Below are 285,059 nucleotides of genomic sequence, written 5' to 3'. Positions count from 1 at the left end.
GGAAAGGGCTTGGACCACACCCAGCCATGCTCAGGGCTTAGTCCTGGGCTCTGTACTTAGGGGTCACTCCTGGTGGAATTCGGGATCAAATGGGCTGCTGGGGATCAAACCCGCGTTACCTGGTGATGTCGACGGGGGCGGGGGGATACTTCTCTGGCTGTGTTCAGGGCTCATTCCTGGTTCTGCACTCAGGGGTCACTCCTGGATGTGCTCAAGAGACCATATCATTATACCACTGGGTAGAAATTCCACTTCCCTCCCCTTGGCGGACGCTCTGACTGCGTGTCTGGGCTGCAGCGCTTAGCAGGGCTGGACCAGCTTAGTGGGAGTGCTCACACACTTGCTCCCAGGGGTGGGACTCCTGGCTACAGTGCTCACATCCTTTAGGTGTGGGGCTCCTGCATTCCCGTGACAGGCTCCTGAAAGAGAGAGAGCTCAGACACGGTGCTGAAGCACCCAGACAGAGTTGCCAGGGTGGTACTCGGTGCTCGCAGGTGGCCCTGGGGTTAGAACTTGTGGCCTTCTGCTTGCAAGGTAGATGCTCTTCCTCAGAGCCACCCCTGCAGCAGCTATTCATGAGTTTTAGATGGATTCTCCCCATTTATAACGCCTGGTTTAAAATTTTTTGTAGAGGAAGCTTTGCATCACTTCCTGAAACAGAAAGTGACTGTGAAAGCCCACGAAATTCTAGCAGGGTGTTGTAAGGAGAAACCGACTGACTGAGGCCCCACTCTCACTTTATAAAGGAAGTGCAGCAGGTGTCGATGGGGTGTTGGGCTAGTGAGCCCCCGAAGGCCTTCTCCCGGACTCGTTAGAAGGGGGACAGGAGGACTGGGGAGGAGACAGCTCCCCCACTCTGTGACTCAGCCTTATAAAAGCAAACTAAAACTGCCTCAAGCACACCCAAGACATCTCACAGGCCGTTCACACGCTGAAGACCACGAAAAACAGCCCCACGACATGGTCAGGGCAAGTGGGACAAACCCCCTGCCAGTCAACCCTCCGGGGCAACGGAGAAAGGTGCTGGTCACCTCAACTTCTCTGAGAAATCCCAGAAGGGAATGGTGAGCTTCGATACAACCCTTGACACATGCAGATTTATTTTCTTTCTTTCTAAAAAAATTTTTTTTTTCTTTTTGGGCCACACCTGGCGATGCACAGGGGTTACTCCTGGCTCATGCACTCAGGAATTACTCCTGGTGGTGCTCCGGGGACCATATGGAATGCTGGGAATTGAACCCGGATAGGCTGCATGCAAGGCAAACGCCCTACCCTCCCTCCCCACTGTGCTATCGCTCCAGCCCCTCTTTCTTTTTCTTTTTTTAAATTTTTTTAATTTTTAATTTTTTATTAGTGAATCACCATGAGGTACAGTTACAGACTTACAGACTTTCGTGCTTGTGTTTCAGTCATACAATGGTCAAGTACCTATCCCTCTACCAGTGCCCATTCTCCACCACCAATGGTCCCAGAATCCCTCCCACCATCCCCACCCCGTCCCCTCCACTCACCCCGCCTCTGTGGCAGGGCATTCCCTTTTGCTCTCTCTCTCCTTTTGGGTGTTGTGGTTTCCAGCCCCTCTTTCTTAAAAAATTTTGTTTAAAATATTTTTTAAATTTTATTTAAACACCATGGTTTACAAAAGCTGTTCATAATATAGCTGTTTTGGACACTCAGTGCTCCAACACCAATTCCACCACCAGTGTGATCTTTCCTCCACCCCTGCCCCCAGTTTCCCAGCCATGGCCTAAGCCTGCCTCCTTGGCAGGCACAAGATAATTAATTTTATATTGCTGGTTACAACAAAATGGTTAATGGAGTTATAAAAAAAAAGTTGGTGGAGGGATGTAAACGAAATGCAAACATCAAAGTTCATAAGTTTGTAACTGTACCTCACGGTGATTCACTAATAAAAATAAAAAAAAAAAGTCCCGTGAAAGAAAATTTGTGGAAATTGTTGTATCTCACAATGGGGTTATTAAGGCACTGTCGGAGGACTCACTGAGCTTTCTGCCGCTGGTTGAGCCTCCTGTGCAATTGTTTTCACTTCCTGAGCTTAGTGGGCGAATACGCTTCTTCCCCATCGAATTTGCTGTGCTCCCAGGGGCTGTCAGCACTGTGGAACTGGGAGGTGTTGCGTGACCACATATGCAGCACCTGCTCCACAAGCTCCAGGCTCTGTGGAACCGAGACAGCTCTCAGCCCACCATCCTCAGGAGAGGGCCCAGAGCTTTCAGCGCAAAGACTAGTGTGCTTGTGAATTTTCCTGGCCTTGGCATCTCTTCAAGAGATTAGTTGTGAGGATCTAAACTGGGCAGGTCACATGGCATTTGCATGGCAGGGGCTGTGGGATGTGGGTCTCCCTTCCTTCCTCCCTCCCTCCCTCCCTTCCCTTTTAAAAGGGTCTAAACTAATTCCTTCCTTCCTTCCTTCCTTCCTTCCTTCCTTCCTTCCTTCCTTCCTTCCTTCCTTCCTTCCTTCCTTCCTTCCTTCCTTCCTTCCTTCCTTCCTTCCTTCCTTCCTCCCTCCCTCCCTCCCTCCTTCTCTCCCTCCCTCCTCTCTCTCCCTCCCCTTCCTTCCTTCCTGTTTTGAGGCCACACCTGGTGGTGCTCACAGCCTACTCCCAGCTGTGCGCCTGGGGAGGGGGAGGCAGTGTTTCATTCCCTAGCAATGCTCGAGGGACCATGTGGTACAGGGGATGCAATCCAGGGATTCCCCCATGCAAACCTTGCACTCAGCTCTTAAATCTCCCACCCAGGATGTATTTTGAAGTTTGTAAACAGCAGCTTTGTACCCAACCATGAACAACCTTGTAACTGTGTATCTCAATGTGATTCCATTAAAATAAATAAGTTAATAAATAGTGGTTTTTTTTTTAAAGTAAATAAACACAGCCTTGTGAGGCCCACCAGCTTCCCAGGAAGCTTCTCCTTCCAGCAGAGAGAGCTCAGGTGAGAAGGCCACGGTGCCTACCCAAGGTCCCCCAGCAGGTTACCCCATAAGCACCGAGCAGATGCTTCCTGCCCTCCTGAGATCACGCCCTCTCCTGTGCAAGAATGCAGCACCCCCTTTGCCAGGAGACTTGCCCTACACCAGAGCAAAGCAGACCCATGGAGGATGGTTCTGGAAGAAGGGCTTGAAGAACAGCCTCAGAGCCTGTTTCCGGTTTTTGCTTTTGGGGTTACACCCAGTGGAACTCAGTAGCCACCCGTGTCTGCACCAAGGGACGCCCCATACGCAAGCGCTGGGGTTCTAGCCAGGGTCAGCCCACTTGCAAGGTGAGTGCCCGACCCCTCTACTTCCTCCCCAGCTCCCTGCCTAGGAGTCTGATCATCTTCCCCAGGGGAGGGTCTCTCTGGCTGGTTCCTGTGGGTCCCTAGGGGTACCAGGAGGAGGGAAAGCAAAGGGACACAAACAACACAGAGGCTGGGGTGGTGATGAGGTACCACCCGGGGCTAAGATGTCTGTCCTCCAGCTTTAAGAACCCAGGGCCAGGGCCGGAGGCGATAGCACAGCAGGTAGGGCATTTGCCTTGCACGCAGCCAACCTGGGTTCAATTCCCAGCATCCATATGGTCCCCTGAGCACCGCCAAGAGTAATTCCCGAGTGCAGAGCCAGGAGTAACCCCTGTGCATTGCTGGGTATGACCCAAAAAGCAAAAAAAAAAAGGAAAAAGAACCCAGGGTCCTTGGTGCCCGGCCTGTCCCTGGCATCCCAGCACATCCACTCGCCCCAGCTGGGCTCCTGCTCTGCCTTCGTGGCCCAGTGCTACCGCGCCCGCCGCCTGGCTGTGGAAGGCCTGCTTCCACCTCCTGTGGCTGTGACAGGCACGAGACTGACCCCTGCGGCGCCGCCCCTTCAGAGGGTCTGTCTCACCTGTGGGGTGTGACTCCGCCTGCACAGTCCTGTTTTGTTTTGTATTTTTGTTTGTTGGTTTTGGTGTTGGTTTGTGGCCACACCCAGTTGTCTGCTGACCGTACCTGCCAGGGATCAAACCCAGGCCTCTGGCAGGCAACAGCATTTGCTCTGCCCTCTGATCTCCCTCTTCAGCTCATCACTTCATTTTAGTGAAACAATCAATACCCGTTGGAGACCAACGCAAATGAGCATTAAGGGAAGAAAAATCAATGTTCCACAGAAAACCGGCTCTTAACGTTTTGCGGTCTTTCTTTTCTATTCTTTTCTGCACTTGTGTCATTTTCCCTTTAGCCACGCATCCGAATACTTTAGAGGCCAGCTTGTGTTCATTGTCTCCTCCTGCGATAGGCTTTTCCTCACCAGCCGTGGAATTCCTCTAGCCTTGCTGCAGAAAGTGTGGTCAGGACCACAGTCTGCCGCCCTCACCCCACCCCACCCCACCTTACGCCCCCGGAACTTGTTAGAAAGGCAGAATTTTCTGTCTCCGATCTATTGAGATAAAGTCTTCACCTATATAAGAGCCCCAGAGAATTCTAATATCTGAGAGGTCACCTTGCGCTGTCATTTGTAGTGCTCTTCCCTAGTCCTTTCTGTTTGTTTGTTTGTTTGTTTTCTTTTTGGGTCACACCTGGCAATACTCAGGGTTTACTCCTGGCTCTGCACTCAGAAATTATTTCCTGGCGGTGCTTGGGGGACCATATGGGATGCTGGGATTTGAACCTGGGTCAGCTGCGTGCAAGGCAAACACTCTACCCTCTGTATTATGGCTCCAGCCCCTGTTTGTTTGTTTGGGGGCCATACCAGCACCCATTGGTTCTTGGGACTTGTTCTTGCTCAGGGATCACTCCTGGCATGGCTTGGGGACTATATGAGGTCTCAGGGATCAAATCTGAATTAGCCATGTTCAAGGCAAGAGCTTGACCCCCCGCACGTCCTTCTCATCCCTGACCCAGGCCTCCAGCCCCGGGAGGGCTTTCAACCATGTGGCTATTCCTCTAATTACCGTGATGATAGTGGTGGTGGTTTGGGGGGCTCCAGGCGGTTGGTACTCAGGGCATTCTTCTAGCATGTTGCTCAGGGGACCCTCTGGCGTGTGTGAGGGTCTGTGGTACCTGGGATTGAATCCAGGCCTCCAGTAGGCAGTGTTTGTGCCTCAGCCTTCTGACTCATCTTCCCAGGCCCTAGATTTCTCTTCTCTTTTAAATCCACCTCTCACTGGGGACTGAGGGTGTGTCTGGGTGTTGTCTGCTACGACAGTGCAACCTGTGCATGTGTAGAGTCGGAGCTGGTGCCCCTCAGATAGTCCAGAGGTCAAGGCACTGCTGTCACTGCTGGTTTGCTCCCTGGTGCCACCTGGTCCCCTGAGCATCAAGGGGTGTATCCCTGGCAGCACCACATCCTCAGGACAGGCCCCTTTTGGTCCAGGATGAACTGCTTGGAAGATTCATCCCCACCCCCATCCCCACTCCCCAACAAATGAATCAAAACTCCCGGTAGGTTACACCGCGCAGAGCCGTCCAAAGCCCATGTGACCTGGAAGAGGAGCCACCCGTGAGACTCTGCTTCTTTGTGTCTCTGCCTTGACCTACGAGAGCTGTGTCCTGGGCTGGCTCTTGTACACGTCCTTTGTGTCCAGCCTGTGGACTTGCGATGTTCCCCGTAGGTCTACTTGCCATGTGGATTTCTCCTGGCTGTGTGTTTGCTGAGCTCTTTGGTCTGTTTTGTTCCGGGGTCACACTTGGTCATGCTCAGGAATTCCTCCTGGCTCTGTGTTCAGGGATGGGGTGCTGGGGCTCGAACCCAGGTCAGTGGCATGCAAGTCAAACATATTCCTCCCCTGCTGTACCATCTCTGTGGTTCCTGCAGGGTGGTTTGTACCCCAGCCCACCCAGAGAGCGAGAGCCGTAAGCAGGGGAGGGGGCTGGAGGGGCTGGAGCCCGGCCTCGTGAACATTGCACAGGGGCTCGGAGCCTGGTCCCGACTCAGAGCCAGCCTTGCTCGCTGGTGGGCCCAGCCACCACTTGCCCGGACCCCAGGAGCGGTGAGTGACCAGCCAGGCCCTGCTTCCTGGCCCTTGAAACCAGGGTGCTGCTGGCTGCCACCCAGGACGGTGCACCCTGGAGTTCCCCAGGCAGGCAGGCAGGCGAGCCAACCAGGTGTTCTGGGGGAACAGAGGGGAGGTGTGGGGACAATTCAGGGAAGTGACCCTGCCCTGTGACAGTGCTCCTGGCCCAGCAAGCATTGTGAGCCGCCCACTGGCTGCCGAGGCTGATGCAGCTGACGTGGCGGCAGGAAGTAGCCCTTACTCAGTGCCACAACACGTGGCGGCCGCCTCCCTCCGCCCAGCCGGCAGCTGGGGGAAGCAGCGTCAGCGAGGAAATAGCGGGGAGCCCCCCCAACATCCCCTGCTAGACTGCACCTGTGCTATGCCGGTCCTGCACCTGTTGCCTGCTGGGACATGACACTTGCCTGGGGTGGGGCCAGTGGTGGGGCCTGACCCCAGGGTAGGCAGCTTAGAGGGAGACCCCACACTGACACCTCCCGAGAAAGCCCTCTTCCTTCCCCATAACTGTTGGAGGGGGGTGTCCTTAGCCCCCTCACTCCCCACTAACAAGCAAGAAACCCAAAATCTTGGGGCTGGAGCTATAGTATAGCAGGTAGGGCGTTTGCCTTGCACGCAGCCGACCCGGGTTCGATTCCCAGCATCCCACATTGGTCCCTCGAGCACCGCCAGGAATGATTCTTGTGTGCGGAGCCAGGAGTCAGCCCTGAGCGTTGCCGGGTGTGACCCAAAAAGCCAAAAAGAAAAAAGAAACCCCAAATCTCTAAGACAGGTTGCGTGAGAGCTGCCCAACGGTGCAAATGCCAGCGTGTTTGCGCCTCGTAAGGATGGCGGGGCCGAGGGCCAGAGCCATCGTACACAGGCTAGGGTGCTTGTCTTGTATGTGGCTGACCTGGGTTCAATTCCTGGCATCTCTTATGGTCCCCGAGTGACAGAGCACAGAGCCAGTCCCGAGCATCACTGGGTGCGGCTCCAAAACCAAAAGAATGGGGGGCCGGGGGCGGGGTTACAGCTCAAAGTGGTGGGGTTCATAACTGCCATTACAGGCCTCCCGCGCACCTTCCCTGAAGCTCAGTGGCCCCCAGCACTGCAGGAAGTGGCCCCTATAAAACCAAACTAAATAAAAACTAAACTAAGGGGTGCAACAGTAGATTGAGTTCCCCCGGAAAGTCGGGTTGCCCTTGGGCCCCCAGAGCCCCGTGACCATCCAGGCCCCCCACTCCCACCTCTCACAGTCACTCCACCCTCACCCGGACTCCACAGTAGGTGGTCTCCTAACTGACCCCGCCCGCCTCTCCCTCCCTGGGCCAGATGTCCTGGGGTCCTTAGGGTGAGACCACGCTCTCTGCGGGATCCTCTAGCTCCCAGCTTCTTCCTCTGTGGGTCACAACCTCAGGGGGTCATGTAACTGAATGGGGGGAGGGTGGGGGTGAGACACAAAAAAATTCGCAACAACAAAAGGTTTCTGAACACACAACGAACCAAACGTGAATGCTGCACCAGCCACGGGACAAAGCCGAGGCCTTTCCTGCAGTGCTTTGCCTGGCAAAAAGGGGTAGCGAGTGGGAAATGCAGAAGCAATGCCCTTGTGTGTATGTTGGGGTGGAGGGGGGTGCCCTCGGTCTGTCCTTGTCGCCATGACTCTCAGCAGCACTGCACAGAGGCCCAGAGAGGAACTCTGCCTGGGATGTGGCCAACGGATCGTGGCATCCAGCTGCCAGGAACCTCGAGAAGTGATGCAGAACCTCGAGAGGAGAAAGCAGAGGCCGAGGGAGAGGAGCATGTTGAGTGGGGGGGACCAGCAGAGCTGGTGTGGGAAAGACACCCCCAGAACGACAGAGGGTGGAGCAGACCTGGCCGCCCCAACCCCATGTTGCTGCTAGCCTGCCTTAGCTCCCACCCTGGTGTGGCCCCAGGCGGCCCCGGGGCTGTTGATGCTGCTGATACTGTTGATGCAAGCTGTTGGCTGCGGGCAGGCGGGAGGCAGGAGGGAGCTGTTCTCCGAGTGAGGGTCTCTGACTCACTTTCAAGCCTCCAGGATGGGATTCTGAGTCCTCCACCAGATTCTCATCTCTCCCGAGCGAGGATCGAGGCCAGACCTCCTGGCCTCTGGTGAACAGGGTGGAGTCCATCCACCAGCTGTCCGAGTGACCTGTGTCTGCTCAGGGGCTGCACAGACAGGGCTGGAGCCTGCAGCCCGGGGTCCGGGGCTCAGCGTAGGTGGCCGTGGGCAAAGCTCGGCTTGTGCCAGGAGGAACCCAGCGGGGCTGGGCTCGGAAGGAGGCCCAGCTTTGGCTCCGCTTGCTTCAGCCTTTGCTGCTTCCCGGCAGAGTCCCGCGGGTCTGTGCTAACTAAGTTGGGCCTGGGCCAAGCTGGCCGGCCTCCAGGTGGATTTGGGACAGACAGCTGGGATGTGGAGTTTCCCGCTCTGGAGTGATGGAGCAGGGTGATGGGGCCGCGATGGGGCTGGGACCGGGAGTGCCTGCGCCCCTCGGTCTCACAACGTGGCCAGGTTGCGTCACAGGAGCGGGGAAGGCTGTGTGGGCTACATGGGGCTTCCCGGCGAGGGCTGTTTCCAGGGATCGGGGCCGGGTAGTGACCATCTGGTGCCCCCGACACCGGAGTGGGTTCCTCTGCAGAGCCAGGGCAGTAGCCTTTCACCCCTGTGTCTTCACCCCTGTGGTCACTGTGCCGGAGAGTTCCAGTCCAGCCTGGAGCCGGGCCAGCCTGCCCCAGGGGAGCCTGAGGCCTGGCCTCTCACCGCTCTTTGCACCTCCTAGTGCTCGTCGTGGTCACAGCTGCCCGGGTCCTGATTCTGACACTGCGTGACAACCCGTGTGACCCTGGGGCTCATGAGTGACCACAGCCAGGCTCAGTGTCTGTCCTTCCTGTCCCTCCTTATCTGGACACCTCCCCGTCTTCCTCGGGGTCGCACGTCAGGTGGTGAGGCTGTTCCCCTTCCTCTGTCTGCTCAGGCAACATGGCTCACGCCACCCCTCAGCCCCCAGCGGCTTCCCACGGAGTGACTCTGATCTCTGTGCCCTCAAACTTTCCCCGCGCCTCCCCATTGCAAAAGAGCCCTTGTCCTGTGGGGCTGCAGCTCCCCTGGCTGCACCAGACTCCTCCTTCCCGAAGGGGCGTTCATGAAGCTTCCCCGAAACAGCCGGACCTTCCCCACGGCTCAACACCGAAACCCTCTCCAGCTCCTCTGCAAGCCTGGCCTCTCCTCGGCTCCCCGTGAGCACTGTGAAACCTCCGGGGGCCCAGGGTTCCTCTCCCAGCCCCCAGCCTGTGCCCCCACCGTGCCGGCTGCAGCTTCCAGATGGCTCCCGCTCCGCAGGGGTGCACAGGTTGCAATGCTGCTCTATGGGGCCGGAGCCATGGAACAGCGGGGAGGGCGTTTCCTCACACACAATGGACCCAGGTTCAAGCCCCCGGCACCTCGTATGGTCCCTGTGTTTGCCAAGAGTGATCACCGAGCACAGAACCAGGAGTAAGTTCTGAGCACTGCTGGGTGTGGATCTCATGTTTTGTATGTGAGAGGACTGCATTCTATCCCTGGCACCACATAGGGTCCCTCATACCAAAAGTGACCCCTGAGCACAGAGTCAAGAGTAAGTAAGTAGCCCCAACCCACATGCCTACAACATAGAAAACAGATGTTCAGGAGGAGGCATCAGTCATGCATGCACAAGGCCGTGAGTGTGTGTGTGTGTGTGTGTGTGAGCATATGTGAGTGTGTGAGTGTATATGAATATATATGAGTCTGCAGGTGTCTGTGTATGTGTGAGTGTGTCTGTGTGTCTGTGAGTATGTGTGTATTTGTATGTGTATATGCAGTGTGAGCGTGTGTGTGTGAACGTGTGTGTATGTGAGTATGTCTGTGAGCGTATATGTGTGTGTATAAACAAGATATGGGGGCTGGAGAGATAGCACAGCGGGTAGGGCGTTTTGCCTTGCACGCGACTGACCCAGGTTTAATTCCCAGCATCCCATATGGTCCCCTGAGCACTGCCAGGAGTAATTCCTGAGTGCATGAACCAGGAGTAACCCCTGTGCATCACCGGGTGTGACCCAAAAAGCAAATATATATGAATGGGCCTGTCCATGCATAGGTGAGTGAACCTATGTGTGCATGTGATCCTGAGATCACGTGCACCTGTGTGCACTTGTGTGAATGTTTGTGTGTTAAAGGCGTGTGCTGGTACATCCAGCAGAGAATCTGTGTTGGGGGAAGTATGGTGTCCTGGTGTCCTTCCTCTGTGTGGCTCTGGGCACTGGGGAGAGCCAAGCCCACCATGCCCTCTGGATGGGAGGGCAGGAGGGACTGGTGTTTGGTGAGGCCAGAGACGGAGGCCTCACCACACAGGCCGTGCCCTGGGCTGCCTCCTGCCGCAGAGCAGGGGTGAATAAAGCACTCTGGAGGGGCCCCGTGCTGACCTCCAGGGCCCAGTGCCTCCTGCCCACCTCTGACCCGGCCACCAGGCCCGGGAGAGCAGAGGGCACCTGGCAGGAATCAGGGCTCCCTCCTCACCCACCTTCCCTGACTGGGGAGAGGCTGAGGGGCTCGCCCTGGTGGTCGGAGCAGGGACAGGGCAGTGTCCCCGGGGCGGGCAGGACCGTGGTCTTTCCTCCGTGGGGTCAGAGCAGCCGCTGACACGGACAGAAGCTTCGGTTAAGGGCCCTTAGAAGCAGGACGTGCATCAAGCAGGGCAGGAAGCACAGCAGGCCTCAGGAGGGGCTTCTCGGCAGGGTGGGAGAGAGTGGGGCGCAGGAGCCGGGGGAGGGGGGCACTGCTGTGTCTCCACCCCTCCTCCTGGCTCTGACCCAGGGCCACTGTGGCTCTGGGGGGCCTGCTGCATGGCCTTTGCCAGGGATGGGGGGGCTCTGGGGAGAGCATCAACCAGGCTCCCTTCCAAGTGCTGCTCCCAAGCTCTGCCCCTCCACTCCCTTTCTAGAACCTTCTGAGCCCACATATCCGGTAGCCTTCCTCTCACCTCCAAGTGGCTGCCCCATACTTGCCCCTGGAGATGCTTTCTTGCCCTCCCTGTGGCTTCCCGTTTGGGAAAGGAGCCACGAACTCTCCGTAGACCACCCTCAGAGCCTGGCCCGGGCCTCGGAGGGCCCAGGAGGGCAGCCCCAGCCTCCCCACCCAGGGGAGGCGCCACAGGCCCAGAGTCAGAGAGGGGCCTGGGCGGAGCCTGGAGACACAGGCCTGCTGGGGGCACAACCTCCTCCCAGGCGTTCCCCTGGCAGCTGAGTCCCCAGGGAGGAGTGAGGGAGCCCTGGCGGGAGATCAGAGGCGCCCTGGAGCCACACCTGCCACGGGCGCCCCTCTTTTCTGAGAGATTTCGGGGTGCTGCCTCACCTGTCCTCTTGCTCCCCTGGTGGGAGGGGGCATGCGGAGGCTCAGGGCAGCCGCGCCCTCCCCAGACCCTGCGCTCCCCTCTTCCTCGCCCTAGAATTCCCTGGGAGGTCCGGCCCAGGCCGGCCGGCCCGGGGAAGGAGGACAGGGCCATCCATCACAGTTATTTATGATTCCGTAGGTAACACGCGTGAGGAAGCGTGGGCCGCGGTACCAGGCGCCACGAGGAAGCCGGTCCCGCTGGTGAGTGCTCCCGGGGGAGTGGCATCCCCCCCACTCTGCCCCGTGGTCAGGCCAGGCCCTTCCTGGGACCCCCATGGGCACTTGGGGGTCTCCTGCTGTGGGAGCCCCAAGGGAGAGAGGAAGCTGGGGGCAGGGGGGGGCTGCACCAGGACAGGCCCCCAGGCTGCCCGCCCGGGCTCCAGGGTGGCCCCGAGCACAGCTGGAGCTGTCTCAATATTGACCCAGGAGGAGATAACATCCACCAGGCTGTGAAGAGGAGGGGGATGTCGCAGGGAAAGATCCCGGCCCTCAGGGGGATCCCGCGAAATGGGCCTTTAATAGGGCTCTTCCAGCTCCGATTTCACGGGTAATTGGAAGCAGGTCCCGCGCAGAGCAGAGGAGCCGGTTCTAGTGGCCGGCTGGGGACAAGGGGCCAGGGGGGTCTGCTTCCCCACCACCACCTCCCAGTCCCACTGTGACTTCACAGCCGCTTCTGGACTTCCTGAGTTTTAACCCCTTCCGTGAAAGAAGGCGGGCCAGTGAGAGAGGCTGGACTCTGTGGTTCCGCAGAAGCAAGCAGGGCCTCCTGAGACGCGCACACGGCCCTCGGTCCCTCGTTCGTCCCCCCACCTAGTCACAGGGATTTATTTGCATGTTGTTTGTGGGGAGTCACACCCGGCTGTTCCTGGTGCGTGTGCCGCCTTGGCACTACCGGCCCTTTGAGTCATCTCCCTGCTCCTCACAGCAACATTCAAAGCAGGCGGCGGCCTTGGAGATAAAGCTTGAATGAGGCCAGAGAGAGCACAGCAGGTAGGGCACTGGCCTGGCCTGGCCTGTCCTGAAGCTGACGTGGGTTCAGTGCTTGCATTCTCTATGGTTCCCCAAGTACTGCCAGGACTAAGTCCTGAGGGCAGAGCCAGGAGTAACCTCTGAGCATTGAAGGGTGGGTGCTCTCCGCCCACAAAAAAAAAAAAAAAGGACAAAACTTTAAAACAGAACTCGGACCAGATAGAGGACAGTGGGTAAGCCAACAAGGCTCCATCTCCAGCACCACCTCTGGTCCCCTGAGCACTGCCAAGAATTATTCCTGAGCACAGAGCCCAGGAGTAGCTCCTGAGCATTGCAGAGTGTGACTCAAACTTCTCCTCTCTCCAAAGAGATGGGATCTTTGTCGTTTATGTTTTTAGTTCCAAAAGATGCACATCGTTGTTGACATCAAATTCAAGTGCTATCAAGGCCTGGGCTGGAGCAATAGTACAGCGGGTAGGGTGTTTGCCTTGTATGCAGCAGACCCGGGTTCGATTCCTCCACCCCTCTCAGAGAGACTGGCAAGCTACTGAGAGTATCCTGCCCCTGGCAGAGCCTGGCAAGCTCCCTGTGGTGCATTCGATATGCCAAAAACAGTAACAACAAGTCTCAAGATGGAGACGTTCCTGGTACCCGCTTGAGCAAATCGATGAGCAATGAGATGACAGTGACAGTGACAGTGATCAAGGCCTATGAAGTAAAAAGTGAGATTTCCTTTCCCCGCCCCTTCCTCCGTTTCCTGTCTCCCTTGCCTGTCCTGTCCACACTCCCGGGGTGTCGGCAGGACATCTTCTGTTTTTCTCTCCCAAAAGGCATCCTCGGCGCCTTCCCCAGGCAGGAGAGGTGGGACTCTTCTCTCTCATTTTAATCTGCTTGTGTTGTTGTTTATTTTTTTTTCCCCTGTGGTGCCATAAACGGAACCCAGGGCCTCCCACATCCACGACCAGTGCTTCACCCTGAAGTGTGAACGGGACAGGGAAGGGGGAGGTAGAATCAGGGGCCAGGAGGAGATGGGAAGCCTGTGGTGGGGAGAATCCGAGCAAAGGCGCGTCACCAGGGTCTAGGCTGAGACTCTGTGTCCAAGCACTCCCTCTGCCCATGTGACTCCACCCCACACCCCTGCGCCTCAGCCTGGGGGCCCCTTAGCACAGCTGGCCCCCAGCACCACCAGACATAGCCTCCACAATTAAAAAAAAAAAAAGCAAAAACACACCAATTAAAAAGATATATCAGGGCTGGAGCCATAGCACAGCGGGTAGGGTGTTTGCCTTGCACGCAAAAGCTAACCTGGGTTTGATTCCCAGCATCCCATATGGTTCCCCAAGCACCGCCAGGAGTAATTCCTGAGTGCAGAGCCAGGAGTAACCCCTGTGCATTGCCAGGTGTGACCCAAAAAGAAAAAAAAATACCCCCCCCCAAAAAAAATATCTAGCTCTAGAGAGATAGTACAGCTGGTAGCGATGCAAGGCTAGCGCCCTACCTGGGCATGGAATCTGGGTCTCCATGGGAACCTGCCCTCTGCACAGAGAGCTACCCCTCCACTGAGCTGCAGAGGGTCCGGCTCTCTCTCTCACCACCAGCCTGTCCTCACCTGGCACAGCTTTCAGCGGGGGGGTGGGGGGGGTGGGGAGGGAGGGTAGGACGGCAGAGGCTGGGGAGGCTGCCGGGGCGGCCGGGGGTGCGGTGGCAGCCCTCCTCCCCGTCCCCCAGGACCCCTGCTGTGTGCCCGTGGGGGCCTGGGGGCCCTGGAGGCCTGGGCTGGGCAGGCCTGATGAGTGGCAGTGAAGGGTTTTGGGAACCAAACCTGGCAAGAGAGAGAAGGAGGGATCGTGTTTCAGCCTCCGCCTCGTGCTGGGGGACACACACAATCCACCCCAGGCCCCAGGAGAGCTTTGCCCCACGCCACGGATGGCCGCTGCCTCCTCAAGCCAAGCATCCCATATGGTTCCCCAACCTGTGTCCTCCCTCTGGGCCTCCAGACCCACTCCCCGCAGGCTCAGCAGCAGAAGTGAGGGCCCCCCCCCTTCTCCCCTTGCAGGCCTGCCTTCATGGCCAGGACTCAAACACAGTGGGGACACCCCTTAAGGGAGGGGGCCCCCAGGGACGGGCCAGAAGGGAGGCTGGGCCAACCTGGGCTGCAGCCTGAAGGCTGAACAAAAGAGTCTCAGGAAAGGTCAGATCCAGAGCCTCTCTGGGCACCCCAGCCTCTTTGCTCCCTGTCCGGGACCTCCAAGGGACACCCTGAGAAGTGGAATGGGGCCATGTACTCTTTTTTTTTTTTTTAATTTTTTTGCCTTTTGAGTCACACCCAGCGCTGCTCAGAGGTTACTCCTGGTTCTGCACTCAGGAACTACTCCTGGCGGTGCTTGGGGGACCATATGGGATGCCAGGGATCAAACCCGGGTCGGCCATGTGCAAGGCAAATGATGCACAGGGGTTACTCCTGGCTCATGCACTCAGGAATTACTCCTGGCAGTGCTCGGGGGACCATATATATGGGATGCTGGGAATCGAACCTGGGTTAGCCGAGTGCAAGGCAAACGCCCTACCCTACCCGCTGTGCTCTCGCTCCAGCCCCAGGGCTGTGTACTGTTGAAGGACAGGAGAGCCCGGCCAGCGTGGCCAGTGCCCGTCTGAGAGGAAGCCAGTGAAGGATCAACGGAAGCTGTCCTAGCGGCTAGGAAGGCCGCCCAAAGCCCTGGGAGAGTTTCCTGCTCTGGAGACTGTCAGAAAAAATGCTCCTTTGGGGACTATCTCGGTCTTAGAAGGGACCCGGGGGAGTTCCCACGAGGCACTCAGGACCCTGGGGACGAGATACTGAGCCACTTGCATCGCCGATATCCTTAGTCAACCCTGTGCCCAGCACTGCAGGACTCACTGTGAGCATGTGGGTTAAAGGGTGCCCGTCCCTGAGAGACACGGACCCCGCCCCGTGGGGCTGTGACTCCTCACTGCCATGCCTGGGGTGGAGACCCTCTTCCTGCCCCCCCACCCCCGCTGATTGCCCAGCTTTGCAAGGAGCCTCTCCACACAGCCCCCTCCAGTTCTGGCCCTGGCTGGGGCCCCAGAGAGGAAACGGCTCAGGAGGATTGAGTGTCAATCCACAGACTAATCCGATCAGCACAAACAGTGCCGGACCACTCTGCTCCCCGCTCCGGGGGCCGCCGCTGCCTGGGCCCGCAGCCCCTGGTGGCTCCCGGCTGGCCGGCCCGGGCTTGGCCTGGCTGTGAGACTCATCCCAACGGCCTTAATCACGGTGGCAGCGGCGGCGGCAGCCCGGCGTGAACAACTGTCTGCATGTCCGGCTCCGTCCTGGGGCGTCCAGGAGGGGATGACCCCTTGTAGCTCTCCTCGAAGGCGGTGCAGGGGCGTGAAACTGGATCCCAACAACAGCCCAGTGGCCGCCGTCCAGGGCGACGCCTGGCTCCGCTCGCTGCCTGCTTGCTGCTCTCGGGCCCGCTCGCCCCTTTCCTCCCGCGGTGCTGCCGCCTCTGGGCACGGCTGCCAGGCTGCCAACAGCTGAGCTCCAGAAAGCGGGAGCTGCCGGCCAGCGAGAGCAAACGAGGTGCCCGGACACTGAGGTCTCTTTGGCATTTCCTGTGTTGGCTTTGGCTGGTGAGGCCCAGGCCAGTGGGCTGCCCTGTTGACCCAAGTGGAGTCCAGCAGGCACGGCCTGGACTCTCGAGCCCAGTGACTCCACTGTCAGCCCCTTAGGGAATCCTGTTCCGGAAAAAAAATAATAATAATAAAAGCTCAGCCCTCCCCGCCCGCCCGCATTCCCACCGAGCTGCGCGCCCTGGCCTTGTAGGGTGTTCCGACGGCGGTGGCCTGGCCAGCCCCTGCCCTGGCTCCACTCCACACCTGGCTCGCCTAGGGCCCGTGTACTTGGCGACTCTCTGCTGGGGGCAGGGGGTGTGACGCCCTCTGGTTAGCGGGGGCTCCGGCTGCCATTTGTCCGTGGCTGCCGTCCCGAGCCCCAGGCCTGTTCTTTGCCCAGACCCCCCCGCCAAGACTGCAGGCTCAGAGGCTTCAGAGGGCCCCTCAGGCCCGGTGGTGTCAGCGCCACCTGCCCAGCCCGCACTGCTGGCTCCTTGTCTCAGCCCGTGTTTCCTTTGGCAGTGGGTCTCTGGGACTCCGGATTGTCCCGAACAAGACGACATGGTGATACTTGTGTTCCCAGAGAGCCGAGTGTGGAAGACAATCAGGCTCTTTGTGCTAGGTGTGGCCCCAGCCCTGCCACCCGCTGCCCCCACTCCCACTGGTCAGGTCCCCTCGGGGCCCGGCACTCCCCTCCCTCAGCTGGGGGGCAGGGGAGGGTGGGTCTCTGCCCTAGGATCCAGTGGGAGAGTGAGGGCACAACCCCACCCCACCCCCAGAAACCCTCTCTCTCTCTCCTTACCCCTTTCCTCCCCTGACTCAAGGAGCCGTAGAGAAGAAGCCGGAAGCATGGACAGTTGGCACCAGCATTTCTCAAACTGTTTTCTTACTGTGGCCCCCTGCAGACCTTGATTTTTCCCCCCTGGGGGCCCTCCCTGTCCTACTAGTTAGACCTCTAGTCGAGTCCCTCGTCTCCATTTACAATTTTCACATGTGGCCCCTTGAAATACTCTGGGGACTCACAGAAGCACCAGCTCCCGCAGAGAACCCCGAGGAGGAGCCCTGCTGCTCTCTGGCCAGCTGTGTGCGGGTGGGGGGGGGAGATGGGGGGAGGGGGAGGCGCAGGTGACCTCGAGGCTCCCCCCAGCTGCCAGGAATGGGAGTTTGGGGAGGAGCGGATGTGCCTTGGAAGCCCCCACTGGTGGCTGCTGTGCCCACAGCACCCAAGACCTATACCTCTCTGTGGGCTTGGCGAAGAAATCCCGAGGGAACCGCGGGGAACAGCAGGGAACAGCAGGGGAGCCCGGCCCAGGCCCTACCTAGGGCTGGGGTCCAGACAGCTGGGCAGGGGAGCCCATGCATCAAGTCTCAAATCAGTTTGCTTCCAAATCCTAGTGTGTCCTCACCCTCAGGCTGGCTCTGTCCTGTGGCTTCCAGGAACTTGCCACCTAATCCTGGCAGGCCAGCCCCCCCCTGGGCTCCTGGGCACCCTGGACCCCCGACCCACCTTCCTCCAGGGAGAGGACAGGAGAGCCCCGCTTCCCACTGGCTCTGAGTGTGGTGAAGGGAGAAAAAGCCCCCTAGACTGCTTATGGCAGCAAGCACGGGATTCATGTTCTGGAAAGTTCTCGGGGTGACGTTTACTAACGAGTGCCCATTGCCTTGAGGAGCATGTCGGGTAACTGGAGGTGCCTGACGTGAGGCAGAAATGTCTGTGGCCTGTGGCATGTTCATAACACGAGACTTGGCCTCTGTGTCCCGGGGCAGGTGGCTGGGGAAGCTGATTCTGCAGTGCCCACTCACCCCTATGTCCAGGCACAGGAACAAGCACCAAAAGTTGTTTTCAGGGGAAAAAAAAAAATGTGTGACCTGAGAAACCTGAGGGGAAATATTCGTTGTCTAATAGTTGGTAACGTAAATATAATGTAATTATGTTAAATTATGTTTTAAAAAAAGGCGGGGGAGGCTGGAGTGATAATACAGCAGGTAGGGCACTTGCCTGGCACAATCTGAGTTTGATTCCCAGCATCCCAGATGGTCCCCCAAGCAGCCAGGAGTAATTCCTACAGAGCCAGGCGTAATCCCTGAGTATCACCATGTTTGGCTCAAGATCAAAAAAAGAAGAAAGAAAGGGGGGAAAGGAGGTAAAGAACTGATGAACAAAATGGTGCTATTAGCCATAATGCCCAAAAGAAGAGATAGAGAAAGGGGGGGAGAAGAAGGGGAGAGAGAGAGAAAGAGAGAGAGAGTGAGAGAGAGGGAGGGAGGGAGGGAGGAAGAGAGAGAAAAAGGGAGAGAGAGAGGGAGAGAAGAAAAGTGTCTGAGAGGCAGGCGGGAGGGAAACTGGGGACATTGGTGGTGGGACGTGACACTGGTGGAGGGATGGGTGTTGGAGCACTGTGTGACTGAAACTCAATCATGGACAGCTTCGTAAGGATCTATCTCACAGTGATTCAATTAAGAAAAGAAATGGTGCTGGGGCTGGAGTGATAGTACAGCGGGTAGGGCATTTACCTTGCACTCGGCAGACCCAGGTTCAATTCCCAGCATCCCATATGGTCCCCTGAGCACCGCCAGGAGTAATTCCTGAGTGAAGAGCCAGGAGTAACCCCTGTGCATCGCCGGGAGTGACCCAAAAAGAAAAAAAAAAATGGTGCTGTTGACTGAGCGGAATATCCCTCTGCCCAGGGAAGGAGTAGACTCTGGTGTGGGTCACAACACGGGCAAACCAGGAGCACATTGCATGGACTGAGAGGCCGGAAGCGCTGGGCAAAGCCTGTGGTCCCTCTGCTCTGAGGTAACGGAGTGGTCAGAGGCAAACACCAGAGGCTGGGGGAGGGTGTGATTCTGGGGGTGGGTTTCGGCGGGAAGCAAGGCAGCCCCGGAGGTGGTGTGGCTTTGCAAGATTGCGATGGACTTAACACCACTCAACCAGACCCTCAGACATGGCTCAATGGTCACTTTCATCTTATGTGCGTTTCACCACAACGCAAAGAAGAGGTCACAGGGAAATATGACATCAGAATGTTCGTAATGACTGCTTTTAAGAGAAGAGATTGTGGGTGTTCTTTATCCTATTGCGTTTCCGACCTTTTCTCTCAAGTAAACGGGGGTTAGGGGGGTGTGGGTTTATTGACCATTTTAAGGAAGCCTGCTCCAGCGTCCCCAAGATGTGTGTGTGTGTGTGTGTGTGTGTGTGTCTGTGTGTCTGTGTCTGTGCGTGCAGAGGGGAGGGGGAAGGGGTGCAGGGCAGAGGCGTGGTCCAGCTGCAGTTGAAAATGAGGTGTGTATGGGGCAGGGAGTCCAGCCTTCTGGGAGAGGGGTGCCCCAGAGAAAACTGGCACCTCCTGGCCCCCAGGGGGTGGGTGATGGGCCACTGTTCCTTGGCCCTGCCCCTGGGGCTTGTCCCCATCAGCCCAGGGGCTGCCCTGGTCCTGGTAGGAACGTGGACCCGGGCCTTTCTCAGTACCCAAGTCGCTTTCCTGCCGCTGCTCCGCCCCGGCCCAGCTGCGAAAACAACAGCCGGGACCCAGAACCCTGTTGTTGCAGCCTGAAGGGGCTCAGCAGTGTCTCAGTAGGGGACAGTGAGGGGCAGGGGTGCACGTGGAGGGATGGGCGCTCCCTCTGCCTGGATCCCCCTGGGAGAGGCGCGGAGGTGGAGGGTGGGGCCGAGGGCCAACGCTGCCCTTGCCAGTGGCCTCCCCAGCTCCCTGGGGCCTAAAGGAGTGGGGGTGGAGGAAGTCAAACCACTTGGGACCCCGCCGAGCCAAGCCGTGGGCAGGAGGCGGCACCACTGTGGCTCCCGGCCGTCAAAGGCAGGCTTTCCCACGGCTACAAAGGGACCCTGGGCTCCCCAGAACCCCACCCAGTGGGGTGGGCAGACTCTGGCTCGTTGCTGTGTGCCCCCACCTCCTCAGGTAGAACCGAGCATCCTAGCGGGGCCCACTTTGCCGGGGCCAGCCGGGCAGCCCTCAGCACCAGCCCACCCCCGTGTCAGGGCAGGGCCTCCTGTGACGGGGTAGGGACCCCGAGATCCTGAGGCCTCAGAGACTCTAGAAGCTGGCCTGGGTCTGACCCCTAAAGGCCATTCCTCCTCCCACTCTCTCCTGAAGGGTGTGGACAGTATGGAATTGGGAGGCACTGCGGAAGTTCTGGGTTAGAAGCTCAGCTCTTCCTGCTAGCTGTGTGCTGGCCTGTCGGCCTCTCCTTACTCGGTGATAAGCTGAAGGCAGGATTATCTACCTGCAAGAATCTTAGAAAGAAGCGTGGTAGCACATGCCGGTGACGAATACTGGAGGATTCTCTGGTTCTTAGGACGTAAGCCCCCAGGAGTGAAATGAGCTGAGATGGAAAAGAACCCTGGGATCTTAATTCTTGGATCAGTCACACAATTCTCCTTGCCCTCTATATTCAAACACACACACACTCCTACACACACACACGTCAGGAACCACTTAGTCAAACAACTCTCTGAAGGGAGATAGCAATGGTCTGTTATTAAGGTTGCTACTGGTCCTAGACATCAAACTGGGGTAGAAACTACTCCCAGGGAGCCAGAGCTGTAGCACAGCGGGTAGGGCGCTGCCTTGCACACAGCTGATCTGGGTTCAATCCCCAGCATCCTGTATGGTCCCCCGAGCACCGTAATTCCTGAGTGCAGAGCCAGGAGTAACTCCTGAGTACTACTGGGTGTGACCCTCACCATTCCCCCCCACCAAAAAAAAAAAAAAAAAAAGAATAAAAAGAAACTATTCCCAGGAAAGAGCTGGACGAAAGGCTGAGCCATGCCCCTCCGGAGCCCCCAGTGGCCTCCCCTGGCAGCTTAGTCCTTGTGTGCCCTTTATGTGGAGAGTGCGAAACAGGCCTGGCAAAGGCTGGGGCCACCCCGAGATAATTTCAAGTAGTTACAATCCCTGGTTCCTCCTTTGTTGTTGTCATTGTTTTTCGCCACACCCAGCAGCGCTAGGGATCATTCGTGAGGGTACAGAGAGGACCATGTGCGGTGCTGGGAATTGACCTGGGCCGACTGTGTGCGAGGCAAATGCCTTACTAATTCTCCAGCCCCACACTGTTTTGTCTTCAAAAGGAGGGGCCCTAGAGGGCTGGAGCGATAGCACAGCGGGTAGGGCGTTTGCCTTGCATGTGGCCAACCTCAGGTTCGATTCCCAGCATCCCATATGGTCCCCTGAGCACCTCCAGGGGTAATTCCTGAGTGCAGAGCCAGGAGTCACCCCTGTGCATCACTGGGTATGACCCAAAAAGGAAAAAAAAAAAAAGGAGGGGTCCTAGAAATAAAAGCTAGCGTGAGGGCCAGAGAGGTACTGTAATGGGTAAGGCCGTTGTCTTGCCCATGGCTGACTCAGGTTTGATCCCAGTGTAGCATATGGTTCTGGAGTCCTAATAGGAATTCCTGAGTAGCACCAGGCATAGCCCAACCCTCACCCCCCAACCCCCGCAAAAAAAAAAAAAAAACAGGCTAGTGTTATTTTTCTTTGCATTTTCTGGTCTCTGAAATGTCAACCAGACTCTTATCAAAATTTCACAGCTATCCAGACTAACTACTTTTATTTTTACTTTTTTTTCCCCCTGAAGTAAAGACATTTTATCAAAAGGGAGAGAAAAGAAAATGTGCTCGAGAGAGAGCAGGCTTCTCCCGAGAGAGAAGAGAACCTGATGCGGCCCAAGAAAGGAATTCACACCCCAAGTTGGGATGCGGACAATTCCAGAGTGGCAGACCCAGACCTACACTTTGAAGAGCCGTAGTTTCACAATGCCTCTACATCTTCGAGATCGCCATTTATCAAATGTCACTGGTGTTATCATTTCTGCTAACAGACAAGACCACCCAGCTTGCAAGGGGCAGAGATAAGATCTGAACTGAGATCCATCTGACTGCTAAACCGAAGGTTTTAAATAGCTTAGTGCACGATTGTCTTAACTAAGAGGACAGATGGCTAGAAGGCCTTGGTTTCCCCTTTTTTCCCTGTGGAATCTCGGATTATTTGTTTTGAGTTTTTTTGGCTGGTTTTGGTTTTGGGCTATACCTCCTAGCAATGCTCAGGGGATACTATTAGCTCCATGCTCAAGGGTCACTGCCTAAGAAACTCAAGGGACCATTTGATGCTGGGGATTAAACCTGGGCCTTCCGCATGTGAAGGATGGATTAGCCCTCGGTGCTCCCTCTGTGCATGGCTCGCTTAGGGCATATCTGTCAATTGTGGAATAACTGATTTGTTGACCAGAACCAGCTCACTTCAAAGGGCTGTTTCAAGACCAAAAGAGGTAACATGAGCCTTTGAGATCCTCTTAGGCTCAAGAGATGATGTGTTTACTGAGTGTCCCGGTAATAGAGGGATCGTTCTCCAAAATCAGTCTGGTACTTGGTACCAAGGAATTCACATGTTTGTTACATCTGGAGGATGTTGATCTATGGAAAACAACTGTTAACACACCATCTTCATAATCAAATTGATGGATTTTTTTTTCTAATTCTATGCCCTAAGGCCACCAGCTGCCTCTGTCATTTGAATTTCCTTCCAAATTAGCCATGTTCAAGGGCCAGGGGATCTGAAGAGCCAGATTGGATTAAAAAAAAAAATCCATATTCAGATCAAGATTACCTTCTAATCTGGCAGAATCAATGAAGTAATAATGACCTCCCTCCGTGGTGGTTGTGAGTAAGGTTGGGCCCTTTGGTTGACAAAAGAACAGCTCAGTCGAGGGCTCTAGCAGTTGAGAGGTCCGAGTGTGGGTGATGGGTAGATGGGAGGGCCTCTCGGAGCTCACGGCAAGTCATCAGCTCCCCCACTCTTCCTCTCTCTCGGGCTCTCTCCTCCTGCTTTTACTTCTCCTGCGGTGGTTGCTGGTTTTCTCCTTCGGGTACACTTTCTCCACAAAGAGAAACCCTGGCCACTGACTGTCCCCAAGTTGACCTCCTTAGAACAGATGATCTAAAGGAGTGACACCTGTTTCCTTGTGGGACCCATGGAGCAACCCCCAGGGAAGGATTGAGTGGCTTTGCACAACCAATCCGTGTGCAAGTGGGGTACTGACCAGACCTGAACGGTGTGCCCTTCTCGCGCCAGGCAGCCACTTGGGGCAACGAGAAGTCCTGGGGATTGACAGTTCCACCTGGATGACACGGGGTGAGGAGGGGTAGTTCCCAAAGGAAAGGGGGTACAGGGCAGACAAAAACAACAGGTGTCCACTACAATAGCACTTGTTCTCAGGTTGCGTAGAGACATGACTTAGCCACCAAAACAATCAGGGGAGAATAAAAACAGTCGTGAATTCACATGCTCCAGTGTTGAGTCAAAGCCCTTCAGGAAAAGGAAGTGATCCGCTGACCTAAAGGAGATTCTTTAGAACCAGAGGAAAAAGACACAAATATTTTGTCACCACCACCCCCCCAGTTGATAATTATCATTATAATGACCTTATTCTCCAAATTTCCAAATTTAGCTCAGAAACTATGACTTGATACCCATGCAGAAAAACAGCCAAACTGTTTGAAACTGGGACACTCTGGGAAATCCGGAAAGATCTGGTCAACAACAGTAGACTCCTGGTTAAGGAGAAAAGTTTGGGGTTGGGGCGGTAGTCGGAAGAGCTAGTGCGCATATTTCACATGCTGGGTTTGCTCCACTGGCAACACATGGTCCCCCGAGCACTGCCAGGAGGAATCCCAGAGAACCAAGCACTGAACCAGGAATAGCCCCTGAGCAGTGTCTTTGGACCATGACTTCTGAACTTGTCTTGTTTATATATCGGACCAGGCACAGGATGGGTGGGGTCCAAAACCAAACAAACACAACTGCTAAAGGGAGAAAAAGGGGCTGAGTGATGGTACAGTACATCAGGTAGGGCACTTGGCATGTGCTCAGCCAACCCAGGTTAGATTCTGTCACCCTATATGGTCCCCTGAGCCTACCATAAGTGATCCCTGAGCACAGAGTAAGAGTAAGCCCTAAACACCACCAGGTATGGCCCAAACCCCCTAAGAAAAGGCAAAAAGAGAACAAATTTAATAAAGCCTTTTTTTTCTCTTTGGGTCACACCTGGCGATGCACAGGGGTTACTCCTGGCTCTGTGCTCCTGGGTCAGCCGAGTGCAAGGCAAATGCCCTACCCGCTGTACTATTGCTCTAGCCCCTAATAAAGGCATTCTCTCTCTCTCTCTCTCTCTCTCTCTCTCTTTCTTTCTTTCTTTCTTTCTTTCTTTCTTTCTTTCTTTCCTTCCTTCCTTCCTTCCTTCTTTCTCTCTCTTTCTTTCTTTCTTTCTTTCTTTCTTTCTTTCTTTCTTTCTTTCTTTCTTTCTTTCTTTCTTTCTTTCTTTCTTTCTTTCTTTTTCTTCCTTCCTTTCGCCTTCTTTCTTTCTCTCTTTCTTTCTCTTTCTTCCTTCCTTTCACCTGTTTTCTTTCTTTCTGTCTTTCTTTCTTTCTCTCTCTCTTTCTTTCTTTCTCTTTCTTCCTTCCTTTCGCCTTCTTTCTTTCTTTCTCTCTTTCTTTCTTTCTCTTTCTTCCTTCCTTTCGCCTGCTTTCTTTCTTTCTTTCTCTCTCTCTCTCTCTTTCTTTCTTTCTTTCTATTTCTTCCTTTCTTTTGCCTTCTTTCTCTCTCTCTTTCTTCCTTCCCTTCTTTCTTTCTTTCTTTCTTTCTCTTTCTTCCTTTCGCCTGCCTGCTTTCTTTTTTTTTTGTTTTTGTTTTTTTTGCTTTTTGGGTCACACCTGGCGATGCACAGGGGTTACTCCTGGCTCTGCACTCAGGAATTACCCCTGGCCGTGCTCAGGGGACCATATGGGATGCTGGGATTTGAACCCGGGTCGGACGCGTGCAAGGCAAACGCCCTACCCGCTGTGCTATCACTCCAGCCCCTCGCCTGCCTGCTTGCTTTCTTTCTTTCTTTCTTTCTTTCTTTCTTTCTTTCTTTCTTTCTTTCTTTCTTTCTTTCTTTCTTTCTTTCTTTCTTTCTTTCTTTCTCTCTCTCTCTCTTTCTTTCTTTCTTTCTTTCTTTCTTTCTTTCTTTCTTTCTTTCTTTCTTTCTTTCTTTCTTTCTTTCTTTCTTTCTTTTTCTTTCTTGTTTTTGGGCCACACCCGGCAATGCTCTGGGGTTACTCATGGCTCTGCACTCAGGAATTACCCCTGGGCTGCTCAGGGGACCATATGGGATGCCGGGTATGGAATGGGAGGTCACATGCATGGCAAGTGTCCTGTACTATTGCTCCAGTCCAGGAACAAAACCTTTTTTCTTTTCTTTTGGGTCATACCCAGCGATTATCAGGGGTTACTCCTGGATCTGCACTCAGGTATTACCCCTGGGGTGCTCAGGGAACCAAATGGGATGCCAGGAATCAAACCTGGGTAGGCCATGTGCAAGGCAAGTGCCTTACCCGCTGTGCTGTTTCTCCAGTTCCAGGATTTATTTTTCTTATAAGCAACTTTTTTGGGGTAGTTAAATGTGATGTATTTATTGTAGAAACTGTGGAAAATACAGAGCAGTGCACCAAAGGAAAGAAAAATCCCTTGTGTATTTGTTAGGATTGGGTGTGGTTGCGAGTGATAGAAACTCCAAGATAACCATTGTGGCTTAAACAAGGCTTGACGTTTGTTTTGCTGGCAGCCACATGAAATCCAGAAGTCCAGCTGGAGTGGGCGCTCTGTTCCACGGGGAACTCCAAAGACTGCAGCTCACGGCTCTCCGCAGCCTCGTCACCTACGCTGGCAGCATGGATGGGCAGCAAGAAAGAGGACAAATGGGATTCTTGGTGGTGGAATATGTGCACTGGTGAAGGGATGGGTATTTGAGCATTGTATAACTGAGACTTAAACCTGAAAATTTTGTAACTTTCCACATGGTGACTCAATAAAAAAATTAAAAAAAAAAAGAGGACAAATATGTGTGGACTCTGAGAAGCTGCAAGACCACACTACCTCCTGCACCCCCAGGCCAGAACGCAGCCCTGGGCAGCGTCTACCAGCTAGGGAGGCGAGGGGGTTCCACTGTGTGCCTGGTTCGCACCGCACTGCTGGGGCTGGAGAGACTGGAGGAAGGAGGGCACTCACCTTGCATGGCCGAGCCCAGGCCCCAGCACCACACGCAGTCCCCTGGCACTGCCCCAAATCACCCCTGAGCATAGAGCCAGAAATAACCCCTGGACAGTTTGGCCCTGTGGGGGGGTTGCCCAGGCCAATAAATAAAATAAAAACTCTATCACTATGGAAGAAAGGCTTTGGAAGAAATCAGGGGTTTCTGACATACTCAGCAGTCACAGTTAAACAATACACAACTTGACACCAATCTCTGCACATGTGCGTATGTACATGCCTGTATGTGTATGTATAGGTGTGGTTGGTGTGAATGTGTATACATGAGCACTTAATTATATGTATGTTATATGTATCATTAAATATGTGCATACACATACATATATGTGTGTACACAGATGTATTAGAATATTGTATATGTGTACATATTTTATATACCATACATCTTAGGACTTACTGTTATATTTATATATATTATTTGGTTTGGGGTTACTACCCCACAGTGCTCAGGGGCTGTTCCTGGCTCTGTGTTCAGAAGTAATCTCTCATTTGCGCTCAGGGGACTATATGTGATTCAGGGGGGCTTGAACCAGGAGCCTGATTGCCACGAGTGCACGCAAAGCAGGTGCCCGTAAACATATATTGGGTTTTCAATGAAACTGAGATCTCCAGGGATCTTGGGTCCTCTATGCTGTAGAGGTGAAGTATCTGTATGTTTCTAACATACAGATAGATCTAACCACTAGATCTATCATCTCCATAAGCGTGGGACCCAAACTACAACAATTAAACTTAAAAAGGTAATAGTCAAGTAATCAGGATGGGGGTGGGAGGGACCCTGGGGTAAGTGGTGTCGGATGGGGACACGAGAGGGGGTGGGGGGTGAGATTGGAGTTGGGAACATGGCATGCCTGAAAACCTGTTATAAACAACTGAAAGTCATGGTGTCTAAGTAAAAGATAAAAAAGAAAGATTCCAATAACTAAACATTTTTGGTGTCCTACTTTTTGAAGAACTGCAAAATTTTTTACAAGGTTCCCTTTGTTGCCTATTTTAGCACTAGTCATTCAACAATTGTGGCTAGATTAATATTATAATGCAATGCTTTACAATTTTTCTTTCAATCTACGTTTTCAGTTTTATAAATCCTGATTTACAAAATTTTTATTTCTGTGTTTTGAGAAAATTAAATTCACAGAAGGGTGACAAGCACCCTTGTCATGACTGGGGTCATCATCCTCCTTCCCCCAGCCTCTTGCACCCACTGCTGGCATGTGAAGCCAAAACCCAGGGTTGACCTCAGGAGATCCAACAGAGCTTCCTCAGCACTCAGCAGATATACATCCTCTTGTGAGATATATGTCCACTCATGAGGTAACCATCCTCTCGTGTGTGTGTGTGTGTGTGTGTGTGTGTGTGTGTGTGCTCAGTATGGGCGATTTTGTCACATACAGCCTTGCATAAGACTCTTTTTTTTTTCTTTTTTTTTGGGTCACACCTGGCGATGCACAGGGGTTACTCCTGGCTCATGCACTCAGGAATCACTCCTGGTGATGCTCTGGGGACCATATGGGATGCTGGGATTCAAACCCGGGTCGGCCGCATGCAAGGTAAACGCCCTACCCGCTGTGCTATCTCTCCAGCCCCATGCATAAGACTCTTAACTGTTCTCACCTCCCTGCCGTTCCCATCCCATCCTTCCATTCATCCCTAACCCTTGATAAACATCCCTAAACAGTGTTATTTCATGCAAGTTAAAGGAATTACTCAGTACGTATGCTTTTGAGATTATCTTTTTTCAGTTAGCATAATTTCCTTGAAGTTCTTTTAAGTGATACAGAGAGAGAGGGGGGGGTTATTTCTTTAGTTTGTTTTTGGGCCACATCCAGCAGTGTTGCAGGCGGGGGAGGGGGGCTACTCCTGAATTGGTGCTTGCGGGTCGCTCCTGGTGGTGCTTGTTGGGACCATGTGGTGCTAGGGGTAGAAGCGGGCCTTTGGCATGCAAAGCATGCACTCCAACTATGAGTTATTTCCCCAGCATACCTCTTTCTTTCAATTACTAGCAGTATTCCAGTATTTCAATTACTAGCAGTATTCCTAGCAGCGTAACAGCTTGTTTAAACATTAACCAATGGGAAGACAAGGTGAGTTTACTGTTTTAGGTTATTAAGAATAAAACGCAAGCCAGATAGTACAGGGTTTCTTGCACACAGAGCCTTCCTTGTACACGACCTATCTGGTCCTCACAACCACATATGGTCCCCCAAGTACCACCACAAGTGATTCCTGAGCACAGAGCCAGGGGTAGACCCTGAGTGCCACCAGGTATGACCCCGACCCCCTCAATAAAATAAATTAAAAATGCTATGAACATTGACATACAATTCCTATAATTTTTTTTAGGCTATACCCAGGGGAGCTCAGGAGCAATGCCCAGCTCAGTGCTTAGGGACCATGTGGTGTCAGGGATTGAACCCAAGTTTCCTGTGTACAAAGCATGTGCTCAGCTCGTGAAGCTATCTCTCCAGCCTTTTATAAATTTCTATTTTGATACATAGCACTGTAGCACTGTCATCCTGTTGCTCATCAATTTGCTCAAGCGGGCACCAGTAATGTCTCCATTGTGAGACTTGTTGTTACTGTTTTTGGCATATCGAATATGCCACGGGTAGCTTGCCAGGCTCTGCTGTGCGGGTGGGATACTCTCGGTAGCTTGCTGGGCTCTCTGAAAGGGACAGAGAAATATTTTGATACGTGTTAGTTTTAATTTTGTTTAGTTTTTATTTTAGTTTTTGGAGTCACACCAAGTGGTGGTTAATCCTTACCCTGCTCAGGAATCACACCTGGTGTGACTCGAGGGATCATATGGGGTGCTGGGGATTGATTCTGGGTCAGCTGCCTGAAAGGCAAGTACTCTACCCAATCTAGTATCTCTCAGGCTCAGATATGTGTTCCTTTGTCTGGAATAAATAAGCAAACAACTGCGGGGCTATATCATCAATCCATTTTTAGTTTTGGAAGGAAATGCCAAATTAGTTTCCCCAGTGATTATATATAACCTGCTTTTCAAACTTGGTAAATTGTGGATAATTCTACTTTTCATTACGCATTTCTTATGTTGTTAAATATCCTTTTTGTTTTGTTTTGAGTTTGTTTTTTGTTTTCTTTTTTCATTTTTTTTGTATTGTTTTTTGCCACACCTTGAGGTGCTCAGGGGTTACTCCCGACTGTGCTGAGGAATCCCTCCTGGAGGAGCTCAGGGGATCATATAGGATGCCAGGGATTGAACCCGTGCAGCTGTGTGCAAGGCATGATGATAATTTATATAATAAAATGGTAAGATGAAAAGTATTTTGCCTAAATCTTCCTTCCTTATTAGTCCTTAGGATAAATTCCTAAAAGTGAATTTAATGATTCAAAATTACAAATGAAACATTTTCAAGAATTTTTTGCTACATTTTCTAAAAAGCTAAAAAAGTACGTCAACTTACAAGTATTCTAATTTATAATAACAGCAAAATTGAGAATGGGACAAAGTTCCTAAAATTACTAATATTGCACAAAGAGTTGATATCTTTAGAATGTAAATGGATCTTACAAATTAACTAGAAAAATATCTAATATCAAGATACTTGGGCTGCAAGTGACAAAAAAACTCCTGTTCAAAATGATATAAGCAGGGCCTGGAGGAAAAGGGAAGGAGTTTATTATTAGTTTTTGTTTGTTTATTTGTTTGTTTTTTAGTCACCATGAGATCACAAAGTTATTCATGGCTGGGCTTCAGGCATACGTTGTTTCAACACTCAACACCAATGCCTACACAAGTGTCTACTTTCCTCCACCAACTTCCCCTCCATCCCAATTTGCCTCTCACCCACCAGTCTTCCTTTACGAGGGGCACTTTTTAAAATATATGTTTTTGGGGGGGGGCTGGAGCAATAATAGCACAACGGGTAGGGTGTTTGCCTTGCATGCGGCCGACCCGGGTTCGATTCCCAGCATCCCATATGGTCCCCTGACCACCGCCAGGGGTGTTTCCTGAGTGCAGAGCCAGGAGTAATCCCTGTGCATCGCCAGGTGTGACCCAAAAAGCAAAAAAAAAAAAAAAAAAAAAAAAATTAAAATATATGTTTTTGCACTGCGGTTTACACTGTGTAGCTGATAGAGTCTCATACATGACACTTGACAGCCTTTCAACACCAATTCTTCCTCCCTGCTGAGCACTTTCCCCATCATAGCCGTTGCCCCCTCCCTGTCCTATCTCCTGGCTCCCTCAGGTGGCACGTTTCCTACTGAGCATCAGTTCTCATGGTCTTTGAAGTAGGGAAGGGAAGAAACTCAGAGCGATGCCCCACAAGCATGTGGCCAAGAGTTCAAAGCCCCGGTGTTCCCTATGAGTGAGCATAGTGATGACCGCTCTACTGTTATAGCTGGCTGCTCAGCTATCTTCAAGCCCAGGACTGCAAGCAATTCCCAACCACAGCACAGCCAGGTGTGTGTGACCATCACAATAAAGGGTGCCATGTCTGGTGAGGACCGCAACTGGAAAAAAGTGTGAGTACCATGCCCGAGAAGTACGACATCTGGCCAACACTTATGTGAGCACTGCAGTGACCCCTGCAGAGCATCGCAGCCACAATCTGTGTGGCTCCATGAAGAGCAGGAGATCCGGCAAGCACTGAGAAGGAGCACAGACCCCCAGTGAGCACTGTGGATGAGCATGAGAGCACCCCTACCTGACATGCAACTCTCAATGAGCACCACCGCTGGGCCCGTGTGCAACCACTGGTCACTGCTACATCATCACCTCCATGAACAAAGGAAAGTGAGAGGCAATGAGAAGAAATGATAGGGCTGGAAAGATAGTATGAAAATGAAGGTGCTTGCTTAGCTCAAGGTTGCAGCAACACTGGTTCAAATCCTGGCACTGCCTATGGTCCCCAGAGCATGGTTAGATGTGGTTCCCAAACAAACAAAGTTATGTAAACCGTAGATAAATTTGTCATTTCATAAGAAATCTAAAGGGAGACTTGTGTTTGTGTAATTCACAGTGACTTTAGTAAAAGGCATCATAATGAACGCACACACAAACAGTACAAGCTAAAGGGAGATTGTTCATCCAGCTCTTCCACCACATACTGGGTGCATGACACTAAAATACTCCTCCTATTTCTGCTTTGGAAAATGGTTTTAACAGTACCAGTCTCATGGGCTGTTGTAAGGATGAAAAGAGTTTCTATGTAAAATACCGAGGAAGTGTGGTATTATCAAGGGCCTAGGTTCGTGGCTCCCTTACCCTTGTAACCACTAATCCATTAGTAGTTCTTTCTGATTTCCTGTCCTGCCACCTTCAGCAAGTTTACTTCACCTCCATTCATGAGGCCACACAGTACACATTCTCAAGAGACATACTGTAGGCATTACATCCATGAGGAGCAGAAAGAGAAGAGAAACTAAGCAATCTTCTCTCTCTCTCTCTCTCTCTCTCTCTCTCTGTCTCTCTCTCTCTCTTTCTCTCTTTCTCTCTCTCTCTCTCTGTCTTTCTTTCTTATTTTATTTATTTATTTATTTTTGCTTTTTGGGTCATACCTGGCGATGCACAGGGGTTATTCCTGGTTCATGCAGTCAGGAATTACTCCTGGCGGTGCTCAGGGGACCATATGGGATGCTGGAAATCGAACCCGGGTTGGCTGCATGCAAGGCAAACGCCCTACCGGCTGTACTATTGCTCCAGCCCCAAATAAAGGCATTCTTCCTTTCTTCCTTCCTTCCTTCCTTCCTTCCTTTCTCTCTCTCTCTCTCTCTTTCTTTCTTTCTTTCTTTCTTTCTTTCTTTCTTTCTTTCTTTCTTTCTTTCTTTCTTTCTTTCTTTCTTTCTTTCTTTCTTTCTCTTCCTTCCTCTTTCTTTCTTTCTTTCTTTCTTTCTTTCTTTCTTTCTTTCTTTCTTTCTTTCTTTCTTTCTTTCTTTCTTTCCTTCCTTCCTTCCTTCCTTCTTTCTTTCTTTCTTTCTTTCTTTCTTTCTTTCTTTCTTTCTTTCTTTCTTTCTTTCTTTCTTTCTTTCTTTCTTTCTTCTTAACAACAACAAAACCTTTGTCTGGAGAGATAGTATAGGAGTTACAGCATTTTCCTGGCATGGAGTCAGCCCTGGTTTGACCCTCAGCATCACATATGGTCACCTAAGCAACATCAGGGATGGCCCCTGAGCACAGAACCAGGAGGAAAGTCTGAATATCATAAGGTGTGACCCCAAATTAAATAAAAGAGGGGGCTGGATAAGTGTTACAGGGGTCAGGGCACTTGTCTTGAATCCACCAATTTCAGTTTGAATCCCTTACACCACATATAGTCCCACTAAAACTGATGGGATCACTCCTGAGTATCACTGTATCACTATCATCTCGTTGCTCATCGATTTGCTCGAGTGGGCACCAGTAATGTCTCATTGTGAGATGTGTTGTTACTGTTTTTGGCATATCAAATATGCCACAGGTAGCTTGCCAGGTTCTGCCGTGCATGCGGGATAACCTTGCCAGGCTCTCCGAAAGTGTCAGAGGAAATGAACCCGGGTCGGCCATGTGCAAGGCAAACGCCCTACCCACTGTGCTATTGCTCCAGTCCTCAACTCCCGAGTACAGAACCAGAAACAGAACCAGAAATAGACCAATCCAAACATAGGAAGTGAGAATTCATAGATACTCATTTTGTTGTAATGCTTTATAACTTGTCTATATATGTGTGTATAACATATATTACATATGTAATATACATATTATACATACGTGTATCCATTCTTTGGAATATATAAAAAGTAGGTGCCTCATTTACTAGTAAATTGCTATCTGAAAAATAACAATACCCAAAATTGGCCAGAACATATTAGCAAGCAAATAAAATGTATTAGCAAGCATAGAATCTCCTGCCCCCACGCCAGGCTGTCTTCACCTGGGCCCCCTCAGAAGGGGGCGGGTTGAGTTTACCTCATTGCCCCAAGCAGAGCCCCAGCAGCCAAAACCCTCCAGAATCCAGCCGCAGCCATGCTAAAGGCCACTCTCCACATGCTGGGAAGAGCCTCACGCATGAAGGAACCGACAGAGAAACCCAGGTATGTGGGACCCGGGGCTGAGAGTTCCAAGCCTGCTCGGATCGGGACTGGGCCTCCTCCACCCAGATCCTTCATTTTCCAGTAGCTTGGCAGTCACACTCACAAACTGCCCCCAGTGCCATGTAATCACATCACCGGCCAAGATCCAGAGACTATAAAACAAAGCTCCTGGAAGAGAGTGATGCAGAATCTCACACGGCAGAGCCTGGCAAGCTACCTGTGGCGTATTTGATATGCCAGAAACAGTAGCAATAATGGGCCTCATTCCCCTGACCCTGAACGCAACAGGGACGAATGGAGACGTTACTGGCATCCACTTGAGCAAATCAATGAGCGACGGGACAATGGTGATACAGTGATAGTGATAAATTGATACCCTTTTTTTGAGGGAAGGGCCCACACCTGGCAGTGCTCACAGTGCTTCAGGGTACTCTTGACAGTGCTTGGGAGACCATGTGATGTCAAGGACTGAATCCAGGACTCTTTCTTGCCTGCAAAGTCTGTGCAGCATCAGGAATGATCCCTTAGCAGAGAGCTGGGAGAAAAAATAATGTGTATGGTCTAGGATTATATGTCTAAGAAATTACCTTAAGGAAATTAACAAAGATTCTGATTGCACATTCTTTGAGTTGGGATAAGCCTGGATTTGAATACAAACACATCTCCCTACTCACAGTGTCAAACATTGTGGGCCTGTTTCCTAATCTGTGAAATGAGGATAAGCGGACACAACATCACAGAGTTGCGCTGGATGAGAAAATTCACACACATTGCCCAATATCTGGTAAACGAAAAGCAGATGGTAACTCTTGGTGTTATGTTAAACTCCCTCGCTTCTGTAGTCTGTTCAAACAGACGGACACTGCACACATAACTGGCTTCCACTTTTCATGTCTTTATTGGTGGGTATTTGCTCGCTTTATCCCTGCATCCTAGATTACTGTACATTAAGTGTTGGGAATGGAAAGGCAGGGAGGAAAAAATATATATACCATCCCTGGCATCAGGGAGCTGAATCTGAATGACACAGGCGGAAAGGAACCAGAACAGAGTTATCAACAGCAGGACGAGGCTCTGATGAACGCAGCGGGCAGCGAGGTGCCGGACACGCACTCTGCAGCCGCGGCCGCCAGCTAGGGAGGTCACGGGAGCCAGGGAACCAGAAAGGGGAGCGGCAACGTCTCCAGTTTACAGTTTAGCCTCGGGTCGTGGCGTTGACTGGCTGTTCCCATGGCAACAGGTCTAGCCACCCTCGTGCGGCCTCTGTACAGGGTTTGAGACGCCAGGAAAGGCCACTTCCGCCCCCGCGGCCCGGGAGGCGCGCGGCCGCGGGGCTAGACGCCAATTAACCGAACTCGACGTCTCTGATTGGCTCAGGGTAATGACGGGGGGCGGGCGCTGGCAGCGAGGGGCGTGTCCTCCCGGCTTCCCAGCCCTGCGCGCAGTGGGTCTCCCTCGCCGCCGCCGCCGCCGCCGTCTCCCGAGGCGGAAGTGAACCTCGTCCGCCCCGGAAGTGTAAACTCCGCCGTGGTGCAGGTGCGGGTTTCGGCCCGGCGCGCTGCTGCTTGAAGATGCCGGGTGCTGCGGAGCAGGGCTCGGAGCTGTCCGAGAGGATCGAGAGCTTCGTGGAGGCCCTGAAGCGGGGCGGCGGGCGGCGCAGCTCCGAGGACATGGCTCGGGAGACCCTGGGGCTGCTGTGCCGCATCATCAGGGACCACCGCTGGAGCAACGCGGGTGAGGCGCGCCCACCGCCCCCTCCCCGGGGGGCTCCTCGCGCCTTGGCCCCGCTCACTCTCTCTCTCTCTTCCCCCCCGCCCCCACAACGCAGAGGAGCTGATGGATCTGATCCGCCGGGAGGGCCGGAGGATGACGGCCGCGCAGCCCTCGGAGACCACGGTGGGCAACATGGTGCGCAGAGTCCTCCGCATCATCCGGGAGGAGTACGGCAGGTGAGCCCCACGCCGGGGGGGGGGGGGGGCTGCAGGCAGGACCCCCGAGCCCTTCCCCCACCCCGTCCCCGCCCCCCTCTCGTCGCCTTGATTAGCTCTGGGCAGGCCCACCAGGACCTCCCTCTCTGGTTCTTGTTGCCCTCCGTAGACTCCGTGGACGCAGCGACGAGAGCGATCAGCAGGAGTCTCTGCACAAACTCTTGACATCTGGAGGCCTGAGTGAGGATTTCAGCCTCCATTATGCCCAACTCCAGGCCAACATCATCGAGGCCGTTAACGAGCTGCTCGTGGAACTGGGTAAGAGTCGAGAGACCTGGGGTGGACAAGACAAGGGTCAGGCAGGTGAGGGGAGAGGAGAGCCCGGAGATGGGTCATCCTGGAAGAGAAGAGCAGCCCCCCCCCCTCCTGGTTCTGGAGTTTTTGTCTGCCATCTGGCAGGACTCAACTATCCCTCTCTAGGTCTCCTGACAGACCAGACTGTGCAGAGTGCAGATCTGTTGGAACAGAGCCTCTTTGCAGAGAGGACCTGTCATCTCTTTCCTTTGGTCTTTGAGCCCTTGGTGATGCTCAGGGGTTGCTCCCTGCAGTGCTCAGGGCACTGTGCAATGCCGGGGATCTGAGCCCGGATCTCATTTTTTTTTTTTTTGGGTCACACCAGTGATGCTCAGGGGTTACTCCTGGCTCTGCACTCAGGAATCACTCCTGGCAGTGCTGGGGGACCATATGGGGTGCTGGGAATCGAACCCGGGTCGGCCATGTGCAAGGCAAATGCCCTACCCGCTGTGCTATCACTCCAGCCCCGAGCCCGGATCTCTTGTGAGCAAAGTTTTTTTTTTTTTTCTGAAAATCCATTGCAAGGAGATGCTGTGGTGGTGGTTTAGGGGTGAATTGGTCAGTAGGGGAGCTGCCTGGAGGGAGGGCTGGTAAGAAGCTAGGACATTAGAGATTCTGGAAGAGCAGGGTTTTAATAAAGTAGGCTAGTTCCCATTAAACCCATAAGCTCTGTGTTAGGTACCTAAGAGGCGGTCTGGGTGAAGGGCACACATACCTGTCCATGCTCAGTCCCCGCTGTCTGAGGGAAGCAGGGCAGTTGCATCATTTCTTTATACAACTGTCCTTCGTTGCAGAAGGGACCATGGAGAACATTGCAGCCCAGGCTCTGGAGCACATCCACTCCAACGAGGTGATCATGACCATCGGCTTCTCCCGAACGGTGGAGGCCTTTCTCAAAGAGGCTGCTCGAAAGAGGAAGTTCCATGTCATTGTGGCAGAGTGTGCCCCTTTCTGCCAGGTGGGGTGAGACGAGTGAAAAATGAGGGTCTCTGTGTGTATGTGGAATTAATAAACCAACACTATGAAGATAAAAACAGTGGGGGGAATTTTCAAGTTGTTAATGCTAGAGACATTCTTAAATGTTGGTTTAAGAAAATTGGGTGAACTGCGGGATCCAAGAGAAGATAATTATTCTTTTGGGAATCAAAGGAAGGAAAACTACCTTAGGTGTGACTGATGCTTGGGCTCATCTCACTAATCCCTGGGTAAATAATAGGTCTCTGAGAAAGGAAGTAGGTAAAGATGCAGGATGTTGTAAAATAAGGAGCCAGCTGCTGTCTTGTCATCCGCATCCAACTCTTTGAGCAAGTCGTAGTTCCAGTTCTGTGGCTGCTCCGGCGCTGTGTGGAGTGTTAAACATTTATTAGGTTACCTGCAGCTTGTCCAAGGAGACTTCAGTGTGGAGGGAGAGAAATGAGTTGTCTGTTGGAAATTATGTGATGGATTTGTGCCTGGTATCACTGGATACTGGATGGCATTGAGAATTCTTTTTTTTTTGGGGGGGGGTCACACCTGGCAATGCACAGGGGTTACAGGGGTTACTCCTGGCTTTGCACTCAGGAATTACTCCTGGCGGTATGGGACCATATGGGATGCTGGGAATCGAACCTAAGTTGGCAGTGTGTGAGGCAAACGCCCTACCCACTGTGCTATTGTTCTAGCCCCATGGCATTGAGAATTCTTTTTTTTTTTAAATTTATTTTTTTTTTTTGCTTTTTGGGTCACACCCAGCAATGCTCAGGGGTTACTCCTGGCTTTGCACTCAGGAATTGCTCCTGGCAGTGCTTGGGGGACCATATGGGATGCTGGGGATCGAACCCAGGTCGGCCGCATGCAAGGCAAACGCCCTCCCCGCTGTGCTATCGCTCCCGCCCCGGCATTGAGAATTCTTATCCTGCCTCTTTCTCCCTGCATCAGCCTCTGTCTCACATTGCAGGGTCATGAAATGGCAGTTAACCTGTCCAAAGCAGGCATCGAGACAACTGTCATGACAGATGCTGCCATTTTTGCGGTTATGTCACGAGTCAACAAGGTAAGTGTTTCTGGAGGTAGAAAAAGTCGAATCTGTGAAGGTTAAATTTCAACATACTGATCCACACTGCCCCCTATAATATCCACAAGGGGAAAAAAAATTCCTAACACTTCAGTTTTTATTGAATGTCTTTTCCCTTGATCCATATCATCATTCCTCAGTTGGAGTATACTCTTTATGGTGAAAGAATGGGAAAGAATGGAGTAGTTCTTTTTTTTTTTTTTTTTTTTTGCTTTTTGAATCATACCCGGTGATGCACAGGGGTCACTCCTGGCTCATGTGCTCAGGAATCACCCCTGGCAATGCTCAGGGGACCATATGGGATGCTGGGATTCAAACCCGGGTCGGCTGCATGCAAGGCAAATGCCTTATCCACTGTGCTATCACTCCAGCCCCCAAGAATGGGGTAGGTCTAAGCTAAGTGTGTCAGCTGCCTGGTGACAGGGTAGATGGCGAATGAGGAAGGCTCCCAGCCTCTCAAGAAGTCTGGAGTGAAAGAGTACAGAAAAGACAGAGCTAAGGGGGCTGGAGCAATAGTTCAGGGGATAAGGCTTCTGCACACAGCTGACCGGGTTTGATACATGACATCCCATCTGGTCCCCCAAGCACTGCATGGAGTAACTCCTGAGTATATAACCAGGAGTATATACTGAGCCACACCCACCCCTGGCCATTGCCAGGTGTGGCTCCAAACAAAAAGGAGCTAAGGGTAGTGGCTGTTAAGGCTTCCTACCCCATGGGATGTTCGGTTGCTCCCTGGGAAGCCCCTCTTAGGCTGGAACCTGAGCCAAGGATCCCCTTTCCCTCTACGGGTGAGTGGTCCCTCCGAACTAAGCCTTCGGCCTGAGCATTCATGTGGCCTGTTTCCCATGTTTCTTCCTGTCCCAAAGGTGATCATTGGCACGAAGACCATCCTGGCCAACGGTGCTTTGAGAGCTGTGACGGGAACTCACACACTCGCGCTGGCTGCAAAACACCACTCCACGCCCCTCATCGTCTGTGCGCCCATGTTCAAGCTTTCCCCACAGGTATGTGGTCTCCAGCTCCTGGCCACGAGAGAAGGCAACCCAGGGGTGGGCTTGAACTCCGGGCCAGCAGGCGGCTCACTCTGGCGCTTGGTGTGTATCTTTACCCGGAGTCGACGGGTGGATTAAACCCAGCAGAGGTATATTAAGCCACCGAAGTCTAAATCCAGGAAAAAACATTTGATAGCTATAAACTCTCACTTTCAGGAACTCAGAATTGTAAGGTCAGGACAGTACTTAGTGGGAAAAGTTCCCATTTCCCTCGCCACGGGTCAGCCTCCCCTGCCCTGACCTTTTCTAAAAATGCCACGCCAGTTGGAACTGGGACTATAGTATTGGTTTTGTCATAGATCCAGGGAGGGTATTCTGTAGCCTGAATAAAAGCTGTTAGCCAGAGAGAAGAGCAATTTCATCAGCAATAGAAACTATTTGCTTTGAAAATACCAACCTATTTATAGGTCCCTGTTGTAAAAATTTTTTTTTGTTTTGTTTGTTTTTTGTTTTTATGGAATGGGGGGAGTCTTGGGGCCATGTCCAGCACAGTCCAGCAGTAATCGGGCTGTTTCTGGCTCTGAGCTCAGGGATCCCCAAAATATACATTTTTAAGTAACTCATTATGCTTGGAGTTTCACCTCAAAAATACAGGGTTGAAGAGATGGGACAGGGGTTGAGGCATTTGCCTTGTATGTGGCCAACTCCAGTTATATCCCTGGCACCACCACAAAATATATATATATATATTTTTAAGTGGCTTGTTGTGCCTTGAGTTTTCACCTCAGTTAAAAAATACACGGTTCTGAGGCTGGAGCAATAGCACAGCGGGTAGGGCGTTTGCTTTGCACGCGGCCGACCCGGGTTCAATCCTCGGCATCCCATATGGTCCCCCAAGCACTGCCAGGAGTAATTCCTGAGTGCAAAGCCAAGAGTGACCCCTGAGCATTGCTGAGTGTGACCCAAAAAAAAGCAAAAAAAAAAATACACGGTTCTGAGGCTGGAGCAATAGCACAGCGAGCGGGTAGGGCGTTTGCCTTGCACACAGCCGACCCAGGTTCAATTCCCAGTATCCCATATGTTCCCCTGAGTACTGCCAGAAGTAATTCCTGAGTGTATGAGCCAGGAGTAACCTCTGTGCATCACCAGGTGTGACCCAAAAAGAAAAAAAATGCATGGTTGAAGAGTTAGTACAGGGGTTAAGGTACTTGCCTTGCACGCAGTTGCCTGGAATTCAGTCCCCAGCATCCCATATGGCCCCACCCGCGTTTAGTGGCACTCTGTCCCGTAGCCGAGAAGCACGCCTGCTGCGCTCACAGGGCTCGGGTGGTGCTTACCTTCTGTAGTTGAGCGATAACCCAGCGTACCGATAGACCACAGTGTATCGGTTGCGGGTGTTTGGGTTGTTTCCACCTTTTGACTTTTATGAGTAATAGCTGCTGCCTCTTGTGCCTCCCAGCTTCTCTGTGGCCATATTTCTTTCTAGTGCTCTTGGGCATGTAACTGGAAGTGGAAATATGTGGTCTAATGCCTGTCTTCTCTTCCAGTTTCCCAACGAGGAAGATTCGTTCCACAAGTTCGTGGCTCCCGAGGAAGTCCTGCCCTTCACAGAAGGTACTGATGTCAGCATGAGCATGCCTGCACCTTGGTCTTTTGGTTTGGGGGCGACACCCGGCAGTCCTCGGGGGTCACTCCTGGCGATGCTCTGGAGGCCATCTGGGATGCCGGCCATCTAACCTGGGTTAGCTCTGGGCAAGGCAGGCACCCTGTCTGCTGTGCTCTCGCTCCAGTCCCTGGTCAAAAGACTTTGGCATTGGTGGGATTCAGTGCCGTCAGGTGAGGCTTGACATCCTTCTGTGGGACTGTTCCCTTCAGCACTGTGGAGGGGCGGGGGCTTGATTCACTCATAATCGTTTTGATCCGAGTCTCCCATTTAAGTGGGTCAGGTCTCCCGGTGTAGATGGGATTTGGCTTTGCTTGTTGGAGATTCAGGCTGGAGCCCCATGGGGGAAACGTGCTTGGTTCAGGTGACATGACTCCCACCAGCGGGAGTAGGCCCGGAAGTGTTCCTCCATAGAAACGTTCCTTCCACCTGTGACCCGAATAACCTTGGCTTCTTGGGGTCCTGTTCTCTGGCTTCAAGGCCGCTGCCAACAGTGAGCCTGCTTCCTTGACCTTGAACACCCACCCTCGGGGAGTCCAGCATGGACCCAAGGGTGCCCATTCTTTCTGGTCATTTATTCAGTCATTGATTCAAGAAGTATTTACACTACTGCACCCCGGGTATCCAGGCTGCAGGCTCAAGAGATAGTGCTCTAGGGATGATGGTCATCTCGGGTGCATTGGGGGGCACTTTCTCTATGGGGTTTTGTTGGAGGCAGTTTTTGTTGTTGTGTTTGTTTGTTTGCGGGACAGGGGACAGGGGTTGTTTTCTGAAAAGGGAGTGACAGGAGCCAGTGAGACAGACAGCAGGTGAGGCACTTGCCTTATGGCTGGCCCAGATTCAATCCCTGGTCCTTGAGCCCCACCAGGAGTAAGTCCTGAGTACTGCCAGGTATGACCCCAAACCCCAGAAAATTAAACAGAGAAGTGGGTGGTAGACCAGGTAAGTCTGGGCATTTATTATTGTTTCATTTTTGGGTTTGAGGACCATACCTGATGATGCATGAGACTGCTCCCGGCTCGTTTTTCTGGCGTCTCTCCAGGTGGCGTCTGAGGGGCGCTTATGGCACCAGGGATCAAACCCAGGCCTCCCACATACAAAGCTCGTGCCCCAGCCCTTTGAGCCATCTCCCTGGCCTGCAGGAACCCCTGGTGTGAAGGAGGCATTGCAGCTGTGTCCCGAGCTGCTGGGCGGGAATGAGGGAGTGTTTCCCAGCTGTCTGGGCCAGGGGCGGAACAGGGGCTCAGCTTCCCCTTCTGGCCAGAGAGTGAGGAGCAAGTAGGGGAGGGCCCAGGCTCGGGCTAGCACAGCGGCTGTAGTAGGCAGGGGCCCGGCCTGGAAGGCCGCATTTCTTGGTGCGAATTGCATTGTAAGGCTGAGACGAGGCCTCACGGTGAGGCAGCGGGTGGTGTCCGCAGGGAGGACTCTTGCACGTGCTGCTTCTGGCCTGCACTTGGCTGCACTTGCCTTGGGCCGGGCTGGGGGTGGTGGGGAGGGGGGCGGCAGCGTGCCTGGACCAGCATCCTCAGCTCTCTGTGTGGCTGCCTTTCAGGGGACATCCTGGAGAAAGTCAGCGTCCACTGCCCCGTGTTTGACTACGTCCCCCCGGAACTCATCACCCTGTTCATCTCCAACATCGGGGGGAACGCCCCCTCCTACATCTACCGCCTGATGAGCGAGCTCTACCATCCCGACGACCATGTCCTCTGACCGCTGTGTGGCCCTACCACGGCCTAGGGGCTCCTGCGCTGCCGCTGCCCACACGCAGCTCCCCGGGACCAGGGGGGCACGAACTGCAGTTGACCTAACAAAAGCCGATGCTGTTTCCTGCCGTCTGGAGTCAGCCCATAAAAAAGGGACACACATTCAGGACTGTTTGTGGCCTTTCAGGTTGGATGGAGCAGCAGGGCTTGACCTATTGATTTTGGAGCCTTTTGGTGACCCCAGGGCCGCGGTGCAGGAACTTAAACTTTATGGCTCAGTGGTGTGTAAAACATAACCCCGAGTACCTTGCCAGAGCACAGGGGGTTTTGCTCAGAAATGGCTGCCACACTTTTTTTTTTCTAGGTCGTGCCAATAAAAGCTGCTCAAAAGTTCCGGCGTGGGTTTATTTATTGTTCTGCTCTGATGGAATTGCCCGAAACAGCAGCAGCGGGCCTCTTTGTGTGTTTTCATAGAGGGCTGTAATTAGAGGTTACAGTTTAAAACAGAGAAATGCAAGTATTTACAGTTCCCTTTATAATTCACTGGAAATGATCCCAAACAACTTGTTAGCAGTCTTAAGACAGTGGTTCCAAAAACTCTCTCATCATCAGAATCATCTGGGAAGTTTAAAAAACCACATGTACTCTTAAGGTGGCTCCGTTGCACGACTCCGTTGCACTGGACTTCTAAAACATATATCCAGTCTCGGGCCCGTCTCCAGACCTCATGCATCTGATCTCTGGGGGGCACCTGGGAGTCTCGTGCTCCCCAGAAAAGGGCCCTTCCTACACTCATAGCTGGGGTCAAAAATTGGAATGTGGGGCTGGAGAGATAGCACAGCGGGTAGGGCGTTTGCCTTGCACGCGGCCGACCCGGGTTCAAATCCCAGCATCCCATATGGTCCCCTGAGCATGGCCAGGGGTAATTCCTGAGTGCAGAGCCAGGAGTAACCCCTGTGCATCGCCAGGTGTGACCCAAAAAGCAAAAAAAAAAAAAAATTGGAATGTGTCTGAGGGCAGTTTGACTCAGGCTTGCGCTGACCATCCAGGCAGAGAGAGGAAAGAAAGTGGGAGCCATTGGGAGGTCACAGCCTGTGGGCCTGGCCCCAGGAGAAAGGCTGAGTGCCCGGCCGACCTGGGGACGTTGCAGCAACTGTGGGTCCAGAAGGCTGGCAGGAGCCACGGCTGGACTGGCTCACCCACGATCTGACTCGAATTTGTTACTAGTACTTAAGAATCTGGAGATTGTACATTAAACAAATTCAGATTGCTTGTTTTCCTTGAAACCTCAGAAGATCTGTAATTCCGGGTCCACGTTTCCAAATGGCAGCAGCTGCCAGGCGCCGGGTAGCTGATTCCATGAGTCTCTAGCTGGACGGACTTCCTGTTTTCTGCAGTTCTGACCGGGTCCACTGAACTCTTGTTTGTCGCCCGCCGGAGAAGCCCTGGAGACACGGGAACTTGTGACCCCCACCCTGAGCGTGGGCTGGGTTGGGGAGGGAGCCGCTGTGTACAGCGGCCCACAGACACGCTGCAGTGGTGTGCAGTGATGCGTGGTGTCACTAGCGCACAATTTTGTGTGTTTCCATACTGCTTCTGCCGTCTTCGTGATTGCAGCCTCCACAGGTGATCAGGGGACCTGTGGGAGCGCCATATCCCCAGCAGAGGTTCAAGGTGAGTGGGGTGCGGGGGGAGCCCCCAGGCTTCACAGAGGCCGGCCCTTCTCCGGTGGGAATGGCTAGGGTGGCTGGCGGGCTCTAGGAAACTGCGTGTTTACCAAGCACTCCCGAGGGACTGTTCAGGCCCTTTGTCTAGCCACGCTTCAGCCAACAGCGGCCACAGGGCAGCCGTAGGGAAAGGTCTCCATCCACCTCGCTGCCTTTGGTGTGCACAGCTCTTCCCCGGAATAAAAGCCCCATTGAAGAGGGTAATTCCGAAGAGTGACCTATAAGCTCTATGACCCAGAAAAGCCTGACTCAGTGTCTCAGTACAGCTAGGACCCCACTTTGTCAGGTGATGTGGCTTACAGCCACCAACCAGGAATTTTTTTTTTTTTTGCTTTTTGGGTCACACCTGGCGATGCACAGGGGTTACTCCTGGCTCTGCACTCAGGAATTACCCCTGGCCATGCTCAGGGGACCATATAGGATGCTGGGATTTGAACCCGGGTCGGCCGCGTGCAAGGCAAACGCCCTACCCGCTGTGCTATCTCTCCAGCCCCCCAACCAGGAATATTTGTCTCCTCTGATGGCTGCACCGCCAACAGCAGTGCCCACTCATGTACAATTCTGCGATCTGGACTCAGGCACTATGAGTCAAGAAGCGTGATCCGTTTCTGGCTCCAGAGATGCTTTATGAGACTTACCCTTTGAGCATCAGAGCTCCGTGTCTAAAATTAGCCCCGGAGCCTTCCCAGGCATAACTGAGACGGATGAAGGTTACGAGGGCAGCAGCTCTGTCCCTGTGTGCCTGGTCCTCTTACTGAGCCGTAAATAGAAAAATGGCACGTAGCAGATTCTTGAGACTCTTTAGATCACAGTAAGTCAGTCTCATAAAACTATTTTTTGTTAGTTTCTGGGCCACACCTGGTGGTGCTCATGGTTTACTTTTGGCTCTGCACTTTAGGGATCACTCCTGGCAGTGCCCAGGGGACTCTGTAGAATGTAGGGGGTTAAACTGGAGTCAGCCGTGTGCAAGGTAAGTTGCCTATCTGTGGTAGTAGTACCACTCTGGCCCCCACAAAGCTATTTATGTCTCTTTCCCCCATCTCCCTGTCTCTTGAAAGGGAGAGCTGGATCTGAACAGGGAGAAACGGAGGCATCCCACCATGACTTAACCACCTAATCAGCTGGTGCCCTTGCAGAATCCAGAAATTCCAAAACCATATTCCCGCCGCCAGGACAGAATTCACAGATGAAAGGATTCTATGGATGAGAAAAGCTTCCTGCGTATGCTCAAGAAACCAGCAAGTCAGAGAACTCACTCCACAGCCTGTGAAGACACTTTCCCACGGTTTCTATCTTCCAGTTTGGGCGGAGGGCAGGAAAGGCACAATTCTTGGAACTCGAATAAGGAACAGAAATTCCTGATTTAGCCCCAGAAGAGAAATCTCTGAAAAATACTCAACCAAGAAAAACAAGTGTAAAGTGATACCTTGAAGAGTGAAGGCTGGTGGTACCCATAGGACCCTGAGTTTCACAGATGTGTTCCAAAACCTTTTCTCAGAGCAGTGGGTGGTATCAGGCTGGGCTGAGGAGCCCGCCAGCCGCTCAGCTCTGTTGCCGAGCTCCAGGACTCCGGTACACAGGCAGGCGGCGCCTTATGAGGCCAGGTGGGGCTGTAATCCGCGTCAAGGGAGAAACACAGCCCACCTGTCCTTGTAAAAGCTCCCTCGGCAGACACGCACCTCGTGGCCACAAGGAACTGTTTTGAAATGTGGTGTTTGTCAGTGTTTTCTCTCTGGCCGGCTCTGAGTTTTGCTCTCGTTCACTGCAGTGTCTCAGGGGAGGGTGCAGTGGTTATGCAATTACGGCTAAGGAAGAACCAGAGTCACCTCTGGCCCTCCCGATGTTCACACCATGGCGGCGGGCAGGATTCTGAGTCTCACTGCACCTGAAATGGTGACGGCTTGCTCTCGTCTTCAGTCCCGAAGTGCAGGGTGTCCTCTCAGCATGTTTAGAATTAGGACCCGTCCAGGGAAGAAGCTAAAGGCAGCCACTTAAATATTCAGTGTGGGGGGGGCTAGAGTGACAGAAGAGTGGGTCAGGCACGGGACTTGCACATGGACAACCCAGGTTCAATCCCTGGCACCCCATATGGTCCCGCCTGGAGTGATCCCCGGATGCAGAGCTGGGAGTAAGCCCTGAGCAATGCCAGGTGTGCACCCCGCCCCCCAAACCCTGAGCAATGCCAGGTGTGCCCCTCCCCCCAAATTCGATAGATTCCTGAAACTCATTTATCTGTGAGTGTGCAGTTGATGAGGAGGACCTCTTTTATTAGCAGCATTTGCCTTGTATGTGTGAGGCCCTGGGTTCGGTTCCCAGCACTGCCTGCACCCCAACAGTGATGAAATACCTTGAATAATGAATGAGGAGCTAATAGCAACAGCTCCAGCCAGCCCATCGTTTGTGTGGGTGTGGGTGTGAGCATCAGCGGTTTTCTTTGCTTTTGAAGTAAACAAGAGCAAGTTGTAAGGGTAAACTCAGGCCAGCGCGAGCTGCTTCCGACTGCCGCGTGAATCACGCTGGGCTGGCGCGGTGGACTTCAGGCGCAAGTCATTCAGTTCCCGTGAACTGTCATCAGGGTGCCTGAACCTTTGCAGGTGTTTCTGGGGAAGACTGAGTTCCCATGACCTGGAGGGTTCCCCATGATCGAAGGGTTTGAAAACTCTAAGCCACAGGATTAACTTCATTTTCTTTATATCCCCCCACAACCTCTTTTTTTTTTTGGAGGAGGGGGCGAGGAGGAGGTGGAGCCACACGCAGCGATGCTCAAGGGTTATTCCTGGCTCTGCACTCAAGGATCACTCCTGGCAGTGCTCAGGGGACCACATGCATGGGAGACCGGGAACCGCACCCGGGTTGGCACATGCAAAGCGAGTACCTTGCCCACTATACATCGCTCAGGCCCCCTCCCCCACAACTTCTGATGTTTTAAATGATGACTGGGGAGGGCTGGGAGGCAGGGCAGATTTATTGGGTGCAGATTCTCTAGGTTTTGGGTTTCCAGACTTCCGTCTTTCCCTCTCCTCTGAGCCCACCTCTGCCATGTCTCCGTGGATGGGAAAGCTGGCGGGGCTGCGTGCTCAGCTGTGGCCGCCATACCAGGTGGCTGGTGGCCTGCTTTTGCAGACGGTTTGACGGAATGAGGTGGCGCCTCCCACCCGTCACGGCCTCCCGGCTGGAGTGCCTGTCGGGCCCAGTGCCTGCTCTCGAGGGATGCCACTCGTCTGTTCTCACTCGCCGGGGGTCCTCAGCCCTCTCCATAGCACTACAACTTGGCCCTGCCCTGCCCGGTTTAGTTCTTAGCTCTGCCATCCTCTTCCAGGCCCTGTGCCAGCCGTTCCTGTGAGTCTGACCCTTCACCTTGCTCTGATCTCTGGTAGCTGGAACCTCGTCACCCTCCGGTGCTTATGGCATGCCAGGTCTGGGACTTTGCCCGGGCTCCTGCCCAGTCTCTCCCTTCCTTCTCACCTCTACCCTCAGCTTTTCTGACACCGGCTCCTAGTGCCAGCCGTAGTCGTCATTCTGACCGCAGGACCGCCTCTCACCTCAGGAGCTAAGTCTCGGCTGTCACACGGGGCCGAGTCTGGCGTGACTGACCCGATTGCCGTCAGCCTGCCTCTTTCCCTGACCAGAGCTCAGCGTCTGGAAGGCAGTCAGCCACAAGTGCCCTTCCTGCCCTGGGAAATTCTGATGTTACCAAAAAGAGAACTCTCTAGGATGGCATCATTTCATAGACCCTGAAGTTAACAAAGCCTCTTACCACCAGAACCCAATAAAGCTCAGTCCCTGAGACTATAAAGTATTAAGTTCCATATTAATAAATTATGAAGACCAGCATCAGGGGCGTGGGGAGGATGGACAATGAGCAATGTTTGGGGTACCGGGCAGCATCGCTGAGCCTCACCAGTCTCTTCCTAGAAAAGAGGAGTTCCTGCTTCCTCAGAAGACTGCAGGAATCAGCAACAGTGGGGCCGGTGAGTGAGCGTGTGGTCACATGCAGCTGCAGTGACCACAGCCCTCGTTTCGTGCCAGCTGAAGGTCTCTCAACACTGCCAGGAATAGCCCCTGCGCATGATTAGGTGTCGCCCAACCCAACCGCCTTCCCCACAAAGAATTAGGAATAATGTATACAAGGCACTAAGAATAATGCTAAGCCTTCAGCAAATGGTCTCTATTACTAGTTTTTGGAAATTTTTAAATGAATTTCCTTTTTTTTAAGGAAGTTTAAGATTTTTAAGATTTTTTTTTTTGTTTTGTTTTTTGAGTCACACCTGTTATTTAAGATTTTTGATACCCAGGACCCTACTCTAATGTCCTAAGGTGACTGCTGCCATTGCTGGGGCCAAAAACTTGGCTCTCACTTAACTTTGCACGTAATAGTTGTGTGATCCTAGACAAACTACTCCGAATTTATTTAGCCTCAGCTTCCCCCTTTGTAAAAATGGTGCCAGTATTACGAGTTTATCTTACAAGTTGCTAAGAAATTCAAGTAAGGTATGTAAAAATTTGTAACCTAAAAGCAATAGACAGGCGTTAATGATTACTATTGTGTATCAGAAAATTAAATATATTTTTGCACTATGGCACCAAGTTGAAACAAACCAACACTTCCCTGGATGGCATGTACAAAATGCTTTTTATTTTTTTCCCCTTTCTAGATCACATCCAGCGATGCTCAGGGGTTACTCCTGGCTCTGAACTCAGGAATCACTCCTGGCAGTGCTTGGGGGACCATATGGGATGCTGGGGATCGAACCCGGGACAGCCTCGTGCAAGCCAAACGCCCTACCAGCTGTACTATTGCTCCAGCCCCACGTCACCTGTGTCTTGCCCTGGTTCAGATCCTCGATAATACAAAGGTTCCCTGGAGCCCAACCAGGAGTGATCCCTGAGCACAGGACAGGAGTAAGCCCTGAGCGCCACACAGCCCAAAGAACAAACAAATGGGCTGGAGCGATAGCATAGCGGGTAGGGTATTTGCCTTGCAGCGGCAGGCCTGGGTTTGATTCCCAACATCCTATATGGTCCCCTGAGCACTGCCAGGAGTACCAGGAGTAATTCCTGTGCATCGATGGGTGTGACCCAAAAAGAAAAAAAACCAAAAGAACAAAGAAACAAAAAGTGAGACTCATCAAAGAGAACATGAGATGTTATTCTAGATTACTAGCCTATTGTGATTTATTCAAGAATAAAGTTAAGTGGCGGGGCTGGAGCGATAGCACAGCGGGTAGGGCGTTTGCCTTGCACGCGGCCGTCCCGGGTTCAAATCCCAGCATCCCATATGGTCCCCTGAGCACCGCCAGGGCTGATTCCTGAGTGCATGAGCCAGGAATGACCCCTGTGCATCGCCGGGTGTGACCCAAAAAGCAAAAAAAAAAAAAAAAAGAATAAAGTAAGTGGCATTGTTTAAAATGTCAAAAAAAAAAAAATTAGGCTCATTCCATGTGTGGGCTAAATTTGAGAGGGTTTGCCAGGTAATGGAGAGCTGATGTCCTCATTTTAACATCTTTCTCATTGTACCCCTTCCCAGTTGCAGTGTCATAATTATCAGTTACTTTGTTGCTTTTTTGTTTCCCCTTCTGTAGGACTTAGCCTGTTGCAACTTTTTTTTGTTTTTTGGTGGGGGCGGCTTGTGCGGGGGAGGTCTCCAAGCTGCCTACTCCTGGTGGTACTCAGCCAATCAGGCTGGGCATTTGATGCCAGGCCAGAGGCCACTGTGCTGCTCGGGCCCACAGGGCCACTGACCCAGCTGTGCTTGGGTGTTTGGGGACCTCCAGGGTTAGACCAGGGGATGCTGTGGAGCCATGTGGTGTGGGAAGGTCAGGCAGATGACATGACCTTGACTCCTGCACTATCTTCCTGGCTCCCTGATGTAATTTTTTTCGGATTACACCCTGCAGAGCTCCACACTTATTCCTGGCTCTGTGCTCAGGGATCACTCCAGGCAGACTCAGGGGACCAGATACGGTGTAGGGGATTGAACTGGGTCAGCTGTGTACAAGGCAAGCGCCTGCCCACTGTACCATCTCACTGACTCCCCTGCACCACCACTGCTCCCCCCTCGCCCCCCGTCATGAGAATTCTAATAGCCAGAAATAAGTCATCTAGGGTGGTGGCAAAATTCAGATTCGAGCAGCATAGTAAGCACGTGCAAGGCATTGGTCCTGTCCCGAATGAGATGCTGAGGCTGATAGGCATAGGTAATAAAACCAAGACAGAACTTCCTGCCTGGGGCCATACCCAGTGGTCTTCAGGGCTTACTCTAGCCTCCGTGCTCAGGGTTCACTACTCACAGTGCTCAGGGAACCGGATAGAGTGCTTCTGGGGATCGAGATCGAGACTGGGTCGGCCGCGTACAAGGCAAGCACCTTACTTATTATTTTTAAAAATAATTTATTTTATAAAGTAGCTCACAATATTTCATTAAATTTAATATTCAAACACCAATCCCACCATCATATTTTGAATGTTCCCATCCCGACTCCCAAAGCATGCCCTCAAGGCAGGACCTAAATAATTTATTTTGTTTTGTGAGATTTTTTTGGTTTTTGTGTCACACCCGGTGATGCTCAGGGGTTACTCCTGGCTCTGCTCCCAGGAATTATTGCTGGTAGTGCATGGGGGACCGTATGGGACGCTGGGGATCAAAGCCGGGTCGGTTGCATGCAAGGCAAACACCTTCCCTGCTGTACTATCACTCCAGCCCCTAATTTATTTTGTATTGCTTGTTATGAAAAACCGTTGAAAATGCTACAAAAAAGTATCCTTACAGAAAAGAGGGTAAAGCTTGTTGTATTTCACACGGGGCCATTGAGATTACTAACATGCTGTTAGAGGTGGAGCCTTGTGTGCTTTTATATATATATATACATATATATGTAAATATATATGTATATGTATATGTAAAAAAAAATTCACTCTAAGATTGGTTGCCTCTTACTTTTAACTCCATCAAATGTGGAAGCACCTTACTTATTCTATGATCTCTCTGGCTCCAAAACCAAGACATGACTTCAATGGGACTAAAAGTATCCTCATGTCCAGGGGAAAAATGTAAAGAATGTTTCTTGCTAGCCTGAAAGAAAGCAGCTGCATTTTTATGTAAAAACTGTTTTTTATGCTTTAGGGAGCACTTGTAAAGTACAAAAAATATTTTTACAAAGTGAGCTTGTAGTACTTTCACCAATTTACAGATTTGGGATCGGAACATCAGTCTCAGGGCTTTGGGGCTAGATGTTTCAAAGCCTGGGTCAAGTAGTGCTGGAGAGGAAGGGGTTACCAGGGTCATCTTCATCTCAGCAGCACTTGTGGGTGGTGCCATGCTGTGGTGGGGATCAAACTCTGGCCTTCACATGTGCGAGGCATGTGTACCAAACCCTGCACTAACTCACTCCTCTTCCGTCTGAAAGGAGGAAGTGAACTGCATCAGGAACGGGATGTCACACTTTCCTGTTCAGTCCTTGTCCTTCCTTTTCTTTATCGATAGCTTTTGTCCCTAAATAATGCAGCCAGTGGCCTGAGAGACTGAAGGGAAAGCTTTATTGGGCTGGAGAAAGCCTTCAAGTCTGAGACACCGAAGGCAGAGTGGGAACAGGGGACATGGAAAGGACAGGAGGGAATGGGTGGCCGACGGTGCAGCACTGGCCAGCTGCCGGTGGTCACTGGTGTCACAGATTGTGGACATGCAGGGCCCCTGGGGTTCGGTGTTAGGTCAAATTCATAAATGCAGACCTCCAGGAGGTCAAACCAGAGCAACAAAAGTACTCCTCAAAAAACAAAACAAAACAAAAAAAATAAGCAAACCAACCCAATCATTGAACAATTAATCATGAAAACGAGGGGCTGGAGTGATAGCACAGCGGGTAGGGCGTTTGCCTTGCACGCGGCCGACCCGGGTTCAAATCCCAGCACCCCATATGGTCCCCTGAGCACCACCAGGGGTGATTCCTGAGTGAAAAGCCAGGAGTGACCCCTGTGCATTGCTGGGTGTGACCCAAAAAGCAAAATAAATAAATAAATAAAAATAAATTAAAAAAATTAATCATGAAAACGATTCCCTAAATAGGAAGGAGATCGTGCAGGGCACCCTCCTGTGACCAGGGGAGCCAAGGAATAAACTGGCCCTGGCTCCGAGGGACCGGCTGGTGCAGTGCCCGGACGAGGCCCAGAGTGGCTGCGCGTGTCAGAGGCGTCGGTGAGTATTCTCGGGGCTCCTTAAAGACCGAGGATTTGGGTTTCTGTTTCATGGGCCACACCTGGCTGACTCCAGCCTCTGAGCTCAGCGATCATTCCTGGTGGGGCTCAGAAGCCCGCATGCGGTGCTGGGGCTCGATCCCAGGTCAAGGTAAGTGCCCCATCGGCCAGACTGATGACTGTGTCCTCAGGGCGGCTTGCACGCCAGCAGAGTGGGCGTAAGGCTTGGATCACATCTCTCTGCTTCCCCAAACAGACGCCAGGCTTGAGCCATTTTACGAAGCTTCGCGAGATTGGGTTTCGTCTAAGGGGAGAAAGAGGAACTCCAATCAGCAACAGGCACAGGGAGCACATAAGCGCTTCCTATTGTGGCTCTTTAATTACGCCTCCAGTTTGGATCTCTGGATTCAGAAAACAGTCCCGCAGCCTCCGGGTAAGCGGGGCCAGACACTGGACTGCCATCGCTGCAGGACCGAGGACAAAACTTGCTTTATTTTCTTCCTTGTATCATGTGAAACCAACAGTTTTTAATGGGGGTAAGCAAGCGCTCGGGTAGCAGTTAGCAAACCTGACTTTTGTACCTGAGAAGGCAGTGGCCCAGAAGGCTGGATGGCCCCTGGCAGGAAGGCAAGCGAGCGGAACATTCTGGAAAGCAGCGAGCTGGACATGCCTATTACGCTCTCGTGTTGTTTCGTTTAAGACGAGAACAAGGCCAGAGTCTGCTTTCACTGAAGCCATCCGTGCCTTTATTGCATTACCCCCAGCACTGTTCCCGGGCTGCTGAGTCACAGGGACCAAAGCGCAAAGGAGGCGCCTCCTGCCGTGGCCGGCCCAGGCCTGAGTGCAGAGATCCTTGGCCGTGGCCGCCAGTCCAGCCAGGGCCATCAAACCGCAGATTGGGCTTTATCTCCCAGCAGTGAACTTGTGCTTCTCAGTGCTTTATCACCCTCAAGAGAACTTCTGGTTTATTTATTTTCTTTTGCGGGGGGGGGGGTCACACCCGGAGATGCACAGGGGTTACTCCTGGCTCTGCACTCAGAAACTACTCCTGGCAGTGCTTTGGGGGACCATATGGGATGCTGGGAATTGAACCAGGGTCAGAGCCGTGTGCCAGGCAAATGCTCTATCTGCTGTGCTATTGCTCCAGCCCCTCGAGAGAACTTCTGAACCTTATGAAGCCCATGGTTCAACAGGCCACAGTTGTTTGGGATACGTCAATCTTACAAGTGCTGTTGAGCTTAAAAAAGTACAAAAGCTGGGGCTGGAGCAATAGCACAGCGGGTAGGGCGTTTGCCTTGCATGCGGCCAACCTGGGTTCAAATCCCATCATCCCATATGGTCACCTTAACACTGCCAGGAGGAATTCCTGAGTGCATGAGCCAGGAGTGACCCCTGTGCATCACTGGGTGTGACCCAAAAGCCCCCCCGCCAAAAAAAAAAAGTGTCAAGTGTCTGATCTAAGCGTTTTGCCCATTTTGAATTGGGCAAGAGGAAATGGCGAGGTTTTTACGAAAGTCCCCGCACACAGTTTTCAAACCTCTCAAATTCTGGAGAGGATGAAGACGGGTCACATCTGGCTATCTGGAGCAGAGCGGGAAAGCTGGCGTTTGCCCCTCTTCCCGGGCATACCTGCATCTCCTGTTCCAAGTGGTCGATGTCGGCTAACGGCAGCATCGAGGGCCTGCCATGGGCGCACTGGAACGGCAGCCGGCACCAGGACAGCGCTTCAATCAGGCGGCAGCTCTCCTCGAGGCTCAGGCCGTCGTTGAACTTAATGGCCCCTACACGAGGGACAGAAGCAAGACGGTACTGGTGTGTGTGGCAGGAAACCGGTGCTGACCCTGGGGCAGAGGCAGATATCTGGGGAAGGTGCCGTGTTTCCTGGGCTTCTTTAGGGTGGTTTTAACCTTGTCTGAAACTGGCACAGGGAGCACGTCGGGCTGGGCAGTCTCTCGGCGTCTCCCCGGGAGAAGCAGCCTCAGGCCTGGAGGGGCCCGTCCTCCGACCAGCAGGCTTGTGCTTGCCGGGCTCTGCTCCGAGGCGCGTTTCTCCGAAGCTTACGAAACTGAGGTCATCTGTGTCCACAGCCAAACCATCGTCAAGATCTCTGCTTTCTACAATGTCCACTCTATTGGCTTTTCCCTAGTTCCAAATAATCTTCTGAATCTAAACTCTGGCATAGTCAGGTGCTCTGAGCGTACAGTCACTCACTCTGTCAACAGGCATTTATTAAGTGTCTAGGACCGACGGCTACCTTAGCCACACTGGGCCATGACGGAGAGGGCGGGAGGTGAGGATCCAATAGGTTCAGAGTATGAGGTGACCAAGATATAAATAACTCCGTCATTTAACAACAGAAGTCCAATCTTACACAGGGCATGAGAGAATACATGACACCCAACCCAGTTTTGGAGGTCAGAGAAGGCTTTCCTGGAAAACTGACATTTAATCTGAGACCTGAGGTTGGAAAGACACGACTGAGAAGGAGCAGGAAGTCATTCCAGTCACACAGAAAGGCCAGGGCCAGAGTTCAGCACACAGAGCGAGACTGAGGAAGCAGGCTGCAGTGTGAGGCAGGGTGGAGAGTGAACCGAGAAGAAGCCAGAGCCGCAGCCAAGGGCCCGGCCGTGAAACCCTGCCACATCGGGACAAAGGAACACGATATCTCTCATCCTGAGAGCAATGGGTAGTCAGTGATTTTTTTTTCTTTTTGGGTCACACCCAGCGATGCACAAGGGTTACTCCTGGCTCTGCACTCAGGAATTACCCCTGGCGGTGCTCAGGGGACCATATGGGATGCTGGGAATCGAACCCGGGTCGGCTGCGTGCAAGGCAAACGCCCTACCCGCTGTGCTATTGCTCCAGCCCCAGTCAGTGATTTTTGTTACAAGAATGACATGCCTGGGGGCTGAAGAGATAGCCCAGCGTGGCGGGCATTTGCCTCGGATGCACCCAACCTGGGTTCAATGCCCCGAGCACCTCTGGAAGTGATTCCCAAGTGCAGACCCAGAAGTAAGTCCTCAGACCCACCCTATGTGACTCCAAAACAAAACAAACCAAAAAGAATGACATGCTCAGAGGGATGTTTCAACCGGAATCCTCTGGGTGCTGAGGAAAGAATGGCTTGAGAATGTGCTAGGATGAATATTGGGAGATGGAATCCGAAGCCTGGGCAAGGGAGAGGGAGGCGAGGGATGGGGAGTAAGAGCAGCAGTGGCGATGGATGAGCGTAGACACGGGAAGCATTCCAGAGGCAGAGGCGAGGTTGGCGATGGAGCAGGCATGGCAACCAAGCGAAGACGAAGGAGCAAGGCCTTCGGGACAGCTGCAGGAGGCCGACTCATGAGGAACAGGGTTCCCTGAGCCCAGAAAGAGAGGAAGTGGGGGAGGGCTGAGAGAGAGGGTGCCAGTGGACAGGACCCCCACAATGGTCCAGAGGCAGCTGCAGGGACCCCTTACAGTCCCTCCGGTACCACTGACTATCTTTTAGCGTAGACAAATACTGCAGAACCACCATTATTCTAGGGCCTTCTATATAAAAGCTAAAGGCTTTGTTGTGACCTTTGGCTTCTGTTTTTTTTTTTTCTTTTCCTTTTTGGCTCCTATTTTTCTTTGCCAGCCTAATTTCTTGGTATTCTTTGCCACTCCTTATCTAATTAGTCTCTTTCTGCCTTTGGGTCTCTGCCCAGACCGTTATCTCCCCACTCGTAATAACCTTTTCCCTTCTAGCAATTTCGGAACTTGACTCAAATTGGATCTCCTGGAGCCGGAGCAATAGTACAGTGGGTAGGGCACGCCTTGCACGCAGCCGAACCGGGTTTGATCCCAGGTACCCCATATGGTCCCTTGATTCTGCCAGGAATGATCCCTGAGCACAGAGATATGGCCTTCGGGATAGCCGCAGGAGGCCTACACGTCTGATCACTGTCAGGTGTGACCCACAAACAAAACAAAACATTATCTCCTCAGGGATTGAGAGTGCTGGGCACTTTGGCGACGATGGGGTACAGTAACTCTGCACATCAATACTAAGAATGTAAGCACTATTGTTACCAAAGTACTCGTACAACAACGTAAAAAATATATACTTTTTTATTCACCTCCACTAAGAGAAACTCCTCTACTCACCCACAGGAGGGTCGATTTGCTTTGTAAAAGTCATTTTTTTAGTGTTCACTCCCCCCCCCCCACGGCTCCACGGCTTGTTGGCCATTCCTTGACACAGACTCCCTGAGGCAAGTTGCAGAGTCTTTCCGCTTCTTTCCGAAATGCAGGGCCCTGGGAGTGCCGCCTCTTTCCCTGTCTCTTTTCCTTTTGGCACGGGCCACAGCGGTCAGTCCTGGGGGACTCTGCTGAGTACCGGGGATCCAACCCAGGGCTCCCGCGTGAGCCACCACACATCCCCCCACCCCCGGCCCCCGTCCTTGAGAGTCTTACCGTGGCAGGCTTGAGACGCCAGCACCTTCTGGACGGTCAGTGGCAACGTCCCCTGTATGCCGCCTGTGGTCTGCAGCAGCTAACGCAGAGACACACTCTATTAATGGGGAAGGGCCTGGGACAACGGAGCCTTTTGTGTCTGTGAGACATCCCAAAGGAAGAGAAAGTTTACCTCTACTTGCTCTCGAAGCAACTCCTACAAAGCAGAAACAGGAAGGAGGGGGAGGTGCGGGAAGAAAGGCATTAGCATGTACCATTATGTTATACTTTCCTTTTGACAGTTACAGAATATCCCAGTCTCCTCTAAGGTATTTCCCCTGGGCCTGGAATGTGGCTCCAGGGGCAGAGCACCCCCCCTTCTTCCCCACCACCACTGCAGGTTGTGACCCCCCCACACACACCAATTTCAAAATCAAGCAAGACACGCCTTTGAAGGGAGACTTTCGCCAACCCGCACGTGGGTACAAAGACCTGGGCTGCTAGGAGGCACTTTGAATATGAAATACTGAGACAACTGAATGGAACTCCTCCTGCCTGGAAATATGTTTAGCTCCTGAAACTTCCTCCAGAGATAGTCTATCAGCTCAGGAGGTTATGCAACTGGGGAGAACAGCCTCGATGATTCAACCGATTCTAAAGATCAGGGAGGCTTTGCACCCAGAGGCCGTCTGTTTGTATGTATAAGCCTAGCTAGAAAAAGTGTAATATTACACACAAACAGAACAAATATACAACAGCCACCAATACAACTGTGCACTCAGCCTAACACTCGCTGGAGTATCACAAACATATGCAAGCTGTCTCTGGTTCCCACAGCCCTTCTTTCCCCCTTGACAATTCCCTTCAGGTCACAAAGCTTATTTTTCCTAGACGTTTTGCTAAGTTTCTCCCCACTAGCATAGCTCTGTCCCTGGGGAAGGCCTTTCAGTAGTAATGTCCCTGCATCTGTTAATATTTACATAAGGACAAAAGAAATGTAAAGAAATAGTTTGATGCTACTAATTTATTTTGCCTCTAGGGGTAAAAAAAAAACAAAACCCAAAACCAAAAAACCTGTTCTGAGATATGGCATACTTAATCATCTGTAAGAAAACACAAGATTTCCTTACTCCTAGCAATGACTGTGTATTAATTCGCTTCTCAAAGTTACAACTCGCAGTAGATTTTTCATTGTCAACAAGATTCAGAAAATCCTCTCCCCCCTCCCACACACGCTGGCCTCCCAGGCTCATACGTGGGCACAGTTGCTGAGAGCTAGAGGGCGGAGACTACAAATTCTTTCAAAAGTCACTAACTTCCCCGGACAAACCTAAAGGGAAAGATGTCTCCTAAGGCCGGACCCACCAAGCTGAGTGGAGAAACAGATCAAACCCTTATCCAGGTCTCGTGAAGCATCAGCTTGTAGGCCTGGGGAGGGGGGAGCTGGATCTTATTCTCTGCTGATTTCAGACTCCAGCGGGTTCGATGGATGCTAGATAATATAAACACTATTCCCAAGGGGCTCGGGCTGGAGGGCCGCACGGCACACACAGATGGCTCTGTGATCTCTCGGCGGCTGGGTCCGAGAGGCTACCTTCTCCCCAGGACACCAGCACTCTTCCAGCTTTTTACAGAATCAACACATCTTTCTTCATCCGCCTGACTTAACCTTAATCAAGAAAGACTTCTCTGAAACCATAAGCTTTGTTTCCATCTGAAGTAAACTCCTTACCAGTAGTCTTTGAAGTCCCTTTAGGAAAAGTTTTTATTGTAATTTTCTGGTTAAATACTGAGGGATTGAATTACAATAAAGAGCCTAGCAGATCCTATCTTTTGGACTTAGGACAATGTGGAGGAGAAGCTGTGGAGAGACGTTTGCTGGAAGGGGAAGAGCGGCTGAGCGCAAGGCGCAGGCTCGCCTGGTGGACGGCAGAGCGGAGGCAGGCCAGAGGCTGCCACTGCAGCGGCCTCTTCCTTCGGGGTCCTCTCGCCAGGAGCTACAGACCCCTGCGTCACCCCCATTGGAGGAGCGACACACAGACCTTTGCTCACCCTGTGTCCTGCCTCCCCGTCAGCACACCCTCGCCCCGGCTGTCATGCTGTCTCTCTTTTGCGTGTGCCCAAGTGCTCGAAAGCGCCTCCTCCTTCACGCCACTTTCCCCGGCTGCCCCGGCCACCGCACGGCAGGAGACCATTCCGTATGGGCCACCACCACAGCGCCGGCCCCCCGAGGGTCAGACCCAGCCCTGCAGTTTTACCCGACGGCCACTGCTAACCAGGCCCTCTGGCGTAAGCCGCCTTCCCCGAGCTCCGACAATAGTGCTTTTCCCCGGTTCCTCCCCTCCTCCTCTAACCAAATATTTTCAATCATCCTTTACTTTGGCAGTGGACTTCGGGAGCTCTGCCAAGACACATACACAGTGAGCGGCGGTGCTCCGTGGGCCCTGCTCCGACTCCTCATTTCAGTTTCCATATTATCCCTGGACAGTCTCTCCCGACCCTTCTCCAGCTTCTGATGTTATCAAAATAAATATGTCCCTTTAACTCTCAAATAGCTACAGAAGAGCCCACGCTCCTTCCCTAAGCCCTGGACCGCTGGTAAGTCGGCCTGTCCTCTCACTGGACATGAGGCACACCCGGCATGTCTCAGCCTGGACTTGGTCACGGGGACAGCCCCTCCTCCCCTCCACCGCCTCCCGCTGACAGTGCCACCACCGTCCTCCCGGCCACCCAGGCTAGAACTCATGGTCTACTTCTTCTCCTTTCTCCTGTTCGTATCTTGATCCCTTTTATTACTCTCCAGATCTTTGTTTCTACCTTCCAAATTATGCTTCAAATACATCCTTCCCCTCCCGTTCCGCTGCTATCAACTGAGCATTTAATAGCGCCCATTAATCCCCTGCCTCCTTTATTTGAACCAGCACAAGAACCTGCCTCACAACTGGTCTCCCTCACTCTTTCCCATGTAGTGCATGCATCCCACAATTTCTCTAATTTTTACCATTTTTGTTTTCAGATTTCACTAGAATGATTCCAATTTCTAGAAATTGGATATTTCTAGAAAAAAAATGGTATTTCTAGGAAAATGGTATGAGAAAATGTGAATTTGCTTGCACTCCAAAGAGACGGGGTCAGAAGTAAAGAAGGAATAAGAGACCATAATTAGAAGACAGTCAAACATACAGAGGAAAAAGGAGTGACTTAAAAAAAAAAAAAAAAAGAGTGACTTGAGAATGAACCAAACAGAAATTCTGGAAATGAAACAGTCATTGGTACGAAAAATTCAGCTGCCTTGAAAGCAGTCAACAAACTGAATATAAAGAAAAAGTAGATGTAAAAAGCGACGACAAAAGACTTGATAAGGGGCTGGAGCGATAGCACAGCTGGTAAGGCATTTGCCTTGCACGCGTCTGACCCAGGTTCGATCTCAGCATCCCATATGGTTCCCCCAGGCAGGTCAGGAGTAATTCCTGAGAGAAGAACCAGCAGTAAGTCCTGAGCATAGCAAGTGTGGTGCAAAAATTGAAAACCAAACAAAAAAAATTTAATAAGATTTACTTCAGGGGCTGGAGCAATAGCACAGCGGGTAGGGCATTTGCCTTGCACTGTGGCCGACCCAGGTTCGATTCCCAGCATCCTATATGGTTCCCTAAAAACCGCCAGGAGTAACCCCTGTGCAGTGCCGGGTGTGACCCAAAAGAAAAGAAAAGAAAAAAAAAAAGATTTACTTCAGTAAAAAAATAAACTGAATACAGGGGGCTGGAGCGATAGCACAGCAGGTAGGGCGTTTGCCTTGCACGCGGCTGACCCGGGTTTGATTCCCAGCATCCCATATGGTCCCCTGAGCACGACCAGGGGTAATTCCTGAGTGCAGAGCCAGGAGTGACCTTTGAGCATCGCTGGGTGTGACCCAAAAAGCAAAAAATAAATAAATAAATAAAAATAATCTGAATACAAAGAAAAAGTAGATGTAAAAAGCAACAACAGAAGTCTTGATAAGGGGCTGGAGTGATAGCACAGCAGGTAAGGCGTTTGCCTTGCACGTGGCTGACCTGGGTTTGATTCCCAGCATCCCATATGGTCCCCCAAGCACTGCCAGGAGTAATTCCTGAGTGCATGAGCCAGGAGTAACCCCTGTGCATCGCCGGATGTGACCCAAAAATAAAAAAATAAATTTAAATAAATAATTCACATTAAAAATGAAAAAAATCCAAGTTTGGAATTTACAAAAAAAAAAATGAAGATTGAGAGAGACAGAGAGAGACACTCAGGAGGCTGTTTTGTTTCTGAAAAGGGGACAGCAGGCCAAGTAAGCCGGGGGACCTCTATCTAAGCATGGATCATCAGATCAAGGACTGCCAGGGGGCCGTGACCGAGAGGGGTGCGTGCCTGTGCTCCCCGCGGTGCAGCTGACAGCGGCTGAGATCCGGGAACCACTCCGGGGCCCCGTGGCGGGGGAGTGGAGAAAGACGTGTACACGTCCGCAATGGAATACTACTCAGTTCTGAGAAAAGATGAACTCTCGCCTTTTGCTACCACGTAGCTGGAACGGTAGGGAGTCACGCTAAGTAAAGTGAGTCAGGAGGAAGACAAACACTGCAAGATGTCACTGGCTGTGTACAAAATAAAGAAGCAAAGTAAAGACACAGGCAATGGCCAAATAAAACAAACCGTAAGATTCTGCCCACAGGACTGAGTTGGCCGTTGGGGCAGGAGTGATAGTCCAGTGATAGCACATAAAGTCCCCCAAGCACTGCCAGGAGTAATTCCTGAGAGCAGAGCCAGGAGTAACCCCTGAGTATTGCCAGGTGTGACCTCCCACTTCCCCCCTCAAAAAAAAGATAAAAAAAAAAAAAAGAGTTCAATGGGCTGAGAGCATGCTTTACATGTGGGAGGTCTGAGTCTAATCCCCAAAAAATCTTTTTTTTTTCTTTTTGGGTCACAACCAGTGATGCACAGGGGTTACTCCTGGCGGTACTTGGGGGATCATATGGGATGCTGTGAATCAAACCCGGGTCATATGTATGCAAGGCAAAATCCCTACCCGCTGTGCTATCGCTCTAGCCTCTTATCAAGTCTTTTGTTGTTGCTTTTTACATCTACTTTTTCTTTATATTCAGTTTGTTTTTTTACTGAAGTAAATCTTTTTTTTTTTTTTCCTTTTGGGTCACACCCAGCAATGCACAGGGGTTACTCCTGGCTCTGCACTCAGGAATTACTCCTGGCGGTGCTCAGGGGACCATATGGGATGCTGGGAATCGAACCTGGGTCGGTTATATGCAAGGCAAATGCCCTACCCGCTGTTCTATTGCTCCAGCCTCCAATTCCTGACAAATCTTGAAGAGCTGGGTTCAGTCCCCCCTCAAGCACTTCCAGGCAGTGAATACTGAATACTGAATTCAAGAGCCCTGAGTACTGAGCTTGAAGGAGCTCCTGAGCATTGACAGTCTGGCCCCCCCACAATAGGAAAAGAACACAGAAAAGGAGGAGAGAAAAGGAAATGAAGACAAATCATAAAAAATCATGAAACACATAAGAAAGAAAGACCTTTTTCTTTTTTTTTCTTTTTGGGTCACACCTGGCGATGCACAGGGGTTACTCCTGGCTCTGCACTCAGGAATTACCTCTGGCAGTGCTCAGGGGACCATATGGGATGCTGGGGTTCGAACCCGGGTCGGCCGTGTGCAAGCAAACGCCCTACCCGCTGAAGAAAGACCTCTTGAGCAATGCTAATATTATCCCCTAGCAGCTGTTCTCAGGACTGTACAAGGACTGAAGCGATAGCAGGTAGGGCATTTGCCTTGCACACAGCTGACCCAGGTTCGATTTCTCCGCCCCTCTTGGAGAGCCCGGCAGGTTACCGAGAGTATCCCGCCCACACGGCAGAGCCCGGCAAGCTCCTTGTGGCGTATTCTATATGCCAAAAACAGTAACAACAAGTCTCACAATGGAGACGTTACTGGTGCCCGCTTGAGCAAATCAATGACCAACGGAACGACAGTGCTACAGCGCTAATCGTGTAATATGCAGTACTAAGATGTGTCTTTCTCTTCCTCATTTGCTCCCTGCAGGATGAAGTGCGAGCAGCTCAGTAAACTAGGCTACGCTCTTGTGTGATGTGGCCTGACTGTGGGGCTTACTCATCTCATCTAATTCTGTATCAGTTGTAATTGGAGTCAGCTGAACGGCATGGATATTGGAAGCTCCCGAAACTCAGGCTCTGCACCACCACCCACTGCTCTGCCCTGTGCCTGCGTCCCCACTTCTCTACTTGGCAGGCTCCTACAGTTCCGTCAGATTTCTCCTAAAAACAGACAAGAACAATGGCTATTTGGCGACAGTGTCCCTGGCCTGCACCTTTAGACAGTTACCGCTCTATTTCCACAGCACTTTTGAGCAGACCTCTGTTGGACATTTTAGTGTCATTCCCGTCTTATGTGGGCTCATTCATCTTTGAATCTTTCTTTTTTTTTTGGCCACACCTGATGATGCTCAGGGTCATCCCTGGTGGTGCTCAGGGGATCAGATGGGATGCTGGGGATCAAACCCGGGTTGGCCACATGCAAGGCAAGCAGCCTACCCCCAGTACAATTGCCCCATCTCCTCATCTTTGAATCTTTAGCTCTCAACACACAGCAAGTATTAGGGGTGGGGGCTGAGGGTTCACACCCAACAGTACTCCTGGTTCTGCACCCAGGCACTCCTGGCAAGGTCCAGTGGACAATACGGATGTTGGGGATCAAACTCAGGTCAGCCACATGCAAGGCAAGAGCCCTATCCACTGTCCGATTACTCCAACCCCAGATATTTCTTATTTACTGAGTAAAAGATGAGTATAGAGAAGTTCAAGACAAGATATGACCCAGCAATTTCCAGACCATGTCTTACCTCCACAATACTCTTGGTCACAGTGGATCTTCCTCTTCGGAGCTCACTGGCCTCTCTCTCGACGAAACAGAGAGGTACTTTTCCTATAAGGACCAGAGAATCACTAGTGTCCGGAAAAAGAATTTCAAGGCCCAGATCTTCCAGATTTTTGTGGTAGCACCTACAGAGAGAAGTAATCTCAAATTAAAAGCATTACTTCATTCACATTCCGGCACTGGTTCCAAAGATTTGATAGTTTCTCAAAAGCTGCCACAAGCTTTAAAAGTTTACTGTTTTTCTCACACTGCTGGGCGTGTTTAGGGCTTTCTATGATCAAATTTTCATTTTGAAATAGGGCAATCCTCCCTTTTTCTTTTTTTCTCTTTTCCATTGAGAGAATCAATTAATTTCTAAGTCTTATTCCTAAGTTTTTATTCTTCACCATGGAATCGCTCATTTCTGGTTACTGGCACTTAAAGGATTTTGGCACCAGCGAGAGGCTGAGAATGTTTTGAATCAGCACTAAAGCAGGGAGATAATTAACACCCTCAGGAACTGCGAAGTCCTGATTAATGGGATGTAAATAAATGGATCTGCCTCTAATATAAATTATGCTCCAGGGGGAAAGGCTTATTGGCAGTAGCCTATTTTGAAACCCGAAATAAATTCTGAGACAATTCTCCTTTTCATTTCCAATCATTTGTGCTGCTCAGAAATGGGAAAACGTCCTATCTGTGGCTCGAAGAAAGATTTGCCCCTGCCTGGCGGCGCGGTGCTTTGCTTTCTTCCCAATATTATGGTAATGAAAACTAAGAATCTAGAATGCACCACGGCAAAGCAGAATGGAAGCAATTACTGCACTAACTCTGCTTTCAGAAACAGCACAGCATAAACACTGACGGTTCCAAGAAATGGTAAGTGTTCTAAGCCCGCTGATGGAAAAAATTATCAGGGAAACTCGAGCCTATATTCAACAGATGTGCTACAGTGGGAAGAAGGGCACGGGGAGGCAGGAGGGCTGCCACTGACCGGTTGCCTTACCCGTCAAGGAGGCAGCAGGACCTTGAACAAATCCTGGGAGTGCCCCTGGGTTCAGGGCCGCCTCTGGGGCAGGGAATAATGTTATGCAGAACTCAGCCTCGCCAGGTTCACCTTAGAATTCACAGTCACTGCCACGCTCAAAGACGCCTGGTGATACTGACCGTAAGAGTCTCCTTTGTTCCTCCGTCACTGTTACCTCCAGGGGAGGACTTATGGTGGAAGACAGTAATTTTTTCCGCTTAGAGTCTTGGGGGGGTTGCTTCTCGTAAGAATCTATGGAAGGAAGAAGGGATGGGTTACATGCGGGGCATGCACCCTCCAGGCCTGAGCTAAAAGCTGGCAAGGCCAGCTGTGTTATTCACTGCTGTGTGCGTGTGCACGGCCGTGGGCGCACACACGCCGAGGAGGGGCTCCACGGCCTGCCTGACACACGCAAGGCAAGTGTGCTTCACCGCTGGGCTACTGTCCCCAGCTGTGTTCATTAAAGAGGTCACTAGGCGTGGGTTCAATATTCGGTCTTAGACTTGGAAGCTCCATGACTGAGATCAAAGAAGTACCCAACCTACTTATTCGTTTTAGCACGCTTCTCCAAAATGAGAATTACTTGCCGTAAACATTACATTGCAATGGAGAAGGCAATGTTCCTGTAGCTAGCTAGTCAATAAATACGGCTCTAGTAAATGAGGTGCAGAGAATGTGGATGGCTGAGGAAATGGAATGGGTGCTACCCAATCCTCTGGCTCTGCAAGGCTCCCCATCCCCCGGCCCTGAGTGAGCCCTGGGCTCTGACACTGTTTTCACTCTTTGCCTTCTCAACAATTAGATCTTCACTTCAAGTGAAGGAAAAGTGGACCCAGAAGTGACACTTGCCATGCGAGTCCATGAAATAGCTCCTTAGCTGCTCCCTGACACTGGCATATTTCACTGTTTGAAAAAGGGGCTAAAGACTCCCCTGATACCTTACCACATCGGGAACATACTGTCTCACAATAGGAAAAAACGGCTATCAAAGATTTAAAAGCACAGACCATTACTGATTTTTGGTCACTTAGTCACATCCTACGGTGCTTGGGGATCCCTCCTGGGGGGTCACTCCTGGTGATGCTTGGAGGACCACGTGGCGCCCGGGCCTCCTGCATGCAAAGCTGTGCGCCAGCCTGCTGATCTCTGTGGTCCCTTACAAACGGGCTTTGGAAGGTTACGAAACAGCGTACTGTAGTTGACAGCCCCCGGGGAGAAAAAGGAGGTGGTGGGATGAAGGACCACAGTAGAAAGGAGACTACTATAGTCTTTTAGAAACTTTTAAACTTGAACTTAGTCCAACTATGCTTATTCAAAAACAAATTAAAAAACAAAGAAACAAATACTGTGCCAGCCTAGCTGCAGGTGCCCCCTGCCCTCTGAGCGGCGAGAAGGTCTACGGAGTCAGATGGCTGGGCGGAGGGACCCGCCTTGGTGCTGGATGGCGTCGTAAGTCCTGAAAGACTCACTCCGCGGGGCTGATGACAAGCTCACAAACATGCCCATGACCATGAAGGCCGACATGTTTGAGTCAGTAAACTGAAACGCATCCTCTTGACCCTACCAGCAGCCCTTCGCTCAGTGGTATAGAATGCCGGCTTGGCACGCCTGAGGGCTCGAGTTGGCTCCCCAGGCCTGCCCTGCACTGCTGAGTTCAATTCCAGCGCGGCTGCCGGGATCCCTGGCACCACAAGCGTGTGACTCCTATGAGCATCGTGCCAAGTGTCCAAGCCCAGGCACTCCAACGATAGCCAGAAAGAGAGAAAAGGAGGAGCAGGGGCTTCGGGGAGCAAAATCAAAGGCCTTTAGCTTAATTTTCCAAGTTTCCAATTTACCTTCCCTCCCCAGAGGCACGGCGAGAGAAACCCGCCCACTCCGAGGAGTGTCAGAGGCGCCCTGGCCCCGGACAGAGCCTTACCGAGGATGAGCTGCTCCAGACGGACACGCTCATGCGCCGCGTGCTGGTCCACCAGCACCAGCAGGTTCCCACCTGGAAGATGCGCAAGGGTTACTGCACGCTCGGACTCTCAGACCAAGGTCAAGACGCTCACGTAGTGCAGAGGGAGAAAACGGCTAAACTAGTTAGCAACACGGGGACAAGAGAAACTCACTGAGAAATAACAACTCCATCTTTTATCTCTTAAAAATACTGAAATCTGGGAGGAAATTACATCCAGTTTATCAGTGATTAAAATACTCTTTTCTGGGCTTCAGAGACAGTATAGTGGGTAGCGCACTTGCCTTACACCATCAGGAGTGATTCCTGAGTGCAGAGCCAGGAATAAGGTGTGGCAGTTCATCCCTCCCTCTGCTCCCCCTCCCCCCCAAAAAAAAACACCCTCTTAATTTTTGCTTTTGTTTTTGTCTGTTCGTTTGTGGTTTTTATTTATTTATTTATTTTTGCTTTTTGGGTCTCACCCGGCAATGCACAGGGGTTACTCCTGGCTCATGCACTCAGGAATTACTCCTGGTGGTGCTCTCGGGGGACCATATGGGATGCTGGGAATTGAACTTGGGTCGGCTGCATGCAAGGCAAACACTCTACCCACTGTGCTATTGTTCCAGACCCTCAGTTTGTGTTTTTGACCACACCCAGTGGTGCTCAGGGCTTACTCCTGAGTCTGTGCTGGGTGGGGATCAAACCTGAACCAGGAGATCAGCTCCTTATCCACTGCACTTTCTCCAGGCCCCTAAAATACTCTTTGGTTCATTATTTCACTCACCAAGCAAGGTTATAGCCCTTAGCATTCCAATACCGACTGTGCTTTATTAATTCAAATTTGAGATAAGGAAGGAGCATCAAAAACAACACATTGCTGTAACAGCCAACTGTGATTTGCAAGCTATAACCTGTGAAGAATGTGAATCTAGTACACTCTGGACGCTAGCATTTTTTTGGCTTTTGTTTTGCTTTGTTGCTCAGGGAACCAATATGGTGCTGGAGATTATGGGTCAGTCATGAGCAAGGTGAAATGCCTTAACCCCTGCACTATTTCTCTGGCCCCAAAACTAGTGTTTGTTTGTTTGTCTGTTTGTTTGTTTGCTTTTAGGCCACACCCAGAGTCACTCAGGGCTTACTCCTGGCTTTGCATTCAGGAATTACTCCTGGCAGTACTCAGGGGACATACAGGATGCAGGGGATCAAACATGGGTTGGCTGTGTGCATGGTAAATACCCTACCTGCTGTACGATCACTCCAGCACTCCCAATGTTAGTTTCTTAAGACTGTGGACTGAGGGGCCAGAGAGATAATACTAGGGTTAAGGTGCTAGCCTTGCACCCTGATTTGATTCCTGACACCGCATAGTCCTAGAATACCAGTGGGTGGGAGTAACTCCTTAACACAATGATGGAAGTAAGCACCGCTGGGTATAGTCCCCAAACCCCCAAATTACCACGACGCCCCCCGCCTCTCGCCTCTCCCCCCTCACTACCCCCCCCCACCCTGCCAGCACCAGTAACATCATTCATGTGCCACACAGCACAGGCAGATGAACCACAGGCAGCCAAAGAGAAGCCTCCATGTCTGTCCCATCATGGAGCCCAGCAGACCACAGGATTTCACGGGCCTGACATGCCGTACCCCTACTCTGGACTCTCAAGTCCAAGAGAGAAGGGAAACATCCTGATGACAAACCAGGAGAACTCTTATTTTCCCTCCCTCCTTCTGTCCCTCCATCCTTTTTTTTGATTTTAGGTGACACCTGGTTCTGTGCACAGGGATCACTCCTGACAGTGTGGAGGGTATTCTGAGGGGTGCAGGGGACTGAGCCTGGGTTGGCTGCGTGCAAGGCAAGTGCCCAACCCACTGTACTATTACTCCAACCCCAAACACAGGAAGGTGTGTTTCTCACGGCCAGCACAACAGAACAGTAGTTTCAGTAAAGGCAAGGATTTTTGTCTATTATATTCCCAACAGAATCAGACACAGAACAGGCACGCAATTAATATTTATGAGATAAATAAATGAATCCGTATTGTTCAGGATATCATAACTGAACAATTACATGTTATAGGTTAAAACATGCTATCATTTAAAGTGATGATATTTAAGTCCATTACCAAGATGTACAAAAACTAAGATTAAAGGAAATTCTTCAGTTAATTTATAATTAAATTCTTAATTATAAGAATAGCTTGCTTTGGTTATTCATGAATGACAGTCAATACACTTACATTTTGATTTAGAGATATTATTCATATTTTCTAAGAGTAAATACTCTTTGGTGGCATCTAACCAAAACAATTATACTAAATCATGTGTATATTTGATTTAGAATTACAAAAGAATTACAAAAGTTATAGAATTACAAAAGAAATTAGCATAGGTCTCTTTTACTTCTTTAGAAATCTGCAGATCTTAGTGGTAAACAACAAATAACTGGATTATCAAAACTGTAGAAAAATAATTGATTCATTTTGTAGAAACAGTAAAACAACCAGAATTTGACCTCACTAATTCTATATTCTTGACAATTATGACAGAACTTATGGTTAATCTGTCTTTCATCTACCATGGCATTTTCTAAATGAATTTACTTAGTAAACCAGATAAAAAGGAACATTTGAAATACAAAGAGAATGAAATGCTTCCAAGCACGAGAAGCTCTGAGAAGCACTTCTCCCCATCTGATGGGACAGTGGCAGGGCGCTTGCCTTGGAAGCAGAGGACCCAGGTGGAATTCTCGGCATCACATATGATCCTCCATGCACTACAGGAGTAATTCCTGAACGCAGAGCCAGGAGAAACCCCTAAGCATTTAGGGTGTGCCCCAATCCCCCCCACCACCAAAAACACCCTAAAACAACCTCCGATCTTCAAAAAAAACAAAGCCATGTCAAATTATTTTTTTTGATGTGTGTGCGGGCTCGGCCAATCCATGTTCGATTCCTCTGCCCCTCTCGGAGAGCCCGGCAAGCTACCGAGAGTATCGAGCCCGCATGGCAGAGCCTGGTAAGCTACCCGTGCATATTGGACATGCCAAAAACAGTAACAATAAGTCTCTCAATGAGAGATGTTACTGGTGCCCGCTCGAACAAATTGATGAGCAACGGGATGGCAGTGACAATGACAGTGATGTGTGTGGGAGGCTTGGGTCATACACAGCAGTGCTCAGAGAACTCTGTAGTGCCAGGGATTGAATCAGGGTTGGCCACATGCAAAGAAAGTGCCTTAATCCTTGTACCATCTCTCCGGCCCCACAGTAACTATTTTAAAAGGTCAAAAATAAAAACTTTCCCTTTCCTCACTGCTTACTCATATTATCAAGGTAACTACTGTTAATAGTAACAGTGTTTATCTAACATATTTATGGGCATGTACATAAAACAAAATATACTAGGGATGAAGCGATAGTAGGGTGGGGTAGGTAGGTAGGGCGTTTGCCTCGAATGCGGCACACCTGGGTTTGATCTCTGGTATCCCATATGGTCCCCTGAGCACCACTGGGAGTAATTCCTGTGTGCAGAGCCAGGAGTAACCCATGAACATTGCTGGGTGTGACCCAAAGAACCAACACCCCTCCCCCCAAAAAAAGAAACAAAAAAATCCCCTAAAAGACAACTAAATGTACTTTAAAACTATTTTTCTATAGTATTGGGGCCGGAGCGATAGTATAGCGGGGAGGGCGTTTGCCTTGCATGCGGCCCACCCAGGTTCGATTCTCAGCATCCCATATAGTCCCCAGAGCACCGTCAGGAGTAATTCCTGAATGCATAGCCAGGAAGAATCCCTGAGCATCATTGGATGTGACCCAAAAAGCAAAAACAAAACAAAACAAATAAACAAAAACCACCTATTTCTCTATAGTATTAATTTGAATTGCTTTTTCCTAATATATTCAAAGATCATTAATGTGGCCAACCAAGGGTACCCCATAGCCCCCTCATGAGTACCCCCAGGCCTCATTCCCGAGTGCAGGGCCAGCAGAAACCCCTGAACATCACCAGACGTGACACCAAAAATAAATCATTGCAGCTTTAGTCTACATAAGACACCTTAAGAGGCTGGAGAGCTGGCACAGGGGTTATGGCACTTGCCCGCATGCAGAGACCCTAGTTCCACCCCCAGCACTACAGGTGGCCCCCAGAGAGCTCCACCAGAGTGATCCCTGAACAAAGAGCCAGACGGAGGAGCCCCCGAGACCAAGGGGTGTGACCCCAAAGCCCCAAAACAAATGCATTAAAAGGAGGCTATCAGAGGGCAGCTGGTTATTTACTGAGGTTCAACTCCAGTCTTACCTGCCCCGGCATTCTCTTCTGTCCTAGTGCTCATTAAACAGGCAATAAACTTGTTATCCACTTGCTGGAGAACCTGCACATTCAAATAAACATTTAACATTAAATAAGAAATACCAGAGGCTTATCTGCAGAGAAAAACAAAACTTAGTTTGCCTTGTAACACTCCCCTCTGGGGCTGTGGATCAAAAGAAGGGGAAGGAGTTGGCAGAGACAGGAGGGGCGGGGACTCTGGGGAGGGCAGAGGGAGGCGTCCGAGGGGGGGACGAGGGGCAGGACACGACAATGATAACAAATCTGGGGGAGATCTGGAGTGTTCCCCACAAAATGATTCTTTAAAACTTAGTACTAGAGCCTGAGAATTGTTAATAAGGACCAGAAATTGCTAAAAGGGTTGAAGTAAAATTTAAAGTTTTACGCAAAAAAAAGAAAACTATACTGGAGAAGACAAGACAGTCTGTCGAGAGGAATCTCAAAAGTCACCAGTGTGTGAAGGACGAGGTAGAGGGTCTGCTGTCGCTGTGTGGGGTCCTTGTTCACACACACACACACACACACACACACATGCACACACATGAACAAAAAACAAACAAAAACCCCAAGATATTTGCCCTTGGTCTGTACCATTAAGTAAATCCTGTTTCACAGGGGTTAGTCTATCTTAGATCTGCAACTTATTTTTAATGAGGTCTCAGAGTCCACCTTTTACCTGCATTGAATGGATCATGTCTTTGGTGAAGCGGTAGGGGTACAGGACATTGTGGATTTTCACAGCCAAGCTCTCTGCCTGGCCACTGCTCACATCAACAGCAACCTAGAAAGACCCAGCACAAGCATTGCTCAAATTTAATCTTTTTTTATGTCCGCAGATCGGTTTTACAAAAGATCTCAAAGTACTTTTAAAAGATTCATTTTCATTGAACCCACTAGAGGGTAAGCAAAATTCAGGGAACATAAAGAAATTAAAAGAATTCAATCAATTACTGGTCACATGACTTCTGTTTTATAAACAAAACTACTGATAGAAGCCAATACTGTTTCAGAATAACTATTTGCCAATGCCCCAGGATCCAATTTTGAAAGACATCTTAACTGGAAGATCGGTAATCAGATAATCAGCTATGATATGCCCTCATTAGAACACCCAAGTACATCCTGTGATAATGCTAGGAACATCTGCCCAGGTCCGGTAAGGAACTGTTCCTCCTTTGTCTCACAATGATTCTGCACTCACGCTGCCCAAACACTCTGCCAAAGCTGCAAGCAGTGTTTCTAAGAGTGGCAAACATATCCTCCACTCACATCCCGATTATATCATCCAAAATGTCTCGATCCCTTCTTGGGCTCTGAATTCTGATTCCTTCTCTGCATCCAATTCGAACTTCCAGATACATTACTTGGAAACATGTCTACTTTTCCTTCATGATTACAAACTGGTATGGTCATTCATGGGCTGGAGTGACAGCACAGCGGGTAGGGCATTTGCCTTGCACGAAGCCGACCCAGGTTCGATTCCTCCAGCCTTCTCGGAGAGCCCGGCAAGCTACTGAAAGTATCTCGCCCCCATGGCAGAGCCTGGCAAGCTACCCGTTGCGTATTCGATATGCCAAAAAGCAGTAACGACAAGTCTCACAATGGAGACATTACTGGTGCCCGCTTGAGCAAATCGATGAGCATTTGATACAGTGACAGTGACAGTGATACAGTGATGGTCCTTCATGCCCATCCCCTGCTTAAATAAAGTTCAAAGTGTAAAATAACAGATAAAGGAAAACTGCTTGCAAACCCACCTCCGGGTAACGGGCAAATACGGGATTGTCCCATTCTGAGAACAGACACTGAAGTGAGTCTGGACCAGCAGCCTCGCCTGCAGCATCTAGGGCAAAACGGAACAGGTGAAGTTGGCACCAAGTGGCTCAGGGAGAGAGGGGGGCCGGCCTCCCAGCACGGTGCAGACTCAGGACCATACAGTTCCCACTTGCTACACATGTACCCTGTTCGCTCTATCTCTAAATTGTTTTTGATCTTTTTAAACTAGAGATGATGACTGTATCTTCTGGCATTGTGATTTTTCCTCCAAACTATTTACACAGAAAAGATCCTTTAGAATACGAGTCCTGAAGAAATGGGTGCACATTAGTAGCGTGATGCCCCCTAGGTGCAAATATGCCTTATCTACTTCTAGAAACAAAGACAAAAACAATCAATGTCTGTGGTGGTTTTGTTTTTGTTCTGCTGTTTTATTTGTTTTAGAGTTTTGTTTAGATAAAAGACTTGCAACATGGAGTACAAGTATAATCTCTGAAAACAAGAAACATCTTCTCAATCAGAAGACACCACAGACTGTGCATAATCGCTCGGTATTGACCTCAAGTCTGGAAAAGTAATTCCTGATCTACATGCATGCACTGAATTACTTAGTTCTGCTGTTAAACAAGACCACGGGGAATTCCTGGTTCCAGTAAGGCACAGCTGGCACTGATCAGGCTCCATAATGCAGCCCTGCTTTGTTTGTTTCTCTGGGGGGGAGGTGGGACGCTCTGTCCTAGGTGTCCTGGCAATCACTGGGACCGACCTTACCTCTGTTAGTCGGGCCCATCACAGCCCTCTCTTTCCGAGCTCTTGGGAGGAAAGGAAGAACAAGGTCACTTCGAAAAGGATGACACCTGTACTGAGACCCTAAAGATAAAACAGAAAAAAACTGACTGTTGGAATCGAAATATAAACAAACGATTAAAAGGGTAAGGAACATAAAAATCTCTTCTCCTGCGAGCAGAATAAAGATAAGGCCAAAGACAGAACACACCCCCCACTGGGCCTCACTGTGAGTCTTGAATGACATGACCCCCGTGGAGCACTCTGCACAGATGCTTTGACCCACTGTGCGTCTGTCTCAGATGGAATGAGGATCCAAAGGATTCTCAGGGGGAATATTTTTGCTGAGAGCCACTGGGATAATGGTATCAGATATTATGGGTTGTCGCAAGTTAGGGAAGGGTTGCCACTGGCACCCAGTAGACAGTCTGCTAAAATACTGCTGATGGGCCGGAGCAACAGTACAGCAGTACTGCAACAGTACAGTGTTTGCCTTGCATGGGCCAACAAGGGTGTGACCCCAGCATCCCATATTATCCCCCGAGCACTTTCAGGAGTGGTTCCTGAGTGCAGAGTCAGAAATAACCCTGAACATCACCAGTGTGGCCCCAAATACAAAATAAATAAATAAAATGCTGCTAAATGTCCTACAATGTTTAGGACCAACCTGACCACAGATAATAATCTAACTCCAAATGTCAATTGTGCCAGAGCTGAGAAGCCGGTCCCATGGGCAGCGGTACTAAACTGTCACCCTTCACCACCTGGTGCAATCTTTCCATATCCCTAATGTAAGTTTCTATTATTACGTCTGTCTTGTCATTTTATAACGAGCTTTGATAACTGTTTTCCCTAAGAGACGGGCGAGTCCAGAGAGCAGAGCGTCAGTTCACAGCTGCACAGACTCACCCCCAAGGAGCGGGAGAAACAATACAGTGGGTAGGGCACTTGCCTTGCATGTGGCTGACCCTGGTTAGATCCCCAGCATCACAGATGGTCCCCGCAGCACCGCTAGGAGTGACCCCTGGGTGTGCGGAGCCGGGAGTAAGCCCGGAGCACCACGGGGTGTGCCCCCAAACAAAGCAAATTGCTAAACTGACAGGTTTTGAACAACAAAATGATGAGTTTATTGTTTCAATAAAATTAATCCCAGCAAATTAAAAACTGGAGAGATGAATTCAGAATGCTATCTTTTCGAGGTGAACAAAAAAAGTGTATATCACCAGTCACAGAGAGGACACCAGCAAAGATATTTAATTATTTATTTATTCTATTTTTAATCTTTTGGCCAGCAATGCTCAGGGATTACTCCGGGCTCTGCACTCTGGAATCACTCCTGCCAGTGCTGGGGGGACCCTGTGGGGTGCCAGGGATCTGAGTCTGGGTCAGCCGAGTCGAAGGCAAGCGCCCTGCTTGTTGTACTAGAGCTCTGGCCCCGAGAAAGCAAAGACGTTTTAAAGAAAAAACTGCTGGCACTCCTTAAAATTATCTTCAGAGTTCCTGTTTTCCATACTCACCTCCCGACCATTCACCCTGTGGGACCGGCGTGCTTCCAGCACAACGTCCCCATTTCCAGACTGAGGATGCGCCAGTGGGTGCTTCTGAGCTATCTTTTCAAGGAGCTTGTTTTTCTACCCCCCAGAATGTTATTAAATTACAAAATTAAATATAACATTTATCTTATGAATCAACATGAATTTATATTCAAATTTCATCATCATCATCATCATCATCATCATCATCATCATCCCACTGATCCTCGAATTTCTCGAGCGGTCTCAGTAACGTCTCCATTCGTCCTAGCCCTGAGATTTTAGAAGCCTCTCTTTACTCGTCCTTCCCAACAATGTTGCATTAGAGGCTCTTTCAGGGTCAGGGGAATGAGACCCAGCGTTGTTACTGGTTTTGGCACATGAATACACCATGGGGAGTTTGGGAGGCTCTCCCATGTGGGCAGGAAACTCTCCGTAGCTTGCCAGGTTCTCCCAGAGGGAGATGTTGCTTTCAGGAGCTTGGTTTTAAGTCTCTGGATGTTGGCCGTTGGTGGGATTACACGGTGCCAGGGGCAGTTCAAATTTAAATATATAAATTTTATAGAAAACCCTTATAAAATTCTGGGTTGACATGCCCTTTGAAAGTTCCCAGTAAGACTTGTTAATTAAAACTTAAATCAGCTTAAAGAGTTTAAAAGACAAACAAGGCGGTTTAAAGGGTTTAAAAGACAAACAGGCATAGAAGTTTATGTTGAGTGCAGTAACTAAGACTTCCCTTTGTTTTAGCAACAGTCTTCTCAGTTGGATGTAATCTGTTTTTATTTTTTTTTTCTGGTCACCTTATTAAAAGCAATGGCATTTCAAAAAGATGAGGTGCCAGGGTTTCAGCATTGCCTCTGATAAGCATTCACTACAAATTAGGATGTAAAACTACATTGATTAAAAAAACACACATGGGTCTGGATCATTAACACAAAGGGACTGGAGCTTAAGCTTTGCATGCTGGAGCCCCAGGCTCAATCCCCAGCACCGCATGGCCTCGTGAACACTGCGGGGTGTTGCCCTGGGGGGACTCAGCTCTCACTGAGGAGGTCTCCACTACTCCCAAACCATGTGCTTCTTTAAGAGCAAACCGATGTCTCAAAAACAGCATTGGAAGAGAGGCTGGAGCAATAGCACAGTGGGTAGGGCATTTGCTTGCATGTGGCCCACCCGGGTTTCAGCCCTGGCATCCCATATGGTCCCCTAAGCACCACCAAAGGTTTTTCCTGAGTCTGTAGAGCCAGGAGTAAACCCTGAGCATCACCAGGTGGGACCCTTAAAAAAGTGAAAAATAAAAAAAAAAAACCAGTATTGGAAGAGGAAGTATTTATCTAATACTCTGAAAATTTTTGGAGTTGCTACAGAGAGCTCAATGGGCTAGAGTACGTGCTTTGTATGCAGAAGACTAGTTTGGATCCCTGGCACCACATGGTCCCTTGAACACTAGGCCAAGGGTAGCCTCTAAACAGCACCAGGGGTGTATGACCCAAAAGACAAACAGAAGGAAAGAAGAGTGATGATTTTCTTGCAAGGGGGGAAAAAAACCCCAACTCCATTTAGAAACAAAAGATACAGGGTTTGAGGGGCTGGAGTGATAGCACAGCGGGTAGGGCATTTGCCTTGCACGCGGCCGACCCGGGTTCGATTCCCAGCATCCCATATGGTCCCCTGAGCACCGCCAGGGGTAATTCCTGAGTGCAGAGCGAGGAATACCCTCTGTGCGTCGCCGGGTGTGACCCAAAAAGAAAAAAAAAAAAGATACAGGGTTCGAGATGGCTCAATGACCTGAGTGCAGGCTGTGCTCAATCCTCACACCCCATGGTCTCAATTGCACAGCCAGGAGTGACCCCCAGCACACAGCCAGGGAATCCCCTCCTCCTGAGCACCATCGAAGTAGCCCCCAAACCAAAACCAAACAAAAAGCCCAAAGATTTATTTAACCTTAAATCATCAGAGCTTCCTGCGGGAGAGTCGTCCCAGGAGGCATCCTAAGTTAATTTACAATCACATTCATATAACTTAAGTTCCTTTATAGCCTTCAAGGCTTTTAATCTGAACACACATTTTAATGTTTATCCTCTGATGTAAAACCAAGATAATAGCCAGATGGAAATCAGCCTCACCATCTCCCAACATCTGGCTCTCAACAGACTGCCAAAACAATGTCACTTCTAAGGCGGTGAGACCTGAGAACTGAGTTCTCAGCAGGCTCTGAAGTGGCTGTGTGAGGAGGCCAGAGAGGCAGCGGCAAGGCGGGTAAAGCCCTTGCCCTGCGCTTGGCCAAACCCCATTAGATTCCCAGCATCACACATGAGCCCTCCGGGACTGATCCCTGAGCACCGAGCCTGGAGTAAGCCCTGAGCCCCACCGGGTGCAGCCCCCAAAATAAAGAGTTGTGTAACAATTTATCTGAACATCGCATTACTATCTTCCTGAATTACAGCTATTCAAACCACAATCAGATTCAGTGAATTAGCTTCTGTATCGTATGAAAGCACTTTTGAAAAGCATAGTTATTAAGTACATCCTTAGTCTACGTTCCAGAACATGTATGGTGAAGTCCTAACTTTCTGAGTTTTTGTTTCGGGGTCACACCCAGCAGTGCTCAGGGCTTACTCCTGGCTCTGTGCTCAGAGACCACTCCTGGTGGGGACTGGAGGACCGTCTGGGGTCCTGGGGACTGAACTCTGGTTGGCCAAGGGCAAGGCGAGTGCCCTACCCACTATTCCATTGCTCTGGCCCAAGTCCTAATTTTCTGGGAAATAAAGAGTTTTTAAATATTGCACTGTACTGAGCCATTGTTTTTACTGGGAAACCTAGATTATAGGATTATTCTGGCCCTTAATCTAGGAATCACAAAAAAAACACTTCTAGAAAAATACCAGGCATTCCAAGTGCCTCTGAAGATAAATTTCTAGGAGAGCTATGTGTTTGGGAAATGGGAAGATGGGGCTGGGAAACACAGCAGATCTTCTCATAATACTAACATCTGCATTAAAATTTGACTCACACCTTGCTTGTGTGAGGTCTTGGGTTCAACCCATGGCGATGCAGAGAAAAAAATTAATGGACCATGTCATCATCTTCATATACATGAAACCACAGGCCTGTATTTCATTGTATTTCTAGATTTCAATAACATCAGGGCCAGAGAGATTGTAAAGAGCTGAAGGAACCTGGCTTGCACATATCCGATGCTGATTTGCTCGACAGCACCACATACAATGTGGATACAGTCTGAGCACTGTCATGAGTAATCCCTGAGTACGGAGCCCCAAGCACCGCCAGGTATGTACCCCCCCAAACAAAAACAACAAACAGGATCAGACTTAGAGATTAGCCATAAACCATATTTTAAAACTGAACTTAAAAAATGTTCTATCCAGTGAGATTCTCTCTTTGAACAGTAGTCTTCTCCTGGGCCATGAATCCCGGCTTTCTGCCCAGAAATAGTATACTCACCATTCTCAAGCCTGACATCCACAGCCATGGTGGTCAAGTCTTTCGTGCAAGCAGCCTGCACATCCTCGGTAGGTGTGACAAATGTGCTCAGTCCGGTCATTTTGTTGATGTAAACCATTCTTCCCAAGACTGTATCAAAATGCTGCTGCCAATCCAAAGAACATGTGTTGGATGTTTCAATTTCTGAACAAGTCCTTGCTGTAAGGGACTCCTCAGCCTGAAAGCATGTTTCAGCTTGGTCAGCTGGGAGGTCTTCCACTTGACTCACAAACAGGCTTTTGGAAGAAGCAGGACTTCTGATCTGCTGTGAAGCTACCGAAGCTTCACTATTAAGTGCACCATTATTACAAGGGAATAGCGAGGGAGGTATCACAGAGCCCTCTGGGAGACTGTTGTTAGAATGTGTTTCACTAACCTTACTGAAGGAATTAGTCTGTGTGACAGAGTCTGGCATCTGGAGGATGCGACTCTCGTTTCTTTCGTGTTCATTGGTAAGCGACTGCGAATCCAGGGTTAGCCCACTGCACGAATCACTGTTATTCCTATCCAATTGTGAAAACTCACCAAAATGACTCATCATTTCCATTGTGGGGTTCTCTCTTTCAGAACTTTTCATCTTGGCTAATTTAGAGGCTAGTGATTCAGGTGATTTTTCAACATCCACAGTTTTTCTGTTAAGATGAGCTAATTCCTGCAGAGTTATAGGACTTTCTTTCAAGCAAGGCATTTGTTGTTCCAAATAGTCTTTTTCCTTGGAGAATGGAAACTCCTCTGAATCAAGGATATTACTTACTTGTTGACAACTAGTTGAATCACTCTGTTTCACAGTAGTGAGTTTCTGAATGTCAGAATTATCTAAGTGGTTTTTGTCTTTCTGGGAGGCATCAGAGTCAACGTGGAGACTGAGATTGGTAGGGATTTTGAAATTATTTTCCTCCTCTTCGGTATTCAGATGACTTTTAACCTTCCCATACTGCCTTTTAAACTTCTCTAAGGATCCTAGTTGTGCATTTAAGCTCAGCTTTTTACAGGTTATGATTTTGAAGGGACCCACTGACTTATCTGTTTTCTTACTACCAACTGAAACGTTTCTACACCAAGGAAAAGAGGATGAGTCATGAAATAAGCAATCTGTGCTTGTTTTTTCACTTTCTTTTTGAGAAGCAGCAAGATCTTCATAGGTTGATATAAGTTTTTCCTCCTGCCCCAAACTTGTACTTGCTCTGCAAAACTTTTTATTGGGCGCTGGAGCACATCCTTCACTAAAAGTGCTGGTTAAATCTTGGACGTCTGAAGTCTCCACTGAATGGCAACTTCCAAATCTCTCCCTCCTCGGTCCAAATGGAACACAATTTTTAAACAAAAGTTGTGCTTCCCTTGGGCTAGCTTGTTCATTTTGCACCACATGAGTTATGAAGCCAGTGGAAGATAATTTAACTTGTCCACAACTAAAAACATTCATTCTTCCCCAATCACCAAGTTCTTTCTTACTTTCCTCTTTCTCTCTCTGAGCACCATGTTCCCGCAGTGACGTCTTAAAAGGCAGAGGCTGGCATGCCAAATCAGTAGCTTTTTTATGTCTCTCTAGTTGATTCTGAATTCTGTTGTTTCTCAGGATGTTGGCAGCTAGGCCATGAACAGTAGCGCTGACTTTTTGTATTTCTAGATCTTCTCCACGGTCCTCAAAATGATATGTTCTCTGCAAAGGTCTTGCAAACGTTTCTGAGCTGACCCTACATAGATCTTCTGAAGAGTTAGGTTCAAAGTGAGAATTCTTATTTTTCTCATTTTCTCCTGCTTCCAATGCTTCAGCTGCCACTTGTTCTAAGATCCTTGCTTCTGAGCAAGTTCTATCTTCGTTTGGTGAAGAGGGCTCTGTCATCTGACTATGGCTGGAGCCCTCTGATTCACAAGTATGCAAAAATGAATCAGCTGTCTTTTTCCCGAGAGTTTCCGAATCCCTAAAATCCAGTGCCTCTGTGCCTTCTATAGGAGCTTTTCTTTTCACAGCTTTGGACTGCAGATTAAACATTTCATAGGAATCCAATATATTACTACATGCTTCTTGGAAACGGAACTGGTCACACTTTTCATCAGAGGGCACATGCCTCTGAAACGTAGCACTAAATAAGCTAAAATCATTATCTTCACTCAACTCCTTGATGTCCTCACCCGACAATTCCACAAACAGCTTTTCTGTCTTTAAAAACCTTTTCACTCCTTCCTGGATGCAAATCAAAAGATTGTCCCAGTTCTGAAACTCAATCAGAGTTTTCGCTGGCTCCAAGCACACATCATACTCACAGAGTTGGCACAGCAGATTGATGACATATATCCCATGGAGCTCGGGGTGAGACCGCTGCCGAGGGCTTGAATTCACTTGCCTACTGGCAGAGCCAATCTTTGGCTTGCATATAATACTTTCTTTCCTGAGTAAAAAGTCAATGAGTTTGTGCAACTTTGTCCTTAAAACTAGCCTTTTGTTCACGAACAAAAACTGCATATTCTTATTGTAATGTGCTTCGGAGCTAATGTAGCCACTGAGCTCAAACTCCTTATATTTAAAATTTATTTCTCTTAACTTCTGGGACTTACCCAGTCCGTAGATTTGACAAAATCGGGAACATATGTCTTTGGCTTTAGGGAGCTGAAGGACCATGGACCCAGAAACATCATTTCTCAAAGAGAAAGAAATGGAGGGATGCATAAGTGAGAGCGCCTCTATTCTTTGTCTGACCTTCTCGAACTCCAGTCTGGCATCCATGCATTTCCTCCTCACAGGTAGCTGATAAAACAGATTATGTACGGTAACTGTGGTTCCAGCACTTGGTCGAGTCAAGTCAGCTTCGCTAACTTTCAGGGCCTTTCCATTCTGAAACAGTTTGACAAAAGTTTTCATTGTTCTGTTTGTCCTGGAAGAGATTTCCACAGCGCTGGCCATGTCAGCTATACTTGCCAAGGCCTCTCCTCTGAAACCGAAGAACCTTGGATTCTCCAAGTCCTGGATGGAGTTGCATTTGCTGGTGAAATACCGATTTCCCGCCTTGTCGACATCATCACTCGCCATGCCCACACCATTGTCTATCACTTGAACTTGGAAGATTTCCAGATTCACCCTGACGGCCACACATGTTGCTTCAGCGTCAACACTGTTGAGGACAAGCTCCTCCACACATTGGCCCAGGGAGCAGAGAGCCACACCGGAGCGCAACTTAGCTTGGACTTCGGCTGACAGGCACTTGATCATGGCAAAGAGAAAGCTGGTGAGCGGCCAGGCACGGGTTTCCTCCTCTCACTGGAAAGAATCACCTATGAGAGGGAAAACAAGCAGACACACTATCAGCGCCTCAGAGGGAATCATCATCGTTTCTCTCAAACCCTGTGAAGAGCAGCACTCGAGGGCAGGGGCGGCAGTACAGCAGTGTGTAGGGCGTTTGCCTTGCAAGAGGCCAGCCTGGGTTCATCCCAGGACCCCAAATGGTCCCCTGAGCACCAACAAGGTGATTCTGGAGCAAAGAGGAGGAGTGAGCCTTGAGCACAGCCGGGTATGGCTCCCCAAACAAACAAACAAACAAAAAGAAATAGCACTAGGGGTAAATAATCATTGTTTGCTTTGAGGGTCACTCCTTGTGGGGTGGGGTGAGGGGTGTGACCCAAGTACAGAACCCAGGCCTCCGGCAGGCACTCTCCTTCTGAGGTACCTCTCTGGCCTGCTATCTCTCACTACGCCACATTGTAAAACAAATGCTTCCTCTGATCTCTAGTCAGATCACACAGCTCTGATGCTCCTGCAACAGACTTAACATGCAAAGCAACAGCCACAATTTCATCATTTTCACTGCTCCTTTCTAAATCCCAAATGCCCTAAAGTGAACTCATAATCACCCTTGAAGTTGACCCATAAAGATAGCATTCAAAATTCTAGTCACTTCACCAAAAACAGATGCTAACCTAAATTCAGCTAAGAAAGAAACATTAGCTAGAAATTTTTCATTAAAAAAAAAAGGGTCTGTTAGTTTCATAATGTTTGTATGTTACACAATATCCCATGACTTTCAGAAAAAAATTATATAATAAAGTGTTAAAACATTGTAACAAGGAAGATGAGAGACCCGAAGGCAATTAAAAAAAATCAAATTGTAGCAAGGAGATGCAAGCAGGGGTTATTGTTTTTGTTGGCAGTGGCAGGTAACTGCCTCCGGGAAGAGCGGGAGTGGATGCGAATGGGAAAGGGAAAGTCCTTTTCATTGTAAACCTTTTTGTAGCATTTCATTTTATATCTTCTTCATAGACTAGTTTGATTAATAGTTCTCATACGATCCTTATTAGTTGGGGGGGGCATCGATACACCTTTGGTCTTTGAAGATGTCTATCTTGGCAATAAAGATGGGACGTGTGAATTTGATTTTTCTTGCAGGGAAACAAACTGAAGATTATGGTGCGATTCCAGGCCCCCGGCTCTTCCAGGTGGGCGAGAGAACAGCATGGCTGGATTCTCCCTAATGGGAACAGCTTTTTTTTTTTTTTTTTTGCAAACCAAGTAAAATCGGAGCTCTAACTGCAGACCTCATGATTGCTAAGGCAATGGACATTGGCAGTGGGCAGCAAAGCGTGGGTGGGGACTGGTGTGCAGGGAGACAGGTCTAAGGAGTCTCCGTACTTGGGCCAACGCGACAGGCAGCAGGGCGCTTGCCGTGCACGCTGCCCACCCAGGTTCGATGCCCAGCATCCCACAGGGTCCCCCAGCAGGGCCAGGAGTCAGCCCTGGGCAGTGCTGGGCGTGTCCCCCAAACCAACATAAATAAACCAGAGTCTCCGTACCAGCTCCCCACCCACCGCCCCTGCTTCTGCCCCAGGCCTTCTTGCACGGCAGCTCCGGGGTCCGAGGGTGCCCCTGGGCCGCTCAGCACCGGCCCGTTCCCCCGCCGCGCCCCCGCCGGCTCGCAGCCCCTGCCCAGCCCCGAGGCCGCGCGCTGCCCCCCCAGGTCACCTCCAGTCGCGCGTTGCCGGCCCTGCAGACCAACCGCCTCGGGTGCGGGCACGCGCGGGGCTCACGAGGCGCGGGCACGCGCGCCCTCGCGCATGCGCCGTCCCCGCGACCCGGCGACCGCCCGCCGAGGCGCATGCGCGCCAGGACCGCGCCCCGGGGCCGCGGGTTTTCAAGCCTTTAGCCCCTGGACCCTTCACCCCTGGGTTCTTTAATCCGATGCGTATTTTACATTGAACAGGCTTTCCGTTCCCGAGGAGGGCGTTCTCGGCGGGAAGCATTTCGTCCGTTTCCTGCCGTGGCCCCAGCGCCCCGCGGTGATGCCCGGCCTGCGCCGAACCCGAGAGCGGCCGTGTCCCGGGCTGCGTCCAACGCGCCGGGCAGGACCGGGACTGGAAAGGACCCAGCTCGAGTCTCCGCGGACCGCTGCAGCGGCCTGTCTTCCTAGTGGAAGTGGGTGCAATCCAGAACCCCGCCAGGAGGTGTTCGGGCAATAGTGCACGGGTTTTTGCATGGTCTCGTTTCCGTGGAAACAAGAAATTTACAAATTTACAAACAAACCTGTCAAGCCCAGGACGCATTTCACTGTCGGCTGAGTGGCTGACCAACCCAAGGGAGACTTGCAGGGTAGATGAAGCAAAATCCTGGTTATTAACTAGTTTGCTAGAGCTGCCCTGATATCATAGAGGGTGCTTTAAACAACTCGTGTATTTTGTTAGCGTTTGGGGGTTCTGAGCCTGAAATGGTGCCAAGGTGATTGATTACTCCTGAGGGCTCTGCCTTGGTTGGTTGGTGGTTCTCTTCTCATCTCTCTCAGTACAAAAATGAGTTTATTTGTCCTTAGTTACTTCCTTAAGGCCTACTTCCAAATATAGTTCTGAGATATACAGGACATACAACTGTATGTTTAATAATTTAGTGCATAACATTGCTCTGTATGAATTCCTTGCTCAGAGGAAAAGGAATGATAGCAGAAATTCGAGACAACTAAAAAGTAAGGGCTGTAAAACATCCTTTGAATAACAAACAAACTGAATTTACAGTATTTGCTTTTATTAGGCTTTCAATCCTGAAGAAGACTTCATGGAAACCACTCAAAGCAATTCTTCAAAGTAACTCTTTCTGTTAGGCCTCTTTAAATTGCCTCAAAATTCTCTTCCCACGGATGATTTCTAATTAAATTTTTTTATTTTGCCCCAAATGAAATTCACCAAAAATAAAATGCCCCTCCCCATACAGAGTGTCCTGAATGTAGCTTTATTGATTAGAATTGTGTACAGTTGTAATCCTTCCGTTACAGAATAGACAATAACATTCACGTGTGGTATTAAAATAACTTACCGACATATTCAAATTCTGAATACAGAATATTTACCTCTTAACAACAAAATAAAACCATGGTGTTTCTCCTAGAAATTGTCAATTTAGGACATTATTTCACAATTTGGAAATCTGAGTAATCCAACTTTGAGATGACTCTCTCGTTGTTGAAATCTGCTCTCTCAATGTGGGATTTGGGACTTCCTTTCTTCTCAAGCCACTGCTGCATATGACGCACTTTAGAGGTGGGACCTTGTAATTGTCCTTGCACTGTGCCCTGCTCAGTGTTCTGGACCCAGCCTACCAATCCCAGCTTTTTACTCTCGGCCTAAGGGTAAGAAGAAAAAAAAAAAAAAGACAAATCCTGTGAGGTCAAACAAAAAAAAAAGGTTACATCTGTTACCAGAATCTTGGCCAAAAATCAAGCCACTGAAACAAATTTGATATTGTCCAGAACAGTGAAGACAGCTAGGAGAATCTCATTGCTGATCTGAACATGAACACAGGCCACTTAACTCCATTTCCTTCTACTCTAACCCTAAAAAGCCTGGAACTAGAAGTTTTTCAGTGTAGTCAACATGACTAAGCACTTCGGATTAAGGACCAAACGAGACACTTCCACAATGATTTCCTAAAGATGACTGTTAGTAGAAAACTCAGAAGGTCGTGCTCACTTTCTCTTTCCCTAATCAGGAAATTTAGTGGGTATATTAAGTAGAAAAAAACATGAAGTTATCTGATCCTTTTTTCTTTTTTTTTGTCTTTAATCAGGACCACACCTAAACAAATCCAGATGAATTAGTGTCCACTATATTTTTAAAGATCAGCAGAGTATTTCACAATTTCCTGGGCAATTCATTCCTTTGCTCTCATTGTAATTGAGAACAATTTCTACATTTTCTCATTATAGAGAACTTGTCTAACCCAAGGGTTTTATACTGCATTCAAAGCTCATCTTCTGTCATCCTGCTAGAGAGTGAAAAGCCTGACAGTGATCAACCATACACCAAAATTTCATGACATCACATAATCTTTAGGCTTTTCACTTGACCTTCTCTTCTAAATAGCCACGATGCTTTAGAGTTGGAAGCCACTTATAGGACCATCTCATTGTCCTGCTCTTTCTCAGCTTTCCCAAGGCTCATTGCTTTAAATCATTAAAACTGGAAAAAGACTGAAAATTTGGGGAAGATGAAGTGTTTGAGAGATTTTATTTTTGTACAGATACACAACAGCGTTTTATAACGTTACTGTTCATCAAACCTGTGTATATGGAAGAGGCTTGGGCACAACAGAAAACGGGAGTTAACATGATAACATGCCCACACGCCTGAAGGGTGACCCAGCAGATGCAGGAGTTCGCTGAAGGTGGCCAAAAAAAACATGATGCATAGCAAAACCATATTTGGAGAGCATCCATCAAATCAATTACGCTCAGTCTAAGGCATGTTTGTAAATGAACAAGAGAAACTACAGTCAATAACAGTGTAAGGGATATGCGCAGTTAAGGGATGAAAATCTGGAGGTAGCAACAGCATATTCTTTTCTGGGGTTTCTGGGCTTGGGGGGACATATTGGATGCTGGAGAACAAACCTAGGGTGAGCTACATGGAAGACAAATGCCCCACCCACTGTACTATTGCTCTAGTACCTTCTTATTGGTAGTGCTGGGATCAAATCCAGGTGTCCTACACTTTACCACTGAGCTATGTGCTTGGCCTCTTATGGCACCTATTTAGTGCTGGAAATGAAGGCATTAAAAAAACAAAACAGGGGGCTGGAGCGATAGCACAGCGGGTAGGGCGTTTGCCTTGCACGTGGCCAACCCGGGTTCGATTCCCAGCATCCCATATGGTCCCCTGAGCACCGCCAGGGGTAATTCCTGAGTGCAGAGACAGGAGTGACCCCTGTGCATCGCCGGGTGTGACCCAAAAAGCAAAAAAAAAAAAAAACCCAAACAAACAAACAAACAAACAAACAAAACAGCCAGGGAGATAGCACAGGAGCTAGGGCATTTGCCTAGCATGTGGGCCACCCTAGTTTGATCCTAGGCACCACATTTGGGCCCACAAGCAATGCGAGGACAGAGTCAGGAGTAAGCACGGGTGCTGCGGGGGTGGCAGCAAGCCCCCCAAATATTTTAAGAATGGATATTGAGGAAGACTATACACGCAACTGCCAATTGTACTTTTATGCTTCCAACTGACCTGGAGCAGAAGACTATCCATAACTCATTTTGGGGGCTGGGGCTGAGGTCCGGCTCCTGGCTCTCTGTGTAGGGGTCACCCCTAGCAGTGAATGGGGGACCATGTGGTACTGGGAGCAATCCAGGGTCGGTCACATGCAGAGCAAGTACCTTAACCCCTATACTATGTCTCTGGTCCTTACTACCCAAAATTCTGTGTTTGGTTGTCTTCGTTTTAGGGCCATTCCTAAAGAAGAATACAGACTTCATTCCTGGCTCTACCTGTGCTCAGGGATCACTCTTGGCATGGGCCAGGGGACATGAGGTGCTGGGGATCAAACCCAGGTTGGCCACATGTAAGGTAAGTGCTTTCCCTGCAGTACTCTCTCTCTCTCTCTGTTGGTATTCTTAATATTTTATCTTGAGGGGTTCTTTTCCCCTTTGCCTTTTGCTTTTTGGGTCACACCTGGCAATGCACAGGGGTTATTCTTGGCTCTGCACTCAGGAATTACTTCTGGCCATGATTAGGTGGACCATCTGGGATGCTGGAAATCGAACCCGGGTTGGCCGCATGCAAGGCAAACGCCTTACCTGCTGTGCTATCCCTCCAGCCCCTCTTGAGGGGTTCCTGAGGCAACACCTGGCTGTGCTTTAAGCTCTGTGTGCGGGATCACTCCTGGTGATGGATGGGGGGGCTGTATGTGGTGCACAGATAAGTATAAACGCATTAGATAGTCATGATGTCCCCCCTGAATTTCTGAGTCTCTCTTTTCTTGGTAAGTCTAACTAAAGGTGCGCCAATGCGGGCCGGGGAGCTGCAGGGCTAAAGTGCATGCTCTGGAAGCCCTGGGTTCAGACCCCACCACTGCCTTGCATGGTCACAATATTTAAAAATTTAATGTTTTAATTAATTTAAAATTAGTATTTAATATTTTGGGGGCTTGGGGTCACACCGACAACACCCGTGCTTACTTCTGACTCTGTGCTCACAGTGCTTGTGGGCCCAAATACGGTGCCTAGGATCAAACCAGGGTGGTGACATACAAGGCAAATACTTTTCCTGTGCTATCTCTCTGGTCCTTTTTTCTCAATATGTGTCCATTTACAGCACTAAATATGGACTGTAGGAGATCGGGGATGTAGTTCAGTAGTGTACAGATACCTCGATTTGGTCCTAAGCACTACAAAAAAAAAAAAAAGAGAGGAACTAGGGCAATAGTACAGCAGGGAGGGCATTTGTCTCATTATCATCTAAATGGGCCTGGCTGTCTGCAAGGTAAGCACCTTACTCCCTGTAGTATCCAGTTCCTATTTTTATTTATCAATTTTTTTGCAGTGCCAGAGGTCACACCTAGTGCTTCATACATGCAAGGCAAGCATTCTACCACTGAGCCACATCCTTAAGCTTTATTTGCATTTTTTAAAAAATGGTAACAGTGTTGCTGAACTAAGCTATTTTTTTCCCTAAGAAAATTCAAAAAAATCAAATTCTCTTTCATAACCAAATTTTTGCATAGACAGTCATCCGAAAACATTTTAAGGAATGTAATCACCAACTTTAGCCTCAATCTAAAAAAAATTCCCCTCAAACCAACAATCTAGACTTCTACTTATGAAACAAAATGAGAAGAACAAAGCTGACTCAGAACAAGAAGGAAGCAATAAAAGATCAGAGCAGGAGTTCCTGTAACAGTAGGAAAAGAAGGGAAGCGGGCCTGAGCGATAGTAGAGCAGGTAGGGCGTCTGCCTTGCACGCAAGCTGACCCGGGTTCGATTCCCAGCATCCCATATGGTCCCCCAAGCACCACCAGGAGTAATTCCTGACTGCAGAGCCAGGAGTTAGCCCTAAGCATCGCCAAGTGTGACCCAAAAAGTCCCTCCCAACTACAAAAAAAAAAAAAAAAAAAAAAGGATGCCAGTATGTGCTTTAGCCCTGCAGTCTCCCAGGACTCCAATACTGTCAAACCTTTTGCTAGACATTTCCATTACCAATGTTTTTGGCATAGACAGTCATCTGAAAACATTTTAGGGAATGTAATCACTAATTCTAGCCTCAATCTAAAAAAAAAAATAGCTATACATACCAAGAAAAGAGAGGTTCAGAAATTCAGAGGGGACATTACAATCAACCTCATAGAGGATTCATGTGACTCTAGTGTACCAAGGGGGCCCAAGCAGTAGTACAGCTAGTTGGGTGCCTGCCTTGCATGGGGCAAACCAGGTATCAACCCTCCCTCCCCCCCTTCGGCATCCCAAATAGTCCCTTCAAGTACTGCAGGAGTTAAGCCCTGTTCTACTCCCAACACAGCATATGTTCCACCAAGCACCACCAGGGGTCACTCCAGAGCAGAGTCAGGAATAGCCCAGGTGTGGTCCAAAGCACATCCTACCCACTCACCCACACATCCGCAATTAAACAGAGTGTGCGACCCTTGGGAAATACCTTAACCCAGGAAGAGAAATTATCACAAATAAGTGCAATCCTCCAGCAAGCACAACACACAACTAAGCAGCGCATAAAATGGCAATGGCAAAGATAAGGGAAGGAACCAGAACCCCCAACCTCCAAGCTTTTCTGGGGTGGGGGTCACACCCAGCGATGCACAGGGGCTACTCCTGGCAGTGCTCAGACCATATGAGATGCTGGGAATTGAAGCCGGGTCGGCTGCGTGCAAGGCAAACGCCCTACCCTCTGTGCAATCACTCCTGCCCCCCACCAAGCTTTTTAAGACAGTGATGTTGGCTCTCATTTCTCCTCTCTATTTTTCTGGAGGTCTTAGCAAGGCCAGAGAAAAAGAAAAAAAAAAGACATTCAAAACGGAAATGAAGGGGCTGGAGCAATCGCACAGCAGGTAGGGCATTTGCCTTGCACGCGGTCGACCCGGGTTCGATTCCCAGCATCCCTTATGGTCCCCTGAGGGCAATATATTTGTGGAAAACTATAAAATACTGCTGTAAAAATTAAAGTCTAGGGGGCTGGTGCGATAGCACAGCGGGTAGGGTGTTTGCCTTGCACGCAGCCGACCCGGGTTCGATTCCCAGCATCCCATATGGTCCCCTGAGCACCGACAGGGGTAATTCCTGAGTGCAGAGCCAGGAGTCAGCCCTGTGCATTGCCAGGTGTGACCCAAAAAGAAAAAAAAAATTAAAGTCTAGAGCCAGAGTGACAGTACAGCATGTAGAGTGCTTGCATTGTATGTGGCAGACCTAGGGTCAATCCCCAGCATCCCGTATGGTTCCCCGAGCACTGCCAGGAGTAATTCTTGAGTGTAGAGTCAGGAGTAACTCCTGAGCATCATCAAGTGTGGCCCCAAAAGTTGAAAGAAAAGAAAAAAAATGAAAGTCTGAGCAAAAGGCAAGACGAGGTAGGGGATGCAGCTCAGGGGGAGAGCCCTGGGTAGGTCTGACTCCAACTCAGGGGGAAAAAAGCCGTTCTGTGATTCCGTATCCATGAACTGAAAGACAATACTCCCTAGGCTGATCTGATTCTAGCAGAGATGGAATCTAGTTAAGCATCTTGTTTTTTTTTTTTTCTTTTCTTTTTGGGTCACACCAGTGATGCACAGGGGTTACTCCTGGTTCTACACTCAGGAATTACTCCTGGCAGTGCTCAGGGGACCATATGGGATAGGGCACGCTGAGCATCTCCCAGCATGCCCTAACCATATGGGATGCTGGGATTCAAACCTGGGTCGGCCGCATGCAAAGCAAATGCCCTACCTGCTGTGCTATCGCTCCAGCCCCTAGTTAAGCATCTTGATAATAGACTGCAGCTATAAACAAAGATCAAAACAACATGTATTTAAATAATGATACTAAATCTAATAATGTGGAAGGTGAAATTTTCCTAGAAAATTAATTTACCTATTCCTATTTTTCTATATTCTTTTATTCTCTCTCAAACTGGGGAACAGAGAGGAAAGTGAAGAAAGGTGGGTTGTACCACCACCTGGTCCTTTCCCCTATTCAATAAGCTTTAAATTTACCTTTGAAACTGTCCATTTGCTCAATTGCAGAAACCTACCCTGCATAACTGGCAGCAAAGTTAATTGGAACATAACTCTTCCCTCTTCCTTTAACTTCCAGCAACTGTTTTTTTCTCTTTTGTTCTTACTTTGAGGTTATGAATCAAACCAGGGCCTCACACATGGAAAGCAAGTGTTTTACACTGAGTTATATCCTGACCCAAATACTGAACTAAATTGAATTTGATTCTGGGCCCCCCCTTCTCAGACTGGGGATCCAACCCAGTGATTCACAGGCAAGCGTGACAGCTGAACCACATCCCCAGCATTCAGCAATTTTTCTTTTCTTTTTTTTTTTAAACAGGTATTTTCTGTTTCACATATAACACTGATCGTAAAATTTTCAAATAGCTGGAAAGAGGCAGTAATATTAAAGATACCTGGCAATATTTTCAGAAGTAACTCCTGGCTCTGCACTCAGGAATCACTCCTGGTGGTGCTCAGAGGGCCATATGGAATGCCAGGGATCAACTTGGGTCAGCGTGTGCAAGGCCTATCCTCTATAATCTTGCTCCAGCTCCTTAATCTTTTTTTTTTTGTTTTTTTAAAATACTGAGCATATTTCAGGGTTAGAGCAACAGCACAGCGGATAGGGCGTTTGCCTTGCACATGGCCAACCTAGGTTCGATTCCCAGCATCCCATATGGTCCCCCGAGCACCACCAGGAGTAATTCCTGAGTGCATGAGCCAGGAATAACCCCTGTGCATCGCCAGGTGTGACCCAAAAAGCCCCCAAAAAAAAAAAAAAGATATTGAGCATATTTCAAAGACTTAGGGTTTGACTAAGTCTTAAGTCAAACCTAAATAACCATCCTAGGAATGTGACATTTGGCAAATTCTACGTCTTGACTCATTATCTCTGGGGCTGGAAATACACTGGTAAGGCACCATCCGACAGAATAAGACAGAAGGGAAACCGAGATTGCATTTGTACGGGCATGCTGTGGGAAGATTAGTGACACTACGCGAGAGGTTGCCAATAGTATGTTCATCTCCTGAGCTATTCTCTATTACTCATAGAATACCACACACCACGTTCGGTATTACCATTACTTATCCTGGAATGGATAAAGTATTTTCATTGGAAAAGTTTCACCTGGAAAAGGTCCTTATTCCATCAAAGCCAAAACGAGCAGGGGCGGGGAAGAGAGGGGGAAGGGCAGGTCAGTGGTAGAGCACTTGCCTTGCATGTAAGGTTCTGGGTCTCATTCCCAGCACCTGGGCAGGCAAGCCCATGCCCAATAGAATAGAAAAATAATTAAATGAAAGGGAAGACATGTGAGGTCACAGAAGTCTAAAGAAAAAGATGGATTCTAGAGAAAGCACCTCATGCCCGGTGTTAATCTCATGCCATATCTTGGATCTAGACACCACAGCAGGGAGAAGCCTGGAAGCTCCTGAATATGTGTATCCAGGTGGCCCGGGACCACCCACCACACGGAGAGGGGCCGGAGAGATAGGACAGGAGGAAGGGCATTTTCCTTGCATTTGGTTCCATCCTTGGCATCCTGAGCACCACCAGGAGTAATTTCTGAGCACAGAGACAGGAGTAACCCTTTAGCATCTCCCAGCGTGCCCTCACCTTCACCTCCCACCCCCCAAACCAACGATGACGGAGAACTTGGGCTTTCCCGCTGCAAACCTCACACACTCCTGGGTCTACAAGACGTTTCTGTATCACGCTTCCACCATTTACACTGCTCAGGCCTGTGGTTCTCGCGTGTCCCCAAAGCGAAGGTCACATACCTGAGTATACTTGCGGAAAAACACCCCTTGTACTTTCCCAAACACTTCATAATCCACCGAGATGAGGGTGTCCCCCTCGGCCATGCTCACACCTGTCGGAGACCAGGAAAGCAGAGAAGGGAAAGGGCCGGTCAACCTTCTCCCAGGGACCAAGACCTAGCACAGGGGCGACGGCGCTTGCCTTGCCTGTGGCCAGCCCTGGTTTGATCCCGTTGCCACATAGGATCCCCTAGTCCCCTGCACCGCCAGGAGTGATCCTTGGGCACAAGTCCAGGAGAAATTCCCGAGCACCCCTCGGTGTGCTCCTCCAAACCCGTCCCAGCCCCCAACCCAGCCCAGCCAGTTTCCAGGTTTCACCTGCCTTTGCTCCAGGCCCTGAAGGTGCCCGTGGGGATAAGTATGCGAGCGTGTAAAGTGACAAGAAGTTAGGGGGATCTTCAGGGTCGCAACTGCCCACCGAGGTTAATTTAAGGGCACTGACCTGCGCAGTCCAGGTGCCTCCCCACATCCACCCACCTGGATGGGGGTCCGGCCGCCTCCCCGGGCTTGCCCTTCCACCGACCTGGAGTCCACGCAGCCCCGAGAAAACCCTCAACATCTGCGGGTGAAGCCCCCCACCCCGAGCCCCAACACCTCGGCGGCCGGCCTCCCAGGCTCACCGTCCGGCTGCTCCGCCCGCACCGCGACCACCCGGTCAACTGTTACCCTCGTGCGTAACCGCCGCGCTCCGCACGGCAGCTCCCCCTTCGCTGGCCTTCACGCCCATCATCCTCAAAACCAATAGAAATGGAGTTCTTGGCCCAGCGCCCGCCCACGGGGCGGGATTTCAAGACGCTGCGGAAGCGCGTAGCCGAGACTGGGCGTGCGGGTCTGCCCCGCGTTTAGGCTCGGGCCTCGCGGATGAGGTCTCTCCCCACCGCATGAAGTGGCCTCTGTCTCATTTTCTCCAAGGAGAACTTGAGAAAACTCCAGTCCTTCACTAACGATATACCGAGAGCCTGCAGTGTGCCGGCACAGCCGTAAGGGGCGTGGTAGAATCTATGCACCACCAGGTGTGGTCTGCCCCATCCTGCCCCCGAATACATAAAGGGGGGTGAGGAAGAACTGACCTAGGGCAGCAGAATGCAAAGGGCCAAAGGTGAGACACGCTGCAAAAGTTAATTCACACGAAGTCTGCTTAGCAATAAGAGGAAGGAGTGATAAGAAGCAGGGAAAATGAGCAGGAGAGGAACAGGTCGGGAAGAGCTCAGGGGAAGTGATCATGAGCTTGTTTCTGTCACTTGAGTTCGGGGTACCGCTACCTCAGAGCTGTTGGAAATTTGAGCTGCAACCAGCAAGGAAGCGAAACTGCTTGTTGTTGAGACATAGGTGAGACCTAACAGTCTAACCTTTTGGTTGAAATCATTAGGGGAAATAAGGCCTGGAAATGTACACAAGGCTTTAGAGACAAATTTAAATTTGGGGAGCAGGTGTGTAAAGATGAAGTATCAGACACTTGGAGAAGGTCCGGAAGGACTTGAAAGAAGAAACCAAGAAGCCGTGGGGACTATGAGAGAAGTTCAAGGGAGGAAAAAAATCAGTGATGTCGAGAAGGCTGCAAAATGGGCCGCTTTGGTCTTGTTCCTGGGAGGACTGGACGATAGGGGTAGAAGCAGAAGTGGGGATGGAAGTGAGGACAATTTTCTGTTAAGTTTTCTTAATAGAGAATGAAGTTTTCTATTAAGAACTATTGAGGGGCTGGAGCAATAGCACAGCGGGTAGGGTGTTTGCCTTGCACGTGGCCAACCCGGGTTCGGTTCCCAGCGTCCCATATGGTCCCCTGAGCACCGCCAGGAGTAATTCCTGAGCGCAGAGCCAGGAGTAACCCCTGAGCATCGCTGGGTGTGACCCAAAAAGCAAAAAAAAAAAAAAAAAAAAAAAAAAAAAGAACTATTGAGAGTTCGGAGAAGTAGTATGTGGGTAAGGCAGTTGCCTGGCACATGGCTGACCTGGATTGGTTCCCCAGTACCCCATATGATCCCTTGAGCACCGCCAGGAGTATGCCCTAAGCATAGCTCAGTGTGATGCCAAAATACAACAAACAAACCAAAAGAACTCTTGAGAGAATGAATTGAAGAGCTGAATAGATAGATTCTCTGCATGCTGGTGCCCTGGGTTTGATCCTTGGCATCCACATCCCCTCTGAATACCTCTCCAGGAGTGAGCCCTGGGCATAGAGCTGGGAGTCGCTGCCCTCCACCTCCATACACACACTGCCAGGTGTAGTCCCAAAACAAAAAGAGTGAAATGAATGGGACCTTAACATGAGCGGGAGTAAATGAAGGGAGATAAGGTTTACTTTGCAGGGGCGAAGTGAAGCATATTTAAAATATGCAGGTAGAAAAAATTTAAAGGAAAAAATTTTAGAAAAGGAAGAAGATGTGTGGGTAGATAAACTTAAAAGTTACTAAAATGGGGCTGAGAGATAGTACAGTGTGTAGGGCATTTGCCATGCACGCAGCCAAGCCTGGTTCAATCCCTGGCATCTCATGGTCCCCCCAACACAGCCAGGAGTGATTCCCAACAGCAGAGCCAGATTACCCCAGAGCATCTCCGCATGTGGCCCGCCCCCCCCCCCCCAAGATACTACTAAAACTGAGGGGTTAAAGAATGAGGCCAACTCCAGAGGAAGACTGAAAGGAACTCTGGGAGGAGAAATTTATCTTCAGAAGCAAGAGGGAAGGAAGTCAAGATGAAGGGAGGCAGGTGGAGGAACGCTGTCAGTGTGGAGAGAAGCTTCTAGAGTTGATGACAGGCAAGCCCCAGGCTGAGATCATTGGAACCTAGAGATGAGTGGCTATTTGGAGCTGATGCACAGAGCAGTCAAGGAGGAGAGAAAACAACAAAAGAACTGTTTTGGAGAGCCCAGCAAGGAATCGCTTTGTAACATATAAAAGCAGTGACAAGCCACGTAGAAGCATTAAAGCTGACTACTACTAAGTTGTTCCCATGTGCACGAATAATTGTGAGTAAGTTACGAGAAAAAAGTAAGCTGCCTGTTCCGGACAGTTTACACAAATGAACTGAAGCATGAAGACAAATAAACTCTCCTCTGATGTTAACAAGTTATAGAATATCACTTAGTGTTGAAATTAGGTTAGACTGATTATTTTCTATCTGGTAGTTAACTTGATTATCGTTTCATTTGGCTGAGTCATCCTTGGGCCGTAAGAAGAGCCGGCCAGTTACCCCGTGAGAGTAAAACATTATGTCAAAATAATTAGATTGGCTACAAAATGACCATGGAAAGATACAGCAGAGCAAAACCTAGTCAAGATGCTCAAAGTTGACAGCAAGCCCCAAACTGCTGGCGCGAAAAAAGCACGGGGCAAGGGTTCCCAGCAATACCTGGGGCCGGTGCTTTGCACCCGAGCGTGCAATGGAAGGCTAGCAGCATGCCCAGTCCTGCAAGGTGGACTGACACCACTGGAATGGGGAGGCCCAAGCAGCGGCGAGCACCTCTCGGGGCTCCGTCCTTGGCCAGAGAAGGGCACTCCCCAGAGTCCGCGAGCATCGTTCTCTGCCAGGCCGCGTCTCGGACCGAGCCCCAGGGAAGAACGCTCTTGCAGCCCCCGCACTCCCCCACGCTGGTCCTCAAGGGCAGGGCTGGACGCTCGGTCAGCCAGCGACGCGCCGAGTGCGCCTGCGCGCTGCCCGCCGCGCCGAGGGGGCGGGGCTGGGCGCCCACGCTCTCTCGTTTCCAGGCAACGGCGACAACAGAGGCGGCGCGCGCCTGCGCGGCGGGCAGTTGGTCCGCGGGCTCGGCTGCCCCACGGCGAGAGCGGTGCCCCCGAGCCTCAGGTACGGCAAGAGTGGGAAGACATGGGGTCAGCACCTCCGGCTTCCTACGGCCCAGGGCACGGGAGAGCGAGGACTTGTCCGCAGAGCGGGGTCCCCAGGCGGGGCGGTACCCTGGGACTGAAGGTGACTTATGAGTTCCGGACCCAAAGCCCGCGGCGGCCAGGTCAGGTGGCCTCCACCGCGCAGCTACCGACGGGACTCCGGGGCGAGGGGGCCCGCCCCCAGCCGTCTCTGATCTCCTTGGCATCAGCAAGACGGAAGCCCGGGGAGCTCTTTGTGCCAGTCATTGACCGGCCTCCTTCCCTCCCTCCCTCCCTCCCTCCCACCCTCCTCCCTCCCTTCCTCCCTCCCACCCTCCTCCCTCCCTTCCTTCCTCCTCCTTCACTCTCTCCCCCTTCTTCCTTCTTCCATCCCCACACCCAACAATGCTCAGGGGTTACTACTGGCTCTGCACTCAGGAACTACTACTGGCAGTGCTTGGGGGCAACATATTGGGTGCAGGAGGTCACCCCCACCACCACCACCCCAGCCGGCCTTGTGAAAAGCAAGCGCCCTACCCATTGTACTATCTCTAGCCCCTGGGTCACAGATTTCTAACTTGTTTAAAAAAAAAAAAAGTTGGGGCTGAAAGGGCCAGAGCTATAGTCCAGCGATCAGGGCAGTTGCCTAGCACTCAGCCAACCCAGGTTCAATCCCTGGCACCATGTGGTCCCTGAGCACTGCCAGGAATGATCCCTGGGTGCAGAGCCAGGGATCACTCTATCACTGTATCACTGTCATCCCGTTGTTGGTCCATTTGCTCTAGCAGGTGCCAGTAAAGTTTCCATTTGTCGTAGCTCTGAGATTTTAGCAGCCTCTCTTTACTTGTCCTTCCCAATGGTGCTACATTGGAGGCTCTTTCAGGGTCAGGGGAATGAGACCCATCATTGTTACTGATTTTGGCATATTGAATACACCACGGGGAGCTTGCCAGGCTCTGCTGTGCGGGCAAGATACTCTCGGTAGCTTGCTGGGTTCTCTGAGAGGGAGAACAAATGCAGCAAATGCGGCCGCGTGCTTCTGCAGGCTTTGTTTTATAGTCTCTGGATCTTGGCCGTTGATGGGATTACATGGCGTGGGAGGGGGACAGTTTGTGGGTGTTGTCTGCCAAGCTACTGGAAAATGGGGGATCTGGGTGAAGGAGCCCAGTCCCGAACCAAGCAGGCTTGGACATCTCAGCCCTGGGTCCCACACACCTGGGTTCCTCTGCCGGTTCCTTCATGCGTGAGACTCTTCCGAGTGTCTGGAGAGGGGCCTTGAGCATGGCTGTGGCTGGGTTCTAGAGGTCTTTGGCTGCTCGGGGCGGGGAGGGAAACTCAACCTGCCCCCCTCTGAGGTTCCCAGGTAGAGACAGCCAGGCATGGGGGCAGGAGATTCTGCAGTTTGGCCCAAAAACCAGAGAAAAAAAAACACCAATCAGGAATTGAAGTCAGGACTTAAATTAAAATTAATCTCTGACCATAGCCCTTGGCTTATGGAAGATGCAGCTAGCCAGGTTCAGAGGTTGCCCCTCCTGTTTTAAAGGCCTTTAACCCATTTACAATGCAAAACACGGTGTAGCAGGGGGGCGGTCAATAGGGATGACTGGCTGGTGAGGGGACACCTGGGCACATTCATTCCCCATCCTCAAATGGCCACATGTGTCTGGCACCTACCAGATGCTTACAGAAAAGAAAGAAAATATGGGGAGGAAAAAGGCAGTCAGGGTTCATGTTAGCAGCTGGGGTGAACCTCAGACTCCTCACAGATATCTGTTTGAAATCACTCGTAGGCTTCCGAGCAGACCTGAATGGCTGATCTCCAACTGGGACCTCTGCCAGTGGGTGTTATGCTCCCACATAATCCAAGGGAAGGCCCTGCGCTCCGCTCAACCAAGCAAGACCCCTACCGACAAGCCGGCTCTTCCCAGAGGCCCTCCGTGGTACACCTGAAGGATTATCCCCAGCATAAACTTTTGAGCACCAAAGAGGTGGCCCTGGATAGTCTCTATACTCACCCCACATGGGACGGCAGCATAAAAATCCGGAGCTGTTACCATTCCTATTTTGCTGGAACCAGCCAGGAAGATTCTGGAAACAATCTCCAGGGTCCAGCCAAGGGCTTGGTTTACTCCTCAGAACTTCCACCCTGTTATCTCAAAGCCAATCACCAGGACTTCATCCCCTTTGCGAGGAAGCGAGTTGGGGTGGACAGGGCATACCCACTGAAACCCGTGTGCCACCGGAAATCCCACAGTACAGGTGAGGAATGCAGTGCGAAGGGTCACAGCGTCTCTCTGAGATCCCTGGAGCCAAGAAGGTTTTCTTGTGGCAGTCTTGGTTCACCCGTGTTTGACCCCTTTCTCGATGCCATGCAGAGGGAGGGCAGCATGGCCAGCCACCAGAGAGCCGAGCAGGTACAGATCCAACGACTGGAGGCTGTAGGGGCAAGCTTACAGGAGGAAATCCGAAGAAAAGAAGCCCTCCTGAAGGAAAAGCTGAAGAAGACAGTGGAAGAACTCAGAAGGATCCAGAAGGAAAGGGAACAGGCCCAGGAAAGCGAGAAGAGAGAGATACAGAGAATAACCCTCCCCGGGAGGACGGTCAAAGGTAACAGAACTGCCCTGTATGGACCCATCTTCACCCCAGTCTTCTGCTCTGAGGAGAGGAGCAGTAGAGACAGGGGAGAGGGTGACACTTGGGAACGGTCTTGGGAAAATTCTGGCACAGTCCAGTTCTCAGATGATGAACTCCAGAGGCTTAGAAGGGAAAAACTGGTGGCGAACAATAACAGAATTCAGGACCAGGGCTCAGGGCCACTGATGGACACGTTGTTCTTTCAGCCTTCAGAAGCTGCCCCCGGGGCCGGGCAGGGCTCCTTCAGCACCTCCAGCCTGTCTCGGGGTTCCGACTCCTCCAGCTCTGGCTGTTCCACCAGAGAGCCAGAGCTGGGAGAGTGCATCCACTGTGGGCGCAGATTTCTCCTGCCCCGGCTGGAGCGACACTCGAACATCTGCAGCAGGATGCAGGCTTCAAAGAGGAAAGTGTTTGACTCCTCCAGGGCGCGGGCCAAGGGCACGGAACTGGAGGAGTACTTGAACTGGAAGGGAAGCGCGGCATTCGTCAAGGTAACAAGGGCTGCTTGCATTTGACTGCGGGAATGGCTGGCAGGACCAGTGAGAGCCTCACGGGTTTTCTTTAGAAACATTTCTTTGTGTTGAGGGAACTAGAGAGCAAGGGCTGGAGAGATAGTACAGTGGGTAAGATGCTTCCCTTGCCCATGGCTGACCTGGGTTTGATCCCCGGCATCCCCTTAATGGCTTCCAGAGCCTCATCAGGAGTGATCCCTGAGCACAGAGCCAGGGGGGAGTCCTGAGCAATGCCAGGTATGAGACTGAGACGGAGAATTGACGGATGACCCCTGCGGTGTGGCGCTGTGAACTTTTCCTGTGGTATTGACCAGGACTCGGTGAGGATTTAGTTCTTTACTAGCTCAAACATCAGGTCTCAGACATCAAGTAGCTTGCTTGAGATGACAATTTTATTTTGGGGGGTCTCCCATGCAGTGCTGGCCCTCTTGAGTTTTCTCCCCCAACCTGGGATCACAACTTTAAATGGCTGAGTGAGAATGACTTTCAAAATTTAGATGCAAACAAACAAGATCCCGTGAGCCAGAGAAATTGTATAGGAGTCCAGGCACTTGCACGGAGCCGCCCCGGGTTCAGTCTCTGAGCACCCCCAAGACTGATCCCTGACAGGTGCTGGAACATTGTATGATTGAAACCCAATCATGAACAACTTTGTAACTGCGTATCTCACGGTGATTCAATTTTAAGGGGGAAAAAAAAAGGGATCCTTGGGCACTGAGCCAGGAGTAAGCCCTAAGCACCACAGCGGTAGGCAGAAACAAAACAAAACAAAACAAATAAACAGAACCTCCTCCCTGCCTCACCAAATCCTTTGGAACTGGGAATGTGGCTCAGTAGTAGAGTGCCTGGCTCACATGTGAGAGCCTGGGTTCCATCCATACCAGACCTTCACTCATGGTCTCCTAAATGTTCTTTTGACTATATATGTAAGGAAACTTGACCATAGAAAATGTAAAATCCATGAAATATATAAATAAAACCAACGTGAAACATTTTATCACCCAAGAGAATTTTTTGCTTTTTTTTTGGTAACTGCTTGGCCACCTCCCAGACTAGTATCTGACCACTCTTATAGTGGGACCAATTTCTTTGTGTGTGCATTTTTGGTATGTTTTGTTTTGGGGCCATATCCACCAATGCTCAGGGGTTACTCCTGACTCCGTGCTCAGGAATACTCCTGGTGATGTTTGGGGACCATATAGGATGCCGGAGATTGAACCTGGGTCGACAGCGTGCAAGGCAAACGCTCTGCCTGCTGTGCTATGACTCCAGCCCCATAATAGAATTTATTTCTTAAGACTGGCTATTTTAATATACAGAACTACCACAAAATTTGGATTGTATTCAGCTCTGCTCTCTCTACCTCCCCATTTAGAGTGTAAACCCCTTAACAGCAAAGAGATTTCTTTTTGGTTATCTTTCAAAACTCTTCTGGCTGCAGGAAAACTAGGTTGTAAAAAGAGAGGACTCCAAGTTCAGGAGAATGTCACAGACACATTTAGACAATCCAGATCTGGAGAGTATTGCCCATAAATTAGTCTACAACCTTGTCTGGGGCCTGCCTCCTGATTTGTATGTTGATTGTTATTTAAAGAGAAGTCTGCTTACAAGGTTGTTTCATTGGTTTTATTGTATTGTATATAACACAATATAACAATAATAATGCCATGATTCCCAGGAATTACAAATTTAAAGATAATAGGAAGAGTTAGGGGAATAGAGTCAAAGTGGCAAGTAAATTTTTTTTTGCCTTTTGCTTTTTTGGAGTCATACCCAACGATGCACAGGGGTCATTCATGGCTCATGAACTCAGGAACTACCCATGGCAGTGCTTGGGGGACCATATGGGATGCTGGGAATCGAACCCGGGTTGGCCACGTGCAAGATAGCATAGCCCTACCTGCTATGCTATCGCTCCAATCCCCCCCTTTTTTTTATTGCTTTTTGAGTCACACCCGGCAGTGCACAGGGGTTACTCCTGGCTCTGCACTCAGGAATTACTCCTGGTGGTGCTCAGGGGACCATATGGGATGCTGGGAATCGAACTCGGGTTGGTTGCATGCAAGGCAAACACCCTACTCTCTGTGTTATCGCTCCAGCCCCCAAGCAAGTAAATTTTTGAAAAGCCTAGACCATGTCATTTAAAATCACAGTTACATATTTAGCAAAATGAGTGCCATTCTGTTTTCATTTTATTCTCCCCTTCTCTGTGCTGTGTTAGCACTTCCCTTCTGTTGGCACTTTACAGCCGATGTGTGAAGTTACTGGAGCCTTTAAAAACGACTATTTATGCGGTGACTCTGAGAAAATACTCCGTTCCATTTGGAACCAGAACCTGGAGCTGCTCTTCCTGAAATCCCATTTACAACAAGAAGTCAACATTTTGTTCTTGTAGATAATGATGTGATCACCAGTTCTTGTTCTTTCCTGTTTTCTTTCTAACAACCCAATCATGCGTTGGGGTAGTCTCGGCTGTCTGGAGCACTTTGAGCCTGGCCAGAATCAAAGCACTAGAAGAATCTTGTGCTTCTTATGTTCTCCAATACAGTAGCTTTGAGATCAGATCCAGAAACATGTTTGAGGGAAAGTGTTGCTTTGAGGGGATTAAGGGAGAAAGGACCAGGACTGAGGGTATCCTGTCACCCGGCTTACTCCACAGCTCCAGGCCATTCCTCTGGCCACTGCTGTCACAACTGGTGATTTTTCCCTTGCTGTTCGGTCTTCACAGAGCTTCTGGCAGATTCCCACTTCAGGCCTCTACTGGACATTATGCATTTGAGCACAGGGACGGCTCTGTGCTTTGTGATTAATGTGTGAACTGAATAAAATTTCAATACACAATTTTTTTTTCTTTTTTTTTTTGGGTCACACCCGGCAATGCACAGGGGTCATTCCTGGCTCATGCACTCAGGAATTACCCCTGGCGGTGCTCAGGGGACCATATGGGATGCTGGGATTCTAACCCGGGTTGGCTGCGTGCAAGGCAAACGCCGTACCCGCTGTGCTATCGCTCCAGCCCCTCAATACACAATTTTTTTTAAACGACGAAGTTTTTGACTAAGTATCATATAATTAAGGAACTTACCCTTAATTTTTAAAAAGGTTCCAGATATCTTAACAACCGAGTCTCTTGCTGCCTTTTCTGTTTCAAGTGAGATTTTTCGATGGCACCTTCCTTTTCCTTGGAAAGCATCTTTTCCTGTGATCATTAAGGGTGTCAGATGACCAAGCAGCTGTCCTTTTTCTTCTTTTTAAAATTTGATGTAGGGGCCGGGAAATGATACAGTGGGTAGGGCGTTTGCCTTGTACACAGCTGAACCGGATTCGATCCCTGGCATCCCATATGGTCTCCCAAGCATCACCAGGAGTGATTCCTGAGTCCAGAGCCAGGAGTAACCCCTGAGCATTGCTGGGTGTGGCCCCAAAAGCAAACATAAATTAAAAAATTTAATGTAAACAGCTGAGTACGTTTTATAAGTCATGCATATCGTACACAGTGAACAATCCTGCCTTGTTCTTCTCCCACTCTGGATCTAATCCCTGGAGGAAGCTTTTGCTTCTTTTTTTTGTGTGTGTATATATATATATATATACACACATATATATCCTATATATATTTATATATATACATATATATATATATATAGGATACATGTACCTCTGTCCTACATGTGTCTATATTTTGAGATAATAGATTTTCTTTCTTTTTTTTTTTTTTTTTGCTTTTTGGGTCACACCCAGCGATGCTCAGGGGTCACTCCTGGCTCTTCACTCAGGAATTACCCCTGGCCATGCTCAGGGGACCATATGGGGTGCTGGGAATCGAACTCGGGTCGGCCGCGTGCAAGGCAAACACCCTACCCGCTGTGCTATCGCTCCAGCCCCAGATTTCCTTGATTGAGTAGTTCTGCACATTATCTGCTGACTTCCTTTTATGGATACTGTTGGTTAAGTTCTCTTTCATATCCCTCCACTCCCTTGCATTGAACCATCATGGGTTAAATTAGTATCAGCTTTTACACTATATTGACCAGGTAAAATTTGTTCACTGATGAGTGAACATGCCACCCGCCCGCACACAACTGGAGTTAATAACTGACTCATGCTTTTATCTGCTCGGTTTCTCGCATACCTGCCTCTCAGGCCCTTCAGATCCCTGTTAATGTTTTTGTAAACGCCCGATCATCTCTTATTATCTATTGGTTTGGCATTTTTTGGGGTTGTATTTTAATTCTGAACACCTATTCCCTACCTTTCCTTTTCTTCTCACCCCAACCAGGACTGGCGTCTCAAGGCCCCGTTCAGGTAGACCCTGTTGCCTTGGGGTTTCTCTCTGCTTCTCTCCAGTCCTGGCCTGTTACTAGAGTCCTTTGTGTCCACTTCCTCCTGGCTTTGCTAAAGGTTTACTTACAAGGGTGATGAGAGACATACTTTTGGTCTTGGAATGAGTGAAAATTTCTCTACAATTTGAGAAATTAGATTTGATTGATGTTTTTGGCCAGAATATGGAATTCAAGGTGGGAACTGATTTTTCTGTTAGAACTTTGAGGGTATTTCCAACTCCTTTTCTGGACACCTACCCAGTGTTACTGCTGAGAAATCTGGTGCTTTGTGGTTCCTGCCCCATCAGTGAAACTCTTATTCCCCTGCCCTTTTTTCTTCTTTTTTTAAAAATTATTATTGTTGCAAAATTGGTCATGATTGGGTTTTAGTCATACAGTGTTCCAGCACCCATCTGTTCCACAGTGTACATTTCCCACCACCAATGTCCTGTTTCCCTCCTAGCTCTCCCCTCCCTATAGTAGGCACTTTTCTTCTCTCTCTCTCTCTCTCTCTCTCTCTCTCTCTCTCTCTCTCTCTCTCTCTCTCTCTCTCTCTCTCTCTCTCTCTCCCCCCCGCCCCCTTTGGGCATTATGATTTGCAGTACAGATAATGAAAGGTTATCAGGTATATCCCTTTACCTACTTTTAACATTCACTTCCTCTCCAAAGTGATCATTTTCAACTATTGTCATAATGGTCCCTTCTCTATCCTAACTGCCCTTTGCCTGCATACACCTGAGGCAAGCTTCCAACCACTGACCAGCCCTCCTTTTTCATTTCTCTAAAAGTTTGCGTTATTCTAATTTGAGTCAACCTTGCGATACTCAAAAGTTATTCCTGGCTCTGAGCTCAGTAATTACTCCTGATGGTGCTAGGAATTGAACCTGGGTAGGCCATGTACATGGCAAATGCCTTATCCACTGGACTATCACTCTGGCCCTAAAATTTTTTGACAATTAAAAATATTCATTGTTTTGGAATAATACCTGGTAGGCCATTTCAATCTTCAAGTATTTATTTGCAGGCTTGTTTACTGTACTGTTGGGGGGGGGCTCTGCTCAGGGGCCACACCTGGTGGTGTGCAGGGAATCACATGCAGTGCCGGGATTCAAACTAGGATTACAGTCACAACTGCATGCAACGCAAACACCTTAGCCTCTGCAGTCTCTTTCCAGCCCCTGTATGATTTCTTTAATTCCCTTTTAATTTTTTTAAGGAATTGTTTTTGTTTTGTTTTGTTTTGTTTTGAGCACCAGTTGATCAGGTGTTGGGATTCCTAGACTTGACATTCTAGATTTCTAATCTTGTGTGTGTGGTGGGGGGGGGGTGGTGGAGAGGGGTTGGTGGTTGCCACACTTGGCAGTGTGTAGGGGCTGGTTGTGCCAGGGATGAACCCAGGCCTCCTGCATGCTCTCATACCCTCAAGCTCTTTCCTCAGTCCCTGATTTTCTTCTACCTTTCATCTTGCTACCCTCCACCATGTCCCTATCCCCGCATAAAATTTTTTATTTTGGGCCACACCCCATTGGTGCTCAGGGATCCTTCCAGGCTCCCTGCTCGGGGGCCACGCCTGGCAGTGCAGGGGTTTCAACTAGAATCACGACTGCGGCCGCATGCAAAGCCGGTGACTAGCCTTTGCACTGTTTCTGGTTCCTGTGACTAATTTTCTTGTCCTTATTTTGTAACATTGCTTTTTTTGTTATTGTTGTTTTTTGCTTTTTGGTTCACACCCGGCGATGCACAGAGGTTATTTCTGGCTCTGCACTCAGGAATTACTCCTGGCGGTGCTCAGGGGACCATATGGGATGCTGGGAATTGAACCCAGGTCGGCTGCATGCAAGGCAAACGCCCTACCCGCTGTGCTATCACTCCAGCCTGTTTTTTTTCAAACTTCTAATTTATTTATTTATTTATTTATATTTTGCTTTTTGGGTCACACCTGGCAATGCACAGGGGTTACTCCTGGCTCTGCACTCAGGAATTACTCCTGGCAGTGCTCAGGGGACCATATGGGATGCTGGGATTTGAACCCGGGTCGGCCGTGTGCAAGGCAAACGCCCTACCCACTGTGCTATTGCTCCAGCCCCACAAACTTCTAATTTATTATAATTTTTGTCTTTTTATGTATTCTTGTTGACACCATGGTGTTTTGGTAAAATTTCTTTTTCTCTTTCTCCTGTGACCGGCCTCGCTGCCGCTCCCCGAGTCTGGGCACCCGTGTCCGTGTGCTTGTTCGGGACTTGCTCGCCCTCGACTGTCCAGGTTCCAGCTGCAGTGGGGCTTGTGGAAAAACGGCCTCATGAAGCGTGAGGCGATGGACCCGTGAGCCTTCATTTGGAGCTCTGGCAGTGCTGGAACCGGCCTGGTGACCCTTTCTGCTGGAGCCCCTCCAAGTCAATGCCTGGTGGCTTTTCTCTGCGCTGCTCCGTTTCTGCAGAGCGCCTCGCCTCCTGAGGGGCCAGGCTTGCACTCCGGAGCTGACTCGAGGGAGGGAGGCCGGCAGTCCCGTAATCCGCCCGCACTTCTCCTTAGCTACCATTTTCAGCCCCAGAGGATTGATCTCCTGAGTGTGAAACTGGTCCGGTCAGTTCTTTTTTATTTTTTCTGCTTTTTGAATCACACCCGGCGATGCACAGGCCGTGCACAGGCGATGCAAGTGGCAGCTGTCCCGTGGAGGTGTGGAAAGGCAGCTGCCTGCTGGGCTTCTGCTGGGACAAGCCCCCAGGTCCCGGGGCCGCCTCTGGCGAGTCAGTCCTGGCGCCCTGTGGCTTGCGTGGTGGCTGAGGCGGGAGACGGAATAAACGTCAGGTTGAATGACCCGCCTGCCTTCTGCTCACAGGCTGAGCCTCCTCCGAAGAGCAACTGGAGACAGAAGCACGAGTCCTTCATCCGCACCCTGCGCCAGGCCCGGGAGATCCAGCAGGTCATCGCCAAAGGCGGCAACCCCTCGGAGCTGCCGCCTATCCCCCCGGCAGAAAACCCGGACTATGTCCAGTGTCCTCACTGCAGCCGCCACTTTGCTCCCAAGGTGGCTGAGCGGCACATCCCCAAGTGTAAGACCATCAAGAACCGCCCTCCGCCCCCCAGGAAGCACTGCACTTGAGCAGGGAAGGGCAGAGACCGCGAGGGGCGGTGAACTGGGGGTAGAACCATGGGAGGCACAGCGCAGGGCCATGACATTGACACCTCCCAGACCAGGCGGAAAGGGGGTGGGCTTCCTCGGCACCCCTCCGTGGGTTGCGGTGCCTCGTTTCTGCCCGAAGGCACAGTGGAGATGCCCACCTGGTCTGCTGGGCAGAAAGCGGCCGCACTAAAGCTCTCTCCTCGCAAGCCCGCCTGTGCCACCTTCCTGCCAACGCCCCGGCATGTGCCCGTGGTTCCTGTGAACTCTTCCTGCTGTGTAGCTTTCCCCAGCGGAGGCCCAGGCTCGCCAGGGAGAATCTCTTAGAGAGAGAACAAGCTTGGCTCCAAGGTCGGGGGAAGCCACTCTGGACCTCGAGGGAACAGGGGCTGCTGTTGGGCAAAAGCCAGTGTGGCGGGTTCAGGCACACTGGACCCAAGCCTTGGTGTACTGCGTCATTTTTCTTCCCTTGGGGAGGAGAGGCAGCCTGCAGGCTCAGGGGGAGCATCATGGTACCGGGCCCCCAGCGGGCCTGCTGCAGGGGAAGGACAGGCTCCAGCCCTCTGCTCTTGTGGCCCTGGGAGCCTCATCTTCGGTGGGGCCGTCGTGGTGGGAGGTGCACACTATGTGCTCTGCCGTGGCTCTTATGTGTGATTTCATATGTGAAACAAAAAGGCAGAAACGTCATTCGCAGCCAATGCGAGCACTCTGCTGCTTCCAATCAGGATGAACAGCCGGCTTTTAAAAAGGAGGCAGCAAAATGACCCGCAACGCAGGACCCGGCAGGGCCACATGCCCTGCCGATAGGCCACAGTCAACGCCTAGATCTGAAAGTGAACTTTGCAGGGACAGGCACCAGGCTGTTTTCAATTTTCTGTGTACGATCATGCCCGGTACAAGAAACCTTTGTCATCAGACCCTCGATAAATGAGATTTTAGGGATTTCAGACTTAACAAGAAAGAATCCTTGACCTGTCCAGTGGGAGAAGGGATTAAGTAATGTCCTGCTGGGCTAATGTCAGCACAGATAAGAGGAAGCCAGCACCTCGGAAAGGCTGTCTGGGCTGTCATCCCAGGAGCATTACTCAAACTTTTTTTGGGGGGGGAAGGAGCACACCCGGCAGTTCTCAGGAATTACTCTTGGATCTGTGCTCAGGGATCACGCATGGTTGGGCTTGGGGACTACCCAGGGTGTTGGGGTTTGAACCCAGATTTGTTATATATAAGGCAAATGCCCTACCTGCTATAGTATCTCTCTGGCCCTTCATACTGTTTAGTTTTAATATTGACGAGAAAAAAATATCACCCATCGTAATCTGGGCAAAGGTGCCTGTGTAGACTTTTAGGGGTATTTTACTCGGCAACAGATAGACACTCCTCTGCATCTTCTAGTGGGTGTCGGAGCTCACAGATGAGACCAATTTGAAATGAGAGTTTAATGCATCAGCTGTGAAGATGCTACGCTGAAAAAAAAAATAGCGGGTTGAATTGCTTTGTGTTCTAAATTGTTGCAAAGGAAAAGAAGGATCACACAATGAACTTCTGGTTGAAACCTGGGGCAGAGACTCCAGATAACCACTCTCTGCATTCCCTGGACCCATTTAATGAGGCAGTGTTTCACACACAAGATAAAAGCAGGAGATGGTAAGAATGCCCTGTGGCTGGGCTGCGAAGTGGACTGCTCTGCCCCCCAGATGTTTTATTTGGCTGGCATATTTAAAACAGAATGTGACATTTAAAAAACTGCAGTATAAAAAATGTCTTGAAAACGTGGGAGTTCTAGTAACACTGGGCCAGCAGCTCTGCACAGTACCAGCCAAGTGGGGACCAGAATCAATTATGGGCTGGAGAGAGCATAGGGGTCAAGGCGGCATTTGCCTTGCACAGGGCAGACCAGGGTCCAATCCCTGGTACTGTATGTGGTTCTCCTGAGCTCTGCTGTGTGTGGCCCCAAAACTAAGAAAATGAAACAGTGCTGGTTCTGTTCTGACTAGACGGAGTGCTCACATCCTGGCTGGCCACCTGTAGACTCGGCTGCTTGCCTTTGGCCGTGGTCAGAGGGTATTCCCCACAGGCACTGGACTTCAGGAAGTCTGAACCAAGACCAAAGATCAGGGCCCTCAAGGGAGAACAAATGTGTGCCTGGAGGGGGCAGGAGTCCATTCCTGTGTTGCCAAAGAGGCCTCAGTGGCAACATGTTTAAGCCTGGTTTTATTGGACATATCTATGAGTATTTTAAATTTATCTTCATCTGGTCTTTGGGAAGAGGTAAGAACCTCTGCGCTAAGAATTCCAGGATGGCAGAGAGTAACTGTGTAAATGCATGCTGCTGGTAATGTCCAGGCACCATGCCACTTTAGGAACTTTAGTACAGAAGCTTTCAACTTCAAAGTTCAAAAGATTAAGGGTTTGGGGCCCTTGCCTTGCAAGAGGCCAGCTCACGTTTCATCTCCAGCACCGTATATGATCCTGAGCCATGCCAGGAGTAATCCCTAAGGAAAAACAGGAATAAGCCCTGAGCATCACTGGGTGGGGCTCTAGAACAAAATGACCGAAAATTAAGGGACTGGAAAGATCTCATGGTGAGACCCCCATGGAAAAACATATTTCAAAGTGTATGCAGATATGCGGAGATAATCTTTCTTCACAGTTGGATGTTTAATAAAGCACAGGACGTTTGAGCCAACATTTATTTGCTTTTGGTTATCAACTTATCACTCGTCACAACTGCGCAGGAGGTAGAGATGTGTTAGGGTGTTTTTCTCCCCAGTGTTCATAATTCTGTGAGGTCTGGTGGTCAGCATGTTTCCATAATCATTGCAGTCAATAAATGATTTTTTGCTTTGCAGCAGGAAGGAAAGTACTTTATAGTCCTGACTGTAGTCTACTCTTGTCTGATAGTACCATACATACCTACCTTGGAGGCCCAAGAAAAGGCACTTAATTGAGTTTACTTACAATACATCCTCACTCCAGAGTTGTTCTAATGTGGATCTTTCTAAATATATGGCAAGCCAGAGGAAATGTGAGTTGAAGGCTACTTCTGCTTCAAACTTAGTGGAATACTTAGCCACTAAGTTTTTGCTTAGTTACCTCTGCTGTTACTCAGGAGACAAGTACAGTTCAGACTCTTTGAGGGAAAAGGTTTATAAATACCAGCTGGCATTATCACTTGGAAAAGCTCATGAGACCAAAGAGACAAGTATAAGAGCGTCTTCCTACCTATTGTAATGGCTCCTCCTCCCTCCTCCCTGCCCCGCCCTTCATTTTAAGCACTGTATTTTATAATTTATGGGGAAAACTGTAGCAAAACTAATTGTTAGCAAGAAAAAGAAATCGAAAAGAAAAGGCAAAGACTTATTTCTGTTACAAGATTATTTATATAATATAAAGACTCACTGAATCAGACTCAGAAGGGCCTAGAATCTAGGTGCTTCACCCCCACCTGTGGAAGGTCTGTGTGCAAGCTTACTGAGGCAGAGAACTCATCGAGAGTTTAAACGTTTATTTAAAACAGAAATGCCAAACCACTTTGCCTTCAACCTTTCAAACAATCTAGCTCAGAGTAAGCTACTTCTTTGGCAACAGTGTCAGAGCAGAGGAGTAAGTCAGGTTATACTTTAACTCAAAAAAGCATTACTACTGGAAAACTTAAAACACTTAGCATAAGGGAAAAAAAAACAACAGGACAAAATATAAGAGAATGAGTGACGACAGAAAACCACTCAAAGGCATTTCTGCTGCCTCACACCTTCTCCCCTGCCACCTTTGAACTGGTTTCTGTTTGCATAGCTGTTTGGTGGGAAATATCATACAGCCGTGTCAGGCACAATCAGAGAAAGTGCAAATTGTCTCTAAAGGCACAGAATTTATATTCTCAGCCAGATTAACAGTAAACCCAGACTTCCCAGGGGGCGGGTCCATGCTAACAGCATGACCACTGCGCTCTGCTGCTGGGGAATGACCCCGGCCCCGCGCAGCGCGCTCCCCCTTCGAGCGCTCCTGGCGACACACCGTGTTCCGCAGGTCCACGGAGCGTCAGTGCGTGCGAGCCAGACCCACAGGGCCCCAGCCTCTCAGGCCTGCTGAGATGGTGAGCACGAGGGCTGCAGAACAGGAAAGGCCTTCAATGATTAAGTCCTCACAAGAGTCAAAGTTGCATTCACATGATGAACCAAAACCCACTGTCGGTGTAGAGCAAACCCCAAGTCCCCAGAACTTGTGACCTTTATACAGGGTTGGGCCCGTCCCTTAATTTAAGGAAAGGCGTCAGTGATAGCATTAGTACCCCTGTACTAGGCTTCCCAGAATTGAGAAAACAATGGGAACGTCAAACCAAAAAGATCCCAATGAACAGAGTTGCCCATCCCAGCCCTGGGTTCCCCCCAAGCACCCGCCTTAACTCTACCAGGTTTAGAGAAATGGCTGAAATTTCATAGCACAGATTCTTTGAAAATGTTGAACATATTCCCAAACTTACTTCTTTTTTTTTAGTATGGGAAAATGAAACAAAAATTCACTTAAGGAGAGAGGATGTGAGATTCACCAAAGCATGTCTTATTGAAAGGAACGTTCTGTAAGGCTAGGTGAAACAGCTCACATCCTTAACACTGGCCTTGACTGGAAGAAATTCTATTCTTTTAGGACACTACTGCCCCCTTTGGAACGCCGACTCGCTCCTGCCTACCAGGACGCAACGGCACGGGCACATAGGGAGCACTTGGCCAGAGTCTTGCTTTCACCTGGCAGGTTCTACCAGTTCAGCGAGGCTTCCGGGACTGCCAGGGTCTGGTGCTGGCTTTAGGCTACTCACGGAGGGAAGATGAGAGACTCACTGATACGGCTTCACAAGACACCGAAAGGGGAAAAATACTGACGACATGTGGGAAGGGAGTGGCTGGGGCCGCCGCCACCAGACTCCAGGAGCCTGAAGGCGGACACAGAAGCCGCCTTTCGCTGGGGCGGGCAGAAGGCTCCGGCACCCGAGGCCTTCCAGTAAAGGCAGCCAAAGGGGACCTCTTCTCCCTCATGGTTTTCTGTTTCCTAACCCGGATGTTAGAGGCCCACTGACTCAATTCCTGTCACATACCTCGTCTCTTAGGTCTCTTGCACAGCGGGACGAGCCCACCCTGTACTGGCCACAGCCTGGAACTCCAGCTCTGGGACGTGGAGGGCCCTGCGCGTCCCCCGCTACTCCTCACTGAAGACATTTCAGCCAGCCCTCAGGGAAAGCTACGTCCACTTTCCCCCTAAAGCACGGAGCTGCATGAAGCGACTGAACTTTCTAGATCGACAATACAGACACCTTTTCCTGTCCTCGGGGATCCCGAGAGGGCTCTGAGCCCTTCAGCCACTCTCCGGACGACCCTGAGCGAGCCAGGCTCGGTTCCAGCCCACTTCAGCCTCACACTCTCCCTCTCCCACCCAGAGGTGCAATGCCTGGTGTCGAATCCCGAGGCAGCTTCCAAGTAATGGTGAAATGATAAATGGGATATAAGCTGCGACCAGTGAAATTAAAGTGAGCATTGTGTCTCCTCTTCAAAGGTGGGGTCCCAGATGAGGTACAGAGCTGCTGTCGCTATGGCAGTCAGGACAAAGCCAGGGCCACGGGGCCCTTCCATCCTCCAAACAAAACCACTCCTAGATCCTATCTAAAAGGCAACGCCACTCTCCCAGTGTCTGTGGAAAGTGCTCCAGACCCTCCGCCTCGCGCTCCTTGTCTGCAAGTGAACAAAGCCAGGAAAGCGCGCTCGGCATTCAGTAAGTGTGCTGTGAAGTCCTCTGCACCCCAGTTTCCTGGAGGCCACACAGGCTCACGAGACTAGAGGCTGGGTCGACAGGAGTCTGTTCCTAGGAGGCACCAGGAATCGGAGTCTAAGTCAGGCTTTGGATCCATCTCCATTTCTTCCTTTGCTGTCTGAGTTCCTTTGGAATGCATCCCCACCTGTCCAGGGAAAACACAGTTCCCATTAACAACACTTCCACCGCCAACTCCCAGCAGTTCAGGATAGATTTTTTTTTTTGGTCACACCCAGCGATGCTCAGGGGTTACTCCTAGCTTTTGCACTCAGGAATTGCTCCTGGCAGTGCTTGGGGGACCATATGGGATGCCGGGGATCGAACCCGAATTGGCCGCTTGCAAGGCAAATGCCCTACCCGCTGTGCTATCGCTCCGGCCCCCAGGATAGATTTTCTTTCTCCTTTTCTTTGGGCCACACCTGGCAATCCTCAGGAGTTACTCCTAGCTCTGTAAACAGAAGTCACTCCTGGCGGTGCTTGGGGGTTTATAGGGGGTGTTGGGGATAGAACCCAGGTTGCATGTGCAAGACTAACGCTTTCCCTACTGTGCTATCGCTCTGGCCCTCAGGAGAGATTTTCAATGCCAAATTTTAATTTTCTTGGTGTGGAGGGAGGGGGTGAACCATACCCAGCAGTGCGCTTAGGGGATCATGCAGTTCTGGGGATAAAACCCAGGGCTCCTACATACAAAACAAGGGTCCGAGGCCCGGAAGCCATCTCCCTGGCCTTAAGCATCAAACACTTAATTTCTAACCATAGTTTTCTGAGAAGTCATAAAACTCTTCTTTGGGTGTGCCCTCACACACCCAGTGGTGCTCAGGCTTATTCCTGGATCTGTACTCAGAGGTGGCTTCTGGCAGGCTTGGGAGATCATATGGGGTGCTACAAATTGAACTTGGATAGGCTGCATGCAAGTCAAGAATCCTATAAACTGCACTATCTCTCCTGCTCCTCACAGTACCATTTTTTTGATTTTTTAATAGAAATCTTCATGCCTGCTACAGCTGCCAGTCACCCAGGTTTAACTCAAGAGTTCTACTTTCCAGAGTACTTTTATAGACCTTACTTTACTTAATCCTCAAAATCGTCATACAAAGCAGAAGGTAGTTATTTATTCTCTTAGGTAAGAAACCAGGGCTCACAGAAACAAAGGGATTTCCCCCCACTACACAGAGCTGATAAATGGCAAAGCCAGAGGCTGGGCCACGTCCCCCAGTCCTGGCTCACCACGGGAGCAACACTGAGGCCCCCAGGACCAGTACTGCGTCATCAGACCTATCAAGTATTTGTTCCCAAAACATTTAATTTGGCTTTTTTTTTTCTTTTTGGGTCACACCTGGCAATGCACAGGGGTTACTCCTGGCTCTGTACTCAGGAATTACTCCTGGCGGTGCTCAAGGGACCATATGGGATGCTGGGAATCGAACTCAGGTCGGCCGCGTGCAAGGTAAAAACGCCCTACCCGCTGTGCTATTGCTCCAGCCCCCTAATTTGGCTTTAATCAAATTTTTTTTTTTTTTTTTTTTTTTTGCTTTTTGGGTCACACCTGGCAATGCACAGGGGTCACTCCTGGCTCATGCACTCAGGAATCACCCCTGGCGGTGCTCAGGGGACCATATGGGATGCTGGGATTCGAACCCGGGTCGGCCGCGTGCAAGGCAAACGCCCTACCCGCTGTGCTATCACTCCAGCCCCCGGCTTTAATCAAATCTTAAGCCTAACTTCTAATAGAAATAACAGGGAAAAAAGGAGAATAAGTTAAGCAGTGCCCCAGGAAAACCAGCCTAATCCAGAATGTGGGACATTTATGTTAAAATGACCTGGTTTCCTCAAATCAGTAACTGAAAATGAAATATATGTATTGGGCCAGAGAGAGAGCACAGAGGGCTAGGGTATTTGCCTTGCTTGCGAACACCCAAGTCCCAATCCCTGGCACTGCATACCCCTGAGCACCACTTGGAGTAATCCCTGAGCACTTCTGGGTGTGAAGCACCCTCCCCCCAAAAGTTTACACTATAACGAACCCGTGGTGTGTTTAAAATGTGTGTGGGTATAGTTGTATGTATATATACATACACACACCTATGTACATATAGATGTATATTATGTCAAAATATACATGTATACCCACATTTTATTTATTTATAAACATTTAACACGTTTTAAACATACATCTGAAACACATTAACGTTAAAATTTGTTGAATTGAGATGGTGGGTATATGGGAATTCATTGAATTTGTAATGGCTAGTGTGTTCTAGAGTAAAAAGTGAAAGGAAAAAAAGTACCCAAAACATGGATTAGGGGATAAAAATGATTCAGTCCAGTGCCTGAGCCAGAGCCAAGAGTTCTGGGATTAGTTACAAAAGCTACATCAACAAAAGGTAAGTCTTTCAGAGGACCAAACCTATTCCAATCCTTGGGGTTTGATTTTTGTGATTCTTTGAAACAGCAGTGGAAATTATGCTCTTTATGCTCTCACCTGCTGCCCTGCCTCCACTTTCCTGCTCAGCCTCTGCAGCTGGGTGAAGATCTGGAGGTTCTCTTGCTGGAGCTTCTGCTGCTCGGCCAGACACTTGAGCACCAGCCCCTGCAGTCTCTCGACCTCCGCCCGCAGAGTGCCGCAGGCGCACGGAGGAGGCGGGGCCGGCGTGCCCTTCCCAGCGCCTGTCCCTGCAGCGGGCAGCCGAGGCGGCTGACCAGAGAAGAGAATGGGGTCACGGTCGGCCAGGGTGCCACAGCCGCTCCATCTGAACACCCCCCAGATGCTCTCAGACTTTACTTGGCAGGATACGGGTTGGGGAGACAGCTCCAAGGGCAGGAGCACAGCCTGGCCAGGCAGGGGCCCTGGCCTCACACCCTGCACACGGCTCCCCACGCATGGCCAGGGACCACCCCTCTCCACAAAGGGACTAGGATGAAACATGAAGGACAGTCAGAAAATGTACAGTAGCAGAAAATGTACAAAGCCCTGAATCCAGCCCCTGGCACCACCACCAAAGAAAGGGAAGAGGAAAATTCAAACTCCTAGAAGAAATAAGAAAACTTTTTTTTTTTTTTGCTTTTTGGGTCACACCTGGCGATGCACAGGGGTTACTCCTGGCTCTGCACTCAGGAATTACCCCTGGCGATGCTCAGGGGACCATATGGGATGCTGGGATTCGAACCCGGGTCGGCCGAGTGTAAGGCAAACGCCCTACCCGCTGTGCTATTCCTCCAGCTCCGAAATAAGAAAACTTTTGAAACGTTTGGGGTCTCCAGCACCACGTATGGCCCATGAGGCAGGGTATAGCCCATAACCCCCCAAAGAAAGCAAGAAAGGGAAAAACACTTTGGGGGCTGGAGAGATAATGTAGCAGAACATTTGGTCAAAATTATAGTAGCAACAGCTCAAACCTAAGGCAAGAGAACAGTGTCTAGGATGCCATTATGAGGTCAAAATTCATCATCTGTTTCTGAGATCTTTGTGGGGGGGTGGGGTAGATACTTTGATATTCCTTAAAACATGCTGAACCCTATCCCCACCCCCAAGGTAACCCCAAACATTCACTTTGAAGTTTCAGTGGTTTTGCTTTGGGGCAACAACTTGCAGTGCTCAGGGCTTATTCTTGGTTCTGTGCTCAGGGCTTCCTCCTGGCTCCATGCTCAGCGATCACTTTTTACTTTTTTTTTTTCCTGGTCATACCCGGCGATGCTCCGGGATTTACTCCTGGCTCTGCACTCTGGAATTACTCCTAGAGGTGCATGGGGAACCGTAGGGATGCCGGAGATAGAATGCAAATCTGTAATGTGCAAGGCACTTTACTCTACCCACTGTCCTATGGCTCTAGCCTGTCAGGGATCACTCCTGAGGTTCTCAGGGAACCATAAGGGGTGCTGTGGACTAAACCTGGGCTGGCCAAGTGTTCTACCTGCTATACCATCTCTCCAGCCCCCAAAGTGTTCTCCCCTTTCTTGCTTTTTCTGGGGACTATGGGCTACACCCCGCCTCATGGGACTTGCGGGGCCATATGTGGTGCTGGGGACCGAAACGGCTTCAAAAGTTTTTAAAATTTCTTCTAGGAGTTTTAATTTTCCTCTGCCCTTTCTTTGGTGGTGCCAGGGACTGGATTCAGGGCTTTACTCATCAAAGTATACACTTTACCACCTGCACGGTCTCCCTGGCCCTAAGCAATCTTTCTTACATCTGGTACCTTTAACCCGCCCTACCAGAGTCAAAGAGAAAAAACGATTTACACTTAGGAGTGTCAAGTGTGGGATTTCTAAAGTAAAGAGGGAAGAAAAGACGATCATCTGGTGTGGAAAGGTGTTACCCTGCCAGAGAAAGGCAAGGGCAGCCACTCGGGTTAGCTCTCATGTACGACGGAGCACAGTGCAGCGAGCGGCAGCAGAGCAGGCGGGAGGTGAAGAGAGCTAGTGAGGGGTCAAGAATCTAGCAGCAGCAGCAGCCACTCTGTCCTGGTGGAGACGCAGAGGGGAAAAGCTCACCCAGGCCCCGGGCTTGCTTTCTGAGGGCGCCTCCGAGGCCACTTTCAGCCCCTGCAGCTCTTCGTAGGGCAACGTGTCTTTCTCCGACTCCGAGAAGGCGGCACTGAGCGGGGCCGAGCTGTCGGGCATGGGGATGAACTCAGCATTTTCCAGCTCCTAGGCATACCGGGGAAAGTCTCATCAGTTTGGTTCCAGGGATCCCCTCGCCTGCCCCCGCCCCCCATTTTCATGACATCAGCACCCTCTAGTGGGGCAGGACAGCCGTGGGTGCAGCACGGAACACCCGGCCTTTGCACAGCATGCTCTGCACTGCTACCCAGTAACACTCAGGCTAGAACAGTCTGCACTGCCTCACACGACTTCCCCCCATCCGTCCTCTACACGGGCTGGGAAGCGTGAGGCCTGGCAGTGAGGCTGACCGCCAGGCGGCCAGATGCCAAAGAGACGGGGCTTCCTCCTGCACGCTCCTAGGGCGCTATCAAGTTCTGCCTTGTCAACGGAGTTTGAAATCGACCATATGCCAGTCATCTATGTAGATTTTGTATATGTCTGTGTACATCATCTGTCTAGACTCTGTGTGTGTGTGTAAAATAACTACCAACTATTCCATCTTCAACTGATGACGACTGCTCAAACAATAGCTATGTATTACGTATTTCCTGAAAGAATCCATGATACTACAGTCATTTTTTCCTTTGCTGCATAGTCCTACTGTTGGAACCAATTTCCTTATAAAGTAATCCACTCCAAAAAAAGTTTTTTGTGTGTTTTATTTACTTATTTGCAGTGCCAGGGCTCAAACCCAAGGCATCATACACTGCTCTTACTTAACATTTTTTTCTTGTTTTTATTTTTCCCTGGTTGGGTTACACCGAGGATTGCTCAGGGGTTACTCCTGGCAGTGCTCAGGGGGCCATATGGGGTTCTGGGGATTGAACCTGCGTGAAGGCAAGCGCTCTACTCACGGTACTATCTCTCCACTCCTCAGTGTTTTGACCATCTTTAACTCTCATGTTTCATTCTAATCATCCCAATATTCAACTTCTACAGACCACAGTACTAAATGAACCAGCACAGTTTTTACACATACAAACCACACAAACTGCTTGCAAGAAAGGCTGTATTAATTTACATTCAAAGATTTCCTATCTCATGGGGAGTAAAAAGGACAGCAAACCGAAGGTGCAGTTCCAGGTAGATCAGCAGCCTACATGCCTGCTGCCAGATGGATAAAGGGGTATTTGGGCTGCTGAGAGATCCTGACTAAGGAATCTGTACAGAAGGTCTTACCTTTCGAAGCCAGCCTGGACAGGAGCTGCTGGCCCCACTGCTGATCCCCATGGCCTCCGTGGGACTGACTAAACCTTCCATTCCTCGGTCTGCTTCCATCGTTCCTCGGAAGCCTCCGCTCGGATCAGGAGTTTCCGATTCCTGCTGACTGTCGTCCTCCTCTCCCCCACCGCCGCCTCCTGGGCCAGAGCTCTGTACCACTGACATACACAGCACAGAAGTAGAGGGTCTGTTACACTGCACGGACAGCTGCCACCTTATAGCTCCAGTGACCCCCTACAAAGGTTCTTAGAATTGCATGAAGAGGAGTAACAGTTATATATATATGTGACCAGATTTTTAATTCTCATACAAGGCACACAAATTTTTTTTTTTTTTTGGCTTTCTGGGTTACACCTGGCGATGCTCAGGGCTGACTCCTGGCTCTGCACTCAGGAATCACTCCTGGCAGTTCTCGGGGGACCATATGGGATGCTGGGAATCAAACCTGGGTTGGCCGCATGCAAGGCAAACGCCCTACCTGCTGTGCTATTGCTCCAGCCCCAAGGTACATGAATATTTTCATATGAAAATTCCACTGCTACTTCCCAAACATGCTTATCTCTCCACTGAGAGCACATTATCCATGTTCTAAAGCATCATGGAACGGGCACTCAACAATGGTCTATCAAGTCGAGTGCACTATTTTAACAGAGATATTCAACTCTAGCACCTTCAACTGAGGCTTGTCTTACAGAAAAAGCTCTTTAACGCCTGAGTTAAAGGTGTTAACTCTTCAATTTTCACCTAGCTATTCTGAAGCTTGCAGAACTAAACTGGCGCTTCCCAATATAGCAGCACTAGCCATACACAGCACTTATCTTTTAAATAAAGATGAAAACCCAGTCAGTGCCTCAATCACAGCAGTCTTTTTCTTTCTGGGTCACACCCAGTGATGCTCAGATGCTCAGAGGTTACTCCTGGCTCTGTGCTAGGAATCACACTTGGTGATGCTCAGAGGCCCATATGGGGTGCCAGAGATTCAAACTCAGATTGGCTACATGCAAGGCAAATGCCCTACCTACTGTCACCCTAGCCCCAAGAGCCACTTTTCGAGTGCTTAACAGTCACACGTGGCTAGAGGCTACTCAGCTGGCCAGTGCAGACACCGAGCGTTTACACTGCTGCACAAAGAGCTATGGGGAAGTGTAGAACCGGAGACTATCACCTCATTGTTCCAGCCCCTGCCTTGCAATTCTCTTCCTTCTCTGGCCTCCAAACCAGATGGAACTACTACTTTACTTTGTATTTATCATTTCTATGTTTATTTTTAGGTCATGCCCAATGGTATGAGTCTACTCCAGAAACTACTTGGTGGCCCAGGAGGTGCCAGGGACCAAACCAGGGGCTCCTACATACAAAGCATGAGCTCTGGCCCTCTGAGCCATTTCTCTGGTCTTGGGTTTATCATTTCTTTGGTTGGTTGGTTTTGGATCCTCACCCCGAAGGGTTTGAGCACTTCTGGGTGTGGCCCCTCAACACCCGCCCCGAAATCTTTTCAGGGTCAGAGAGATAGTTGAAAGGACTGCACGTATGATTTGCATGCAGGAGACCTGGTCAGATCTCCTGCACCACACGGTCCCCTAGGAAATGCCAGGAGTGAATCTCATGCACAAAACTGGGAGGATCCCATGAGCATAGCTGAGGCCCCAAAACAACCCCCCCCAGTCCCCACCGCCCCCATAAGAATTTTTAATTTTCCAGAAAAACAGTTGTGCTTAGGAAAGATATGTTTGTTATGATGTGTAACAGTAATCTGAACAAAGAGATACTGAGCAAAAGGAAACTAACAGAAGATAAATGTATATGGGTGAACTAAAGTTCAACTCTACATCCAATTTGAACTGCTTCTCTTTAGAAAGATTAATCTTTTTATTTTGGGTCCTTGTTGATTCTACAAAATGTCAGAATACAGATTCTGAAAAACTAAAGTGTTCTAGCAAACGGAAAACTAGAAAGGAATAAAGATTCAGCTTCCTGGCAATTCCAAATTACAAAGACCCATAGATAAAGCAGTGAAAAGAACACAGCCAGAAGCTGGTTTCGTAGCACTATTTCCACTCACAGGAGTTACCCCGGGGAAGGCTGTGGATGTAAAGGGCAGACAGAATCCATAGTCTACCAAGGAAAGGAACAATGAGTATTCACATGACCAAGTTGGACAAACCACCTAATTACTTCCATATGCTCAGTGGCAAGGATGTGCTCTCTAGCTCTGACCACAATGTGAAAGTCTTTACTGTGAAACCTACCCAAATAGTATCCTTCCTCTTGACCACTGTAGTCCACATTTCCCAACATATATCCTGTTAACCTTTTTTGGAAGACTGTGAAATTCAACCCAATGGCCCACAACTCAGAAAAGCACTGGTATCCGAGCCACGGCTACTTACCAGTTCTGATGGATAAGCTGCTGCTATTGGAACGGATGGTCTTGGAATTCAATACTTTCTCTGAGGAAAAATATTCAGTACATAAGCACTCTTTGTAGGTACAAACCGGAACAGAAGACTCGGACAGGGAGTGAATTTAGGCAATCACTGCTATTTCTGAGTGTAGATAAGTTTATGGTTATTATTTACGTTTTAGATTTTCATATGAAAGTCCACTAGCTACTCTAGACAGATTCACCATGGAAAGCAGTGGCTCTCCAGAGTGGCTGTTCTCTGAGTGTCTGGGGAACTGTACCAAGCACCCACGCTTCGGTGCCAATCCCGAGACTCAGATACACTCTGTCAGGGACAGGGCCTAGAGAATAGGCTTTCACAAAGGTCCTCCTCCTCCTCCTCAGGCGGCTCTTAAATCCAGCTGGTTTTGACCCGATGGTTGAAAGAATGAATGTACTCATAAAAGGTCACACGGGCTTTTATAATCTAGTTCATAACAAAGTCAGCCTTAGGCAGAAAGCAGTCACAATTTGGTTTCTACAGGTGGACAGAACATTTTCCACAGAGCTTGAGTACAAATAAATAAATAGATTATTAGAATTAGCACACTCTAGGGCGAGGGGGGCTGAACCCAAAGATACGTGACACTAGCCAGCTTGGGACGCTGCTGCCTCTGGCCCCTGTAAAACACTTGCTTCTAAGAACGTGACCCCATCAAGCCTTAGGTGTGGTCGACCCTGTCCACGCCACCCCACCACCACAGACAAAAAGCTTACCAACAATGAGGATGGTGTGCCAGCCCCGGCAAGACAGGTCGGGGACATGATGCAGAGATCCAAAAATAGGCCGAGGCCACGAGGTACAGATATCAGAGCCATGCGGTCTCTCTGTGGGGGTCATTGCCAGGCGGCCATTACCACCATTTCCCCAAGCAAAAATGTGGTTATCTAGAATAAAAAAATCAAACAGCAATAGTTTAATACAACACTGGTTTCCCAGCGCTGGTGTGCCCATCTTTGTGCCTGAGAGCTACAAAGATTTCCCACTGGGTCCCAAACGAGGAAGGCAGCTGTTTATTCCCCTATACAGACTAAACTCTTCCTGATCCCACCCAGGCAATACGACCATGATTCCTAAGTGCTGCCAATCATTCAACTTCCTCATTAACCTTTGGGGGGCTGCCAACCACCTCTCCCCCATACACTTGATGACAGGTTCTGCTCAAGGTTTAGGAGACAGGAGCACTGACTAAGAGTTTCTACTCTCTGGTGCTGACATTTGGTGGGAGAAACATCTATTTAGGTAGGTGGAACTTCAGACAGTGTTTTGTGCTATGAGGAAAACAGAAAGAAAAGTGGAACAAAGTAATGGTAGAAAGAACAAAAGAGGGGCTAGAGAGTGATAGTACAGTAGATGCTTGCTTGCATGTAGTCAACCCGGGTACTGATCCTGGCATCCAATAGGGTCCCCAAGCACTGCGAAGAGTAACCCAAGTGTAGAGCCAGGAATAATCCTGGGTACTGCTGGGTGTGCCCTTCCCCCCAAACCCGAACAAAAGAACAAAGCAGAAATAAGGAGTAGCAGCAGGGTATTATAATTCCGGGTGTGGTAGGTAGAGAACTACCGCCTACACCGGGGCAGACACAGAGGGGAGAGACAGTGTGGGTATCTTGGGAAGGATTTTCCAGGCAGAGGAAGAGCAAATGTGTGCTTTACAAACAAGGGACATGAAGGTGCTTCAGCCAGAGCAAAGACGAGGAGGGAACAGTGGTTGGAGGAGAGTCTGGAGGTAGCTTGTAGGTTATGGTAATTCACGACTTGTTGTTTTTTTTTTTTAACCAGCAGAGTCAGGAAACATCAGAGGGTCAGAGCAGCAGACTCTGAGCCATGTGCAGATTCTCACAGTGGGACAAGGACAGAGCAGGGAGAGGAGCTGGAGGAGTGTGAGAAGTGGCAGGACAAACTCTGAAGATAAGACAACAGGACCTGCTGATGCACCGGCTGCAGGGTTTAAGATGGAGCTCCCATTTACCGAGCTGGGAAGGCGAAAGGAGAAACAGGGGTGGACAGAAAGCCAGACGTGCAATTTAGCATCTACTGTTCATTGGAGATGCCTATAACTTATCTACGCCAGGACATTTTATAATGAAAATTGCTATTACTAGATTAAGTTAGGATGACATGAGGCTGGAGTGATAATACAGCAGGGAGGGTGCTTGCCTTGCATGTGGCCAAGCCTGGTTTGATCCCTGGTATCCTTATGGTCCCCCAAGCCCTGCCAGGCATAATTACTGAATGCAGAACCAGGAGTGAGCACTGAGCATCACTGGGTGTGGGCCCCTGCCCCCCAAAAAAAACCCAACAAAAAAACAACAACCCCTAGTATGACAAGTAGAAATAAGAAGTGAACTGATCTGGAAAATTTAACCTATAAAGCTGCTCCTCTTTTATTTATTTACCTTTAATTTGTGGGGTTATGGATAAACTCAATGCCTTACACATGCAAGGAATATGCTTAACCGCTAGCCCTCTCCACTTGTGCCCCAAAGTCACCCTATCTTTTGACATCTAAGATATATAAAACCAGAGGTAGTAATACAAAGTGAGCACGTGCACAGCAGGGATTGAAAGCCATGAGTGCACTCAGCTAAGAGGCAGAGAGAGAAGAGCAGAGAGCTGGACATGGCTGTGACAGCCCGACTCACGGGCCTGCATGGGTCTATTTTATTTGTCTGTGTCCTCTACCCTATGGCACAGGAGTCCTTCAGAGGGTCTCCTGAGATTCTTTACTTCCAAAGCCTAAAGAGAACCAGGAGCACAGCACAGACTCACTTTATATTTGCAATGTGAACTAAAGATCAAATAAGATTCAGAAAAGTTCAGAGACATTTATTAAGACATAATATGCTAGTCTACACTCCTGGTTCTGAAATTAAACTTTTGAATTTAACAGATTTAAGAACCAATTATGGGGCCGGAGTGACAGCAGTGGGTTAGATGCTTGCCTTGCATGTGTCGTCAACCCAGTTTCGATCCCCAACACCCCATATGGTTCCCTGACTACCACCAGGAGTGATCCCTGAGCACAAGTAGGTGTGCCCATCCCTCCCCCCCGTCCCCGAGACACAAAACCCCAAACTGAAACAAAACACCTTATCTCTTCAAGACCCGGTTACTAAGTGCTCCTGAACTTGCTACACTACAAAGGCAGCAACATGTCATCTTTCTAAGGAGCATTTCTATGTATCCAGCATGAAGCCAACAGCCTGCTCCTTAAAGTCCCTGGTGTGGAGACTGTCAGGGAAGATCACACTGCCCATCTGAAAACTGGTTCCATTCTAAAATAAGGAAACATCACTTATCTGTTACTTAAACTCCTTTATGTCTGTGAACAGGTCCAGATGAAAGATGAAAGACATCTCAGAGAATGCGTGACAACAAGGAGAGCTGAAAGATGCCGAAAAGTAAGAGGAAGTGTGCTAAGGGAGACCCTGTAGTGGAGGTGTGGTGTCAGAGCAGCGTATGCATGAGACCGGGAAACCCATCCATTACCAGCACGGTAAATCACAGGGCCTAAAATGCATTTTTTTTTTTTTTTTTGGCTTTTTGGATCACACCTGGCGATGCACAGGGGTTACTCCTGGCGGTGCTCAGGGGACCATATGGAATGCTGGGGATCAAACTCGGGTCGGCCACGTGCAAGGCAAACGCCTACCCGCTGTGCTATCTATCACTCCAGCCCCATGGGCCTAAAATGCATTAAAAAAACTTTTTTTTGTTTTTTAAAGATGAAGTGAGCTTTTGTGTGATTATCCGTCACAATACAGAATTACAAGAAAAAACATTCAGAAGAGAGGAATAAAGGAAACAAAGCAGAAGAGGGAAGGAATAAAGACTAGGGTAAGTTGCAATAATGATAAGACATGGTGAGAAAGATGCTTCGGAGAAGAAACAGTCCCAAGAGGAGAGAGAACAGACCTAAGCAGACCAACTGGGAGAGCGCGGCACAATGGACACAAATGTTCAACTGCAGAAGGGCCTGAGGATGTAACCGCAGTGCAACCGATGCCAAACCACGGGCAAGGATAAATCTGATTATTATTTTTTCTAGTTAGCTAGTCAACTGAGGTTGATTAAAGTCAACATAGTTCGGGGCAAGTATTTCATCTTCTTGTTTTGTTTTTGGACCACACCTGGCAGTGCTCAGGGCTTACTCCTGGCTGTGCCCAGGGATCACTCCTGGTACGACTCTGGGGACCAATGTAGTGCAGGGAATTCAACATGGGCAGGTCATGTGTAAGGATAACACACGACCTGCTGTACTATCATTCTAGCCCTATATTTCATAATTCTTAAAACAGGGTCCAGAGGTCACCAGGGGAAGGCACTTGCCTTGTATCCCACTAACCTGGATGTAAATCCCTGGGGTCACATATGGTCTCTCAAGCATCATCAAGGTTATCCCTGAACACAAAGCCAGGAACAGTCCCTGAGCACCACTAGCTGTGGCCTGAAAGTCAAAGAACTAAACCCAACCAGACTCAACCCAAAGGACCCGCAACATTTTACAAAAAGGAAAAATAGAAAATAAAAAAGTGAGGACTTAGAATAATAACTTGCTATTATCTAGAAATTTGACTTCTTAGAAAAATCACTGTTAAACTCATGGAAAAAAACATCAGCGCTACTTAATATAAACAAAAAACTAAATGTATGATCCGGTTATATAGTCAGCCCTCTTCCGCAATCAAAAATCAAAGCACCGAGATGGAGTCCAGAAGACTCACAGCAACGTGAGACTCACCATCCGTGGCGGCGATGGTAAACTCATCGCCACAGGATACCCTGATCACCTGCTTCCCACCGAGGGGTCCTCCCAACAGATTGATTCCCAGACGCTTCTTGTAATTGCCAACGCCCAGCTGTCCACACTTGTTGCAGCCAAAGGTCAGGAGCCGGCCTCGCTCTTAGAAAGAAACAAAAACACAGGCATGAAGGGACATACAATTACAAAGCTAATAACAGGGTCCTAAGTGAGAGCAGTTACAGTATCTTGGAATTATCACCAATTAGACACAGGCATTTTCATATGCCAAAACCAGTAACAAGCTGGGTCTCATTCCCCTGACCCTGAAAGAGCCTCAATGCGGCATCGTTGGGAAGGACGAGTAGAGAGGCTTCTAAAATCTCAGGGCTAGGATGAATGGAGACGTTACTGAGACTGCTCGAGAAATTCGATGATCAACGGGATGATGATGATGATGATGAGACACAGACAATGACTCAATATTCTATTTTCTCCCTAGTATTCTAACGCAAATGTGAAAAATGGGTACTAATTTGCGCAAAATATTTACAGTAGGTACTATTTTTTGTTTTGGGGTCACATCTGACCTGGCTCTGTACTTACATTCCTGGCAGTGCTCGGGCGACCATATGGGGAGCCAGGGATAGAATCTGGAGCTGCTGTGTGAAAGGCAAGTGCCCTCCCGACTTGTTCTATCTTTCAGGCCCATAGTAGGTGCTAATTACAGACTATAGTTGTCTGAAGTTCTAAGTGTGGCATTCAGGTATTTTTCTATTATACATTTAGGATTAGTAAAAACCTGTAGTTGAATACCTACCTAATTGTTAATAAGCTAATACTGGGAGGCTGCATGTGGAAGGTTCAAGGTTAATACCTGGTACCACACGGTCCCCTAAGGCCTGCCAGGAGCAATCTCCAAGCACTATGCTGAGAGTAGACAGAACACCACTGGACTCCAGGAGGCAATCAGGAGAATGTTATATACTGTTACGAGGTAACACTAATAAAATGAAATGAGTGAGTCTGGTATGATCACTACATCTGGAAAGGTATGAACCCACACTCCCAAAATGTATATAGTGTTATAAATTCACATTACCTCAAAAACAAAACCAAAGCCTAGGCTCTGAGGCCGCTGTCTGTAGGAAATCAACTTACCATCAATAGCAGCTGTGTGAGTCTTGCCTGGGGCAACAGTACGGATTTTATAGAAGGACAACTGTTTGGCCAGAGTAAAGGAGGTTGTGTAGGGAACTTCATGGTATGCCTGCAACAAGGTAAAGCAGGAAACCAAGACTCATGAGGTTAAAAGAAACTTCAGGGGTAATGGGCTATAAATGTGGCTACAGTGGCCAAAAGGCCTTTTAAACAAATCATTTTACTAAGAAGGTATCAGGTAGCTTTATTCTCCACAAGAATTTTAAAAGAAATAAGTTCAATACATATCCAGAAAATTTAGTGTATAAAGCAAAACTTTCTGGGAAAAAGAGGCTCTTCATCAGGTATGCAGAACATGAACTCTAAATCCTGTTTTTAAACAAGGACTGACATTTATCTTGGTTATACATTCTGCATACCTAACAAGGGCAGGGAAAATAATGAGAATCCTGAGAACTTTGTTTCACAGTACAAAGCAACTAGATTACTATGATCAGATTTCTTCCAGAGGGCAGTGTTTCTCAATGCATTAAAAAAAGCATGTTCTGAGGCGAGAAAGATAATATAGGAGGTATGGAGCTTGCCTTGCATGTGGTTGGCCTGATTTGATCCCTGGTACCCCTACGGTCCCCAGAGTCCTGCCATGAGTGACCCCTGAGCACAGAGCCAGGAGTAAGCCCTGAGCACAGCCAGGTATGTTCCCAAACCAAAATAAACAAAAGTGTATCCTTTAGATAAGCATTAAAAAAAAAAATCCTGCTCATATTAAATTTAAAACAGGAAAAAAAAATTTTAAAACAGGGCCCCCAGGGATAGCTCAAAAGGGATGGAACCCACACTTCGCACGTTCAGGGTTCCTTTATGCTGAACTATGCGGCCGGATCTCACCCGGAGCAATGACCAGGAGAACTCCCTGCCACACAAACAAATACGAACTCTTAACTTGCCCATTCAATAGCCAGGGAACTCTTGCTCTTAATTTCATGCTTTTTTGTTGCAGGATTTGGGCCATCCTTTTCTATTGTTTTTCAGGACTTATTCCTGGCTCTGCTCAGAGAATTCCTGACAGTGTTCAGGGGACCTCATGTGGTGTTGGCAATCAAATCCAGGCCGGCCGCACGCAAGGCAAGCACCTTAACCCCGTACTCTCTCTCTGGCCCCTCATTTCATTCTCCAGAAAAAGATAATATTCATTAAACTAACACATGAAAGAGGGATTTAATATCAATGGTAAATTTCAGAACATTCTTGAAATAGTAGTTACATTCAATAAGACTGGAAGAATAAATCTTTAAAAATTCCCCAGGTAGGTGAGACACAGAAATTAGAAAATAAAAAAGTTGATTTTCCTTCTCGGGGGGGGGGGGCACTCCTGGCAATCTGCATCACATATCTGGCCTAATTTTCTCGTATCCATTTCAGTGAAAAACAAATCTGAACATCATCACTTGATGCGTTGTCATCAAGTTACTGACTTATAATATACTGTAAAGTATATCATTTAATAATTTCCTTATGTAATTGTGACACTACCACCCAGAACATCTTAGACTATTCCATCATCTTTGATAATTCCCATCTCTTCTGTTAACACATTTTCTCTCCTCTCAGAAGTAACCACTATTTTGACTACCGTATCATAACTTAGCCTTTTCTTAAACGTCATGTAATTGGAATCATACAGTAATTTATTCTTTTGTGACTGGCATCTTACGGGAAACATAGCATCTGTGGGATCCTTATTTGTTGTTGTTGTTGTTTTTTGGCCACATCTGGTGGTACTCCAGGCTGAGCATTCAGGAATCACACCTGGCAGTGTCTAGGGGACTGGATATGCTGATGATTAAATTGAGGTTGGCTGCGTACAGGGTAAGCGCCCTACCTGCTGTACTATCTCTCCGGCCCTATTAGCTTACTTTATTCTTAAGTCAAATTTCATGGTCACTAATCAAATTTTGAGGAAATTTCAAACTAGAGAAGTATTGACAGTTTGTTTAGGGTATTCAAGGGGGCACTTACTTCATGGTTGATGATTCCAGACATGCACTGATTCAGACCGAGCTTATTAAACTCATTGAGTCCACAGGCCAGCACTTTGCCTGACTGGGTAAGCAGAAATGTCCCATCACAGCCACACTGAACTGCGACAATAATCAAAGCCTTGGGAACATCCACCTGGAAGGAAAAAAAAAAAAAAAACAGGAACAAAATCCCCCAATCAGGGAAGATGATATGGAAATCTGTTCTGCAGTACGTCCTGCACTTTCGAGGATGACCACGGGAAAGGGAAGGTTGCTCTTCTTCAGGGTTGCTCAGCTTCTCAGAAGACACTATTCCAAGGACCACAAATTTTCTAATCAAATTAAAGAGGTCACTTGAACAGAAAGTCCTGTCAGAAAATGCTTATCTAGGGGCCAGAGTGATAGTATATGGGTAGGGTGTTTGCCTTGTACATAGTCAACCTGGGTTCGATCCCCAGGCATATGGTCCTCTGAGCACCGCTAGGATAATTCCTGAGTACAGAGCCAGGAATAATCCTTGAGCACCACCTGGAGTGACCCCCCAAAAACAAATTAAATTAAATGAATTGAATCAAAATTTTCTAAAAAAGGGAAAAAATGCTTATCTAGACAAACTCTTCAGGAAATGTTGAGAAAGAAGTTTCAATTTGTTACTAATTTTGTTCTCTGTGAAGGAAGGCCTAATGATGGTTTCAGAAAAACAACAGCAATAAAAAACAGCAGCTCTTTGGGGTCCTAGATGATATCATAAGTGGAGTGACAGGAACAGAAGAGATGGTACAGCAGGGAGAGTGCATGCCTTAAATGCAGCTGACCCAGGTTCGATCCCCAGCATCCCATATGGTCCCTTGAGTCTGCCAGGAGTAATTCCTGAGTGCAGAGCCAAGAGAAACACCTGAGCATCACTGGGTGTTGCCCCCAAGTAAAAACAAGAGTAGAGGGACAGTGCAGCTATAGTAGCCATGGCTTTGCAGCTAACTAGAGACAGAGCTGCAGAATGGACGGTGGGGCTTCATGATGAGTATCTATGAAACCTGAGAGCTCAAACCTCAACTCTACAACAGGTGCCAGGGAGAGTACGAGGGTAAGGTGCTTGCCTTGCACATGGCTGGTCCTTGTTTAATCTATGGCACCATATAGAGTCCTCCAGAATCACAGGAGTGACGCAAGAACAGAGTCAAGAATAAGCCCTGAGGGGTTGGAGCGACAGTATGGTGGGTCAGGGCGTTTGCCTAGCAAGTGGCTGACCCGGGTTTGATCCCTGGCATCTCATATGGTTCCCCAAGTACCACCAGGAGTAATTCCTGAGTGTGGAGTCAGTGGTAACCTTTGAGCATAGCTGGGTATGGCCCAAAACAAACAAAAAGAATAAGCCCCGAGCACCACTGGATATGGCACGAAACTGCAGCTCCCCACTCCACCATTAACGAGTTTCTACTACAGCCTTTTCAGGAGATGAACAGTACGAGTCCACCAGAACAATCCCACAAATAACTTGTGTGTGGTGCCAGAGAGCCAACCTAGGTATTCCAACATGTGAAGCATGTGCTTTACTACCTTTACATTCCTGGTTCAAAATATACTTTTTTGGGGAGGGAGCCCCCCTACACCTGGTGGTGCATAGGGCTTTACTCCTCTGTATACTCAGGGATCACTCCTGTGGACTCAGGGACCATGAGGTGCCAAGAATCAAACCCAGGTCAGCCACAAGTGACCTAGCCAGTGTACTATCTCTCTTGGTTCAATTTTTATATTTTTGCATTATGGGTCACACCCGGTAATGCTCAGGAGTTACTCCTGATTCTGCACTCAGTAATTACTCTTGGTGGTGCTCGGGGAACCATATGGGATGCTGGGGATTGAACCCAGGTTGGCCATGTGCAAGAAAAATGTCCTCCCCGCTATACTATTGCTCCCGCCCATTGGTTCAATTTTTAAAATGTAAATAAACAGGACCGGAGATATAATACAGCAGATAAGGTGGTTTTCCTGCATGCACTGACTGGGTTTGATCCCTGCTACCTGTATAGTTCCCCAAAACCATCTGGAGTGATCCCTGAGCACCACTGGGTGTGGCCCCAAAATCAACTAGATAAAATAGCACTGTAATCGATTTGCTCAAGTGGGCACCAGTAACGTCTCCATTGTGAGACTTGTTGTTACTGTTTTTGGCACATCAGATACGCCACAGGCAGCTTGCCTGGCTCTACCGTGCGGGTAGAATACTATTGGTAGCTAGCTGGGCTGTTGGAGAGGGGATGGAGGAATCGAACCTGGGTTGGCTGCGTGCAAGGCAAACGCCCTACCTGCTGTATTATCGCTTCAGTCCAATAAATATAAATATAAATATAAATATAAATATAAATATAAATATAAATATAAACTGAGCAGCAGTTGATCACAGTCACCATCCAGCAGCTGAGCCTGTGCCCACAGTGGGGGTGAGAAAGAGGTGCCCATGCTCTCCTCAGTGGTCTGATCCTGGGCCAGCTAGTATTACTGAGAGGAATCAGAGGAATCAGGTGCTTTGTGCACGATGACCCTAAATATAAGCAACTATTTCATCTGGTGCTCAACTGAAGAAGGAAAAATGGCCTGTTCAACTGAAACTCTTGCTGGGTTTTGGTTTTGGGGCCACACTTGGTGATGCCAGGGGTTATTCCTGGCTTCGCATTCAGGAATCATTCCGGGTGGTGCTCAGAGATCAAACCTGGGTTGGCTGCTTGCAAGACTCACCCTACCCGCTGTACTACTGCTCCAGTCCCTGTTGTGCTTTTTGGGGGACATGCCTGGCAGTGCTGGGGGCAGGGGATGGTCACTTCTGGCAGTGCTCAGAGGACCATGCTGTGCTGAGGATTAAACCTGAGCCTCCTGTACACAAAACATGTGCTCCAGCCCACTGAGCTGTCGCTTTGGCCCTCACAGCTTTTGATGCCTTAGATGACAAGACTATACAGTGCTGCTAAATCAGGAATCTTGAGTATTTTAGAAAGAAAACCCTCGGTATGAGAAGTTAGGAAAGAGAACGTGTCACTGAAGGATACCTGTCGGCATCAGGAGAAAGTGGGTTTGGATTTTACCTTCTGTGGTGTATAATAGTCCTCTTCTGAATCCAAACCCAGTCGTCCTGAGACACACAGAAGAAAGAGGTTAGTAAAATGAGGGCCTCTGTTCCAGTGACAGTCCTGAGACTGTCCTTACTAAAGGGCACTCACTTCTAAAGTAGAGACTGTCTGGTGTGTTCAGATGCACACGAGTCTGTAGCCTCAGAATAAGTACAGAGACAAGTTCACACCTACCATATTCCCCACAGCCCCAAGAATAGACTTCTTTGTTCCGAGTCAGAACCACCACGTGATTATCACCACAGGAGACCTGCTCCACTGGATTGTTCAGGAAGAAGTTCAACTGCATGGGTTCCAGTACTTCAGCGCCAGCAACCTTGTCCACTCCCATGCAGCCGTAATAATCTGATCCAAAGGCATAGATCTGACCTTCATCTGCAACAGGAAGGGAAAGATCCATGAAAGGAACGAAATACTCTGTACAGTCCGAAGGTCGGCAGGACTGGAATCAGGACGGTCTAAGCCAATCAGGTCAATCACATGCAATGATTAGTGAAAGACAAAGGCCAGACTCTCCCCACTTGGAGTTGAGTCTACTTAGAAGTCAAATGTACAGTTCTAAGCTTTACGAAACTAGTAGTATTATATTATATTAAAAAGCTTAACAACTGGCTTGCTCTTCAATTGTTTTCTCCCTTGATATAAATCTCCTTGATGTAAATCTCACTTGCTCGTCTCCTTCCTGCCTGTGCTCCCTTGAACACATTTTCCTTCCCCTTCACATCTTTCTAAATAAATTTTAATAAAAATTATCTAGCTTCACTTTCTCCCTTCCCCCTTCCCCCTAACATTCTTTTCTCTTCTGAGGGAGAGATGACAGACTGGAACTCACCTGACCCAGGCCAGGAATTGCCCTGAGCGCTGGTGGCTATAGTGGGTCAAGCAGGGAGGTGGAAACATTCTTTTCTCAGGTCTACCTCCCTTGCTCCCCAATTTACCTGACTACCAGCAACATAAACATCTGTCCTGGCAGCTGCTAGCTTGTCCTCAGTGTTTAACCTGCGCTAACATGGACAGCCCCTGGGGTCCAGGATGCGCCAGCTTAGAGAGCGGGCTCACAGCTGGATGTCCAGCACAGGGCTGAGACAGACAGATGAGGATCCTTATGCCTTCCCTGGGCTGTCACTGTGCGCACAGCATCAGACACCGGCTCCCCTCTGCGTTCTTACAACACATGAACCGAAGTGCCTAGGGGGCGGGATGTCCCGCTCTCTTTAAGGCCTAATAATCACAGCAGAATTACACAGAATTCAAACCTCACCGAGCCTCTCCCAGTTTTCCTCCTGGGCCCATTTTTGTTCCAGTGGCCTCAGGCTTGATCTCTCCCATAAGAAAAAATAAATTTACTGGGGTCATCTTTATTTTACACAGAATAAACATACCAAGAAACCCAAGAGCAGTGAGACCAACAAAACTAAGTTTTAGCTATTTTTCTGTTTTTGGGTCACACCCAGTGGTGAACAGGGCTGACTTACTCCTGGCTCCACACTGGGGTATTACTCCTGGTGGTGCTCAGGGGACCACAGCGGGTGCCAGAGATCAAATCCAGGTCAGCTGTGTGCAAGGTGAGCACCTTACTTGCTCTACTATCCTCAAGTCCTACATTTTAGCTCTTTTTTTTTTTTTTTTGGCTTTTTGGGTCATATCCGGCAATGCAGAGGGGTCACTCCTGGCTCTGCACTCAGGAATTACCCCTGGCAGTGCTCAGGGGACCATATGGAATGCTGGGAATCAACCCAGGTTGGCTGCGTGCAAGGCAAACGCCCTACCCCCTGTACTATTGCTCCAGCTCCTACATTTTAGCTCTTGATTCCCAACTTAGTGTTATACATCACCAACCCTCATCCTGGCAGTTGACTGTGCCTTGCCCTCCTTAGAGTACCACTTTCCCATTACCCAGCTATCCTGTCCTTTCTTACCTAATGCTATAATAAATAGGGAATCTTGTTATGTTATATTGGCTGTGAAATCCCAACTAAAAATATCCACGCTAAGTGCAGCGCCCCACAATGAATGTACTTAGATGCTCTCTGGAGATGACTCACCTGTCACACAGACAGTGAAATCGTCGCCACACGACACCTGACGGATAGCTTTGCCTTGCAACTTTTCCACATGCTTTGGTTGTCTGTAAGAGGCCTTGTCCCCATGGCCCAGCTGACCATGGAGTTTGGTACCGCCCTGCATGTTCTGTGAAATAAAAAAAGTCTTGTGAAGTTTTGACTTTTCATACAGTAACTACCTCTTGCCCCCCACTTCCCTGCCCACTGGGAGGTGCTCCTGCACAGTCCTCAGGGGACGCAGGGGCCATACCTGGCAATTCTCAGCTACCTGGGCCAAAGAGTTGGAATACAAGAATCCAAGGATGTGGTGCAGGCCCTTGGTGCAAGGGACTACCGCTGAGCTATCTCCAGGGCCCAAAAGGTATTATTTTAAGAACTGTTTAGATTGATACCCATCAGCTCTAAAAGGGACACACTTCCAATTTGGTCTTTCTCTTTCAAGTATAAAATAAACTATACATTTAATTTTGGGTGATGGTGAAAATAAGTCTATAGTTTAACTTTTCTACTGCAGGACTACTTAACTCTTCCCACTTAATCCTGTTCACCCAGAAATTGCACATGATCCTGGATATATAAGTTAGACACTTACAGATAAACTTATTTATTTATTTTGGTTTCTGGGCCACACCTAGCTCAGGGCTGATTCCTGGCTCTGCACTCAGTAAATCACTCCTGGTGGGGCTCAGGGGACCATATGGGTGCTGGGGATCAAACCTGGGCCCAGCTAAGATAAGTGCTCTATCTGCTGCAATCTCTATCCCTAAAGCAAATTTTAAAGATTCTTTTTTTTTTCAATCTCCACATTAAGTTGTGCAACTCCATGGGTCGTGGTCCATAGTTTAAGAAGCTACATTCTACAGTTGTACAGCTGCTGAAAATAATTACTTGGCATTTCATAAATTTTGGTTGGTTTCCCTGACATATGCAATTTATAAAGAATCTAGCTACGGTAAAGATGCTGCTATACAGCAGTGAGGCTGACTCCTAAGTGACTTTCCAACAGTCATTAAGGCAGAGAGTCAACATAATCAATGACTGAACTGAAAATTCTCAAGTACAGGTTTGCTTAAATACCCTATTAAAACAATGCTGGGGGGAAGGGCGCGGGGGAGGAGGGTGCCTGGCGTCACTCTTGGTGATACTCCACTAGTGGTATTCAGGGGCTACAAGGGCAGCCCTGGCCGAACTGAGGGGCCATGCAGTGCGGAGGATAGACCTGAGGATCCTATACATGCTAGTCATGCATTCTACCACGTGTGTGATTTCGGCAGCCACCCCGTTTTGAAAGAACTAATCCCTCCTCCTTTTTTTCTGGCAGTTGCCCAGGGGCTACTTCTTTAAGGGCTCTAGGGAGCAAGTCAACACTCCAGCAGTGGCCAAGCCACTCCAACTTTTTCCATTCCACTAAGGAATGGAAACTCTGCCACACCAGGGTCGGGGTAAAGCCTGACTTCACGGAGCAGGTGTCTGAAAACTCGAGGCCAAGGAGCACCCTTGGGAAGGGAAGAGTGAGTTCCCAAGCTTTACTTGGCCTAGGACCACCTTTTCAGGAAAGGAGTAGTACTCAGCCCACCCCCACCTCCAGAAATATTTTATGTGAACAGAGAGGAAGAGCAGCCTCCTGGCTAGTACTACATGTCTGGACGGTTCCAGTGACAGGGCTCCCTTTGGAAACACTGGCTGACGAAAAGACTAGGTAAAGGAAAAACCGTCTGAAGAGAGCTGAGTAGACACAAGAGGAAGGAGAGAAAGCAGAGGGAAGACAACTTCAGGACAGAAGGTGTGGCCAAAAACTCCCAAGTGCTTTTGGGAGGTCAAACCAGGAAAAAAAAATCATCTGTTTCACTGCCACAATTAATAGGTCATTTTGTCAAGAGTAGTTTTAAGTGAGTGGAAGGGAGAGAGAAATACTACAGTGGGTTCAATCTTCGGCACAACATTATGGTCCTACAAGCCCCGCCAGGAATGATTCCTGGGTGCAGAACCAGGAGTAAGCCCTGAGCACCACCGGTGTGGCCTCCCATAAAAACAGAAAACAAGTTAGTGGCAGGGACAGATAATGCACTGAAGGAAAATAAAAAGCAATGGAAAAAAAAAAAAAAGCATTGGGAGTTCAGAAAACAGCAAAAGCAGGCAGTTCTGTTCAAGAAAGTGAATGGAGGGGCTGGAGCGATAGCACAGCAGGTAGGGCGTTTGCCTTGCACGCGGCCAACCTGGGTTCGAATCCCAGCATCCCATATGGTCCCCTGAGCACCGCCAGGGGTAATTCCTGAGTGTAGAACCAGGAGTAACCCCTGTGCATCGCCGGGTGTGACCCAAAAAGAAAAAAAAAAGTGAATGGGTGGAACCTAAAGGGAACAAAAGAAAATTTGATTTGATAGACAGCTTTGATACTGGTAGAGATCTTGGAATTTTGCTTGTATGACACAACATTTTATTTGCTTCCAACAATAGTTCATACATAGAAACAGGCTACTCTGAATTTCATGGTAATAACAAAATAAACCAAGTGACTTTCTGAAATCACCCATGTACATTGGGAGAGTCAAATCTCCTGAGTTTGGACCTAGGGTTTTTTTCTTCCTCTCTTCTCATTTATTTAAAAATACAGTTCAAGGGGCTGCAGAGATAGCACTGCGGGTAGGGGGTTAGGGCGCTTATCTTGCATGCAGCTGACCAGGTTTGATTCCTGGCATCCCATATGGTCCCCAAGCACTGCTAGGAGTAATTCCTGAGTGTAGAGCCAAGAGTAGCACCTGAGCATCACTGGGTGTGGCCCCCCCAAAATAAAAAATAAACATTTCTAGGCAACCAGGCATTGGGAATAAGTAAGCGAAGTAAGCAACAAAATCCTAATCTCTAAAGGGATTATATTCTTATCATTCATCTCTCTGCTTCTGTGGCCCATGTTTAACTCACAAAATACTGGTGTTATGAGCCCAGTCAACGATGACAGGGCTAAGAGCAAGGCCCTAAAGCACTTCATTTCCACTTACCACCCAGGTGTAGAGTTCCTTCTCCACTGTCACCACAGCAAAGTGAGTGTTCCCTGCGCACACCTGACGGGCACTGCAGCCACTCTTGATGACGTCCAGTTTCTGGGGAGTGGATTTTCCACCACCCCAAACGTAGACTTCACTGGTCCGTGATGTGACCACAGCAATGGGTGCTTCAGTCACAGTGCTTGACCTGCCAACAACCCCCAGAACAAAGGCACATTGAACATGAAAACTGTAGCAAAGGAAAAGGCTCCGTCTCTTCCCCGAGAAGAACTGCCAATTATGGTATGAGAAAATATGCTCTTAGCCGACAACTTATTTCAACCCTCTATCATGGCAGACTGCAATTCCTGCCTCGGGGTTGCATCTGAATTCAGCCAGATCAGATTCCGGTCGATCCATAACACCTCCCTTTTCAACGTTCATCATGGTAATAATGTCCACTTTCACACGAGAGTGAAATTACAGCTTTCTTCTTCTCAGAAATAACTATCTGACATTTAAACAGACCTTGGCTTCTGAATGGAAGCCAGGGACAATTACTGGGATCAAACAATACATAAGCCTAAGAAAGGAAGACCCCTGGTGGCAATTCCAGATCTAGTCATTTCAAGAGTCTCTGGAGCTTTACCTTGGTCTCTTGGTCGGTGCATTAAGTAGCGTGACTTTTTCCTCCATCTCTCTACCAAAAGAAAAGATACACAAGTGAAATGTTATATTTCTGTACTGCAGTGTCCCTTGCCTACAATTACAGATTTTATCCTCTAGTAAAATCCTCAATGGCTCCTACAATACTAAAATACTTTTAGGAAAAGATGTTAATATAATCCAAGCAGTTAAACAGACATGAATCCAATAATTCGCTACATATAAGGAGCCAATGGACTGGGGGATGCTTTGTTTAACCTCTAAGAAAGGTTTTAGGCTGGAACAGAGAGCTTCAATGATCTCTTTTCCTTGTTTTGTGATACAGGTGCCAAACGCAGGTGGGCAGTGGGTGGGGAGCTGTGGAAGGGGGGTGGGGGAACACAAAGATCACTTTCGGCAATGCTTAGAAAACCATGCAGTGCAGGGATCAAACCTGGGCTCCACATGCAAACATGCCCTCCAGGAGCACTGAAGAACATTTTAAAGTCCCTGCTGGATGTCTCCATCTCATCTGGCCCCTGGCACCCAAAGCCAACATCTTTCTATTTGCATGGAGCCCTGTACATGAAATACTCACCTATTTCTCAACATCTTTATCTTAAAATCTCAGCTCATTATCTTTTTATCTTTGTTTGGTTTCAAGATATTTGAAATGCAACTTTGATTCTAAATAAAAAAGGAATGGGAATGACAGTAACAAACACTATTTCATTATTGAATACCGTGATGTAACTGCAGCAGTCTTAGATCTCAAACTCAAAGGAGCAACTCTGGTTTCTCTTCAGATCGTATAAATCTTACACCTTTTCAAGGGAGACAAGTGCAGTTCCAAAAGAGCTAAATATGCCGTCCAAACAAAAGTTGTTTAAAAAAGAAACAAGGGGCTGGAGCGATAGCACAGCAGCTGGGGCATTTGCCTTGCACACGGCCAACCCGGGTTCGATTTCCAGCATCCCTGAACACCCCCAGGAGTAATTCCTGAGTGCAAGAGCCAGGAGTAACCCCTGTGCATCGCCAGGTGTGACCCAACTCGGCTACTTCCTTTCTGACAGACACTGGCACAGCCAGCACTGCCCAATAGAGCCCCCCAAGGCACATCACATCACCTGCCCTCTCACAGATTCCAGTTTTTCCGCTCTCTTGAGTGCGGCACTCACTCCTTCACTTGGCAGCCAGGGTGCCCTGCTGCTTTTGGTTCTTTTCCTTCCCTCAGCCCACTCCCATGGCCTGCCCTCGAGCTCGCAATCTACCACATCAAATACGGCTGCATTTCTGGGCTGGTACTTGGGCACTGATGAGTTTGAACACTCCTAAAATGTTGCAACTGAAAATTCAAGTCTAGAACCACTACTCATATGGGACTCAGCATCCCTGTTTCTAAAAGCCCTGTCACGTTTCTATCCACGCACAAGACTCTAACAGAACTACACGTCAACTGTAATGGCCGTAATAAAAACTGCAACTAAAATTAAAACAGAAATATTTAAGTTGGCCCCAGTTTGAATCCTGGCGTTACATACAGACCCCTGAGCACCAATAAGTGTGACCACCTCCCCCCCCACCCCAAAAAGTATAATAGGATGAAACCAACTAGAATGTTTCTAAGGACAGACGACAGCTCTTCCTTTAAATTAGGGCTGGAAGTGGGGAACGAATGACCTTCCTACCTCTAAACAGACTAAATCTCAGCAAAGAGCTTGGCATAGAAAATAAACTGTGTTGGGAGCCGGAGCAATAGTCCCGGCATCCCATATGGCATCCCATATGCTCCCCAAGCACGCCAGGAGTGATCCCTGAGTGTACAGCCAGGAGTAATGCCTGAGCATAGCTGGGTATGGCCCCCAAACAAACGAAAAAGAAATAAAAAAGAAAAGAAACTTGAAGTTGTCAGTCATCATCAATCCAGCTTCACTCCAGGGCCTACGGGTGTCTGAGTCCAGAAGCCCACTCTAAATTAGCGCGTGTTAATGCTTCAATTCAGACGAAAATGCACAGATGGGGGAAGCAGCGAGCATGGGGCCCTCAGGTCCTGAGTATACATTTAGAACAAAGGCTCTCAAACTTCTTCGGTCTGTACCCCCTTTTCAGATGGGCACTTCTACAGGAACAGAAAGCACCCACAATCTGAGACTCTACCCCCAGGATTGTTCCAGCACTCCCTGGAGGGCCTTTTCTTCCATACCGGGAAGCAGTGGTTTGAGGCAAAGGTCAGGCGCCACCCTCAAGGAATGAAAGGAAAGCGCGGGTAAGGAAGCAGTGCTCCACAGCCACGTCAGGAAACACCACCCTCTCTTGCAGGGCACTGACTAGGTGCCAAGAGCCAGTCAGCTATGAAAGGACAATGGAACACCCTCTCTGGACTTCACCTCCTGCGCTTCCTGAGAAGGGGGCGATCCAGAAGTTCATCCGCAGTGGGTCTCTGTTCAGGATCCTAAAAAGGTACAAATGGAGTTAGTTTTCATATAACGGGAACAAGCAAAAGTTGATGTAAAGAGGCATTTAACTTTTTCTGAAAGGCTGTAGGTTAAGGGCTAGAGGTAGTCTAGTGGGCAGGATGTTTTGCCTTGTACATGGCTGACCCAGGTTTAATCCCTGAGTGCAGAGCCCCTAGTGAGGCCTGAGCACCGTGAGGTGTGTCCCCCAACCCCCCCACGAGATGGTTACAGGTTAATTAGTCAAAGACCACCCTAAAGCAAGGTCCTTGCCATCCACTGACCCTGTTTCAATCCCCATTACCACACAGGGTCAGGAGTAAGCCCTGAGCACTGTTGGGTGTGGCCCTCGAAACAGAAAAGGCCATCATCACAGGGGCTGGAGACACAGTATAGTGGGCAAAGCACTTGCCTTGCACAAGGCCAACCCATATGGTCCCCTGAGTACCACCAGGAGGGGTTCTTGAGCACAGATCAGGAGCAAGCCCTGAGCAGAGCTGGGTGTGGCCCCAAAACAGAGGAAAAAAATCATCACAAAATTATCCTTTTTTTAAAAAAAAATATCATTTTGGGTGAAGGAGGGTGCTCCCAAAGCAGTGCTCAGGGGATTCAGTAGCAACTCCCCTTCATTCTCGGCCACAGGACAGTGACTCCGTGCCAGGGTGTGAGGATGTGGGGCTGCCTGGGCCTTGACAGCACGGTGCTCGGGATCTCTAGGGCTCTACCTGGAGATGCTGCAGGCAGCCACCATGCGGTGCCAGGGTTCGAACTTGGCTACTAGCACAAGCAAAGCACCTTTCCTTAATTGGTATGCTATTTCTCCAGCCTAGGGCCTAATTCCTTTTAATTTTTGGTTTGAATCACAACTGGTAGTGCTTAGGGGCCATCCCAGCCCTGCACTACAGGGTAACTTGCTGAAAGTGCTTGGGAACCGTGGGATGTGCGTCTACCCATTGAACAACCTCTCTGAATTCCCAAACTGTTACTTTTTAATTAAAAAAAAATTTTTTTTTGGCTTTTTGGGTCACACCCAGCAATGCTCAGGAGTTGTTTCTGGTTTTGCACTCAGGAACTACCCCTGGCTGTGCTCGGGTGACCATATGGGATGCTGGGAATCGAACCCGGGTTGGCCGCGTGCAAGGTAAATGCCCTACCCACTGTGCTATCACTCTAGCACCTAATTAAAAATTTTTATTTATTTATTTATTTATTTTTAATTTTTAACCAAAATTTTTCATTCACCTTTTGGTTTACTTTTGGGGCCACACTGGGTGATTCTCAGGGGTTACTCCTGGTTCTGCATGCAGGAATTATTCCTCATGGTGCTCAGGGACCATATGGGATGCCTGGGATCGAGCCCCAGGCAAATGCAAGGCAAATGCCCTACCTGCTGTGCTACTGCTCCAGTCCCTAATTTGTTCTTAAGGCACCATGATTTGAAAGTCACTGAGTTTCAGGCATACAACATTGCAACATCAATCCCATCACCAGTGTCCACTTCCTTCCACCACAGCCCCACCATACCTGTCTCTATGGCAGGCACTTAAACTTTTAAATTTTAGGCACTCTGGTGTATAACACTGTCACTGATAGGGTTTTATACCTGACACACTCCAGCTCAACACCCCCCAGGGTGATGACCTCTTCTACCGCTTTCTCAGTGTCCCCCCTCCCCATCCTGTCCTAGGGATGGTTGGTCCTGTTTCTGTTGCCTCTGGACAACTGTCATTCCCCTACAATGTTTCTTCATAGCCCCCATGGGAGAGACATATGAGAGATCATTCTGCCGGTCCCTTTCCTTATGACTAGCTTCACTCAGGGTGAGTCTTCAGTTCCATCCATGTGGCACCAAATGGGCACAATTTCATCTTTCCTTATAACCAAGTAGTATTCTACTGTGTACATATGCCATAGTTTCTTTATTCACTCATCTGTTCTTGAGCACTTGGATTGTTTCCAGACTCCTAGTTTCTTATTGTCAGATTCCATGTTCTGTGTTATCTCATTTACATTTATACTTGTACAATGAGAAAAATGGAGCTTCCTCTGGTCGAAAAAGCTCAATAAGTTAAGAGCATGTTTTGCATGTCTGGGGCCTAGATTTGATCCCCAGAGCCATTTGGTCACCCAAACACTGCTGGTAGTGACTCCTTAGCACTGAGCCAGGAGTAGCCCTCAGCACCTCCCGGTATCCAACCCCCCCCCACCCAATGCCCTCCCCAAAGGGAAACTAAAAGAAGAAAGAGAATGCTGCACCTTCTCCATGTGTTCAGTTAGGGTAGTTACTATCAAATTTCAAAAAGGGGGCGGATATGTGTAAGGCAAGTGCCTTACTTGCCATACGATAGCTCTGATAACAATCCCAAGAATCACCACTGTTACATCACATTTCTGAACTTTATCCAAAGATTTGCTTTTGATCCAACTTAGCTGATCTGCGGTGAGGCCCAGGAATCCTCATTTCTAGTAAAATACTCTGACTCTTTGGCAATTCAATTACCTATGACTCATGGACTATACTCTGAATAATACTGATCAAGAGCTCCACTGCAGAACAACTTAGATTTTAGGAATATATATATATATATATATATATATATATATATATATATATATTTGCTTTTTCGGTCACACCCAGCGATGCTCAGGGGTCACTCCTGGCTCTGCACTCAGGAATTACCTCTGGCCGTGCTCAGGGGACCATATGGGATGCTGGGAATCAAACCCGGGTCGGCCACGTGCAAGGCAAACGCCCTACCCACTGTGCTATCACTCCAGCCCCTAGGGCTATATATTTTGCACATTAGGAACTCTAGATTACTTTTGGTTATAATTTTATACAACCATTTGACAGAAACTGTCATAAAACAATAATCAGAGAGCAAAATACTCATAAAATAATGAAGTAAAAATAGAGCAGAATAAATCATTTGTGTTTTTTTGTTTGTTTGGGGGGCCATACCCAGCAGTGCTCAAGGGTTACTCCTGACTCTGCACTCAGGAAACTACTCCTGGCAGGGCTAGGGGGACCAAATGAAATGCCAGGGATCAAACCTAGGTCAGCCGCATGCAAGGCAGTGCCTTACCCACTGTATTATCTCCTCTGGCCCCCAGAATAAATCATTTGTTGACTGAATTTCTAGTATTTACATGAATATCTAGTACCCATTCTTCTGGGTACAACCTCAAATATATCCTACCAGAAGGAAGTGAAGGTGGGTTTATGCAAGCTGATCCTTGCCATACACTAAACACTACAGCTAGAAGAGAAAACATTAAACTAACATCCATATATAAGTCACACTTACCTGGTCGAGGCACACATGAACCATTTGGATCAGTTCCAAAGAATACTGGCTAGAATCAACTTCCATGGCCCGAATTCCTTGTACAATCTTCACACACAGATTAAGTGGATTCTATGGGAAAACGGCAATTGCACTGTTGTTTGTTACATGGAGATGGTATGATAGTCTGCTGATAGGAGCTCTGAGCATTCTGCGACTGAGTTAAAGACATGATGATGACTTGGGGGCTGGAGTGATAGCATAGCAGGTACGGCGTTTGCCTTGCCCTCGGCCAACCCGAGTTCAAATCCCAGCATCCCGTATGGTCCCCCGAGCACAGCCAGGAGTAATTTCTGAGTGCAGAGCCAGGAGTTACCCCTGTGCATCTCCGGGTGTGACCCAAAAAGAAAAAATAATAAATAAAATAAAGACATGATGACTGTTCTGCACTGGATATTACTTAGTTTTATAACTACTATTGTGCAGCAACAAGAAACAGTTAAGGGGGCTGGGGATGTACTCAGAGGTAAAGTGCCGGCCTTTTATGTATGGAGTCCTGGGAGGAACGGAGGGAGGGAAGTCAAAAAGGGAGGAGGGAAGGGAAGAGAAAGAAAGGAAGGGAGGGACAGGAATGTACTGCTGCTAACAAATGGAATGGAGCCAACATGGAAATAAAGCCAATAGCATGATAGTCAATGTATATGCTAATCGAACTGAATCTCAAGGGGGGAAAAAGCAAAGTGAACCACGTTACTTGGCTTTAACTATCTCCATCATCAACAATTTGTCTCCTAATTTAGGTATCCTAATAATGGTCAGGCAAGATATAATCTGCTGCAACAGACAAGGAAAAATAAAACGAAGATGGCACTGATCATCTTTACTGAGAGCCCTGTACTAGAAACAAATACACATAAGATCTTTTTTAATCCTTATAAACAGGATGTAAGGAAGATCAATTCAATTTGGAGAGATAAAGTTTGTTGCCCAAGATTACAAAGTAAAAACTCATACTGATTCCAAAATTAGTCTAATTCCAAAATTTGTTTTCCTTCCAATATACTTAGGAAGCCCGGGTTCGATTTCTCTGTCCCTTTCGGAGAGCCCAGCAAGCTACCAAGAGTATCCCGCCTGCATGCAAAGCCTGGCAAGCTATCCGTGGTGTATTCTATACACCAAAAAACAGTAATAAATCTCATAATGGAGATATTACTGGTGCCCGCTTGAGCAAATAGATGAGCAACGGGATGACAGTGATATAGTGATACTTAGGAGAATTAGATTAAACTAGATAACATTTTAAGATTTAGAGGGGGGGAGAAAGAAAGAAGTCACACGAAAGGCCAAGGCAAATATGTATCATCTTACGTTTGCTTGTTTCATATAAATTATCTCTGAAGGAGGTGGTGGGGGTGGACTGGCCAAAAAAGAGAAAAATTATGTCTAAGGCAGGCTGAAAAGATAATATAGAGATTAAGGCATTTACTATGTATTCAGCTGACCCTGATTTAATTTCTGGCACTGTGCGTGGTTCCCTGTGTATGGTCTCCACAGCCAGAAGTAAGCCCTGAGCAATGCCATGTGTGGCCCCTCAAAATAAACTAACAAAATTTCCCTAACACATCTCAATGAGAGGGACACACATATTTTTTCTATTAGAATGAAATATAAGACCAAAGTGATGAAGTGATTTGCCTAAATTCTCATGCTGGTTTACAAGTATGCTAGAAGCACTCTTGGAAATCAATCTGTGGCCGTAGGCTAGCAACATCAGCATCAACTGAGAGTTAATTAGAAATAAGGAATATTAGGTCTCATCCCAGACCTACTAAAACAGAATCCATGGTTTGTTTTTTTTTTTTTTTAATTTTGGAACCACACATGGAAAATGCTCAGGGCTTATTTGTGGCTCTGCACTCAGGGCTCACTCCTAGCAGGCTCAGGGGACCATATGGCGGGCCGGGGATGAAACCCAGTTGGCCACATGCAAGATAAATAAAAGCCTTACCTTCTGTACTATCACTCTGGCCCCAACAATCTACATTTTAACAGATACCCAGGTGATTTTTATCTATCTATATAAAAATTTGAGAAGCATTGCCTTAGACTTGGTGTTACATAAGAACGGGGGGGGGGGGGAAAGGACTTAAAGGAATGTGGGCCATAAGACAGTAATAATTAGGCTGGAGAGATAGGACAGGATAGGGGTGAAGTGTCCATCCTAGACTTGATCCCTGGCACTAAGCACTGCCAGAAGTGATTCCTGAGCAGAGTTACGAATGAAACCTAAGAAACACTGGGTGTGGCCCCCAAACCAAAATAACAATAACAATAACAATAATAATAATAATAAAATTGTGGTTTCTTAAAATCTTTGCTTTTTGGGTTACACCTGGCAATGCACAGGGGTTATTCCTGGCTCTGCACTCAGGAGTTACTCCTGGCGGTGCTTGGGGGAACATATGGGATGCTGGAAATAGAACCCGGATCGGCCGCATGCAAGGCAAACGCCCTACCCACTGTGCTATTGCTCCAGCCCCCAACTGTGGTTTTTTTTTTTAAAAAGTGACAGTAAGATTAAAAGCGTAGGGCTTTTGAACATAGTTAAAGTGTTCAAGCAGTTTCGAGTGCTTGAGTCCTAGGTGTAATCCTTGAACACAACTAGGGTAGGAGCGACCTGTGAACAGAATCAGAAATAGGCCCAGGTACTGCCAGTTGTGTGTGGCCCAACCCCTTACCCCCCAACCCCCAAGTAATTTTTCAAAAAGAGATTAAGCCACTTAAATGGGTATTATATGACTTGCCTTAGCATTGAGAAAAATAACATAGCAGAAATATAAAATAAAATGGCTTATCCAAACTGGTGTATCAGATAGTCAACTGTTGACTGAGTTTTAAATTACATAGTATTCAAATTCAAGTACAGTACTCAACTATTTGATTACAATTATTCCAGTGAAGAATTAACAATGGAGACATATCTGATTTATTCCATGCAATAGTGCCCTACTAAGTGACTAAACAGTATTACCTACTGTTTGCTGTTCAAGAAATCAGATGTTTAAGGATATATGAAGTTGATTCTCTCAAGTAAGCTACAACATTTGCAAGGATAACATACATGTATCAACTTACTGTAGCATCAAATGTTCTCTTTAGTGTAAGCAGTTCAAAAATGACACAGCCCACTGCCCAGATATCAGACTTGAAACTATATTTTACTCCTTGGCAGAGCTCTGGAGACATGTAATATGGAGTTCCTACAAGCTGAAAAATAAACAAACAAAAAACAAAGAATAATCTCCATTCTGAAACAAAGAATGATTACTATATTGATATTTCAACAACCAAAATAATTCTTTTCAGGAACTAGTTACAATCATCAAAAAATTCACCAGCATCTCCCAAATGATGGCATCCTGGGCCTGGAGCGATAGCACAGTGGGTAGGGATTGCATGTGGCTGACACAGGTTCAATTCCCAGCATCCCATATAGTCCCCTGAGCACCGCCAGGAGTAACTCCTGAGTGCAGAGCCAGGAATAATCCCTGTGCATCGCCAGGTGTGACCCAAAAAGCGGAAAAAAAAAAACCAAAACACAAACCCCAAATGATGGGCATCCTACTGGATGATGCCAGTATGGAGGAAAGTGTATTCATATAAAATCTCTTGGGCCAAATCTACAGGACAATCTCTGTGGTAATGAGAGCGTCACAGCATCTCTGTGATTCCTGGTCAGAGAGCGTTATGTGTTCAAGGCCCATTGAAAAGTCTAGAGAAAGAAGGCACTTAGTAAAAGCTAACCCATAAACTGATATATAGCACTCCCTCCAACTAACAAAAACAGCCGGAGCAAAAATGAAACACAAGAAGCAAGGAGATGGTAACTGAACAAAAGGTCCAGAATTCTAACTGAAACACATTAGTACAGGAAACTTTATTTGTAGGCCTCACTAAGCTGTGCTCAGGGTTTGATCCCAGCTCTGGACTCAGGGATCACTACTGGTGGGACTCAGGTAGGTGCCAGGGACTGAATATGGGTTGACCAAGTATAAAGCAAGCACCCTACATGCTGTACTATCTCCCCAGTCCCACATGCAACTTTTTTTTTCCCCCCTTTTTGGGTCACATCTGGCTATGCACAGGGGTTACTCCTGGCTTTGCACTCAGGAATTACTCCTGGTGGACCATATGGGGTGCTGGGAATTGAACCCGGGCTGGCTGCATGCAAGGCAAATGCCTTACCTGCTGTGCTATCACTCCAGCCCCCCCCCCAAATAAAACTTTAAAAGTTATCGATTTGATATTTGTAATAATAACATGGCTAGTGAACTTGCAAAAATTTTCTAACCCCAAAAAGGCTTGGAAATATAAACGCTCAGAATGGAGGTCATGCCTCTCCCCAGAAGTTCAAATGAAACCACTAGAGTCATCTAGGGCCGGAGCAATTGTACAGTGAATGGGACACTTGCCTTCCATGCAGCCAATCCACGTTTGATTCCTGATACTGTATATGGTCTTCTGAGCAAAGCGAGAAGTAATTCCTGAGTGCAGAGCCAGGAGTAACCCCTGAGCATCGCTGGCTGTAGCCAAAACTGCCCCCAAACCACTAGAATTATCTTTAACTGGCAAGGGAAAGACACTTTCAGCTGGTTTACATGTATTGCAAATTTATGGATTTCTATATTTTATCATTCAATATTTTTTTGTCTTGATTTTTAAAAAATACTTAAAAAGGTTATTTCCAAGAAGAAAGATCCATAAAGGGCAGGATGATTTCTTGAGCTCAATTTGGAATCACTATACAAGATAGCTGAGTCAGTTCCTAAAGCAGACCCCAATCCTGGTCATCAACATACTGGGGTCTCTCAAAAGAGCTTGCAGGCATATCTTGGCGTTAGTTTAAAAATTAAAAAAGAAAAAAAAAAAGAAAAAGACAAAATCAATTTGTATTTTCATGTTTTTTTAAGGATTGAGCACTGTGAAATGAGAACAGTAATAACTGGGTTGAGAATTCCTAAAGGGATGGCGTCACTGTCTTAAAGGAAAAGTGTGGCCTGTACAAGGTTGCTCACATCGAAGGGAGCCAGGAACTCAGACCTGTACGAAGACGGGTCTCTGGGCAGTGGCGTTCTTTGGAAGAGAGGACTTCCTCTCCCTGGCCCTGGCCTCAGAATATTTTATGGGAAATGCAAAAATCAAAGTCAAACATTCTAATCTAAACAATAAATCTGATAAAGTGAAATCTACTAAAGATTCTAGTAAGGACTAAAAACAGTAAACATAGTAAAACAATATAGTAAAAAGAGCAAAAAAAAAAAAAAAAACCAAAAAAAAAAAACCCAAAGCAGTAAAGACTTTGTTGCTGTCAGAAAAATTTTTAGTGTTCAAAAGGGCTATGAGGTCAGAGCATAATGCAATGACTCTCAAAAGAATCCCTGGACATGTAAAGTGCTGATTAGTGACGGACAAGAAAGAGACTCCTGTAGAAATATGCAGAACTTACAAGAATATGGAAAAAAATAAAGTGTGTGTAAGATTTAGGGGGTATAGTGATAATTCATAGTGCTAGAAAGAAAAACCAGACAAGAAAAGGAAAAAGACATACCGTCTCAGCCATGGAATACTCAGAATTAAGCTTCTTAGCTAGACCATAATCTCCAAGTTTGATCAGATTTGCCTTGGTCAGAAAAATATTTAATGTCTTTATATCTCTGGGGGGGAAAAAGCAGCATATTAAATTCAGGTAAGTCAACTGTTTAATCTCATCTTCCATCCCAACCAAGATTATGAAAGAATAAAAATGAATGTGTCACCACTGTGCAGACCTTACAGGGGCCAGAACAGCGGTCACCACTTTCACACAGGATATAACACTGTTTTGAAAAGGACCTTGGGGAATGGAGGGAGAGTATTAACTCTATCCTCTGGGGCTTCACTAAAAAGAATGTCTCCCACATCACTCAATCAGTAGGGGAAGTTGAGAGGGTCAGACAAAACAAGAACGATGGCTCTGGAAACTATAATTTCTTTCTTTCTTTTTCTTTTTGGGTTACTCCTGGCTCTGCACTCAGGAGTTACTCCTGGCAGTGCTCAGGGGACCATATGCGATGTTAGGAATCGAAGCTGGGTCAGCCGAGTGCAAAGCAAACACCCTACCCATTGTGCTATCGCTTCAGCCCCCGGAAACTGTAATTTCGTAAAGGTGCACTGCCTCTTCAATTATCACTTATGTCTTGAATTAAATAATATCAGGGACTATTTTAACACTTTATTGATGTCAAAGTTTCAAAGCTATGAAGGCACAAGAATATACATCCCAATAACAACATAATTATATTCTGGAGATTATCTAAATAAAATCACTGTGTTTCTAAACATGAAAGACAATCTGTGATACAAAAATATGTGCCTCCTGTACAATCTGGCTCCTTTAACTGAAAGATATAAATATTCTTTGTAACTTTGCAAAGAAAATAATAAGCAACAGTAGTCATTCAAAGGCTATCAGGAAATAAGTGTTAAATTGAAAGAAAAAGATCACAAAAATGGGGAAATCCTGGCGTACTATCATTAATCTTTAGCAAATGTCAAAGACTCAAGGAAGGTATTAACTGAGGCCAGAGAAACGGTGTAGTGGGTAAAGGCACTTGCCTTACATCATGCCAAGCTGGATTCGATCCCCAGAATCCTACATGGTCTCCCGAGCACCACTAGGAGTGATTCCTGAGTGCAGAGGCAGGAGTAACCCCTGAGCAGTGCCTCTGGATGTAGGCACCCCCCCAAAAACAAAACAAAACCAAACCAAACCCAAAAAACAAACAAGAAAGGTGTAGCAATCTAAAAATTTCATTTTATCTGAATACTTTTTTTTTGGAGCCACACCAGCCACGCTCAAGAGATGTAACTGCTAGGGAGAGAAGCCGGGGCTCTTGCACGGAAATCATGCACTTCAATTCGCTGCACTATTTTCCCAGCCTAGAAATGGCATAATATTCTCTCCTATAGAAATAAGTAGAAATCTGATTCCCTCCCTTACCTCAGTGATCTCATAAAATTATACATTTTTAAAAAATGACAAGACTTTTTAGATAATTTTAAAAATTAAAATTGCCAAATCATGACTGCTCAGAAAAACACGTACTGTGAATTCCAACCAAAATACCAATTCTCATTTATTGACGAATCAATGAATTGAGCTCCAAAGTCTCTTAAAGAAATGACTAATCAGTACTTAACTACTGAAAAGATTCTTCCTAGACCACAAAGACAGTTTAATTCCAGGAAGTAAAGATAACATCCCTCATTACTCACTCTTTCCTTTCCAAATTATATCAATGAAAAAGCTTTGACACCTTAAGAAAATATGGCACTGATGGGAATGTCCAAAGTGGGGAGCTGGTTTCGTGGGGAGGAGTCTAGTCTACATCTTTTCACTCATTACCTATGAAGAATTCCAGCTTTATGGATACAGCTCACTGCTGAAACAATCTGAAACAGATACCACACCACCATCTGCAAAGACAAAATAAGTTACATTTGGGTTGGAAACAAAATAATCCCATTTAAATAAAAACAGACACACAAACACACACACAAACAAACGAAACAAAGGAAGCTGAGACCAGAGGTTATGATCTACACGACTTGACATCTCTTGTAGGTTGAGTAGGCAAAGAAAAGTGGTAGGGGTAAAAGAAAAAGCAGGTCACTGTAAGATAGTTCCAATGTCAATATACAATACAGTATGGTGAAGCAGACTTGTGGAAAGAAATCCAGGAAGAATACAAAGGTATAGAAAACTGGGCATACCAGTATGCAGTAATAGAACCAGGAAAGAAAGCCCATAGAGAATCATGATGTGGAGGTAAACCGTTTAGGAAGCAGCTATAGACAGCTTCCTTGCTAGAGGTTTCCTTTCTCATGAATATCAACCAGAGCCTGGAAGGAGTCTGAACAAAAGGAAAAAAACACTCTTCATTGTTGGAAGAGTAAATACAGAACTAGAATGCAAGAATCACAACATTATAATTCTAGTTACTTTCCAAAGAAATCTGAATTACCTCTTCCTCGAACAACTTGTCTTTCTGACGAAGGATTTTGTCATATAAGTTTCCTCCTGCAATTGAAAAAGATAGGTTTGACTCGAGAAAACCAAGATTCAAGTCTGGCTTCTATATACAGGTTTTTAACACTGATACAAAGAAATCGAGAATCCTGCTTCTAACTCCAAAGGAAATAATTTCTTCCCTTTCCAAAGACTCTTTTAATGGCTTTAACACTTTTCCTGGGGAACAGGAGATAGTACACGGGCTGAGATCATGGCCAGCATGTCTGATACCCAAGTCCAATTCCTAGCTCTTGTCCTCCAGCTCTTGCATTGAACTACCAGCCTGGTGGGACCTCAACTTCCTAAGCACCACATGGGGAACCCCAAAACAAAACAACTTCTTCCCATCTCTCAAGGACTGTGTCAAAATATTCTTCAAAGACTGCCTCCCCTAACAAGAGACTCAAAACAAAAATATCATATTTTTTAAAGTCACGCACTATTCCTATAGCAAAATTCCAATTAACAAAATTCCCTAGTATATCTTCAAAATTAGATGATTTTCTTCTCTGACAGTCCTTTAAAGGAACCCACAAACTTTTTTTTTTTTTTTTTTGGGCGGGGGGGCACACCAACAGTATTTACTCAGGGCTTATTCCTGGCTCTGTACTTAGGAATATATTCCTGGGCTCAGAGGATGGGATGCCAAGGATCAAACCCGGGTCAGCCATGTCCAAGGCAAGTGCCCAGTGTACTATCGTTCTTGCCAGAAGCCACGTTTTAACACTCTCAGAGCAAACACTAGACAGAACCCTAGATCACCCCTGGGATGTGATGCTTTGTGGGTAGCACTGACAATTTCTTTTTCCTTCCACTATCCTCTGAAAAGGTTTCCCAGTATTTTGTGTCAATCTCTGCAACATTTCCAATCACTACTCCTTTCATGAATTCCTTTTTTTTTTTTCTTCAGAATTAAGTCTTAATTTGCTTTTCTCTTTCCTTTATCAAATGATACAGACTACAAATGATCTATTTTAATTCCTACCTATAACGCTTTAACTCTGGCCAATTTTCACAACCTCATTTCTTCTGCAACTTAGTAACTCCAGTTTCAATCAACTCATCATGTGTGGTACTTCCTCCTAACCACAAAGGAAGTTAGCTGCTCGTGGTTTTGCTACTTCAAAACTCTTTTTTATTTTCTTCAAAAAACTTTAAAATTATCTTGTACATTTAGAATTGGACAGGATGTTGACCTACGAGTCCTGACAAGAAAGTAATAAATCTACAAACTTTGTCTTAGTGATTTAAGTGAACTATATGCTGGTACCTATTTAGTCAAAGCTTCAGAAAGGCTTTGGGAGTTCTCTTATGTAATATGAGCAAGAGCTCAGACAGAATGTCTAAAATATTTGCTACTAACCACAGTGTTTATATAAAGTGTAGGAGGAAAAATACACAATAGGCCTTACCTAGTTAATGTAAATTCCAAAATATAGTAGCACAGCATTTCTTTAAAAGTTTTGTTAATGACAGGTTAGGCATGATTATTACCATAATGAGATCCAAAATCAAATAAAATTTAAAGCAATTAAAAAAAACCCTGCTACTTAACAATACTATACTAGGAGGGTTTATATATTCACTTAATACAACAACCCAGGCCAGGGGTGTGCCTCAGTGGCAGAGCATTTGCACTGCAGGTGTGATGCCCTAGCTTAAATTACTGGCACTGAAAAGCAACCCTTGAGCACTAAGCTGGGTGTGGCCCCCACATCTGCTGGCTGGGGGGGGGGGGGGAAGATAGGAGGGGAAAAAAATGAAGCAACTGTAGGAGACAGGAATATTCATTAACAAGCCCTTTATTTGGAGGTGGGTGGGTTGGGAGACACCCCTTAACGAACAATAGGGACTCACGGCTGGTCACTCCAAGTGGCCCAAAGGGGACCCAAATGGTTTTGGGTGCAGGGATCAAATCAACTGGCCAAAGCAGATGCATGCATACCAAGTGCCCTACTTCCTATACTCTCCCTGGCCCCAACAAACTCATTAAAATGAGGAAGCTGAGACACAGGGAAGTTGTTTTAATGCAAGGTTAAAGAGTTTAAAAGCAGCTATGCTTCTTATATGCATTGTCTTAAAAAAACCCAATTAGACTAGACTGCTATCAGATAACAGATAAATAAGAACATGCTTTACTACACCTTACTGTCATGAAGTTACACCTTTTGAACCAATTTTTGAGTAAGAAAGCTTATGCTGAAAGCAGAATAAACAAGCATCACCCATAAGATTTTACTATACGAGCTAGAGAATACAGGGGTGAAAGCTGTGCACATGGCTAACCCTGGTTCAATCCTAAGAACCGCACATGGTTTCCTGAGCACTGCTAGGAGTGGCCAAAAAAACCCCAAAGATTTCTCTTTATATCAAGCACTACTACACAAACCACACTGTATCTCTAATGCCTAACCAATGTCCTTTGACAAGTGAAAAAAAAATTAATATATGAATGTAAACTTCAAATGCACAAAATGATTTGAGGATGGAACTGTTAACAAAGGAGAATTTGAATACGCGGGGGACTATTGCTCCACTGAGCACTTGGTCACTCCAGGGCCTGAGCTATTTATCTTAAACTCTGGTAAACCACTTCAAGCATTTATCAAGTTTTACTTCCCCCCCAACTGGAAGGCCAACCCAGAATGGCTTGTAGGGGGAAGCTGGGAGCCCCAGCATACCATTACAATACTCCAGCTCGATCAGCAGGGTGGTGTTGTCCATGAAGTGATTGTAGTAGGCAATGATGTTGTCGTGCTGCAGGAGCGCCAGAATAACAATCTCATTCAAAGCATCACGACGTTCCTTCTCAGACAATCGGGTCAAATCAACTTCCTTCCACACAACCAATGAGTCATCCTATAACACAGTAACAGAGGCATCGTGCTCTCCTCTCGCCGGCAAAGAGTGAAATCCACACCCGCCTCTGGAAGCCTAGAAAGAAAACTTCCTAGATGGGCAGAGATCTATTCCTTTCATTTTTCCCTTTAAAAAAAATATGAAGACATCAGTTAATACAACCTGCGAACAAGCGAACGTTACACATTAAGCAGGATGGGAAAGTAAAGCGCTAAGATGCTCTTTATGTGGCTGCTATACTTAATTTGCACCCCGTTAATTCCAGCTAAAAACACGGGCTGGAGGTACACTTTAGATTCTATTGTGACAACTGACAGATGTACTAGTTATGAGAAGCCTGGGAAGGCTACGAATTAGAGAACTAGAGCCTGGTTACCTACAGCTGACCGGTAAAGGCAAACTAAAACTTGCCTTTAAACTCAAACATCTCCAGTGATTTTTTCCTTTACCCTCTCTGGGGCTTTGGATTCATCTCCTTTACCCTAACCCATTTTACAGCTTTGTATTTCTTGTCACTTTATGCATCATGTTTCTCTCAAATTATAAAAACTTACCTGCTCCCAATGTTTTAAATAAAATCTTAATTTTGCTGGCTTGTTTGTGGTCACCCCTGGAAGTGCCTGGGGGATTATGCAGGGCCAGGATCGAACCCAGGGCTCCTGCAAACATTCTCCTCAGTCTTGAATTCCTTATTGACACTGCTTCCCATTCAGGAGCATCTCTACCTAGAGAACCTAGGAGGGTTTGGAATGGCACCGCACAGCCCTTAATACTAACGTAACCGATGCAACCATACCTTTAAATTTCAGAGCTTATGCACTAAAATATTTCTCTGTTGTTTTTCATTTATATATACACACAGTAAATCCTATCCTTCTCTTAAACAGAGCTAACTTGACCTTCTATTGAAAAGCTTTTCACAGAAAGGTTGCTTCTAATGAAACTTTAGTAAATTCACTGATCACAGGTGATACGCAGCTTTGGAGAGATGTAATTAAAAAAAAAAAAACTTGGGGGGCGAAGGGTGCCTGGGATGGAACCTGGGGCCTTATCACATGCAAGGCATATGATACATATACTTATGACAGTTGAACTCCGTCCCCAGCCCCGTGTAACAAAATTTAAAACAACCTCAGTACTCAGGCTCCACAGCATTACGAAAGACTAGAGAAAGAGGAATGTGAAATTCCACTCTAGTCAAAGATCTACTTCAAATCTACGGGCAAATCATTTAAACACGTCTTCCTTTCCTCACACATCAAGCCCCCAGGATACTTAAGCAATCTCAACATCGTGAGATACTCTTTGACAGCCAACTCTCCTCCAACAACCCCATCCGACCTTCTCTAAACGGTGATCCCTAGAACAGACTTGGGGTGGGGAGGAGGACTCAAACCCAGGTCACTGCTTTTGAACGCACTGTTCCCCGTTCCCGGGGCCTGGATCAGTACACACTCTGTTTCTTGGTTTGGGGAACCACACACCCCCAGAGGTGCTCTGCAGTGCAGGAGATCGAACCCAGGTCAGGGGCTTGGCCGTGCAAGCCAAGTACTATCTCCCAGGAGCCCCTTAAAAGTTATTTAAATAGGGGCGGGGAGGAGGGGGTGTCAGTGCTCCTAGACTCCGAGCAACTCCGCAAAGGGCGTGCGTGTATGCAAATACGATGGGAGGGGTCGCTCTTTACATCAGGCCCCTCCAGGGTTCCAGGTAAAAGGCTTTCAGGCGCCCTGGCCAGGGACGTGCGAGACCCGGGGCTGACCAGAGGAAAGGGGACGGGCGGCGGGGGAGGGGAGGAAACTGTCTGCGGAAGAATCCAGACCAAAGTCATTTCCAATGCCTCCACGCAACTGGGCAAAAGGGGGAGCAACGTGCCCGGGGAGGCTCGGCACCTGCGCTCCAGGCCCCCCCTGACCGTCGGGGAGGCGGAAGGGTGGGCGCCGGCGGCCGTCCACCCCGACCGCCCGCCGAGCGCACGGCGTTAGGCCGCCCCCGGGGACGTGTGTGCGAGCGAGTTGAGCGGGCGCGGGGTCGGGGGGGGGGAAGAGTCGGCTCGAGGTCGCCCCGGTGGGACGCACGGGGTGGGGGTGGTGGGGGGGCTCGGAGGAGCGGGAAGCCGGGGTCGCCCCCCGCCCGCGGGCGCGCGCGCGGCCGCTACCTCGGTGCGGCGGTACAGCGTGGCCTCCCCGAAGGCGCCGCGGCCCAGCACGCGGATGGGGATGTAGTGCAGCTCCTCCTGCTCCGCCGCGCCGCCGCCGCCGCCGCCGCGCGGGCCCGCCCCGCCGCCGGGCCCCGGGCCCGAGTCCCCGCCACCCCCGCACTCGCTGCCGAAGTCCGAGTTGAGGGAATCGCAGTGTCGCTCGTACTCGCCCAGCACCGACATGGCGGCGGCGGCCCGCGGGAGCGCCCGGCGCGCCGAGCCTCGCCCGCCGAGCCCCGAGCCCCCCACGGCGGGGCCTCACACGCCGGCCCGCGTCTCCGTCAGCGGCCCCGCAACCCCGCGAGGTCCCATGGTGGCGCCTGCCCCCTGACCCGGAAGCAGTCGCGGGCGCTTCCGGCCCGGCGAGCCAGTCCTCGCTCCCCGCCCCCCACCCCACTCCACCCCCGCTCCCCGCAGGGGTTTTCCGCCTCGCGGCCGCCGGTGGCCACGTTGCCCCGGGGACAGCGAGGTCGCGCGGGTGACGGCCGCCCTGGCGGGGCCCGTGAGTCCAGCCGCAGGGCCCGGCCAGCTCCCCAGACGGGCTCGGCTTGGCGTCCGGGAGGCCGAAGTCCGACCGGTTCCGTTCCGGCGCCGGGCTTATCTCGAGTGGCGACGGGGCACGCGGCCCCTTCCCAACGCTGGACAGCGCCCCGGGTTTAGAAATAAGTCGCCGGGAGACTCGAGCTGAGCTCCAGGATTAGCCGCTCGTCCTGTCTGTCGGTCCAGAACCAACCGCCCTAGGCCCCTTTCTCTTGCACTCACCCCCCCGCCATCCCCACCCCCGCCTTCTGGCCGATTCAGCATTCTCCTTTTGTGCTCAGGCAAATCCGACTTATCTGATCTCACGCAATATTCTTTGGACTCTCGGTGCCAGGTGCTGCATTTGGGGGTTGGGAAGCGATCTGCAAAAGAGACACTCCCTGCCCTCCGGTCCTGAGAGAACTGCAATCCAGTGCAAAGACGTGTTCCATCAGTTAACTCGACTCGGGGCAACCTCACATCTCCCTCCAAGCTTGCTTCCCATCTGCTGCAAAGTATGGGAACATGAACTCCATATAACATACATAACATATAAAGTTATATATATATATATATATATATATATATATATATATTTTGCTTTTTGGGTCACAGCTGGCGGTGCACAGGGGTTACTCCTGGCTCTGCACTCAGGAATCACTCCTGGCGGTCCTCAGGGATGGGATGCTGGGAATCGAACCCGGGTCAACCGCGTGTAAGGCAAACGCCCTACCCGCTGTGCTATCGCTCCAGCCCCCATAACATATATTTAAATATGTGTACATATGTATGTATTTAAACTTTCCTGGTACCATGCCAAAGATTCTTCCCCTATGTATTATCCCAGTTAATTCTCATACTAGTCCTCTATATACAGGGCCGGTGTGTGTGTGGGGGAAGCTTCAGAGGGATCAAGTAACCAGCTGCATGGTTACGCCTTTAGTAAGGAGGGCTGGGAGTTAAACCAGCAATCTGGCTCCAGATCTGAAGCAGGTGGTGTTGGGATTGTGTATACAACGCGTACAGGTCATGTAGCTGGGGCCCAGGGTGCCCGCGGGATAGAGCAGAAGCTAGGGCTTCAAATGTTTTTTAGTTTGGCTTTACCTGTTGGCAGTGGAAAATTAATGGAGATCCTAAAGAAGGGGATTATATGACTCTTGTATTTTCAGATTTGTTGAAAAAGCCAATCTAGTTTTTCCCTCCCAGCATAATAAAGCCTTTGATCAGAAAAATAACGCGATGACCTTACAGAAGACTGAGATATGTATATGCATGTGTGTGTGTGGTGTTTGTATTTTGGCTTTGGCCACATCCAGTGATGCTCAGGGGTTACTCCTGGCTCTGCTTGGGGGACACAGTGGATGCTGAGGCTAGAACAGGATTGGCTGTGTGCAAGGCAAGCACCCTACACAAAGTCAGGTTTTAAACTAGGTGAATAGAGATTGCAAATATGGGAGAAAAAGAATTGGTAGAATGGGGGGAGTGGTGTAAAGGCTATTGAGTTCACATTTCTCTGACCTCCCTAAACACTTTTTGAAGTATTATTCTCCTATACCCTGTTATCACATTCCACATTGGATCTCAACATGGGAATAAAAAGGAATTGTCCTTCTTACCTGAATCTAACATTTCTATTAAATAACCAGCCTTCATAAGATCTTAGACTGTGCTTCAACTTATATTTGCAATTTTCATACACATTTTAATCCAAAGTAATACAGCCCCCCTCAGATATCATTAATTTTCCTCGCATGCTTTTCTGTAAAATACTGATGTTTATTTTATTGACCACTGCAACATTCATTAGCATGTAAACTCCATGATAGCCTGGATTTTACTCTTAAATTATTTGAGCGGCCAGAAAGGTAGCATAGTAGGTAAGGTGCTTGCCTTGCACACAGCTGACCCAGGTTTGATCCCTGGCACCCATTATGGGCCCCTAAGCCAAACTAAGAGTCAGATATGGCCCCCCAAACAATCAAATATCATGTAGATGACCTTCTAAAAACTATCCCGGGGGCTGGACTGATAGCACAGTGGGTAGGGCATTTGCCTTGCATGGGGCTGACCTGTTTGATTCCCAGCATCCCATATGGTCCCCTGAGCACCGCCAGGAGTAATTCCTGAGTTCATGAGCCAAGAGTAACCCCTGTGCAATGCCAGGTGTGACCCAAAAGGCAAAATAAACAAACAAAAAATATCCTGATTGATATATCTTATTACACTTTGGTATCACTCCAGGCTTCTAGATCTTAGATATTTTTTACTTTCATTCATTCGTTCATTCCTTCATTCTTCAACAAACTGAGTCCTAACCTAACCTGTGCAAGGTGTTGGGTTTTATATTGGGTTACAACAGAGAACAAAATAAATATGGTTTCTATGTACGGGAGATTTAGAGTACATGGTACCACCGGAGAATTTTAAGTGTCTGAGTGCTATTGTAGGAAAGGACAAGCTTCTAGGAAGGCATTTTAGTTAGGGAAATCTTTCTAAGCCAAACCTTCCTCAAAGGTGTCTTGGAGGAATAGCCTCAATATTAAATCAGTGACAGCTAAACTAGTGACAACGTTCAAGATGATTCCATTCGCCACCTCCTATTTGAAGGCACTTTGACAATAAATAGTGCTTGTTTAAATAGGTATGCTTCAGCTCAGTACATTAAGCAGCGTATTTTATTTTTAAAGGATGGGACAATTCCATAATTCTTTTTTTGCCACACCCAGTGTTCTTAGAGCTTAATTCTTGCTCTGCTCCCTGGGATCACTCCTGGAGTTGCTTGGGGGACCTTTTGTGCTGGGTATTAAACACAGGTTGGCTGCATGCAAGTCAGCACCATACTCGCTGTCCCATTGCTCAGGCCCCATAAAATCTGAAGCGGTGACTTACATTCTGAGAAACCGAATTGGATTCAGCCAAAACTTTTAAGCCTCAGGCTGGAGAGATAGTATAGTAGGTAAGGTCTTTGCTTGTCTTTTCTGCAGCCAGCTGAATTTCACATTATTAAACATTTTTTATTTTTGTCAATATTGCACTTGAAATACCACTGCAATAGGTTTAATAATTTGTAAAACATGTACAGTCACTTAAGAAGTGTAAGATACTGACGAGACATTTAAATTCATTCATGTCGTCTAAAACAACAGCAATAAAGACTTTTGGTATTGTTTTTTGGGCCACCGCCAATGATGCTAGAGATTGAAGCCAGGAGCGACTCAGTGTCTTGTGCTCCAGCCATTTGAACCAGGGATGGGGAGAGAGCGTATCTGACAGCCCTCAGGCTAATCCTGCCAACTGTCTCAGGGGTACTGTGCTAGGGGCCTGGATACACAGGGCTGGGTATCCACCCTGTCTCTGGCGTACATGTGCTTCAGCCCTCTGAGCTATCTTTTTTTAGTCCCCGAGAAGATTTTTTTTTTTGGGGGGGGGGGTGGGCCAACCCAGCTATGCTCAGCTTACTCCAGGATCACTCTTAGCAGTGGTTAGGGGGGATCACATGGCATGCTGGGGACCAAACCTAGCAACCTAGGCAAGCACCTTACCTGCTGTACTGTCAGGCACTGTTTAGCCATTTTTGAGGCTTAAATAGTTAAAAAAAAAAAAATTAAAAAGTACGGGGCTTTTGAGCCACATTACATGGTGCTCTGGGGCTTCTCCTGGCTCTTGCTGAGGGATCACTCTCAGTGGTGCTCAGATGGGATCAAACCAGGACTGGCCACATGCAAGGAAACAACTTACCCACAGTACTCTGTAGCTCCTGAAATTAGAATAGTTATACTTAAATGTTAGATTTTACTTCATTAACAAATTTATTGTTTGAGTATAGTAAAATCAAATGAGTCTGTGGATATACAAAGCATATATACATACACACTTGTCTCTTGAAAAGCAGCTTTATGAAGAATGTTCAAGTACAATAAAAGGAAAGCAAAAAATGGCTTTTAGAGGTGGGGTTTTGTGGTATGGTAAACCAAAAAAAGCAAGTCCTGGGGGTTTCTAAATAGGGAAGGGCACTTTTAAAAATTGTGCATGAAGGAGAAGGTCCTGTAGAAGAATAATTCCAGGGCCAGAGCTATAGTACAGTGGGCAGGGGCTTGCCTTGCATGCAGCTGACCTGGGTTCAATCCTGGGCATCTCATATGGTCCCCCATGTACCTCCCCAGGAGTAATTCCTGAGTGCAGAGCCAGGAGTAACCCCTGAGCACTGTCAGGTGGGGTCCAAAACCCAAAAGCAAGTTAAAAAAAAAAATTCCAATAGCAATTTTCAAGAGATAAGTGACAATGATGGTCTATTTTATGAAGCCCTAGTCTTTCTGAAGATGTGTAACTCTTACATACATGTAAGGTGCACTGTAGCACTGTCATCCCGTTGCTCATCGATTTGCCCAAGTGGGCACCAGTAACATCTCCATTCTGTGGTGTATTCAATATGCCCAAAACAGAAAGATGCATACAGAAAATTGTTTTGTTTTGCTTTTGGGTTACACCCAGCTGTGTTCAGGGCTTACTCCTGATTGGCTTGGGGGACCATATGGGGTGCTGGGGAATCAAACCCAGGTTGGCTGTGAGCAAGGCAAGCACTCTACCCACTGTACTATTGCTCCAGTCCAGAAAATAAATTTTTTTTTTTTTTTGCTTTTTGGGTCACACCCAACGATGCTCAGGGGTTACTCCTGGCTTTGCACTCAGGAATTACTCCTGGCGGTGCTTGGGGGACCATATGGGATGCCGAGGATCGAACCCAGGTCGGCCGCGTGCAAGGCAAATGTCCTACCCGCTGTGCTATCGCTCCGGCCCCCCAGAAAATAAAATTTTGATAGGTCACATCAATTATCTAGAAGTAAATTACAGAAGTAAATTATACATGTATAATTTACTTATATATATATTTGCAAAAAATATATATATTTTTTGCTTTTGGGGTCACACCCGGCGATGCACAGATGCACAGGGGTTACTCCTGGCTCTGCACTCAGAACTACCCCTGGCGGTGCTCAGGGGACCATATGGGATGCTGGGAATCGAACCTGGATCAGCCGAGTGCAAGGCAAATGCCCTACCCACTGTGCTATTGCTCCAGCCCCAACAGACAATATTTTTTAAAAAAAATTGTCATGTAAAATTTGCCATACTCTAAAACTAAGGAATATGGAATTACTGTCAATCAGACGGAGGTACTCAAAGCATTAAAATACACCTAAAATGTTTTCTGCTAGCCTTTATTTGAGAAAATTTACACAAAAATTCCAATCCAACACTTACAAGTGAATCTGTATAAATCCCACATGCCTCTTTCCATGAAACAAAAGAATGGCTCATGATGGGTTTGACAATGGCGTAACCAAGCTTACTTAACGTTCATTCTCATCTATGTCGTACATATCACATTGAATAGGCTCAAAAACAGAGGAGAGCAGGTAACATTCTCATTTTTTTAAGCTGATTTGCTCTTACAATAGTCCATTAAAAAAAAATTCAAATCAAAAGCAAATAATTCGACTTTATAGATGAAATCAAAATGTATTTTCAGTGAACTTTAAACCAAGAGCACAAATGTCTGTGTTGACAGTTTTGGCATATGAAAGGAAAGGGCATGAAAGCGTTTCAGTTTCACAAGTCATGTTTGCAGAAAAAAAAAAATCAGCAAAATAAAATGTTCTCCATTCCTGTATTCTTTTTCGAAATCGTATCAGAACAGAAGACTATAACCAACTGAGCAGTTTTCTTTGCTTCTAAAAAGGGGAAAGGCACCAGTTAGAAATATGAAAGAATATCTTATTAGGCTAATGGTACAGGACAGAATTTCACTTATAATTAAATGCTAAGGATGGATCTTAACCACATTTCTTCTTTTCCCTCTTGGGTGCACAGCCAGCCCTATAATAGATCTAGTACCCTAGACAGGTGTATTCCACATCTGAGGCCCTTGTGGCGAGCATTCTGCCACCAGGTTCTCAAAAGCAGCAGCACCTACCAATTCCTTACAGCAGGTGGCGGTGTTGCACAAATTAATAAAACCATCTTTAATGCTACACGGGAGGAAGAATTCATCCAGGGAATCAAAAGGTTTTGGAGCTCACAGTAGCTGGAACACTAATAGCACACCCTGAGTCTTTTGACAAAATTCACTCCCTCTTCCACTTCTGTACTCTATCTGGGACATCACAGCAGGGTTTTCTGCTAATTCCAACATGCTGTTTAACCACCAGGTAAATGCCCCTAAATCCTGGAACTCTCACCGCTGTGACTTATAGATAAGCCCCATAAAACATTGTATGGCTAAAAGGGAGGCTTCAGAAAGACAAACTCCTACCTGCTTTCCCGGGAGAAGCAGGGAAAATGTTAAATGAGTATTCTCTAAAGATGCATAATGATGTGGTCATTTGTAGTCATAATATCCTCTATTTACACTACTAATGTGGCCTTTAAGCACCTCATATTCCTACAATGATTCTTGGCTTTGATTCCGCATTTATTTTCAAGTATTTGCTCTATCCACAATCCTCCTCAATGTGCTACTTTTTGATGCCTCCTATATCTGAATTTGTGAGCAAAACATATCTCCCCATGTTAAAGAAGGAAGTCAGTGACTGGCATGTAAGAAGAATGTAAATTTTCCTTGGTAGGAGTTATGTTAAAAGTTCAAGCAACCACGTATCTGACAATGGCATGTATACAGAACATATAAGGAACCCTTCAAATTGAACAGGAAAAAGAATAATCAATCTAATTCGAAAATAGGCAAGAGACATAACAGGTATTTCACTCAGGAAGATGCACAGATGACAGACAAATAAGCCCATTAAAAGATGTTCAACGTCACTAGCCACTGGAAAATTGCAAATTAAAACCACAATGAGGTATCATTACACATGGCTATCAGATGACTAAAAAATAACATAACACTGGTGACAATGTGAAGAAAGAATCAATCATAATCGGTGGATAGAGTCACTCTGGAAAAATAAGAGCAGTTTCTAACAACATTTAATGTGCTTACCATAATTGCTCTCCTGGACATTTATCCCAAAGACACAAAAATTTATGTTCATATAAAAACCTATACACAAATGTTCAGAGCAGCTTTATCAATAATGACCCAAACCTGAATACAATCCCAATATCCTTCAAGGGTTGAACAGTTAAAAAACGTGTGGTACATCCATACCATAAAGTACTACTGAACAATAAAAATGAATAAATTATTGATGCATAAAATAAGTTGGATGGGTTTTAAAGGAAAATGCTGACTGAAAAAAAACAATTTTTAGGTTACATACTAAACGACTGTATTTCTGTAACATTCTTAAAATAACAAATTGGAGATTGAGAACAGATTAGTGGTTGCCAGAGGTTGGAAGGTCATGGCTGTAGCCCAAGGGAACTGCACCTTGCACCTGCATCTTGCGGAGGTGGGCGCAAGAATCCACACAGGTGGTAAAACAGACACACAAGGAAAAAAGTTCAAGCAGTTGAGCACAAATACTTTAATTCTCTAAAAATGAAATTGAGAATCTCCTATAGTTCGGAGCTCATTTCTATGAGATGCCCACATCCATCCTCTCTTAAGAGACATAAAATTATGAAAAGATGCCACCAGAAGCTACCTAAACATTTCAGCTGCGGGTTAAGAGAAAGGGTGTTTTCGTAGGGAAATCCAAAGAGGACAATGAGAATGAAACAAGTTCAGTATGGTCATACAAATCTCTGTAAAGGAACCAGAGGAGAAGCCCAAGCTGGTGAGCAAGTGGGGAAGGAAAGAAAACATGGTTCAAAAGATCACACAAGGAAACCCAGAACAAATGCTGGCTTTGGCGTTATCTAGGTAACTCCCCCCTTTTTTTTCTGTTATAGGTGAATTTATTAATAATAGTCTTATTGTTGCAAAACCAGTCCAAATCCTACCGATATAAAGAGGTCCCTCATTGACTTGTTGGATGTACGTGGGAACCCATGCCCTCCCACAGAGAGAGAACGGTCTGGCAAGGAAAGCTCCGACGTGCCTTGATGGTGCTGTTGGTAGGATGCCTTAGGCCAGGCACGTCCCAGCGATGTTCTGCCGGCTGAGATACAAGTGGGAGGAGACTGGACCTTATTACTCAATCAACTTCTTGGCCTTGAAGAAGCGACGCAGGTAGAAGACCTGCCAGGTGGCTAGTCCAATGAGGCAGAACATGGAAAAGATGCTGAAGTACAGGACTCGAGTGTTGGTTGACTCTGTTAAGAACATTTGAAAATCGGAGTAAATGCAATGAAGTGATGATTCAGCAGGATAAACAATGACCCAAAAAAGGAGCAACAATTAACTTCACTCTGTCTCTAACTAGCATACTTTCAGGGAACTTTTTTCTTCACTCTCCATCATTCTATACATGTTGGAACTTATAAGTATTAGAATTACTTATTTGATAACTATCAGCTGAAAAGACTGTATTATGCATATCACAAAATAAACTTTTTGTTTGGTTGGGCTACATCCAGCAGTGCTCAGGATTTACTCCTGGTTATGCCTCGGGACCATGTGTTGTCTGGGGATCAAACCTGGGCTGGCCATGTGCAAGGCGCTGTACTGTCGCTCTGGCCCCACAAAAGGAATTTTTATTCCTTTGAAACTCTAACAAGGGGAATTATCTGCAGGAGCAGTAACACTAAAGTAATTATCCTTCCACATACTCCCTTTGGCAAGAAAAAAGGGTGTGCACCAGAATTTACAGTCTGGGGATTCTTCTCCTTTACAGCTTCCTATGGGGAAACCGAGGCACCTTTCCTCACCATTAGTATCCCGCATTTCCTCCTCGCGCTTCTTCATGTAGGCAAAATCATTGACGATTGATTCAGAAAGGTCTTCAAGGCGTCGGAGTTCCACTTCTAAAGGTTTGAGCTTCTCAACTTTTGCAATCTGGAAAAGAATGAAATCAGGTACACCCACTCCAGGAAAAAGGCTCTGGCGAGGAACTTTGGATGTTTCTCCAAATTGCAGGCATCTTTTTCAGGGGCCAGAAAGATGGGGGGAATACACAAAGTCCTTCATTTGATCCCTGGCATACATAGACTCCACCCCCAGAATCCCCTACCCTGTTAGATGTGGTGCCGAAGACGGTAAAAAAAATCCTAGTCCTCTAGTTATCATTCAACACAGTAATAAAATTCAGGCTTCTTCCCTTCCCTGCAAACCATTTGTGTTTCCATCTCAGGTTTTTTTTCTCCTTCAAGAAGGAAATCTTCATTTATTTTTGGTCTCGGGGGCCGCCCCTAGAGATGCTCAGGGATCACTCCTGACCCTGCACTCTGGATCACTCCCAGAGGGCTCCGGGGACTGTGCAGGGGGCCAGGGCTGGAATCAGGTGAACCGTGTGCTGGGCAAGTGTCCTACCACTGTACTACTTCTCCAGCCCCTTAAAATCTTACGGCAGGGTGTTTGGGGAGATGGCTCAAAAGACTAAGCAGGTGCTTTTCATGTGAGGTTTCTGGGCTTGATCCCCAGCACCCCAAGCATGGCTGAAGCAGCCCCGAGAACGGTGTGACCCTTAAACAAAACCACTAGAGCAGGGAATGTGGCTCAACAGCAGAACACAGGCTTCGGGTTCGACCAGCAGCACTGAAAAGCAAAAGCAAAGTCCCACGAGACACCCCTACCACCCAGGGAAACTGCAACACGGCAGCTGTCATGACAGACCACTTACTGAAGATTTCAGAATTAACACACTATGTTTAAGTTCCCAATAGGGATGCACAGGAATGAGAGTATACACAATTACAGTGTTAGGATTAAAAAGTCAAAGTACATTCTCCACCCCCCACCCTGTTCTGGCCACCCCTGGCGATCCGTGGGGGTTACTCCTGACTCGGCACTCACGAATTACTGCTTAGGGGACCATATGGGGTGCCTGAGACAGAACCCAGACTGGCCACACGCAAGGCAAATGCCCCGTCTGCTGCTATCTTCATGGCTCCTGCCCAAAATGAAGCTACACTGATCCCCAGAACCCAACACTGTCCCCTGAGCCCACCAGGAATGATTCCTGAGCACAAAGCTAGGAGTAAGCCTTCAACATGGGATGGGTATGAGGGGGAAACAGGTAAAAAAATAAATCAGTCTACCACACAGTTACGGAATTTTTAGTGACTGTCACTTTTAATGAACATTTACTCATGTGCTATTTATTTGATTACCCATGCTATGTTTGTCCATAGCATGTGTATTATATATACAAACATATGTGCTTAGTGATAAGTTAGTCCTTCAAATAAAGTCCTGAATTATTGCTTTTGCCAAAATTTATTTTTAAATGTCAAACTACAGGGCCAGAAAGAGAGAGGGGGAGTGAGAGCAGGGGTTTGGGGGTTGGCTTGCCTAGGGCTGACCCTGGTTCAATCCCTGGCACCTCAGGGTTCTCCAAGCACTGCCAGGGGTGGCCCAACCCCACCCCACAAAGTTAAACTATAGAACTGGGGACTTTTGGCTTTCTTAGCTAAGTTAAGGGACTTAGTTAAGTCCCACACAGCCTAAGGGCACATCATTACTCCAGAGAGCAGATAAATCCTAGGTCCAGCGAAGTCCTAGGTCTGTTAAAAAAACAAAACAAACTTGCATCCCTCTTTGTTTTTAAAATGACAGCCAGTAATCAAAAGAAATCTTCAAAGAATTTAAGGATTCAAATCCCCTTAGAATAAAATAAAATCTTCAAAGAATCTCTTCAAAGGAAGGAAGGGCACCAAAAAAATACATTAATTATCTTCTTTTCTTAGTCTAAAAGAACTGTAAAACTTTCAAGGGTATTGGCGTATTCGATATGCCAAAAACAGTAACAAGTCTCACAGTGGGGATGTTACTGGTGCCCACTCGAGCAAATCGATGAGCAACGGGATGACCACTGTGATATATATACACTGTATATATACAGTGATATATATATATGTATATATATATATATATATATGAAAAGAGCAAACACCTCACTTTTTTTTTCTTATCAAATTCAGATGATGTGCTTCAAAACAGGGATATACCACCAGAATTTTCCAGATCTTAAAACTCTCATATACAAATTTCTTTAAAATTTCCAAAGAATTCTTCAATATTTTTTCTACTTCTGCCTAATTTTCTATTGACTCTAATTCTCTATGGAGCTCCTCTCTTTGCTTCCTGTTAGAAGTTAACAACAGGTAACAGGAGGTGACCAGAGCTCATGGGTGTTCTTATGCTCTATCAATTCATTCCTCACTGACAGGGCTGGAGAGAGTTCTGAGGCTAAGTTGCTTGCTAGCCCTGCACGATCACCCAAATACCACTGAGATTTCCTTGGGGTGTGACCTTGAGGCACAAAACTCCCTACAATAAGAAAAATAACCCCCAAACTGCTCCTAAGCCAGGGATATAAAAGTTGAGTTTATTTTAAAAGCACGCAAAAATGTGTGAGATAGATTTACAATGATCTGCCTACATTTTCTTTGAAAAACAATTACACATTTTCTTACTTTTGTAAAATGCTGGCAAGAGTTATGACTTGACTGATGGCTGCAGAAAAGAAAAAAGAAAAATGGGTACAATTTAAGCAATTCTTACTAAAAGAATGTCCAAATGCTAGGATCCGACCACTAACCTAGACCATGCAGCAGTTATTGATTCATACAGAACCACAAAGCAAAGAAATTCAGGAAAAAGATTGGTCTGTTTAACATTTTCCCTCTGCTCTGTGCTTCCTCCTCCAAAGCTTTCTGAATGAGAAATTATAAAGGCAATGACATCCTTCTCCAGAGAGAAATTATTTAAGGCTTCCTAAATAGAAACTCACAAAAGAACGAGAAGTGAAACTCGCTGTGCCTCTGCCAGTCGGAAATAGTATTTTAAAAGATTCCTGAAGGCTATTCTATCCCTCCTTCTCCTTTTTAATTAAATGACAATCGCCTAAAGGCCTAAACCCATAGAAGAATGATGGAACTGAAATTAATTTTGTAGGAGCTGCAGAAATAGTCCAGAAGGCTGGGTCCCAGGCCTTGCATGCTCGAGGCCTTTAGTTTGATCCCTGGCAACATACTGTACCCTGAGCACTGCCTGGTTATCCCCAAGCATTGCTACAGTAACACTAGCGGCTCCCAGCACTCCTGGACCCAAGTAGTACCACATCTTGAGGCCTAATAACTGACTCTTCAGGCGAGCATCACTGGACGGAGTGCTACTGGGGGTGGCCCCCAGGTCCTAGTGGGGAGGTAAACAACAACACTAAAAAATCTGGTTCTGGGGCTGGAGCGATAGCACAGCAGGTAGGGCGTTTGCCTTGCACGCGGCCGACCCGGGTTCTAATCCCAGCATCCCATATGGTCCCCTGAGCACCGCCAGGGGTAATTCCTGAGTGAAGAGCCAGGAGTAACCCCTGTGCATCGCCAGGTATGACCCAAAAACCAAAAAAAAAAAAAAATCTGGTTCTGAGGATGGTCAAATTGCAGATCTTAGATTGCGTAGACACAGAGACAGTTTCAATCCCCTCTGCCCGCTGGTCGGGGGTGGGCGGGCCCCACACACGCCCGGCTGAGGTGCTCGTCCATCAGGTCGCGCAGCCTGCACACGTGTTCACGGGGGCCTGCTCTCCTACTCGGGGCCCTCATTATGGCTGTGGTGATTGTGAGGGGCCGCCACAGTGCTCAGACACATGGTCGCCCGCGCCAGCCTTCCTGGCCATGAGGCTCACACATCGTCCTGGTCACACCTTCTTGGGGTTTGAAAACACTTGGCTGTGGTGCGGCAGGCGTGCTCGTGGTCCGGGAAGCACACGGAGCAGAGCGGCCTGACGCACTCAGCAAATGCCGCATCCCAGGGATGTGAACTTGCGCCGTGTGTTTACAAGGCAGGCCCTCTGAACCCGGAGCGCTGCCAGGTGGTCCCAAACCCACAAAAATGAACCAAAACATACCAGAGACAACCATGCCCATATACATGGTGCTAATCTTTTAAAGTCTTGTTAGAAGACAAACATGCCATTGCATGTGCACATAGAAAACGGGATTAAAGCATATTTATAAATGGGACTCCCTTGGAGCCACTGTCCTGTGACTTGTTAGGGTACTAAGATCTTCTCTAATGTATCAGTGCTTCTAGACTCACACCCTCCTTCTCCGCTGCTGCTCTGTATCCCAGACTATACGCTAAAGAGCCCCAGCAAGACCTCTACATGGGGAGCACTCGTGTGCTCCAGTCCCAAGCTACATTCCAAGCCCCCAGAGCCATTTTTATTTCCTCAATGAGATTCTTGTTGAGCCCTGTCTACACTTTCTTTGTTTTGTTTTTTTTCTTTTTGCTTTTTTAGGGTCACACCCGGCAATACACAGGGGTTACTCCTGGCTCTGCACTCAGGAATTACTCCTGGGAGGGCTCAGGGGCTCATATGGGATGCTGGGATTCGAACCCGGGTTGGTCGCATGCAAGGCAACCGTCCTACCCACTGTGCTATGGCTCTAGCCGCCACAAATAAGCATTCTTAGGAAGATTCTCTTCTTCACTTGTCTAGGACTATAAGTAGCCAATGAGTATCATTTAGACTTTCTATCACAGTCAGTACAAAGAGCTTAGAAGAAAACCAGTCAAGATCCCGTGAACAGCTGTCTGCCCTCATATGTATATGACTTTATGCTCAGAGAGTCTCAAAACACGTGAAACTATAGAGGGATTGACAAAGGCAGGCCGCTGTTCTATTCAACTTGGCTCCTCCATGGCTGAGTGGAGGATATGTGTTTAATCAACTGCTTGATAAAAGCAAAATGGAGGGTCAGGAACGGAGCTCAGCAATGCAGCAGTAGCTGTGCATGTGTGAGACCCTGGGTTAGATTCCTGCAGAAAACAGACACACCAACACACACACACATACACACCCCATCTGACCATCTGACGTGGAACACACAGCCACCTGTCTGAAGTGACCACAGGATCTCCACTAGGGGGCACCATTCCCTTGGTAGTCTGCCTTTTGCCATCAAAGACTATTGAAGCTACAATATGCGCCTCATTTTATATCAAAGGATGAAAGATTCCACAAAGTCACTGATTACTTTGGGTGGCAGAACCCTTATCACCAATGTCTGTCAATTCCCTGTCTCTTACCTGGGCCTTGAATGCAAGGAAATGAAAACGATGACTACTCTGTACAGCCGTGCATGTCTGCCGAACACTCAGGGCTGATCTACACCATCTCCAAAGAAGCCAGCTCTCTCAGGAGAGCCGGTAAGGGCTGCTGGCTCCCTGCAGAGAGCACTCCACATCCACCTTCACTGGCACTGGCTTCCAGGAGGCCCGTGGCTTTCTCTAATCTGTACCAAGAACCACAATAGCTGTCGCTTTCACCGGCAATGGCAGACACTCTCGAGATGGGAAGTCACGAAGTTGTGTGCGCGTGTGCTGTCTGCATGCACGTGAGCGCGTCTGGACGACACCACGTCCGAACCTTTCACTACTGAGCTGAGAGCTTGTTTGGAGGCTCCAGCAAGGGCCCACAGCCCCTCACATGCCCCCAACTGTCCCTTATTTGGGGAAGCCGTGCTCTTACGGAGAGCACAGCTTCAGGAGGGGCGCACACGGATCGGTGAGGGAGACGGGGGTCACCACACCAGCCAGCATGATCGGCCCAATTGGCCCTGGTGGTCAGATCACCCTCACATCCCCTGATGATGTGAATCTACAAAGTTCAGTTATTCCAAGGAAAGACGCCGACTCTGGAAAACTGTTTTTCATCACATACCCACGTGGACAAGTAGTGGACTTGTCTTTGGGGTGGAAAACCGCCGTTCAAGAGGACCACTGAACTTCTTTTGTTTGTTGCAGCACTGAGGAGCAAGGCAGAATCTTCCCGTGGAAAGCTAAATTCGGTAGATTATCTTGTTTCTGCCACAGTGCCCACTAACTAGTCCCTGCGAATTCTAGAAGCCTGATACAAGATCAAGAACTGTTTTCCATCCCAAAGACAAGTCTACTTGCAAACGTGTGTCTGTCTGAGGGAAGCCTCGGCACAGAAGCTCATGTCAGCTGGACTGAACTCAGACCATACTGCCCATCTGAGAGCTGATTCGAACGCAACAAGAGTCGGCCCACTCTGTCAGAATCACTGGGCAGTCTATGGGGGACAGCAGAAAGGAGTGAGAGCGACTGCATAAGGCATCATTACTGCATCTATGTCAAGAAAGGGATCCGAACGGAGAACCACAGCTGTTCCTCCTGAAGGCATTCAAAGAAAGAAGTTCTGCAAAGTGTCCAGCGGTTGCTCCACCCAGGGTAACTGTGTTTTGGGGGGCGGCAAGCAGACAGCAAACAGACTGAAAGAACCCCTGGGCAAAACAGGGGAAAATACTGACATTCACAGCACAATGGGACACAGAGAGCCCAAGGGTTAAAGGATGTCAGATGGCTGTGGGCAACAGCTGCCTTCGTTCCCACGCCTGCATGATTAGACAGTAGGTCCCCTACAAATAGCTGCTCTAGTTCACAGACCACAAACTAAAAAAAGAATTGGCTCAATCCTCATATTGATTCTACAAATACGCCACTCTGATGAGTAAAGAACAATGGCCAGAGTCCTTAAAATGTAACACAGGGAATCCAAAGAGCTTGATTTCAGAGGACATAAACTTTCTCTCTGAAAAAGTTCTGCTTTTTGACTGCATGGCAATGATTCAGCCTTCCAAATACTCTTGCACTTGGACTGTGTTCACGTGACAGTGCCACACACAGCAGCTCATTAAATCCCCCATAAGGAGGCAGTAGGTGATGTGGCACTCGGCCCATGCATCAGGACACTGGAAGGCGAGAGAGAGAGAACTCAAGGGGCTGATGCAGGTCTGTAGGCGGGAGGCCCAGAGCTGGTCCCCAGCACTGTGTGGTTATTGGAGCATCACCTGAAGTGGCCCCTCAGTGCCACTGGGTCTGGCCCCCAAACCAAAAAAAGGCATACCACGACTACTGAATTGTACGGGACCACCTACAATTTCAGAACTAAAAAATCCAGAACTATGACGGTGTACTCTGTTAGATTAGAAAATGAAAGGAACGTGCACCTTCCTGAGCCTACATGACGACCCCAGAAGGCGCTACCAAGAGCCAGAGGGCAAGTGCCTCTACCCCAGGCTTATGCTCAGTTGCTCTCCGGGCCAGCCCGGGAACCGGTGTCCACTACCCACGCTCTGGTCACGGCGCTCACCCAGAGACCACCAACTGCTCCTTCTGAGCAGGAATGAAGGGAGACAGAAAGAGCTGCTCTCGTCTCGTCGCCACGGCCACGGCTCTCGTCTCAATTCAGATTTTGGGGGTTGGGAGGATTGGGTGTTTTATAAAATAGCGGGAGGAGTTTCTGGGTTACCAGAACTTAGACTCCGAGTGACGAGAAAGGCCTGACGTGCTGCTCTCCAGAGCAGGAAGCAGGCCAGGGAAGCGCTGCGGTTTCCTCTCTGCCAGGGATTCCCCTCTTGGTTGAGCAAAAGGTCAGGAAGGAGAAAGTCCAAGGGTGATGGGAGTTCCAGGAGGCCTGCGGGACTCTACCACTGTCTACGTCAATAGAAGTATGTCCACATCACTTTACATGCTAATACGCAATGATACTGTCTCTAATAGAACAGGTGTTTCAACGTCTAATCAGTGCCCTATGAAGAAATACCTAATACCACAGCCATCTTGTTAGGGAGAAGACAATAGGTAAAATTTCATACTCGGAATTCAACAAATGTTTGCCTATGTTATTGTTAAAAGATGAAGAACAGTAGTGGTAATTTAAAAACTGAAAATTAATTTTACTTTCGACCGTTGGAAATAAAGACAACAACACCTGGAGTTCAACACTTAAAACTCCCCAACAGTCCTCTGCCATGCATTCTGCTATTTAACTGTCTTCTGAATTTTAAAACTTTGAAAAGATTTTCTCATTTCATGCTTAAATTCCCTCTCTTCCTGTTATTTCTTCTCATTACACTAGCCTGGGGAGAGATGAGCAATTCCAAGTACTGGAAACTGCCCTCTCATGACTGCGCCCTATTCCTGGCTTTAAAGTACTAACTCGGGGCTGGAGCGATAGCACAGCGGGTAGGGCGTTTGCCTTACACGCGGTCAACCCGAGTTGATTCCTAGCATCCTACATGGTCCCCAGAGCATCTCCAGGAGTAATTTCTAAGTGCAAGAGCCAGTAATAATCCCTGTGCATCGCCGGGTGTGACCCAAAAAGCAAAACAAACAAACAAAAAAGTACTAACTCAGTGTCACTGAGGTCCCTGGAGCACTGACACCAGAAGGAGGGGCGCCCTAGTGCTGCAAGGGGGGCCTTCTGCTCTCAGCGTGCAGCTGGCAGTTCTGGCCCCTGGCCACTCTGCTCCTGCGAAAGCCCTAAAACATGGCACACTTTCGGGGCCATCATCCCTAGAAACTTCTCTTCACGAATCACAAATCACAAAATACTGTCGATCGTTGATTTCTCGAGCGGTCTCAGTAACCTCTTCATTCGTCCTATCCCTAAGATTTTAGAAGCCTCTGTCTACTCGGCCTTCCCAATGATGCCACATTGGAGGCTCTTTCAGGGTCAGGGGAATGAGACCCAACTTGTTACTGGCTTTGGCATACGGATACACCATGGAAAGCTTTCGAGGCTCTCCCATGTGGGCAGGAAACTCTCAGTAGCTTGCTAGTTTCTCCCAGAGGGAGAAGTAGGTTATTAAAAAAACTTCTCTTAAGTCTCTGAAACAACTTTCATTGGGGCAGAGAGATAGTCAGGGGGCGCTTGCCTTGCATGCGCCTGTGACCTGAGTTTGATTCCCAATACCCCAAATGGGTCCCCCCTGAGCCCATCAGGAGTGATCCCTGAATGCAGAGCCAGGAGTAAGCCCTGAGCACACCAGGCAGCCCAAAACAAAACACAAAACAAAAAATAAAACAACTTTCCCCATTTAGTGTCTTTACTCTTGTCTTGACTTCTTCACACCTTCAGGAACGGCTGCACGAGACCCCAGCTGCATGAGAGCACTCGTATCTTTCTGTAAAGATCAACCTTCTGTTAAAGACGCTCATGTGGCATCTCAAAGGCGCTCTTCAGGATCTTCTTCCATTGTATGTTGCCCCCAGAATCTCTCATAACGAAGACGCAAAAGGCTCAACATCCTCCTTTCCCTTCTCCTACATGTACCTTTCACCCCACTGATACCCAAATGTTAAACAAAAATCAAGACCAAACCCAACCCCAAGTATGTTTTTATTCTCTCACGTTCCCTATCAGAGAATATTTCTACTGCCGTTATCCTTTGTTTCCTGCAGTCTCCCCTCCATCTTCATCTATTTCTTAAATGTCTGAAACCAGGGATGCAGTTTGATGGCAGAACATGCAGGCAGGTGCACAACATCAGAACTAGAGGGTGTCACCTCTGGGCTGGAGCCAGAGCACAGCAGGTAGGGTGTTTGCCCTGCACGTGGCTGACCCAGGTTCAATCCCCAGCAACCCATATGGTCCTCTGGGCATCATCAGGATTAATTCCTGGGAGCGAGCCAGGAGGAAGCCCTGAGCATCGCTGGGTATAGGCCAAAACCAACCAATTAAGAGTCACCTCTGATGAGCATGTATGTAAGCACCAAGGGCAATTCCCCAAGCATCTGAGCGACCCTGTCCATTACAACAGCAACGAAGGGAAGGTTCTTACAAAGTAAAAGATGGGTCTTGCCAAAAATAAAGGAAACTATAAAAAATATGAACTACGTATACATTTTGGGGTTCTTCCTAGATACATATACAGCTTCTCTCTCTCTCTCTCTCTCTCTCTCTCTCTCTCTCTCTCTCTCTCTCTATATATATATATATATATATATATATATATATACATGTGCACACACATATACACACACACACATAAATAGTTTCTAATGAGCGCCAATGGTATATTTGTATCATAATACCAACATTTTTCTGGAACAGTTGGTTCAGTCCTTCAGTTGTACTTTCCTGTTCAAGGCTGTTAACACAACTTTCGTCTATCAATAGGGTTTTAGCTGGTCGCCACACGACTGCTGAGGAGAGCACAGACTTCTGGCTGAACGGGGCAGACACAGCACAGCAGGCCACTGCCTCCTCTGGCTGTTACACAGGACGTACCTCTTCGTAATTTTTTGCCTCCACCCCATGCTTCATGTCGAGGATCACGAGTTGGTCAGGTATCCGCCTTGTTCCTGACGGGGGTGAAAAAAAAAAAATCAAAGGATTCATTGTGTGGAATATTTCAAATTCCGGGAAATCACTCACCCGCCCTCCCTCTCCCAACCCCTACCCTCTCAATAGAGGGAAACAGCCACGACTCCTCCCTCTACTCAGCTGCAGAAAATTCCTGGCTCTGGTAAAATCACAAGTATTCCAGACAAAGGGCCTATCTGTGTGGGGTGCCGGAAAGCAACAAGAACTTGCTGCTGGCAAACATCTCGGAGCAGGCAGGACACAGGACACTGCAGCTGGCACTGCCGAGGAACAGAGGAGAGCTAACACGCAGGCGCACTGGGCCGAGAAAGAAAACCACCAAGCCAGGCGGGGGCGAGCGTCAGGGGGCTGGAGTACACGCCCTCACGAGGGAGGCCTGGACTGTTCCCCAGCACCACGGGGAGCTCGCTCTCCCTCCAAAAGCAGAAAACTCAGAAGCTGAGGGAGTATAAAATCGAGTGGCGAGGGACCGGAGAGACAGGCGTAAGCAAGGTGCTTGCCATGCACGTGTCTCACCTGGGTCCCACCCCCGGCACCCCACATTACCCCCTGAGCACTGCCTGGAGTGATTTCTGAGCACAGACCCAGGAGTAATCCTGAGTGTTGCTGGGTGTGGCCGCCCAAACAACTTTAGTAGGCAGGCCAGGGAGGGGGACCACAGGGACAAAGGTGCCTCCCTGGCACGCAATGATCCCAGTTCAGTCCCTGGCTCAGCATCTGGGTCCCTGAGCAGCAAAGGATGTGACCTCTGAGTACGGTCAGGCACAGCACTGCGAAGTGAGGTCAGGCGCACTCCCCATTTGGGAGACCGTGTCTTCAGTTTACCAGCTTGAGCTGAAAAGGCACACCTGAAAAGGTTGCCCCGCCAGATACTGAGCGGAAGATCATAGTCAATTAGGCTACCAGGAACCTTGCAAAGCTGGATTTACTGAAATCAAACCTGGGCACTGAGGGCTGGAGAGACGGTACAGGGGAACTGGCCCTTGCCTTGTATACAGCTGCCCTTGGTCTGATCCCAACACCGCTAGGAGTGATCCCTGAGCACAGAGCTGGGAGTAAGCCCATAGCCAGGTGTAGCCACCCATGACATACATAAAACAAAACAAAACCTCTGGAGAGTAGACGGTTTTGTTTGTTAGGCCACACCTGGTGATGCTCAGGGATTACTCCTGGTTCTGCACTCAGGAATTACACCCGGCAGTGCTCAGGACCCGTATGCAGTGCCAAGGGTCAAACCTCATCAGTCACGTGCAAGGCAAAAGAGAGCCCTTCCTGCTGTACGATCTTGCCAGTCTCAGGACACAGGATTTATCTGATATTCCACTTTAACTCAAACATTTATTCAACAGGAGAGCACTCAGATAAATAAAATGCTATGGACTGGCTACTTCTACAGAGCCTTTAAAAAGAACAGCCTGAGGGAAAAGCCGAACAATGACAGAACAACTCTCAAGGATGCTTCTTAGAAAGAGAAATCCAAGTTGACATTTGGGATAGCAGGGTCAACAAGGCAATGTTCGCATCCTAAGCACTACAAAACGAAACAGTACAAAAAGAAGAAAGCGGCAATGTTAGGAGAACGCTCCCACAGATGGTTTGGGACGAGAGGCCACTATGGGGCAGGCCTTCCTTTCTTTTCCTTCCCCCAGTCCTGCGATCTCTGCCTGGATCCGCCCTGGGGAGCAGTGCACTGCCAATTCCGCTGCTCCTGCCCCACCTGCACTTCACGCTCCAACCAGCAAACCAAGAAGCAAACATCCTGAAGAAGAGTGTAAGCAGAAACCTCAGAGAAGGAGCTGGCCGCTGACCCAAGGCCACCGTGGAGGGTCTGTAGGATCGATGCTGAGGGCAGAAGAGTCTTCCTGGACCACGGGGGGCCTCCAGGTTCGAATCAAGGAACCGAGGACGCAGAGCGGTGGTGCCATGGGATTACCTGGGCCACGCCAGCCGTGCTTGGGAGCCTCTCTGGCTGTACCCAGTGATGTCCTGGAGAACACGTGGAGCTGCAGACAGCTCAGGGCTATCTCTCGGGCCTTCGAGATGCTCTTCTTCTCAGACTTCAATCCTGCTGACCCCTTGTGGAAGTACTGCCTCCCACCATGACCACCGGATCAGAACGTGACAGGACAGTCAAAGAGTGGATCAATGTCAGGTGGCATAAATTGGGTTTTCTTTTTGTCACGGTCACAGAAAGAATTGCTTATACTTCAAGGGTGGGGCCAGGTGAAGAATGAGGTTTTTTTTTGTTTTGTTTTGTTTTTGCTTTTTGGGTCACACCCAGAGATGCTCAGGGGTCACTCCTGGCTCTGCATACAGGAATTACCCCTGGCCGTGCTCAAGTGACCATATGGGATTCTGGGAATCGAACCCGGGTCAGCCGCGTGCAAGGCAAACGCCCTCCCCACTGTGCTATCACTCCAGCCCCAAGGTATGTTTTTTAAACAATAAATTATTCGATCTAATTTCCTAAGATATTATTAGGTGTTTTGCTAATGGTATGCAGAGTTGGAAACAGCAACCTTTGAAACTTACTAGCTCGGGTCTCAGAGATGGCTCAGAAGGCTCAAACACATGCCATGCACACAGGAAGCCCGGGTTCGATTCTCAGCACCACATACAGTTCCTCAGGAACTGTCAGGAATAGCCGCTAAGTACAAGTCTATAGTAACCCGAGTATTGCCATGAGTGGTCCCCAAACAAAACAAGACAAAAAAATCCACCAAAAACCCAGCATTAGTCCTGCAGACCTAATTAGCTAAAATGGAAAATGAACAAAAATAAACATTTGGATTCAGCTGTTTGTAGTCTATTTAAAACAGTTTAACTGTGCACAGGTTAAAACACATGAACATTTTTGTAAAGTCTCTTAACTTTTCTGTTAAAAAAAAAAAATCTTGGGGCCAGAGCAATAACACAGCGGGTAGGGCGTTTGCCTTGCACGTGGCCGACCCGGGTTCGATCCCAGGCATCCCATATGGTCCCCCAAGCACCGCCAGGAGTAATTCCTGAGTGCAGAGCCAGGAGTAACCCCTAAGCATCACTGGGTGTGACCCAAAAACCAAAAACCAAAAAAAAAAAAAAATCTTGAGTGGGGGGGGGGGGTATGGTGCCTCCAGCAGGTCAACCTGTACCTGCAGGGCGAGTGTATCAGCTGCCTGAGGGTGCCTTCTGACTTCTAAATACCCCAGAATTGCTGCTGTGCCTTTGGCCAGACCCCAAGAACTTAGGGCCAACTTTACCAAGAAATTAAATGTCCAAATGTTAGGCATGTGAGATACACACCCACAAACCACCTCCGGCTCAGCTCATATATTGGCCTTATTTCAGACCCATAAATCTTGAAAGAGATCAAAAGACGCAGTTAGGGCTTGTAGTGCGGAGGTAGGCGGGAACCTGTGACTGAGAGCTCCAGGCCTACTTGGATCGGGACTGGGCCTCCTCCCCCAAGGTCCCCAGTTTTCCAGTAGTTTGGCAGTCACACCCACAAACTGTCCCCAGTGCCATGTAATCTCATCAACAGCCAAGACCCAGGGACTAATAAACTAAAACTCCCAGCAGAGAGCGTTGCAGAATGCCCTGACCTCGCGCCAGGCTGTCTTCACTGGGGCACCTCGGAGGGGGCGAGTTGAATTTCCCTCCCTGCCCAAAGCAGAACCCGGCAGCCAAAAACCTCCAGAACCCAACCGCTGCCATGCCCAAGGCCACTCTCCACATGCTCGGACGAGCCTCACCCAAGAGCGGACGAGCTTCACCCAAGACGGGATGAACCTCACCAGAGAATGGACTGCCAAGAAAACCCAGGTATGCGGGAACCTGTGACTGAGATCTCCAAGCCTGCTTGGATCAGGACTGGGTCTCCTCCCCCCAGGTCCCCAGTCTTCCAGAAGCTTGGCAGTCACACTCACAAACTGCCCCTAGAGCCATGTAATCTGATCAATAGCCAAAAACCAGAAGTTATAAACTAAAGCTACCGGAAGAGGACAACACAATTTCCTGAACATTATATTCTATTCATAACAAGCAATACAAATCGTCTAGCATTGCCTTTTCAGCAGGTTTGAGTGGCGGTGAGACTGGTGTTGAAATATCGAATGTAACCAAAGTAGAAAGTATGGGGGAAACTGCCCCTCAGGCAGGTGAAGGGTTGGAACGAGGGTGGTGGCAGGGAATACTGGGAATTTTGATGGTGGAAAGTGTGCACTGGTGAAGGGATGGGTGTTTGATGATTGTATGACTGAAGCTCAAACATGAAAGCTTTGTAACTATATCTCACGGTAAATCAAAAAAAAGGGGGAAAGGGGCTGGAGCAATAGCACAGCGGGTAGGGCATTTGCCTTGCATGCAGCCGACCCGGGTTCAATTCCCAGCATCCCATATGGTCCCCTGAACACTGCCAGTAGTAATTCCTGAGTGCAGAGCCAGGAGTAACCCCTGTGCATTGCCAGGTGTAACCCAAAAAGGGGGGAAAAAAGAGGGGAAATAATAATAAAATAATAAAATTAACATTCAGAATAGAATTTAAAAAAAAAAAAGTAATGTGGGTCGAGATGTGACCCTGGTGCTGCACGTGTGCGGCCTCTCCGCAGCTTACGAGCATGATTCCAGGGGCCAACTAAACTACTTTTGGTACTGGCAGCTCCTTGCAGAAATGTCTCTAGACTGAGAACTAAGCTGCAGCCCCATGTCTGCCCAGGAGGGGAAAGGTTTTTCTCTCTCGCCTTTCCCTTGCCGGGGGCAGGGGGGGGGGAGGAGGGCGTGGTGACCACCAACTTATGATTATGGAACACTAATGAGAGGTACAAGTTTGCAATGATCCAATTTCTGCCAGAAATTTCTCAGGACTTAGTTACTAAAATACAGAAATCAAAAAGATAGTGGCCGCGCGACCTCATATCTATTCAAGTCAGATTTTAGGGGGGAAACTCCAAACAATAATAGTGAGTTTTTTGTTAAAATACTGAATGTAACAAAAGTAAAGAGAAAGTAAAGTGAAATTCATCAGCTACACAGGCGGGGGTCGGGGGGGGGGTTGGAGGTGGGAGGCATACTGGGGTTTTTTTGGGTGGTGAAATATGTGCACTGGTGAAGGGATGGTTGTTTGAGCATTGTAAAACTGAGACTTAAGCCTGAAAGCTTTGTACTTTTCCACATGGTGATTCAATAAAAATATTAATTAAAAAAATTAATGTGGAGCTCATGCCCAATTCAATCAGCTTAATCAATGACTGAATAAATATCAGTACTCCTATGTTATAAAAAAAAGAAAAAGGGAAAAGGGGGTTTTCCTTGCATGCAGCCAACCTGGGTTCAATTCCCAGCATCCCATATGGTCCCCTGAGCACCACCAGGAGTAATTCCTGAGTGCAGAGCCAAAAGGAGCCCCTGAGCATTGCCAGGTATGACCCACAAAGGAAAAAAATCTTGAAATATGTTTTCCTCTTCTTAAAAAGATATCCCAAAGGCCAGGGGTGTATGGCTCTGCAGTGGAGCAAATGTCTCACCTATGTGACACACCACCCCAGGAACCCCACAAACAGCCAACAGAAGCAAGGGAAGGGGGGATGGCGCTTAACTGTTTTTAGAGGATGCCATCTCACGTACACAGCACTAAGATGCCACTTAAGGAAATGAGGAGTTGTATGTCTTATTTTAAATGCCAATGAAAGATGAGAGGTTTGAATCAGGGCTGCTGAAAACCTGTGGCAAAATACCAACCTGATAACTAAGGTTCAGAATAGGAGCTATCTGTGGATTAATTGAACGATGTTTTGTGGATTACTTAAAACTGCACACTAAGCAACAAAAAAATGTGAAATCCAAGCAACTCACCTGGTCCAGATACACAAGACAGCCTCCCCCGCTGTCTGTCACCACACAGCATTAGCGCTATGCAAACACAAGTGAAACCACAAAGCCACAGACCTCAGCTTGATCTGAGTCTACACCAGACCGGCTCCTGCAAGGAGCAGCCAGCCTACCCTCATGCCCGTGGCTGACCTCCTGGTCCTGAAGGACCCTGGTAAAAATGACCCTCTAGTAAGTTCTTAGCATTTACTTGGCAGACAATCTGTTAAAAGGTGCCGCCAAAGACTTTAAGGCTTTCTATCAGAGTAAAGGGAATACAAAGGAAACTAGACAAGGAGCACCAACTATAACGTGTACACATGTGAATCATTCCTAGCAACTAAAAGCATGCATCCGAAAGTAAGGAATTCTGGGCTAGAGCAAGAGTACAGTGGGCAGGGTGCTTGCCGTGTCCCTGTCCCCCGCCTGGTTCTCCGAGTCCCACCAGTTGTGTGTGAACTGATTCCAGGACAGCACAACCAGAACATGTACATGCAGCACAGCTCTGAGTGTAACGCTTGGCCGGCGACCCCGATGAGTGTGTGAGCACAACTAAATGTGCGAGCACCACAGTTAGCAAGCATGTGGCCCTCCAGTCATCAAAAATGACAGTGCACATTGCGGGGGGTGGGGGGAACGGGACAGGACAGACACAGAAGCTATTTTGAAAGAAGTATCAGCTTAACTTGATGACAGCCCAGAACAGACTACGATTTTAAAAATGGGAATGTGAGTAATTATAATGATGGTGATAATACTGACGGAGAAGGGAACTCGGTTTAAAAGAACAGATCACAAACGCTGTCTGGTATCACGGCTTTAAATCTAGAGTGTGACAATCACGTAGAGATGTATGGAATCTCGTTGAAACACCCTGGAGTTGGCAAGGGTGGAGACAGGACGTCTCTCTGTCATGAAATCGTTTGTCTTAATCTTATTTTATTTATTTATTTTTTCTTTCTGGGTCACATCCAGCGATGCTCAGGGGACCGTATAGGATGCTGGGAATCAAACTCAGGTCAGCCGCGTGCAAGGCAAATGCCCTACCACTGTGCTATCGCTCCAGCCCTTACTCTTTATTTTTAAAATCTACTACTCTGTTTACTTTTAGGCGAACTCCTTGGTCATGTTAGGTCAGGAGTCATTCTTGGCTAACTGTCAAGAACCAGCAATTGATCTGTTGTTCCTCGGGCTCTACTGGCACTGTGGAAAAGGTGCTTGCTCTTCCCATAGGGGTCATATGTTCTGCACAGGCTGTAAGTGTATTGCCCAAAGTCTAAAACTGAAGTAATGAAAGGAGACACTAAGGAGACAGGGTCCCAACAGTACTATCAAGACCTCAAGGTCAAGCCAGGCCCAAGGTCAGCACAACACTGTAACTTCCCAGTTAACTGGAAAACGCTCGTTCCCTACTTTCTCTTTCAATCAGTTCGACTTATGCTTTTGTATCATATCCAAAAATGGTCCCAACTAATAGAACAAGGATAAAGCCACACAGCTTCTGGAGTCCTGAATCTTTCACTCCCTGAAGCTTAAGAACAGGGAGTGAAAATATTTGCTTTTCACCAACTGAGCAAAAAAGTCATCAAGCAATCAGCCTTAGATTTCTTGGGAAGTCTTGGCTTGAAGATGTACAGAAGATTCCACAGCGAAGTAACTGGAGTAGGAAACAAAGTCCAAATCTGCTTCTGGCCGCCACTTACTGTCAGACAGACGCCACTTCTAATCCCCGAGAAAAGGTATCGGTAGCATGGAAATGCACTATATTCTAGCACCACTGTCAAACTAACAATGCCCCCAGTACATTACAGCATTCAAGAAAGTTCTGCTTCTGCACAAGAATCCATCAGCCACCTTCCTCTTACTCATCAGGCATGCACACCAGCAAATGCAGTTCTCATTCCCTTTTCCTCCCAGCCCAAGAGAGAAGATTCATTCTTTATCTCAGTTGTTTTTGATCTTTTAATATCTGTGAACTTTCCCTGACCGGTGGTTGAAAACCACTACTCTATCTAACTTGGGACAAGACGGTTAATTTGGGGAAAACACCCTTGATTACTTACCCTTACTCTCAAAACACACTTCGAACATGTCATAATCTTCCGTGGTAAAGGCAAATTTCCCCTTGGTTGCATCCTCCTTAGAGTACAGAATATGGCCAGCAGAATCTGTGATCTATAACAGAAAAGCAAGGAAACGTCTAGAAACTGAAGAAACGGAAACACTGTAAGACAAAGCTGATTATTCTCATGTTGATAACTACATTTAGTTATTCCAGAGGTAGGAACTGGATTAGAAGATGAAACATGAGGGGCTGGAGCGAGAGCACAGTGGGTAGGGCGTTTGCCTTGCACGCAGCCAACCCAGGTTTGATTCCAGCATCCCATATGGTCCCCCCGAGCACTGCCAGGAGTGAGTGATTCCTGAGTGCACGAGCCAGGAGTAACCCCTGTGCATCACCGGGTGTGACCCAAACCCCCCTTCCCCAAAAAAAGAAGATGAAACATGATACGATAAATTTCATTCACTAAATTCATTCAAACAACCTTATGCACTGTAAGCTAAAATCCACTATGGCTATAGAAAGGTTAATACAGTTGCTTAAATTAAGTTTACCAACAAAAGCTCACTTTAGAGAATAAAGAACAGTACTGTTCTCTAGAAAATGATGACACAAATCTGAATGTTGATAATTATCTAAAGAATAGACCACAGAGATATACTAATACTTCTACAAAACAAATCTTGATAAGTAGACAGAAGAATAAAAAAGAAAACTCAAAACTAAGAAATCTATTTCTGCAAATTTCTTTTTTTTTTTTCTTTTTGGGTCACACCCAGTGATGCTCTGCGCTCAGGAATTACCCCTGGCGGTGCTCGGGAGACCATATGGGATGCTGGGAATCGAACCCGGGTCGGCTGCGTGCAAGGCAAACGCCCTACCCGCTATGCTATCACTCCAGCCCCCGATTTCTGCAAATTTCATGTTTATGTCAATGTCAAGAGGAGTGGGAGTTTGGGGGACCTCCTTATATAGAAGGCTGTGGGGAGCTGGAGCAATAGCACAGTGGACAGGGGGTTGCCTTGCACATAGCTGACCAGGGTTCAATCCCCGGCACCCCATATGTTCCCTGAGTCCACCAAGAGTGATCGCACGGGTTAGTGCTCTGGGAATGGACAAATTTGAGGGAGTTTTGTGTGGGGGCCACACCCGTTGGTTCTGGGACAGGGGATGGGAGGCCATGCAGTGGTGGGACTGAACTGGCAACGCTTTCATGCAAAGCAAGCACTCGGTCTCTGAGCTATCTCCCTGTGCAAATTTTCACCCACAGGACAAAACCAAAACCTAAGTGCCTAATATAACTGAACCAAACGGCCAGGATCAGTGTAGTGGGAGCTGAGGACAATGTGGCACACTGCCTCAGGGAGAAACTAATGACCGTGTAGTTTATCAGGTTTTTGAATCATTCTATTTTTCAAAAGATGCCAACATTTTCATATTTTCTTGTAGTCTATATTATTATTATTATTATTATTATTATTATTATTTTGCTTTTCTGGGTCACACCTGGCAATGCACAGGGGTTACTCCTGGCTCTGCACCCAGGAATTACTCCTGGCGGTGCTCAGGGGACCATATGGGATGCTGGGAATCGAACCCAGGTTGGCTGAGTGCAAGGCAAATGCCCTACCCGCTGTGCTACCACTCCAGCCCCTTGTCTACTAATTTTAAATCCTTAAAACTAACTGCATAGTCTGAAAAGGCATCTCAAGGCCAAATAAAGTAAATCTAGAGAACCAAGTTCTCCTGGACTACCAATTTTTGGTCTCAGCACAGAAAGAAGCCAATCAAAATTCATCAAGAAGTCACGGGGAGGACTGAGGTCCACGGATTTCTGGAGGCAATGCCCAGCAAGTAAGTAAGAGCAAAGGGAAGTATGAACTGATCTAAATTTTTGGTGCTGACACTGAGTGACTTGAAAGGATAAGAAGGTTAGAAATTAGGGCATCATCTTCACAATGATCCGAGACACCAGTCTCATTATCCCTACTTTACTGAAGAGTCAACTTCGTAACTTATCATTATTGGAGAGTTAATAAGTGAGTTTGTGGATCTGGCAAAGGCTAAAACTATATTCCTTCTACATTTCATAGTACTTCTCCCAAAAAGGAAAATCAGACTGAAGTGGAACTCAAGCCAAGGAAGACAGACAAAATCTTACGGGGTCTCAGAATCAGTGCAAGCCAGAAATCCTGTATGTCCTCTTGCATGAGATATAGATAGCACACTGCATTTTGCATCCTCCCCCTCAGAGGGCTGTGAAGCCAGCAGTAAACATATGCACGAAAACCTGAGAATTCCCAAAGCTGCCTTTTATGTGTGATTCTCTCTCTCTCTCTCTCTCTCTCTCTCTCTCTCTTTTTGCTTTTTTGGGTCACACCCAGCAATGCACAGGGGTTACTCCTGGCTCATGCACTCAGGAATTACTCCTGGCAGTGCTCGGGGGATCATACGGGATGCTGGGAATCGAACCCGGGTCGGCCGTGTGCAAGGCAAACGCCCCACCCGCTGTGCTATCACTGCGGCCCCCAATACTCTTTCTGAATCACTGAAACAAAATACTTAACATAGGACAGCTTTGAGCCTTGGATACCATACATATTACAGGTCAAAAAGGTGTGAGAATGAACCAACCCCTTAAGGACCGCACAGAAATCAGTGTGCTGTCATTCCTTCCCACCAGACACTCACCATGCCTTACTCCTGAGACCTAGTGTGCAAATGACTTTTTAAGAGATGCCACAACCAGCAGTGCTGGGGGTAGGCGCCAGTGTGGGTCAGCAGTGCTTAGGCCAATGCTTCTCAGGAGATGCCAGGCTTTCACCAGGAGTGCTGGGAATTGAGGGACCACGAGGAGTGGGATATTGAACTCAGGCCTTCTTCTGCCATTTAAGCCAGCATTTCCTAACCAGAGCCCTGTGGTACGGTACTGTGTCCAACAGCACTGAGACTAGGGGGCTAAGACAGTGTGTGCGTGTGTGTGCGCGTGTGTGTTGAGGGGGACAGTGTGCTATCACTCCAGCCCTTAAGGAATATCAAGTCATAAAATTTGTGTTATGACATCAAAGAACGGTGAGTAATAAACGTTTCTAGATAACACATTCTGAAGAAAAGCAAATGAATATTCACAACCTACAAAGAAGGAAAGAGCACAGGAAGGAACATGGTCAGGAGGCCACAGTTAAAAAAAAAAAGGTTAAAAAGAGGGTCTACAAATACTGACTTTAGCTATCTCCTGACCCCACAAAGATAACTACAAAGAGGAAGTTCAAGAAGATAAGGCAAAAATCTCTAATTCTATTTGCTTCCTATGAATAAAGTTGCAGACAATATAGAAATTCTCCCAGGCAAATCTGGGTAAGAATAAGCTTCTAGGATTGGAGAAACGGCACAGGAGGAAAAGCACTCGCCTTGCATGAGGAGACCGAGTTCAATCACCAGCAGCACATACTGTTCTCTAACCCCTACCAGGAGTGGTCCCAGAGCACAGAGCTAGCACCCGAGGTTCACTCTCTGTCTGGCCCTGAGCACTGCTTGGCAGGGGCACTCTCTCCCCCAGAAAGAAGCCTGCCACGTTTTTCTAAAGATTAATATAACCTATGCCTCTAACTGGTGTTCAGTGGGATCAAAACTGAATTGTCCTCTTCCACATTGCACGAAGGAACTACAATCAGGAAAGAATCACCTGCTTGGTTCTATGACGTCTGAAAAATATTACTAAAACTTATTCTAGGGCGAATACTAAAAATACAAGAGACTGAAGACAAAAGAATCACCAATAAATTGTCAGTGCATAGTAACACCCACCACTCCCCCCACATCTCTATACGTCTTTGACCTGTCTGGGGGTATTCTTTATCTTCTGGGTGTCTGAGACCCAGTCAAGGAGTTGGACAATAACCTTCAGGTTGGGTAAACCTGGATGGAATGTTGGGCATTTTAAAATGCTGAAATGGTTGTGAAAATCAGTGGATTTCCTATGTAGTTTAAGACTTTGCAGTTATTTATGAGCTAAACCTTAAGGTGGAAAATAAATCCCACCTAACCCCATCCCAAAATAGTCACATAACAGCGTAGCTAAAATAATCAGGGAAGAGAAAATTAGACCAAGCCCAGTGACTAGCCAGAGGTGGCTATCACTGTCACTGTCACCTCATTGCTCATTGATTTGCTCAAGTGGGTACCAGTAACGTCTCCATCGTGAGACTTGTTACTGTTTTTGGCATAATGGATACGCCGTGGGTAGCTTGCCGGGCTCTCCGAGAGGGGTGGAGGAACTGAACCCAGATCAGCCATATGCAAGGCAAACGCCCTGCCCGTTGTGCTATCACTCCAGCCCTTAAGGAATATCAAGTCATAAAATTTGTGTTATGACATCAAAGAACGGTGAGTAATAAACGTTTCTAGATAACACATTCTGAAGAAAAGCAAATAAATGTTCACAACCTACAAAGAGGGAAAGAGCTTTAATTATCTACGCAAAGGAGCTGATACCAAGGATATGTGAACGCTCACACTGAAACTGTCAACCAAGAGGAAATGTAGGTCACCGGGAAAGTGAATTCACCGAGAATGGATCTGCATTCAGCATTCGAGGCAGTGGCAAGACACGGGTACTGAAGCAGGTCCTGCTCCTCCAGGTACTATTCCTGACCACAACGGTCCAGATAAGAACTACCCTGCCTACTTCAAAAGGATCTTCAAGTAGTTTAGGCCCCAACAGGAGGCAAACCAAGTCATCAGGAATAAGAGTTCACCTAAAGGAGGAAACGGGTGCAACCTTCAACGATCTGCTCTAAGCAAATACAATCAATATTAAACCCAGCTGTTTTCTGAAAGCTAAGAATGAAAGAGAAACAAGCTGGGGTGTATATCACTGGTTTTCCGATGAAAGCTCACAAATTTATCTTCAGAAATAATTTCTGTGAACACAAAGGACAATTTATCAATAAGGGCCTTTCTGGCCTCTCCACATTTGGGGCCAGAGCAATATTACAGTAGTGGGGCATTTGTCCTGCACACAGCTGACCTGGGTTTGATCCCCGACATCCCCTGTGGTCTCCTGAGCATCGCCAGGAGTAATTCCTGAGTGCAGAGTCAGCGAGCGAGCGAGCAAGAGGGGGGTGGAGAGGGAGAGAGGGGGAAGGAGGGAGGGAGAGAGGGGGAAAGAGAAAGAGAACGAGAACTCTCCACTCTTTCTTTCTTTCTTTCTTTCTTTCTTTCTTTCTTTCTTTCTTTCTTTCTTTCTTTCTTTCTTTCTTTCTTTCTTTCTTTCTTTCTTTCTTTCTTTCTTTCTTTCTTTCTTTCTTTCTTTCTTTCTTTCTTTCTTTCTTTCTTTCTTTCTTTCTTTCTTTCTTTCTTTCTTTCTTTTGCTTTTAGGCTCATACCTGGCCATGCACAGGGGTTACTCCTGGCTCTGCACTCAGGAATTACTCCTGGCGGTGCTCAGGGGACCATATGGGATGCTGGATTTGAACCCGGGTGGGCCGCGTGCAAGGCAAACGCCCTACCCGCTGTGCTATCACTCCAGCCCCCAAGAAAACTCTCCACATTTAACCACAGCCTTGCTGAAGATCTTAAGACAAAGACAGTTCCGATGAGCGCTTTCTGAAACCCTTTGGGATGGCCCGTCTGACCTACACAGAGTTGAGTCCTACTTGGACTCAAGACCCCTGTACCCTGCGGCATGATGACTTCTCTCCCTGTTCCAGTGCCCTTCTTGCTTGCTGCTCACAAAATCCTGTCCTTCTGAGATTACAAGAAGGCTGGAGCTACTCTCGGTCAATTGCTGCTACTACAACAGTGATTTTGAATTCCAGGAAAGATGCTTTTAAAAAAACTACTCTGGGATGGAGCCAGAGAGACAGTTCAGTGGATAAGGCCAGTGTGTAAGACATTTGCCTAGCACAAAGCTGACCCAGGTTCGATCCCTGGCACCCCATCTAGTTCCCAATGTTCACCAGAGGTGATCCCTGAGCACAGAGCCAGGATTAAGCCCTGAGCACCGCTGGGAGTAGCAAGGGAGAGAGGAGCTTTGCATGCTGCCTACTCTGGAAAACAGAGAGTGATGCAAATAGGTTGCAGCGCATGCTTTGTAGGAAGCGCGGGTTCCATCCTCTGCACAGCACAGTCCCTGAGCACTGAGCCGGAGTAGCTGCAACGACGGCCAAGTGGGGCTCAAATCAAACAAAACTCAAACCACCACCCAAATCTTGATTTCTAACATCATTTCTCCAAGTAATAGGGTTCCTTGAAACAGTCTGACTAGTACTAGGATTGGGTGAGAAGTCCACAAGATGAGTCTGGATCACCTTCCTGCACCAGAAAGAAAGTGCTCAACAACAAAATAAAAACTCAAGACTAGGACTACTTCCCTACTTTGCCCACAATTCTGAAAATTCTGAAGATTTCTTTCTTGCTTTCTCTGTTTGCTCCACCCCCACCCCCCACTTAGCAAAACCAAACACATTTTCTCTCTCTCTCTCTCTCTCTCTCTCTCTCTCTCTGTCTCTCTCTCTCTCTGTCTCTCTCCACCCCCCCTTCCAGATTCTCAAATGTGCAGTAAGCTGCACGTCCAAAGCGAACGCTTTCACATGAATTTTATAAGGTTTATACATATGCATGTGATCCAGGGTAGAGGTGGCAGGTCTAAATGGTCACAAATCACACTTTGCTTTTATTTGCTGAATCAGCTTCACACCCAACTAGTCCAAAACTTTGTTAAAACAAAACAAAGGGGGCTGGAGTGATAGTACATACAGCGGTTAGGGTGTCTGCCTTGCAAACAGCAGACCTGGGTTTGATTCCCAGCATCCCATATGGTCCCCTGAGCACCACCAGGGGTACTTCCTGAGTGCAGAGCCAGGAGTAACCCCTGAGCATCACCGGGTGTGACCCAAAAAGCCAAAAAAAAAAAAAAAAGGGTACAGAGATAGCTAGTAGGCTGAGTGCATGCTTTTGGTGCAGGAGGCCCAGGTTCAACTGGCAGCAATGCACAGTACCCAGGGCACGGGGCCAGGAGTAAGGAGTAGTCTAGCAGAGAGACCTGATCTACCTGCCTGATGTTACCTCAAAACCACATCCAAAAAGCCACGTCTTTTCCATAAATGCTGCCATAGCAGCAGCAGTCAGTCAGACAGTGACTTCAGTGTAGCTCGTGAAAATCTGGAGATAGAACTTTCTACAAATAGGCTCAAACCTGCACTGTCTTCCTCAGGTTTATGATGAGTCTGTGCTGTAATAGTGATTTACCACGTGCACATATTTTAAGAATAACCATGCCCCTTGTAGCTTCAGAACCAAGGAATTTAGAAAGGAGGCACTCAGAGAAGATACATTAAGTAAAAGAAACTGAAATGGAAACTTCTTTTTCACTCTTTCAGTGATAAACACAGTTAGACAATTTAAGTTTCATCTAGTCAAACCTAGGAGTGTGTTCAAATCACAGTTATGAACACCAGCTCTGAAACCTTGGGTATGTTCCTATCTCTCTTCATGAAACTATCATGAGAAATAAATTTAATGACCTCGGAAGGAAAACTGCCACGATCAGTGTCAGACACACAGAAGCACTAAACAAATGTTAAGTGAGTGTCTATTATTAACATTAGTAACGGGTAATTCTGAATTTGTACACATTCAGGTCACTAACAGTATTTCCAAATTAACAGCACTAATGAATGACAAACGACACAAAGTAGACCGCAGCAATTAGCCAATGAATGTTTAGGGCACAAATGACCAATATACAGAAACAGACAAACTCTCAAGGAAGCAGCAAATTTCAAAAACCCAATGTACAAACAATGCCTAGCAGAGCAGGTAGACACTAAAACCTTTTCAACGCTAACAAGGACAGCAAAAATCCTGTTTGTATTTTTAACCTAAAAATACACAAAAGGACCCTACAGGAGGTGCAAAGAAGAAAGAATTGTGAGCCTTTCTGCTTCATTTATAGTTCACAAATGAATCTCTTTTGTCTAGAGGACACACCTGGCAGTGCTCAGGGGACCACATGAGCCAGTGATCAAACCTGGGCCTCCCGCATGCAAAGCATTCCCAACCAGCCTTTAGTGCTATCCCTCCCTTCACAAGTGAATAAGGCATGGGGTTTACTGTAAAATACTGTAAAAAGCAGAAAGGGGCCAAAGAAACAATATAGGGATTAAGGCTCTTGTCTTGCATATAGCTAATCCCAGTTCAATCCCTGGCACTACATGGTCCTTGAATACCAGTGAGAGACACCCCAAGCAGAGAACCGGGGAGTTCTTGGCACTGCATATAGGGTGTGGCCCAAAACCAACCAAACAGGAGGGTGGGGGGGGGAAATCACAGGGGCTGGAGAGATAATACAGTGAGTAGGGCACTTGTCTTGCACGTGGCAAACCAGGGAAGGAAGGAAGGAAGGAAGGAAGGGAGGGAGGGAGGGAGGGAGGGAGGGAAGGAAAGAAAGAGAAAAGGAAAGAACAGAACAGCACAGAAAGAACACCAAATCTGAGTCGATAAGAGGTTCAGCACAGAGTACAAACCTTGCATGTGTGAGACCCTGGGTTCAATCCCCGGTATGAAAACAAACCACCATTAGAGATATTACGGTAGCTTCGTATTTTATTTATTTTTGTTTTTGTCACATCTGGCAATACTCTTGGCTCTTCACTAAGGAATTACTCCTGGAGGTGCTGCTTGGGGAATCATAGGGGATGCTGGAAATTCAAACCAGTCAGCTGCATGCAAGGCAAGTGTACTACCTGCTATACTATCTCTCCAGCCACTGAAGTTTTATATTCAAAAAAAGTATTAGAAATACCTTCCAAAGGTTCTACAAACTGAGAACTAGTCTCCAGTAAGAAGCTTACGGTGGTGGAGGTGGAGGCGGGCGGCACTGGACAGTGGGAGCAGCAAGTGGACACTGGTGGAAGGTGCAGAATATGGTAAGCAAGGAACCCTACCATTAAGAGTACTGTAGATCATGATGCCTACAATTTTGTTAAAGATTAAAGATTTGTACAAGTCACCACAGTTCTCAATCAACAGGATGTAGCTAAGCAGCAGAATACTTGTCATTGCAACCCTGGGTTCAATTACTGACACCCTCCCCACCCCCATCCCCAAAATGATGGTCAAACATGAGAACAAGGAGAATGTTGGTAGACTAGAATCTAGAATCTCAATTTAGTGGACATTAAATGAATTTAACCAGATCTTTCAAGAGCAAGTACCATGTCTATCAACTGCACCCCTGAAGCCAAAGTATCACCTCGAGATTTTGCCCAAAATAAAGTCAAGCTTAGAAAGACCCACAGACATCATTCATCAACACTAATTTCTTTCTTTCTTTTTTTTTTTTTTATCAAATTTCCAGCACATTCAGCAATAACGAGAGCACAGCACAGAAGTATTGCTTAAGCTGAAATGTGATTAAAGCAGCTGGGGAATTCTTTATGTAGAAGTGTTGAAAACTAGACATGGGAAATTTCCAGACACTGGCATGATGAAGGGTAGATGCTCTCTTCCTGCTGCTATCAGCATCTGCTACATTAACTTAACATCTTAACATAGGCAATACGTCATGTTGGGGTGGAGTGGGGTGGGAGAGGGAGGGCGAAGAAAAAGGGAGAAGGAGAGAGGCAGGGAGGGGAATGAGAATGAAAGGCCAGTTGCTGCCCGAACAATACTTGCTGCGGGGGTGAAGCCAGATCAAATGTTTTTTTTCATACTGTTCCAAAGTTATTTACGGTAAAAAGCCTTCAGCGTGATCCTTAGAGGCACAAGTAAGGCCTTGTTCTTTCTTAACAACTGGCCCCTTGATTTCCCACACGTTACGCTCAACAATGAGGTTGGGGGCACAGGATAAAGCAGATGACATCAACCTCCCTCGAGTCAGAGGCTTGTTTGGAAGCCCAAGTTCTGGTCGGAGGCCAGCTGGCTGGCCTCACAGAGGACTCTACTGTCCGGGCTGCCAGGCCGCATATGCATAAGCGGGCAGCGGCTCCGGATCAACCAGCAGTCAGCAATTCACACGAGCACCGGCACAGAGGACCATACACCCCACTAGATTACTTTCCTAAATCTGTTCCATTTTCCTGGAAACTTGACTCAGTCTTCAAGTCATCAAACTCTAAGCAGACCCTTCCCCCTTCTATCAATTCAAAATAGGGCCGGGTTTAATCCCAGGCTCCACAAGAAAAGAAAGAAAGAAAGAAAGAAAGAAAGAAAGAAAGAAAGAAAGAAAGAAAGAAAGAAAGAAAGAAAGAAAGAAAGAAAGAAAGAAAGAAAGAAAGAAAGAAAGAAAGAAAGAAAGAAAGAAAGAAAGAAAGAAAGAAAGAAAGAAAGAAAGAAAGAAAGAAAGAAAATAAGAAAAGAGAAGAAAGAAAAAAGAAATTACTACTGTTACGCTACACTTTCCTTTCTGCTGCTGATAACCTTTTTCTGTCACAATCACAATTTTCTCCTTTTAATATATATATATATATATTCTCTTTCTATAAATCTATTTTCAAAATAAGTTATAAAGGGGCTGGAGAGATAGCACAGCGGGTAGGGCGTTTGCCTTGCACGCGGCCGACCCGGGTTCAAATCCCAGCATCCCATATGGTCCTCTGAGCATGGCCAGGGGTAATTCCTGAGTGCAGAGCCAGGAGTAACCCCTGTGCATTGCCAGGTGTGACCCAAAAAGCAAAATAATAATAATAATAATAAGTTATAGAAACGGTCCTTAGGTTCCAAAATGGTCCTTAGGCAAAAACTTACACCCTAAAATTATTCACACTGTAATTTTCACTATATGCAAACCTTCTGAATGATATATTTATTATTTATTATGCTACCCTTTTTTCTTATGGGCTTTTTTTTTTTTTTTGGCTTAATGGTGCCAGGTACTGAACCCAGGTTCTCACACATGCAAAGCAAAGCAAGTGTTTTATCCCTGAGCCACATCCCCGGCTCCTTGTTTTCTTGTGAGGACCATCGTGGCAGTGCTGGGTTGTGGAAAGATTACACAGCACTGGGTGGGGCAGAACCCAGGGCCTGTGTGTGCCACCACTTGAGCCACATCCCCAGTTGGGTAGCTTGCAATTCAGAATCAACACAGCTGAGGTTCTGAGAGTTCACAACAGCATTTTACTACAGACTTGAAGTAATGAGGAATCTTCTCTACTATGATGGAGTTGTTCGCTTCAATTCTGTATAGCAAGTTCTTTAAATCTGTTACTATTTAACCTGGCATAGCCACACTCCCCCCCACCCTCCTGAGGGTGGGGGTTTACTCCTGGCTCTGAGCACAGAGATCGCTCCTGAGGGGGCTTAGGGGAACAGAGGGGATACCAGGGATGGAATCCTAGTAGGCCACATGCAAGGCACATGCTTTACCCACTGTACCCCAACTCCTAGCTGTGAGTTTCCAAGAAAAGGCGCGCGGGCACACAGGACTCGAGCGTTTGGTGGCCGAGAGCCACCTCCCCAGGCTGGACGACAGGGAAGGGTAGAGGATTGGGGAACAGAGACACAGAAACAGGGCCCCAGGCGGGTCAGTAGACTAATTATTTCTCTCTCTTCCCCAGCTAGTCCCATCTCTCCCCTTGCGGTGCAGTCGTTGTCGTCATTTTAATTTTTTTTTTTTTTTTTGCTTTTTGGGTCACACCCGGCGATGTACAGGGGTCACTCCTGGCTTTGCACTGAGAAATTACCCCTGGCAGTGCTCAGGGGACCATATGGGATGCTGGGAATCGAACCTAGTTGGCCGCGCGCAAGGCCAATGCCCTCCCTGCTGTGCTATCGCTCCAGCCCCATGCTGTCATCATCGTTTTGGTCGTAGTGGCTGTCATCGTGGTTCCCTCATCCTGGTCTCCTTGCAGGCCAGAAAGTCCTCTACTTCGTTTTCTCTTCTTCCTAGTCTAGTCGCAGTCATGGTCCTCTGCTAGTTAGTCCTCCTACTCGTGTCTTCAAAGCCCCAAAGTCTCCAGTCTCAGCTCTCCTCGTCTTCAACGTCTCGTCATCGACTTTCTAGTCCTCACAGACACTCTAGTCCTCAATGTCTAGTGCCCTCCTACCCCTTACGGCATAGTTATATAGAAATCATGAAAGGCGGAGGTACAAAGTGGGGTTGAGCATTAACACAGCAACAAAGAGATGTAAAGCCACTCCTTCAGGAGACTAACTCAAGGGCAAAATCTCCTCTGAGGGTTCAGCACTCCAGATTACTAGGAGACCCGCTCAAGGGCGGGATTCCATCCAGGGTGTATTGCTTTCTCCTTTCCTCAGCTACTATTTAAATAATCATAGTAATTTTACTTACAATATTTCTAGTCATTTTGTATGAACACAGTAAGAGATATAGTAAGCTAAAAGGTTGGCTCTTCCTGGGGACATCTCGCTATATATTCCATACCACAGTCCAGGCCAGGTTAGTTTTTCCTAACCCCAGCAAGATCCTTATTCCAGTTACTTCTTTTTGGGTCATGACAGAGTTTGTCCATGACCGTGCTCCTAACTAATAGTTAAGTATTATGGTGCTTGGCCTGGCCCATTTCGATGTCAGGGTGCTTCACAGCTTGCCCTGGGTCCATCCAGTCCCTCGTCAGGACCCTGCTGTTAGGGTGCTAGGAACTAAGGGCAACTGAGGCTCAAGTCAAGTAAATATGGATGGTCAGAAGTAAATATTATTTTGGAGTCAGTTAACTCCCGTGTTACAAAGCATAGCATGAACTGTCTTCCTGTGTCTATACAAAAAGGACATTGCTGAACCATGCAAATGACATAAACAAAAGAGAAAAGCAATATAGGATTATTAGTGCTTGGTGGAATTGGGAGTTGTGTGAGTAGCTCAATGAACCTTAAGCTCCCTGCAGGACAAGCAAGGACAACCCACTGTTATCCCACACCTCACTTGTGGAGTAGGAAAAGGCGGAATGGGGTAGACTTAACTGGAAATCTCAACATGAAAAGAAATCATCAGAACCCTGAAGCAGGAGTGTTTGCAGCAAGCAGCATTCCTTGTTCCTCCACTCCCCTCTCCCAGGCCACTCACACACCTGGACTCCCCCACTTATTCCCCGTGCCCTCCCTACTGCTTCTATTTTCAGCACAGTACTTAACCAACAGAATAGGTGTGTATTTTTTTATTAAAAAAATTTTTTTTTGGAGACTCACAAAAGACTCTTGGAACAGAGCAGCTCGCTGCAGAGATGTCTCCAGACCTGGCACCAAGGCCGAGTTTACCGGGGCGCCTCAGACGGGGGCAGGAGTTGTCCCTCTGCCTGCCCAAAGAAACCTCAGCCGCTGCCAACCTTATAGCTGATCTTCACAGGCCCCCACGCAAGAGAATGAATCTGCTGAAAAACCCTGGTATTCGGGACCAGTGACTGAAAACTCCAGGCCTCAAGGAGCCGGGAATGGACTGCTCCTCCCCATCTCCCCATCCTTCCGGGGGGCCCTGGCTGTCATGCCCACACACCGCCTCTAGGTGCCATTTAAGCGCACTAATTGACCATGACCCAGAGACCCTACAAATGAATCTCAGAACCGAGCAGCTCACTGCACAGATGGCTCTGGATTTAAACTCTATTTAAAGTTTTAGAATTCCAGGATTGTGCAGCTGCTTTCGAGGTCATGTGGCATCTCATACTATTTTTTTCCCCTTTTTTGTTGAATCACTATAAGATACTCTTTTTTTTTTATCACACCCGGCGATGCACAGGGGTTACTCCTGGCTCTGCACTCAGGAATTACCCCTGGTGGTGGTCAGGGGACCATATGGGATGCTAGGAATCAAACCCGGGTAAGCCGAGCGCAAGGCAAACGCCCTACCCGCTGTGCTATCACTCCAGCACCACTATGAGATACTCTTACAGACATCTCATACTATTCATAAGAAGCAATACAAAATAAAATTATCTAGCATCTGCCTGTGAGGCAGGCTTGAGTGGTAGTGGGAAAATTAGAAATAATGGTGGTGGGAAGGTGTAATGATAGTGGGATGGGTGTTGAAATATTGAATGTAATCAATTATTGTGAACAATTTTACAAAAATAAAATTTTTTAAAATTAAAAAAATTTGTTTTGGGTTCTGGTACCACCCTATTGTGCTCAAGGCTGACACCTAGCTCTGTATTAGGGATCACTTCTGGCTGTGCTCAGGGACCATATGGGATGCCGAGGATTAAGCCTGTATCAGCCACATGTAAAGCAAGTGCCTTACCCACTGTATTATCTCTCTGGCCCCCAGATCTTGTTGTTTATCTCTATATTCCCCAGTAAGAGCTGCATATACAAAACATTAAATTATTTACTGAATATAAGAGAGAATCAAACAAAATACTCATATCTTCTCATTAAAATATTTCTCATATTGGGACAGTAGACTCAGATTCTCCATTTAATTTTCACTCAATGACCCAATGAAGAAAAGCACATCAACAACTACGGTCTACCATTAAAAAGCCAGGCACAATCCCTAACCCATTTAACTAGTCCTAACAGGTCTATAAAAACTAGCATTCCATCTTGCAGATAAAGCAGACAAAGTAAGAGTTAAATAATTTTTCCAACACCATATACCCTGTATATAAAGGAACTGTTAGATTTTCAATCCAAAACTGTCTCACACCATACCCAAGCTCTTTCTACATTACATGGCTTCTCAGTAAGACTAATATATTTAATTTAGAGACCAGAAAGATGGTACAGTGGGTAGGGAGCTTGCTTTGCACATGGTCAACCAAATACAATTCCGAGCACCCCGTTTGGTCCTCCCTAGCACAGACAGGAATGATGCCCGAGTGCAGAGCTAGGATTAAGCCCTGAGGATGACAACAAACCAAATAAAAGCATATTTAATTCAATTGTACAACAGCATGTATACAGTACATTAAACTGAAGACTCAAAATTTCATAGGACATTAAGGAGTTCACTAAGCATCGTATTATGAGAAAAGTTTACCTATCAGGCAGAATATAAAGTAAGTACAAAGGAGTTGAGACAAATATTTTTCCTGCTCAGAGAACACTATATTCAAAGAACAGCGAGATGTTCAGGACGGCTTGAGTGGAGTAGTAGGAAAAGGAGAAAACTAGGAGGGTGGGAGATAGCTGAGCAGCTGGTGCTCATGCGGTGCACGCAGATCAGAGTCTGATCCCTCACGTCACAGGGTGATCCGAGCACTGCCGGCACTGACTCCTGAGCACTGAGTCAGTAGTAGTCCGTAAGCACTCCTGAGTGTGGCCCAAAGATACAAAGTACAGGAGGGAATGTGAGGGGAGAGGGATGCTAAGAAACTGTGCCTTCATTTTGTCCCTTCATTCCTCATGCTGCAATCCTACTGCGAGCATCTACTACACACGGCTACCAAGGATAAACGGACAGTCTCTCTCCAGGACTATCTGAGATGAATACACAACCACAGCAGAAATGCAGAACAGACTTACACAATATACATTAAGGTCCTCCAAGACAGAAAGATGTCTTAGATAGGACAAGCGAAGCACACATTCAAAGATCCTTTTAAGAACTGCCTCTTTTGGGACTGGAGTGAACTATGCTGAACATCACCAGGTGTGACCCCCAAAGCAAAATACTAATAACATCTTAAAAAAAAACAAACAAACTGCCTCTTTTAGGGCTGGCGTGATAGTACAGTGGGTAGGGTGTTTGCTTTGCACGGGGCCAACCCGGGTACAATCCCCTGAGTCCCGTATGGTCCCCCGAGCACCGCCAGGAGTTAACTCTTGAGTGCAAAGCCAGGAGTAGCCCCTGAGCATCGCAAAAAATAGCATTTGCTATTTGCTACCCAAATAGCAAAAAAACAAAAAAACTGCCTCTTTTAGAAGAACTAGAACATCCATCAGACCAGATTTTTGCACTACTGAGAATTCTCCTCCTAACCGCAATCCAAACCGTCACTGCTTGGCCCTAGGTGTGCACATGACATAAGAGAAAACAACGATGATTCCAAAACCTAGAATGTGGCCTGACATACAAAAAAGCAGCTGGTCTAATCAGACTCCTGGATTCAAGAGTCTGAGAAGATGCACAGAAAGAATCCTCGACGCAGTGTCGGGGCTGCGAGTGGTCAGAATTCAAGCGCATCTAAGTGAACACCCACTATGAAGAAGGCTGCAAACTCTACAACAGGCTGCTCCAGTGCACGGAGTGTGTCCTGTAGCCTGCATAATAAACTTATTTAACATTTGTTTCCATGTGTTCTTGGGGCTACCCCTGGAGCACTCACCCTCTGGCAGTGAGAGATGTGGGGGCCACGTGGCATGAGGGGTGGCAGGAGGGATGCAATCAATGCCCCCAGCATGCACCGTGTACCAGCCCTTCAAGCTATCTCCCTGACCCCACATTAAAAAAAAAAAAAATACCTAGCCTGTGGTCTTTAAAATACCATCCAGGGCACTGCATAATGTGCCCCAAGCCCTGTTAGGAGTGATCCCTGAGCTCAGAGCTTGGAATAAGCCCTGAGCACCACCAGATGTGGCCCCAGAACCAAAAGGATACCATCCCCTCACAGAGCAAGCAGGAACTGCCTGGAGGACTGCCGGTTTCCAGGCCCAGGAGCTGGACCCACACAAGTCTGAGAGGAGCTTGCTCTACACAAAAGGGACGTTACCAAAGCCTAACGGGACTCTGCCAAAGGATGCAGAGGTCAAAGGGGCAACAAGAGCCTGAAGAAGGAATGCGAACAGAAAATGATTCATGGGCCATCAAGACAGCAAGGAGGTAAGGAGCTTGTCCTGTGTGTGGCCGACCACAGTTCAATCCCAGGTACCTCCTATGATCCCCCAAGCATTGTGAAGAGTGACCCCTGGGCTTACTCCTGGGTTTGATCCAAGCCACACCAATCCCCTCCACGACCCCCAATAAACCATAATGACTCTCAAAATCTGAAACAGAGGGGATAGGAAGTAACAGAGACCATACAAGGTTAAGGGGCTTACTGCACGGTCCCTAAGCAGTAAGGAGCAGCCTCTCTGAGCACTGGTTGATGTGCCCCTACCCCAATCTGAAACAAACAAAAGTGATTTCAACATAATAAGGGGAGGGGGAAGGAGGTGTGCTTTAGACTGCCTTGAAAAAAAAGCTCAATAATTTCTTCTACTCTGAGAATGATCAATTTCTGAAAGAATGAATTCTATAATTATCTGCCCTCCTTACATGAATTATGAACTATAGGGTAACCAAACAGCCTTAATAGTTTCAGTCCGTAAGGCTAGACAGAATACCAATTACGAAAATCATCACTTCATAACGTTAATGAAATAGTAAATTCACCTAACAGTCACCAATGAATTTACATATCAAAGGTCAACGAGAGGGGCTGGAGTGATAGCACAGTGGGTAAGGCGTTTGCCTTGCACATGGCCAACCCGGTTTGATTCCCAGCATCCCATATGGTCCCCTGAGCACCACCAGGAGTAATTCCTGAGTGCAAAGCCAGGAGTAACCCCTGTGCATCGCCAGGTGTGACCCAAAAAGGAAAAAAAAAAGTCAATGAAAGACTTGCCAAAGGAGATTTCAAACTGTACCATCTTAGTATGCAAAATAATAGCCAGCAAAGATGCCAGCAAAGACGCCCCTTCTAATTCCCAGAACCTATGAATGTATCTCTTACAGACAGATTTTGCAGATATGACTGAATGAAGGGTACTGAGATGCAGCGATAGCACAGTGGTAGGGCGTTCGCCTTTCATGCGGCCGACCCGTGTTCGATTCCTCCGCCCTTCTCGGAGAGCCCGGCAAGCTACCAAAAGTATCGCGCCCGCACAGCAGAGCCTGGCAAGCTAACCGAGGCGTATTGGATATGCCAAAAACAGTAACAGTAAGTCCCACAATGAGAGATGTTACTGGTGCCCGCTCAAGCAAATCGATGAGCAACAGGATGACAGTGACAGTGACAGTGAGATAGAGATTACTGCAAAGGGGAGTGTCTCTTATTTGGGAAAGAGCTGAGATAACGGAAGCAGAGAAGACAACTCAAGAGAGTTAAAAATGGGAAAGGGAGAGGTGAGGAGAGAGGGGGTAAAACTGAAAGCTGTGTTATAGGTGGTCTCTAGATACTGGGAAAGGCAAGAACAGTGTCTCTCCCCTAAGGAAAAAGCAACACAGCCCAGCTGACCCTGGATTTGAATTTTAGGAATTCTGATCTCTAGAACTGTAAAATAAATGTGGATTATCGTAGTCACTAAGCGTGTGGTAATTAGCTGCAGCAGTTAAAATACTAATATATACTTGGACCCAAGTATATCTTAGCAATTCTAAGGGTAAAAAATTGTTCTGTGTGCTTGTGCCTTAGGCCACATGAAATATGCCATAACCCATGTGACACTTGAGATTTATAAAAAAAAGTCACAAATGACTCTGTAAAGTTGTGACCTATAAAAAAAATTGGGGGGCTGGAGCGATAGTACAGCGGGTAGGGCGTTTACCTTGCACGAGGCCGACCTGGGTCAATCCCCAGCATCCCATATAGTTCCCCAAGCACTGCCAGAAGCAATTCCTGAGTACAGAGCCAGGAGTAACCCCTGAGCATTGCTGAGTGTGGCCCCCAAAAGGAATAAATAAATAAATAATTGAGCTATCTGGTCATTCAGTTGGCCAAAATATATTTCTCACATATATTTTGTCTCCATCCACATAGTTCCTGCTCACTGCTCTGGGAAAGTCATGAAATTTCCTAATTGTGAGGAATAGAAGAGTCAGAGAAACACACTGCTGTATGTCAATGAGGGCCCTTGAGGAGAGCACCTAAGGACGGAGGATGGAGCCAACCAAATGATTAGAACTTCCAGTCTTACCACACCCCCCCCCCCACCCGCCTCTGGGAAAGATGTGCTACGGGTTGAGCTACTGGCCGGTGCCAATGGCCAGTGCCAATGAGTTCTCCAATTGTGTCGCTAACGAATCCTTCCATAACAACAAGGGACCCAGAGTGAACAGGGGGTGAACATGTGAAGTTGTAGGATGAAAGGCGTGCCGGGGAGAGTGTAGGGGCTCTGCACCCTTCCGCAGACCTTGCCCTATGTAGCTCTTCCATTCGGCTGCTCCAAGTTATACTGTGGTCATAAACTGAAAATCTGGAGAAGCACTTCTCAACTGGGGATCCCCCGGGATATTCTAAGGGGACCACAAGTGAAATCACATAAATGAGGGACCGCAGCAGACGAGGGACCGAGGGGCAGGGAGGGGCAGAAGAAGGAAACAAGGGCTGGGAAATAGGAAGGAAATGTAGAGTTTTGTGAGCTCTCTAGCAAATTAATTCAATCTTGGGAATCTCTGATGTATAGCCACAAGAGCCAGAAACACGGGCCGTGGTTGGGGCTGGGGGCTGATACAATGTGGGAAGGCAGAAAGATCCTGTGGCCTTGGATGCTAATCTGAGTAGGCGGTGTTAGAACTGAGCCGGATTAAGTTACCGAAATGTTGGACATGTCCTCAAGTCTGAGAATTGCTCGTTGGTGTGGGGAAGCCCCTGTTCACTAATGCTGGTATTGGTTTCAGGACCCTCCACCCCTCTGAGCTTCCCAGGCTCCAGGCGTCAATTCAAGCCCATCCTTAGGGCGGAGAGTATAGCAGGGACGGAGGGTGCTTTCCTTGCAGGCAGCAGACACAGTCCCCTGAGCAGAGCCAGGTGTGGCCCAAAAAACAAAATGAAATGAAAACAAAATGCATCTTTAGAGGTAATTCCTTTTTTAATGTGTATGGGGATGAGAATTTGTTAAACGATTATGTAACGGAAACAGAGTCAAATCCAAAATGTAGATCATTCTTTCTTTTAAAAAAGAGTCCAACAATACAACTGAAAGCAATTTTTTTAAAGGGGGGATGACGTGGATTACTCTAGATTGGGACTTTTTTTTTCTTTCCCTTTTTGGGTCACACCTGGCTGTACAGCGGTCACTCCTGGCTCTGCACTCAGGAATTACTCCTGGTGGTGCTCAGGGGACCATATGGGAACCTGAGTCGGCTGCGTGCACGGCAAACGCCCTACCCGCTGTGCTATCGCTCCAGCCCCGTAGATTGGGACCTTTTATCCTAGTCACAATCCATTTCACCAGAGAACTCCAAATACATATTAAATGGGCCTATCAAATTTTCACACAACCCCAGGTGTATAAAATAGGTACAAAAAAATTTTGTGATAATTAATCCTAAGTATTTTTTTAAACCAAATTCTCAAAACTCCCACATTCAGTTACAAATATGGTACTACAGTTTAAGAAGCTAAGTGCTAAAATAAAGAGACTTGGAAGATATGAGGAATTAATTTATCAATCAATTTTGGGGGATGCTTTTTGGGGCTACAGCCGGTAGTGCTCAGGGCTCCTGATGGTAACTCCTAATGGTACAAAGGGAACCATATGTGGACGTGATAACTGAAGTGAGGCACGCTAGGGTACTACCTCTCCAGCTTTTAAACAGACGTTTTCGAGACATACGGAAAACTAAGTATAAACTGAGTATTGTTAGATGGTATTGAGGAATCCTAAATGCTGGAACAAAGTGTCCAAGGATGTGGTGCTACAGTGAAATGCCTGCCCCACAGGCATGCGGCTGCTAACTGAAGCTCCAGTCCTGTCCATCAAGTGCAAACCCCTGGGGGTATAGGCATTGGATCCCTCCAGTGCTATAAGTGTGTGATCGTGCAAGAACCAAACTTGTGTTTGTGGACACCACTCTCAGTCATCACAATAACAAAGAGAAGGGGAAAGCATAAAAATAATTGTGTGATGTATAATAATCACATAAAGTTGATTATGTGTGTGTGTGTTTTTTTATAACAGGTTTTGTTTAGAAGTGCCTTTTTTTTTGGGGGGGGGGAGAGAGAAACATTCAAGAGAGAACACAGGCTTCTCCAGAGTGGAGCAAGAGCCCCAACACACACCCCAGCATTAAAGCATGAAGGTACGCATCTCAACAGGGGAGATGTGGGCAACACATGGGCTAAGGCACCATATGCACACAGCAATATATGTGCTTGGGAAACATACAAGTGTGATTATGTCCATATTTTTATGCTCATAGAGAGTCAAGCTGAAGAAATGAAATGCCATGAAACCCCAGATAACAATGCAGCATAAAATGAGAAGGGGTAGTGGCCCTCCACCCAGATAAGATCAGGAGCTCCCGTGCGCGAAACGGACCCTCTGCTCCTAAAGACTATGGTCCGAGGGGTCTTCTGGCCCATTTTGGCACCCAGAGTGGCTTCTTACAGAAATGCATTTAGACTGTGTGCTGTGCTACAACCCTGTGCTGCCTGGGGAGGGATTTTCCCTCTCCACCTTGTTTTTCTGCACGGAAAATGGCGACGGCAGCAACATCCACGTGGCGAAGGCCACCTCTTAAGACTCCCAACCCAGAGGTCTGAGTTTTGCAGTGACATTGCTCGTGGGGGGGGGGGCGTTACTGGCATGCCCTCCGCCCAGATAAGATCCGGAGCTGCCGCACGAGAAACCTTCTGCTCCTAAAGAATATGGTCTGAGAGGTCTTCTAACCCATTTTGGCACCCAGAGCGGCTTCTTACAGGAATGCATCTAGACTGTGAACTGAGCTAAAATACCAGAAATCTAAAACCACGCGGCCGCAACAGCGGCTGCACGAGCTCATAGTCTTCATTCTCAGCAATGAAAAGAAATTATTAAGTGATGCCTTTTCAGTAGGCCTCATTGTTGGGGGAAAATTCCAGACAATAATAGTGAGTTCTCTATTGAAATATTGAATGTATTCAAAGTATAGAGAGAATAAAGTGAAGATCATTAGCTACTTAGGTGGGGGGTATGTGGGAGGGGGGTATATTGGGGTTCTTGGTGGTGGAACATGTGCACTGGTGAAGGGATGGAGGTTTAATCATTATATGACTGAGACTTAAACCTGAAAACTTTGTATTTTTTTCACGGTGATTCAATAAAATAAAAATTTTTAAAAAAATGAGAAGGGGTAGCAGTTAAGATCGAAGTGTTACAAGATCCTGTTACTTGCTGAATCTGGGTAATGTATACACCACGGTCTCACTGCTATCATCAGAATTGTCTTGTAGTACCAGGGGATCCAACTCAAGACCTCACACATACAAAGCAACTGCTCAGCTGTTGAACTACATCCCAAGCTGTACGATTCTCTATAAAACTGAAAACAAAGACAAAGTCAATCTTAGTTGATGACATCTTAAAATCAGGAGCCTGGAGCTAGAGAGAAAGTATCAAGTCATGGTGTCTGCCTTACATATAGCCAAGCTTAGTCTGATCACCAGCACTGAAGTGGTCACGCAAGCACCACCAGGAGAGATCCCCAAGCACAGAGCCAGGAGTAAGCCCTGAGCACCCTGTCAGGTGTAGCCCCAACACCCAGACCCCATAAGAAAATCAAAATCAGGGCCGGAGCGATAGCACAGCAGGTAGGGCGTTTGCCTTGCATGCAGCCGACCTGGGTTCGATCCCCGGCATCCCATATGGTCCCCCAAGCACCGCCAGGAGTAATTCCTGAGTGCAGAGCCAGGAGTAACCCCTGAGCATCGCTGGGTGTGACCCAAAAAGCAAAAAAAAAAAAAAAAAAAAAAAAAAATCAAAATCAGGTGCTTACACATAAAAATATGGATTTCTGACTTCATATGAAAAATCAGATGCTGGCAAAATGGCCCATACACTTAAACGACAAGTCTTGTCAAGACTGAGAATATTGGGCTGGCGGATAGTACAGTGTACGGAGCACTGATAGGACAGGGCACTTGTCTTGTGTGTGGATGACCAGGGTTTGAGCCACAGCACCCTGTGCTGTTCTCCAAGTGCCACCAAGAGTGATCTCTCAGCCCAGAGTAAACCCAGAGCACTGACGGGTATGACCCAAAGATTTTTGGATTTGTAAACATAAAAAGTTGAGTACAACTGGGAAGGTGGCTCAAAGTGGCCGACAGCATATGCTTTGCATGAGGAAGCCCGAGTTCGGGTCCCCAGAGCACACGGTACTGACGCCAGAACAGCCCTCAAACACCATCGGCTGTGCCCCCTCCCCCCCCCAAAAAAAGCAAGTGTTGAGTAGCAGTCACTCCAAATGAACAATTTCCACTATTCTCAACCAGTCCCCATTCATCATCGCTGTCGCAGTTTTTCTGGAATCCACATGACATTCAGGATTTTTGTTGTTCTGTTTTGGGGCCAGACCCAGCAGTGCTCAGGAGTTACTCCTGGAGGTGTTCAGGGGACCATATGGGATGCCAGGGATTGAACCCAAGTTGGCTGCATGGAAGGCAAATGTCCTACCCGCTGTACTATCACCTGGCCAAGTGACATTCGGGTTTTGAAGACTAGGATTCAGTAGTCCCATCACGTAGGTAGTGGTAAGGGAGCAGAGCAGATATGGGGAAAGCAACTGACTGAGGGGAAAATGTCAGCACGCCCAAGTGCAGACTCCTGCAGCTGCCTCAGACACAGATGAGGTTCCACAAAGATCATGTCACAGCAAGGTAATATACGGATACTAGAAAACAGGAACACAAAAACCCTTCCTGTGCTCAGGATTCTAACAGTCTACTAAGGATGACAAGGAATGACCCCGAGAAGGTAGACTATAAAAGAAAGTCAGCTAACTCTAAGTTGAAGGACTGGAGAGAGAGTAGAGTGGGTAGGGGCTTACCTGGCCTACAGCCACCTGGCTCCATCTCCAGCATCCTTCTCCCCACACTCAGCACGACCAGGAGTTACCCCTGAACATCACGGGGTGTGGCTCAATACCCCAAGCCCCCCCAAAAGAAACTAAATTGAGTTTAGGGTTCTGCTCAAAGTGGCTGAAGAAAGAGCAAAGAAGAAAGCAACAAAATAGAGTCATGGGCAAAAGGAGATGAAACCGAGGTCCCCTCAATGCTCGAATACTGATTCTGTGCACTACCAGCTTTAAAAAAGCTGAAAAGCATACACTTCAGTAGGCTGCATCCAAGCCTCTGAAATGATGCTATGGAAGGCAAGGCCATGAGCAAGAATGAAGAGTTTATGAAGGAGACAATGTTTGGAGGTGTATGAAGAGTTCATAAAGGAGAGGTCTGATGAAGAGTTTCTATCTTCCAAATAAAGTATAAAGACACAACATATTTTACCACTTCTGAGATTTCAATACTTTATAAACCAATTATGGTCTTCTACCTGAAGCTCCATTAAAAATGCGAATTTGGGGCCAGAGTCATAGTACAATGGGTAAGGCAACTGACCCAGGTTCGATCCCCATCACCTCATATGGTTCCTGAGCATCACTGCCAGGTGTAATTCCTGAGTGTGCCCCCCTATAAAAAAAAAATTAAATTTAAACGGGGGATATGGCTCCAATGGTAGGGCATGGTTAGGTTCAATCCACAGCAGCACCAGAAGAAAACTATTTTATTTTTACCTATGAATAGTCCCCATTCTGGCTGCTGGTTTTATGGTTTTGTTTTTTAAGCGAAAGAATAGGGGTCAGAGAGATAGTACAGCAGTTAGGGTGCCTCTGCCTTTCTGTCAACTGGGGTTCCACCCCCGACATCCCATATGGTCCCCCAAGCACCACCAGGAGTGATTCCTCAGTGCAGAGCGAGGAATAAGCCCTGAGCATCGTCGGATGTGGCCCCCCAAAAGCAAAACAAAAAAATACGCGCCCCCCCCCGAAAAAAAGGGAATGAATAAAATGATCTAAAACATAATTAAATCATGATTGATGTAATATTATCTTCCAAAGATCTGGTCGGGGTGGCAATCAAAGGTAAATCAAAAGGTAAACAGAACACACACCGAGCCTGGACAAGCCCCTGGGTTCTGTCCCCAACACGGTCCCGTCCCCAAGCGCTGCTGCGGATGGCTTCTAAGCAAAACAAACCCACAACAAGCACAAAGGTCTGGCCTGGACACCCCAAGAGTGAAAGTGGGACCCAACAGGCTCGATCCCGGGGCGTCCGTGAAATTCCCACCCACACTCCTTAGTACTATGCCAGAAACCGGCACCAGGTTTCGATGGATCTGGACTGACTCAAGCACAGGACGCCCAGATAAACGGGCAGAGGACGCGACTGCAGCAATCGCGGCCCACCAAGCATCCGGGCCCCAGCTCGGACCCCGGCTCATCACCCCAGGCTTCTCCACGTGCGCCTTCCCGGGGCCGAGACGAGGCCTGCAGCAGCACCGCTTCCCGGGGGGAGTCGACCGACAGGGCGCAGCTGCGGGGTGCGGGGTGGGGGGGATCGGCTCGGGCGGGCCCGCCTGCGCCCCGCACCCGGAGGTGGGCCTCCCCCGCCCGGCCCCGCGCGCCCCCGCGCCGCACCTTGAGGTGGGTTCGCAGGCCGCCCTCGCCCGCAGGCTGGTCCGTGATCTCGTACGAGCCCGTCACCAGCAGGTCTTTGTGGATCTCCTCGCGCAGGCACTTGCGGGAGTTAACGGGCAGGTGGAAGGAGATGGCGAGCACCCCGCTGGGGCCGACGAGGAGCAGAAGCAGCCACGGTAACGGGCACGGGCCTCGCTGGGCTAGAGGGCCTGACAAACCAAACATGGTGCCGGAGACTGTTCGCCACCCCGGGCCTCGGCCGCGCCGGAACCGGGAACGCCCACGTGACTCACCTCTGACCCGCGAGTGCCGTGGGCGCCATGTTGGAGACGGGCACAGGGGGCTGGAAATGCCCAGAAAAATCTTCCTAAAGAGAGGGGAGAAGACGATACCGCGCCCACCCACGATGCTAAGAGGCAGAATAAATTTTTTTTCTGGAGCTGGGTCGCAGAAACTGGCTCTTTGTGGGGATGACGGACCGTTTCGGTCGGCCATGTCAACTATGGGCAACCCCGGAAAGAATTCCGCCTTAACTTCCGGGAGCGAGGCCCGGGTGTTTTGAGGCCCGTGGTACCATAGTAACCGGGCCCCAATAGGAGACGGCCACAAGGCCCTTCGTAGCCCCGCCCACCAGCCTCCACCACCGCCGCCGCCGGGCGGGGCGCGGACGTGACGGGCTCCTCGGGGTCGAGCCTCGATGACATTCCGGACGTTGAGCGTTTACGGGGCAAACTTGGAGGTGGCGCGCTGGGTTGCACTTGGCTGGCAGCGAGGGCTGCTCCCTCGCTGGAGGTGTGGCGGCGCCCTGGGGTGCGTGCGAGGTGGGCGAGCGTCAGGTTCGTGCTGCAGAGCCGCGGAGCTAACTTTGCGGGGATAACTTTGCGGTCCGGATGTGCGTTTAGCAAGTGCTGGCCTTTCCGCTATCAGAGCGGCAATAAAAAGATAAGGCGTCAGACTACGTTTGGGTTTCGTTATTTGCATCGAGTCAAGTGTTTTAGTGCCGTCAGAAATGGGCCTATGTCCGTTTGCCAAGCAAAAGTTGTTGGGGGGGGGCATTCGTGTTTTATTGCATTTCTCTTGTTATTTTTCACTGTTGTTTGGGGGCTACACTCAGTGTGGGTGATACTGGGAGCCACTCTGGGCTCTGTGGAGGGCACTGCATTAGGAGGTACTCAGGGGACCATGTGTTGGAAGGGAATAACCCATCCCATGTCAGCTGCACACAAGACCTTAAACCCTGTGCTATGTCTCCAGCCCTGCCTGTAAGGTTTTAAAAACACACACACTTTAGGGATCAAGCTGACCAGTCTGTAGGAAGCAGATGTACACGTCAATAATTCATGCTCTCTGCCACCCCCCCACAGACACACACACACACAAGATAAGAAGCCAGGAGTTCCAGCCAACATCATGCCACATGCCCAGGTGTGATCCCACAACACTGCCTGTTGTGAACCCAGGCTCCACAACCAAGTGTGAACTGTGTCTGCAGCCCCCCAAAAGGGGGAAGGAGAAAACAAAACACATTCCTGTACACAGATGGTTGCGTGCATGAGCACCGTCATGGTTACTGATGCAGCCAAAAGATTGGGATATTTTCACATATTCAGGCCTGAGGAAGAACAGAAGGCACAGCAGCCTATATGTAGAATCGCTGTCTACTTTGATGAATGGTTAGTGAGCGTTTGCAGAAGGGACTATCTGCTTTAATTTAAGTAATTGTTCTGTGTTAATAACTGTGTTCTATCCATCTAGTTCCCTTCCTGGAACGGAAGTTCCCACAAAGCAAGGACAAACATAAAGGAGCTGTAAAACATTTGAAAAATTTGACAAATGCCATTACTCTCTAATGAAGTGTCCACTTAGGGGTACTCGTTTGATTATTTTCTCCCTGAACTAAGATAAGATTGTTAGTCTACTCAGTACAGGCCTGGCCATTTGTGTGGGCCTTTACCCTGCAGTTCAGGGAACCGGCCCACTTCTAATAACTCCTGTTGACTCTCAGTCCTGGGCCCTGCTCGTCATCCGTGAGAGACTTGCAACCGAGGGCTGGGGAATGGCACAAAGGGCTGCAGTGTTCATCCGGGATCCCTACCAGGCACCACGTGATCCATCCCGAACACTGCCATGAGCACCCCTGCCCCCCACCCCAAAGAAAGCAGTAGGTGTTGGGCTGGGGCGCAAACTCAAAGGGGTATCACCCAAAGGGCTAAGTACCACCAGGAGTGATGCACACCAGGAGTGAGCAACACCAACACCACTGGGTATAGCCCCCAAAGAAAAAGATTCGCAGCCACAGAACACCTGCGCATATTTTCCCCCCGACATTTCTTACATTTATGTCATAGCTCATACACTTTTCAGTATTTTCACATTTTACGTATTTATTTCATTCGACATTTTTAAAAGCCAGGTGCCACATGTCTGACATCTGACCTGGGTTTGATCCCCGGCACCACATATTGTGCCCTGCCAGGAGTGATCCCTGAGCACAAAGCCAGGAGTAAGTCCTGAGCACCTCCATTGTGGCTTCAAAAACCCAAAAACCCAAAAACCTCAACCAAAAAGTTTTCAAAAGGCAAGATACTCATTTTATAGGTGAAGAAATGGCAAAAACTGAAAATGAAATGAGGGCTGTAGAGATGATACAGTGCGTAGGGCGCTTGCAGTGCATAGAGCTGAGCCTGGTTTGATCCCTACATCATATATGGTCCTCCAGGCACCTCTAGCGGTGATTTCTGAGCACAGAGCCAGGAGTAAGCCCTGAGCACTGCTAGGTGTGGCCCCTAAACAATGTGGTTTTAGGGATAAGTTATTTTTCTGGCCCCTCGAGTCCATAGTTTGAAAATGACAATAACAAATCCACGCTAGGGGAAGAGGGCCGGGCGGGGGGAGCACATTGGGTAAGGCACTTGTCTTGCATGTAGCCAACCCTGAGCACTTGTTGAATGTGGTCCCCAACCCCCAAAATAAATAAATATGACAGGTTCAGGCCAAAGATGTGGCTCAGTGGTAAAGCACATGCCTTGTATGTGTGAGGCCCTAGATTTGATCCCTGGCACCAGTTTAAAATATCATCAGGGGCTGGAGCAACAGCGGGTAGGGCGTTTGCCTTGCACGTGGCCGACCCGGGTTCGATTCCCAGCATTCCGTATGGTCCCCCAAGTACCGCCAGGAGTAATTCCTGAGTGCATGAGCCAGGAGTAACCCCTGTGCATTGCCGGGTGTGACCCAAAAAGCAAAAATAAATAAATAAAATATCATCACTGTCACTGTCATCCTGTTGCACATCGATTTGCTCGAATGGGCACCAGTAACATCTCCATTGTGAGACTTTTTGTTACTGTTTTTGGCATATTGAATACTCCACAGGTGGCTTACCAGACTCTGCTGTGCAGGCGAGATACTCTCGGTAGCTTGCAGGGCTCTCCAAGAGGGGCAGAGGAATCAAACCCATGTGAGCCATGTGCAAGGCAAATGCCCTACCAGCTGTGCTATCACTCCAGCCCTAAAAAATCATAAAGTCAGTTTTTTTTTACCCTGAGTTCTTTAGGAAGGTGTTATTATTATTTTACAGGTGAAGAAACTAAGACCCAGGGAAACCTATGTACTTTGCTAGGTCACAACTTCCCCACACCCCCTATAATCTCTCTTACCTAGTTCCCAACTCTTCCTTTCTGTCTTCTCACCTTCCATTTCCCCCTTTCCCCCTTGGTGCTCACCACTAATTCAGCATAGAGTTCACTCTGCATCATGCTTATTAATCTGTCTCCCTAACTTGGATATCTGTTTTTGCAGAAAGCAGAGATTCTTGTCTATTGTGCTCACTGCTTTATCTTCTGAATCTAAATAGTACCTGACACTCAGAAGGCTCAATAAATAATGGTCCCCTGAATGCAAGCCTGGATTCCTCCTCGCACCACACTGGCCGAACAGCAAATTCCTTCCATTCCTTAACTATTTTCTCACAGAGTAATTTTATCCACAATGTATCTACGTGTGGGTATGATTTTAGTTTCACCAAAACCAGGATATTTTAGGGGGGGTGTGGCGAGAGCACACTCAGTGGTGCTTGGAGCTACTCCCGATGCTGTGCTCAGGGGTGGCTCCTGGCAGTGCTCCAAAGAACTCCGGGTTCCCTTCTGCAAAGCATATGTTTGCAGCCCTTTTGTGCTATTTCTCCAACCCAACAAAACATTTTTGAGTTGAAAGTGTATTTTTATTTTCACTTTGAGAAGATAGAAAATTCTTCCCTCTAAACTGTGGAAGACGAGGCAAAATAGAACTCACAGAGAACCCAGACGTTTGGGGAGTCTGCCATATGGTCCCACGGGTGACAAGGGCCTCTCCCGGTGATACTTGGCCAACTAGGCTGGTGGTCCAGGGCTTCTGTCCAAGGATGTGGTGCTGCTCACGCCCCGTGGAGCCAGGGACCCCTAGGGGTACCCTGGTGGTGCTTGGGGGACTTCTTGGTGATGCTTGGGACTTCCAAGGCTATACCTGCTGATGCTCAGGAGGTCATGTGGTGCTTGAGATAGAAGCTGGTGGATCCTAACCCTGTGATATCTTTGCAGATGGAGAAACCAGACTTTTAAGCTCTGCGTCTGCACTTTTGTTTTTTGTTTGTTTGTTTGTTTGTTTGTTTGTTTTTAAAGTGTTGAATTCTTTTTTAATTTTATTTTTGCTTTTTGGGTCACACCTAGCTATGCACAGGGGTTACTCCTGGCTCTGCACTCAGGAATTACTCCTGGCGGTGCTCAGGGAACCATGTGGGATGCTGGGAATTGAACCCGGGTTGGCCACATGCAAGGCAAACGCCCTACCCGCTGTACTATCACTCCAGCCTCTGCACTTTTGTTTTTAATGCCATTTTTTCCAGGTATGTGGTTCAGTGACTTAGTGCCTGGCTTGTGTGCGTGAGGCCTGGATTCCATCCCTGACGTTTGACATCTGTGTAGGGGAAACCTCATTCCTAAAAGCAATGAAACTGCCCTTCAACTAGAGAAAATGCTTCTTCCTGGAACCAGAAAATAGCTCAAGAGCACACGCCTGGCATGTGGGAGGTGCCGCATTCCAATCCTGGTACCACGTGGCCTGAGAGGCCCTGTGTTCCATCCCTGCACCCGTGGCCTCTAGCACCACTGACCTAATCTCGGGGCGGGAGGGGGAAGATAGGGGCGGCGAGTTCCTCCTGGTTTAAGAGTCCTTTGCTTTCTGTCATCCTGAAATATTCCCAGGCAAACCCTCCTGAGATACCTAAAGTCCCTGGAGTCTCAAAGGTGAAGAGACAATGAGGACAAGCCCTTGATCCTGTGTGTCCCCCAAACTGTGCTTCTCAGCCTTTCATTTGTATAAGAGGGGACATATTTATTTAATTTGTTTTGGGGGCCACGCTCGACTGTGCTCAAGGTTTACTCCTGACTCGGTGCTCAGGGACCACTCCTGGCGGGGTCAGGAAATCATTTGCAGTTTTGGGGTTGAACATGGTTTGGTCCTTGGAAGACAAGCTCCTTCTAAAAGGGAACATATGAACAAAATCTCTAAGCTTTCACGGAGTTGGGATGGCCAACCCTTCCCCACCCCACCCCTCTCTTCTTCCAGGAGCCTGGCAGTCACACCCATGATCTGCCTCTGGCATCATAAAAGCTCATTAACCAGCCATGGTTCAGAGACTCACAAATAAATCTCGGAAGAAGTCAACAGCCTCAGAACCCAAAATTAAAATTTTCACCATCCAGTTAAAAATTTAATTCCAACTCTATCGTCTTATTTTAAATTTTAGAATTCCTGGAGAGTGTGCGGTCCAACAACTCATACTCTATACCACCAATGTTCCAGCAGTTCCAGTGGATTAGGATGTAAGGTAGAAGGCAACCAATCTCAATTTAAACAAATATTAGCATTCAAGGTTCAAACCTGTAATAACATGTCAGTAATCTCTTATACAAGGGCTAACTGGCTCTGGATGAGATACAACAATCTTCACACACTTTTTTTCTAAGGAAATCTCTTTTTTTTTTTTTTTTTTTGCTTTTTGGGTCACACCCGGCAATGCACAGGGGTTACTCCTGGCTCATGTACTCAGGAATTAACTCCTAGTGGTGCTCAGGGGACCATATGGGATGCTGGGAATCGAACCCAGGTCGACTGCGTGCAAGGCAAACGCCTTATCCACTGTGCTATCACTCCAGCCCCAGGAAATCTCTTTTGATCATTTTTAGAGAATTACTCATAAAAACCAATAGCACTGTAGCACTGTCATCCCGTTGTTCATCAATTTGCTTGAGCCAGCACCATTGTGAGATTTGTTCTGTTTTTGGTTTTTGTTTGTTTGTTTGTTTTGATTTTTTGTTTGTTTTTTGCTTTTTGGGTTACACCCGGTGATGCACAGGGATTACTCCTGGCTGTACACTCAAGAATTATTCCTGGTGGTGTTCAGGGGATCATATGGGATGCTGGGAATCAAACCTGGGTTGGCCGCGTGCAAGGCAAATGCCCTATCCGCTGTGCTATTGCTCCAGCCCCCTGTTGATCTGTTTTTGGCATATCGAATACACCATGGGGAGCTTGCCAGGCTCTGCTGTGGGGGCAGGATACTCTCAGTAGCTTGCCGGGCTCTCTGAGAGGAATGGAGAAATCGAACCCGGGTTGGCCGCATGCAAGGCAAACGCCCTACCCGCTGTGCTATCACTCGCTTCTCGGCCTTTTGGCTAAGATCAAGTGTCGTGTGTAACAACCAATACAAAATAAATTATTTAGGGCCTGCTATTGGGGCGGGCTTGGGTGGTGGTTGGGAAAATTGGAAATAATGGTCGTGGGAATGGTGTCAGAATATTGAATATAATAAATTACTGTGAAAAAAATAAAATTAAGTTTAAAAAATAGCAGGAAAAAAGGGAACTTATTTCAAACATACCTCAGGTATATCTGTGAACCAGACTCTTCTATTATAAATCTGTTATAAATCTATTAGGAATTGTTATAACTCTGCCTTTATAACTCTGGCTTGCTGGGTGAGTCTGTGGTTGGAAGTTCTTTGGCTCTTCCCGGACCTGCACTAAAACCTCCCTTGGGGTTTAGTGTCTCTAAATACCTGAAACAGGACAGGTTCTGGGGGAAGACAAATGACCTTTATTGAAAGCCGTTTGCCATTGTCGGGTTCTTTGACTCAGAGCGTGATCCCAAGGACTTCTTTCATGGTTTTCGCCTCAGCCAGGACCTGGTCCTGGAGGGAGATGGCATCCAGTACCCTGACTCTCCCTGCAATGTGGGACCCCAGCCCTGACCTCTCCCCTATGCCCCAGACTCTATATCCAGCCCTCAGCTGGACATCTCCCCTTGGATGAGTAAGCAGCCACTCATTCATAACGCTGGATTTCCTCTGCGCCCCTCCCCCACCTGGCTTCTTCCCCATCTCGAACCCCCTTCAACTTCTTCACTGAGGCCATCGCTTCCTCTTTTCCCTCTTCCCATATGAAGCCAGTTCGTCAGTAAGTCCGGCAAAGCCTGTGTTCTAAATTGACACCGATCTGTTTTAACTTCTCCCTAAACTAAGGGCCCGCCAAGTACTGTCCCACAAGGTAGGCCAAACTCTGCATGCAGCCTGTTTTTCTGCATGGCTAAGAACAACTCTAACATTTTTTAGAGGGTTGTTGAAAGAGGAGGAGGAAAAAAATCCCGACAGATACGACAGGGTTTAAGGCGCTTACCTGGTGTGCAGCCGGCCCAGGTTTAATCCCCAACATTGCATATTGTCCCCTGAAACCCACCAGGAGGGATCCCTGAGCACAAAGTCAGGATTAAGCCCTGAGCACAGCAAGGTGTGTCCTAAAAGAGAGAGAGAGAGAGAGAGAGAGAGAGAGAGAGAGAGAGAGAGAGAAATAGGAGATGCAGGAGAAAGAATGTATGTCAGAGTTGACATGCTTCACAGAACAGAAAATATTTACCTTCGTAGAAAAAAATTTACTTTTGTCCTCTGCACAAGAAAATGGTCTCCCTTCTATTGTCTCTATTTTCCTTCTGTTTTGTTTTGTTTGTGTTTGGGTCACGTCCAGCAGTGCTCAGGACTTACTCCTGGCTCTGAGCTCAGGGATCTCTCCTGGCAGGGCTCAGAGAACTCGAAGGGGTACTGGGGATCGAGCCCAGCCAGTCATGTGCAAGGCAAGTGCCCCACCTGCTGTACTATATCGCCTTGGCCCTCTGTTTTGATCCTAGCCCCACCCCCACTCCGTTACGCTCTTCAACATCCTTGAGTAATCTTTCTTAATGTCAATGAGCTCAACCTGAGTACAGCCCCAGGATTAGACCGCAGACCATAAAGGCTGCCATGACTGGCTCCTGCTTAATCTCTAATCTTACTTACCCAGTAGTTACCCCCTGCCCCCTCCACCCATTCTCTCCTCCCTTCCCTGCCTCGAGGCCTTTGCCCTCACTGTCCATCTGCGTGGCACTCTTCTGCAGCTCTGGTCCCATGAACTTTGAGCTGGGCAGCCTGCTCTCATTATTTAAGTCCCGATTCCAGTGTCCCCACTTACAGAACCCACTCTGTAACCCTGTCTGTCCCCAGGCTGCCTCGAATCACATCATCTCACTTGAATATCTCCATAGCACGTAGTATTTGAATCTCTGGTTATTTCTTGTTTGTTATTACCAGCCCCACCAGAGTTTAAATTCTCAGATAGCAAAGTCTTTGGTTTGAGCCCAGTGTCTCCCTGAGACCAGGCACAATATCCCATAGATTGTGGGTACTCCACAAATAATTGCGGAGGGAATAAATGAGACAATGCAACATCAGAGAAAGCACCTCCCACATCAACAGAGAGCAGTTGCTCAATAAATGCCAGTTCCTCTATTTAGTATTTTAATTGTCATTTTTTCAGATGGAGAAGCTGTTAGTGACTTGCTTTCAGCCATTTATGAGTCAGTGTGAGAGCTGAGAATAGAAATGAGGGTTCCTAGTTGCAGATGAGTTTTTAGACAGAATTGTCATTATATTTGGTTAAAACATGGTATTGATTTACCAATTTTAGTTGGTTATCAATTTTTCCAAAGTTATCAGTTTTCTAAGTTTCCCATTTCTGGGTAATCTTTTCTACCCTCACTTATATTAAAAATGCAACTTTTGTCGATTTGAAGTGAATGTAAGTATTCTAGATTTTCCAGGAAGATGTTATTAATTTATGTGTAAATTTAGGCTCTCCGTTCAATTCACTTTCTTAAAAAACAAAACAAAACTCTTCCTCTCTTGGTTACCATGGTACCAAATTTTTCTCTTCCTATGGGGAAACACAAACCCTTCATTAACTCCCCTTAATAATTCTTTTTTTTTTTTTGGCTCTTTGTCTTTTTGGGTCACACCTGGCAATGCACAGGGTTACTTCTGGCTCTGCACTCAGGAATTACTCCTGGTGGTGCTTGGGGGACCATATGGGATGCTGGGAATCAAACCTGGGTCGGCTGCGTGCAAGGCAAATGCCCTATCTGCTGTACTATCATTCCAACCCCCCTCTCCCCATAATAATCCTTGCCCTTTGCTTAGATTATCTATAGAACTTTGTTGAGGTAAGCTATCCTTATGCTGACTTACTATAACTTTTAAATTCCAGTTGCCAGGAACAAAGTTTGTTCATTTCTTTTTGTTGTTATTGTTGTAGTTTGTATGTTTGTTTGGGGGCCAGACCTGGTGATGCTCAGGGATTACCCCTGGCTCTGCACTCAGGAATGGCTCAGGGGACCATATGGAATGCCAGGGATCAAACCTAGGTCAGCTGCATAGAAGGCAAGCGTTCTACCTGCTGTACTATCTTTCCAGCCCCAAGTTTGTCCATCTTTATGTAATCTATTTTATTTTGGTGTTTGGTTTTGGGTGTAACTAGCTCATGGCTTGGGGGTAACTCCCAGGGTACTCAGGTGAGCATGCAGTTTCAGGCTTGAAACCTGGGGCTCCAATATGCACAATATGCAAAGGATCTGCTCCAGCACTTTGAGCTGCCTCGATGGCCCCAGATCTGATATTACTAGGAAATCTGGATTTAACAAAAAGAAAAATATTTAGAAGAATTTTAGAGAATGTTTAAGCAAAAGATGCAAACATCTTCCCAAAGAGCACTGTAGCACTGTCATAGCGCTGTCGTCCAGCTGTTCATCCATTTGCTCAAGCGGGCACCAGTAATGTCTCCATTGTGAGACTCGTTGTTTTTGGCATATCGAATACACCACGGGTAGCTTGCCAGGCTCTGCCGTGTGGGCAATATACTCTCAGTAGCTTGCCAGGCTCTCCGAGAGGGATGGAGGAATCGAACCCGGGTCGGCTGTGTGCAAGGCAAACACCCTACCCGCTGTGCTATCGCTCCAGTCCTCCCAAAGAGCAAGTTTCAAAAACTATAGAACATGAATCCTGAGTATTACCCACAGGCCTGTAGAGAAAATCAAAGGTGAAAAAGACAGGACTAGAAGGGAGGTGTCTCCTTTGCCCTGGAAGCACCCCCCGTAGTGTAGCGTCTCGTGTAGAGAGATGAGATCTTGGAGCCCAGAAAGGCAGAATCCCAGGAACTAGAGGAAAAGAAATCTGTTAGTCAGAGTGGAAGACCAAAGGACCAAAGGTTTGTGAAGATGAGATTCTGGGTAAGAAAGAAACAGAAAGAAGAGGTGAAGTGAAAATTGCAAGGGCCTCCTGTTTATCTAATACCTGCACCCAGTTATATTACAGAGAAGAAAAAAATGTATAGAGGAAGGAAGGCACGAAAGAAGGAACAATTAACTCAGTCCTTTGTCAGGTAAACATAGTCCTCCCTTCAAAGGAGGACTGGAGCAATAGTACAGGGGGTCGGGTGTTTGCCTTACATGCAGCTGACCCAGGTTCAATCCCCAGTCCTCCGTATGGCCTCCCAGATGGTCTCACCCTCACCCTCAGTGATCCCTGAGTGCAGAGTCAGGAGTTAGCCCTGAGCTCCCCTGGATGTAGCCTCAAAACAAAACAAAATGAGACAAAAAAGGAGGATTAGCAGATATCCCGATGGGATTGACCCATGAACATTAGCTGCTCTCTGCCCCTGCACACAGCCCATCACATGCAGAATCTGAAAGGACTTGCAATTCCTTCCAAAGTGCCCTGAGACGCAAAAGCTTGATGGTCTAGTGCAGAGAATTACACTGTGCTCTGCTCTAGGGTTTCAGTTTCCTTTCCAACGCATTTTCCTTGGCAGACCACTAAACTGTCAGTTTAGTATGTGGTCTCCACCATCACCAGCTATCTGTAAAAGCACCAAAACCAATTTCCCCTCAACCCCTCCATTCTGTGAGCTAGAGGAACCGTCCAGATGAGAACAGAGAACCCAGCTACAGACACGTGCGTGGCTTTCCTCCCTTCCAACCCCAGGGCCCCTCTGTATTGCCCTGGAATTACCTTCAGATCCAACCTAGACCACTGAAAATAGAACATCCAAGGATGGCCCCTGGAAATAGCATAACTCAGAGGTTCCCTAACTTTGTTATGGATCAGAATCACCCGGACAGCTTTCAAACCCAGAGACCTGGCAGCCAATCCCAGACCTTCCCAGTTTGAGTGGGGATCAGCTTTCTGCAATTTTTCCTGTGAACCAGTAGGCATCCTGGCTTGAAAACAAGTGTTCCAATGTCACTTTTGCCCATTCCTCTCCTCTTTCAGTGTGGAAACTTTCCAGGCCTATGAAACTTGTGCATTGTCAATAAATATCTGATTGACCTCCCTTTCCCTCCTGATGAAGCCCAATGCACCATTCTCCTTGCACAAGACATCAAACGAGTCTTGTAAGGATAGAGAACCAGAGCGCAAGGTTCATCCCAAGACCAGCCACACTCTATCAGCTCAGGGTTAGCAAAAGGGTGCAACAGGAAGGAGGTTTCAGCGGTGGCAGGCGCTGCCCACAGACACATGGGCAAGCCTTTTGCTTCTCCCTTGCAGAAAATCATTGCGGCACGTGGACAAAGGAAGTATTAATAACCGTTCTAAAGGGGCACTTCTCCAAGATTGGGTGTTTCAGAAACCACAGGCAGTGCTGTCTGTTCTACAGATGGCCAACTTCTGCTTTTAGGAGAAGGGCTTCCAGAGGGAGCTCAACTTGAGTTGGTGCAACAGAAGACTCAGCTCTGGGGAAGGAAACCATGAGTGTCCCTAGGCCAGAGGTCACAGGCCACTGCCTAACACTCTGGTCAGAGAGTAGCCGGGGACCAACCACCCGTCAAAGCCATTAGAACACCAGGACTCCGGTGGTGACAAGGAAGAAACAACATCAGAACCTCATAATAATCAGGGCATCATGGCCAGCCTGCCCTGAGTTCCGTGGACTGAGTTCCACGGAGATGTTTGCTGCACATGGGAGTCCTGGCTTGGCCCCCCACTCATGGTGGCCTTGGGGTGGGAATTCCACTGTCCAGGGATCGGCATCCTCTATAAAATGTGAAGCCAGGGTCTGAACCTTTCTTGGAATTCTTTTACAAGCTTGTATGAAAAACAGGTGGCAGACCGGGGATAAGGCTTGAAGGGCTGGAGCACATGCCTGCCATGTGCCGAGGCCCCGGGTTTGAACCCTGGCACCATGGCCCCACCCCCACCCCCAGGAACCCCTGGGGTGGCACCGATGGGCCCCAACACTGCTGGAGGAGAATCAAGCATTAAACCCAAGAAAATGACTGGGAGTGGTCCCAGGGCCTCCTGATAGCTATCTGGGAGACCCGTCTCCTCCATCCTGTCCAAAATCAAATAAAAATAAAGAGAGGTGGAGAAGCTGCCGGTTCATAAGACGATGCCACATATTCTTGGCTGGACTCTGCTTCTTCCTTCTAAGCTCGTGAGCCCAGTGGGACTGGGGCCGGGGAAGGCACGAATCAGGAAGCATAACCGAGCATGTCCTGCCCTTCACAGTTAGTTCTCTGACTGCCAAGGGCCCCTGGGTGTGCCTATCACAAAGGCCTGTGTAGAAGCAAAACCCAGGTGCACGGGTTCAAGGACTAAGACTCCAGGCCACACGGCAGCAGCAGAGATGGGCGTCCCTTCCCGTCTCCCCGCCCTCTTGGGGTCCTGGCTGTCATACCCATGATCTGCCTCAGGCGCCATCTCAGTGCATCAATGGCCTTGACCCAGAGACTCCCAAATGAATCTCAAAATAGATTAGCTCGGGGCTGGAGCGATAGCACAGCGGGTAGGGCGTTTGCCTTGTACACGGCCGACCCGGGTTTGAATCCCAGCATCCCATATGATCCCCTGAGCACCGGCAGTAGTAATTCCTGAGTGAAGAGCCAGGAGTAACCCCTGTGCATCGCTGGGTGTGACCCAAAAGGAAAAAAAAATAGATTAGCTCCCTACAGAGATGTCTCTGGACCCCAAACATTTACAATTTTAGAATTCTAGAAGAGTGACCTCTCATGCTATTCATAATAAGCAATAGAAAATAAATTATTGGGGCCTGAGCGATAGCACAGCGGGTCAGCGGGTAGGGCGTTTGCCTTGCACGCGGCCGACCCGGGTTTGATCCTCGGCATCCCATATGGTCCCCCAAGCACTGCCAGGAGTAATTCCTGAGTGCAAAGCCAGAAGTAACCCCTGAGCATTGCTGGGTGTGACCTAAAAAGCAAAATAAATAAATAAATAAAAAAGAAAATAAATTATCTAGCATCTGTCCCTGTCAGGCAGGCTTGAAAGGTGATGGGAAAATTCAAAATAGTGGTGGTGGGAAGGTGTAATGGTGGTGGGATTGGTCTTGAAGTATTGAATATAATCAATTAATGTGAATAACCTTACGAAAAAGAATTTTTTAAAAAAAGCCAGTGTAGTGGTATCCGAGCACTGCTCGGCCAAGCTCTACACACCTGGGACCTTCGGACAATACAAACGTTCTCTGGGGCCAGAGCGATAGTGCCAGGGCTAAGGCATCTGCATTGACACAGCTGACCCTAGGTAGAGCCTCAGCGCCACAAGTGGTCCCCTGAGCGCCCTCAGATGTGAGCCCTCAGCACTGCTAGGTGTGGTCTAAAAACATATGTTCAGATCATACAGCAATGACAAATGGACTTTTACTGCTTTACTTTGTGATCATTCTGTTTGCCGTTCCTTAAAGTTTTGTTGGCATAAGCAATATAAAGTAAATTTGTTACGTGCCTACAGGGGCAGGTTGGGGTTGGGGTTGGGAGGGAAACGTGGGGATTTGGTGGAAGGAAGGTCACACTGGCGGTGTTGGAACACTAAGTGCCTGAAACAACAACAACTCTGTAAATCAGTGTCTCAATAAAAATGTACTTGAGATAAATGAATAAATAAATCACATAATAGAAATGTTCTGAAAAATTAGGAGTCACTGGGCCTGGGAGAGAATTCAATGGGTTGAGCACATACTTGTGTGTGGCGGGTCTGGGTTCAGTCCCCAGTACTGCCTGGTCCCCGGAGCACCAGTGGGAACGCATCTTGTCACCCCAAGTACTGCCAGGGACAGCTGGACACTCTCCGCCCTGGAAGTATGTTTTCCTGGGATGGAGAGATAGTGGCAACGTCCCCAGCACCTGCCTCACGCAAAGCCCTGGATTTCGTCCTGGTGCTATCTCCTTCCTCTGCATCTTGAGTGTGGTCCTGGCGGCCCCGGAGCACTGTAGGGAGTGGCCTCCAGAGCACTGCTGGGGTGGTCCTGTTGAAAAACAAAACGGGGCCTGGGGAGAGAGCTCGGAAGGCTGAGCTGCGTGCTCTGACCTTCGGGAGGGCTGGGTTTGCTAGGTTTGGCTCTGGCACAAGTACTCCCCGAGCACAGCTGGGTGTGGCCCCAAAACCTCAACGGAGCAAGACAAACTGTACATATGTGTGTGTGTGGGTATGGGTGTGTTTGTGGGGTGTGTACATGTGTGTGTGTATATGTGGGTGTGGGTATGTGTGTGTATGAGTGTGTGTGTGGATATGGTTGTGTGAGTGGGTGTGGGTGTGGGGGTAGGTATGGGTGTGGGGAGTTGTGTGTGGGTATGAATGTGTGTGGGTATGGGTATGTGTGTGTGAGTGTGTGTGGGAGAGTGTATTTGGGAGTGTGTGTGGTTGTGTGTATTAATGTGGGTTGTGGGGGGGTATGGGTGCGTGTATGAGTGTGTGTGGATATGGGTATGTGTGTGTGAGAGTGTGTGTGGGAGTGTATGGGGGAGTGTGTGTGGTTATGTGTATTAATGTGGGTTGTGAGGGGTATGGGTGCGTGTATGAGTGTGTGGGGGTATGGGTGTGTGTGAGTGTGTGGGTGGTACAAGTGTGTGTGTGGGTATGGGTGTGCATGAGTGTGTGTGGATATGGGTGTGTGTATGGGTATGGGTGTAAAGGGAATGGGGGGTGTGAGGGGTGGGTGTGATTTTGTGAATGTGTGTGGGGTATGAGTGTGTGTGTGAGCGTGTGAGGGGGCTATGGGTGTGCGTGTGAGGGGTGGGTGTGGTTGTATGTGAGTGTGTGTGGTATGAGTGTGTGTGGGTATGGGTGTATGTGTGGGGGTGTGAGTGTATGTGAGAGTGTGGGGGTTGTAGTTGTGTGTATATGAGTGTGTGTATGTTAATGGGGTGTATGGATGTGTATGTGTGAGTGTGTGTGGGTATGAGTATGTGATTGTGTGTGAGTTTGTGTGTGGGTATGGTGGGTATGTGGGTGTGGGGTGTGAGTGTGGGGGTGTGGGTGTGGGGTGTGAGTGGGGGGGTGTGAGTGGGGGGGTGTGAGTGTGGGGTGTGGGGATGGGGGTGGGGGTGTAGGTGTGGGGGTGTGAGTGTGGGGGTATGGGGGTGTGAGTGTGGGGGTATGGGTGTGGGGTGTGGGGTGTGAGTGTGGGGGTGTGGGGTGTGAGTGTGGGGGTGTGGGTGTGAGTGTGGGGGTATGGGTGTGGGGTGTGGGGTGTGGGGGTGTGGGGTGTGAGTGTGGGGGTGTGGGTGTGGGGGTGTGAGTGTGGGGGTATGGGTGTGGGGAGTGGGGGTGTGAGTGTGGGGTGTGGGGATAGGGGTGGGGGTGTGGGGTGTGAGTGTGGGAGTGTGGGGGTGTGGGGTGTGGGGATGGGGTGGGGGTGTGGGGTGTGAGTGTGGGGGTGTGGGGGTGTGGGGTGTGAGTGTGGGGGTATGGGTGTGGGGGTGTGGGGTGTGGGTGTGGGGTGTGAGTGTGGGGGTGTGGGTGTGGGGTGTGAGTGTGGGGGTGTGAGTGTGGGGGTATGGGGGTGTGAGTGTGGGGGTATGGGTGTGGGGTGTGGGGTGTGAGTGTGGGGGTGTGGGGTGTGAGTGTGGGGGTGTGGGTGTGAGTGTGGGGGTATGGGTGTGGGGTGTGGGGTGTGAGTGTGGGGGTGTGGGGTGTGAGTGTGGGGGTGTGGGTGTGGGGGTGTGAGTGTGGGGGTATGGGTGTGGGGAGTGGGGGTGTGAGTGTGGGGTGTGGGGATAGGGGTGGGGGTGTGGGGTGTGAGTGTGGGAGTGTGGGGGTGTGGGGTGTGGGGATGGGGTGGGGGTGTGGGGTGTGAGTGTGGGGGTGTGGGGGTGTGGGGTGTGAGTGTGGGGGTATGGGTGTGGGGGTGTGGGGTGTGGGTGTGGGGGTGGGGTGTGGGGTGTGAGTGTGGGGGTGTGGGTGTGGGGTGTGAGTGTGGGGGTGTGAGTGTGGGGGTATGGGGGTGTGAGTGTGGGGGTATGGGTGTGGGGTGTGAGTGTGGGGGTGTGGGGTGTGAGTGTGGGGGTGTGGGTGTGAGTGTGGGGGTATGGGTGTGGGGTGTGGGGTGTGAGTGTGGGGGTGTGGGGTGTGAGTGTGGGGGTGTGGGTGTGGGGGTGTGAGTGTGGGGGTATGGGTGTGGGGAGTGGGGGTGTGAGTGTGGGGTGTGGGGATAGGGGTGGGGGTGTGGGGTGTGAGTGTGGGAGTGTGGGGGTGTGGGGTGTGGGGTGTGGGGATGGGGTGGGGGTGTGGGGTGTGAGTGTGGGGGTGTGGGGGTGTGGGGTGTGAGTGTGGGGGTATGGGTGTGGGGGTGTGGGGTGTGGGTGTGGGGTGTGAGTGTGGGGGTGGGGTGTGGGGTGAGAGTGTGGGGGTGGGGGTGCGGGGTGGGTGTGGGGTGTGAGTGTGGGGGTGGGGTGTGAGTGTGGGGGTGGGGGTGTGGGTGTGGGGTGTGAGTGTAGGGGTGGGTGTGGGGGTGGGGGAGAGCACTGGCCTCGGCGTGTGAATTTTCACCGTCCCCAGGAGGTTCTGCTTCTGAGGAGCCGGGGTCTAGGCAGCCCGAAGCCCGCGTGGACCCCTGAGGGGTTCTCGGTTCCGTCTCCGCGTCCCGCCAGAGGCAAGGCGTGAGCTGTCCAGTCACGTGACCCAGGCCGGCTCCTCCCACTCCCTCCGCCCCTTTCTCCTCGCCCGAGTGAGCATCAGCGGCGGTGGCCACCTCAGAGCACGCTCTGACTGGACGCGACCGAGGGCCGAGCTCCGGCCCCGCTGCTCAGGGTCCGTCTGAGACCCCCGGCTGCCGTGACTTGTTTCCCCCCTAAGTCCCGCCGTCTCCCCATCTCTCTCCCTCACCAGTTACGGCTCACTTGTGCCCAATCTTTTCCGGCCACTGTGTCCTAAGCCCAGAACGTGCTTATCTCACTTCCCCTCACAACAATGGCACCCGGCAGATGGTATCACTATCTCCCGTTTTATGGATAAAGAAACCCGGGGTCAGACGGGTCAGGCGGCTTTCCGGGAATCCCAGAGCCAGTGAAGGGCAAGGCCAGCCTGTGTGGGCCAACAGCCCAGTCACACCTGCACTCTTGCCCTGTCCCCCCTCCGGCTTCGTCCCCCTCCAGGTTGCTCCTTGCGCGCTCACCTGGCCCAGATTCCTAAACTCCCTCGGACGAGCTCTCAGCTCAACTTCCGCCCTTGCTGACCCCTCCTCACCAGGCTTTCCCACGGCGCAGGAAACTCGCCCCTCTCAGAGGAGCTGAGTGGACCCACCAGTTGCCTTCCATCCTCCTGGGGAGCCCCTACACCTTCTGTACCGGGAACCCCCAGGCCCCAGGCCTTCTCCCGCCCACCCACAGCTGCTCCGCCCGCTTTCTTCCATAACGCCCTGGTGGCTTTTGTGTCTGTGGAGCCCTGCCACTGTCTGCCTTCCCTGTCGCCGCATCTTCTTCAGGAGGAGCAAGACTCCATGCCAGTCACCCCCGGCTGCCACCCCCTCCTCCTCCTCCCCCTCCTCCTCCTCCTCCTCCACCTCCTCCTCCTCCTTCTCCTCCCCCTCCTCCTCCCCCTCCTCCTCTTCTTCCTCCCCCTCCTCCTCTTCCTCCTCCTCCCCCTCCTCCTCCTCCTCCGTCTCCTCCTCCTCCTCCTCCTCCTCCTCGAAGCCCAGGTCTCTCCACAGCCCCATCCTCCCTCCGCAGGGAGAAGCCTCCCTCCCAGAGCTACCTGCACTCTCACCTTCGTAATTTGCACTGGGGTCACACCCAACAGTGCTTGGGGGCTACCTGTGACTGTGCTCAGGAACTCCTGGTGGTGCTCAGGAGACCCTATAAGGTGCTGGGGATTGAACCACCACCCGCCACGTGCAAGGCAAAGTGCCTTGACCCCAGTAGTATCTCTCGAGACCCCACTCCCACTTTCTTGTCCTTGGCCCAGGGCACTGGGGCCACCGGCAGGCACACAGACCTTATCGCTGCACAAACACTTCCTCTTCCCCCCTATATGGGCTCTCACACAATAGGTAATCAGGGTAAACTTCCTTTGACAATTGACTGAACAAACAGTCGTTATGCCACTGCCCTTTGTCAGGTTCCGGCCAGGCCTTGTGGGCAACCCAGACCCGGACTCCCCCAGGACCTTGACTCTGAGCTAGATGAAGCACACACAGGACCATCCCAGGCCCCAGACTTTGCAGCACTGGGGCAAATGCCCCCCACCCCACCCCGCCCCGCCCCAGCACCGCCAGGCCTGGCCCACGCCCCACCCCTCAATGCAGAGACTCTAGGTTCAGTGGAAGGCTCGGCCGGTGGCGAGTGCCAGCCCGTCCACTCACGCGTGAGAGCCGAGAGCCTTGGGAAGGTACCTTCCCGGAAAGCGCTCGTCCTGGCCGCCCCTGGGCTTAGGTTTGACTCCCATCCCCGCTCTCTGCTGGCTGTGTCTCCCGTTTCCTTAGCCCTGGAGCAGATTGTAAATTTTAATGTTTCCCGAATGCAGCTACGCTTGGTTGCTGAGAGGTCACCGAGACCCTCAGACCCTCCCCGGGAATCTGAGTTTAGGGACTTAGCTCAGGAGTTCCTGGGTGGAGGCGGGGGAAGAATCTGCCGGGGGCAACTTCCTTCAGGGGCCCCCCTGAGAGCCCGCAGCTTCCTGCCCGCCTGGTCCCTGGTCCCGCCTGGAAAGCTTGCTCTCCTCTCCTGGCCTAGGCCTAGGGGTGGCGCCACCTCTCAGGCACACACCCACACGCTCCCTGCCAGGGACAGCGTCTAGACGGTGAGCCTGCGACAATGCATTCACCGGCCCACGAGGTGGCTCCGTGGCTAGGAGCACCTGCCCTGAAAGTAGGAAGTTTGGGGTTTGAGTTCTCATGCCAGCACTGAGCAGGACCCTAGCAGCGCTGCTGTCTCCGGTTCAAGTACTGGAGCACTGCGTGCAAGAGTATTCCACCAGCGGGTCTGGAGTGATAGCACAGCAGGTAGGGCGTTTGCCTTGCACGCGGCCGACCTGAGTTCAATTCCCAGCATCCCATATGGTCCCCTGAGCAGCGCCAGGAGTAACTCCTGAGTGCAAAGCCAGGAGGTAACTAACCCCTGTGCATTGCCGGGTGTGACCCAAAAAGAAAAAAAAAAAAAAGAGTATTCCACCAGCTCGGAAGGAGTGACGGCGAGAACCAGAAGGCACCAACCCCTGTTACCTGGGGAGTCACAGATGGAGAATAAAACATATCCCCTGGGGCTGGAGTGTAGAGGGGTCAAGGCCTGCTGCTGAGCACCTCTCGGGGTGGTTCTTGAGCACAGAGCCAGGAGCAACTCCAGCACTGCCAGGCCTGGCCCACTCCCCACCTCTCAATACAGAGTCTCTTGGGTCAAGTGGAAGTGCTAGCATGTCCACGTGTGAGGGCCACAGAGCCTTGCGGAAGTTAACTTCCTGGGAAAGTGCTCCTTCAGGTCACGGAGGCGAGGTCCCCGAGGCCGGTGCTAGCTGGACATTCCTCACACGTGGGGAATTACTCTGCAAAGTCACAGCCACCCAAGCAACGCTGTCAGTCAGTCCCACGTCCAGAGGTGGGAGTGAGGACAGCCCCTTTGCTCAGTTCAGCTACAGAAATAATTCACCGTGTTCGGATAGCACAGCGGGTTAGGGCATTTGTTTGCCTTGCACGCAGCTGACCTGGGTTCGATTCCTCTGTCTCTCTCAGAGGAGAGCCCGGCAAGCTACCAAGAGTATCCTGCCCGCACAGGCAGAGCCTGGCAAGCGCCCCATGGTGTATTTGATGTGCCAAAAACAGTAACAACAAATCTCACCATGGAGATGTTACTGGTGCCCACTTGAGCAAATAGATGAACAACAGTGCTACAGTGCTACTTTAGGGTTGCTCGGTACTCTGTTCTGGGTTTGCAGGAAACGATGGGCTAGAAGGGGTGGTCCATGGGGATGGAAAGCTCAGGGAAAAGGGGCCGCAGAGGGGTTGGAAGGAGAGCTGGCTTCCAATGGGGGCAAGGGGACAGGGTTGGTGCTGACTGTGTTTCATTGAAGGAAGATTATACAAAGGGGCTCCGAGAGGAAGCACAGGACAGTGGTGCATGGGTTCGAGACCCACCTTGGGGGAGCTCGGGCATAGTGGAAAGAAAGGAGGGGGGCACACAGTGCCGGGGAAGAAGCCTGGGAGAGGCAGAGGCTCGAGCACTGTGAGTCCCAGTCCCAACCACAACTGCTCGCCTCTTGGCACCTTGGTTTCCTCGTGTCCCGGAGCTCCGGTGAGGACCGCAAACTGCGGATGGCGGGAGCCTGTGGAATGTAGGTGATCGGCTTCCCTTCCCCCACTTGAGCTTCTAGGAATGCCCCAGAAATAGGAGACCCACTATATTTAGTGCCTGTCTCCCTGACACCCCTACGGTTAAATTAGAATCAAGCCACTTAAGCGAATGCCTTTCCAGTTCTGAAATTCTCTGTGGCACCCGAGGATGAGGTGGGAGAGGAGAGGAAAGTATGGCCGCTGGGCACTTCCTGTCCCTGTGGCTGACCCCATGCAGGCCCAGCAGGACCCCAAATGCCAGAGTCTGTTATGTGGGGCCCTGCAGGGGCTGGGGGTGCCCCAGGGCCCGACAATGCCTCCTTGTTCAAGAAGCCGTACGTGATTTTCAAGGATCACGTGTCTCTGGGGGACTATGAGATCCAGGATGGGATGAACTGAAGCTTTATTACCAATACAGCATGATCCACCCCCACCCTCAGCCCTGCCTTTCCTCCCACCCTTGATCCCCCTCGCTGGTATGAACTCCCATTAAAAATAACAATGATAATAAAAAGTCAACAGCTTTTTTTTAAAAAAAAAAAAAAGAAAAGAAAGGAAGGAGCTGAAAAGTAGGCCAGGAAGGAATAAGAACATGAAGCTGAAGGATTGAAACTGAAGTTTCCTCAGTAAATCTTCTTCATGGAAAATAATCCTTTCCTCACTCTCACTGGCCTATTCCAGCCTCAGGCCAACTTCAAAGGTGAAAAGAAGGTGGGACGAGGCCAGAGCAATAGGACTGGGAAGGGCACTTGCCTTGCATGCAGCCAACCTGTGTTCAATCCACAGCATCTCATATGGTCCCTCAAGCACCAGCAGAACTAGGAGTAGCCCTGAGCATCATTGAGTTTGACCGCAAAACTAATACAAGTTTTTGTTGTTGTTGTTTTTGTTTAGAAAGGTGATATGATGATGCTATTTTCAGGAACTGTGCAAAGGGTTTGTATGATCAGAATAAAGACAAAAGAGAGACTGGGGCGATAGTACAGCAGGTAGGGTGTTTGTTTAGCTTACCTGGCACCCCGAGCCTACCAGGAATGATCCCTGAGTGCAGAGTCAGAGTCAAAGTAACTCCTGAACATTGCTGGGTTGTGACCCCAAAACCACACACACACACACACACACACACACACACACACACACACGACCAAAGATTTGTCAACAATACATCGCAGTATGAACCTCACAAAAAGCTTGTGGAGAAATACATTAAATAGTGCAGTTTCCACAGAAAGCTTAACTAGCACCAACCAGCTCAGTAAATCTTCAAAGACTTTGGTAACACCATTGTGAGATACAAAAATGATCACAAATTGACTTTTATTGATCTTTAAAAAATGTAATTCCATTTGTCATTTTCTTTTAATAAGCAATATACAGTAAATTTGTTTGTGCCTGCGAAGGGGGCAGGCTTGGGTGGTGGAAGGGAAACTGGGGAAATTGGTAGAGGGAAGGTCACACTGGTGGTGGGATTGGTGTTGGAACATTGAATGCCTGAAACAACTGTATTTTTTTTTAATAATGTAGGAGCACTGCTATTTATTCAGCCGTTGATTAAGCTGATTGAATTGAAACAACAGTATTATGAATAACTTTAAACCATGGTGTTTCAATAATTAACTAATTCACTGTATCACTGTCATCCCGTTGCTCATCGATTTGCTCGAGCAGGCACCAGTAACGTCTCCATTGTGAGACTTGTTGTTACTGTTTTTGGCATATCGAATATGCCACGGGTAGCTTGCTGGGCTCTCCGAGAGGGGTGAAGGAATTGAACCCGGGTCGGCCGCGTGCAAGGCGCACGCCCTACCCGCTGTGCTATTGCTCCAGCCCAATTAACTAATTAATAATAAATAAAAGAGAAATCAAGGCCTGAGAGACAGTACAATGACTGAGGTGCTTGCCCTGCAAGCAGCCAACCAGGGTTTGATTCCTGACACCAAATACAGCCCCTTGAGCACCATCAGGAGTGATTCCTGAGCTCAGAGCCAGCAGTAAGCCCTGAGCACTGCTGTGTGTAGCCCCAAACCCCAAATTCTCAGAAATCAGAGCCCATCCCCTCTCCCTTCAGTCTCTCCCCTTCAGTCCTCAGAGCCTGTGGGTCAGACCAGCCCCCTCGCCCCACCCTTCCTGCCACTAGATCTTTTCTGTTCCTCAGACCACAGCCACTTCCTCCTTGGGTTTGGAACTCTCTCTGTGCTTCCTGGAGTTCGTTTCCCCAGGCTGGATCTCAGCTGCCTTTTCGTAACTCTTGGGTCCATTACTAGGCCCCCTTTTCAAGTGACTCTCCCTCACCTGCCCAGTGCACGTGGCACTTTGTCCACACCTCAGACCTCACTTCAAGTCACTCCCCTGCCAGCCAGTCAGATCGAATGAACAGGGAAGTGGGTGTAACTGGTTTATCACACAGTGCCCAGTGGCCCTGGATTTGCCCTATTTGTTGAACAAACAATTAACTGTGGACCTTGAGTTTGTCTCTCTATAAAATTCTCATGTTTTAATGCACACCTACACTCACATCATGGGCTTGGCTGTCTGGAGGGCAGAGGCCCAGGGTTCCAGAGGAGAGGGCACTGAAAGTCAGGAAAGGAATGTGTATTGGGTGCTGACTCGGTGCTGGGCTCTGCTCTTGGGGTTTCCATACACTGGATCCCCACAATCACCCACCGTGAACCCCAGAGATCACGGGCCATCAGAATCAGAATCCTGGAGATGAGGCAGAGCTGTTGTCCCCAATCTCCAGGGAAAGCAAGTGTGACTGAGAGCGGAAATGACATGCCGGAAGCTGAACTGCTAGCGAGTGCCAGAGCAGGATGTAAACCTGAGTGCACTGAATTCCCAGGATGTCTTGTTGATTGCATCATTCTTGAAGGAGAAATTGCCTCCATCATGACCTCCCTCTGCTATCAGGGAATAAAGGCCTCTGAAGAATGTGGCCGCAGATAGCAATGGCTAATTGGTGACCGGAGCCAATTACCTTATAAAGGGAGCAGGACAGATAAGGGAGAGAGAGAGGATTGACCGATAGGCTCGTTCCAGATCGATCTAAAAGCAATCTTGTCTTTTAATTTCATTTGTGGTCACTTTAGAACTTGTATTGCTTTCCTTTTGCTAAAACAAAAAAGCAGGGGTTGGAGAGCCAGAACAGCAGGTAAGGTGCTTGCCTTGCACATGGTCAACCAGGGTTCAATCCCTGGCACCTCCTATGATCCCCTGAGCTCTTTCAGGCGTGATCTCTGAGCACAGAGCCAAGAGTAAGCTCTGAGCACCCCTGGGTGTGGCCCAAAGACTCAAGCAAAACCAAAATCAAACCAAAGGGGGGTGGAACATGTTCTAGTTTGTTTGATGTAAATAGAACTCAGCACCTGAAAGGAATATTTATTTATTTATTTATTGGCAGTCAGTGGGGGTGGGGACACAGTTGAATATGCTCGGGGCTCACTCCTGGCTCTGTTCTCAGAAGCCATTCCTGGTGGACATGGGGGACCATACGAGGTGTCAGGGATCAAACCTGGGTCACCGTATGCAATGCAAACATCCTATCCGTTATACTATTGTTCTGGTCCCAAATTTCTGAGGTAAATGGAGGCTACAGATAACTCCTCTGGCTACCTTAATGCACTGTCTAGAGGGCTATGGGATGAAACCCAGAGGGGTTTGCTTTCAATAAGCATCAGGGAGCTAGTTTTAAGTCAATTGTAAGTTCCTCAATCCAATTTAAAAAAATTTTTTTAGTGAAGCAAGATTGTTTTTATTGAATGACATTTACTTAGAAATATGTGAGAGGAGGAAAAGAGAGGAATATGCGTTCAAGGGAGAATGTGGGCTTGAGAGCTAGCCCCCAGTCCAATTTTTAGTTAAAGGAATGGGCTATACTTTTTGGAATTTCCTTCTTTTGGTTTTAGGGCCATAACTAATGGTATATAGGGACTACTCCAACTCGGTGCTCCCTGAGTTGCGTCTGGCAGCGCACAGGAGACAGTGCAGTTCAGGGGCTCAAACTAAGCCTCTTACATGCAAAGCATGCTCACCAGGCCCTTGGGCCATCTCTCCTGCCCATAGTATATACTTATGGTGGTGGTGGTTGGGGTGGGGGTGGGAGTGAGTCACACCCAGCACTGCTCAGGGATATTTTTGTTTCTGTGCTCAGGAGTGAACCTTGGTGGTACTCAAGAGACCGTGTGTGATGCTGGGGATTGAACCAGGGTCAGCTCCATGCAAGGCAAGTGCCTTATCTCTGGACTATCTCTCCATCCCCTATACTTTAAAAACATCCCAGAACTCAGTCTAAACTCAGAGTCTTATCATCTTAGTCTCTGAGAATTACTTCTACTCTGAGCCACAGAGAAGATATTTTCCTTAATTAAAAAAAAATTCTTCTTTTATTTTGTTAGAGCTGATTCTCAGTTAAATCAGAACAAATGACATCAAATCACCTAAAGGTGAATTAGAAATGGCCAGAAAGGGGCCGGAGCGATAGCACAGCGGGTAGGGCGTTTGCCTTGCACGCGGCCGACCCGGGTTCGATCCCCGGCATCCCATATGGTCCCCCAAGCACTGCCAGGAGTAATTCCTGAGTGCAAAGCCAGGAGTAACCCCTGAGCATCGCTGGGTGTGACCCAAAAAGCAAAAAAAAAAAAACCAAAAAAAAAAAAAAAAAGAAATGGCCAGAAAATATCAGAAGCTCACAGGGGATTGTCTGGAGACCTAAAGCTCAGTTGTGGGAAGGTTAACAGAGGTGTGAGAGAGAAACTGTGATTATCTGAAACCCAGGAGAAGTTTGCAGGTTTCATTCTGTAGGGGCGTGTGTGTGTGTGTGTGTGTGTGTGTGTGTGTGTGTGTGTGTGTTGAGGTGCATGAGAAGGAGGGTCTCTTTCTTTAGTTTCAGGGCACAAGAGCAATTTTTGGATTAAATGGAAATAAATTGTGTGGTGGGGATTTGGTGCAAGAATATTGGGAAGTTTACAGATTTTAAGGAAGAACTGATTCTTCGAGAGGGGATCTCCGGAGAACGAACTCATGACTCAGTTCCTAACCTCTGGCCACTGAATCCCCACTGAGGATTCAAACTTCCAGGAGAGTCTGATAGACTTAGTCTGGGTCCCAGGCCCCACTCAGGGGATGTAGAGTTGAGTGTCCCCCAGAATTCAGCAGAAGGGGAAAGGGAGATGGCACAGTGGGACGAGAGGTCAGCCAGTCAACTGTATCTATTCTAGCTGCCAGGAGACAGTGTTAAGCATAGAAATGATGTGAAGAACTTAGTTCTTATGTTACTCATGTTTAAATCAATAGTTTGTCTGAGCCTTACAACAGCCATGATGTTAACGCATTTCCTAACCTCTCTTTTTTATGAGGTGGAGTTGCCAGGGACATACATTGCAGTGCTCAGGGATCATTCCTGGTGGAGCCTGGGGACCGTATGCAGTGCCTGGGATATAACTGGAGTCAGATACATGTCAGGCAAGTGCCTTAACCCCTAAACTAGATCTCTAGCCCCAACTCCCTGACTTGAAGTGGAAAGAAACTGAAGCTTTGAGAAGTTTCATGATTTTTTCTCAGGAAGCAAAGCTCTTTTTGGACACTTAAAGCTGTTCCTGTTTTATGATATGACTTTCCTATTTTTTAAAAAACCCTTATTGTGGCAGCAGTTTTAACTTTTTTTAAAATTTTATTTGTTGTCTGCTTTTTGGCCATGCCTGGTTGTGCTTGGGGATTAGTCTTGGCTCTGTGCTTAGGGGTCACTTCCAATAATGCTTGGGCGGACCATTTAGTGCTGGACATCTAACTTGGACCTCCCTCAGGCAGAACATACACTCAACCCTTTGAGCTCTCTCCAGCCGAATGGCTGCAATTTTTAAAGAAAGAGGAGTTGGATCAGTAAGATGCTAAAGTCAACCGACATGGATAAGTGGATGAACTGGACCAGGCCTGGTCAGTGGGAAAGGGAAGGAAGCTTCTAGATCTGAGCACAATGGCTTGAAAAGCATTTGACGACCCAAACATTATCACCATCAGGGTAGATTTATAAGTATTGATTCCAAGAGTCCATTTCTGACCTGGACCAGAATTAGACTGAAAATCTATCATTTTAAGGCATACACCCATGAGCCATGGTAATCACTTTGCAGTATCCAAGTATATAAAATCAATACACTGTATACTTTAAACTTACACAGTGATATGTCAATTATATCTCAATAAAGTTGGAAAAAAATTTAAAACACACACCCATCCGCTGGCTGGGTGATTATTCTGTAGTCAGCTAGACACTGGTCTATAGGCAAGCATCTGGGAATCATTGACCTATTAGACCCTTTTTTCAAGATGTCCTCTGGTCCAGTTTCTTGTCTTATCTTTTGGCCTTTGCAGTTAAGCATTATCAAGGTATAGATTTTGAGTAGCTGCAATTTGTACTCATTACACGTAGTGTTCGGTATCTCTTCTGTGGTCTGAAGGATGAAAACAAGGACAAAGAGGGACAGTGGCTCCTAGCTGTCCCCTCATTTCGTTAGTGTGTTCGGGGCTCTCTTTTTTTAAAAATCTTTTTACAGAGTTTCTTGGGAGATGCCTTTGCCAGCTTTTTCTTTGAGGACGATAATCCAGGGTTCTTACCTTTCTTTTGCTATAGAAAGTCTCCATAATAAACACACCCAAGTCTGGTATTTCTGAACCTAGGAATCTGTGCTGAATACATGCTGTTCCTGGAGACGGGCTAGTTTTACAGTTTCTCCTCCCCACCCCACCCTTTGGTTCTGCTGATGAGCTGATCCAGCCTTGGCACACGATAATCTGCAGGTTCTGGGTGTTCTCTCTCTCGTGGCAGATCCATGGAAACTTCTCAATAACACCAAAAGAGAACATAGATCTGGAGTGATAATACAACTGGTAGGGTGCTTCTTTTGCACGTGGCCAACCTGGGTTTGATCCTGGGCACTCCACATAGTTCCTGGAGCACTACCAGGACTGAACCCTGAGCACAGAGCTAGTAGTAAGCCCTGAGCACTGCCAGGAGTGCCTCCCCCCCCCCTACAAAAAGGGGAACAGAGATATTTGGGAGTGGAATCTAGTACAGGTGATAGAATAGATTTATAGCCTCAAGTGACTACCCCGTTTTTCCTCCTATACTCGCTCACACACCCTGAGTTTCCCCTCTGCATACAGTGAGGGGATTCATAAGAATGAGTTAACTAAGAGAGATAGTTCAAAGGGTTGGAGTGCATGCTTTGTTGTGGGATCCCCGAGTTCCATGACACCCCAAGTACCTCTCTGGGAAGAGCCCCTGAGCACCACCAGATATGGTCCCACACTGGAAAAGAACATACATCTTGTTAACGTTGTGAAAATGTTCACCCGTGTACTATCTAAAGCCTCCCATAGAGGGAGGTAATGCATCCTTCGAAGTATATATGTCACACTCGGGGCCATTATTGTAGGAAAGCCCAAGCGGCGTCAGAGTCTTCAACTCAGCAAGGTTTGGGTGCCAACCGAAAGAACATTTTCATGGCGCAGTGAAAAACTATACATCTATCTTTTTGGTGCCTAAGTCCGGGTTCAGAGCAGTATCCAGAAGCCACCTAAAGTATGGTAAGACAGAAGGAGGTGAATGATTTTCCAATCAGGAGTGTCAGGACCGAGCTCTCCCGGAGCCTGAATACCAGAGCACCATAGACCTGACCCACCTGGGACCTGTGAGCCTGGCCTCAGGAGGCGGGTGCCGAGGAGAGGACCCTGGGAGAATCAGCACTGAAGCGATCCAGGAGACAGAAACCAGCTCCGTCTCCTCTGCCACGAGACACACTTAGTTTTTGTGGATTGGGGAAGCAGTGATCTAGACTACTGTTGCAGGGGTCCACATGACCTCGACACTGTTGTCAGTATAACAAGGACAGAACATCAGGAAAGTGTCTGTGGGTGCTCTCCTCCTTGCTAAGATTCTTATGAGTGCATCTGCTCAATCTAATCGGAACTAATTTGCATCATCTAGAACCTTAGCTGCAAGGGAGTCTGAGAAAAAGGTGTGTGTGTGTGTGTGTGTGTGTGTGTGTGTGTGTGTGGTGTGTGGTTATGCATGATATGCGTATGTGTATGTGTTTGGGGGCCACAGCCAGTGGTGCTCAGGGGCTACTCCCAGATATGTGCTCTAGAGTTGCTCCTGGGGGTGCTCAGGGTACCATTTGGCTCTAGGGAGTGAACCTGTGCACCTTCTTCTTACAAAGCCGGCTCCAGGCCTGACCTTCCATCTCTTAAGATGACCTGGCACAAAGTGGGGACGGAGCAAAAAAAAAAAAAAAAAAGGCCGGAGCGATAGCACAGCGGGTAGGGCGTTTGCCTTGCACGTGGCCGACCCGGGTTCGATCCCCGGCATCCCATATGGTCCCCCAAGCACCGCCAGGAGTAGTTCCTGAGTGCAAAGCGAGGAGTAACCCCTGAGCATCGCTGGGTGTGACCCAAAAAGCAAAAAAAAAAAAAAAAAAGTGGGGACGGATACAGGGAGACATTCCCTCAAGTATAACATCATTAGTGGGAGTCTTTAAACTAAAGGATAAACTAAATCTTTAGGATAAACTTAAGGGGGAAAAACCAAGGCCCTGGCTGGAGAGTACAGTGGTTAGGGCTCAAGCTAGACTAGTTTGATCCCAATGTCACATGGTCCTCTGAGCATCACTGAATATGGTCCAGGAGCCAGCAAGTACACCCCCCTGGGGTGACCTGGGCATCTCCGGCACCTCACAGCCAGACCAGCATGGAATCACTTGGCCTGGTTGACTGAGAATCACTGTTGTCTCCTCCTCCAAAATCCCTGCCCCGGCCTCTGAGCCCCTTCCCACAAAGATAACAAAAAACAAGATAAATAATAATAATAATAATAATAACAGGGGCTGGAGTGATAGCACAGCGGGTAGGGCGTTTGCCTTGCACGCGGCTGACCCGGGTTCGAATCCCAGCATCCCATATGGTCCCCTGAGCACCGTCAGGGGTGATTCCTGAGTGCATGAGCCAGGAGTGACCCCTGTGCATCGCCGGGTGTGACCCAAAAAGCAAAAATAATAATAATAATAATAATAATAACAATAATAATAATAATAAAAAACCCAACAAGGCCAGTTCATACATTCCCCAGGTGCCGCTTTTGCGTGAATCGGGGAAGGGACTGCACTAGGGTGTGTGGATGTGGACTTAGTGGTGTCGGACCCTGGACACTTGCAAGAGCAGAGACTAAGTCAAAGTGACCTCGCTGTGACACAGGGACATGCTAGGTGCCAAACCTCAGTGGCGCCTCACTGCTGGGAAGCGGCCGCCTTGTGTTCTTCGTCTCTTACAAGTGGCGAGAGAGCAGCGCCTGCCTTAGGGAGCGCAGAACCGGGCCTCGAGTGAGGGCGGAGCCTTGAGAGCAGGAGCCAGCCCGTCAGGAGCGCCTGCTGAACAGGGCCCCCCATGGCCCAGGGGGAGGCCCCCCCACTCCTTTGCCAGCAATGGAAGGCAGCCATAGCACATGCTGCATGCACACGTCCAGCTGTCCCGGCCCTGTCCGCACCAGGGAGGGTGCTCTGCCCTGTGTGCCCCGTGTAGCTGGCACTTCCAGCATCTTACAGGGGAGAAAGTCGTGGCAGCAACCCTCTGGGCACATGGTTGTCGTGGGGGGAGGAGGGGCGGGAAGTGGAGGTGCTGGACTCCAGCATGTGAGAAAGAGAGAAACGGGCATAAGAGGTGGAGGAGGAGAAAGCGGGGAGAGAGGAAGGTGGGAGAGGGGACATGGGGAGAGTGGAGCATGATGAAGGACCTCTGAAGAGAGAGACGCTTGGGCTAGAGTGGGGGGCTGGGAACAGTAGGGTGAAAATCTTGTTTTCAGTTTGTTTGTTTGTTTTTGGCCACACTCAGCGATGCTCAGGAGTTACTCCTTGCCCTGCGCTCAGGACTTACTCCTGGCGTTGCTTGGGACCGTATGGGATGCTAGGATCAAACGCTGGTTGATCATGGGTGAGGCAGGTAGGGACACCAGCACCCCTCCCTCTCAATGACCACCCTCTCCTCTGTGGATTGGCTCTTCCATAATGCTGCCTTTGAACCGTTGTTTTTATCTTCCTGTGTATCTTTAAACCCCACTTAGAAGAGAGATCATAATGTATCTATTCCTGACCTTTGTTGAGGGTGTGAAGAGTGGGCGTGGGGTTTGGGCTACACCCAGCCATGCTCAGAACTTACTCCTAGCTCTGCATTCAGGAATTACTCCTGCCAGTTTTGGGGAGGGAGCTATTTGGGATGCTGGAGATGGAGCCCAGGTTGGCTGCATGTAAGGCATTGTCCTCTCTGTTGTGTTATCGCTCCAGCCCCTAATCAAGCCCTTCTGACTGACTTCACAGAGCATGATAGCCTTATTTCCATCCATCACATGCTCATTTTCTTAAAGGATACTTTACTGGAATCTCTTCCCTTAGTCCCTGAGTATTTGTCATGCTCTGACCCTCCCTGAACATAGGCTTCTCCTCCCTCAGACTCTTCCATCCAGGAATCCATGAGGGCTCTGATGCCTTCAACAGTGCTGATACAGCGAGCCTCTTCCCTTCCCTCAGTTGTTTGGAACTGGAGTCTCACATCTAAGGGGCCAATGACATTTGTTACCCATAAATCCAATAGTCAGCCCAGAGAGAAGGAAATCTCTTAAACCATCCCCATGTCGACATCAAAGTTCTAGCAATATTGTTCTATCTGTAGTTCACTTACCTCTGAGTTCCTCACCTCCTGTACCTTCCTCCCTCTTTCAATGTACTTCAATGCACTAAATATTCTTTCTGGGGGTCTTAGCTTATGATATTCTTTAGCGCACGGTCCCCTCATTCAAGACCAGATTCCCATTTGTTCTCCAGCTCGTTGCAGTTCCTTTGCTCTTGTAACTGGCCTTGTGAGTATCTGAAAAGCCCGTTAGACTGCACGCGCTGGAATGGTCAGGATTTGATGCTTTGTTTTCTTCTGAGATTCCAAAACCTTATACAGAGTAGTCTCCCCATAAACATCCGCTGAACGCCCCTGTTTCTTCATCACCCTCGGGTTTCGCTAACGTGCAGACGCTGACTCCTAAATCAGATCTGAATGGGGACTGACATTCGACCTTTCTAAGGAGCTCTAGATGCTCACAGGACCAGGAGCCACATTTGGAGCAATTGGGTGAAATTGCAGGAGCTTCCACCCTCACCCCACGTGGCAGATAGATTTACCTTGAAGAGAAGCTGGACAGACGTGTGGAAAGTTACTCAGTGTTTCTGGTCTTTCCCTTTTGTGCAGGAGGTATGCATTTCATGCAGAAATTTCTCTTTAATTTTTCTTCTATAAAAAGGAAAGAGAAAGAAGTCAGACAGGGCTTAGGGTGCAAACAATGGCCGTGAGACAAAAATTTCCCTCTCATCTCTAAGCCAGCTGACTCATTTACAGAGATAAAGCAAATAACCTTGGCCTTATTAGCGACTGAGCTAACGGCCACAAACCAATAAATAACAACATTTGGCTAATTTGCATTCCAAAATTGTTTCCTTCCCTTGCTCACACTCTAGAGCAGGTGCTAATGAACCATGAAATGTCTAAAGCACTGGCAGCCAGGAGGAAAAGAGGCGGCGTTGACCCAGCCTGAAGAATAATACTCCTTAAATCAACAGCTACCAAGTGTGATGTGGGATTCTGGATCAGATCTTGGCACTGAGAAAAGACATCAGAGCAAAACAAAACTGATGAAAACAAAATAAGGCAGGGAGTTCATAGTAATACACCAGTGGTAGTTTCTGGGTGAGGGGTATATGGGAACTCTCGGTATTACTACTTTCTAGTAATCTAAAGTTCGGTCATTCAAAACACAAAGGTTATAAAGGGAATAAAGGCATTGGAGCTGGAGAGAGAGAACAGCAGGGAAGGTGCTTGCCTGCATGTGGCAGATGTTTAGTCCCCAGCACTCTCTATGGTCCCTCAAGCCCTACCAGGTGTGATCCCTGAGTGCAGAGCCAGGAGCAACTGAGTACCACTGGCTGTGGCTCCCAAACCCAAACAAACAAACAAACAATCAAGGAATCAACACATAGACTTCTTTGCTTTTCTTTACTTTGAATAATAAGGTGACTTTTTGAAAACATAAAATAATTTCCATTGAGTCAACAAAAGTAATTGGACATGTGTATTTGTGAAAGAAAACAATCTCTTTCAGAACCTAAGAATCAATCAAGGAAGAAGGCAGAGGGTGGCTGATCCCGTAGCACACCAGTAGCGTAGCAGGGCTCTCTGTGACCCGGAAGTGCTCTGCATGCATCAGGAACTCCGAGAGCTCAGACTTCTATTTGTGCCAGATCTTTCCCTTCATCTCACGAGCATGTCAGACATTTCTTCTTGAGAATCTACTTTTGTGGTTTTTTTGTTTACTTATTTGTTTGGGTGTTTAATAATAGCATCATAAAGATTTGTGTCCTTGCTCCTTCCGCAGGGAGCTTAGGTTTATTGAGTTACTCCCACAACAGTGCCCCTGAGGCACACCCAATTCCATCAAGCTATAATAATCCTATATTGCTTTTCTCTTTTCTTAATGTCATTTGCATGGTTTAGCAATGTCCTTTTTGTATATACACAGGAAGATAGTTCATGCTATGCTTTGTAAAATGGGAGTTAATTGACTGCAAAATAATATTTACTCCTGGGCATCCATATTTACTTGACTTAAGCCTCAGTTGCCCTTAGTTCCTAGCACTCACTCCAAGAGCAGAGTCCCGATGAAGGGACTGGATGGACCCAGGGCAAGCTGTAAGCTACTCTGGCATCGAAAAGAAAAAAGATAAGTGCCATAAGTATAATAGCTTAAAAGCATAGTCATGGGACAAACTCTGTCATGACCCTAAAAGAAGTAACTGAATAGGCACCCTGCTGGGGTTAGGAAAGACTAACCTGGCCTGAGGCTATTGTCTGGAATATATAGAGATGTCCCCAGGAAGAGCCAACCTTTAAGCTTACTATATATCTTACTGTGGGCTAGAGTGATAAAACAGCGGTAAGGCATTCATGCGGCCGACCAGTGTTTGATTCCTCCGCCCCTCTCAGAGAGCCCAGCAAGCTACCGAGAGTATCGCACCCCCACGGCAGAGCCTGGAAAGCTACACATGGCATATTGGATATGCCAAAAACAGTAACAATAAATCTCACAATGAGAGACGTTACTGGTTCCCGCTCGAACAAATCGATGAGCAACAGGATGACAGTGATCAGTGATATTTTACTGTGTTCATACAAAATGAATAGAAATATTATAAGAAGTAAAATTATGATGATTGCTTGGGTGGATTCGTAGCTGAGGAAAGGAGAAAGCAATACACCCTGGATGGAATCCCGCCCTTGAGCGGATCTCCTAGTAATCTGGAGTGCTGAACCCTCAGATGAGATTTTGTCCTTGAGTTAATCTCCTGAAGGAGTGGCTTTACACCTCTTTGTTGTTATAATAATGCTCAACCCCACCTTTCTGTATCCCCATCCTTCATGATTTCTATGTAACTATGCTGTGAGGGGTAGGGGGGATAGAAAGTTGAGGACTAGAAAGTGGATGAGAACTGAGACTTTGGAGACTTTGGGACTTTGAGGTCTGTGAGGACTAGAGGTCTGTGAGGAATAGAAGGAGGACTAGATGGCTACGATGACCGTTGACCGGAAGTAGAAGACTTTGAGGTCTAGAAAGAAACTCGGATGATGGAACTCTGATGCCTGGGACTAAGACCCCAAACTATGACTACAATTGCGCCGTAAGGGGAGAGATTGGACTAGGCTGGGGAGGAGAGAGAAATAAACTATCTACGAACCAGCCTGGGGCCCAGGCCTCAGTTTCTCTTTCCCCACGGTCCTTCTTCTGTCCATTGCTGTGGGCCGGCCTGGGGAGGCAGCTATTGGCCACTGAACACTCTTGAGTTCCCCATGGTGCCCCAACACACTTTTTCCTGGAAACTCACAGGGCCCCACACCCTGTGGGGCTCAGGAGTTACTCCTGGTTTTGCACTCAGTCATTACTCCAGGTTGTGCTCGGGGGACCAAACCCGGTTGGGCTGTATGCAAGGCCAGCAACCTACTCGCTGTACTGCAGCTCAGTTCCCTCAACTAGGTATTTTGCAGGTACTTAATAACTCTTTGTTGGATGGTGACTAAAGGAGGTAGTTCAGCAGCCTTTGAAGTAATTCATTAAAAGAAAATAAACCCATATAATTTCTAATGCTTTTTCATTATGTAAATATATACTTTTTACCTCCTTGGCTTTGTTTTTTGGGCCACACCTGGAAGTGCTTAGGAGCTACTCTAGCATTGGTCCTTAGGGCTCACTCCCGGCAGTGCTCAGGGATTGACTATGCAGGGCTGGTGATTCAACCCAAGAACCCCCATATGCTAAGCATGTATCCCAGCCCATTGAGCCATTTCCCTGGCCCTGTATCCTTTTTTACTAGTTTTGAGGCCACACCTGGAGGTACTCAGGGCTATTCCCAGCCAGTACGGGTTGTTTCTGTAAGTGCTTAAGGCCTCACCCGGTGCCAGTGATCTCAAACACAAAAGCATTCACTCCAACCCTTGGAGGCATCTCCCCGGCTCTGTCGATAACACTGTTTTGATGAAACGTCCAAAGCCTTAGACGGTAGCGCTCTGGGAACTGCACTGAGATCCAGAGTTCGGGCTGGCCGTACAGGCAGATGGTTGAAGATCTTTGACTTTACTGCTTTGTCTGCCCTGCAATACCTGCTTCCCTAAGGAATTTGACCTCCTTTCCCATCCCGTGTGGCGAGAAGGGAACCCATGCTTTGTCCCCTAATAGAGAAAAGAACTTCTCTGTGCTTTTTAAAAGCATGGTGCCGAAGGAGAAGGGCCTTTTGCCTTTGCAAGCATGAAATTGGGAGGGCGTGAAGCAAGGGCAGCTGTCAATCAAGCTCCCTGCCATCTGGAGGAGGTCTGCAGACAGGGGGAGGAACTCAGTCACGATATGGAAATAGAAAGAGGAGAAAGAGAGACCCAACATCCAATTTTGATGTCTGGATCCAATTATACTCGAGGGCACCTCAGCCCCTTGAATTTTCCAGTGATGAGAGCCAAGCCAACAAACCAACTTTTTTTTTTTTTTTTAATGCTGATTTGGGTTTCTGTCTGTTGTCATGGAGAGTTCTATAATCCTAGAAAGAAATGTACAATTTCCTTCCCACATCTGAGGGGGCCCAGTACCGGCTCAGCCAAGAAACCAACAATGAGGCCTCCTGCTAGGGCTGGGTGTTGTGTCACAGATAGCCAGAGGTAACCGCACCCCCGAACTCAACACTGCTTTCCACTGCATACCTGCCTCTGGGCGTGCTTCCTCACCCTCTGACTTTCTCACTCTTCTTAGGCTCAAAGCGGTACAGTGGCGAGGGGGGGGGACCGATGGGGGATGACACAGGATTAGCTGTCATCAGTGGAAGGTCAGTGGAATGAAGAAGCAAGAATTCCTTTTCATTATCCACTAATTGGCCAAAGAGGATCCAGAGGTTTTCAAGGATGACAGGACCACAGCTGGAAGAAATCTGAGTCCTGCCTGCAGGCCAGGAAAAAAAGGACATTGGACTGTCATATGAGCAAACCTACACAGAAAGAAACCTTCAGTATCTCAAGGCATTAAAATATCGGAAATTTGTTACAACAGTCAAATTGGTTATACTAAATACATTTATTCCCAAGAGGTTTATCGAGTTGGAGATTTTAGAAGCAGACCCAAAGCAAAGCTTAAGAGAGAAAGAGCAAGAACTGAAACAGGAAGTGTTGAACTCCTTCCACATCTCTCCATGGTCACAACTTCCCTGGCTAGAGCTCTCAAGGGCACTAGAGTGCCACGAAGAGAAGCCACTGCCAGTTCTTCGCCGGGCCGTGCTCTAGTCGTTGGTTTCTAACCGCGATGTTGGTGGCTGGAGAATCTGAAATTATAGAGCTGGGATCACAGAGTGGGGAAAAGGTCATCACCTCACTGGCAAGTCAAACGAGTGTGGAGCCCTCGATCCCTGGTTTGATGTCTAGAAAATGGCAAAGTTAGCCTGGTCCCCATCCCAGTAACTCAGTTTCATTGTGCTGATGAGCTTGCCTGGTATCACGGACCATGAGGAAGCAAGACAAAAAAAATTTCAGGAGGGGAAATCCTGAAATTCTTTTTCTATGTGCATATAAAATGCCTCAGTGGACAAAAAGAAAGGAGAAGGGGGAAAAAAACAGTCTTGAACTTTATGGTCAAGCCCAAAGAATGATTTCAAGGATGGAAACAGGATCTAAGGTTGAAGGGTCATTGAAAGAAGAGGACTGTGGAGAGTAAGACCAGACACGGGGACAAAGTGAGCCAACCAAGGGGGCCCACGGGTTACTTTTGGAGGCTGCCAGCAACTCAGAACATGGGTGGGTCTGCTTGGTTTCGAGGGGCAGAGGCTGGCAGCGGAGGGAGCACAGGGAACCTGGAGGAAGGGTGCCAGGTGTTGGGCCAGGCGATGAGTCTAATCCACAAACAGGAAATCAGTCATGACATCAGAACCTCCTAGACTTGGGAACATGTTGGGATGTAGAGCGGGAAGCAGGTCAAGGCAAGTGGTTTAGAACTAATGACTGAGGTGTTCTGGAAGCCTGGTTCTCCGTGGAGTCTTGGGATGGGCCTGACAGGTGAAGAAAAGCTGGCCCAACAGGGATGAGAGAGGAGAGGAGAGGAGGGGAGGGGAGGGGAGGGGAGGGGAGGGGACGAGAGGAGAGGAGAGGAGAGGGATCCACGTCTCATCTTGAGGGGACAACACAACTCCTACTCCTTCTTGCCACAATGTTTTCAAAATCTTCCCATTAAAAAAAAAAAAGCAGGAAATCAGATTTCTTATGGGGGGGGGGAACTGTGTGGGTGAAATGTCCTGATGTTGTTCAGACATTGGCAACTAATTATGAAAAAAAAAAAAGTAAAAACACCCTGTAGGCCAAAAAAAACACATTCACAGGATGAAGTAGCCCACAGGTTGGCAGCTTTGGGCCTCCAAAGGAGAGGAAATGAGCAGAACCAGGAGCAAGTGAAAAAACAAAAACAAAACCCGTAATGCCACTCAGCATCCCCTGACTTTCAAGCCTGGTGACAGGATTCGACTGCCAAAGAGCTTCGGGATAACCCGTTTCAATAACGCAGTTCATTTTTATCTTCAGAAGAGCTCTCTGTTATTTGCTGGAGACAGACTGTGTTGTTCCCCGAATTGTTGCTGTTTCCTCAGAATTCGACCCTTAGCTTTGATCGAGTGGAGTAATTTTCTTTAATCTTTCTCTCGGGTGCCTCTGTTTGTAGGTTGACTTTCTTCTCTGAACGGCTATCCACTGCCTCTTGACATCTGAATTTCCAGTACAAGCAGCCCCTTGAGCGAAGGCAATTTAGGGAAACAGTACTTGAGTCAAATAGGAATTTGGCGAACTGAATTTTTATGATAGGAAATGCGTCCAGGCCAAAACCTCAAAAAGTGATCAACGGTTTTCAAGGACTGGATTCAGCGAATTCATTTGATGAACCTTGGTCTGTGTCTGAGTCAGGGTCAGGCTTGGAGGATGTGGCAAATGCAGGATCAGATTTTTTTCCCTCCACAGTGCGGTATATTAGAGGGTAGGTATTACACACCGGCAACTGAGCTGTTTGATTCTGCTGCTACAACTTAGTATCTAGCTCCAGGCTTTGTACTGCCCAACTATCCTGTTTGCACATCACTGAGACATTTCCTGGGACGTGGGAATTTCAGCACTGAAACTGTCTGGGGCCAAGTAGAGAGCTGATCACATTACATCCTAGGGTTCTTGTCTCAGGGTTCAGGCAAAGGCACTGTGACATTTTTAATTGTCCATTTTAAAAAGCCACACAATATAGCCAGAGAGATAGTACAGAGGATAAGACACTTTCATTGCCCAGGTTCCACCCAGGTTCACTCCCCAGCATCACTTATGGTCACTTATGGTCCCCCAAGCATGGCTAGAGGTCACTCTGAGCACAGAGCCAGGAACAGTCCCTGAGTAACTCGAGGTGTGGCCTAAACACCCCCACCCCCCATCCAAAAAATAATTTTAAAAAATAATAATAAAAGCAAAGTAAATGACTCTTTCTCAACTGCCAAAGTGCCCAGCTCTCCTAGTTTTTCTTTTTTCTTTCACTCTTCTTACTCATTTCCTTTGCAACATTCTCTTCCTCCTTCTAACTTCTAACCCCCACCCCCCACTATGAATTGCACCTTAAGCTCCAGCCCTGGGGCCACTGTCCTATTTCTGCCCATCTCGGTGGATTCATCTTTACGTGGACGATTTCCACATTTAGATCTTGAGCTCAGATTCTCATCTGAGAGATGCAGCCCTCCAGCTCCAATAGCTTCATGAGTATTTTCCACTGGGATGTCCTTGATGGTCTCATGCCCTGAGTCATTCATTCACTTCCAGCCCAACTCAGCTCCCACTCGTTCATTCATCTACAGTCCTCACCATTAGAGGTAACAACACCTTCTACAGCCTTTTATCTTCAAATCCTAGACTAATCCCAAAGTAGCATCTATGCGCTATCACACATGGCTGCAGCTACCTTACTGTTAGGCATATTGAATGGGTTCTTGTAAAGGCTTGCGCTTTCTAATTGCTTGTTGAATCAAAGAAGATCTTGGGAAAGGAGCCAAAGGAATAGGACATCTACCAGCATCCGAGTAAATGTCCAGGATTTGTGGGGACAAGCAAAGCAACGATCTGGCAGAGAGGATCCCTGCAGATACTTTTAATTCAAATTTTTATTGATGCAATTTAAATCATAGACATTTGACCACCTAATACCTTCAGGGTTGCTGCACTTTAAGCTTACTTTGTTTTATGTTGATCTATTTTCAGGCATGGCCAAGGTATTGACAGGGTTCCAGGTAGTGATAAGGATTGACATGACAAATATGAATTCAACTCTTCTGCTTTATTTGCCGAGTTCTTTACTAAAGGTTTTATATTCAATCTCTAGAATTACAGTGAAACTAGTGTTCTCAATCCAGCCACTGCCTCCTCCTCCTCCTCCTCCTCCTCCTCCTCCTCCTCCTCCTCCTCCTCCTCCTCCTCTTCCTCCTCCTCTTCCTCTACTTCCTCTCCTTCTCCTTTCTTCTTCTTCTTTTTTTTTTTTCCGGGGGCCTGGGTGAGTGGGAGGGCAGCCATACCCGCTGATGCTCAGGGCTTACTTCTCTCTCTGCACTCAGGAATTACTACTGGTGATGCTTACGGGACCATATGGAATGCCAGAGATCGAATCTGGGTCAGCCTCATGCAAGGCGAGTGCCCTTATTCACGTGTATTACCTCTCAAGCCCCCCTATTCTCCTTCTTTACTTTTCTTCACTCTTAAAAAACAAAATAGTAGTTATAAGGTTAGGAGAGTGATCGAGAGATCTCCAAAAAAGCCGAGTGCATATTTTGTGCAGGGAGGAGAGATAGTACAGGGGCCCGGTGCTTGTGCTTGCCTTCCTTGCGGCCTGCCAGTGATCTCCTAAGCATTGCTGGAAGTGACTCCCAAGCCAGGAGTAGCCCTGAAGCAATTCCAGTGTGGCTCAAAACAAAACAAAAACTCCCAAACCAAAAATGCTTAGGAGACGATTTGAGGGCCTGGAGGCATAGTTCAGTGACTTATTTTTATTTACTCTCTTTTTTGTTATAGTATGTATATGTTGAGGGATAGATTTGGGCCTATACCTGATATTGCTCAGGGGATATGCTGGCTCAGTATTTGGGGGTCACAGTGCTCAAGGGATCATGGGGTACCAGGGATCAAACTAGATCCCTCCTTTGTATGCCTCTGGCATACCAGGCCTGTGCTAGAGCCCTTTGAGCTGTTTTCCCAGCCCAGCTCAGTGGTTGAATGCTTGGCTTGCAAGTGTGTGCTCCTGAGTTCAAGCCCTGGTTCCAGCACATGTGCTGAGTGGGTTCCTGGCAGCTCTGCTGTTTGAGTCTGTTGGCTCTGCTGTCTGTAATTCTTAGCACCACAAGTGATATCTGGTTGCATGGTAGCCAGCTGTGTATAAGCACCATGAAAATGTGGGACACTGTGTGAGCTCAGAAACGGGAAAAGTGTGCCACGGAGTGTGGCTTGAAGGCTTCTGAGCACTGCTGGAGTGGCCCTGGTGACTCCAGCACATGAACTGGGCAAGGTATTAACAATCTGGCAGCTTAGTGCATAGTCACCCCAAGTACAGAGCATTGCCCTGATTTAAAAAAAAAAAATGGTGTGTGGCCAGAGAGCTAGTCAGGGGTAAGGTGCTTGCCTTGCACCCGGCCTACAGGGTTTGATCTCCAATACCTCACATGGTCCCTCGAGTCCCACCAGGAGTGATCCTTGAGTACTGAGCCAGGAATGAGCCCTGAACACTGCCGGGTGTTGCCCTAACCGCCCAAATAAAGAAACAAAGGTGCAATATCACAATCAGGAAGTTCAACCCCCTGGCGAGCACATGGTGAACACTGCACGTCTAGACTAAAGAGTGTGACCCCTGGCAAGTATATGTGCAACTAAAGGAGCAAATAATCTCAACCAGCACCGTCTCCCTGTATTGGGCCCCCCAGTACCTCCACAGCTGAAAATACTCAAGCACCCTAGTTTGCCATGTGTGAGACCCCCTCCTGGTCAACCACAAAAAAGGAAAGGGAAGGAGGGAAAGAAAACACCAACAGTCTGAAAAATTTGTTTTTGTTTTTGGGCCACACCTGGTGATGCACAGGGCTTACTCCTGGCTCTGCACTCAGGGATTACTCCTGAGGGTGCTCAGGGGACCATAAGGGATGCCAGGAATAGAACCCAGGTCAGCCGACCTGCTGTACTATCTCTTGCCCCTGAGAATATTTTTGAAGTAAAACTAGATCATCTGTTTGAAGCCAGCAGCTTGGAAACAGGCCGTTTTTGGGTTTATTTCTGTTGCTTTGATTTGGGGTGTCTACTTCTGTCATGATTCGGAGGGGGGCTAGAGTGCTGGGACCACGTGGTGGCCGGGAGGGGGGATCACAGGCACGACATGCCCACTGGGCCTTTGAACTCTCTTCCCAACTCAGAATCATTGCTTTTCTTTTCCTTTAGGAAAAGACCCAGTGGATCTTCCCTGTCATATTCCTAAGTCTGGAAGATCCCTTGGAGCCTCTTTTCTTTGCATTTATGTATCAGAACAGACCTAGAGCAGAGTTTGCCCATCCTGGCTCTATTGACATTTGGGGAAAGATAATTCTGTGATGGGGGTGGGTTCTGCTATGCATCGTGGGAAATTTAGCAGCTCCCCAGGCCTCCGCTGTACACAGGTGCATGCGTGTGTGCGTGCGCAAGCACATCCTCACCCGCGCACACCCTCCAGCTGTGACAACCCAAAACATCCCCAGACATTGCCAGCATTGCTGGAGAATCATCACAGTGAATTCTTTCACTCAGAAACAAAAATGAGGTCAATGTACCGGCCCCCGGGGGAAAGTCTCTTTGTTCTGCAAGTCCCTTCAGGTCCTAGCCAGCCAGTTAAACCCCAGGAGCAGGGAGAAAGGTGCTAGGTCCAGGTGCAGGGCTTTAGCTGGACAAGCTGTCCCTTGGAGCATCAGCCCTCCCGTGTCTCTGGAACCATCGGGCTTCCCTGAGGGGGGAGTCTGGAGAGGGTGCAGATGAGGGGGAGGCTGGCTGAATCTCAGATGCCCTCCAAATGGGTGCCCTGAGTCAGCAGAGCTGCCCTGGGCTGGGGGATTTCCAGGGGGAACTGTGTGCCCAGAATTCCCCCTGGATGATGGTCTAGACAGGGCTCAGCCTTCCCTCCCTCCGCTCACCAGGGCCTTCTGCTTCCCCTTTAGGAAGAGGAAACACCCCAGTTCTTATTTTGGGGCTCAGGCTCTGTCATGAATAAGCCCCAAAAGGGGTACCAGGGCAAATCTTCCCTGTGGACATTTCTGGTGACAGGCCCCAGGTTGCAGTCCAGCCCCAGAGTGGGGGTGGGGAGGACACTGGTTCAGTTAGGGAGTAAGAGGAAGGACTGAGATCCAGCCCAGTCAATGAGAAAAAGCCATTTACAGAGGCAGGGCGAGAGCTCGGTGGGCCGAGAGCAGACTTTGCACACAGGAGGGCTAGGTTCCATCCCTGACACGGATGGCCCCCCAAACACCACCCGCAGTGGCCTCTGAGCACTGTTGACCGTGACTCCAAAACAAAGCAAAACACTGACATGGATGTGTGTAGACATACATATATGCTAATATGCATACACGTACACACACCTACACAGATAACTTGGTAAAAAAGAAAAAAAAAGGGTGAGCATGTGGGATGATAATACAGGGTAAGACACTTGCCTTCACTCGGCGGACCTGGGTTCGAGCCCCAGCATCCTATGTGGTGCCTCTGAGCTGTACCAGGAGTGATCCCTGAGCACAGAGCCAGAAGTAAGCCCTGAGCATGGCCAGGTGTGGCCCCAAAGCAAACAAACAAAAATGTGCAAAAAGGGCCAGGGGCTGGAGAGATAGTACAGGGGTTAAGACACCTGCCAGGGGGCAGGAGCAATAGCACAACGGGGAGGGCGTTTGCCTTGCACACGGCCAACTGGGGTTTGATTCCCAGCATCCTATATGGTCTCCCGAGCACCACCAGGGCTAATTCCTGAGCGCAGAGCCAGGAGTAACCCCTGAGCATCGCTGGGTGTGACCCAAAAAGAAAAAAAAAAGAGAGAGAGAGACCTGCCAGACACATGCACAGCCCTGGTTTGATTTCTGGCATTGTGTAGAGTTCCTTGAGTACTGCCAGGACTAAACCGTGAGCATTGCTGGGTGTACAGCACCACTCCCCCTCCCCCCACCACTCCCCCTCCCTTCAGTCAGGGGATTCCGAGTGCTTCCTTGCAGGTGCTAGGCCTGAATTCTATCCCAGGGCAGTCCCCACCGGTCCGAGCAGCGAGCAGCGGGGCCACCCAGTCATCTAACAATGAAGAGTGAGGAAGAGCTGCGGCTGGGAAGGGGAGGAGCAGCCCTTGGCTGCCCTTTTGGCTTCAGGTTACAGGAGTCTTTCTCCGAGCGTTTCCAGTAAGGGCAAGTCAGGGCAAGTCCTGCAGCCCCGAGTGCTCATTGAGTCACCGAGGCTGGAAGAACCAGAGCAAAGAGCACTAAGGTTCAGGAGGGGCTGGCACCGCAGCTCACACCCAGGACCCACCTGGGACCACCTGGAGCTGAGGAGCCGTGCCTGCTATCTTCCTCTCTTCTTCCGGCTTGTCCCGCCTTGTCCCTCTAGGGGAAATGTAGGTGCCCCAGAAACTCTGGGTCCCAGTCAATCAGGAAAGCTGTGGCCCAGGGCTACAATTTCCCTGTTGCCAGCCTCTCCTACCCAAAGCACAAGAATTACCCAACAAGTGAGTGGGCGAGCTTGCAGACCCGGGAATGCGGATGCACCCCAGCAGATGGGGAAGCACTCGCACCCCCACAAGCAGCTTCAGACACACCACGCACCATGTCGGGTGGATAAGTGGGGCGTGTTCTGGGGTGGGGCCGAGGGAAGAACTCACATTCATTGTGGGCTGAATCTGACAGACAAGAGAAGCCCTCAGCGGGGCCAGGAGGGTTTAGCACTTAGGGACATTTGCCTGTTCATGCAATGGGGCTGAGCTCAAGCCCCGGCACCCCAAGGTCCCCCCGATAACACCAGATGTGACTCTGGTTGCCCACACTGGTTGGCTGAGCATTGCCAGGAGTGGTACTTGTCCCCTCTGCAGTACTGCGTGGAAGCTGTACCCGCTAATCTGCCCTCTGCCCCACAAAAACAGTAAAAGAAAGAAACGTACTTTCGAGATGGCGTCATCCTGTCTCTTGGTTTTGGTTTGGGGGCCACAGGTGGTGCTCAGGGCCTATGACAGGCTCTGTGCTAGGAGACTGCTCCTAGCAGTACCTGGGGGACCGTGCGTGACTAGGGATTGCAGAGTGAAGTTCAGTTTTGTTGTTTTTGGTTCAGGGCCACACCTTGTGGTGCTCAGGGCTTACTCCTGGCTCTGGGCTCAGGGCTGACTCCCGGTGGTGTTCGTGGATCTGTATGTGGTGCCGGAGATTCAGCTGGGATTGGCTACATGAGAAGCAAGAGCCTTCCCTGCTGTGCTGTCTCTCTGGCCCCAGGCAGCCTGTCCATTTGATGGAAGGGGAGGCCGAGACAGGAGCCGAAAAGAGAACTGTGCTGTCGTGCCTGGCCCCACGGCCCCCTCGCAGGCTGTCTCCCAACTAGCCACACAGGAACGACCGTGCTCCTTGCAGGGAGCAGGCCTGCCTCCTCCACCCCGCCAGTCTCTCGGCAAGTCCTGGGGTCTCTGGCTCAGAGCGTCTCCGGAGCGGCCCGGGAGAGCTCAGACGCAGAGCATCAGCCTTGCTAGCAGGAGGCTGCACGTTCGATCCCTGCATGACGAGCAAAATTCCAGTGGCCTGTCCTTTGGATTTCAGGTCCACAGAGGAAGTGGCCACCACAACCAAATGTGTCACCCCATCATCTCAACAACCACCGCCACCAGGGAAGAGGTCACTGTCACTGTCACTGTCATCCCGTTGCTCATCGATTTGCTCAAGCGGGCACCAGTAACGTCTCCATGGTGAGACTTGTCACCGTTTTTGGCATATTGAATACGCCACAGGTAACTTGCCAGGCTCTGCCGTGTGGGCGAGATACTCTCGGTAGCTTGCTGGGCTCTCCGAGAGGGGCGGAGGAATCGAACCCAGATCGGCTGTGTGCAAGGCAAACGCCCTATCCGCTGTGCTATCGCTCCAGCCCTGGGAAGAGGTATAAGAAAATAAAGCATGGGGGAGGGGGGGAGTGGGGAGCAGGACAATGGCTTAAGGAACTAGAAAGCTTTGCGGGGGATGGGGGGGGCTCCCAAGCTTGATCCTGGCTACCTTGGTCCTCTGAGCACAGCCAAGAATGGCTTTTGGTGACTGTGTTGTGAATGATGCCGCCAAAGGGGGCGCTGACTGGTTACAGGGAGAGGGTTCAAGTGGTAGAGCTAGTGCCTGCGTCGGGTTCCCGAATAGCCTGAGGTACGGGCAGTCTGAAGGAGGCCGCACATGTCTCCCGACTGTTTCTTTTCTCAGCTTTACTTGAATTTATCGGGTTTGGGGGACACACCAGGGCTTCCTCCTGACTCTGTGCTCAGAAATCACCCCTGGCAGTGCTTGGGGGACCCATCTGGGGTGCCAGGGATGGAACCCAGGTCGGCTGCATACAGAGCCAGCGTCTTACCTACTGGGCTATTTCTCCGGCCCCCCATTTCTCAGGGTCAGAGCCTAATCCCCCTCTCCTACGCGGTTGTCCTATCATCCACACCACAGCCCAAATGATCTTTTCTTTTCTCCTGACCCCCTTCTTTCTTTCCTTTTCTCTTCTCCCTTTAGTTTTTCCATCTGCCAGGCTCTCAATCCAGGTCCTCATTCAGGGAAGCACATGCTTTATCACTCAGCAACCCCCATGCCCAGACCCCCAGGGGATCTTCTAAGCAGCTCCTCTCGCTCCCCTACTTAGAAGCCTCCGACGGACTCTCAAGAAGCCTTCGGAAAATCTAAAGTCCTGTCTGAGGCCTGTGGAGTTTGAAGGATGTGGCACTTTCCTTTCCGCCAGGGCCAGAGATGGAACCGGGTGGAACCGAGTGCCTCAGTCCTCAACTCAGCCCAGCCCTGCTGCCCGGCTGTGTCCCGGCCATCGAGCTGCCTCCCTCAGGGACGACGCCAGCCCTGCCCTGCTGTCTCGCCTCTGCTCCGCTGCCCCGGCCACAGTCTGGTCATTCAGGAGTCAGGTTAAAGGTCAGACCAGAGAGGGCCTCGTTAAGCACCTGTTCTAATTAGCTACTTAATCACTCGCTACCACATCAGCCTGTTTTAATGAGCTGCAGAGTATTTATCAGTACAGAGCCTCTGTGGGGGGTGGAGGCCTCCCAGGCAGTGCTCAAGGGGGGGCCGAGGTTATTCCTCAGACTCTGTGCCAGCTGGCCTGGATGGCTCAGCGCTTCGCCCAGCAGGGAGGGGGCTGTCAGGGGACACAGCTGGAAGTGCTGGGAGCCTCCAGTGCTCTACCCAGTGTCTCCCCTAGCAGAGGTGCAACTGAGGTTTCCTGAAGGCAAAGCTTCTGCCCCCGATTCCCGTGCTGTCTCCCTGCCCCCTGGCTCGGGATGTTTGCACTTCCTTCCGCCTCCCTTCCTTCCCTGTGTGTGCCCAGTAAAAAGTGCCTGGCACAGAGTGGCTTCACAGTATCTTATTGAGTAAATTTGGGAATGAATGAATGAATGAATGAATGGCAATTTTTTTTTTTTTTTGCTTTTTGGGTCACACCCGGCGATGCACAGGGGTTGCTCCTGGCTCTGCACTCAGGAATTACCCCTGGCGGTGCTCGGGGGACCATATGGGATGCTGGGAATCGAACCCGGGTCGGCCGCGTGCAAGGCAAACGCCCTACCCGCTGTGCTATTGCTCCAGCCCCTGAATGGCAATTTTTGTTTTCTTGTTTAAGCCACAACCTGAGGTCCTGACTTTGTGCTCAGGCGTCATTCCTAGCAGGGCTCAGGGGGTGCAGGGATCGAAGCCGTGTCAGCTGCATGCGAGGCAAGCACCTTACCTGCTGTACTCTCTTCAATCCCCATGAATGGCACTTCTGTCAAATTAATTCATTCAGCGAACATTTGTCATCTCTACAAACCAGATGCTAAGCTAAGTGAGGACTATGTGAAAAGTAAAGATGGATGAGTCTTACCAGCCCTCAGGAGATGTCTGAGGATTGGGGATGCATCTCAGTGAAATCATGTGCCTTATATGTGTGAGGACCTGGTGCCATCTCTGGCACTGATGAAAATGAAAGAAAGGAGGAAGGAAGGCAGGAAGGCAGGAAGGCAGGAAGGCAGGAAGACAGGAAGGCAAGAAGGCAGGAAGACAGGAAGGCAGGAAGGCAGGAAGGCAGGAAGGCAGGAAGGCAGGAAGGCAGGCAGGAAGGAAGGCAGGAAGGCAGGCAGGAAGGCAGGAAGGCAGGAAGGCAGGCAGGAAGGCAGGAAGGCAGGAAGGCAGGAAGGCAGGCAGGAAGGAAGGCAGGCAGGCAGGAAGGAAGGCAGGCAGGAAGGAAGGAAGGCAAGCAGGAAGGAAGGCAGGAAGGAAGGAAGGAAGGAAGGAAGGAAGGAAGGAAGGAAGGAAGGCAGGCAGGAAGGAAGGAAGGAAGGAAGGAAGGAAGGCAGGAAGGAAGGAAGGAAGGAAGGAAGGAAGGAAGGAAGGAAGGAAGGAAGGAAGGAAGGAAGGAAGGAAGGAAGGAAAGAAGGAAGGAAAGAAAGAAGGTGGGCAGAGGCTGGAGCAATAGCACAGCGGGTAGAGTTTGCCTTGCATGCGTTTGACCTGGGTTCGATCCCCAACACACCATGTGAACACCTGAGCCCAACAGGAGTAAATCCTGAGCACCACTGGATGTGGCTCCAAAATAAAAAAGGAAGAAAAAGAGAAAGAGAGAAAGAGAGAAGCACTTGTCTTATGATATCGAAGTGTGCTTTAAAATAATCTAGAATAGGAATATACCTGCCACAGAGGGAGGGGTGGGAGGGGGTGGGAAGGGGTGGGATGGCAGGAGGGATACTGGGAACAATGGTGGTGAAAAATGTGCACTGGTGGAGGGATGGGTGCTTGATCATTGTATGATTGAAAGGTAATCATGAAAGTTCTTAACTGTATCTCACGGTGATCCATTAAAATTTATTTAAAAAAATAAAATAATCTAGAATAGATCAGAGTGATAGTACAGTGGGCAGGGTGCTTGTCTTGCATGAGAATGACCCAAGTTCAATCGCCACCACTGTGTATGATTCCTAAGCTAGGAGTGATTCTTGGCCACAGAATCAGAATTATGCTCTGAGCACCACCAGGTGTACCCGACCCCAAATCTAGAGCAAAAAGTTGGGAGAAAAGAAGGGCCGGAGTAATAGTACAGCAGGAAGGGCACTTGCCAGGGCTCGGTCCCTGGCATCCCATATGGTCCCAGGAGCACTGCCAGGAATAATCCCTGAGTGCAGAGCCAGGAGTAACCCCTGAGCAAAATGAAACAAAAAAAAACCAAAACCAAAAAAGTGGGGCAAACAGATGAAATGGCCAGGGACTGGAGAGCTAGCTCAGTAGCTGGAGTACAGTGCTTTGAAGGCGGGGCCCCTGGGTCAAGATGCCTGCCAGCCACATGGACAACCTGAGCATTTGCCCCGAACATCGCTAGGAGTGACTCAACCCCCAAACTGAAAGGAGCTCCTGAGCACCACGGGGTGAACCTCAAAAACCAAATGACCAAATGAACACACACCCCCAACACACACACACACACACACACACACAAAACCCCTGCCCCCAAACAACCCAAAAGGGACTGGCTGGAGGGGACTAGGGAGATGGTCAAAGGGCTAGAGCGCGGGGCTGGAGCGATAGCACAGTGGGTAGGACATTTGCCTTGAATGCTGCCGACCTGGGTTCCGTCCCTGCATCCCATATGGTTCCCCAAGCACTGACTGCCAGGAGTAATTCCTGAGTGTAGAGCCAGGAGTAACTCCTTAGCATCACCGGGTGTGACCCAAAAAGAAAAAAAGAAAAAGGGCTAAAGTGCAAGCTCTGTACGGATTTCCCAGGGGGTGTCACATATCCCCCAAGCACTGCTGGGGCAACCTGCCCCTGGACACCATCAAACATGGGGGCAAGAGCTTTGTTATACTAGTCTCTTGCCTTGCTTTATCTTTGAATTTGAAAATGTCCAAGTCAAACGGAGTCTCTGTTGTTTCAGAGCCTCAGTGATCAGTAAGCAGGGGAAACCAGTGAGGACTTAGCTGCACGCCACTGAGATTGGTGCACCTGGGGGCATTGGCTATAACACAAGTGTTGAGAGCCTGAGCCCCTGGGGGTGTGTCCGGCCTGGCTCTGTGTCTGGGGGTGCCTGAGACAGACACGCGGGCTTTGCTTTCCAGGCTGCATGTAGACCAGCAGATGTGCCATTCTGGGGTTCAGGGAAGCGAAAGAGGTGAGGGGGTGCAAGGACGGTCTTCTGAGCAGGGAGCTTGCATTAGAGCTCTGCAGCATGAAAAGAACTTGGCACTGCCAGGACCTAGGCAAGACTGGCCCCGGAGGGCTTTCTAAGGCAGAAGGGGTAGGATGCAGAGTGGAAGAAGAGAGGCCAGCAAGCGGGGAATCAGACCCCACAGGGCCATGATAATGCTGCCAAATATACTTGGGATTTGGCCCTTCCCGCTGAGGGAGAATGCTGGAAGGTCGCTTAAATGAGCCGACGGATGAGCTAGGCTTCAATGACTGGGGGAGAATGGACCAGGCACGAGGCCGAGACTATTCCCCGTAAAGAGAATAGAGTGAACCCTGATCTGCCGGAAGAGTTCAAGGTCTGGAGGAAGTAGTGGATGTCCCGGGCAGGGAGGAGCCATGGTACATGCCGGGATGTTGTCTGGCCATCGGTCCAGATAGGGGCCGGAACAAACGTCATACCTGGTGTCCAGAGGAGTTTGGACTTTATTCCTCAGACAATGGGGAGCCACAGAAGATCTGGGTGGCTGGGGAGATAGGATGGGAGCTGGCCAGGGGAGGGGTGATTGATGAGGAAAGCAGGCAAGGGGTGAACACTTATGAGTGCCACGGGGGCGGGGAGGGCTCCTTGAGCACATGCCCCCCGAAGCTGGAGGAGCAGAAAAGACAAAGAGAAGCTCATACACCATCACACGATGCCCATCACACCAGGAGACCCGAGAGGGATTGAGCAGGATGCTGAGAGTCAAGGAGACCACGAGCTCTACCCGCAGAGGGGACAGTGGTCAGGAGAGGCTTTGGCAGCAGCCCGGGGCCTCCCTCCCTCTAGAGGGAATGTTTGAGCAACGCGGGTGGTGTTTGAGCAACGTGGGTGGGGACAGAGTTTTGGGCCGGACTGCACCTGTAGAAGTTCTGGAAGGTTCTGGGGCAGAAGGAACTGTGTGGAGCCGGTCCTGGTGCGTGTCTAGAGAAAAAGCCAGCACGATAAGCCCGAGATGGATTAGAAAGCTTTACCTATCACATTAGTCTGCTTCTTATCATGAAGGTGATGGAAACGAATAATCCCAATTCCTTCCCTTCGTTGCCCCAGCCCTGGGCCAGGGCAATGTCTCTTTATTGTGGCTGTCTCCATAATATCTTGGGTTCACTCGGGTATTTTCCATTGCCAAGTTGGCAATGTTGGAGGGAGGAACCAATTGATCTGAAATCCAGCTTAAATCTTAAATAATCCCTGTTTAAAATAGCTGATGGATTTCACATCCCTGGCTGGACCCTGACTCACCAAGTGAAGGGCGGGGGCGGGGGTGAGGGCTAGAGAAGACTCTTATTTTGGAAAGCTTTCTCTAGAGGCATTTATGGAGAACGGCGTGGATGTAGGCTGTGGGTCAGAGATGCAAGAGAAACTACGGAAGGGCCAGAGAAATAGTCCAGGGGTTTAGGCACTTGCCTTGCACGTGGCTGGCCAGGGTTACATTCCCAGCACTGTACATGGCCCTCTGAGCACTGATCCAGGAATAGCCCCTGAGCTGTGCCAGGTGTGACCCCAAACCCTCATTTCTCCATGCCTTCCTCCCTTTAAATAGAGAAACTGCAAAAAGAGAATTAGAGAGAGAAATTAGGAGTCTCCCAAAATCTGAGGGGCCCTCTCAGGAGCTACACACTGCAGGCTGCTGTTTGTACGGGGGGCGGAGGGGGTGGGAAGAGGAGATGGAGCTGGACCGATGGTTAGGACATCACTAGCGTCTAGTGATGAGGTGGTGAAGTCCTGAGTGGCCTCACCGGGGATCAGGCGGAGGAGGAGGGCGGAGGGGAGCCCCTGGGATGCCACTACGTGCAGGGGGGCTACAGAAGAGAAAGGCACAGAGAAGACTTAAGGGAGGCCGGAACTAGAAAAATGGAGGAAGGGGGGAAAAGCGGGGCGCTCGAAGGAGGCACAGACTCAGAGGGGCTTTCTGAGGAGACAGGTGGGCGAAAGGGTTGTTGGAGATACAGAGACACCTGCTTGTTCGCTTTTGGGGGCCACATCAGGTGGTGCTCAGGGGCTGCTCCCAGCTCTGTGAGGTGGCAGTGCTCAGAGCATCATAGTGTGGGTCGCTCCGGGGTTCCCCACCTGCAAACTTGCGTTCAGCCCCATTGAGCTCTCCCTCCAGTCCGTGTGTGTATTTCTTTCTTTCTTTCTTTCTTTTTTTGAAGTAAACAAATTTTATTTAGAGGTTTTTGAGGGAAGGAGAAAGGGATAAGTGGGAGAGAGAGAATAGTAGAGTAACGTGCCCAAGAGAGAGTGCGGGCTTCTCCAAGGGTGGAGAGAGCTCTACACACATCCTAGCACTAGACACGGAAGCATGAAAGTACACATCTCAAGAGGGGAGATGCGGGCGACACATGTGCTCGGGCACTGCGTGTGCTCGACCACGTGGGCACAAGCAACACATGGGCTCAGGCAGCATATGCACTACCCTGTGTGTATCTCTTATTATTTTTTTTAAAAAAAATTGGGGGGGGGGTGCAGAGTGATGGTAACAACATGTAGGTGGTTTGCCTTGCGTGTGGCCAACCTGGGTTTGATCCCCCAAGCCCCATCTGATCTCCTGAGCACTGCTAAAAGATCCCTGAGCCAGACATAAGCCCTGAGCACCACTGGGAGTGGCCCCAAAGCCCCCAAAGTATTTTGAAAAAAATAGGAACTTAAGGGGATGGAACTTAGCAGTAGAGCACTGACCTTGCATATCTAAGACCCTGCACGGCAAAAACAAGTAGATAAGCAAACATGACAAATTCTTACTCTCTGGGGCTGCTCAATGGGCTGGAGAGCGTGCTCCAAGGTAGGAAGGCCTGGTTCCTTCTCTGCACTTTCCAGGGTCCCCGGCACTTCCAGGAGAGAGCCCTGAGTACTCGGAGTAGCCCCGAGTGCTGTCTGATGTGTTCTCCAAACAAACAATAACATTTGAATCTCTTAAAAAAAAAGAAAATCCTCATTTCCCCACTCTTTGTTCCCTTCACTGTTGTCCCAGTGACAGGTGTGGAGGGGGGCTCGGGAGGGGCTCCCACACTCAGCGGTGCTCCTCCCCAGGGGTCACATACTTGCTTGGCGCACTGGAGTGCAGACCCCTCGTTCTGGTGCCGGGGGTCCCAAACAGCCTGTTGGGAACCACACTCAGAGGCAGGCATGCTACCTCTGAGCCACACCCCAGGCTCTACATCTGCAGTGTTTTGTTTTGGGGGCCCTGCCAAGCAGTGCTGGGGGCGTCTAGTCCCAGCGTGATGCTGTGGGGGGTGTTCCTGGTGGTTCTCAGGGGGACCATGCATTGCCAGGGATGGAACCTGGGCCTCCTGCATGCAGGCCCTTGAGTTATCTCCCCTGCCCTTTGTTTGCGTCAAGAAACTGACCCGGTCTCAGAAATTCAGAATCCGAAGCAGAAAAGCCTTCCACATCCACCCTGGTACCACCAGGCGACCTGATCCGCCCAAGTGCGTCAGGAGGAGCCACCTGGCCGGAAGGAGCCAGGTGGAGCAGACAGCAGCCAGCCCCAGCGATAAGGCCAGATGTGTGGTAACAAGGGCTGGCACGGTGCCAGGCAGCGGGGTCAACTGTCTTCAGCCAAGAGACAAGGAAGGGGTGGGGGGTGCCCCAGACGCTTGGGAGGGGCCGTGGGAGGGAGTGCAGGTTTATGGAGGGGCCAGGTGCTGCGCTTGCTAGGGGCCCTGCGTGATCTCAGTGGCCCCTCCCAGCAGCCCTGCCCCTTTCAGAGATAAGGAACCCGAGGCCAGAGAGGTTGGAGAACGTTCCCAGGCTCACACATAATTGGCTGGCTTTCCTGGGACCCAGAGGCTCAAACCCGAGCTGCCTCCCATGGGCCCTTGGTCTTAGCTTAGGCCCCTCTTCCCTGGTGCCCCCAGGAGACATGCTCTTGCCTTGGGGATCCTGGTCTCACAGCTTCCCCTGGAAGCCGGCTGTGAGTGATGGCCTGGCGCCCAATCGGCAGCCCGAACCCGTGTTCTACAGGAGCGGTTTCCTGCTGGCACTGCCTTCCAAACCGACTTCCTGTTGCATCATTCACACCTATTGTCTCAGTGCTGGGGTTCTTGCCAAATGCCTTCCCGGCCACTCCTGGAAGTGGGGTGAGGTGCTGGGAGAGCCGGCCCGCACCCGGCATCTGTTCGGAGGGTCTCTACCTTCCAGAGACACCCCCCCCCACAAGCCCGACTCCCAACAGAGAGCACTCCGAGCTCGGGACCAGCGCTTCCCACCCGTTTCTGAGACCTTCGGAGACCCACTCTCAGCACGATCGCAGGGTATTGTGGAAGAGTAGCCTACGGGCATTGCGTGGCTTTCTGTGTGCCAAGCCTGGAGCCGGGCATTGTCTCGCCTAATCCTTAAAACAACCCCGTGAGCTCAGGATGATTAGAATGCCCCTTTTGCACGCAAGGGGACAGGCTAGGAGAGGAGCGAGCTGTGCGCGCCCCAGGAGCCCAGGGAATGGCTGGATCAGGGCACTGTCGGGAACCGTCTGCCGTCCACTCACCGCCCGGTCTCCCTGCCCCCGGGTCTTGCCTTAGTGTCCCTGAACCGTGAGAAACCTCTCCTTTTTTCTCCTCTCAAGCCAAAGGAAATTCGGACAACGGTTGCAAAATAGTGGCAAAAGGACATAGGTGCCCCGGGTACAGCCAGAGTCCTGCTCCGGCACTCCAGAGGCAGAGAGGGAGGAGAAGCTGGAGCCTGAGCAAGGGTCTTGCATCATCAGCGGAGTCCCGGAAGAAGGGCGGGCAAGGGCCTGCGCTCCCATGTCAGTCTGTCCGCCTGCACTCGCAGCATGGCAGGAACGGGCTGAACCAGTCCCTGAGACCCATCCCCTGTCTCTGTGGCCACATGAGGCTTCTGAGACTCTCCTGGCGGGGAGGGGACACACCCGGCAATCTCTCCCAGCTGTGCTCTGGTGCTGCTCCTCGCAGTGCTGTGGGACTCGGGATGCGGAGGGTCCAAGCGGAGCCAGCTGTGTGCAAGCAGGCATCTTAGCCCCTGGGCTCCGTCTCTGGTCCAACCTGAGACTGTATTTTCTCTTTGGAGGCTTTCCTGTTTGTTTGTAGACCACCCGTGGTAGTGTTCAGGGTTTACTCCTGGCTTGTTGCTCAGTGATCACTTGTAGCGGGGTCCCAGGGACCACCTATGTTGCGGTCCTGCAGTCAGCCGCATGCAAGGCAAATGCCCCAGCTGCTGTGCTATCTCTCGGGCTTTCCTGTGACTGTGTTTTCAGGACATAAGGGCTGGTTTGTACGATTATGTTCAAGGAAACAATAAAGAATCAACGACATGGACAGGAAATGCAGAGCCTGCTGGCTAATGGAGTGTCGAGCTTTGCTAGAGAGAGGAGCTGGGGCAAAGAGTTAAGGTCTGTGGCCTCGTATGATAGGACAGTGGGCAGGACACTTACCTTGCACATGGCCGGCATCCCTCATTGTCCCCTGCGCCCCACCAGATGTGATTCCTGAGTGCAGAGTCAGGAGTCACGCCTGATTACCAGCAGGTGTGGGCTTCCTCCCACCCTCAAAAAAAAGAAAAAGAAAAAAGAGTTGAGGTCTAGATCTGTAAATATAGACTTGCCAGCTGCTCCGAGCTCACAATGATGAGGATTACTCCATGTGATTCTGAAAATGCTATTATGGGGGCTGGAGCGACAGTACAGTGGGTAGGGCATTTGCCTTGCACATGGCTGACCCGGTTCGATCCCTGGCATCCCACATGGTCCCTCAAGTACAAGCACCACCAGGAGTAATTCCTGAGTGCAGAGCCAGGAGTAACCCCTGAACATTCCCTCAGGTGTGACCCAAAAGTCAAAAACAAAAAAAAAAAAAAAAGAGAGAGAAAGAGAAAGAAAGAAAATAGAATGCTATTATGGAAGATATGATAGTCCCAGAAATTTAATAGAAATGCTATGGTCTGAAGCAAGAGGGAATGGGGCTGGAGTGATAGAACAGCCGGTAAGCCACCTGCCTTGCATACGGCTGACCCCGCTTCATTTCCCAGCAACCCTTACGATCCTCTGAGCACCACTGGGAGTAATTCCTGAGTGCATAGTCAGGAGTAATCTCTGAGCATAACCAGGTATAGCCCCCAAAATGAATAAATTTAGTGGAACTATTATAAGATACATTAATAATTTATTTACATACACAATGTCATGGAGAAGTGATTCAATACTACCCATACATATTTGAGGCCCAAAAGATCTCTGGATCTGGGATATAGCTCAAGGTAAAGATCTGGATTCAATTGCCAACACTGCAAAAAAAAAAAGTGAAAGATAAGGTCTGGGAGATAGTTTAATGGGCTGGAGTGTATATGTCACATGCGGGAGCCTCGGGTTTGATCCCTGATACCATACGGTGCCCTGAGCATTGAGCTAGGAGTAGCTTCTGAGCTCCTGGATGTGGCTCCCCCAAAATAAAGAAAAACATAAAAACTGCATCCTGGCTTACTACCTACTGCCTTTCAGACAGTGACAGGCACTGAGTGTCAGGTGCAGAGAAGACGAAGTGCACCCGTGGTAACAGGGTGACAGATGTCCAGGGGACAGTCATGAGGAGAGTTATGGACAGCAATTACACATGCCATGTGTAATTAATCAATTGAGATGATTGATTAATCTTGGGAGGCGGTTGGTATTAGTTTCTTATGGATGCATAATAAACACATGTAACAAATTACCACAAACTTAATGGCTTAGGACAACAAATATTACTATCTCATCATTTCTGTGTATTGACAGTCTGGGGCTGGGGCTGGGGAGATGACTTAAAGGGCTAGAGCACACGCCTTGCATGAAGGAGCAAGCCCTGGCACCGCATGGACCCCTGAGCACTGTGCTGGGAGTAGTGCCCCAGTGTTGATCCGGGCGTGACCCTAAACATTTAAAAACAAAATGAGGCCAGAGAGATAGAACAAAGGGCGAGGCATTTCCTTCTATGTGGCCAACCCGAGTTCAGTTCCTGGTACCACACAGAGTGCCCTGAGCCCTGCCAGGAGTGATCCCCAAGCACAGAGACCAGAGTAAGGCCAATAGAACGGAGTCCAGGCCCAGCTGACCCTCAGGCCCCGGGTGCAGCCACACTGTCATGGCGTGTCCTGGGTGTGCCTCCTTCATGCGACCCGGAGGCCTCTGCAGGCTCCAGGGCTGTTGGCAGTTTCTTCCAGGGCCTGTCTGAGTGAGGGCCCTGGTTTCCGCCCAGCTCTCCGGGGCTCCGCACCCAGGCAGCCTTCAAGCCCGTCTCCTCGAGGCCTGCAGGAGACTTTGAGATCTAATTCTCATCTCGGTTTCCGTTTTCCTTTCTCTGTCTTTCTCTGTCTGTCTATCTTTCTGTCTGTCTGTCAAAGTTATAAAAATATTTATGACTGAGTTTTAGGCATGCATTGTTCCAACAACAACCCCTTCACCAGTGCCCACTACTCTCCACCAATGTCCCCATTTCCCTCCCACACCCTAGCCTGCCTCTGTGACAGGCACTTTCCCTCCCCCACTGTCCTCGTGTTCCCATCTCTAACTTGTCCTCCCATCCCTGCCCCAGTGGCAAGCTGCCTGCTGAAGAACACAGTTCTCCTGCCCTTTGTTTCTACTGCCATTGAGCTTCTCTCTCTCCCTTCCTCCCTCTCTCTCCCTCTCTCCCTCTCTCTTTCCTTCTTTCTCTCCCTCTTTCTCTCTTCTCTCTTCCTTCCCTCCCTCCTTCCTTCCCTCCCTCCTTCCTTCCCTCCCTCTCTCCCTCCCTCCCTCCCTTCCTTCCTTCCTCCCTTCCTTCCTTCCTTCCTTCCTTCCTTCCTTCCTTCCTTCCTTCCTTCCTTCCTTCCTTCCTTCCTTCCTTCCTTCCTTCCTTCCTTCCTTCCCTCCTTCCTTCTTTCCCTCCCTCTCTCTCTTTCCTGTCTGCAAACATGCAAGGTATGCAAACCAAGCACTCTACCACTGACTCACACCCAAGGTCCCACCATTTTTGTTTTTGAAGGTCTTAGATAATTAAATTACCTAAACTATTTAGGTCTCCCTAGGATAAGCTCTCTCTTTGGTTTTGGGGCCATATCCGATGATGCTCATGCTACTTTCTGCTCCGTGCTCAGAGGTTGCTCCTAGTTGTGCTTTGGGGACCATGTGGTGCCAGAGCCTCCTGCATGCAAAGCCTGCACTCAGCCTGTTGCATGATCTCTCTGACCCACATAAACTCTCTTGTATTTGAGGGAGTGGTGGTCTGCACAACACCACACCCGGAGGTGCTCAGGAATCACTTCTGGCTCTGTGCTCAGGAATCATTCCTGAAAGGACTGGGTGGACCATATGGGGTGTTGAGGATTGAACCCAGGCAAGTGCCTTCCCTGCTGTATTTTCTCTCCAGCCTTTACCCTCTCTTTTAATGAACTTAGAATCAACTGACTAGATGCTTTAATTAATTACCTTCAAAATTCAAAATTCCCACAATTCAAAAGGATATATGTTCACCTGTGTTCATTGCTGCATTTAGTACACTAGTCAAGATACAGAAGCTGGAGTGTTAGCACAGCCGGTAGGGCGTTTGCCTTGCACGCAGCCGAGCCAGTTTCAATTTCCAGCATCCCATAAGGTCCCCCGAGCACCGCCAGTAGTGATTCCTGAGTGCAGAGCCAGGAGTAACCGCTGAGCATTTCCGGGTGTGACCCAAAAAGAAAAAAAAAAAAAGATACAGAAACAACTCAAATGCCGACTACAAATGAATGGATTGAGAAGTGGCAGTGTAAATACACAGTGGAGTACTATGCAGTTCTACGAACAAAGTCAGGCCATTTGCACCAACGTGGATGGACTAGAGGAACCATGACGAGTAAAGTCAGTTAGAAGGAAAGGGATGATACAAAATGATCTTAGAGGGAGAGAGAGAGTGAGAGATAGAGAGGGAGAGAGAGAATGGGTGAGTGAGCAAGAGAGAGAAAGGGAGGGAGAGAGGAAGAGAGAGAGGGAGAGAACGACTGAGAGAGAGAGGGAGAGAGAGAGGGAGAAAGAGAACAAGTGAGTGAGCAAGCAAGAGAGAGAGGAGGGGAGAGAGAAATATAGAGGGAGAGAGAGAATAAGAGAGAGAGAGAGAGAGAAGTGCCTGCCATAGAGGCAGGCTGAGGTGGGGGTGGCAGGAAGGATACAGGAGATATTGGTGATGAGAAATGTACATTGGTGGAAGGATGGGTGTTTTGGAACATTGTATGACTGAAACTCAATCATGAAAACTGTATCTCACAGTGACACGGTGATTCTATAAAAAAAATTATAAAGGTCAGTTGATTAGCAAAAAAATCCATAGAAGACTAAAATGATCTCTCAGATGTGGGACTTAAAGATACACAACAAGGTAACGACAAAGACCCAAAGGCAATATAACAGGGGAACTAGCACATATAATTGAGTTGGGGTAGGCGGGTGAGCGGGAGGGGGCAGGGGGCCCCTGGTGGAGGCAGACAGGTACCCTGATGATGATTGTGGTATTGGAATTAATAATAAAAAAAGAAGAAACTATTATTAATAGTATTGTAACCCAAAACGTTTTTTAAATTAAAATTTTTTAACAGAAATTTATTTTGCCATAATCAAAGAAATAATATCAAAGTCACCAATTCTACTCATTATCAAGGTTATTGACAGTATCCAAGGTATGGACACCAGTGGGCAGGAAGCTCAGGGCCATCCTAGAATTCTGCCCACCACGGGAAACTGTGGGTAAGACAGAACTTCTCAAGAAATAGAAACTCACTGTCAGAAAGAACACATCTGATGTCTCGAAGAGATATGACGGTGAACAGGGCCCTTGTCTTATACGCGGCTGGCAGACGTTTGAGCCCCAGCACCACATATGGTTGTGGTGTCCTGAGTCCTTCCAGGAGGGATCCTGGAACTCAAAGAACTGCAGTATGTCCTGAGCACAGCTATGTGTGGCCGAGAAAGAGCCAGCAAATAAACAACAGCAACAACAAAACACGCACAGAGAGAGAGAGAGAGGGAGGGAGGGAGGGAGGGAGGGAGGGAGGGAGAGGGAGAGAGAGGAAGAGGGAGAGGGAGAGGGAGAGAGGGAGAGAGAGAGGGGGGGAGAGAGGGAGAGAGGGAGAGAGAGAGGGAGAAAGAGAGAGAAAGAGGGAGAGGGAAAGAGGGAGAGAGAGAGAGAGAGGGAGGGAGGGAGGGAGGGGGGAAACATAAGCAAGTGTGGTCCTGTGGTCAGTGGTGCTCCTCGCGTTGGAATTTATACCTGTGTACCCAGTGATCAAGATAACAAACCTCTAACTGCATATTTTTGGGAAAAGATAAAGACAACTGTTTGCTCTGTCTCCCCTCAAGCAGAAAAAGCACAGATCACTCAGGCCACCTGGCCGGACAGGCATTTCTGCCCAGCACCTCTAGAAGCAGAGGCCGCGGCAGCTTCCAAACAAGGCCAAGACCCAAGGCCTTACAGAGCAAAAAATCTCCAACTCACCCAGCCTGGTGCCACTTCTTGATTTTTCAGCCACAGTGCCTTACTCTTCAGACGGGATGTGTTTGGTAGGACTGAGTGTGAACAAAGTAGGATTGAGTTGGTTTGATTTGTCTTTTGTTTGGGGGGTGGGGCAGGGGGCAACATGCAGCCATTGCCATGGGTTACTCCTGGCTCTGCACTCAGGAGTTACTCCTGGCTGTGCTTGGGGGGCCATATGGGATGCCGGGGATCAACCAGGGTCGGGTGCATGCAAGGCAAGCACCTTACACACAAAGTAGGGTTTGGAGGCTCTTGTAGTTTGTCTTACAAATAGGGTGTTCAAGGCGGGAGGAGGGCGGGAAAACTCGACCCCCTGGAGGCCAGAGAGAAGTGGTGCAGAGAGCAGTGAAGAGGCAGCGAGGGGTAAAGTAGGGATCAAGGGGGGAGAACTGGCTTCCCCCCGAGCCTGGAACATGCTTCTCGAAGGCAAGCTCCTTGCTCAGCTCCTGGCTCCCCAGAACAGAGCCCCACATGGTGCACGTACCACTCGTACCCGCACGCGCATGCATCTCTGTCTGGTGACAGATTGAGCCGAGAGAATTTGGCAGCATGCGTGGCCGATGGCAGAGCGTGGAGCCTGTTCCCGCTGTCTCCCTGGAGTCCCTGTGCACACGCAGGTGCGCGTCAGCGCCTGCTCTAATTTTATCCCTGGTTGATGGAGGAGACTAACTGAGCAGCAGGGAGGCTGCTATTTTGGGGCGCTCTGCAGCTCTGGGTTATATAAAGCCTATTGCCGTGACCTGCATTGCTTTGTGCCTGTGTCTCACTCTTGCGTGTTCTGTCACAATATGTCATCAGTTCAGACATTCACACACACAACCCTGGGGCGCTGGGAGAAGGGGAAGGGAGGCATATGCGGGAGCAGTGTGTGTGTGTGTGTGTGTGTGTGTGTGTGTGTGTGTGTGTGTGTGAGAGAGAGAGAGAGAGAGAGAGAGAGAGAGAGAGAGAGAGGGGGAGAGAGAGAGAGAAAGAGAGAGAGAGAGAAGGAGAAAGAGACAGACAGACAGACAGACAGAGATAGACAGAGACAGAGACACAGAGAGAGACACACACAGACAGACAGAGACAGAGAGAGCTCTCAGCACTGGCTCCTGCCAGCTTGCAGGGGGAGGAACCTGGGGGGGGAGCCGGGGGGAGGTGGTTTGTACGTGAAGGTTTGTTTTTGGAGGAAGTGGAAAGATCTTTCTGACGGGGGAATGTAAGTGTGTGTGTTTCGGGTGTAGAACAGAGTGTGTTTGTGAGATGATGTTGTATGTCTGCTGTTGGCATGACGATAAGGATAACTTCTATTTCAGTCACTCTTTTCATTTTGAAGAAACCCAAGAGTTTCATAAATTATACACAAATGGCTTTGCCTCTGAATGGCAGGAATTTTTCATCTGGAATTGGAAGCAGCAGCTAGAAGAATCAGCGTAAAAGCCTGAAGTCGGGCGGGGGGGGATGGGGGGCAGGCATTTCCGGTGTCACTGGGGACAAACTGTACCTGGAAAATTTTCCTCGCAGATCAAACCCCCTTAAGCTACTGTGACTATTGTGTCAGGACAGATGCTGGCTAGGGTGAGCGGAGCACGTGAATGAATTATCTTTGTACCTTCCAGTATTGAATCTTATCGAATATTTTTAGATATGCAAATGTCAGGGGGTGAATGTGCCACAGAATCTTAATATAAAACAACTCATTATTCTGCGAATTTCAAAGTTCCAGGTTTCCCAAGATATAAATTCTGTTTCCAGAACAGGCCCGACAGAGTTTTGAACACAGGTCTTCGTCCTGTATCCCAAGGCCAGTGAGAGCAAGATGTTTGTGTTCGACATCTGGGTGGCTCCCCTCTTAATCTCTCGGGCTTATTTGGGCTGACATGATGGAGCCCATAAGACGTCACCGAGGCATGAAGACTTGGCACGGACGCAGCATGGCTCCGGGAGGCTGACAGAATGTGAGGCCTGAGGCTGGCACTCAGGTTTCTGATTCGGGTTCTCCAGCCTCATCTCCTGCAGCTACTGTTTCTCAACTACTCTTGGGAAGGACTTGAAGATCCATCTCTTCCTCGGGTCCAAAGTTCTTCAAAGGGGGTTTGGGGAGGACCTGCTTCAAGAGCCACAGGGAAGTGGAAAGATGGGGAGTGGGGAGGGAAAGAAGGGAAAAGAACCCAGATGATTGGCAGAGCACCAGGACAGTACAGCGGGTAGGGTGCTTGCCTTGCAGGTGGCTGACCCAGGTTTATCCTTAGTCACCCAGATGGTCCCTTGAGCATGGCTAGAACTGACCTCTGAGCACAGAGCGAGGAGTAAGCCCTGAGCTGAGCCAGATGTGCTCTGTTTTTTTGTTTTTGTTTTTGTTTTTTTGCTTTTGGGGTCACACCCAGCAATGCTCAGGGGTTATTTCTGGCTTTGCACTCAGGAATTACTCCTGGCGGTGCTTGGGGGACCATATGGGATGCCGGGGATCGAACCCGGGTCGGCCGCGTGCAAGGCAAACGCCCTACCCGCTGTGCTATCACTCCAGCCCCCTCTGTTTTGTTTTAATTAAAAAAAAAGCCCAGGTGGAAAAAATGAACTGGGAACAGGTAAATGACCAGGGGCTCCCCATGTGTTTTGCGCGTCCATCACCAACTTAAACAGACCCTCAAGTGTCTCCTGTCACACTGCCAGCAGGCTGGTGCTCACCATGAGCTCCTCGGTGGTCTTGCGGCCGTCCTCACATGCCCAGGCCCCGCCCACCCCACAAAGGGGGGGCCATTCCCGTGTAAACCCCATCCAGGGCTCCTTGTGCTACTGCCCCTCCCCCACCCCAGTGCTCACAGGGGCAGACCAGACTCTGTGATTTGGGTCAAGCTTAGGTCTCTGCCCTAACACACATGACAACATGATCACCTCCTCACCCCTTTCCAAAGGGGGCTTCCTCCCCCTCCCTCCCTCCCTCCCTCCCTCCCTCCCTCCCTCCCTCCCTCCCTCCCACAGCTCACCCCCCTGACACCTGAAAACCAGTCATCCCCTGAGTGTACCATGCTTTCTTCTACTCCTTGAGCTCCCCTGGGCTGTTCCATCTACTAGGCAGGCCCTTCTAGTCTCCTCTCCCCCCCACCCCCAATACCAACCCCCAGCCCCAGGTACTTTCAGGTCTCAAATCAAGCACCCCCTTCTCCAGGAAGTGTGTGAAAGCCACCTCACCTGGACTGGACATCTCCCGTGGCAAGTTTGCTCATCACTTTGGGCTTCTACCCAGTGCTCGCAGGGGCTACTCCAGACCCTGTGCTCCGGAGTCACTCCTGGTGGTGCTCAGGGGAGCACAAGTGCCGAGGGTGCAAGCCAGAAGTCCTGCTGCAAAGCCTACACTGCAGCCCTTTAGCCGCCTCCCCAGGCCCTGAGCACTTTAGACTCGGCGGAAGTGAATGGGGCCACGTTGGGCCAGGCACTCCACTGGCATCTGGTCTTCTGGGAGATGCTGAGGCAAGGCTGAGGGTGGAAGGGGGTGTCTGCGCTCAGTCAGACTCCCAGTGTCCTGATGTGAATCACCACCAGCTTCATCTGTGGTAATACCCACATTTACATTTCTGGGCCTTTTTCTTCCCTCTCCAGACATCGGGGCCTCAAGTGTCTTTTCTTTCACGCTGTGTGGGAAGCTGCTCTTTCAAAGGCCAATCTATGCGTGCGGGCGCACGCCTGCTCTCCTCCGTCCTTTGTCTCTTGGAGTTGCCCCTGATAATGGAATAATAACGATATTAACCCAGGAATAAACCAGCTATGGGGGAGGTGGGAACAGAACTGGCATTTTCTGGGAAACCTGCAGAATTTTAAGCAGCAGCTTCTTTCAGATCATGACTCCTGACAGACGCTTCGCCTGCTGGGACTGATGCAGGGGGGTGGAGCCCGGGGAGCAGAGAGGAGAGCAGGGTGGCAGTTGGCAGGCTCACAGTTTGACAACAGCTGCAGTGGTTAGAGACGCTCCCCCCTGGAGGAGATGACGCCGGGCCACTTAGGGGAAAGGGAGAGAAGATTCCACAAGCGGCGATGATGCCAAGGAGGGGACTCGGTTTACACAGCGAGAGGGGATTACGGGGATTATGTGTATTAGGCACTATTACCATCACCCCAAAAGGCATGTGCTTTTGCTGCCAAGAAACTAAGACCAAACTGGAACACCTTCCAGGGATGAGAACAAGTTAAAACAATAGATTCTGTCCTCAACATGTGAGATAGTTTCAAAGTCAGTAGCTGTCTGGGGCTTGGAAGTTTAGGGGACATCATCGATGGGCGGTGGTTTCAGTTTATTTTTATTTGTTGATTGTGTAGGGTGGGACTTGGATATCCCCCTCAGCGGAGCTCTAGGACACCATGTGGTGCTGGGGATTGAATCAGGGTTGGCCACGTGCAAGGCAAACTCTTTCAACTCTCTGTGGTTTCTCTAGGCTGAGTTTTGCTTTCTTTCTGAAGGCTACACGGGGGCTGGAAGAGATAGCATGGCCCCTGTGTGAAGGGGTGAAGGTGCTTGCCTTGCACATGGCTGACTCTCTCTGCCAACAGTCCAATTCTCAGCACGTTATATGGCCCCCTGACCACTGACAGGTGCAGCTTAAAAAACAAAAAAGTAAAAGTTCTACAACAGGGCTCCATCACGAGGATGCTCGCTACTGTTAACGGGCTGATCATTTGTGTGCTGCTCTTCTCAGGGTCCCACACCCGTCACACCTCATTGCTCCCGAGGCAGATGCTCAGTGTACAGGTGGAAAAAGGAGCCACAGAGCCAGTCACAGGCCGAGGACTCATGGAAGAGCTGAGGTTTGAATTGAGGCAGTCTGACTACAAGTCCCCTAACGGTAACCCATTTGATACCACCTTTGTGATGGCCCACATGCCCTTTTATTCCCCCCGCCTCCACACACTTTATTTAAACACCATGATGATTCGTTACAGGCGTTCAACCTTCCAACACCAATCCCCCCACCACTGTCACCTTCCCTCCACCACTGTCTCCATATCGCCGCCCACCCCTCAAGCCTGCCCCCATAAGCCCACAATAATTTATATTGTAGTTCTTATTGCCACTAAATGGCTAATGGAATGATCAAAAACTACTTCAGTAAAAGAAAATTGTCATATATCACCAGGGGGACATTAAGTTCTGTCTGAGGATTCACTAAGTTGCTGTTGCTAGTTAAGCCTTCTGTGTCAATGTTCTTGTTTGTTGAGCTTAGTTGGCTTCTATGTTACATGCCCACGTAATCTGGTGTGTTGTTAGTATTGTAGAGTTTGGAGATGTTGAAACTCTACAAAGGCGCTCCAAAAAAGTCCAGAATATTTCACTGAGTAGCGAGCTTGCATGGCGGTGGTGGTGGTGGTGGGATGGGGTTGTGGCTACCAGGACTTCTAGAAGTACATGGAGATAGGGAGAGGTCGCCCACCTTGACTCTGAGAAGACCTTGAGTTTTCAGAAAAAAAAAAAAAAAAACAGTGTATGTGAAATTTTCAGCAGGTTGGGATCTCTGTGGAGCTCAGTCGTGAGATGATGAGCCCAGCCAGAGACCAACATGACCTTTAAACACCATGTATGTCTGGGTGATGAGATGTATGTCTTCCCTCATGAATAAGATGGGCAGAGACAATGGAGCATCTGTGTAAACGTCAACATGACTTCCAGATCCAGGTCTGTCATTCCACCTTCAGGCTTCCTGCCCCAGGGACTCCGAGTGAGTGAGCATCATTTCTAGCTGTCCTGCCCCAAACTATCTGACAGATAACTCCTTTTTTTGGAGAGGGGGAGGGCCGTACTAGTAATTGTACCCAGGGCCTCACAATTGCATGGCAAATGCTCTACCACTGAACATCTTCCGCCCCTTAGATGATTCCTTTTCTCGATTCACCCAAGATATGTGAGTTAATGGCACTTATTCTGTCAGGCAGCTCAGACGTACTGTAAAGGCTCTGCAAAGAAAGCTGGGACTGAGGCACAGTGCTTGTCCTCAAGGAGCATGTAAAGACAGGAGCGTCTCTTAGCTCACAGGCAACAGCTGAAAAGCACAGTAATATGCTAAAAGTCAAAGGGCACCTGTTGTCCATTTGCTACCTGTCTCAGACGAGTGGGAAATTCTTGTTTACCAGAGGCCTGAGGAATAAGCGCAGCTACCGCCAAATGGGCGCTATGCCTGAAAGCCACCCGCGACCAGAAATAGCTTTCCTGTCGTCTGCCAAGAGCTCAGCGCTCTCTTTCAGGAAGTGACATGGAGTGATGTCAAAGACGATCATTAAGACGGACAGTTGTGAGCAGAATGAGTAGCACCTGTGGTTTAAATATATGGAATAAATACAGAGGAAACTTCCGGGCTCATTTCTAGGGAGGGGCCCGTGGAATAGAGAAGCCCAGGTATAGTTTGTACTGGGGAAAGTTTCATCAAAGACCCATCAGTCGACTCCATTCCACTCACATAGAGGCTTGAAAAGGGGGCTGTGGGTGGGCTTGACTAGCTCCCAGCAGAAGCATGAGTGTTTGAGGGAAAGGATGGCTGGAAGGGTCTTCTTGGTACTGGGAAGGTGCTGGAACTTTGGGGGTGGGTTTGATGAAACCTTTCCCTGCTAATTCTATCATCATCATCATTATCATCATCATCATCATCATCATCATCATCATCATCATCATCATCATCCCATTGATCATCGATTTTCTCGAGCAGTCTCAGTAATGTCTCTATTCATCCTAGCCCTGAGATTTTAGAAGCCTTTCTTTACTCGTCCTTTCCAACGGTTCCACATTGAAGGCTCTTTCAGGGTGAGGAGAATGAGACTCATCATTGTTACTGGTTTTGGCATATGAATACGCCATGGGGAGCTTGCCAGGCTCTCCCATGTGGGCAGGAAACTCTTGGTAGCTTGCCAAGTTCTCCAAGAGGGAGAACTAGACAATAAGATGTCGTGCGGCCACCTCTGGGAGCTTGGTTTTATAGTCTCTAGATGTTGGCCATTGATGGGATTACACAGCACTGGGGCAGTTTGTGGGTGTGACTGCCTAGCTACTGGAAAATGGGGATCTGGGTAGAGGAGGCCCAGTTCTGATCTGAGCAGGCTTGGAGATCTCAGCCCCGGGTCCCACACACATGGGTTCCTCTGCCGGTTCCTTCATGCATGAGGCTCAACCAAGCATGTGGAGAGTGGCCTTGAGCATGGCTGTGGCTGGATTCCGGAGGTCTTAGGCTGCGAAGGCCCTGCTTGGGGCGGGGAAGGAAACTCAACCCTCCCCCTCCGAGGGCCCCGGTGAAAACAGCCAGGCTCAGGGGCAAGAGACTCTGCCTGATTCTATAATTTTATAGCACTGTAGCACTGTCATCCTGTTGTTCATTGATTTGCTCAAGCGGGCACCAGTAATGTCTCCATTGTGAGACTTGTTGTTACTGTTTTTGGCATATCGAAAACACCACGGGTAGCTTGCCAATAATGAAAACTGAATTAGAAAATAGAAAGGGGGAGAAATAATGCACGAATGAGCATGGGGTGGCAGAGAGAGAGAGGTCCACCTGATCAGTCACAGAAGTGTGCTGCTCTGAGGCAGAGCTTTGAGTGACTAGTGCAGTGGAAGCTTCCTCGTCCACAGGGCTCACATCTAGGCGGAGTCTGGACTACGGCCAAGAACCCACACACTCACTGCAGCTCTGTGAGGGCTGATGGCAAACAGCCAAGCCTGGGATTCTGGGGACGCAAGGCTGTAGCTGGACACAGGTGGGCAGGGGAGAGCTTGGTGCACCGGGAAGGCCGGCTCCAGTGTCAGACCATTGTCTGCACACGTTTCTCAGGAGTGGTGGCCTGTTGCCTTTGTCTTAGATCCCAGAACCTAAGGCTGGGCTCTCAGATGCCACCAGGACAGGTTTGTAAAGCAAACAAGTGTCACGCACACAGAGATGTCCACACGTAGGGGGCAGCTGTCTCCCCTGCCAGCTCCACCCCACACCCCCAGTAGGCTGTAATTCCTGAGTGAATGGGCACGTCCCACTTTGTTTTCTTGGTGGTGTTTGTTTTCCTGGTGGTGTTTGGGGAAGACTCCAGATGCCATTCTAGGGACCATAGGGTGGCAGGGATCTAACCTGGGTCTTTTACATGCAAAGCATGTGCTCCAGCCTTTGAACCATTTTCCTGGCTTGAAATAAGTTCCTTTCAGGAGAGGGATAATCTGCCAAGCAGTGCTCAGGGGGCCTAGGACCATTCTCAGTGATGTCCCACCCTGCAATGCAGATGAGTGGAACAGGGCTACCCCAGAGAGCCTAGCGGATGCACGTAGTACTGGGACTGGAACTTTTTTTTTTTTAATAATTAAAAGTATTTAGATGGTTTATTGTCTCCCTAATTCTAATATCTTCCTAATTTCTGCAAAAATAAGTCAAAGAAGGGAAAATTATTCCCTCTCTTATAATTTTGTCATTTGATTAATTTTTCAAATTGCATCCAAATGATTGTACCTGCTTTTACATTCTAATAGCCAACCACCTGTCACATTTTTTTAAAATCTAATCACTGTGAAATAGATCCTTAAAAAGCTGTTCATGATTAGGTTTCAGTCATACAGTATTCCAACACCCATCCCTCCACCAGTGTACATTTCTCAGCACCAGTGACCCCAGTTTCCCTCCACCCACCCCCAGCCTGCCTCTACAGCAGGCACTTATCTTCTTTCTCTCTCTGTGTCTCTCTCTGTGTTTCTCTCTCCCTTTGGGGCATTGTGGTTTGCAATACAGCTACTGAAAGATTATCAGGAATATCTCTCTCTCTTTTTTTTTTCTTTTTGGGTCACACCTGGCAATGCACAGGGGTTACTCCTGGCTTTTCACTAGGAATTATTCCTGGTGACGCTCAGGGGACCACATGGGATGCTAGGAATCGAACCCGGATCGGCCGTGTGCAAAGCAAATGCCCTGCCCGCTGTGCTATTGCTCCAGCCCTCTTTACCTACTTTCAACACTCAGTCCTCGCTGGGACTAGAACTTAAGGGCTCTGCATGACAGTCATATGCTCAAGGCCTTTAAACTGTCTCTCTGGACATAAGAAATTATTTTATTTAAAAAATTATTTTCTTTTTGGATTTTTGGGGGATCACACCTGGCAGTAGTCAGAGGCTACTCTCAGCGCTGTGCCTGGGGTCCCTCCTGACAGTGCTAGGGAGACCACACAGTGGCAGGGAGGAAACCGGAGCCTCCCTCAGCAAAGCTGCATTTGCTCAGAGCTCCTTGGCTTAGCTTTGCTTCTATGCTGTCCCTGTAAGCGAGTTTTCAGAAGGACAAACCCTACTTCATTTTACTGGCTTTGTCAATCTACCATCACGACAGGTGTTTTTGTCCCTATCCAGTGAGATAGTTTTACATCTGCCATAACACATGTCCTCCACACTTTTTTAAGTGCTTACATCTTCACAATGAGGGGGCCACCGCCAGTGGTGCTTGGAGCTGTTCCTGGTTGCCAGGCTTAGGGATGGTGATAGTGGTGCCGGAGGGCCTGGGGGTGGTGTGGGGGTAGGGGGCCAGTGCTCCAGTCCTTTGAGTTGTCCCCCACTATCACAAGGTTTACACTTTTGCCAGAAGTCTGCCATTTCTTTGAACTCAATCTTCAGGCCAAATCTCACTGCTTTGTGTGCATATCTGTGGCCCTGGGAGACAGTTTTGTTCTGTTTTGGGCACCACACAGAGAGATGCTCAGGGCTTACTCCTGGCTCTGTGCTCAGGGATCACTCCTGGTGGTCTCGAGGAAACAGGGAGCACAGGGATCAACCGGGGTCAGCCTCTCCCTTTTTCTCTTTCTCTCCCCTATCTCTTCAGCCCCTTAAAACAATTTTTTAAAACACACAAAGTAGGATTGGGTAGATAGTAGCGGAGATAAGGCACAGGAGATAATAAAGTGTTCACCTCCCTTAAAGCTGACCCGATTCAGTCTCCAGGACCACATGGACCGACCATGCGCTGCCAGCACTGCCAAGAGTGACCCCTGAGTGCACCACTGCGTGTGGTTCCCAAGCAAACGAAAAATTACAAGACAATAAAGTACATTATGTGGGCAGGGACAGAAAAACTTGGCAGTGGGGTTAAAATCTGCCTATGGGCGGGGCTGGAGCAATAGCACAGCGGGTAGGGCATTTGCCTTGCATGGGGCCAACCCAGGTTCGACTCTCAGCATCCCATATGGTCCCCTGAGCACCGCCAGGGTTAATTCCTGAGTGCAGAGCCAGGAGTGACCCCTGTGCATCGCCAGGTGTGACCCAAAAAGAAAAAAAAAATCTGCCTATGGGCTCCTGACTGTGACACGTCCAGAGACCAAGTGTAGGACCTTCTTCATCTAAGTAGCATCTAATCTGGGATCCTCTCAGCCCCAATCCTCAGAGAGCCGAGGGCAGCCCAGTGCCCAGAGCGCAGCCTTTTCATCTCGCTATCTCAGTAGAATCTGAAAACACTGTGTGGGCCACGGAGGCACAGGGAACTGTCTGTGAGAACTGAGCTTTCATTTCCTGGCGGGGGTGTGGTTCAATTCACGACTTCAGTGTGACACTAACCGTTGAGGGTTTTACATTTGATTTCCTGTTTCCTTTTCTTAATAAAGAAAGGAAAAGACTCCCCCCGCCCCCAGCCCCCGCAGCAACGGTACACTGAGTTCCATGGGAAGACACCACGGGGGTTCCGACTTGGCCACAAGCAAAAACAAAACGAAACCCTAAAACCTAGTGTTAAGAAAAACAGCAACGTGCAGAAGACTAGTCTTAGGGTTCTTGGGATCCTCTTCTGCCGTCATCCTCCACCTCAGGCTGACGACACTGGTGACGGTGACCAGAGTCCTCTGTCTGTGACTTGCTGGCAGCATTTCCCTCAAGGCAAGGCTGACTAGAATGATGATGGCAATGATAAATATCACACACCAAGGACCAGGAGAGCTGCCTCGGGTATCTCTAACCTCACTTTTGAAGTTCTCCAGTTGCACTGGGAGATGGCACAAAGAGCTGGGGCACATACTTTGCTTGTGGGAGGCCTGGGTTCAATCCCCAGCACCGCATGGCTCCCTAAGCACCGTTGAGAATGACTCCTGAGCACTGGTTTCAGAAGAACTTCCAAGCATAGCCAGGTGTGTGAGAAAGAAGGAGAGAGAGAGAGAGAAAGAGAGAAGAAAAAGAGAAAGAGAAAAAGAGAAAAAAAGGGAGAAAGAGAGGGAAGGCAGGAAGGAAGGAAGGAAAGAAGGAAGGAAGGAAGGAAGGAAGGAAGGAAGGAAGGAAGGAAGGAAGGAAGGAAGGAAGGAAGGAAGGAAGGGAGGGAGGGAGGAAGGGAGGGAGGGAAAGAAGGTGAATATATACTGAGCCTTTGAGACCCTGAGTTTATCTCCTCACCCGGTACCTGGTAGTTCCTGAACTGTGGAAGGTCCCCATTAACACAAATAAAAACAAAAACTAAAAATGGTACCCACTTCGCAGATAAAGAAAACAAGACTCAGAGGAGTAATGATAATTTCAGGTCACTCAGGTGATGGCACTACAGTTTCATTTTATTTTTCCCTTTCATTTCTTGAATATATATATATATATATATATATATATCATCAATTTATTGAGCCAGATTACAAAAAGATTTTGGATGATGACAGCTGGGCTCAAAAACTCTCCTTAGGACCAGGGATGTGGCTCAGTGGTAAAACATAAGCCTCACACGTGTGAGGTCCCTGGGTTCTGTCCCAGGCACAGGCTAAAAAGAAAGGAAGAGAAAAGTAAAATGATCTTCCTTTACTACAGATGATCTCAGCAAAGTTTTCATTTGGAGTGTGCCCTGGTTTCATTTGTATACTGACTGAACATGGACTCTGGGCCCAGGTAAGTGCTAGGTGAACAGATACTCAGATCCTTTATTTCAGGAGCCGGTAGCTGAGTTGGGGAGACAGAGTTCGGACAGTAACACTTTGGAGCACTAGGACAAGATAACACACAATTAAGTTCTCAAGTAAATGATGTAGAAAAAAAAAAAGTTCAGAGGAATGGGAGAGGACTCTAGGCTGGACTGTTTGTACAACAGGATAGAGGGGCAGGGAGAGAGTGGACATGACCACATCCTTGGCCTGACACGCCATGAAAGAAAGGAGGCAGGTAAAGCAGGGGCTGGCAGACGCGGGTCCTCGGTGATGGGCTACTGTCAGGAACGTGTCTTGATGGGAGCACCTCACAGCTGTTTCATCCGAATAGCCATCCTAAAACCATAACGCAAGCACCCAAAGGACTGGAAACTCTCGAGCCGTGAACTAACAGCCAAGTCGGATCACACGACCAAACCACAGAGGTGCTGCTCGGCTCTTTGAAGTTCTCCGTGGGGGCACGACCCACCGTGACTTGCTTAGTGCGATGAAGTCAAACTGCATTTTTTTCCTTTCTTTTTCTCACCAGACAGCCCAGGAAATATACGCTTGGGTCTGGATCTGAGACGAGCCACCCCTTCACCTTGAACACTCCTTGGTGGCACGTCTGCCGCCATGCAGTCGCTCACTTTCCATGCTAGGCCCATATCTTCATCGGCTTATATTTAGCAGGCACGTGGGTTTGTTTCACCCTCCTGCTAGTGGTGCGGCGGGAGTGAAATCTATTCGGACATGGCTCATTTTCAGACCGAGATGATAACCTAAGAAAAGGAAGTGAGAGTATCCCAGGGACCGCAGCCCCAAAGAGAGGGGTAGGCTTTCTCAGGGGTGGTTTATACTGCCATCAGTGGCTCTCTTTTATGATGATTCTTGACTTATGAAAACTTCTAGGATTCATAACTTTCAACAGAATCCCTGTGCCGAGTCGAGAGAATCTGTACCATGTTGTCAACGGGGATTGCTCTGCAGTTGGTACAAATCAAGTGCTTTATCTGCCTTCCCAAAGGACACATTACAATTCTTAATAATTGACCCATTACAAGTGGCTTTGGGGAATTTCCCGGAGACCCTGGCCAAGTCTCATGGGGTTTCTGCCTCATTGTAAGAGCATCTGTCTCTAGATTCCAATTTCTCTTTGATAAAGACTCTTTGAAGGATTAAAGGCAGAAGGATCTGGGGAAGAAGAGGATAGAGAATACCAGAAATCAGGGGTCAGGGTGATAGTACAGCAGGTAGGATGCTTACCTGGCAGACGATCAACCTGGGTTCAACCCCCCAGCACCCCCAAGCCCACCAGGAGTGATCCCTGAGTGCAGAGCCAGTAGTAAACTGGGGTATGGGGCCCCCAAACAAACAAAAATACTAGAATTCAGAAAACTTACAATTTTTATCAACCATCCCAAGAAGGAAGAATTCAAAGAAGAATAAACTACCGCCACAAGAAGAATGCTTGGCAATAAGAATGCCTGGCATTCATGAGTATTTGCCAGACACACACACTATCTCAGTGTTTCCCAACAACACTCAAAGAAAGGTTACTGCTGTTATTTCCATTTTATAGATAAGGAAAACAGAGGCACAGAAAGATTAAATCATTTGGAAGATAAATAATTTGCCAACGAGTGGTAGAGTTAGGATGAGAGTCTGGGAGTCTGACTCCGGGGCTGGTGGTGTTAAATACCATCTTGGGGTTTAGGATTTATTGGGAGGAAGAAAAGAAAGAAGAGGCTCTATGAAAGGACCAGGAATAGAAAGGTGTCTTGGTGGCTTTGGCTAAAGACTTTGCCTGATGTCATCCCAGTTCCAGAACACAGATCCCAAGCCTAGACAGACAAGGGCATGTCCAGACAAATACTCAGAGATCCTGTTACAGGGAAGTGTTGAGGGAGGGAGCAGACCTCTGTCTTTCAGGGTGCTATTCTCACATGTATTATCCACAAGGGCCGCACCAAGTCGGCCAATTTCACGACAACAATATGACAGCCCTCATTTAGCCTCTATTTTTATTTGGGGGAGGGGGGACGCAAGGGCACACTTGGAGGAGCTCAGGGCTTACTCCTGGCTCTATGTTCAGCGGTCACTTTTGGTGGATCTTGGAGTGCTGAGAAATAAACTGGGTCAGCTATATGCAAGGCAAGTGCCTTACCTGCTGTATTATCCCTCTGCCCTAGCCTCTGGTTTTTTCCCCCAGCTTCTCTTGCAGGGCTGGGCTGACTGCAGCTTGGATTCAGACTTTCTGTACGGGTTTAGTTAGCCTCAGGAAACTACGGGAGCATTCACTGACTCCTAAACTTCACAGAGGTCTGTGAGAACCTAGGGATCCTAACCCTTTTCGAAGCTTGACCCTCCTGGTCCTCAGGAACAAATAGTACTTTGTGGTCTGAAATCCAAGATAGGGAAATATCTCGAGCTTCTCCTTGGCCTGGTTTTTTTGTTGTTGTTTCTTTCTTTCTTTCTTCTTTTCCCCAGGGGAAGTGGGGAATGAGCCCATACCTGGCAGTGATTGGGGTTATTCCTGGCAGTGCTAGGAGGACCGAATGATGCTGGGAACACCCAGATCAGCTGTGTGTAAGGCAAACTATCTCTTTGGCCCCATCCTTGGCCTGGTTTTGCTGCTGACTCTGAGGGTAGGACCTTGATTTTGTTGGTCTCAGAAACCAGTCAGCCCTGGGATTGAGTCTCATTTACTGCCTGTGTGTGCAGGCTGGCAAATTTCACCCCAGGAACACCATTTTCCACCTGCCAAATGGAGATAATAACAGAATGGACTGCATAAGATTGGTGAACCAGCCACATAAAGCAAGCTAAGCATTCAATAAAAGTGAGCTAGGATAATTACCTATACCTCGCCTTTATTTAAGTCATCCTAACTGTCTCCAGCCCACAATGTCCATGATCACATCCGGTAGGGAGTGGCTGGGTGAACAAAGCCCGTTCAGGCCTTGCCAGGCCCTGCAGCCATGCGCTATGGTCTCTCTTGAAGAGGAAATGGTGTCGTCACCAGGCTATCTGGGCCAGGGCCACTTTCTTCAGGGTAGGGCTCTGTGACCCTACCTAATGGACAGGCTCGATTACATGCTGCAGCCTGGCTCTGCCCAACCACCACATGCCAAGGCGTACAATGAGACACACCCACAAGAATACCCACAACAGACCTACAGCATCCCTGTGAAGAGACTGTTCTTACCCCTGTGAACTGAGGCAAATGAAGAGCCTGCGAGCTAATGCAGTGTTGAAGGTCTTTACTGACCTGGCTGGCTGGATACCACCGTCTCCTTCGCCAAAGAATGCATTCATGGAAGGGTTTTCCCAGGCTCGGGCAGCCTGGAGTGTGGGAGAAAGGCCTTTTCAACTTGACTCGGAAGCAGCCCGAGAACACAAATGTGGAGATAACCCGGGTTGGGGCTGGGATTGTGTCTGGGTCTGTTCTCCACACTCCCTTGACCCTGGCACAGTGTTGGTTTTCCAGGAATGGCACTACCACATAGCGGATGAGCACACGGGTTCC

At 48.8% G+C, this 285,059-nt stretch overlaps 6 protein-coding genes across 12 annotated transcripts; 2 read left to right on the top strand and 4 right to left on the bottom strand.

The window, feature by feature from the left end:
- The first annotated feature begins 34,573 nt into the window (after positions 1-34,573).
- Positions 34,574-42,202, top strand: EIF2B2 (eukaryotic translation initiation factor 2B subunit beta). The gene is made up of 8 exons (XM_004610214.2): positions 34,574-34,846; positions 34,941-35,061; positions 35,210-35,358; positions 36,189-36,352; positions 37,331-37,426; positions 38,317-38,454; positions 39,990-40,056; positions 41,658-42,202. Exons 1-8 carry the CDS (start codon positions 34,684-34,686, stop codon positions 41,813-41,815), a joined length of 1,056 nt encoding a protein of 351 aa, XP_004610271.1. The 5' UTR covers positions 34,574-34,683; the 3' UTR covers positions 41,816-42,202.
- Positions 42,203-49,879: 7,677 nt separating this feature from the next.
- MLH3 (mutL homolog 3) lies at positions 49,880-82,964 on the bottom strand. 3 transcript variants are annotated; one of them, XM_055133300.1, is made up of 13 exons: positions 82,890-82,964; positions 77,900-81,208; positions 72,888-72,986; positions 72,098-72,183; positions 71,017-71,121; positions 70,311-70,383; positions 65,989-66,060; positions 64,211-64,322; positions 63,030-63,189; positions 56,335-56,358; positions 56,163-56,241; positions 53,355-53,506; positions 49,881-52,029 (listed from the first exon to the last, which is right to left on the bottom strand). In XM_055133300.1, exons 2-13 carry the CDS (start codon positions 81,144-81,146, stop codon positions 51,913-51,915), a joined length of 4,326 nt encoding a protein of 1,441 aa, XP_054989275.1. In that variant the 5' UTR covers positions 81,147-81,208; positions 82,890-82,964; the 3' UTR covers positions 49,881-51,912. The 3 variants fall into 3 exon arrangements, with proteins under 3 accessions (XP_054989277.1, XP_054989275.1, XP_054989276.1); XM_055133302.1 differs by lacking the exon at positions 71,017-71,121 and having other exon boundaries at positions 49,880-52,029; XM_055133301.1 differs by lacking the exon at positions 72,888-72,986.
- A 1,156-nt stretch (positions 82,965-84,120) lies between these two features.
- Positions 84,121-92,901, bottom strand: ACYP1 (acylphosphatase 1). 3 transcript variants are annotated; one of them, XM_055131688.1, is made up of 3 exons: positions 92,822-92,901; positions 92,163-92,254; positions 84,121-84,534 (listed from the first exon to the last, which is right to left on the bottom strand). In XM_055131688.1, exons 2-3 carry the CDS (start codon positions 92,244-92,246, stop codon positions 84,319-84,321), a joined length of 300 nt encoding a protein of 99 aa, XP_054987663.1. In that variant the 5' UTR covers positions 92,247-92,254; positions 92,822-92,901; the 3' UTR covers positions 84,121-84,318. The 3 variants fall into 3 exon arrangements, with proteins under 3 accessions (XP_054987663.1, XP_054987662.1, XP_054987664.1); XM_055131687.1 differs by lacking the exon at positions 92,822-92,901 and adding an exon at positions 92,679-92,815; XM_055131689.1 differs by lacking the exon at positions 92,822-92,901 and adding an exon at positions 92,644-92,772.
- Positions 92,902-95,912: 3,011 nt separating this feature from the next.
- On the top strand, positions 95,913-109,968 carry ZC2HC1C (zinc finger C2HC-type containing 1C). Of its 2 annotated transcripts, none has more exons than XM_012933118.2 (3): positions 95,913-96,002; positions 97,813-99,147; positions 106,330-109,968. In XM_012933118.2, the coding sequence occupies exons 2-3, from the start codon at positions 97,831-97,833 to the stop codon at positions 106,591-106,593; spliced, it is 1,581 nt and encodes a 526-aa protein (XP_012788572.2). In that variant the 5' UTR covers positions 95,913-96,002; positions 97,813-97,830; the 3' UTR covers positions 106,594-109,968. The 2 variants fall into 2 exon arrangements, with proteins under 2 accessions (XP_012788572.2, XP_054986192.1); XM_055130217.1 differs by lacking the exon at positions 95,913-96,002 and adding an exon at positions 96,063-96,125.
- A 133-nt stretch (positions 109,969-110,101) lies between these two features.
- Positions 110,102-156,638, bottom strand: NEK9 (NIMA related kinase 9). 2 transcript variants are annotated; one of them, XM_055130215.1, is made up of 22 exons: positions 156,282-156,638; positions 153,949-154,126; positions 151,221-151,276; positions 150,602-150,672; positions 148,766-148,871; positions 146,293-146,424; positions 143,179-143,289; positions 139,805-139,869; positions 137,422-137,472; positions 136,788-136,980; positions 133,771-133,915; positions 131,900-132,100; positions 131,681-131,727; positions 128,599-128,754; positions 126,580-126,688; positions 125,419-125,580; positions 121,391-121,561; positions 120,621-120,680; positions 118,189-118,388; positions 116,899-117,054; positions 114,893-115,105; positions 110,102-112,555 (listed from the first exon to the last, which is right to left on the bottom strand). In XM_055130215.1, the coding sequence occupies exons 1-22, from the start codon at positions 156,504-156,506 to the stop codon at positions 112,433-112,435; spliced, it is 2,931 nt and encodes a 976-aa protein (XP_054986190.1). In that variant the 5' UTR covers positions 156,507-156,638; the 3' UTR covers positions 110,102-112,432. The 2 variants fall into 2 exon arrangements, with proteins under 2 accessions (XP_054986190.1, XP_054986191.1); XM_055130216.1 differs by lacking the exons at positions 153,949-154,126; positions 156,282-156,638 and adding an exon at positions 150,970-151,109 and having other exon boundaries at positions 151,221-151,275.
- A 5,407-nt stretch (positions 156,639-162,045) lies between these two features.
- TMED10 (transmembrane p24 trafficking protein 10) lies at positions 162,046-209,505 on the bottom strand. Its single transcript, XM_004610217.2, has 5 exons — positions 209,218-209,505; positions 183,949-184,060; positions 175,946-176,019; positions 165,615-165,741; positions 162,046-165,059 (listed from the first exon to the last, which is right to left on the bottom strand). Exons 1-5 carry the CDS (start codon positions 209,440-209,442, stop codon positions 164,938-164,940), a joined length of 660 nt encoding a protein of 219 aa, XP_004610274.1. The 5' UTR covers positions 209,443-209,505; the 3' UTR covers positions 162,046-164,937.
- Positions 209,506-285,059: the final 75,554 nt, after the last annotated feature.

The sequence above is a fragment of the Sorex araneus genome, chromosome 3 (assembly GCF_027595985.1).
Source record: "Sorex araneus isolate mSorAra2 chromosome 3, mSorAra2.pri, whole genome shotgun sequence".
NCBI classification, from domain to species: domain Eukaryota; kingdom Metazoa; phylum Chordata; class Mammalia; order Eulipotyphla; family Soricidae; genus Sorex; species Sorex araneus.
Note: the sequence above shows the minus strand (reverse complement) of the source record. Positions and strands in the feature narration are given on the sequence as shown.

Bases quoted from the DNA above. Each gene is read 5' to 3' on its own strand.
- MLH3 (XM_055133300.1), bottom strand. From the start codon at position 81,146: ATGATCAAGTGCCTGTCAGCCGAAGTCCAAGCTAAGTTGCGCTCCGGT. The intron at 72,987-77,899 runs GTGAGTATACTA...TTTTATCTTTAG, and splicing joins GGATGTCAGGCTTGAGAATG to GGTCTCAGTACAGGTGTCAT. The intron at 52,030-53,354 runs GTATGCCCGGGA...TTCTCCCCTTAG, and splicing joins ACTTGGAACAGGAGATGCAG to ACGAAACCCAATCTCGCGAA.
- ACYP1 (XM_055131687.1), bottom strand. From the start codon at position 92,760: ATGTTGAGGGTTTTCTCGGGGCTGCGTGGACTCCAGGTCGGTGGAAGG. The intron at 92,255-92,678 runs GTGGGTGGATGT...GGTCTCCGACAG, and splicing joins GCGGCCGGACCCCCATCCAG to GTGTGAGCATGGCCGAGGGG. The intron at 84,535-92,162 runs GTATGTGACCTT...TCTTACCCTTAG, and splicing joins TTTTCCGCAAGTATACTCAG to GCCGAGAGTAAAAAGCTGGG.
- NEK9 (XM_055130215.1), bottom strand. From the start codon at position 156,506: ATGTCGGTGCTGGGCGAGTACGAGCGACACTGCGATTCCCTCAACTCG. The intron at 126,689-128,598 runs GTAAGTGCCCCC...ACCTTGTTGCAG, and splicing joins CTGGAATCATCAACCATGAA to GCATACCATGAAGTTCCCTA. The intron at 112,556-114,892 runs GTGAGAGCATAA...TTCCCTGGACAG, and splicing joins AAGTGGAGGCAGGGCAGCAG to GTGGGGATGCATTCCAAAGG.
- EIF2B2 (XM_004610214.2), top strand. From the start codon at position 34,684: ATGCCGGGTGCTGCGGAGCAGGGCTCGGAGCTGTCCGAGAGGATCGAG. The intron at 35,359-36,188 runs GTAAGAGTCGAG...CCTTCGTTGCAG, and splicing joins CGAGCTGCTCGTGGAACTGG to AAGGGACCATGGAGAACATT. The intron at 36,353-37,330 runs GTGGGGTGAGAC...CTCACATTGCAG, and splicing joins AGTGTGCCCCTTTCTGCCAG to GGTCATGAAATGGCAGTTAA.
- ZC2HC1C (XM_012933118.2), top strand. From the start codon at position 97,831: ATGGCTGATCTCCAACTGGGACCTCTGCCAGTGGGTGTTATGCTCCCA. The intron at 99,148-106,329 runs GTAACAAGGGCT...TTCTGCTCACAG, and splicing joins GAAGCGCGGCATTCGTCAAG to GCTGAGCCTCCTCCGAAGAG.
- TMED10 (XM_004610217.2), bottom strand. From the start codon at position 209,442: ATGTTTGGTTTGTCAGGCCCTCTAGCCCAGCGAGGCCCGTGCCCGTTA. The intron at 176,020-183,948 runs GTAAGTAATCAA...CACCCCCGTCAG, and splicing joins AGTGTGTTTTGAGAGTAAGG to GAACAAGGCGGATACCTGAC. The intron at 165,060-165,614 runs GTGAGGAAAGGT...TGTTCTTAACAG, and splicing joins GGAAATGCGGGATACTAATG to AGTCAACCAACACTCGAGTC.